The sequence below is a fragment of the Talpa occidentalis genome, unplaced genomic scaffold (assembly GCF_014898055.3).
Source record: "Talpa occidentalis isolate TD23 unplaced genomic scaffold, MPIMG_talOcc4v2.1 talOcc4.17, whole genome shotgun sequence".
NCBI lineage: Eukaryota > Metazoa > Chordata > Mammalia > Eulipotyphla > Talpidae > Talpa > Talpa occidentalis.
Genome location: NW_023601754.1, coordinates 16491747 through 16780104, shown reverse-complemented (window position 1 = coordinate 16780104; position 288358 = coordinate 16491747). Strand labels below are relative to the sequence as shown.

Below are 288358 nucleotides of genomic sequence, written 5' to 3'. Positions count from 1 at the left end.
AAAACATTTCCACCATTTTTGTTTAAAGATTTATTTTTTATTTATACAAGAGCTGGAGTATAGGCCAGATGTGCGGGAGGGTGAGAGAATTCACCAGAGACAGAGTGGGGAACAAAACAGGCAGACTGATGAAATACACTGCTGAGGGGAGCAGCAGGCAAGACAGGAGAGGTCTGCTGCTCCACGGGGGATTCTCACCAGCGGCCGGGGAGCGAACCGGCACTGCAGAGGCTGCAGGCAGCTTCACAGTGTGGTGCTCAACCGCCTGCGCCACCAGGGAGGCCCTCCACCAATGTTTTGAGGCCCTGTGCCTCTGGCCTCACCTAATCACCTCTTCCTCTCTCTGGGTATGGCCCCAGAAATAGCTACCGGTGCTGTTCCTTTAGGCCCCAGTTTTTAGATAGGTGCCCTCTTCAAGGAGAGGACCCCGGGAGCCTGCCCCATAGATACTCATCCACATGAGTGCGATGAATGAATAAAGGCACCTGGGGCCTCAAGCAGCCAGCCCGGCGATCCATGCCTCAGGTGTCAAGAGACCTTCCTCTTTCCGAGGCTGTCTCCAGCTGTGGTTCCTTTATGGGTGTGGCCACCGGCTCACCACCCCAAGCAATGGGCAACAGGAGCGAGTGGGTGGGTAGAGACTAGATTTTCACCAGGGGTTGTAAAAGTCACACTCCCTAATGAGAGACAACGTGGGGACTAGATCCAGGAAACCAGCCCAGCTGGTAACACCCTTGTAAAAGAGACTGATAAATAAATAAGCAAGCCATCCGGCTTTGCTTCTCCTCGGCAAATGAGATGAAACAGCTGGCCTTGGAAAGAGGCCCTGTGCTTTGTTAACTGGAAACAGATTAGCAAACTCAATAGGCTGACCGGTTGTTTAGTCCGCGTGGCCTTGCATCATTTGAAAAAGGGAATTTTCGTTAAAAGTTTCTCTGGCAAGGGCCAGGGAGTAGATGACACTAGCGGGGCCATGCTGGTGGGTAAAAATACTCCTTTTTTTTTGTTGTTTGTTTTTTTGGATTCCCATCTTTAACTTTCCTGTGGGCCTTTGACAAAAACCTCAGGGAATTCTATAGAGTGCATGTTGTCAGTATTTTAATCAGCTTCAGCTGTCAAAACCCTTGTAACCCGCCTCTTCTATTTAAAATGTGTCTTCTAGGCATAAAATAATTAAAGGTGCAGGGCCGTACAGTAGACTCAGCCATTGCTATGTGACAAAACCCTCTGGATGAAAGGTATTATTTCAGGAAGTTTTAAATATAAATTTTGTTTTGTCAGAAGGCTGCAGGGCACACATTTTCTGTACTGTCAAGCTTGATAGTAACAATATTTATATTTCAAATAAAAAGATTAAATTGCAGTCTTATGTGTTTCTGCTTTTCGTCATTTTTTCTTACTTTTTCATAGTGCTGCATTCTTCGTATGTCAGCCCTCCCCCCACTTTGGTTTTTTTTTTTTTTTTTTTTTGCTGACAGTACTTTTATTTTATTGAAATATTTCGTCTTTTACTGTCAATCTCAGAGTTGAAATAATGAAAGCAGACACCCGCGCCGCTTGGGTTTTACAAACATCTTGTTTTGCACCTTGTTGAAGGTTTTGTGCAGGAAACGCCAAACTACAAAATAAAACCAAACAACAAAGGGGCTCAGGTTGACGCATTAAGCGCAGAGCTTTGGAGAAAGCTTTGACCGCTTCACCTGGAGTCATCTCCATGCTTTTTCATGTCAGTGTCAGAAAACAAACAGGGACCAGCCAGGCCAGTGAGCCCCAGAAGCAGCATGCCTTGGCTGTGAAGGGAATGCTGGCTGCTTTGTGTCAGAGCTTGTTATCTGCTCCAGCTCTAGTGTCTCTAAACTCAAGGCAGCCAGGGAGGTTTCAGAGCCATGGGAGCTGATGAGTTTCTGAGTTTCCCACCTGGCTCAGCATCAGCCCTTTAGTATTGCATTTGGCAGAGCTGTTGGAGGGAAATGCAAAGAGTGAACGTCTGTCACACCTGTTGGACTGGAGCCTGAATGTACTGGGGGTTCTGGTCTGGCTTGTGTTGAAATGAAGGAGACCCTTGCCCAAGATGGTGCTGTCCTTGTCATAGCTGCCCCCTCTTCTTCCCGCTTAGCACTTTGCTCCGCTGAAGGACAGTCAACTGGTCAGTGAGAACTCTTCTCCCCATGCCCCTGGGTCTATAGAGTTTGACCTTTCCTTTCAAGTCAAGTAGGCTCAAGGGAAGTAGCCTCATCTCTGAGGTGACAAACTATATGTGAGTAGTCATTTTTCACTCTGTGCCCATGTAGACATCACTAATCTATCTCAGCACTTTAACACTCAACCACCTCCATCCTTAGAATCCCTTTCAGCACCGTTTCCTAGGCAGTCACAACCAATCAATCAGACCATAGGCCATCTTTGCCTTACCAGGCCTTTTGGCAGGGAGCTGTTGCCTGTTCCAGCATGTTGGTCCCTCACCTCATTAGTCAGGCACTACTATCATTTCAATGTTGCAGTTTCACAGCTCTAAATAAATCACTTTTTTTAAAAAAGATTTATTTATTTATTTATTTATTTATTTATTTATTTATTTATTTATTTATTTATTTATTTATTTATACAAGCACTGGGTACAGTCAGAAGCACTGGCAGGTGAGAGAATTCACCAGAGCCAGAACAGGGAACAAAGCAGACAGGCTGACAAAGAAATACACTGCTGAGGGGAGCAGCGGGTGCGGCAGGAGAGGTCTGTCGCACCATGTGGGACCCTTGCCGGCAGTCGGGGATCAAACTGGTGCTGCAGAGGCTGAGGGCAGCTTCGCAGCCCAGCGCTCAACAGCTGGGCCACCAGGGGAGGCCCTAAATAAATCACATTTTAACCATACTTCAGCTCAACAGAACCCTTTCATATTCTCATCTTACATGGCAGCTTAGACATCTCAAGCTAAAAGTGAAAGCTGCAAAACAGAGTCACTTGGGTCACATTCTGTCTGTGAAGGGGAGATACTGGAGTAGTTCAGATTTAGCATGAGAGGCGACTCTACCTGGGCCCAAGCAGTGGAGTGTGAGACTCCTTGTAGCCAGCCTGCAGAGTCTGGCTGTTATAGGACCACTCACCAACCTGCATTAAAACACTTGACCTGCCTAGAAAGATTTTTGGTTCCATCAGTTCAAAAGTGCTTTTATTTTCTGCTTTTGAGTTAAAATCCATACTCTTTAGCATAAGCATCAAGTTCTCTCACACATTCTTAGTTTCTTCCAATATATGAAGTTATGTCTATGAAGCACTTACTTTCTTCACTTTCCTCTCTTCACCCACCCCATGTGATCACCTGGTTTTCCTAGAAGACCCCGTTCCAATGACCCTACTGTCTGCCCTGCCAGAGGAAGAATGAGTCATTTCTTCCCTTGGACTCCTAGAGGACTATGGACGGGAAGAGCAGCTGGAGGAGGCAATGGAGAAGCAGGAAGTTATTTGTATGAATCCTGGGCATATGTGAAGTCTGATAACTTGAATCAATGCTCAGATGGGTAAAGACTTGAAGATTCTGAAAACATTTTTCAGTGGGTACACATATGCATGCATACCTTCACAAACACATTCCCACTGAAGTTAAATAATAGAGCTTATGGGGCCTCCCTGGTAGCACAAGGGGTTAAGACACAACCTATGAAGCTGTCCTCAGCCATTGCAGCAAGAGTTCGCTCCCCAGCCAGGGAGCTACCCACATGGTGCAGCAGACCTCTCTCGTCTCACCCACTGCTCCCCTCAGCAGTGTGTTTCAATCAGTCTGCCTGTCTATTCCCCACTCTGTTTCTGGTGAATTCTCTCACACACCATACCTCTGGCCTGTACCCCAGTTCTTGTATACATAAATAAATAAATCTTTCAAAAAAATAATAGAGCTTACTCTTTAAGTGGCCTATCTCCCTTCCCCACCAAGGTCCAAACTGTGCTGACTGCCTGGGAAACCTATTGTAACTATCACCCTATTTAAACTGATATTACCCTAATATTTTCCAGAATACAACCCCTGTCTATAGGGTTGTCCATAGGTATGTCCCATGTTAACCTGTCCATGGAAAGGAAAACTAATATTAGTTAAATCTGAGTCCTTCACTATACTCAGCAGGTTAGAGGCCTGTCTCTATCTTGGTGTCTTATGTATTCAGGTGCAAAGAACAGTTTAAGCAAAAGCAGAAAGGAGATTTAAAAGAAAGATACAGAACAGTTTTACAAAAGCCAAGGAGGGAAGTATAAGCAAACCTTACTAGGGATGGGATCTGGGAGTAGATTATTGTCAGTGGAAGCAGGAGTGTCCCCCTTCCTGAGGTCGTATCAACTTTTATGTCTAATCAATGCAGGTGTCTCTCTTCTTTCACTCTGTCTCATTTGTTACAAGCCAGATTTCTTCATGTTAGTGTGTGTGATCTAAATATGGCCATACCCCAATAACCTTTACAGTCTTCATTTTCTTAAAATGCTCTATTTCAGTGTCCTAATTCCTATTCCCAAGGGGGAGAATTTGATTGGCCCAGCCATTCATTAAATATTTCTTTCTGGAACAAGTGGTCCCTTTTGTCCAAGCAGACGTGGTTGCTGTAGTAGGGAATGGGGACTTTGCTCTCTACTATCTTTTAGAGCTTCCTTCCTGTATCTTGTGGGGCAGATGTTTCCAGATAAAGGATTATGGTGTGAATGGGAAGAGATTAAAAAATGTTGACTAAGCATTAGATTCTTATTTTGTAGAGAATTGTTTTGTGGACCAGAAAGTGGCATTTCAGTTTTTGAAGAAATAGACCATTTTTCATACCTTACATTGAACACAGAGGCCATCTTAATAGGACACAACTCAACATCTGCTTCATCCCAACCTCAGTACAGTCTAGTTATTTCCAAATGCAGCCTTTCCTTTTTTTTTAATCAGAGGGGACCATCGATATGAAACAAGCCACTGCCCATTTACTTTATAGAGTTGATGCATCAATGGCGTGCCTAGTATGTAATGTAAAAGAAAAGGCACTCCCTAAAACTCCTGGACAGGACAGGGCACACCTCTGGTTTCATAACCATACATTCATAGGGATAGAAGTAACTAGAAAAAAATAAGTGATTTTTTTGAATAGGTGATTAATAATTTTGACTAGATGATTAATAGATCTGTAATTACTGGCAGAAGAGATTTAGTTATCTAGAGCCAAAGGAGTCATTCTTAAGCTTAAGCCATGTGTCACAGGGTGGTTTTCAAAGTTTTACTCCATTTAGAAAAGCATGACAGAGCTCATTCTAGTTCACCTCAATCTATCAAATGACCTTTCAGGTTTCGCACACACACTAACATGAAGAAATCTGGCTTGTAACAAATGAGACATTTTACTGGGTCCTGTTGTAAGAATCAAAAAGAAAAGGGAAGCTAAAACCGAAACAAAGTAAAATCAGTATTAGGATTGTGGGAAATCATAAACTAGGGCTTAATCATTTTGATTTAACCCATATCCACCTCCTCTTCCCCCTTTCGCCCTAAAAGATATAAGGGGATTCACCAAAGCACAGAGGAGACAGGATCACTTGAAAACTGAGGTCTCTCTTATGGCACAGGGGTTAAACACAGCGCTATAAAGCTATCACCAGCCACTGCAGCACAAGTTAGATCCCCAGCTGGCCAGGGAGCAACCCACATGGCTCAGCAGACCTCTCCTGTCTTGCCCGCTGCTCCCCTCAGCAGTGTGTTTCAGTCATTCTGCCTGTTCTGCTCCCCACTCTCTCTGGTGAATCCCTCTGCTCTGCCTCCGCACCACTGGCTTACACCCCAGTTCTTATATGCATAAATAAATAATTTTTTAAAAATCCATAACCAAACTATCCTAGAGGCAATAGGCTTCTAGGATCCTAGGAAGCCAGTTCGTATGGGTGGCCTCTAATGAGCTACTCTAAAAGCCAGGTCTGACTATTTAATTATAAGTAATCGCTAAATCAGTTTCCCAGGACCTGTGTAAAAGGGGAGATGTTCTAAGCTAGATGCTTCCTGAGTAGAATAAAATAAAATACAATAAAATTGGCACAAGCTCAAGGAAAGAGGCGACATGTACTCTACCTAATACTCAAGTTGTGCTTAAAAGGGGAATTTCTCTTTCTGTTAGTGGCACTTACTGACAGGACAAATAATTCCTATAATGTGAGGAATTGCCATAGAAAGTGGTGACTAGAAGGGAATCAACAGGAAGAATGAGGTGGGGGAGCTCTCTGCTCATGTGCAACTCTGCCAGGAACTGTTATTGACAACACCAGCACATTAATCAGGATGCATGCTGGTTTGATATAAGGAAGCTGTCACTTTCCCTGCTGAGATTGACATGCCTCATGACATCAGTATAATTGATGTCTGTTCAATAATACCCAGATCTGTCCCAGAATCTGTGCAAGAACATCTGATAGTTGCATCAAACTTAAAAGTGAGATGTTATAGAGGAAAGTGTCCAGATGGACACAGATGTTCTCAGACAAAATAAAATCTTTTTAAAAAATGATTCAAAGCTGTTTAACAGATGCCACGCTTAACAAAGGAATGGTCCAGCGTGCACGTGTTGGTTTTGGATGAATGTCTGGGCTCGGCTGGACTAAGCTGGGAGCAGAGCTGCTCCTCAGGACCCTAAAAGTCATTTGTCTTAGCCCTGGCTTAGTATGTGTGTGGTTTCCTCCAGGGGGAAGTCTGTCTTTCTTCCAGAAACATCTAAGAGCATTTGTTTAGCAAGAGAAGTGGTCTCCTGCTACTTTCACTCATTAATTCACCTCAAAGGAGATGGAGCACCCAAACCATTAGCTCTTTGCCCATACTGAAGTTCTTAACTTCTGACTTAAAATCAAAGATGAATGCAGCAGGTGCAAACATTCCAAGCAGCTTCAGAGAACAATTTGGTCCTCTCTCCAGCAGATGTCTGAACAAAGGCTGTGGACTTGCTGGGGGTAAGTCCTGATCAGGTTGTGTGTTGGGATAGAAATTGGCAAATATATAAAATCCCTCCATTAAATCTGACCACCACCATGTCAGAGGTTAGGATATCTATGATGGAATATTATTCATCTGTAAAGAGAAGGAAACCCTGCTATTATGACAACAGAAATGAACTTAGAGGACATTATGCTAAGTGAAATGAGCTAGATCCAGAAAGGGACATACCATAGGACTTCACTTAAAAGCAGAATCTAAAAAAGCCAATCTCAAAGAATCAGAGAGTAGAGTGGTGGTTGCCAGGGTTGGGGAGGGGGTGGAGATTGGGGAGAAGTTGGTAAAAGGAACAAGCTTTCAGTTATGAGCAAAATGAGTTCTGGGGATTTAATCTACAGCATGGGGAGTATAGTGAATAATATTGTATTATGTACTTGAAGTTTGCTAATAGAGTGGATCTTAAGTGTTCTCACTGCACACATACATACACATACATGCACACACACACAAATACACAAAATGATAAATGATGACCTTGTAAGGTAAGGATGTGTTAATTAGCTTGATTGTGGTATCCATTTCACAATGTATACATATATAAAACCATCACATTGTGTGCCTTGAATATAGACAATTTTTATCTGTCAATTATGCCTCAGTACAGCTGAAAAAAATAAAGTGTAGATCAGCTCTGCACATTTTGTGACCACAGAGCCATGGCCCTTTGTCAGCCCGATGTCTTTTGCTTTTGCGTTACTCGAGCAGGATGAGAAGTTGTGGCAGAGAGTAGATGTCCCACAAAGCCTTCACTGTTTACTGTCTAGTCCTTTATAGAAACTGTTTCTGACCCCTAGTTTAGGACCTTTGTCAGGAAGACCTCAGTATCCCTCCAAAGATACCAATTTCCGTACTATGCATCAACCAGTTCTCTTCTTCCCTCAACAAAGTTTTGTTTAGTTCCTCCTTTTGCCCCCAATACAGTTCATCAGTACTTTTTTTTTTTTTCCTCTTTGGTGCTTGTAAAGATGAGTAAAACTTATTCTGTCATCAAAAATGCTGAAAACAGAGTAAATTATTTCATATCCAGTACAGTGGACTTGGCCTCATTACCATTGTTTTTGTGGCTTTCATTTCTTAAATTCTTGCTACATACAGCAGACACAGTGGTAATTGCTTGGCCTGCATCATCTCAATTTCCCCACCCTAATATCATGAGGCAGCCATTATCCCCATTCACAGAGATGAAAACTGAGCCTAGAGATAAGGTCTTGGCGCAAGGTCACATCATCTGTGAGTGAGGAACCCTGATTTGCTAAAGGCAAGTCCATGCTCACCACAGTCAGGAGGAGGCCCTGAGTTTCACTTCTCCTTGGTGCTTATTTCTCTGCACCTGCTCTTCCCCCGACCTGACTACACACTGCAGCAATACTACCTAGGAATCACCACCTAGGAATCACCACCTTGGAATCACCACCTAGGAATTGCATATGTTGGGGCTCATGATCTTCACTTACACTCAGCATTGCCCTGGCCCCAGGCTCAGAGAGACCACACCTAATTCCTGTTCTGTGAGCTGCAAGTCCTCCCTAGAGTGATGCTCATAGGGCCTTCCTGCATTCCATGACCTGCTGCTGCAGCTCCCCACATATTTGTCTTTCTCTCAGGGATAAAAGTGAGAAAATGACATTAAGTGGCATTTATTTATCTAATAAAGAACACGAGCTCACTCGCTTTCTTTTACTCATTGCTTTCTTTAGAAAATTAAGTGAGGTGGTGTACTTAGTGTGTTTAATTGCCGGGAACCATCATTATTACAACTGCCTGCTCAGACGCTTGCCACTGTTTAGCCTTTGTCATCCCAAAAAGAAAGCACCTGAGTTTCCGTTCTGTCCCTTTGGACACTAAGGGCATGGAAGTTGCTTAAGCAGCAGATAAAGTTCATTTGACAAAGCAGTTTTCTACCCAAAAAGGCCCAATCAACCCCATGAGGTAAGCTCCTCTTAAATCAATCTCGGGATTGGATGGCAGGCTCTGTTACATCACCGTCAGCTCTCTGGGCTTCACAGAGGGAGCACCTGCCCCTCAGCCCTCCCAGATCTCTCCTTTCACAGGAAAGGAATTTAAATCAAGATAGAATGGGTCTTCCAGCCAGGAGTCAATGAAGCTCCCCAAGGAAGAGCCAATCTGTTGTGGACATTGTGGATAACCCAGCACCCCTCACCCAACAGAACACTCATTTTCATTTGTTTTTAATATTTCTCATCTTCATTCAGTAGCTCATAAGGGAAACTACTCTAACTGGAGCACTGAAGGCCCCCTGGGCTAGTCTTGAGTTTCATCTGCCAGTGATTTCTCCATGAAGGAAATAACCCCACTGGGTCAAGGGGCACTGTATAATAAGGTGGTTTCTAGCCACATGTGGCTACTAAGCACTTGGCCCGTGCTGAGTCCAAATAGACGTCAGTTCTCAAAGACTTAGTGTGAAAAAAGAAATGCAAAATCTCTTATATTCCTTTTTACTATTGATTTCATGTGGAAATACTGGCATTCTGTATAATAAATGTTGCCTAGTAAATTTCATTTCACCTGCTTCTTTTAACTTTTCTTAAATGTGAGTGCCAGGCAATTTAAAATTAGATGTGTGATTACATCAATCTTCATTTTTGTAGAATATATGAAAAAACAGCCTCCCTGGTGGCGCGGGTGGTTGGGTGCAGCTTTGTGAAGCTGTCCGTAGCCTCTGCAGTGCTGTTTCAATCTCCGCCGGCCGCAGAGATGCCCACATGGCACGGCAGACCTCTCCTGTCTCGCCCGCTGCTCCCCTCAGCAGCGTATTTCGTCAGTCTGCCTGTTCTGTTCCCCACTCTGTCTCTGGTAAATCTTCTCACCCTCCCGCAAATCTGGCCTGTGCCCCAGTTCTTGTATAAAAATAAATAAATCTTTAAAAAAAGAAAAAAACATATAAAATTAAAAAAATATTACAGGAAAAAATAAAATCAAATTAGATGTATGGCTTGCATTCTACTTGTAATGGACAGAGCTGATTGTGTGTAGATGAGGCGAAGCTCTACTGCAGCCTCCTTGCCAACAGCCTGTATGTAGGCAAAGCCAATACAGACGGGAAAGAGTGAGCACACAAGATTCCAGGAGCCTCAGCACTTCTACTCAGTCACCCAATGGCACCCTTATTATTTAAACAAGTTTGGGATGGCATTTGCTCTTACTTGCTATTGAAAGAATTTCAACTTGCACATGGCCTTGAAACCTTGTTTCCTGAGAACTTAAAGTAAGTGCACCAAGTTTTGAGTGTTTAGACCAGAATGAGGAAGAGAAAGGTGGGGAGTCTCCAGTCCTGTGATCACACTCTGAGGAGGTGGCCAAGCATAGATCCAACCTCCAAGAGAGAACAGAAGCATTTCTAAGAAAGTTGAACTTCAGGAACTCGCCTGCGGGGCTAAGTCCCTGAGAGATACCTGGTGGCCAGTACAGGTCATGGACCGTCCCAGCCTTCTGTACCTCCTCAGCAACTCGGGGAAGAAAAGATGTGATTTCATCAACATGAACAGGGAGAATTATTGCACTAGGAGCTTCATTTTGTCTTCACCCTCTACACTCTTCTTTCTACCCTGAAAGTTAGGATTTTCAATAAATTCCTTGCTGTCTGGCTCTCAGTTGAATTCAGCCAATGGGGAAATCAGCAGGATATGAGAGAAAGGGAGAAGTTGTTCTTTCTGGTTCCCTCCTTGCAGGTCATCTTGAGCAAGTGGTTCTCTCCCTGAAGTTTGCCTCATGCACCCCCTTCACTCTTGCTTTTGCCTTGTGCCTTCAGGGCCAGCAATAGTGATGGTGTCCCTTGCTAGTAGCCCAAGATACCAAATCTGTGGTTTACTTATATACTGCCATACCTTTTTTTTTTTTCCAAGAAGACCATTTTTTTATTCACATATAGTTGCTTTCCCATATATCTTTTTTTTTTCACATCAAGTTTTTATTTAACCTTTTTTTATTTTTATTTAAATATTTTATTTTATATAATTCTTACATTTTTTTTTATCTTTGCACAATGTATGCATTTTCATTTTGGTTATATTCCCCATAAAATTGCACCTCCCCCTTATTTTGACTCTAGTCCTTCCTTTCCCCGCCGCCCCCCCCCCATAGTGTGTCTCTGATTTATAGTTGCTTGTTGATTTTGATTTTTACTTTGTATTAATTAGACTTTTTCCTGGTCTCTTACTTAGGTTTTCTAAATTCCTGCTATGATACACTGCCATACCTTTTATAGTAATCTCTTAAACTCTCTTCCAATGATCGGTGTTGACTATGGCATCTTTTTCTTCAGGGATTCTGATACAGTTATTCTTCCAGCTCTCCTGTGGTCTTCCCTTTTTCAAATTATATCAACGTCACAGGTTACAATATGGAAGATGTCAAATGATGTGACTGGTGGACCAGGGCAGGAAGGTGAAGACAGTTGACTAAGGAAATGAGCCACACATGTGTGGGACAGGTGATGGATGCTCCTAAGCTGGTGGTGACTTGATTTTGAACTGGGAGATGGAAAGCCATAGAGAATATTCTGACCTTAAATCTTGACTTCTCACCTGCAAAGTATGTCTGTATATCATTCTCAATTTGGGATCTTGATGGTGCTGCATAGACTTCCTGGAACCCTGTTTCAAAGATCTCATGTGTACAGAGAGTTCACATTGAATGAGATTCCTGGCAGTGCCATGAAACATGGAATTATAGAGGTTGTGTTGACTCACACAGGTAGGTGGCCAAGTGATATGACTCAACCCAGAGCAAACTGGAAGGTTAGAGAAGTTTGATGTCGACACTTACCTCTCTTCCTCTCACTCCAATATTCTTTCTTCTTTCACCTCTTAAGTTTTACAGTCCTTGGGGTGTGTTGACTCAGTGTTTTTCAAACATTCTTTCATATATGACTTACAGATTTTTGCCAAATAGTTAAAACCAATATTGATTTATTTAATTGTTTCTTCAATTGCTTGTTCCTTTTACCTTATATTACTTAACCTTGTTCTAAGCATTGGTATGTGTGATACCATTGATTTGGTAACTGCATTATAATGTTCATTTTATACATACATACAGATATATGGTAACGATAATTTAAAAAATCTGTGCCAGTAAGCCAACCCTGCTTTACAGGTACCCCAGCTTAGGAAACAGGAAATTGTCAGACAGATTCTAAAATAGGGTCATCCAACATTATTCCACATAATGATGGAAAGATCTGTCTGGTACAGCAGCCACTAACTACAGGTAGCTATTGAGCACCTGAAATGTGTCAAATATAACTGTAAAACTGAATTTGTAGTTGATTTGATTTTTATTTAGTTTAAATTTGAATAACCACATTGTAGTGAGTGGCTACCATCTTGGACAGCAAGGATCTAGGGAATCTGCATTTAAAAATAGTTAGAGGGTCTCCCAGCTGTCCTAGGATTTAAGTCTCAGTGCTGTCACTGCTGTGGCCTGAGTTTGATCCCCAGCCAGGGAGCTAACCCCCTTGGCACAGCAGACTTCTCCTGTCTCGCTGCTCCCCTCAACAGTGTGTTTCAGTAGATCTGCTTGTTCTGCTCCTTGCTCTGGTGAATCCTCTTAACCCTGCACTTCTGACCTACACCCCAGTTTTTTCATACAAAAAAAAATACAGAAAAAGAAAAAGAATCAGAGCAGAATGGAAGACGCTTGTGCTGGATACCGTATGAGCAATTTGCATACTTTCTTCTCATGTATTCCGAAGACCCCTGTGAGGGAAGTCTTACTGAACATTTTCCACTGCATCCTTAGGTGTACAAACAATGAAGCCATTCTCTATTATTTACAGAAAGAGAGAAAAAAAGAGCGAGCGAGCACGCAAGAGAACCGTAAGCGAGGAAATTGTCATCCAGTCCCAACCCCGTTCAAGATTTAAAAGGTTGACATTTCCTTTTTTCCCTTTCTCCCTTTTTTTTCACACATCAGCCCTCCTCATTAGCCAGATATCTTTATTCTCTAAATATTTACCACCCAAACGAAATTTACAGTTTAATTTGCTGTATAAAATCATTTATTGACTGATAAACCTCATTACTAAGCTCTAGCACAGCCCCTGGTTCTCCGACAGTTTTAATTCTTGTAGCAGCAGGCTACTGCGAGAGAAAAACAATCCTGTCAAATTAACGGCGGGGGTCTAAATTATTCAAATACACTAAATCCATGCAGAACCGTTTCCCTGCTCATAATTTTTCTTTCAGAGCCAACAATTAACCAGCAATATTCTAACTTAAACAATGACAGCCATTCTAAAAGAATTCTGGGAACAGGGGACATTGCACCTTCCCATGTGTCCTTCTGCTTTTGGGGGCACCAGAGGAGTGACCTCTCAGGAGAGCCTCTGTGGAAAGGGGAGGTTTTCTATACCCAGACTCTTCACCTCCTCTGAGCATGTCTTTCTCTGTGTCTCTCCCGCCAGCCCTCTGCCCCAGGTAAGATTGGAGACCACATTGTGCATCTCGAGGTGTGTGTGTCAATGTGTTTATACCAGGTGAGCGTCAAGCTGCAATTAGTTAATTGCACAGGCATCTTTCTGCCTGTGGGGGAAAAAAGTGCCTCCAGTTTTCTACCTGCAAATGTGACCAAGCTAATTACTGAGCTGCTGATTCAGAAGGCAGACCCATCTAATTGAGCCTGCAAAATGGTGGTGGTGGTTTGGGGGGGGGGTATTGCTTGAAAAATGGTACATGTTTCCTAACAACAAATAATAAGAATCCCTCTGACATCGGAGAAGGAAAATCTTCCCCACCATGTTGGGTCTCAGTCAGGATCTGTGCAATGAATGGCCTTGGGTGTTGGTGGATTTTGGCTTTTTTTTTTTTTAAGTCTCATTTCTCAAATGGTCTCCTAACATTGATGGATCCTTAGGTATGACACCTAGTGTCAAAGTTCTTAAACAGAAAAAGAAATGAATGTTGATCTTGACAGCTTCTGCATGCATGCATTCATCCTTTTATCAAATATTTATTGAGTGTCAACGCTCTGCTGAGCTCATTGTGCGCGGGGAGCATCTTGGTACTAGATGCGCCCTGAGATGCCACTTAGTCCCAAACCATGTGCAGTCTCTGCCTTTCAGTTCAGGCTTGATCAGAATGTGTGACCCAGAGAATCCTCAGAGATCTGTTTAAAATGTAGATGAACTGGACTGACCTCAGAGTAGCCAGTGAAAGATTATCTGAGCTGGCACCCAGGACTCTGCATTCTAACTTGCTCCCCAGGCCATTCTTCAGCACTTTGAAAGTGTGGCCTTTGAGCCTGCCAGAGGAAAGACTTACACTTAGAAGCGCGTGATGTTGTGCAAGAAGTGCCATCGACAGAGGTAGTGTTCCGGACCCTGATTGTATTGGTGAGGGGCAGACCCAGTGTCCCCAGGCACAGAGCTGAGTAGCGGGGGGACTCTAATATCTGAGGAGGCTTGTTTGTACAAACCAACTTTGTTGCACTAAACTGTGGACCCACCCATGTGTACATGAGGCCCCTTTGGTTTGGTTTTTTTTCCCCGTTTTTTATTTTTTTCATAGCTTTGTATACTTTAGTTAGCATTTTATTTTAGAATAGTTTTAATTCACAGGAGAGTTGCAAGGATCATATAGAGTGTCCATATACCTCATACCTAGCTTCCCCTATTTTTAAAAATATTTTATTTATTTATTTTTGTGTATAAGAAGTAAGGTGCAGGCCACAGGTGGGGGAGGGGTGGGGAAGGTGAGAATATTCACCAGAGTCAGAGTGGGGAGTAATAGGTGAAACAGGAGAGGTTTGCTGCGCCATGTGGGTGAGGCTTACCCCTTAAGCCACCAGGAAGGACCCTATGCTTTGGTTTTACCCTGTTAATATGTTATTTATTTTTCCTGCTCAATTCAGGAATGCTTTCAGTGTTCCTCTGACATACTCATGCATGTAGCTTTAGTTTAGACGTTTGAGTACTTTTTTGTTTCCTGGCTCATTTTGTGTGTGTGTGTGTGTGTGTGAGTGTGTGTATACTTCTACTGGTAGAATCAGTGATTTCTCCATGGAGATATTCATTGAAGAATGATATTTAGACTCCAAGATCTGGATGTTGTGTGTGTTCATTAGTAGTGGGGTGTCATTGCATCTAGACCCTTCCAAAGCTGGGAGAGAGCTAAGAAATAGTGTATATATATTAACATACCTGTGTATAGATATATATCTCTTTAGATCTGTAGTCTATATCTAATATCTCTTTACATCTAACATCTGTCTGTATCTGTATATATCTGTACCACCTGTATCTATATTAAGCTCAACATGTGTCCACACCAGTGTCTCTAATTCTAATTCATTATCACATGGATCTTTCTAGCTTTGCCCTGCTGTGTACTCTCACTTCCCACTCCCTCTGTGAGAAATCTGGCTCTCCATTGTGCCCCTATTTAATTTGTTCAACTTCGTACATATATAGTGGCTTCAGAAGTGGCCTGTACCCTCATGGGGGACCCTGTTTATCTAATTTTCATTTACAATAGAAGCATGTCTCTTAACTGTCACAACTTTGGGTCACTCTGTCTTGGAGTAATTTCTTTCTTAAGCTACTGCTCTAGAGACACAACAAGCCTCTGATTTTTTGGATATGTCCTTTCAGGTCATGGTTCTGATCCTCCCTGGGATAACCATCAGTAACCATCTTTCTGGCAGCTACATCCTGTTCTATTGGTGAGTAACCACATCAGAAGCTGTCCAAGATCTATAACAGCTGCCACTGCTTTTCTGGGCCACAGTGGAATTATCGCTATCCATTGAAGAAGCACTTGTTGAGAGCGCACATGGAAGTTAGGACTGTGGAATTCATGTGACAGGGTCTGTCTCCAGTCGCTCTGTGTCTAACTGGGGTAGAGGAGGGCTTGGTCCATGCTATTCATGTCAACCCCTGGTACAGGAGCAACAAAAATGTATTGGACCACAGAATCCTTCATTCATTTGTTCATGTGTTAGTTATTTTTATGAACCATAGCGTCATTGATACTCTTACAGGAAGGACATTAGTCTGGCTCAGTACTGTTTTTCCAATATTGATTCTGTTTTTCCAATACCATCCTGTTCATGTCAGTTGGCACTCGAGGTGCCACCATACAAGACATGGTGGGCTGCCCACCATCTAGATTAGGAAATTGTGCTCTCGCTGAGTCCTGAAGAACTGGTGAATGCTTTCAGCGTGTATCCTCTGAGTGACCTAGTGGAGGCTAGGTGATGAGAACATAATGGGTAGGGCAAACAGGGAGGAGGTCACTGGTCTCATGAAGATCTCAGTTAAGTGAGGGATTCAGGCAGTTAGTAGGATAAGTGACAGTTAATCAGTTGGGGACATGGTGTTTTAGCCCTGAGATTATACCTGCAAAGTTTTCCTTCAGTCACTGCTCACACTCTGCATCCATCAAGCCCCTCTGGGAGTTCACTCTGCAAAGATTCCAGAGCCCCTGGCTTACTGGGAGCCCTGCGCTGATTCCTGTGCATCGCATCAAGCACCAGGGAGCAGGGAGGGAACGTGAGTGCCAACTGGGACAATATCCACTTGATCCTTTTTATATGTAAATGTGACTTTAAGTAATATTTTGTAATAACCTGCACTTCTGTTAGGAAATATCTCTTGATGATTTATCTTTCTCTCTGTAATTACAACAGCCTAGTGATCTTGTTAATTAATGCCAAAGAGGGTTTTTCAGCACCTCATTAAAGGTTTTCCTTTTCAGGACACCACCGATGCTCTTGCGCACAGCCAGGGGCAGAGAGAGCCATTTGTGTGTGTGTGTGTGGGGGGGGTAGAAACACAGCTTTTGATCCTCCACCTCTTCCCTTCTCTCCTTTGCCTTCTTATGTAATTTATCTTTCTGTTTCTCTGTCACCTCTTCTTTCTCTTCATCCTGAGTCCTCTGCTCCTCTCCTTTTTTCTTGGCTCTCTCTCTCTTTTTTTTTTTTTTTAAATAAGAGCTGCTCTTCTTTTTTTTATAACAATCAATTTTTTTAAAGATTTATTTTATTTATACAAGCACTGGGTACAGTCAGAAGCATGGGAGGGTAAGAGAATTCACCAGAGCTAGAGCGGGGAACAGAACAGGCAGAGGAATGAAATACACTGCTGAGGGGATCAGCGGGCAGGGCAGGAGAGGTCTGCGCTCCACGTGGGACCCTTGCCTGCGGGACCCTCGCCTGCGGCCGGGAATGGAACCGGCACTGCAGAGGCTGCGGGCAGTTCACAACCCAGTGTTCAACCGCTGCGCCACCAGGGGAGGCCCTTTTCCTGACTCTTATTACAAAACACAGTGGTTTCTTGTTGCTCTCAAATGCCATTTTGGGTCTTCACCTGTCATCTCTGTGTTCTTCTAAAGGCCCTCTTTCTCCTACAGGGTTTGCTTCATTTTTCTATTTAATTCAGTATTTCCTATTCAATAGGTTTTGGTTGAGAGATTTCCATCCCCTTTTCAATATTGGAAAAAACAGAAGTGAGCCAGACTAATGTCCTTCCTGTAAGAGTATCAATGATGCTATGGTTTATAAAAATAGCTAACACATGAACAAATGAATGATGGATTCTGTGGTCCAATACATCTTTGTTACTCCTATACCAAGGGTTGACAAACTTTGGCCAGAAAGTTAGATCCTGCCCCCTCCTTGTTTTTGTCAATAAAGTTTAATTGGCATATACCACACTCATTCACTTACATATTATCCTTGGGCAGCCTTGCTGCAACATCATAGTTGAGTTGTTGCAATAGAGACAATTTGGCCCATGAGACCTATGCTCTTTACTAAGTGGTCCTTTATAGAAAGAGTTTTCTGTCAGAGTTTGCTGACCCCAGCTCTGTCCATTGTTGGATATTCTGAATTGCCATTATATATTTAGAGTCTGAAAAATCTGGCAGTCAAAAGATTTGCTCAATTTTCTTCAACCAATTCCCCCACCCCAAATACATCTGATTATATAGAACCCTCCTCCAACCCACTTTTTTTTTCTGAATTTATTATTAGATACCATCTTTGGATGAAATGCCCAGCTTTAAATGTTCTCTTTCTCTGCCCAGTTTCAACTTGGCCACCAAGATCTTCCACCATCCAGTTGGATTTCTTAGTAGAGTTAAGTATTTTACTCCTAGACAGTTCAATTGCAGCTACTCTTTCAGCCTCTGTACAATATCCTCCCACTCATGCATGAGGACAGGAATTCTTCTCCATGTCAGTAAGAAATACTATTCTTTCTAGAAGCAATGCTATGTGGAGTCTAAGTCATTACTAGGGCAAAACTAGTCAGACTGGTTTTCTATCCATGGGATTTCCACTCTTGCCTCATCTGACTCATGTCATAGAAAACTCATTTTGATGTGTGGTTCATTTTTCTGAGGCATTGTTGAAGCTGAGATCAAAGTAGGATGCCACAAAGAGCAGCCAGACCTGAAGTCATGGTGGTATTGAGAAGTCCCAGCAGGCATCAATTTCCCCTGTAGTGCAGTGAAAACCTAGAAAAGCTATGGCAGGGGATATAGCTTCCCTTATCCTGGAAGACAGGAAGGTGGTTTTGGAAGAAAAGACTCAGATTACTCCTTAGTACTTGGGTAGTTCCATAAAAGTAGAAATGGGCTCCTGTGATCCTTTTCTTCTCAAATAATATGCCTGATTGAAATAGCAGTAAATTGGCTACCAAAGATAGGGTGTGGGGGCAGGTACCTCTTCACCAGATTGGGAGCAAATTGTCAATGGCTAAATGCCAGCCATGGTAGTAAGAGGAGGGCATGCCAGAGCCCAATAATTAACCATTGGTCTAAGGGATAAGACTGATGTCAAGGGCTGATATACAAAACCCAATGTAAATATAGCAGGCAGGATTGTAAAATAGTATTTTCTCCTAGTCCCCAAGGTTTCTGCCCTTATCCTCAGAAATACAAACATGATGGGTGTTACTCTTGTAATTATGTTACATTACATGGCAGGGGAGATTTTGCAAATGTAATTAACATTATAAATTAGTTGACCTTAAAATAGGGAAATGAGCAGTATTCTCAGGCAGATAGCAGGAAAGAAAGCCAGAAAGACTGGGCATACAAGAAAGACTCGATGCATTACTTCTGACTTTGAAGACAGAGGGAGCCATGTGCAAGGGTAGGAAAACAATTACTAAAGTTGAGAGCAACCCCCCTTGATGACCAGCAACAAAACAGGGACACTTCCCTCTTCCATAGTAATCCTGACCAGAATATATGCTTCCTTTGAAATTTGCTTCATATCCCCACACTACCTCTGGTATTGTCACCTAACTCAGGTCTTTTTTTTTTTTTTAGATTTATTTATGCATATAAGAACTGGGGTACAGGCCAGAGGTGTGGAGGATTGAGAAGATTCACCAGAGACAGAGTGGGGAACAGAACAGTCAGATTGACTGAAATACACTGCTGAGGGGAGCAGCAGGCAAGTCAGGAGAGGGCTGCTGTACCATGTGGGTAGCTCCTGGGCCAGGGATCAAACTTGTGCTGCAGAGGCTGTGGATTGCATCATAGTGCAGTGCTTAACCCCTTGCGCCACCAGGGAGGCCTCCCAACTCAGGTCTTTCTAACAACACAATTCAATCCTTCCGGCCACACTGATGAGTCTGTAGCATAAGTAGGGCAAAAGAGAATTGTTGGAAAGACAATTTTTTTGAGCTCTTGAGACACATAAACACTATGTGAATCTCTTTCCACTAGTTGGCGAAAGTATGATAATGAAGCAAACACAGAGGAAAACAGAATTGACAGAAAGCCCTTTACCGAGCCATACTCAAAGTCAGTAATACATTCAAATTTTCATTTATATGAATCTCCTTCCTTTTATTTTGCTCTACTTACATTGGGTCCAGTAACACCCATCATGTTCATATTTCTGGGGATAAGTGCAGAAACCTTGGGGACCAGGATTGGGTTTCTATGACATGTGACTGAAAATAGTACTAATATGTAGTCATGTTAAAGCTGCAGGAGGTATGAATCCCATACATAGTTTTGTATAATAGGTTAAAACTCAAAACTACCTTGGATATTACTGAATCTGTCAGTCAGGATGATTCTGCCACTAACTCACACATGAGCTTGAGCACATCGCTTGCCCTCTTTACTTATAGTTAAGGTTTAGATGACAACTGATAGAGTTCTTGAAGACCAGTTAATGCCATGCATCATGCATAATTCCCTGGGTGCAACCCCATCATCAGACTCTCTATTTGATACCCAACTCTTTATGGGAACATCCAACTGAAATTTGGAATCATTAATCACATTGACTAATGGTAATGATGGTCAGAATTTCACATCACCCAAAGACCTTTCAAGGGGACAAAACTTTGCTTTTTCTCATTGCCCCAACAGCCTTGCTATCCACCTTTCACGGTGGGAGTAATAACAGGTTCTGGGAGGAATGGTGATTTTCCCAAGGTCACAGAACTGAAGTAGCAGAGCCAAGTTGGAAGCCAGAGAGATCAGCTCTGCAGCGCCATTCTGCTGCACTCCCTGAGTGATATGTGTGCACCAAGCTTTCTCTCTTGCACTTGCTCATATTTGGGTATGTGTAGGATGAGTTGGTAGCAGTGACCTAGAAACACCCCCACTGCGGCTGCCCTATTCTAACACTGGCAGTGTTACAGAGCCCATCTATGAATATCACCCACAGAAAAGCAAGACCAAGCCAAAGTACAAGTTGGGTGTTTTGTAGATGTCTCATACAAGATTTTTATTTTTTCCCCCTGAATCTCAGTTTTGAAAAAAATTGAAAAAGAAGACAGGGGTAGCAGATGAAGAACCAAAAATTCACCTATTACTGGAGTCTGGTTTGAAAGCCAAATGGGTCTAAATATTGTATCAAGATTTATGTACACCTATTCCCTCAATTATAAACAGACAGGCCCACCCACATGCGGGACCTGCAACTCCACCTGCAACCTTATTCCAAGAGGAGAAAGAGAGGAGCTGAGTTGGGCTTTGCAGTTTACTCTTCTGGAAATTTCTAATCCAGTAAGTCATTTCCTTCTCTTTTGGAGAACTGTGTGTGAAAGGGCAAAAAGAGGAGGAAGTGATAAACCAACTAAATTTATTCTAAGTGGAAGGAAATGTCATGAGTTAAAAAGAAACATTTCTCCCTAAATATATGCTGTCACAGAACCTACACCTTTTGCTGGATCTTCAACCATGAAGAGGGCTATGTTGAACCATCTGCCTGTTCCTTGGCCCCCAGCAGTGTCCAGGGATCCTTTTCAAATAGAGATGAAATCTGACCATGTTCTGTTCTCCTGTCTCCTCCCTCTTACTTCTTTTGTCCCTGTAGTTAACAAGATATACCTGGAGAGGGACCAAGATCCTTCCTGCATGGAAAGTTACTCCCACTCCTAGGCTTACAGTGTTTTTAATCTCTGTGCCATAGGCAGAAAAAATTTAAATAGCCATTTTCAGACTTTATAAAGAAAAGAAAAATAAACCATTCTGGGCAGGATATCTGCAGTAACTCCCAAATTCTCCTCATTAGGCGCTAATGTTAAGGAAAAGTGCTCAGGGCAGAAGTTCCCTAAAGCCAGAAAACTCAGTATGGTCCATGGACCAGCAGTACCAGCATCACCAGGGAGCTGTTAGAGGCAGCTTCAGTTCCATCTGAATCAGAACCTGCATTTGAAGGAGGTCCCAGGGTGATCTGTATGCTCATTACAATTTGAGAAATACTGCATGAAGCCCTCCCCATCTCGGGGGGTGGGAGGCCAGCTGTGAAGGCTTCAGTGCACATTCCTTCCAATCTCTGGAAAAATGATCACAAATATTCTGTTTTTCAGTGGAGCGGGTTGGGGAAGCATGCATCTAGGTCTTCTCTCGGGGAAAGTTGGCTAGCTGTTGTTTGCAAAGACAGGGTGAGCATTTTTGTTCATTTTTTGTTTGTTTTGAGAGTTAATCTGGGCTAGGAACTTTGCAAGTCTTGATATATTCTGTTGTAAAAACAGACATCGTCACTGTCCACATGGAATTTATAGTCTGGTAGGAGCAACATATGTTTACTGTTATATTTGCTTTCAATTGTGTGAAGAAGGGAAAGAACAGGAGGGCTAAGAAGAGACAATTTAATTACATTGGTAGGAGTGGGGTGATTTCAAGGCGCTTTAGAGGAGGAATCATACAATCATCTAGACTAGGAAACAGAAATTTATTGGCCATGGACCAATCCAACTTGCCATTTGTTTTTTTTTTTTTTTAAAGATTTATTTATGCATACAAGAACTGGGGTGTAAGCCAGAGGTGTGGGGCAGTGAGAGGATTCACCAGAGAAAGTGGGGAGCGGAACAGGCAGATCTACTGAAATACACTGCTGAGGAGAGGAGTGGGTGAGGCAGGAGAGGTTGGCTGTGCCATGTGTGTTTCTCCCTGGCCAACCGGGGATCGAATTCATGCTGCAGTGGCCAGCAATAGCTTGATGGTGCTGTCCTCAACCCCTGCACCACCGGGGAGGCCCGCCATTGTTTTTATAAACAGTTTTATTGGCATATCACCGCACCCATTAATTTACACATTTATGTTGCCTTTGTGCTACATTGGCAAAGTTGAGTAGTTATGGCAGAACCCATGTGGACCCACGAAAGCTAAAATGTTTAATATCTGGTCATTTGAGGAGAAATTTCCTGACCTCTATGGAAGACTATTTCAGGGATATTTCTTGTATATGAGTGAAATGAGATCCAATCAGAGAAAGTCATTTGTCTACTATCACATAGCAAATACATACAGACCAAGCTTAGGGATCTAGATTTCTTGAATCTCAGAGTTTGAAGGAGCCCTTTATTGTGTCACTGCAGTAGAGATGCTCACGATGGAGCAGGGCTGGGACGGGGGCCCCCAAACAACAAGGTATCAACATAGAGATGGCCTGGAGGTAGATTAGGAAAGAATATTTCAAGGTCAATTTGGGGAGATGAAACTACCAGTTGGAGAAGTAGTCAGCCAAAGGTCCCCTGCACAAGAAGGGAAAGCTAAGAGATACAGCCAACCAAGCAAGGAGTGGAAGTAGGTAAAGATTTAGGTAGCAACAAAGTGAAAAACACATCAACAGTATGTCCTTCCAGAAAATTCAGTTTAAGCAAAGACCTAAAATATGAACTCTAGTGGAATAATAATGAGTATTACAGGCAGGAATATCAGATACAAAATCTCAAGACAAGAATGGCATGAAGCAATTAAGAAACTTAATGTGGATCATCCAGCTTGAATGTTTTCTGAACCCGGGGTAAGACAACCTCCCTAGTCATCCCTATGCTAAACCCTTAGCTGGGCCATCTGAACCATGTGACTTTGAGCAAAACACATTCCTCATGGAAGGAAGGTACTTTTGCATTTTTCTGGGCCATGTTTAAAGCAAAGCAAAAGGACAGAAATCCCTAGTGCTAACCATCGGATGCCCCCAGGTTCTGCTTATGAAGAGATTATTTTTATCTATTTTTTTTCAATTAAGAGAATATGCTATGAATGACATTGGAGTCATTAGAGTTAAATCACATTCATCACCGTTACATGATTAATCTTATTTGATAGCATAAATGTGATTAATGGAGGATGGCGTTAGTTAGTTTTTGTTAAGTGCAGTTAGAAAGCTTAAAAGTCCAGAAAATAAAGGTGTCAACTTCACTCTTTAAATTGACAAAGAGATCTGGCCATTTCAACAACGAACAAATGGGGTGATGCCTTTCTATTTAGTGTTGTTTGCTGATCTCTACTCTTCTCATAATATTGTTGAATACCACTGTTAGGGGCAAGCCACTCTGCTGCTGGAATATGGGACTGCTCTGGAACTTACACTCACTAATTACAATTTGGGAACTTTTCAGCATAATGAGCTCACTGGAACAAATGTCTAAGACTAGAGTCTTGTTTCTTACTATCATTCTTCTGTAACGGGAGTGAACATGGCATTTAAATACAAATACAATTGTTTTCTGAATATCATACACTTACTCACACACAGAAACATTCTCTGAACTTACAGATATGTCAAAAGCAAGACTCTCACAGAATCCAAAGCTATGTCTGACATGCTCTGGAAAATTCTCCAACATAGCAGATTTGGAGCAAGCTTAGAGGCTGAATTTTAACTTTCATGCCTCAAAGTTTAATTTCCATGGCTAGAATTCATAAAAAGCAATTTTCATCTTGGTTTTTAAGTGGTCATAATTGAAAGGGAAAATTCTCCCCCTGAGAGAGTGCCCCAACATAGCTGCTTTTGACATTGATACATCTCCCTCTTGGCCAGAAGCCACCAAGATGGGTCTCCCTCATGTTAGATCATTAATTGTTCTTCATCAGGTCTACACACTATGCTGAGAATGAAGGCAATTATGCAATTAAGTCATGCAAAAAACGATACTTGTGCTCCAATGAGCCACAATTTTAGTTGACAGTGGCTTTGACTTGTCCAGATAATTGCTTTAAGTCCTTTATGACCCTCCTACAAAATGTGTGAGTTCCTTTAAAGTGTGTGGATTTTTTTGTGGGGAGAGGGATAATGCTACCGTCTTCTTACAAAAAAGTGGGGCATGGATACTGAGGTCCTTTGTTTAAGTCAAATGCCACCTGTGTTAGTTCAGTTTCACCCAGAATGTGACCCTCAGACAAGAATCCCAATGAAAAGGTTTCTTTTGGAAGTGATTCTGGGAAATGTTGGTAGAGGAATGAAAAGGAAGACAGCAAGCTACCTCTATGGGTAATGAGCTAACTTCTAAGCAGAACTCTGTTTAGCATTCCCACCTAAGGGGGAGAGAAACTTCCAACAGTCACTGCTAAAAGTCTTGACTGGGGATATTGACTGTTTAACACTGGGGCAGAATGAGCTCCAGCTGGCAGGAAAAGGCCTCAGGCCAAGGAAGGAAAATGCTGGCCTGGGAAGTCTGACTACCTGGCATTCAAAGATCAACCCCTAAAAGGGAATGGAAAAGGTACCAACTCTACTTCCAAATTTCCTCAAGCCCAAAGCCCTCTGTCTTTGTCATTCCCAACTGGATCCACCTTTCTTCCATTCTCTGCTTCCGAACAAATCTAGATGTTTGGATATGGACTTGATGAGTGTTCACTTTACCGCTCTGGAGAAGTACATTGCTAGCAGACACACATATGACTTTTCAGTCTATTGGCAAACCTCATGTTATTTGAGACACTCCAGTCAAAATAGCCTAATGATTCCTCTTAGGACATGAATTCCAAAATATTACCTATTTTTACTCACATATACCTTTTTTTCTGTTTGGAATTTTAACATTGAAAGACTCCACTGTACCTGGTCTTTATTTTGTATGGCTTTCAACAGCCTTTGGCCCCAGGTCATACAATTCTGACCAGACTATTTTCTTTGGTCGGCTACAAAGGTAGTCAGGCCAAGTCAAATCAACAAGTATTTATTTAACACTTAATAGGTATCATGATTACATAAGGTAATACTTATAATGTGTGTATGCAAAGTACATACTTCTAAACCACATACCATGTTACTTGCTCAAAGATAACTTTTCTTCCTTGCCTGTGGTTATTATTTGCAAATCCAGCCAGTAAAGAAATGGAAAGAGAGCTGACAATGAGTTTGTGGGATGGAAAACATAATTTCTTTCTGAATGATTTGGCTCATGTAACATTCATAGAAAACCTGAGTACATAGAGCTCAGGAATTGTCACTAAAAATATTTACCATGGGATCCTTCATTTCAATTACAACTTCCTTTAAGGATTCTTAAGATTAGATTTTTACAAATGCGATGGGCATAGAAATTTGGGATAATCTTTTGCTTCTAAAAAGTGAAGCCTACATGTGTAGATAAATGGAAGAAGAGGGCTTTTATAGGAATAGCCCTTATATATCATTCTTCTTAACTAGAACACCATCTACCTCATCCACTGAACCCCTTTTATAATGTTTTGTCTTGTGAGAGCCTTCACTAGCTCCCCTGCAGAGTCAGTTGTCTTATTAACCTTGCCCCTTCCACTTGGCATTTTATTTATCTATTTTATACCCTAGATGGTGAAGTCCTCAGAGAAGGGATAGTGTCTCATTCATTTTTAAAATCTCTTCTAAGATAGCAACTAGGACATGATAGGTGGTTACCACATGCTTATTGAGTTGACTTGAGGAAGAACCTTTTTTTTTTAATTTTTTATTTATTTTATTATTTTTTTAAAGATTTATTTATTTATATAAGCACTGGGTACAGTCAGAAGCGCAGGAGGGTGACAGATTTCACGAGAGCCAGCGTGGGGAACAGAGTGGCCAGACCGATGAAATACACTGCTGAGGAGGTCTGCACACTGTGTGGGACCCGCACTGGCGGCCAAGGATATAATGGACGCTGCGGAGGCTGCATGCAGCTTCGCAGCCCAGCGCTCAACTGCTGCACCACCAGAGGAGGCCCAGGGAGAACCTCTCTTAATCTAATGAAGAATATCTTAAAAAAATAACCTCAAACTACATTAAATATCATGGTTAGTAGTGAACATTTAAACTTTCCCTTGAGATTGGGAACCAGACAAGAATGTCCACTATCATCACTTCTTTCTAATGCAAACTGCATATCCCTACCAGTTCAATAGGGAAGGAAAGGAATTTAAGATATAAAGATAAGAAAGGAAGAAATTGAAATAACACTACAATGAGAAGGCAACAGTATTCATAAGTAGAATTCTAAAAGCATTTACAAGTAAACTATTAAGTGAGTTAAACCAATAAATGAATTTAGGGAACCTGTTAAATATAAATTTACTATCAAAAATAAGTTGTATTCTACATACCAGCAACAAATAAGTAGAAAATGCAATTAAGATAAGTAACATGACATAACAGTAGCATTGTACATATTAACTCCTTAGAAATTAACCTAACAAAAGAAGTGTTTCTTTTATTCCCAAAACTATAAGACATAATTGAAAGAAATAAAGACCTGCACAATTAGAGGAATATAACATATCATTTTCAAACTCACTTATATATTCACTGTAATCCTGAAAAAAATTAGTAAGCTTATGTATGTATTATGTAAATGAACAGACTGCTTCTAACATTTATATATAAATTTCGAGGGCTAAGACTAGCCAAAACAATTCTGAAGAAAAACAAAATGGGGGAGTTATATAACCTGATGACAACATTTATTAAAAAGCTATAGTAAATTCTACTGTGGAATTGGTATAAAGATAGTAATGTAAAACAATGGAATGAAAAGAAAGTCCAGAAACATAAACTTAAAGAGGTGATCCTGGAGTAAAATGGTAAAGAAGTTGTATTTCCACAAAAGGGGCTAAATCAAGTAGACATCCATATAGACCCAAAAAAATCAATATTTTACCTACCTCACACCATACACACAAATCAAATATACATGTAGATCTAAATCTAAAAAGTAAAACAATGAAATTTGTAGAATAGTAAAGAACTTTGAACTTAGGGCACAGAGGGTAAAGAAAGATTTCTTAACCTGGATTTTAAAAACATACAGCCTAAAAGAAAAAAAATTGATATATTAACCTGGAATGTTTATAGAAGCATTATTTGTAAGAGGCAAAAACTGGGAGGAAGCCAAATGCCTCTCAGTGGTTGAATGGCTAAATAAATATATTGAATTCATGTAGTGGAAGTCTGTATAGCAGATAAAAGACAAAGTAGATAAATTTCACACACAAAAAAAAATGTTGAGTGAATGAATCCAGGCACAAAAAGGGTATATGCCATTATGATTTTATGTATATGAAGTTCAAAACAAAGCAAAACTTATACTATCAAAAGTCAAAATAATAGTTACCTCTAGTTAATTCTAGACAAAATCATAAGGGTAAAGTTCTGAATGTCAGTGATATATTCCTGATCTGGATGGTTGATTAAATGGATGTGTTTAGCTTGTAAAAATTCATTAAGTTACATAGTTATAATTTATGTGCATTTCAAATAGTATTTTATGCATTACTAAAGCACAGTAGTATGTACCTTTCTGGATTTGTGCAATGACTTTCAGGAGTACTGCATTTTGCCTGGATATTCTTTCATTGACTATCCTCTTGGCCAATGAAACATTTAAAACAAATGTCTGAATGTGGTCATGTTTTTTTGTATATGCTGAAGACAGAGTACAGGGTTGTGTACAAGCAGACTGCAGTGGCTGGAGAGAATATCTCAGAGTTAATAGACCAGTTTGTGTAAGACCATGCAGGCTCTTCTTGTCTGTTGCCATCTAACAAACCACCCCAAACTTTGTAGCTTAAAGCAACATTTTATTTCTTGCAAATCTGCTGTTTGGGAAGGGCTCAGCAAGGATGGTTCAGTACTGCTCCACATTGCAGCAGCTGAAGCAACTGGACTGGGAGTTTAAGAATATATATTCAAGATGGTTCTTTACACATGGCTGGTTAGTTGATGCTGTGAGCTGCCTGCCTTGGCAAAACCTGAGTATTTCTGCTTGGACAGCTTGGACTTTTGCATAGTGATGATCTTAAGAGAGAGAATCCCAAGAGACCAGGAAAAAAGTGGGTGATGTTTTTATGACCTAGCCTCAGAAGTGACATAGTGCCACTTCCACTCCACCCTCTTGATTCAGAGAGTCACAAGGTGCCACCCATTTTGAAAAGGAGGGCGTATAGAATGCACCTCCTTATGGGGTAGGGACAAGGTTCTAGAAGAGTATATGGTACAGAAGACATAGAAATGAAATAAAGAAAATAAAATCTGTCACATTAGTCATGATAAGGTCTTTGGTTTTCTCTTCCATTGCAGGATTTGAACAAGAGAGTTCATGACCTCACTTAGGATATTTTTTACTTTATTGTTTTGCCTTATATTTTTATTTAGGATATGATACATCAAATACATTTTTGTTCAGGGACAAAAACATATGGATGATTGGATATGTGGCAGTGATCCTATGGAAGTCAAGTGCTGAGCATGTTGTAGAAGATCATCAAAAGTTTGGTTTCTTTAGATTTTTGTAACATGATATCTACATGCCAGGCCTGGGCAAACCCTAGGAGCTGTGGGCAACTTTGCCCGTGAACCTCAGCAGTTGCATACACACAGTTTCAGAAAGGAGGGTGGAAGAGATCCTTTTTCTCAGGTTGGGACACTGGCTTCTATCCAGACTGCCCAGAGAGACAACACAGAGGCAAGACTTGTAGGAATGTGTCTTGACGCTACAGTAGCAGAAGCTCTTGCTGGACAGTTTTCCTGATATTTGTGCTGTGATGGGAAAGTCTGTGAGTTGAGTGAAGGGAGCTAACATACCTGCTTTCTGTCTTCCTTCCTCTAAGAGAAAGCAAAGCAGAGAACTGGGTCACAAAATGAGAGAAGAAAGAAGGAATTTCCAGGTGTCAACCTGTTTACCAACTGGAATGAAATTTTGGGGGGTCTACTTTTAATATATTTTTTTAATTGTTTTTTTTTTAAGATTTATTTATTTATTTATACAAGCACTGGGTATAGTCAGAAGCGCAGGAAGGTGAAAGAATCCACCAGAGCCAGAGCAGGGAGCAGAACAGGCAGAAGGACCGAAGTACACTGCTGAGGGGAGCAGCTGGGGGCAGGAGAGGTCTGCGCGCCATGTGGGACCCTCGCCTGGTGGCCGGGGATCGAACTGGCGCTGCAGGTTGCAGGCAACTTCGCAACCCAGTGCTCAACCGCTGCACCACCGGGGAGGCCCTGGGGTCTAATTTTAAAGAAAAAATTGGTACTATGGAGAAACCATGACTCTGGCAATCAAAGACTACTGTATCTGCATCCTACTTCTGGTACTTACCAGTAGTGTGGCTGTTGACATAATGAATTGCATCTCAATCTGTTCTTTTAAAAATGAAAGATAATAGCCACCAAAGAGCATTGTGAAGATTTAATGAAATGACATATGTAATGTCCCTAGTCCAGTTACAGTAGCAGTGACCATCCTGAAAATGGCAAGCACCTTCCCCCTCCTAAATTGCCTGGATCCAACCTTTCTTTCCCATTTTCTGGTCTGGCATTGTTAAGATCTTATCTATGTGGCTGCTACTTCTGGGGTTTTTGTCTAGAAATGAGGCATAAACTCTATAAAAGAAGACTTTCATTGAAGTTTCAGCAAAGTCTTTTCATGGCATTCAACAATTTGGGGAATATTTTGAGGTATTTAGTAATGAGGAGTGGGGAGATAGTGGAATGGAGAAAACTGAACTTGGTATTTTCTTTGAATTGTCGCAGTGGGAGCCCTTTTTTGATTTTAAATACAAAGCAAAAAGCACATCAGAAAAGTGAACAGATTGACTTATAGAAAGTCAAATAAGTCCATCTTTTAGTGGCTCCCTGATATACCACAATTTAGAGAAATTTTCCCCCTAATAACAGTCTATACCTAAGTATATTATCCGGGTCAAGGCAATGATCACCACTGCCATGGTAAGAAGTACTGCCAGGGTTCATCAAGAGCAGCTGAGAACAAGGTCCATATTCTTGCCACCAGGTTGGTTCAGATGGACAGTACTGGCAGAATCAGACTTTAAAGGAAGACTCAGTGGTCTGCTAAGGCCAGCTTGTGCCAGCTCAGGAGAGCTGTGTGTGCATATTTCTTCCCAACTCAGTGTTCTTAGTCATCAGTTACCTTAGTAGTTTGAAACCATGAGCCATGCTAGGAGTCTTTACATCATGGAAACTGGCAAAGCCACAAGTCATTAATGCTCCCTCCCCCACCAAGGCTGATCACTTAGCATTTACTATTATACCACCAGACAGACAGATGGATAAGGAAATGAAATGTTTTAGCAGCTTCATTAATGGGCAAAGAAATTATGTTACATATTAAGGTTTTATTTTTGTTTTAAATAGGCAAACATGGCTTATGCGCTTGAAGCTATAGAGAAAGCTCAATTTATAACTTATATTTTGAGTTCCACAGGAGTGGAATGAAAACCATCCGATTTAATTAAAAAAAGAATTTCATTGTTTTTGGATTCAATGAAAGAGGGAGCTTTTTTTAAAATTGATTTTTGTTTTAAAGTTCAATAAAATTTTATTAATTTAATTAGTTCCTATCAATTTTTAAATAAGCAGTGGCTTAGATTAAACTAACTCTCTCTCTCTTCTTCTCCCAACCTCCTCCGAGCATGTTCTTAGATCTGGTCTATATTTTGCAGATGGGGCATTATGGGTGATTGGAGTCCGGATTTGGGGGATGATATTTCTATTAGGATTTTGAGGTGTTTCTAGTACAGTCTCTACTATAGGAAAACAAGATACACACCAGGAAAAATAATCTGGTTAGATGCAGGCAGGGGGTTCTGTATATGCTAAATGCACAGGCATCATGTTCAGAAAGTTGATTTAAGAGCAGGAATGGCATCAGCAGGCTTCGATCTCCAGGGTGGTCTGTCTGGGTCCACACCCCATGTGCATGTGGACGTGGGGGGGGAGCTGGAGGAAGATGGGGATTGTGCAGCATGACAAAAGATGACCACATAGAAGATAAAGAATCCACAGTGCACAGTTCTTGAAGAAGCATTAATAACTTCAGTTCAGAGTTGAAATCACAATCCAGAGGAGCAGGGAAAAGGAGTAACTAGGGAACAAGAATGGAGTTACATTTTGAGGAATGAGAATACAAGTGTGACAAAGCCTTTCCCCAAATACTTCCTCCACACACCAGTCTCACAAGATGCTTTCCAAAAGCAAGGATTTGCAATCAAATAACTTGGAGGCTTAAGGGAAGCATCCTCTACCCCTACCTGGAAATAGGCAATGAGCATTGGTATATTTAAGGTTCTGATAAGTCTTCTAGCCATTTAAGTTTGCTTAGATGCTTCCTTTGTGCACAGAACATATTTTTGAGGCCACAGTGTCCACATTCTGCACAACCATGTCCTACAGAAGATCAGGTGACACATGGGGTGGTGGAATGAAGGATTTGAGACTAGGTTTTCAGAGTCTAGCACAGACCATTAGTTCTTCCTGTGCAGTTAGGTGTGATTCCAAAGGAGGGACTAACCACAGCACAGGGGAGTGAGGGTACTTCTTGCACTCTATGAGTTACCCTCTACAAGGCCGGCAGGAGAAAATCCACAGAAGTTTGCAGAATTCACTAATCAGACTTGTACTTCTGATGTTCCTATGTTTGGGGGGTGCAAACTTGAATTGATCATTGGACTATTTTGAACCTCATTTTCTTCAATAGGAACTAAAGTTGTTGGTGACAGGCATTTAGGGGCTCAGAAAATCAATTTTGGAGCAAGTAATGAAGTTTAATATGCACATAGAATCAGCCTTGTGGGTTTGTTAAAAGTGATAAATATCACCGAGTATCCGTGTTGTTCCTTTTCAAGTAATGGATGAGCAAAGAGTTGTAGCTTCTGTTTCCAACATCAGATTAAATGAGCCGATGTTTATAAATCCATCAGGTAAACAATAGGCTCTGGAGAGAGGGGAGGGACTGTCTACACTGTGATGGTCACCAAAGCTTCTTGGTAACTTAGCTCTCTGCTCTTCTCCAGGAGTGCAGATCCGGAGAACAGAAGCATAGGATTTGCATCCAGCTGGTCTTTCCCCAGCTCTCCAGTCATTTTAACACAGCCCTAAATTGGCTGAGTCATAAGTAGAGGGTGGGTATTCAGATATTCGTTGCTGGAAGATTTGCTGTGCCAGGCATTGTGCTAGCTACTGGGAAAATCGAGATGAAGATGGGACAGCCCCCTCCCTGAAATCACTCATGTTCTGGGGCGGGGGAACAGATGTACGGACTAAGTGATTATTAAGCCACAAAGCAATGAATGCTGGGATAATCCACGAAAAGTGCTTAGAATACCGTCTGAGCACATGATAAGGATTCAATACATCTTGATTACCATTATGATCAATATAATTATTATTATTAAACAGGCAGTTTCAATGGGAACATCGAGTAGTGGGAGGGAAGGATGCTCATTTTGCTTGGAAGCTCAGAGAAAGTGTCCCAGAGAAAAGGTGGTATTTAAGTCTTGAAATGATGAGAATATGGCCTTGTTTAAGAGAAAATATGTCCTCTGTGCAAAGAAATGCGCAAAAGCCTTGATGTGAATATGCCGAGGTCAGTTTGGGACATGGGATGGCTGATTGATGATGTATATGGTGGTAACTGCAAGTGTTTTAGCATAGCTGAGACAAGAGGGGTGTGTGTGTGGGTGTGGAGCAAAGAATGTGTAGGTCAAAATCAGCTTGAGAAGGTGCTCACTCGTCCTGTTAGGAAGTTTGGGATTGAGCCTATTGGCAATTAGGTACTTGACCCTTGATGGTTTTTTTTTTTTTTTTTTTCCCAAACCATTGATCCCAGTCTAGGGAGTTGATTCTCATAAAGCAGATTTGTTTCTGTCAAACCATTACAATAATCTGAATAGAAAGGAATTATAGAGTAAACATGGATGTGTCTCTGATAACTGTTAAGATGATTAAAGGACAGCATTAAATAGCCTGGCAAAATGCAGACAATGTGACAGTGAGAGAAAAAGCCTAGAAAGAAAACTGACAGTACAAAAGAATCTCAACTCTGTCGTGAAATGTGCTTCCCTAGAGGGTTAGCAGGCCATGCTCTGAAGGTTAAAGTCAAATTCATGGGTGGAGGGGTCAGAAGATATTTCCATTTTTTTTTTGTGTGTGTACACTATTAGGGTGGGAGAGGAGCGGTTCTTGTACTCCCGTGGAGAAGTGGAGAAACCAGGTGATCAGCCCAAAGATTACAGCGTCCCCAAAGGCGCCTGCTTTGTGTTGTGGCTTCTGAGCAGGGAACACTGAGCTGATGATCCTCCTGGGCTCACAGTGGAGCTGAAAGATCATGCTGCAGAAGGTAACAGTGCTGAACTGTACAGGAGCAAAAGGTATAGGAGCAATTAGAGGGAGCAGCAGGGTGGTAGGGGATGGGGGAGTCTTCTTACAGATTGCTGCATTTCCACTGGGCCCTAGAAGGTGTGAATGCTTCTATGGGTAGGAGGAAAGAAACCATCTGAAACGTCTTGTCATTTTTAGCTCTATGATGAGTTTAACTCTCGTTCTTGAAGGTCTGTCACCCACGGGTGCCACATCTACATGCTGGAACTTCTTTGTGGGCAGTGTGATCAACAGAGCCAGTCACCTGCTTGAAGGCATTATTTTTAAAGATTTATTTATGCATACAAGAACTGGGGTACAGGTCAGAGGTGTGGGGGATGAGAGGATTCACCAGACACAGAGTGGGGAGCAGAACAGGCAGACTGACTGCAATACACTGCTGAAGGGAGCAGCGGACAAGGCAGGAGAGGTCTGCTGTGTCTTGTGAGTTTCTCCCTGGCTGGCCGGGGATCGAACTTGTGCTGAAGAGGGTGCAGATAGCTTCACAGTGCTGTGCTTAACCCCTTGCACCACCAGGAAGTCCCTGGAGGCATTTTTATAATCATAGTAATGATTACAATAACTACCGATTGCAGAGAACTTGTTAAGCCTCTTCTCATTTGTGTTCACAAGAGCCCTGTTGTAAATTGCCATTTCACAGACAGGAAAGCAGAGGCTTTGAAAGGTGGCTGAAGCGGGTGTATGCACACATATTGGAGGCAGCATCCAGGCCAGGCCAGTTCCCACACCTGTGAGCATCAGCACTGTACGGGCTTCCCACTGGCTGGTGGCATTTTGTAACCGATGTGATGTCATTGCACGCTTCCATTTATGATCTCATCTGCTCATCCCACCTGTTGAGAGAATAAGGACCATTATGTGATCTCCAATTTATGCTCGGGAGCAGCGAGGTACTGAGAGAGGAGCAAAACTAGCTAAGTCATAAGTAGACGAAATTATTCAGACATTCATTTCAAATGTTCATTTCTGAAGTATTTGGCTATGCCTTGAGATCTGTTTATTCACTGGACACATATTTAACCGCTGAATGAGTTCAGGGTGCAAAATGTGCTACTGGGTGAGGGGCATCTGTACCCATGGGAGCGCTCATGATGGAAGCGTCTGGAGAATTCCGAGGCTCGGGGTATATTGGGGTCCCAGTGTCATTAGTCCTGACTTGGGACTGCCCTGTATTCTCTGTGGCTTTTGGTTCCTGGATCTGACCTCTGGGGGAGAGACTCTGAAACAACTGTGCTATCTCCTACAAATCCCTTCCCCTCTGATCCTCTTCCTCTCTAAAAAATGACAAGGTTGAATTCAGAGGTTACTAAAGTCTCTGCCATCCTCATAGAGGTTTCTGCATCCCACCTTAGAAAAATACAGCTCCCCATAGCACAGAAGCTGATGAATCACACACGAAACAGAGTGTGAAGCAACTCCACATGTATGGCTTCATCTGCCAACAGAAACAGTCCGAAGACAGGTGACACTAATCTCTGGCATTAGAAGTCAGGATTTGCTGGAAGGGAGGGGCTGGGCTTGAGGTTGGGGGGTGTTCCCAAGGGGCTAGTCGTGCCTTGGACCTGAGCAACGATTCCACAGGTGCCTTCATTCTGTGGTGTTTATTGACCTGGACGCATGTGAACTTGGGCCCTCTTTTTTTCTTCTTGCGTCATTCCTTTGTATACATTATTTGCTTTCTCTCCTCAGGTATAATCCCCATAAATCTCCCACCACCACATCACCCCATTAAATGTCACCACAGTCCCTTGTGCTCTTCCCTCCCCTGACTTGATCCCTCTCCTTCCCCCACACCTCTGGTATGCCCGGGCTCTATAATTTGCCTGCTAGTTCTGTCTGTTTTCCCTGACCCCTTTGTTCAGGTTCCCAATAACCCGCTATAAGTGAAACCATTTTTATAGTTAAAAAAAAAACCTTGATTAAAAATGCAAAGGGCATCGAAAGGGAGCTTGTTTCTGAGGAGTCAGAGAGAGGCAGGGGTTCAGACTTGCTTTGTGAGTAGAGCAAGGGGACACCCCCTCCCAGCTGCCTGGGTTGCTCAGGACAACAGCTTCCCTTTCCAGAGGGATCCAGTCCACATTGCTGGGATCTCCCCATGTCTGAGCTTGGCTGCATGTAGGGCAGGCTGAGCAAATGGCCCTGGACCTGAGGGCTTAGAAGCTGCGTGCTGTCATGAGCATTCAACAGGTGGCACTGTTCCCTCAGCCTGGCACGCTCTGGTGCTGCAAGACTGCCTTTATCCAGCAGCCTTAGCTGGAGCAAGAGTCTCAGGGGACAGTCTCTTCATCACCCCCTAACTTCCCCATCCCCCATTGAGGGTCCTCAGCTGGGGATCCCAACTCAGAGATTCCACTCCTGGCCATTCTGCGCAGGGTTCCGGGTATTTCTGGGAGGGTGCTGTTCTCCCCCCACACCATCCCCTCCTCCAGGAGGAATGCCCCCTCAATCCCTGAGAAGGGGGGATTGGGGGGCTCCCAGGCCTCACTCTGCTCAGGGAGGATCTTCCTCCTGTGGGGCTCTCTTCAAAAATAAGAAACAGAGAAATTTCTGGAAATCTGATGGTTGCTCCAGTGGAGAGAGGAGTATGAATATTTCATTAAGGTGGCTCAAGTTATTAAACAACATTACAAAACCAAGTGTGTTGGCAGGAATCTGAGAAGCACATTTACATGGGTAAAAATAGTGGGAAAAGAGGCCCAAGAGCAGGGACCGCCTCTGGGAGAGACCCTAAAGATCCTGAGTGGAGGATCTAGCCTTCCTGTCCTCCCCCCAACACATTCCAAAGTGGGAGTGCTGGGGGGTGTGGAGAAATGGCAGGGCAGGGTGTCTTTCAGTGCCCCCAGGGACTTTGATCCTTGAGACTGACTGGGTAAATCCAGAAGTTTCTAGGGTCTTAGGCACCCCTTCCCAAGGCACTGGGAAAGACCCAGCGCTATCCCAAGAGGCTTCCCTAGAGCCTCAGATGTCTAAATTAGGGCATGTCAAAGCTGGGTAAACATGGTGAGTTTTGTTAGTCGTGGTGGAGTGGGATCCTTCATGAGGTCCCGTGACACCCTCTGAGCCCCAGGGGACTGGCTGTGTTCCAGGTCCTCTCTCCCGTGGGTCTCTCTGGCCTCTCTGTTTGGCCTCTACCTAAAGCCTGTCTTCTGCTTCTCATGTATCTTCCCTCGTAGAAGTCTGGCTACTTCTGTAAAGCCTGCTTTTGTATTATTTCTATGCAAAATAATAATGCATCATTACATTAGATATTGAACTTAGTACTTTGCCATGTTAAACTTCTTTGTGGCTAACGGCATCCCCCCTTTACAGATGAGGACACTGAGGCACAGAGAGGTTAGATACATCACTGAAAGTCACATGGTGAGTAAATGTCAGAGAGGAAGTTAAATCTGGCTTCCTCTGAACCCAGAATTCACTCTTTTTTTTTAAGATTTATTTATTTATGCATACAAGAACTGGGGTACAGGCCAGAGTTGCGGGGGGGTGGGGAGTGATTCACCAGAAACAGAGTGGGGAGCAGAACAGGCAGATCGACTGAAATACACTGCTGAGGGGAGCAACAGGTGAGACAGGAGAGGTCTGCTGTTCCATGTGGGTCAGCCCCCTGGCTAGGGATCGAACTCGTGCTACAGTGGCTGCGGCTAACTTCATAGCTTGCATCTAAACCCCTTGCGCCATCAGGGAGGTGCAGAACTCACACTCTTGATCCACTGTGGTAGGACAATGTGTCAAAAGCCTCAGGTTCTCCAACTCTGATAATCCAAAAGCAAGGGGTGGGGAATGGGAACTTCTGGAACAAGCTGAAGGGTTAGGGCGTGTGAACAAGAGAAAACCAGATCATCCATGTAGTTTGTTGTTGACTCTGAGCTCTTGGGCAAAGAACTTGACTGCTTAGCACCTCCAGTTTTTTTCTAATTGGCATGAAAATTGAATGAAAAACTCTCTGTGGTGTGCTAAGCCTGGTGCCTTCCTCAGCAAGGGGAAGACCTTTCTTTACTTCCTGCTGATTCCTCCTCCTGTCCAGCCAGGCATGGCTTTCCCACAGGGCTGATTCCTTCTGCTGAGAACATTTTCCTGGAGAGACTATGATTGGTGGCTCCAAGCCCAAGTTATGTGTCTGTTGGGTGTTCTTCTCTTCTGCACCTTGAACTCCACCTATCTCCAAAGTTATCTCATTGCCTCATGTATCTCCTTAAACTGAGGACTTTGTGTATCAAGAATGGTGTCTGCCTGGTTCACTGTGGAATCCCAAATGAGTAGTGGGAATGCTCAATGTATATCTGTTGCTGGATGAACAGATGGAAGGGTGGACGGGTGAATTGGTGGATGAGTGGATGGATGAGTGGATGGGTGGATGAAAGGATAGTTGGTTTGGTAAGTAGATGGACTGACAGGTAATTAAATTGAGTATAGTTTAATATATTTAATATATCAACTAATAACTATTTATACTATTATTATATGACTACATAATACATAACTATTTAGATAATATGGTTTGCTTGAGTACCTTCATTTATAGCATCCAATCTCAAGTGTACACACTGATATTTTCAGGCTCATTGGTCTGTTTACTATTAATCCTTGGCTTCTACTCTCCTGAGATAGGCAGAACAATACCCAAGGTTGGTCCTGCCTAAGCAAATATGGATTGCTGTCTAGCCTAGTCCCCACAAACAAAAGCACTTTTAAACCTTCTTCTTCTTCACAAACTTCTGAGGGGAAAAAAAATTGACAAAAGTAGATGCCAAACTATCACTCATTACAACCTGCCTTCCACTCAGGGACAATGACTGCTTATGATTTGTGGAATCTTAGACTCTCCTCCTTCCTTTTATTTTGGTGTTGATGGGAGGGAGGGGGCTGATAACCTCTGATAGCCAGGTTGCTAATTGCTCCTCTTATCAGAAGATGGTCTTTCATTGCAATGTGTATTTGAGGAGCGGGAGGATCAAAAGGTAAAGCAATGCTATCTTCTGTGGCTTGGTAGGGACAGGGTCCCAGGGGAGAGATCAGGGTTCAGAGAGAAGTGAGGGAGGGCAGCGCCAATGGAATACAATCAAGATAATCTGTTCTTATCAACGGCACGTTTTCCCAACACACTTACTCAGTGTACTTGAACTTATAATCTTGGTGAGCAAAATAGCACTTCAATCTGTTGGGCTCAGAGGGAAGCACATCCTGATTCTGGTTCTGGTTCTGGTTCTCATGAACGCTGGACCACAGATGAGTCCTCAGTGGCCTCCCAGACCAGGCTGCCTCCTTCCTGTGTACCATTCCTCCTCTGCCACTGTCCCTCTTTGCAGATGTCACTCCAGAGGCCTCCTTTCATCTACTCCCACAACACTGCTAAAGGAGTTCTTAAAACCCACGTGTCTGGCTTTATACCAACCTGGCTGCTTAACCCCACCCTCAGGTCCCAGCCACCTTCCCTTGGGTGGTGATGGGATTTGAAGTTCCCAGTGTCTTTGGCTTTGGCCTGGGGAGGGGGTGGAGTCCACAAAGCCTGTATGGAATTAGCTTTAGGACAGCCTTTTCCCCCTAACAGAATCAGAACAGCACAGACTCACAGAGGAATTAAGGGCTGGGGAGCTCTCAAGCGCTCCTGTTTGCATTTGGCCAATGAAATGAAGTTCCTATCTTAGAACAATAGAGACCCCACTAAAGGCGCATATGAGGGCAGCCTGTTAAGAACCACTGAGATGATTCTCTACAGAGGAAAAGGAAAAACAATAAAGGGAAAGGATGGAAGGCAGGGAAGGGGTGAGGAAGAAGGGAGGAAGGGAGAGTGGAAATGAAGGGTGTATAATGTTCACTGAGTCTGGGATGAAGCTGTGTGTTTTGGGTGTGTTCTCTACTATCCACAGCAATCTGGCAAGGTACATCTGTTAACTTCCATTTATTTTTAAGATTTATTTATTTTTAATACAAGAACTGGGGTACAGGCCAGATGCATGGGAGGGTGAGAGGATTCACCAGAGACAGAGCGGGGAACAGAACAGGCAGACTGACGAAATACGCTACTGAGGAGAGCAGCGGGTGACACAGGAGAGGTCTGCCGCACCATGTGGGATTCTCCCCAGCTGGCCGGCATCGAACCTGTGCTGCAGAGGCTGCAAACAGCTTCACAGTGCAGCGCTCAACCGCCTGCGCCACCAGGGAGGCCCAACTTCCATTTAATAGATGAAGAAACTGAGGCCCAACCAAGTTAATTAATGTGCAGAGTACCACGTAGCAACTCGTATTGAAGCCTAGTAAATCTGATCCTCGCAGGCTGCCTTCGGTCTCACGCCTGCTGTGATTAGCTGGGTCAAGCCTTGCCTGGTGAAGTTCTGATGGTCACCAGGACAGTACCCCAATGTTGAGCAGAAACTGGGGTTTCAGAAGTTGGAATTGCAGACCATAGAGCCTTAGGAAGCTGAAACACAGTGACAGGAGTGGTCTTGTCCAGGGTCCCCTGATGATAGGAGACAAGAGCTTGAGTGGAGCAGGTGTCTCTAGAATCCTGATGTGATTGCTCTTGGTAGACGTTGAGGCCCCTGGGCAGTCCATTCCATCACGTGTATAGTCGCACATCAGAGGGAAATAACATGCGAGTAAGAAGGAGGACACGAGGCTGTAAATTGTGTGCAGGGAATCTATAAAATGGGTTACTGTTGTCCCATATGTGCAGGATGGTCCTTATGACTTCCTCCTTTCAACCTATAACACACGGACGACATTACTAGAAAGCATTGGGTAAATGTGAATAATATGCAGTGGCCTTTGACTCTACAGGGGAATACATGAGCTTGGTACTTTGAACTCTCATTATGAAGGTTGGCCAACAGGATAATAGGGATTCCAGGGAAGGAGACTGATAAGGGATAAAATGTCTGAAGTCAGAATGCTTGGTTTGTGCTCAAGCTTGGACCCAGACTTCCTGGTTATCAGTTTCCTCATGAAAAAAGAAAAATAAGAAGATGATATGAACAAGTTTTCCTGTAACCTTATTTTCCCCTCCCATGCCCATAACAGCAGCTCTGAGTCAGGCTCTTGTCCCCATAGGGCCTTTATGGGGTCACTTTGGATAGTCTCCCTTTTTCTTATAAGTCCTAACTCCTTAGAGCAGCCTATGGGGCTTCTTCAAGAAGAGGTATTTATAAGGTATTTATAAGGTATTTCCCTTGCCACCCCTCCACTCTGTACTCAGCCTCTCAGATTTGTCATGTGGCCTCCTCTGGAACTCCCTCTACCTGGAATCCCACCCCCAACACCTTGTCCTGCTCAGTGACCCCTCACCCTCTCATCTCATCCTATGGTAATTTCCACAGGAAATTGTTTATCAGTCCTTTCCTGCTGTGTGCCCTCCTGTTGTGTCTGCTTTGTATCTTCTCTTCTTCTTGACTCTTGGAAGCATACTGTTTAGTTGATTTGTGAATTACCTTTTTAAAAAAACACATAATAATAAACTCCATGAGGACTGGGCTGTCCATTTTTTTCCTACCCTGAGAATAGGAGTCCCAGTCAAACCCTCTTCCAATGAATGAATGAAGGGACAGAGGGATGGGAGGATGGAGCGACAATTCTCAGATGTAATTGACTTTTCTCTTAGACCTTTACATTGAATTCTTCATGGGTCAGCCAGCCCCATGTGATCTCAAGTCAACATGGCTCTGTTGAATTCTTTCTAATTCCCCAAAGCAGAATCCTCATGGAAGCTCCCCTTTGCTTGAAGCCCTGAATGGGAGATTCCATACTCACTGAGCTCTGGCAACCAGACGTGCCTATTATTTATTGCTGGAGGACCACTGGCTAGTACAATGCCCACTGCCCCCTTCCTTTTATTATATACTTTCTTGATCAAACTGTAACCCAACAAGAGAATGCTTAGCAATCATTAACAGCTGTTCTTGGAAAGGGATGAGATCACATCATCATACATTTTACAGTGTTCCCTGAACCACTGTTCCACATCCGTGGTCATGTGTGTCCTCTGTCTCTGGAAGCATCACAAATAAGGCTCAAATCAGAAAGGGGAAGCAACAAGGGGTGAGGCGGGGGAGAAGGAGCCAGAAAACAATTTACTTGTTATAAAGTTGCTGAGAAGCTTAAGGCCACTGCATTCCGCTTGGCTGCTAAGTGAATATGTAACTACTTTATATATTTCAACAAAATTAAACTTAAACCTACAGAATTAGGTTTATTAATTTCTGTCAGGGCGCAATGGGGGAATAAGAATGGCCATTCATTATGGACACACAATTACTGGAGACAAAAATGAAGCCCAGCACTATTAAGTATAATAAAAATGTTGAACACTGAGGAAATTTTCATTAAATATAATCTATTCTTTATATTACTACACTTAATCCTTGCTGTCTGCTTCTCTGTTTTTCTCCAACCTATTTAATTTTATTACTTAACTTTTTATAAATGTTTCTTAATATAATTATGATTAAATATTTGGAAGAAGAGAAGAACGTTAGTCTCAAAAAAAAAAAAAAAAAGAAAAAGAAGAAACCTTTTTCCAGCTCCTTTTTTCTTCAGTGCTAAGATGGTGAAAAATGATTTTTTTTTTTTTTTTTTTTGGAAAAAGCTAGTGCTAAGTGGGATTTTATTGTTGGGGCGAGGCCGGAGCAGGAGAGAAGGGAAGACAATAAATAAGAAAGAAGCGCCGATCAGCAACTGCAGCAGAACTCATTGTATTACACATTTAAATAAAAGTCTATTGCCTTACTAAAAATGTCTGTGACTATTTGCACGGCCAAACCATGTAATTAAAAGATGGGCCCAGCTAATGTTATTGTTGCATTACATGAAAGCATTTGTGACCAGAACATTATTATTATTATTATTATTATTATTATTATTATTATTATTTTGCCAGAATGAGTTCCCTTGCTAGTTGTTATTTTTTCTCTTTGGGCAGGGAGAAGGTGGGGGTAGGGGTAGTTAGCCAGGAACCATATGGGATATGATGCAAATTTTGACTGTCTTTGCAAAAATGTGACCCTGTCACTGTGCCTAGAAGCTTTTAATTGGACATACCATGGTCTTATGTGATTTTTTCAAATACAACTAAATCCATATTGGCAATCAATATCTGCACTGGATATAGGGATGTTGAAATAAAACAGTGATTCCAGTGAACCACTAGTGACTGCTGCTGTGAATCTACTCACAGCAGAGGAGTCTTGGTTCCACAGACACATCCCCTGTTGTTCAGTTCTGGGCACCACATGCTCAAGCTTTAAAAATTGATCAACTAATTGATTAATTTTCCCTACAGTTTTATTTTGAGATTTACTTTTATTTGTTTATTTTGAAGATTTATTTATTTATGCATACAAAATCTGGGGTATAGGTCAGAGGTGTAGGACGGTGAAAGGACTCACCAGAGGCAGAGTGGGGAGCAGTGGGTGAAACAGGAGAGGTCTGCTGTGCCATGTGGGTAGCTCCCTGGCTGGGGATCTAACTCATGCTGCAGTGGCTGGGATAGCTCGATAGTGCTGAGGCTTAACCCTTTGTACCACCAGGAAGACCCTGCCCAATCACATCCCCTACTACTAACAGCCCTACTCCCTGGACCCTGTCCTCTCAATGTGCTTGTTTTATAACTTTACTAATCTAGGTACTTGTTGTTGTTCTAAGGCTATGTTAACTCTATTCACAGCTGAGACATGTAGCAAAGAGTCTAGTGCCTTTTTTCACTTATAGATTTATTTCTTTGAAGGCTGATAATATCTTGTCTATTATTGTTGCTGTTACTATTGTTACTCTTTCATAGTCCTTGACATAATTACTCTTTCCTCAGTCCTGCCTACCATTTGTGTACATTTTCTCAAGCTAGGGTATTCTATCAAGACCATCCTCCTGAAAACCACTTTCAGAGACTTCCTGCCCTTCCTTCCAGAGACTGGATAGTGGCTCACTCAGGAACTCCTACCTGTGCTCTTGGCTCTCTCTCCATTCCAGATGCCCCTCACTCCCTCCTCTCTTTCCTGAGTCCTGTATCCCGCTCATGGTCTATAAACAGATCTTCTAGTAATTTCCAAGAAGGACTCTATGGAGCTTAAAGCTTTGGGAACTTGCCTCCTTGGAGAAGCCTTCCCTACCAGCACCATCTGTGGCATCTCCCTCCAGTTTCTCTCTAGAACATTGCCTTATTTTACTCTGTTGCATAATCTTATGTGAACTGACAGTATCTGTATTTACTTATTATCTCACTTTAACTTTTTGTTATCCCCATAGAAAACAAGGTCATGAGTGGGGAGACCTTATCTGCTTTGCTCATTATTGTGTCCCAGTGCCAAGAATAATAACAGTTCTGTTAGTATCTCAATGCATAGTTGTTGAACAAAGGAATTGATGAATTGTAGCATATAGATGACACAGAGCAGGAGGTAGAGGTAAAGTTCTAGCCCTCGTTTGGCATAGCCCACCTGTAGGGTATGTGGTTCTCTACAGGAACAAGCAGATGCAGCAGCCTTCTCCTGGGCCACTTATTCTTGCCACCTCCTTTTCAGCAACGGCACAGAAACTTGCCACACGGGTGTTTGCCAGCGCTCTCTATTCTGGGGTTTACTGTGGTTCTTTTGCCAAAAGTTGAGGGAAGACTAATTCTAGAGAGACAGACTAGGGGATATACTCCCCCAGAATTCAAAATTCTAGATTGGAAACCTCCAAATTATTTTAAATATGTGAGTGAGAGTGTGTGAGTTAAGTGTGTGAGTGTGTAAGAGTGTGTACAGATGTGTAAGAGTGTGTGCGAGGGTAAGAGGATGTGTTAGTGTGAGTGTGAGGGTGTATGAGAGTGGGAAGGTGTGAGTGTGAGGGTGAGAAGGTGTGTGAGTGTGGGTAAGAGTCTGTGTACGATATCTTTTTGGAGACCCTGATTTAGATTCCCATTGACTGAACTTGAGTGCCTTGGAAAACCACCTGAATGACTTGCTTAAAAAGGAAGACTTCTGGGCTCCTTTCAGAGGGCCTTTCAGTGGGCTGCATGGTCCTTTCTGTTCCCCAAGCCCTGCAGTTATTCTGGTTCTGAGAGTCAGACCCCACTCGTAAACATTGACCTAGAGTCTCAGCATTGCTTCCTTATTGGGGCAACACATGCACAATAACTGCCTAGGATCATGTTAGCTTAGCTTCTGGTTGAAAAGCCTTCAGAAGTTCTAGGCTTTGATGGGGAATAGTATCAGTTACCACAAGGAGAACGATCCACATGCCTGTTATCTCCACATCTCTTATTAAAGAGTTATTGGCGAGACCTTCCGTGGTGGCTGTTGATGCTCCTTCCATTATAAATTCATCTTCATATTTAATGCTAAGTAGCAGTTGTTTTTACTTTCAAATGGTGCAATAACATGGACTCCTATGTATTGTGGATCCCTATCTTTCATCTTATTTTCAGCACTAATCACAATCACCTTTCTTATCTTTAATACTCTCCAAGAGGGACATTCCACCATAGGTAATATTATCCTTGTTTAGAAACTGAAGCTAGAGAAGTGATTTCATCAATCACCCTTCCACCATACAAAGCAGAGCAAAACAGTCGAAAACAGAAACAAACAAAAACCTTCTGACTCCAGACTTGCTGAGTAGTGTGTTTTAGAGAAGGGCAGTGCTGGCCCAGGGACTTGGAACTGGGAAGTGGCTGCATGGGAAGTTGGCCAGAACCACCTGACTCAAGTTCCGTGTTCTTTTTACAAGCTAGGAAGGAGCCTGCTTCACTTCCTGACACCCTCCACCAATGCCTGGTTCCTGCTAAATGGGCCTAGGCAGGGCACTTTAAACAGAGCCAGTAGACCCCCAAATGAATGGGACCCCAAGGGCTTCAGGGGGTTAGCAGCACCTCACTCCACTAGATAGGCCTCCATAGACCCAGTCTTGGGGACAACATCCACTCGGCGAGGGCCCATCCATAAGTTTGGCATCAGTGAAGCAACACAGGAGGATGCCAGGCACAGTGTTCCCTTTTTATCCTGATGTTTTGGCATTGTGTGTGCATAGCCTCAGGGGCATTTTGATGGATGCTCCCCCCCCACCCCTGCCATCACAGTAATATTAAACTTGTATAATAATCTATTAACAAAGAGGATAAAGGTCTTATTAACTTTCACATGATTTCTTGGCCACTGAAATAACACTGCCTGTTTGTGTATTTGAAGGGCTGTTTTTTGGTTTGCTTTGTTTTTTTAAATGACAGAGGGTTGATGGATGTGGTAGAAAGGGCACTGCACACAGACAGTTGGTCACCTGGTTCAGACCCCAGTGTGCCACTCACCCTCTGTGTGACCCTCTGTGTGAGGTCCCCCAGCCTCTCTAAGCCTCTGTTTCCCCATTTGTGAAATGGGATAATTAAGTCTATATCACATCTTTACTTTGAATGTCAGAGAGATGTCTATCAGTGTCTAACTTTGGACATGGAAAGCATGTATATATATATATATATATATATATGAGTTTTTGTTTTGTTTTCAGATTCTTATACCCCTTGAGATGGGGCTTCATGGCGTTGCAATTAAGGGCATCAGTGAATACCATGGAACTGAGGACCCCCTTAAGATGCTTGCCTTTGGTTTCTGAGATAAAAACCATCCTGTCCACCATGCTAGCTGTGTCTCCTCATGAGCTCAAATGATACTTGGTAGAAGAAACCCCCAATGGACAGAGCTATGGTGCATCTGAGGCAGTAGTTCAGAGAATGAACAAAGATTCTTGTTTTCTTCTGAATTGACTGTTTTTGTTAATTACACATCCATGCCCTGATATCTTCCTGAGTTTCAGCCATTCAAGCAGCCTCTCTGGCCAATGGTAAGGTATCAGAAGCTGCTGAGGGAGAATACTACTGTGTGTTTGTGACCTGCTGTTAAGGAAAGGAAGTGGAAAGGGGTAGGCAAGCAGGTAACCACAATCACTGTCTGCCCAAGTCTTACTGAATACCCATAAGGTGTTTCTCAGACTTTACCATGTGTAGGATCATCAGGAGATCATATTAAAATGCAGGTTACAGATTGCAAATGCAGACACATTATAGGGCTGGAGTGGAGCCTGCCACTCTGCATTTCTGAGAAGTTTCCCTTGCTGCTGCCCTTGGTCCCAGGACTGAACCCTGAGTAGCAAGTCCTGGGTACTCTGTCTACCTCACTCCCTGGGCACAGACACTTTCCCATTTTGTTGTTCTTCTGTTTTCTTTATTGACCCTCTTCTGCCAACAGGCAATCATACTCTCCTATTTCTCTCTCAGTGCTGGGATTTTTTAAAAAAGATTTTATTCATTTATTTTTGCATAGAAGAACTGGGGTGCAGGCTAGAGGTGTGAGGGATGAGAGGATTCACCAGAGACAGAGTGGGAAAAACAGGCAGATGTACTGAAGTACACTGCTGAGGGGAGCAGCGGGCAAGACAGCAGAGGTCTGCTGTGCCATGTGGGTAGCTCCCTGGGCAGGAATTGAACTCAGGCTGAGATTTAACCCCTAGGCCACAAGGAGGTCCAGCTCTGGGAATTTTTAGTGTCCCCTTATCCTTCTCTGTTATCCCTGTTGCTGTGTCTTTCTTGCCTGAGTGGTTACAGACACCTTCAAATGTGACCTCTAAAGGAAGAGTTTGCATCTGGAGATGGTGGTAAAACAAAGACAAAACTGCAGAGCTACAGAAACAGAGTTCCAATCGAGAGGTGACAGATATCAAACAGCGGCTTCAGGAGGGAGGCTTTCCTTCCAGGAAATCTTGAATTTCTAAGATCCAACTCCATCATTTCAAATGTGGGGAGAAGTTATCAGAATCTCCACACACCTATAGAGAATCATCTTCAAGACTCCCAAATGGGAGAGCTAGGTTGGCAGGCTGAGGATGAGATACTCGTCACCCCACATGTTGGGATCTGTCACGTAGAGAGAGAAGCACCTCCTTGGGCGCCCTACCCATTCCTAGGTCTGAAGTGGCTTTTGGCTTTTGATTTATTTAAGCCACTGCAGTTGAGAACACTGTTGCCAAAGCCAGTGGGGGTGCAGGTGGGATGAGAGATGCACTCTATTCCTCCCAATTCAGGACAATCTGGCAGAGAAACGCAGATACATTTCTACAGGGATTCAGAACTAATATCTTCATTAAACAAACATACAAAGCTCTCCCCCCTTCCCCCATCAAATAGATTCTTCAACAGAGAGTCATTTCCCTCCTGGATTAATTGCAGTCCCTTGCTGATGGTTTTTGCATTAAGTTCAGCTGCTGCTTGCCACGGTGCAGGCAGTGCGGCTGGGAATGAGCACAGAGACACACAGGGGCAGCTGCAATTCGTGGGGGAAATTATTACCATTTCAGATGTCACTCAGCTTGATTTGTGATTAAGGGGAACACGAGACTCACTCTGTCTGGGCTGCTACAAACGCAGAAATCTGTTCTCCAAGCCGGGCACGCTGCTTTGTCATAACCAATGCCCGTCACCGCCCTGAACCTCCTCCAGCTCACCCAGGAGCCTAAAACATTTAGCTTCAATTACAGACGTCTCTTGTCGTTTCGGGGATGCTGACTACATTAATAAACTTTTTTGGGGTCTTTTTGGAGAATTTGATTAAAGTGTCTTGTGGATAAATAATGTTGATCTATTTTCCTTTTGTTCCCCTGTTCTGTAAACCTGACAGTGGAAAGGGAGAAACATCTGAACTTTCCAGTCCTGGGAGGAGGCAGATGTGGCATCTCCTAGGTTCTCCAAAGGTTCTTGCTCAACCCTGTGAGGTTTGTGTTTAACTCGATGCATTGTACCCTTCAACCCACAGCCTCTGGGTGCACAGAAACCTGGTGAACTCTTGGAAGATGAAGGTTCTGCAGAAAGTACCTGGCCTCTTCGAGGGCGGGGGCAGAGGTGTGTGTCTGAATGAGGCTGGGGACTGGCAGGGGACAATGGGCTGAGGCTGTTGCAGGGCTGGAGCTTCAGTGCTTGCAGGGTACATTACAGGGTTGGGGGGCCATCCTGCTGGCTTCCAAAGCCCTTGACTTTTACCAAGGGCAGCAGAGCCTGTAGTAAAGAAGGGGGCTCTGGATTTACAAAGAACTGGGGTACAGTACCACTTCTGTCCTCAAGCACCTCAGTCCAGATGAGCATCTGGACCTCAGGCTTCTACAGGGTGGTGCTCCATGAGAATTCCCCAATCGTAGCACCCAGGCAAGAACTTACTGCTGTTGCCTGTGGGGACTCCTCAGCTCTGGGGTGACCCTCACCATAAATGCCAACCAGTGAGAAGGGACACCACTGACACAGCACTGGAGCAAGTTTCTCGCTGCCCCCTGCTGGGTCAGGCTTTAACCCTTTGCTTGTTGGATTGTAGAGATCTGTGGAAAATCATGTGGGGTTGGGGTTGCTGGGAGATCAATTTGCAAGTGTTTCAGTATTGTAAACACTGAACAGCTGCACTGGTCCAAACAGGCTGAGAATCATCCTTGTGCAGGCAGTGTTAATGGAGAGACCTATTTTGCACCAGCCCTCTGCTTGGACTGGACCAGGTGCCTGTAAAGCGAGGATCATAAATGCAGGAATTCATTTGTGCAATCCTGAATCCCCCCAGGGGTTCCTGATAAGTCCCTTGGGAGAATTCATATGTGCTAAAACCTTCTGTGTTGCCCTGGAAGTGATAGAGGTAGGCTGGAAGTGCCTCAGCCATCAAGGAGCTCATGGTCCAATGAGGGAGACAAGCATGAAAATAGACCATTGCAAGATGAAACATGAAAATAAGTCAAAATGTGCAGATGACATTAGTGGGTCCAGCCAGGAAAATTTGGAGAAAACTTTAGAGACTTTAAGGCTTAGAAAAAATGACATTTCAGTTACCCAGACAACACAAGACTTAAATATCATTTGCACACATTGAAAGTCTAGCGATAAGGCTAAAGACCCCTAGGATGACCCCACCTCAATTCCCAAGCCTGCAGGTAGCCACAGGTTTTTGTTGGATGTTAATTTTTAAGTCTATTGTTCTAGGATAAAGTTATGGTGTGTCTGTGTGCATCTTTTTGTTTGTCAATTTTTTTTTAATGAATCTAAATGTTTATTTTATTTTTTTAAGAAGTGGGGTACAGGTCAGAGTTGTGGGGGGTGAGAAGATTCACCAGAGAGATCAGGGAGCAGAACAGGCAGCTGTACTGAAACACACTGCTGAGGGCAGCATCAAGCGAGACAGGAAAGGTCTGCCATGCCATGTGGGTTGCTTCTGGCTGGCCGGGGATTGAACTCGCACCGAAAAGGCCCCGGACAGCTTCACAGCACTGCGCTCGACCCCCTCCACCACGAGGGAGGCCCCTGTGTGTTGATGTTTGTATGAATCATATCATACTACATCTATTAACATTCAGCTTGCTTTTTATTTCTTACCCATATGTCTGGAGGGTTCTCCCACCAAGTGCAGAGCGGTTCAATATATCAGTAGGTCTCAAAAGAGCTAGCTAGCTATTCTGTGGATGGACATATATGTACTTTATGATTTTTCCTGTTTTTAATGGTGTTAACTAAACAACCTCTCCCCTTCCTCCTGTAAATAGGTATGCATGTCCAGCGAGAATGAGATAGAAATATGCATTTTTGACTCACTAAGTATGCAAAGTGTCCCCTCCCCTGCTACCCCAAGTAGCTATGCACACACATATATTTCTGCCAGTGGAATATAGCAATGCCAACTTTCCACAGGCTTGCCAGCTTGTGATATTATCAATTGCTCCTCCCCCAGCTTATAGAAGAAAACATTTAATTACCTTCCAACAGGATGTATGGGTATCACGTTTTAATTGATCTTCCCCTTGGCATGACTTTAGATGTACACCAACCACGTGTAGTTCTTTGGATTTGAATTTAGAAGATGATTAAGGTTTTACAAGGCAGGTATATTTTCTATGGAAGAGAAGGCAGGCAGGGCAGAAGTTGCGAGCACTCTCAGAGCTCTGCAGTTTTGGCAAGTGCATTGTGGATGATCTGTTAGGTACAAAGAGAGAGGGCTGAAGATGAAGCTGGTTGGCATGTTGTAAGTAGAGGTATAGGGTTCTATGCTGCACTAAGGAATCTGCCTTTCATCCTATTATCAATGAATACATGCCTGGCAGGACCTGAGAAGACCCTCTAGCCTCAAAATGAAGCTTGTATGTCCACAAGATGATTTTGCCTACCTTGCAGAGGGAGGCATGATCACAAGGCAGAGGGTGACTAAATGGAGACTCTCAAGATTTAACCCAAGAGAAAAGAGGCAAGACTTGGTAACTCATTAGCTGTGGAGGCTGAACACAAGGATGTGCTGGCCACTTCTAATGCAGCTCCTCAGAGCTACTTCTCCCCAGGCTCCCACCTGCATGTGGAGGTTCATCGGGAAAGGTATGGTTCTAGGTGTGGTCCATGTGATGGTGTGGTCCATGTTATGCTTCAGCATCACCTGGAACTTGTTCAAAATGCAAATCACACCGACTCGGGGATCACCCTTCAAAAGATTGTTCTGCATGCTAAAATTTTAGAAACACTGATAGACAAAATTGCATCCGCAATTCCAGGCAGAAGGAGTTTGGATCCCTGAATCACCATTTGGAGGAGAGTCACTGAGGAGAGCCAGCAGAACAAGATTGCCTGCACTGGATTTCATGCAAGAGAAAAAATAAATCCCTATCTGGTTAAGCAGCAGAGATAATGACTGCTCGCTACACGAGTTAACCTGGCCTATGATGAGCAATACACAGTTAATTTAAACGAGAGTCCAGATGTCTGCTCAGTGGCTCACCTCCTGGATATTTTCAACCTCCACTCTGGGAGAAGAATGTTTTTATAATCAGTGGCCAGGCTTGCAGTTTGCAGGTGGACAGGAGAATAGGGCTGAGATTAAATCCTTGCCCTCCTGTGGAGAATGGAGGAGCCCCGGACCACAGCCAGATCAGCATGGACCTAGATTACAGATGGTAAATTTTTTTTCCTGGTTTTTTTTTTTTTTTTAAGATTTATTTATTTATTTATACAAGCACTGGGTATAGTCAGAAGCGCGGGAGGTGAGAGAATTCACCAGAGCCAGAGCGGGGAGCAGAGCAGGCAGAAGGACCGAAGTACACTGCTGAGGGGAGCAGCGGGCGGCAGGAGAGGTCTGCGCGCCATGTGGGACCCTCCTCCGGTGGCCGGGGAGCAGCCAGGGATCGAACCGGTGCTGCAGAAGCTGCTGGCAGCTTAGCAACCCAGTGCTCAACTGCTGCGCCACCGGGGAGGCCCCAGATGATACACTTTTAAAGACCAATTCCTTCCGTCTTTGGGCCTGAGGTTCTTCAGATAAGATTCTTTGGTTTGAAGGAAGCCCCGGAGAATGAAATGGGAAACAAATAGCTGCTTGGACATCTCGCCTCCCATTCACTGCCTCTAACCCTCTGAACTGCAGCTACCCTCGAACAAAACCCGCATCACAGACACCTAAATGTTCTGTGGTCCTCTAGAAAAGAAAAAGAAGTGTGTGATAGCCGACTGGTCTCATGTAAGCCTGCATCACAGTGTTAATAGTGTCTGGATTGAGAAAGATTCTGAGGTATTGCTGTGACACAGTGGGAGACAATACCAGTCAATTAATCACTATCATTGCTACATATTGCTAGAGCTGCTCTGGCTAATACCAGGCTTGCGGGCATTTTCTGAACCCACGCACTCTGCTCTGCCTGCAGAATGCAAATAACTCAGGGGTCTCTCTGAAGCTCCTTTGAGATTCAAGCCAGGAGCCCCTATCTTCTGTGGGGATTTCCTATTGGTCTCTCAGAGGATTAGCAGCTAGAAGGTATGGAGGAGACATGGGACATCTAATGCCTGCTCTTCAGCGCAAACATCTCTCATTTTAGGCTGGGAGAGGCAGCTAAGGCTGCTCAACTGCAGGCCTCTGTACCAGGAGTCAGCAGACTCCACCTGAAGCCCACGTCTGGTTCACCACCTGCTTTTGTACAGCTCACAGCTAGGAAGCGTTTTCCCAATTCTATACTGTAGAACGCAAACTAGAATAGAAGACTGTTTAGTGACACATCTAATGAGCAGTTATCTGAAACTCAAATTTCAGTGTCCATAAATTAGTTTTATTGGACAGAGCCACGTGCATTCATTTACATATTGGCTGTGGGAGCTGTAGCCGGCCTAGCCGGGTTGACTCGATCAGATGGACCAGTTGATCCGGGCCCTTTCAGGAACAGTTTGCCAAGCCCTGGTCTGCAGAAGTGGGAAATTGAAGCCTGCGAGTGACACTTTCCCACGACATCCTATAGATTTCCTGGACTGGCACTGCCTTGGTGTGTCTGCTTATAAAATGATTGAGAGGGACGGGGTAGTATTGAGAATTTTCCAATTTGAAAATTGGGCTTTGGGTGGGTGTGGCTGTCTGGCCTGGAACACCTGGCATTGGTGGAGGTGTGAAAGAGGCTTTCTCTTGAGGGAGGAGACAGGGGGAAGCTTTAATGGAGAGGCCTTGGCTTTTGAGGTGCCTTTCTTTTTAAGTAGGGTGTGGACAGCAGAGGCCCACCTCTAACCCAGGGGCCACAGGAAGGGGTGGGGGATTCCAGTATCTTAGAGCCGCACATACATAATTGTAGAAGCTCAGGAAATCAAGATGCCATTCAGGACGGCATTTCCAACCTTCTCTGGAAATCGGGGGAAATCAGTTTTATTTATTAATTCCATCTTGCTGGCTCCCAATTTGGTACAAACAGTTAGGTTTTGCAGCCCGCTTCCACCTTGCAACTAGCAGAGTTAATTTAATGAAATGAGTAGTCTTGTGATGACCTGAAGGGGAAAAACACATTAATCTGGAAACTATCAAAGCCGTCTGACATGTATTATTGTAGGACTCAGAAAAAATAAACAGTTTATGTAGAAGATTAAGTGGCAGTGTGGATTTGCTTTTGACATATCTTGTCTCCAAATCTAAGCTGGGGATTTATTATCGTGCGATCATGTCACAGCTATCTCATTTATATGATAACACATCTGTAATGTTTTACAAGTGCAGCACTACTTGTTCGAAATGGGGCTTTTTTAAGTCCTAAATTATAGTACCTGGAGAGGCATGCATAATTATAGTGCATGTTAGCAAATGAGAGGGTGCATTTTCCACCCGCACTCAGCATTAATCGTCAGCACAGTGGGTGCAATAAAATCATAATTGCTTCTTCCAAACTTCTCATCTGAGCAGTACACGTCGAAGTCGGTGGTTTGGTGGAGCGATGCCTACTGTCGGGATGGGTGGAGGCCTCACTCAGAGAGAATCTGGATTGTAGGGCCAGAGCAGTGCCGAGTTCACACAGAGAGGCAGTTCCCTCTGGTGCTGTGTGCTGAGGGCCCTAGTCTAATTATACTCTCACATCAGTTCATCAGAAAATGCTGGAGAAGGGTGAACATGGAGCCTGGATCTGAGAAACGGGTTTGGCTTCCAGCTCTTACTCTTCAATGTTGGACCATTTCTGTAACTCCTCTAAACAACTCTATCTCTCCCTTATGTAAATGAAGAGAGTTTGGTAGTCCCAAACTCAAGGTGTTTTTTTTTTTTTTTTTTTTTTTTAATTTATAGAAGAGCTGGGTATAGGTCGGAGTCATGGGAGGGTGAGAACACTACCAGAGACAGAGCAGGGAACAGAACAGGCAGACGGACCAAAAGCACTGCAGAGGGGAGCAGCAGGTGAGACAGGAGAGGTCTGCCATGCCATGTGGGATTCTCCCTGGCCTGCCGGGAATCGAACCAGTGCCGCAGAGGCTACAGACAAACTCACAGTGCGGCGCTCAACCTGCTGCACCACTGGAGAGGCCCCTCAAGGTGTTCTTAAGACAACTGGCAGGGTGTGTAGAAGCACCAAGTGCATAGGTGATAAACGGATGTTATGACAAGTCTCTCGAACATCACTGTGCAGTGTTGCGGTTGCCATCCTCATGTGGCTGAAGTGCCCTTGAAATATGGCCAGTCCCCACTGAGAAGGGCTTGAAGACAACATACTCACCTGCTATTTAAGACTAAGTATGGGGCCTCCCTCGTGGCACAAGGGGTTAAGACACAGCCTATGAAGCTATCCACACCCACTGCAGCACGAGTTAGATCCTGCAGCATGAGTTAGATCCCTGGCCAAGGAGCTACCCACATGGCACAGCAGACCTCTCCTGTCTCGCCTGCTGCTCCCCTCAGCAGTGTATTTCAGTTAATCTGCCTGTTCTGCTCTTCATTCTGTCTCTGGTGAATCCTCTCACACATCCCCACCCCCTGCCACACCTCTGGCCTATACCCCAGTCTTGTATGCATAAAGAAATCTTAAAAAAAAAAAAAAACTAAAAAAAAAAAGACTAAGTATAAGGGGCCTTCTTGGTGGCCTAGGGGTTAAGTCTCAGTGCTATCACCACCACAGCCTGAGTTCCATCCTTGGCCAGGGAGCTACCCACATGGCACAGCAGACCTCTCCTATCTCGCCTGCTACTTCCCTCGGCAGTGTATTTCAGTCAGTCTGCCTGTTCTGTTCCCCACTCTGTCTCTGGTGAATCCTCTCACCACCCCCACACCTACGGCTTATAGCTCAGTTCTTCTACAAAAAACAAAACAAAAAAAATGACCAAGTATGAAAAAGAATGTAAACTCTATCATCAATGTTGATATCGATTTCACTTTGAAGTGACATAGTGGCTATATTGGTTTAAGTACAGTAAATCAATGTCACCCATTTCTTTTCATGTTTATATTGAGACTATTAGAACATTTAATATTACATAAATGGCTCATATTAGAGTTTTATTGGACAGCACTGGTCTGGATAGATGAATTCTGGCCAGTGTTAGGTGAGCATGTGTTTTGAACTGCAACCTATGGTTTCTGATATTAATAAGTTATTGTCATTAATTTCTACTCAGCCTACTTTGGGAAAATGCAATGGACTACCCTAATTTAACTCTGAGCTCTCTGGTGGTTATAGTGAAAAAAGAAAACAGGTTGGGATCATGTGCATCTCTTGAAAGGTATAGGATTCACTTAAGTTCATTTGTAAAGAAATTCTTTCTTTGCTTCTGCCACTGAATTCTCAAAGGACTATTTCCTGGTACAATCCTAAAATTACATATACACCTGCACCCCTCCAGCCTCCCTAAACAAGGCTTTTATGGACTTAGAATGCTGTGAGTCATACAAACACAGTGATGATAATTACACCTCCCTTTGCTTATGTAAATTATCTGATTTTGATCCTCTAAGCAGCCCTGCAGGATGGGCCGCTCAGGGACTATTGTTCCTTTTTATGGATGAGGAACATGAGGATCAGGTAAGGCTTCAATGACTTGCTCAAGTTTTCACAGTCAGTGAGTGGCAAGGCCCAGGCTCCAAGCTTCACTGCCCAGAGTGGAAACTCCCTACAGTTTTGGCAGTCATGTACACTTTAGCATGAAAGAAAGCTCAGAGCAATGACTGTTAGGAGAAAGCAGAAAACATCAGGATTCCTTTCAAGAATGGGCATGCATGTCCAACTGGGACACTGATAACAACTATCTTCAGTTTAGCCGGATAAAAGAAATAGATATTTATACAAATGCATTTTGCTACTGACTGTGATATCTACCCTAACACATCCTGTGTCTGGGTCTCACAGGATAGCTGCTTTGAGAGTATATTAGCATGTTTACATATTGTTATAGATCAGTTCTCCTGAAACAAGAACATACACACTAGTCGTCAAGCACCTTGTCCGGGGCAGATTTCCCTCAGAGGCACAGGGAGGGCTGAGCAGCGAGCTAGCACTCAGTTTCCCAAGTTGTGCCTGTTCCATGGGTCTGAGGGTGGAGTAGAAAGCACTAAGATGTTTGTTTCCTACTTGATACTTACACACACATGTGCATGAGCACGCACACACACATACATAAAGCCTGTGTTTTATACAAAGCAGAGGACTGATTCTAACCTTGCCTGTAAAGGAAAGCTTCCCTGGAGAGTGGTGGGTAGGGGTGTGGAGCAGGGCCCATGCCTGAGATCCCTGGATCAATTAAACCATTTCTGGGGGGCCTCTCTGGTGGCGCAAGGGGTTAAGTCTCAGAACTATGAAGCTATCCACAGCCACTGCAGCATGAGTTCAATCCCCAGCCAGAGAGCTACCCACATGGCACAGCAGACCTCTCCTGTCTTGCCTGCTGCTCCCCTCAGCAGTGTATTTCAGTAGATCTGCCTGTCCTGCTCCTCATTCTGTCTCTGGTGAATCCTCTTGCCCCCTACACCTCTGGCCTGTACCCCAGTTCTTGTGTGCATAAATAAATATTTTTTTAAAAAGTTACTGGCAGTGACACTCTCAGGTTGTAAATGCTCACCTTTCCCCATGTGTCCTGAGATGCTGCCGTGGTAGAGGACGTCTGTGACAGCATGCTCGTGCCACTTAGGTGATTTGCAGGTGGAATAGCCTGAGAAGCCCCAATCTGGGCACTGGCTGCCCACAGGGTTATTCTTCTTTGCCACCTGAAATCATACACATCACACTGCCTTGTCATTCATCTTGGTTTTATGTACCGACTGAGCGGGGTGTGTTGCTCTCCTCAGTGCAGCAGCAGACTGGGCTCCAGCACTTATATTCCTACAGAAAAACTGCTGAGAGAGGTGTAAGCAAAAAGACAACCCGGACCACTGCAAGTGGTGATGGGCTCCCTGAGAGAAATCATGTGGGAGAGTTGATAGTGCTGCTTTCTGAGGGATGCACTCAATTTAAACTGTTGCATATGAAAATTTTATTTATTTTTTTAAAGATTTATTTATGCATACAAGAACTGGGGTGTAGGCCAGAGGTGTGGGAGAGTGAGAGGATTCACCAGAGAGAGTAGGGAGCAGAACAGGCAGATCTCCTGAAATACACTGCTGAGGGGAGCAGCAGGTGAGACAGGAGAGGTCTGCTGCGCCAAGTGGGTTAGCTCCCTGACAGGAGATCGAACTCATGCTGTAGTGACTGTTAGGAGTGTGATAGTGCTGACTTGAACACCTGCGCCACTAAGGAGGCTCCTGAATATAAAAATTTTGGAAGGAGGGCCTCCCCGGTGGCACAGCGGTTGAGCGCTGGGTTGCGAAGCTGCCCACAGCCTCTGCGGCGCCGGTTCGATCCCCGGCTGCTCCCCGGCCACCGGAGGAGGGTCCCACATGGCGCGCAGACCTCTCCTGCCGCCCGCTGCTCCCCTCAGCAGTGTACTTCGGTCCTTCTGCCTGCTCTGCTCTCTGCTCTGGCTCTGGTGAATTCTCTCACCCTCCCGCGCTTCTGACTGTACCCAGTGCATGTATAAACAAAAACAAAGAAAGAAAACATGCCTCTATAAAAAAAAAAAAAAAAAAAAAAAAAAAAAAATTTTGGAAGGATAAGACTCTGGAAAAAGGGGGGACTCTAAAAAAGTTTTACTTTCCCTACTTATTAGATGCTTTCCTTATTCTAAGGCTGAAAATGCTGCAGTCAGTCATGACTTCCATGGTGTGATCACAGAAGATACTGAGGGGCATGACAGAACACAAACCAGCTCTGTGACAATCAGGGAAAGAGGATTCTAGAAGGAGGGGGCCTAGCTCCCAGGTCGATCTAGCTATCAGGACCCCAGAGTTGGAAACTCAGCTGTTTCCAATGCAAAGCAGTTTCAGAAACTTCAACAGACAATTATGAAAATCTAAATTCTTGAGTCCCACATCCAGCCTGCTTCACTGGGATCCGCAGGGTAGAATCTGGGCATTTGCATGAGGATGTTAAAAGTGAATGGGGTGCACCCCAGATTGAGAAGCCCCTAGCTAGGCTCAGAAAAGAATCAGAAATCGAAGGCGAGCAGCCAACCAGACTCTCTGCTGAACAAGCGGCCCCCATCTCTTTAAAGCAGAGGCACGGTAGTCAAGGCTGTCTCCAGAATTCCCACATCGTTCCCTTTCTTTCCTTTTGAATAAACAGCTGGCAAATATGACATCCATTTAACTGTAATGACTGCTTTTAATTTTCATTTTAAATCCATATCGTTACTATAGATTGGGATCCTGGCTGGTGCCAACTGCTCTGGCCACACGTCTGGTTTTCATTTAGTCTCCGAGTTCCTTTAGGGTAGTGGTGTTCAGAGGCCGGGTTTAATGCATAACCCTAATTGCAATGTGGAATTAAGTTGGTGCTGACTGTAGCATTTTCGGTCTTAGAATCAAGGAAAGTATCTAATAGGAGGGGAAAAGCTAAGCCTGCCCAGAGTGCCACCCCTAGCCAGTGCCTTATCTTTATAAATTTTTTACATTCAACTTTTTTTTTAATTGAGTGCATAATCCGGCTATAAAACAGCCACTTAGATAATGTGGTCAGCTTACTGATTTATATATCTCTTCTCAATTTCAAAATGTCCCTTTCTCCTCGTTCTTGTTTGTCACTGGCCTCATTTCTCATTAAAAATGCTGGCATCTTGGATGTGAGGACAGAAATGTAGGCTGAGCTCCTTCTCTCAAGTTATGCATAGTCCCTCCAAGAGCCAGCTGATAATTATTTCCAGTAATTGTTGGTCGAGGGTAGACTGTGTAAAGCATTAAATTTAATATTTTTCACATCAAATGTATAAGGAAAAAATCCCCCCAAGATGACAAGTGCCCCTTGGTGAACTAGAAAGGGGCATAACAGTGAAAATTCATCAGGATTCTAGTTGAGGGGAAATGGAAATAAGTGAAGATGCTCAACAGGAATTGCGTTGTGGAAAAGAGGTTGACTGGGGCTCCATCGGGGTGGGATAGGAGGGGCACATCAGAGGCATTTACAGTGCCCAACCCTGTGCTTAGTCCTTACAATACAAATATTTGCTGAATGTAAGATAGTCATTAACATAGATATGTTGATTCCCCTCCAAAATAGCTTCCCTGCATGGGTCTTCCTGTTGCTTCTTCATGCACGCATTCTACATGCTATTTATTGAGTAACTGCTGTGGTTGGATTTTGGAAATCCTGAAGATAGGACTTAAGCCAAGACATGTCATCTCCATCCAACTGGACCTTCTAGTCTAGCAATGAACAAGCAAGAAAATCCGCATTAGGAAATAAGTGTCCTGGTTAATTTTGTAAGAAACAGTGAGCCATGCTGTGGAACACCAGCAGGTGCCCAGCTGAAGGGGAGAGGCAGGTCACCACCTAGGCTGAGAGGCATTGAATCTGTGACACTAAATGTGCGTGAGACTTAATCTTTGTTCGGGCACCTTTTGTTCCTCATGAGAGCTACTGGAATCGTCATCCTATCATTCTTTCCGCTAACCCATGTGATTCTTTCTACTCAGGAGACATCATTGGTCAATGTTAAGTCTCTCCACAGTGGCACCATCTAACAGTCTTCCTTCTCCCATTGTCCTGTGCCCCAGAAGAGGGGGCTCAGGAGAGTACAGTAGGGTAGCAGTACCACATATTGCGTGCTATCCCTCCCAGCACACCCTCTGCTTGCAATTTCCAAGATTTCCTGATTCGTTCAAGTTCTCCAGCCTCTCTGCTCCCCTCCCTTGAAACCCTTGAATGAAGTCCAATATTCAAATATTGGACTTCCAATATTCAAATCTCTTCCAGACCTTCTTTCTCCTGCCCAGACCCCCAATATTAATACCCTGGCTTCGATGGGCCATCCTGCTTCCTCCCTTCCTTGCCATGTCTTCTTCTTCCCTGTTCCTGTCTTCTCAGTCTCTTCCAAGCTTCTCAGTTAATCCCCTTTGTCTTCTCATCCTCTGAAAACCTCGGATTCTCTCAAAGTTCCTTCGTTGCTAATTAAAAGCGAACGATTTATGTTTCACTCCAAAATGGGTAAACGATAATGCAAAGTACTAATTAGGATTACTTTTGATGTTTTTGTTTTACATATGTGAATGTCAGAAACCAATTTGATCCTTTTAGATGAAGCAAAGTGGACTTATTCAAAGGTTCAGGGCTATCTCCTCACAACCAAAGAAGACTCACCTAAGTTTGGACCGTGTATTGTTGGCAACAGGCCACCACCCGGAGCATGAGCCTGTAGCATGTTCAGACATGGACTTAGGAAGCCCCTTCTGGCTCCATAGAGGATGAAGGATGTGTTAGGAGGCACCAGCTGAGACAGAGGAGCAAGTTAGAAGACTCTCGCCTAGGTGATGGAGTTTTGGGTCAGACCTAAGGCTGCTGTGACAATATGGGAGCAGGGGACAGTAGAGAAATCTTGGTTGGGAAGTGGGGGAAGTGGAGGCAAGGATGATACTAGAGATCCTGCTTTGGACCATGGTAGGCCAAGAGTGGAAATGGAGAGCAGGTTAGGGGAAGGAAGAACATATTGTCTGCACCACAGTGAGACCGAGGGACCTGGGAACAAGGAGGAAAGAATCCCTAGACCTGGGAAATTCAAGTAGCTGAGATCTTATAATAGGAAGCCTTGTCCTGATGCGGTCAGAGTCCAAGCACCTCTGTAAACAGCGTGTGTGCAGCCCTGTGGCACATGCCATGAAAGGCACTGGACACCCAGGGGCTCAGTCCCAGCCCCGACCATAGAGCAGGACCGGCTCTCCCAGCTCCATCCCATGTCGCCGGTGGAGGTTGGTGTGAGATGATCGCCTGGAATACTATTGACCTGAACGATTTCACTGCAGATGAGTTTGAGTTTCTCAGTTTCTTTTCAGCATGGACCCCTGGCAGACATTTCTCAGGAAATGCTGTGCTTTGCTTAGTTTGGTGCCTCGCAGCACCAACGGTGTGGGCTGGGACGTGGCCACAAGTGCGCTGAAGCCAAGAGCACAGCTTGGTGTTCATGTGCTCGCGATCTTGGTCTTTTTCTACCTTTATTTTCTCATTTTACCCAGCTCCTTTCTTTACTTGGTTATTTTGTGTCATCCATTTTCAGGGAGAAACGGTTTCAAATCTAGGAACAAGGAAAAAGGGGAAAGAGGAAGAGAGATTGGTCTCTGCTGAGAACTTCCCGCCTAGTCTGGGAGCAAATGTCAGGGAAATCATTTGAGGCAAAAGCAACTTAAAATGGAACAATGTAATTACAGTTAAGAGAAAGGAAGAATGTGGGGGGAGGGAGAGTGGGATTTAAAAGTCAGGTTTTAATTGTGGGGTGATTCAAAAATAGTTAAGTCGGGGGAAAAAAAAAAATCCAAAACAAAACAACAACAGAGCAAGAACAAGCCCTTCCAGTTCTCCAAATCCTGGACATCTGTCACCCAGCCAATGTCAATATTAGCTAAAGAGGTTTGGCCCCTGTTCAGTCTGATCAAAAATAAATTAGGAGGACTCTTCTAAGCAAGGCTTAGAGGAGACACACACACATACACACACACGTACACACAGACACACACATGCATGACTAGGGATAATAATTATAGGCTTTTAGTAAATGGTAATTTAGTGATAACAACTTTATATAGGGTGGTTTTTGCCAAGATCTGGCATTAACTGATTTGGGATTTTCGCCATTGACCCAGAAGACAACTGGTGTGTTCACTTGATATCTCATACCTCCCTGCTTCTCCACTCCCATCACCCCCATCGACGGCCTCCAGCCAGCTGTCCCACTGTGGCCTGATCCAGGCGTGGCTCAGGTTAAGCCAACACACACAGCTACAAGTTGACCCCCCGTTTCTCACAATTCTCTGTAATGACTTTCTTTACTTGTCTGTGCTGGGACGTTGAATGCCCACCTTGGAAATCTGGGCAGTCAGTCTGCACATTTTCCTTCTTCCTCAGCTCTCCCTCTAGCAGATCTTGGCTCATGATATTTCCAGATCACAAAAGGGAAATGTTTTTCTTCCACTCTGCAATGAATGCATTGGAGTAAGTGAGGAGGAGGAGACCTCAAATTCCAGCCAGTGATTCTAGCAGAAGTTCGAGTGAGTGAAATGAAACTTTGCACTGTAGCCCAGCCCTTGCACCGCTTCAACCAGATCACCCGTGATTGTCAGCAGTGTAGACACAGGGACATAGTATGGAAAGGTTGAGTTTCAGTCTGATGAATCTGTGTCCAAACTTGGCTCCCATATTTTTGCTAATTATTATGAGAGGCAAGCCCACATCGACCTTCAGTTTCCTCATGTGTAAAAGAACAAGAATGTTTGAGGCTTTACAGTATTATATGAAGATTCAAAGTGATGGGGAATAGAAGAAAAGCTCTGTGACAGCCCCCGCTGTGTAGCGGATCCCCTGTGAAGCACAGCAAGCGTTTCTCAGGTGATTACGTGCCAGAGACTGCATTCAACAATTTATGTGCAGTATATTTTTATTATTACTTTTATTATAATCTTCCCCTAAGTAAGTTTTAAGAGGAATACCCCGAGGGCCTGGTAGATACCCAATACATATTTGTTAAATGAATGACTAGCTTCCTTTAATCCTCAAAAGAACCCCAATTAAGTTAGTACTGTAAATACCCCCGCACCCCCGTTTGTCAGATGGGACACTGAGGCACGGGCAGGTAAATAACTGGGGTAGGTTTGTGCATGGCTTGCAAATGCCAGAGTGAGGCCTTAAACCCAGAACCTCCTAGAGCCTCCGGCTATACCCACTACATTCTACCAGCTCTGTAAATACCTTTATGGTGGAATAAGCTACTTCCATGGCCTTCTGCAGTCTTGTGCTCCTCTCTGCTAAGTACTAGTGTACACACCAGCCTTGGGGAAGTTGTTTGTGGGGCCTGGCTGTCAGTAAGAGCTGAACTGTGGGTGTGAGCAGGGGACCTAGACCAGCACACACTCCATGAAGGCGGGGTGACTCCTTCCACCCCAAAGCCCCACAGACAAGGCAGCTGTGAGCCTCTGGGCAGGCTGGGCGAACTGGGTGCAAACTGCTTATGAGGCTGGTCTGGCCTCCGTCCACTGAGGCTGCATGCTAAGGCTTGAAAAGGAAGGGCAACCTGTTTCTGGACTGGCATGAAGAGTGGTGAAGAAGCAGAGGCCAAAAAAATGGAGTTGGCCTGGGGTTTCTGTGTCCCACGGCCGCTTTCTCTGTGCAGGGGTCCAGCAACCCAGTCACTTCCCACCCCCTTTATTTTCCTGCTCCCTTCTCTCGCCATCTTTGTTTCTTCTTTTCCAACTTTTTTACTGTTTTACTTCCCCACCCCAGGACCTTTTTTCTTTTAAAAATAATTTTCTTCGTTGGCTTGTTTTTGCATCTGTCTTTCTCTCTGTCTATCCTATCTCCTTCTCTCCCCCATCTTTCTGTGTCTCTCTCTCAAGCCCCTCTTTTTCTCATCTCTTCTCCCCTTTTTATTTTTCTTGAACCTTTGAGGTGATTTCTCAAAGGCCTCACAGTCCAGGAGAGAGTGAGACAACAGTCGCCTATCAAAGAGAACGGAGATGCCCTTGACAGGCTAGGATCAAGAGAGAAGACTCTGAACTTATCTGGCAAAGTTCTCCCGGGAGCATGACCTTTCCATTCTCCAGGAGAGACTGGGCCTTTCCAGCTCTTGAACATAAACTTTCCTTGATGTGGGCCCATACTGTGTGTTCCTTTTAGGTGCTGCTTTCTGGATTCATGAAAGATGAGAGAGCTCACTGCCATTTGCTCCTCAGACACAGAGGACATTAGATGTCAATCCTGTGATCCCAGGTCCTGATCAGCTAGCCCTCTCTGCCCTGGGGGTCCAGGATGAAGGGGAGGAATCTCCCTGAATGCATCATTCATTCACTTGTTTACTCCCTCCACACCCATGGAGTGTGCCACACCTACATGCCTGGCATGCTGTGCCTGAGTCTCCTCTGGAGACACAGCAGAGAACAAGGCACATGCAAACTTCTGCTCGGGCTTAGGCTACTCTGAGCAGAGAAAAAAATCTGCACGGAACAGTGAAGGGACAGATTGGAGGCTGACAGGAAGCCTGGATCTTGTTGATGTCTGGATAGCAACCACAGGGTTCTCTCTTCTGGGGCTCCAAACCATTTGGTGTTTGCTATGGATTAGGGCAGTTGCCTCTGTGTTTGCAAAGCCACATTTGCTTCAGTTCTCCACATCGGCAGCCAACTTCTGCTTTCTCTGAAAGCCTCCTGGTTCTTGTATTCCTCAGTAAATTTTAAAAGATACTTCTCTCTCATTGGCAACTACCATCGACTAAGATCAGCTAGGGTTCTGGCTCAAGGGGACTTGGCTGGGACACGCCCATCCCAGGCCTTTTAACCACCCTGCAAGAGTGATACCTCGGCTCATTTCATAGAAGAACAAACTGAGGCTCCACAGCTGTAATGTTTCCCACTGCATTCTCCCACTCAGAAGCGTCTTTATGCCCAGTCTTGCTTCACTGTTCTAAGAAAATAACCCAGGATGTTTCAGATCAGAAGTAACAGTGTCCCATGTCCTAACCACCCACTATACTATAAAAAATAATAAATATCAGGGCCTCCCTGGTGGCCTAGAAGTTAAGTCTCAGTGCTACCACCACAACGGCCTTAATTAGATCCCTGGCCAGGGAGCTCACCCACATAAGGAGCAGAAGATCTCTCTTGTCGTGCCCGTTGTTGTTCCCTGTAGCTGTGTATTTCAATAGATCCACTTGTGTCTGGTGAATCCTCTCACACCCACACACCTTCCCCCCGCCACACACACACCTCTCGACTATACCCCAGTTCTTCTATGCAAAAATAAATAAAATCTTTAAATAATAATAATAATAAATATTAGAAATATTCCAAGTTCTTACAGAAAATACAAATCTTAGGGCCTCCCCTGGTGGCGCAGTGGTTGAGCGCTGGGTTGCAAAGCTGCGCGCAGGCTCTGCAGCACCAGTTCGATCCCCAGCTGCCAGCGAGGGTCCCACATGGTGCGAAGACCTCTCCTGCCACGCCCGCTGCTCCCCTCAGCAGTGTATTTCATCAGTCTGCCTGTTCTGTTCCCCGCTCTGGTTCTGGTGAATTCTCTCACCCTCGCATGCTTCTGACTGTATCCAGTGCTTGTATAAATAAATAAATAAATCTTAAAAATAAAAAAAGAAGAAAATACAAATCTTAGAATCTTGATCTTGAGGGAGAGCTTGAATCTGAGGAAGATTTTCATAGGATTTCTAGATTCTTTTTTTAGAAAAGCTGCCAGGGAGCTCATTTTACAGTGCTTTTCCATCTATTTTCTTATCTGATGTTCAGAGCTTTACAAAATTAGTTGATTGACTCTTTTTCAAAATAAGTTTGACTGACATGCATTGCTTTATAACATCATATGTTTCAGGTGTGCATCTTTGTAAGTCAACACCCGCAATATATTACATTAAATTCACCACTATAATCCAATTCTCCCCTTCACCATGCTATTGACCCTTCTACCTAATTTATACACCCTTCCTTTCTCTTCTAGTAACCACCACTTTGGCCTTATAGTCCAAATGCTTACTGTTGTGTCATTTAGTTCATTCATTTTGTTTGTCTACGTGCCACATACGTGCAATCATATGGTGTTTGTCTTTCTTTTTCTGACTTATTTCACTAAGCATGATACCCTCCACATACATCCATGTTGTTGTATATGGCAGGATTTCATTCTTTTTTTTTTTAATAGCTGAGTAGTATTCCATTGGGTATGCACGCCACATCTTTTGGATTGATCCTCTGATTCTCATTTCTTGAATGGGCACACTGTTGCAGGAGGAAGTTCTCGTCATGGTGTGTGGTCTCCAGGATGCAGGCAGCAGGGAACTGTGGAAGGTTTACTGTTTTGGTGTGTATCAGTGTCTCTCAAGCAGGACTGACTTTACCCACCAGGTGACTTTTGGCAGTATTTGGAGACATTTTCATTTGTCAAAACTGGGTGTACTCAGGTGCTACTGGTATCCAGTACTCAAATCCAGGATGCTACTAACTAAACGATCTGAATTCCCAGGACATCCCCCATCACATAGAACCATACGGTCTTATATGTCCATAGTGCTGATATAAACCTGGGATTACTTGGAGGTAGAAATACTCTAAGATTTAAATACACTATGATTTTGGTTTTGCAAAGCTATCCCTGGATGTGCTAAGACAGATCAATGAGTGAAAGTGAGACTGAACATTGAGTGAGAGCAAACTGTGGATGCCTGGGAGGATCCTTTCTTGAGTGAATTAGGATGGTCCTGGTATTTGAGGCCTGCCTAGGAAGTTATCACTGGCTGTCGCTCCTGAAGCACAAACAGCATTTAGGACAATGGTGGTCTGCCATAAGAGCTGGAGCCAAGCCACACATTTATCTTTTACCAGTTGTTAGTTGAACAGCCGAGGACATGTATTAGGCCCCGAAGACATGGTGCCAAACATAGCTGTAGCCACCCTCCCTGAGTTTATAGTCCAGTCTAGCACATCAAGATGATTTCTCCAGCATGGGATCCATTAGAACAAGTAGTGCTCAGATGTGCAAGATAAGCACTAAGAAGTGATCAATGAAGGCTTGACTTGGGGCTGCTGGGGAGAGAGTTGGCTCAGCACCGCAATTTTCTAACACTGGGTGAAGGATGAACCTTAGCAAAGAGTCCCATGCTATTGAAGACTGTTATATAATCCAGTTACATTTAATGCTCTCTATGTCTAGAAATAAATTTATCAAGCTTAAATAATGTAATAAAAAGGTAGGAAAGAAAACTGCTATTTCTCATGTTCCTGCTATAAGTCAACCGCCAGGACAAACACATTATATATAATACCTATCTTAATAATATGTAACTGGCATTGATACTTCACCCATCATGTGACAGACATTTACTTAATGCTGACACCAGCTCTGTGAGGGAGACACTATTTCCAAACCTACTAATAGATGAGGAAGCTTATGGGATGTCAATGGGGACACTTGGTGTGGGCTGTAGGGGTGGCTTCACAGAGTCCAGAAGGGAAGAGGAACAAGCATTCCTGTATAGTGGAGAAACCTGATATACAAGACTGCAGCTGGTCAATATCAAGGTCAACATCAACCATGATACCAAGCTGATAGCAGACACCTCAACTGAGGGATATTTTGTGAAATTCCTGCCCAGCACTTTTCAAAACTGTCAGGGTCATCAAAGCAAGGGAAATCTAAGAAATTGTCACAGCCGAGAAGAGACTAAGGAGACATAATGATTTAATGTAATATGGGTTCCCGATATGATCCTAGAACAGAAAAAGTAATAAGTTAAAAGCTGAAAATAATGAATAAAATATATACTTTATTTAATTATAATGTGATAGTATTGGTTCATCAGTGCTACAAATAAACGTGTACAGATGCAAGATAGTAACAGTAGGGGACCTAACAAGTGGTTTATGAGAATTCTGTACTATCTGTACATTTTTTTCTATAAACCTAAAATTATTCTAAAATTTAAACCAAATTTTAAAAGAAGTTGAGAAAGCGTGCCTGTCTGTTTGGATGGCCAGGTGAAAAATAGCTTCAGGGAACAGTGGTATTTGATGTGAGTCTTCAATTGTGGATAATATTACATTAGCTGAGAGGGCCTCCCCGGTGGCGCAGCAGTTGAGCGCTGGGCTGCGAAGCTGTCCGCAGCCTCTGCAGCACCAATTTGATCCCTGGCCACCAGGCAAGGGTCCCACATGGCACGCAGATTTCCCCTGCCACCTGCTGCTCCCCTCAGCAGTGTACTTCGTCAGTCTACCTGCTCTGCACCCCGCTCTGGCACTGGTGAATTCTCTCACCCTCCCACGCTTCTGACTGTACCCAGTGCTTGAATAAATAAATAAACAAACAAACAAACAAACAAACAAATAAATCTTTAAAAAAATATATTAAATTAGCTGAGACATGTGAGGGGAACATACAGATAAGCATGAGCATAGGGTCTGGAAATATTCATCTGATACGTGGAAACAAGCTACGAATTGCCCTAAATGATCTTGAAGAAAGTTGTAGCCTTGTTGGGGAAGGGATAACTTGGAAAATAAAGGTAGACTACCAGCTCAGGTGGATGCAATCAACCTCAAGTGAAAGATTGGAAGATTGGTTCAGTGGCTCAATGAGGTCATCAAAAACCAGAATTTTTTCAGGTCTCTTGTTTGGTGTCCATATGTTGTTGACTTTTCTCTTTCCAGTATTTGCCTCATGGTTACAAGATGGTTGCCATAGCTCTGGGCATGACCTCTTCACTCTTAATTCAGAGACACAAAAGGGAAGGAAAAATGTCTGTTTTATTAGAAAGATCAAAACTTTCCCCCAAATTACCCAGTAAAATTTATTACATCCCACTGGCAAGAATTAAAGCAAAAGGTTACCCTGAGCTTCAAGTGTAAGTGAGCTTCTGATAAAGGATACTATTATTCCATTCTTGGCTTGGATAATTCATTATTTATCTCTTGAGACTGGTACATGGGAGCTTAAAACATTGAGAGGTTCTGGTCACAATAGAAAAGGAAAAATGACTCTTTTAGTAGGGAGCTAATATCTGTCATATCTGTAACACTGTCTAGTCACAATTAGGTCTTCTTCTTTATAAGATATATTTATGTTCCTCACTAGCTTTATAACATTGGAAAATTTTACCTCACCCTGCCTCAGTTTCTTTACCTGTAAGTGGGCATAACAATGATACCATCTCCCAAGATCAGTGAGATTATTTCTGTAAAATAAATAGAACTGTCCCTGGCACTTTGCAAAAATAGCAAATCTTGTCATTCTTTGTGATGATGTTATTGTGTTTATCCTTGAAAAATGGATTTCATTTCTAAGGTTTTATTTGTCTATCCCAAAGTGTTTAGCCAACTCTTGAAGACATATAGTAATTCAATAAAAACCTTTTTGTTTAATTTTCTCACTGCTGCACCATTTCTACATTTTTAAAAGGCAAAATTCACCATGCTGCATACCCTTTTAAGACTTCACAATGTTTGCTAATCTCCTGCAGGATAAAGCAAGCTGTAAGATGTCTTCCAGAATCACTCCGTCTCCTCAACTTGATTTTTCACCTCTCTCTCTTCTTATTGTACAGTCTGCAATGCTGATCTTAATAAAATTATCCAAGACTATCATGTAATTTATGTTTATAGATAGATCGATCGATCGATCGATAGATAGATCTCTATATATATTAACAATTTTCTTTGGAGATTTGGTTTTTTCTACCTGGAATAAACATCTGCTTCCTTTGAACATCAGGCAAACTCCTAGAAATCCTTGAAAACCTTTCTTTAGACATCATCTGGGATGTCATCTGGGCATATCACTTCTTGCCCAATTGTGTAATACCTTTATTTTATATTATATCTATACTTTGTATCTATATCTATAGCTGACTTTGTTATTGTTTTATAATTTCATAGTTGTCTTTTAAAACTGTCCATCAAAGGCAGGAAGAAACTGCCCTATTCATTATGCTTTAATCCACAGACTTTAGTTTGGGGTACATAAAAAAAAATCATGTTATTTTGTTGAACTGAGTCTTTTGCTGAATAGAGACTGCTTGTGTTTGTAAACTACTATATGGCTTAAATAGTTCTATCAGTTATCCCCTGAACCTACAAGTGGTCTCACTTTCTAGTGAAAAATAATTCTTTTTATATTTTGTATTTTCCCAGATTTGTCATTTTAAGTTCTCTACTGTCTCCTGGTTCCTTCTTATTCCCTCTGGGCTCACTTTGTTGGGAACCCAAATTTCTTACTTTGCTTTTACTAACAATTAAAACATCCGGCCAGGCTATTCCACAACCCATGGGGATTGACTGGTTGGAAGAGAGCAAGACCCTCCCATCCTGGTGTGACCATGCTGAGGCCACACTCTCCAGTCCTCATCCCATCAGAGAGTGGTGGCTCACTGGGGCTAAAGCCTGTTACGACCTCACCACCAAACTCTGATGGCTGGTACCAAGGCTTCCTCTTAGCAGCTGAGCTCCATCAAGCTTTATTTTATTTAAGATGGTAGCAGCAGACACAGCCTAGGGGAGGACCAAGGATTGGTACCAAAACAAATAACCATTGTCTTATCCAGGGGTTCGTCACGAGGTGATGCAGGAAGTCAAAAGCCAAGGATTCCAGTAACAGATCAGGAAATGGACTACATGTTGGTTCAAGACCAAATTTATGGGGGAAAAAAAGATCATTTCCTTTAGGTTCATATTAGCTGTTGAATCTCATGTGGGGAAGGTCACATGAGGAAAAGACACAGGACACAGTGACATTGTTCCTGAGGGACCTTCCATTGCCTGACAGGGAGGCAAGGGTAGGATTTCTACTGTCATTCATTCTCACACTTTACCTGTTCCACATTTGCTCTTCTATGGTCCTTTTGGCACCAACCTATTTGTTTCCTGAAAATATTAGTTGTCCTTAAGTGTTCTTTCAAAAGGGGATTAAACAATATTGAGTGTTTCATCTATTACCCCCATCCTAACAAAATGCAATTTTTAAAAGAATTGTGTCAGCCTGTGTACATTGGTCAATGTGAGATGTGATTGGGGGAGGCAGGCAGTTGAGTTGGGTGATAAAAATAGAAAGTTTTATCTCCATTTGGACTGATTTTGAAAAGGTTTTTAACCATTGCAACTGAATCCTTTTCAGAACCCTCTCTCACTCCCTTTTTTGCCTGAGTTGCTATGAGAACATGAATCATCTCTTTAGCACAGTGACAGCAAGTATGGCATTTAGGAGCGGACCCTGATTTTTCACTGTTTGTTCTTTGCTCTCAACAAGATAAGCTGTTGTTATTTCTTTCTTCTTGAACAAGCACACCATGATTGCTGAAGTGGTAAGAATAATTGGACCAAATAGTCATGCGATTAATGCAAACAGAGGGAATTCATCTGTTTCGAGTATAGTAAATGCACTTCTGAAGATGTGGAGAGCTTGCTTTCTCTGTTTATTCTTGGGCTGGGGAACAAATGTTGCTGAGTTCACTGCCACAGATTCCTGTGTTTCTTCCAGGGGGTGGAGACCTTAAATGAACTGAGTGAGGGCGCAGAAATCAGCCCTCTCTCAGAAGTGGGGGGCTTGGAGAATGGTAGTGGGGTGAACACAGGGGAGAAGGCTGCTTTGCCCCAAGGTGCCACCTCCCCCTGGGGTGTGAGAGGGTCTGTGCTTCCTTAGCGAGAGGATCCAATCAAAAGGTGATGTGACCAACTGAAACAGAAGGGAAACTAGCATCGATTAGAGCCTTCCAGGTGCTTAGGTCTGTGCTCAGCAGCGGTCATGTCATCTGGCTGTGCTCAATGGTCATGTCATCTAGATGCCCCAGGCATCAGCAGCCTCCAGTATCCCTATGGACAGATAAAGAAGTCAAGACTCAGAAGGGAGCCTCCAAACTCCTAGAACTGGTGGGCTGCAGTCCTGGGGGTTGGACCCAGGTCATTCTGCTCAGTCTTGTGTTGACCACATCAGTTCTGGGGCCAGACTGCCTGCTTTTGAATCCTGGTTCTGCCCTGTAGCAGCTGTGTGACCTTGAGCAAGAGATAGCACCCCTCGGCACCAGGTCTCCCATTTGTAAAAAAGAAAAACCCTGATTATACTAGTACTTACCTGATAGGATTAAAGGAGTTATCACATGAAAAGAACATAGACCTCTGTTCAGCAGAAAGAATGGTCCTAGCACCCAACCACCTTGATGGCTCAACGCCTAGGTATGTTCTGCTCTCCGAGCGAGCCTTTCACATCCCACCTGAGACCTGCCACAATGCTGCTCTCATTCGTCTTCATGCAATCACCTGGGCCACCTGGTCAGCTTGCACTCTCTAAAATCCCATTTTGGGGGTCACTTGGTAACTTTGGCAGCTCCCATTGGCTGGAGGTGAAAAGACTGAATGCTCCATTGACTGGCCTCACCCCATTTCTCCCTACTTTGGAAGTGCTCTCTACACACCCTCTCAACTCCCACCGTTGGCATTCAACTCTCCCTCTTTCATTTTCAGCCTGTCTAAATCCTGCATATCCCCCAAGAAGCCCTCTCTACCCCATCCAACTCCATCTTCTCCCAGAAATTTTGACTTTTCTCTCAGTGATAAGAGGGGGCTTTAGTTCCAGAAACCTAGGAGACAGGGGAGGTGACCACAGGAAAAGTCGATGAAGTTTGACCTATTCAAGTGGAGGGAAGGAATTCTAGGAAAGAGCTTGTGCAAAGTGATGAGGCATGAGGATCTAAGCAAATGCAAAAGCCTATGTGTAAAAAGATGATTCAGGGACTCGGAGCCAGGCTGGAAGTTCCCAGCAGCCAGGGGTGACAAGGTGATCTTTCTTGGTCTCCTTGTCTGACGCCCACCTTTGCCCTTCCCTGCTCCTCTGGAATCTGATTTCAGCCCTGAGTTGGTTCTTCTTTCATTTTCATAAACGGTTGCACCATTTTGCATAATTGTTTCCTTCCAGTATTCACTACACGGAATGAAGATTAAATCCAATTGAATAAACAAAACACCTTGCACAGACTCTGGCCAAGAGAGCGTCATCCATTTGTGTTTGTGTTGGACGCAAGACCTTCCTGGGATACTCTTTCACCATCAGCTGGTGCTCTGTCCTGACTTGGAGACTGTCTTCTGCCCTCTTGCTAGAAATCCTGTTAGTCCACTTTCTCTTCTCTAATTTCCACAACACAAGGGAAGGAGAAATTAATTAGCACAAGCTAGGTATCCCCCAAATGCCGGAGACCGGACAGCCATGTCCAGTTGAGCTGCAGAATAATCCTATGAAACAGGGGCGGGTTTCCTAGTCTGCTATTTTGGAATAAGGCAGCCAGGAAAAATAGGGTACATTCTCAGTTTCACAGACCCAGGGAATGACTGAGTATAACATGCCCTTGGGCCTTTTCCTATACATTTCAGCATGCACCAGACTGACCTTCCACTGTTGGCACCTTCTTTTCTTTACCTGAAGATTTCTCTGGCCAATAGAAAAGTCCCCTCTATCTATTTCTGAGGGTTTCCATGAACCAACATGCCTACAGGGAAGCCCCCTGCTCACTTATAACACAGGAGAAATCCAGTTATGTTTCACCCAAGCTCCCTGGGTCCCTGGGGCTTAAGAGAGAATAGGACCCAGATCACAGATAACAGGGTTATTGATGGATCTCTTGGCAAAGAGATGTGAACTCTGAAAGAAGCTACTCCACCTGGGGGTCCCAGCATATGAAAGCAAATAAGAAAATCAACAAATAAATAAGTTTGGGCACCCCCTTGGTCAAGCCAGACCTGAAGCTGTCATATTCCGGGAACTTTCATGTAAATGGGCCCCAAGTGTTCCAGTTTTGTTCAAACTAGTTTGGGTTGTGTCTCCTGTTTCTTCAAAACAAACAAAAAAAATGTAACCAATTTATGGATATAGAACTTCACTGAGAATGGCTACCATCTTACACTCACATTGAGTCTTCTAATCCCCTGGACATCCCTTTGGCTCAGCAAATAGGAAAACTGGGCTTCTAAAATTACTGGGTGGAGGTGGTAACTCACAACACCCTTCACCTCACCCCACCCACAAATCCCTACCCATTCCTGCCCAAGACTGGGCTCCTCCCTACCCTAAACAGAGAGAAAACAGACTTAAATGGCTTTTATATCTTAAGCAGTAGACATTTATTATGGCCGTAAAATGATTTCCCAGCGACTCCAGCCAGGCATGAGGCCTTTGTGTTCTGAATTTACCAATCAGTGGCAATTTGCTAAAATAATCATCTTCACGTTTGCTGTTAATAATCTTGCTTCAGGCTGTTACAACCAAATGGTTGGTCACTTCCAGTAATGGCCAATTTTTCAGGGATTATTGCTAAAATGATTAGGCACATCATGATTTCCCAGGGCACATGCTTTGGAGTTGATCCATTAGCAAATAAAAAGGCTTCTGGGCTGATTCAGAACGTAGGGGATGCTTATCTGAAAAGGTAAACATATGTCATCATGTCTAGTTTAATCCTGGCTTTTCATTTTTTTTTTTTCCTTTGCCCATCTTTGGTTCACTGTTTAGTCATTAGACAGACTTCTTCTTTGCTTGCTCTAAGCCCTTCACTGCACCTGGTGGGCCTAGAAAATACAGCAAAGCAGATGAGTCAATTTGTCCTCTTGTAGGAAATGTCCATCCTTGAGATCCTTGGATAAGCAAGGTACTGGCCTAGAACTTTTGCATAGTACCTCAATTCATTTTCACAGCAAAATCCTAGTCTGAGTTTGCACATGAGGAGAATGTGCAATGAGAAGCAGGAGCCCCAGAGAAGTTAATTCCTTTATCACAGGTCATACAGCAAGTAAACGCACAGCTCATGTTGAATCCAGTTTTCTTGCCACTGCACCAGAAAGCCTGACTTTTTCATTCTGCTCCACTCATCTGGGCTCCCACTTGTGCCAGGGCCAAGCATGGCACCTGGGAATCCAGCCCCAAGGTGGAGGCAGGTTAGAACACTGGCAGGCAGGGCCTGGGAAACCACAACAGCAGCAGCTCTGGTTTGCATGTAGCTGCCTGGTTCATAGCCAACACCAGTGTGTCTACTGCAGATCCTGGCCATCCAGCTCCAGCTCCTGGTGCAACAGGGAGCTAGAGAAAGGCATCCTGGGAAGAGCATGCTAGGTGGAATTGAACCTGAAAAATACTCCTATTTTGTAGATGGAGCCACATAAACTCAGCTGAGAGTAGTAAAATGACCTACCTTGACCCTTTCCTTTCACATGTCATCAATGGCACATAGGAATAAAGTGGAACACAGATGTCAGAGCCTTAGGGGATGAAAATCAACAAAGGTAGAGGCAGACATTGTCTAGTCTTCAGACTGAAATTAAGGCAAAGCTGACTGTTCCCTGCAATTAGAATATTATGTCTGACACCAGGAAGTGGCCACTTTAAAATGCATCAACATGAGCATTAGAAAGCGATCCTTACCTGACACAGAAACTGAGTGATGAAAGGAAAGAAGATCCCACTTGAATCAGAGCAGGCATGTCTCCAGCCACACCTAGCAAGATGATCCACCAACAAATGAATATGAAAGTTTTGGTAACTAATGGCTGAACTTCATTGTTCTTTTCTGGTCATCACACTCATAAAATGTTTAAATATTTTTAATATTTAAAATACTTTTTTTGGGCCTCCCTGGTGGCGCAAGGGGTTAAGATGCAACCTATGAAGCTTTTTGCAGCCACAGTAGCATGAGTTCAATCCCCGGCCAGGGAGCTGCCCACATGGTGCAGGAGACCTCTCCTCTCTCGCCCACTGCTCCCCTCAGCAGTGTATTTCAGTCAATCTGCCTGTTCTGCCCCCCTATTCTGTCTCTGGTGAATCCTCTCACCCCCAATACCTCTGGCCTGTACCCCAGTTCTTGTATGCATAAATAAATCTTTTTTAAAAATACTTTATTTTATATAACCAAGCTAATACATTTGGAACAAGGCAGGTAAAAGTCAGTGCAAACCTTTTATTACTCTCTTCCCATCCTGAAATGACTGTGGAAGTTATGCATTTCAGACGGCTTAGCTATATGATGGGGGAGTTACTGCTAGCATGGGACACTGGCTGCCCATGTGGAGCAGGGCTTCTGATGAACCTGCATTGGGGATCTTTGTGAGGTTAAGTCAGTGAAATACCAGGGTTCATTTGTACTCAGCCTCTTCAGAGAATCCCTGCAGGTCTGCAAAGGCGATACCTTTGACAGACTAGGGAGCAGGTACCCTAATAGAAAGCTATCCTAGCAGAGATGATACATGGTTTTTTGAGGTGGTTGTTTTTTGCAACTGCAGTAGGATTTAAAGCATAAGACAAAGTAGTAAAAGCAAATGCCTCAACATTTGTGTCTGCATTAGGATGAAAAAAAAATATTCAGAAGAGCAAAAGAATGGCATGAGATTGAGGAAACAGATTGGTGCAAAGGGCATCAACAGATATGTTCACTTCAGTGATCTGCTGGACATCACTGATGTTCTCACTGATGTTTGGGTGACATCAAAAATCTCGGTTTGCCCTTGTCTTTTCTACGAGCCCCTCAGTAATAGTTTCTCAAAGTGGGCTGACATCAAAATTAGGAGTGGAGCATGAACCAGAAACACACTTTGTAAGCAGGTGAGGACTGGGAAATATTCTCAAGTCTTTCTCCATGTGATATTTTGCAATTACTTGGTGCAGAATTATGTTGTGAATCAGAAACTCAAGGGCCGGGACTGAGAAACATTCATATGAGCAAGCTCTGCAGTAAGACTATCTCCACTAAAGTTGGAAAATAACTGGTCTAAATCCTCCCCTCTAGCTATTATGTCATGCTTTGACTTCTAGTGTCTTCACTGGATTAATGGAAAGCAGTTTCCTCCTCACCTTTTCTCCTTCACCAGGAGAGCTACGAAAAGAAGCTAAGAAAAGTGTTATCAAGAACAAAGGCATCTTCATCTGGACACGACTCCTCTCAGATGTGCTGGATTGGGGCAGACTGATGTGTTGTTGTTGATGCCACCAGATCAGCCACATACCTTTCGTAGACCAGGTTCTCACTGATGATTGGGTGGCAGAACAGGAGTGAGTCACTGGCTGCAGCTGGCACAATTGTCCGGGATCTGCCTGCATCAAGATTCGCTTCCTCACCCTGAACCTGTTTCCAAATCTTAGGCTGCAATTTGTCATGGGCTCCCACCACACAGCACAGCCCAGATTTCATCACCTCTTCTGTCCTTTGGGGAAGGTAGGACCTTCAGTCGTCACCTGAGTGGTGCCAGGGACTCTGAGACCTGGTCTGAATTCATGTCTGAAGCTGGGTTTTGTGTCTGCGTTGGAAACTTCTCTCCACACGGGAGAGCTTGCCAAGTGAGTCACTACTTTTTGTGTAACAACAGACTTTCAAAACTGCAGCAAAAGTAGAACTTACCAAGAGATGGAAAAGCTTTTCAGATTTTGTTCATCTCCTCACACATTGGAAATAAAACTGAACTAAATCAGATTACCAAATACTGTAAAGCCTGGACAAATTTTGAGGATTACGATTAAGTCAAGAAGATTTCCCATGAATTTTCATATTTATTATTCAAGCTAATCCAATTGGTGGGGCAGGGATGATCCTCATCTTTACAGATGAGGAAGCTGAAGTGTGAAAGGAATGAGAATTTTGCTGGGGGGTGGAATACCTGCAGCGAGACACAGATTTCTCTGATCTCCTGATCCCCAGTACAGTCGTGAAGCATGTGGAAAAATGGAAAGAATCCTCGTCAGCGTCTGGATTTGAATCTAGCTCCCCTACTTACTGACTCTGGAACATTTCCTTTTTTTCCACAGCTGCTTCTCTGCTATAATGACCAAACTGTCTTTCTCATAGGGTAATTGAGAGGTTAAAATCAGATTTTTTTTTTTTTAGTGTAACCACTATAGTAGACAGTCAGTAAATCTCAACACCTCTCTTCTCATTTACTCATACATTCATTTTTATTGTACTAACTATCTAGTATGTTCCAGGAACTGTATCAGGTCTGGGGAATGGAGAGATTGACAAAATGGACAAGACTTTCTGTCTTCCTTTATCCTCCTCATCCACTTTTACAACATCCTTATATTTTCAGGGCACTTGACAAAGTTTATACTTACCTATTGTTATAGCTCTACACTTGTTTGATTTCTGTCTCACATAAAGTCCTGAATTTCACAAGAAAGTATTTGCCTGTTCCATATCACATAACCTGACACACAGTATAAACTGGGCCAAAAGGGGGAAAAAAAAATGAAAGGACTGATGAATGGAGTATTGAATGAATGAATATGCCACAAATAGTTCTGAGAATAAATTATTGAAATTATATTTACATATACAAAACTAGCAGCTAAGCTTATCATTTAGTCTAGAGAACCATAAATTCAGCCTGGTTGATACTATATACAAGTGTTTCTACTTCCCTTAACTTGCACAAGGCAGGCATCACTAATCAATTTTAACACATTCCCTTACCTCTCCTCTCCCCCAATGATGGAGAAGCCATATTTTCAGCACAGTCCTTCAAGTAGGCACTATCAGTCAATCACAGTGTGTCTCAGAGAGTCCTCAAGCCTAGAGATGCTGGATGTCTCTGGTGGTCCCTGCCCAGCATTCTTCTTGTGTCCGGCCCACCTCCAACCTCTCACCTACCACACATCCTCCATAGGTACGTGCACACCCCTTAAGCACATCTGCCAATCAAGTCCATTTTTTTTCTATTCTCGATGACTATGGCTAGCATAGGGGTAATCACACCATGAGAATGAGAATTCCTCTGTCTTCATTTGTTCACCTGTGTAAGTGTGATATCACTGCCTCAGAGGGGGAATAGGAGAATCATATAAGAAAATGCAGGTATTTAGCCAGCACAGGACCTTTCCACGGTCAGGCCATAGTAAATTGGAGCTGTTCCTGCTGCAATGCTCTTATTACCATTCTTGTTATCACTGTTATTCTGTCCCCACAATATCTGTCTTTGACCCTGGGCCTCTCTCTGTGCAAGGCTGTTTCTACTACCCTCTCCTTTTCTCTCTGATCATTGCCTTGGGAGCCTTGGTTCCCCTTCTGATATCTCTTACCAACTCCGAACTTGGGGGAAGAAGATTTAAAAAGTGAATTCTGTTTCCCATAGTTAGATGTTTACCTTCTTAACACCTTTTTCTCAGACTGAAGCTTGCATCTAAATATTTCCATTTCCAAATCATGAGTCACTTAGCAAAAAAACAGGTTGAACATGGGATTCTCCAGGACTGTAGTCACTGGTGGGCCATGTCTGGGGACACTGAACACATTGCTGCTGACCCAAGACAGCCCAAGCAGCTGTCTGTTTTCTCCATTGTTTATTTGTTTATTTATTTTTTAAAGATTTATTTTATTTACGCATATGAGAACTGGGGTACAGGCCAGAGGTGCAGAGGGTGAGAGGATTCACCAGAGAGAGTAGGGACCAGAACAGGCAGACTGACTGAAGTACACTGCTGAGGGGAGCAGCAGGCTAGTCAGGAGAGGTCTGCTGCACCATGTGGGTTGCTCCCTGGCTGGCCAGGAATCGAGCTTGTGCTGCAGTAGCTGTGGATTGCTTCAGAGGTTGCGTCTTAACCCTTGCGCCATCAGGGAAGCCCCTTTGCCTGTTATTTCTTTGTGGCCTTTCTTGCCTAGGTCCTGAATTGGAGAGTATGTTCTGGGGAGAAATTGCTCAGACCTTTAGGCTTTTTCTCTGCTTTCCTTTGCAAGATTTTGGCCCCTCAAGCCTTGGCTACCTCAGAAACCTGAACTTCCGTTTCTGTTTCTGTCACCCAAAGACTGTCAAGAACTCTGTTCAGGATCCTCCTTAGTGGCACAAGGGGTTAAGCATCAGCACTATGAAGATATCCACAGCCACTGCAGCACGAGTTCAGCACAGCCCCTTCACACCCTGTCCTGATAACTCTCTAATGGTGTTTTGGTTTTTTAGTCATTCTTCATGAGATGTTTGTTGATTACAAGTTAGTCTGCTATTACTGCAAGTAGAGCCTCCCAGAGCGCCTCTGGACCAAGTGCTTATAATGTGAGAGGACTAACCAGGGCCCTTTGATCACAGAAAGGGCCCTTTGATCACAGAAAGTGCTACGTGAAGTTTCCTGCACACCTTCCTCTGAGGTCTCATCTTCACGCCCTTGTCTTACATCCTGATGGTCTTTCTGCTTTCAAAAAAAAAAACCCAAAAACAAAAACCTCAGTCTTCTGGAAAGAAAAACAGAAATCAGTGTTCCTCTGAAAGTATAAAGTGTGGCTATGTGTTAAAATAGAAAACCCCTATCTATGAGAGATTTCTCCTGAAACATTTAGACATTAAATAATACCTAAAATTCACTTTAAGTGACCCAGCAGGGGGGTTCCATTGAAGAGAGGAGAAAGAAATAGACATATAAAGGAAGTCACAACCATGGAAAAATATATCCACCTCCAAAAGAATAAAAATCATAATATCTAGGCTCTTGCACAAAGGCCTGTCCACCTATTCCTTTTTTGCCCCTAGATAGTCCCTTGCAGATGCTGGTATAGTTGCTTTTTATCATTTCTTGCCTGACATGCTTTAACAACAACAATGATTCAGCTCCCATTGTCATTATTATTATTAATACGGTGATTTTCAAAAGAGTTTAAGGGAGAATTTATAAGCTATTTGAGGCACAACAAAGCCTCTGAGAAGTTTTCTGAACTGCTAAGTAAGTATCCCCTCAAACCTTCCACCGTGTTATAATATCAGGACTCGCCTTCACCCACTGTTTGCCTTGCACCAAGCATCATGTTACACACTTTACTAGAGTTACTGCAATCCCTCAACAATCCTGAGACTATTACGATGAATTTTTATTTTTTGAGGTGGGAAAACTGAGGTTTAGCAAGCCTGAGTAGCTAGGAGCAAAGTAATAAGATTTCCACCTCCAGGGTCTGGCACTCGGGCCCCATACTTAGCTGGTAGAACAGTGGTTTTCTAACTTGAGCACACATCAAGATCATCTGGAGGGCTTGTTAAAACACATATTGTTGCGCCTCGCACACCACCCTCCTGAGTTACTGATTCAGTAGGTCTGGGGTGGGGCCCATGAATTTGCATTTTAATAAATTCCCAAGTGATGCTGATGCGGCCCGTTCGGGGGCCACACTTTAGGAAACATTGCACTGGAATATAGCATCATGGGGAAGCCGTGATGTGATTATGCAAGATAATAGAGACAGTTCCTTGGGAGGTGGGTCTCTGCTGTGTTGAGGGTGGGGCACAGGTCTTTGGGTCTTTTTCCTCATAGAGTGACGCCTCTCTGGTAGCCACTGTGGCCAGAGAGAGACGGGGGTCTGCTCCCTGGGGCTAGAATGCATCCGAGTCCTTCCTGTTGGCTCCTGGCCAACTTCACCCTACAGCAACATATCAGATCGTCTGTTTATGAGTCATTTAGATGATAAATTCTTTAGGATGTCTTTGAGGCTCAGTGTTGGAGCCATTGTCTTTTCCTGAGGAGGTCTCAAATGCAGTAGCTCAAATGACTAAACTCATGAATCTTAGTCCCGTCCCTGGTGCCATCGCCTGCTCCAGCCTAGCCCTCCACTCTTATTTCCCTGCTTCCAATGCTGCACCAGCCTCCTCTGTCCAAGGAGGGCATTACCTACAAGACTTGCAACCCACTTAGGAATGCCTGCTCTTAGCGACACCATCTAGTATTCAAGGGGGTGATCAGGACAGTGTTGAGAGGTTCCCTGGTTGAGGGCTCTGCTGCCTAGTAGCACTGCCTCAGGCTACCCAGTGTATGTCATGGCCTTGCAGAAGTCACTCAAAGACCTCATTTACAAAGTAAAACAACCATGATATATTTCAGAATATTAAATGGAATTTGATCTTGGAATATTAAATGACCTGTATGCAAAGGTCTGATCAAGTTGCTGGCACAGAATTGAAGCTAAATAAGCTACCAAGGAGAAAAGTGTCTTCTCAGATACATGAAGGTCATGAAGGCCAGGAGCACTGGGGGAGACAGGGAGGAATGGCATTTGAACTGGAGGTGGAAATAATCTGTTGTTGAAATTTGGATGAGAATCTTCTCAGTGGATGAAATGGGAAGGACAAAGGCCCAGACATGGCCAGTGGGGAGAGGAACAACAGAGACCATGCTTAGCTCTCCTCTCATTCTCTTCTCCCTTCCTTCTCACCGCTCATGCTGGCCTTGCAATTCAGAGAACTGCTCACTGTCGTCCCAAGGAACTCTGGACCTCCCTAGGCCATGGTCAGCCTTACCTGCACTTCCTCACCCCATGAGTTGGGGTATATGCCCTGACCCTGGCAGGTTCACCCCTCCATTTGTACACCACACTGCAGAACAACATCCTCTGTTTTAGACCTGAACTGGCATGTCCATCTTTATTTTCTCAGTGACGGGTGCACAGTGAGCATTCAACAGCTGTTGACTGCGTGCACAGATGGAAATTGAATGGGGAAATAAATGAAGGGGTGAGTGAATAAATTATTATCCAACTAAAGAATGGCCCGAGTTATAGTGAAAACTATGATATAGAACCCCATAGTTATTCAAAATGTAGTTGTGGACTGACGGCATCTGCCTCACCTGGGCACTGGTAGACTCTTTTGGAAATGCAGAGTCCCAGGCCACATCTGAGACATGCTGAATCAGAGTCTATGGTGTAATGGGATCCCCAGGTTATTATTGTGCACTTAAAAAGGTTAGGAAACTTGGTCTAAGAGAAAAGCCCTGGACGCTGGCTTCAAATTCTGTATCTGCCTCTTACTCAGCTGTTCAGGCTTGAGCGAATCACTTACTCTTACTGGGCCACAGTGTCCTCATCTGTCCAGCAGGCATAAGGGAGGCAGTTACACTGCAGTCTTGCTGTGAGTGCTGAGTATGTTAACCGATGTGTACACAACTAGCAAATGGTTAAGTGCTCACAGCACATTAGCAATCTTTTTTTTTTTAAGATTTATTTTTGCATATAAGAGCTGGGGTACAGGCCAGAGATACGGGGGATGACAGGATACAGAGTAGGGAACAGAACAGGCAGATTAACTGAAGTACACTGCTGAGGGGAGCAGCGGGCGGGGTCTGCTGCGCCATGTGGGTTGCTCCCTGGCCGGTCAGGGATCGAACTCATGCTGCAGAGGTTGCAACTGCCTCGTAGTGCAGTGCTTAACCCCTTGTGCCACCAGGGAGGCCCCCCATTAGCGATCTTTATTACTCTTACCCGAGTCCCTCTGACTGCCCAGGAGGCAAAGAGGAAAGAAAGAAAAACTCACTAACAATCCAAATAGATGTCATGCCCTTGTGTTTCCTCTCGACTCCCGGTAGCTGAGGGACACCTCTCGGCTGCCCCTTCCTGCTTGGGGGCTCTCTCGGAGGTGCGCTGCTGACGTGGGCAGGGTGGCCTTCCTCTCAGCTGCCACACCACAAGTCCAAAGCTTCCTGGAGCTGAGGACACCAGCCAGACAGAGCGAACCACCCTTTCCCTGGCGTTGAGTCATGCTATCTCTATTCAGACAGGGATCAAGGCAGGTGGGGAGGGCTGCAGGCCTGCGGAGGGGCCCCTGGCACAGGGCTGGGTGACTCAGACTGGGACATGAGTCACACTTGTTACATAAGGGCAGATCAAGAGCATTTACATGGCGTGCAAGCCCAAATCTGTCCCCACAGTTTGGGGAGGGGGTGTCCAGGGGAGACTTGCCCAGAGATATGTCCTGGAATCTCCAAAACAATTTGACTTCTCTTCTTCTAGTTCTTTTTTTCCACATGTGCAAGGTCAGTATCCTCAACTTTGGATCATCGTCATCATGACCGTCACCATCATCATCATCATCACTGATGTGGTTATAATTTGAACCAGACAAATGAACTATTTTTCAGGGCAAGAAGAAAGCTACAGATAATTTAATTGAAAGAGATTGAGATGAATTATTACTCAAAGGATGTGAAAAAGCTATAACTCCTAGAAAGCTATGGAAAAAATGTGGTGTTAGATTAAAAGGCAATTCAATAGAGGAAACACATTTATTTAGCAAACAGAAGAATAAAGCTTTTGGGTTGATTCACAACATTGTGCTTTTAATATGGGAATGCTCAGGGATTATGAAGGTAGAGGGGGGTGGACACCCACATAGCCACATGCTGCAGAAAATCAATGGGCGATTTCTAGCAAGTTGGTCATAGACTTGTGAAAAGCAATCCTCTACCTTTCTGCTAAAGACACAACCTAAATCAACAAAGATTTATAAGCAGAAAACATGGCGACTGAATTATTACTTAGGATAAGAGAATATCAGAATGTCCTTTCAGCCTAACTTTGCAGTTTGGCTTGATCTGTAAGTGTTAAACCGTCTAGTCATGCAGTTATCAAGAAAGGTTTTATAAACGTCTCCACTTTCTAGGCAATGCTATTGCTAAAGTACTGTTTAAAAAAATAGCAAAGCAGACACAGATTTTTTCTCACATCTTAGGATCAAAGTTGCATTTGCACAGCAAAGTTTGTTCCAATCTAAAAAAGAAAACAATCAAAATATAAAAGACTAGAATGAGATATTTAAAAGTTAATAATAGCTAGCAGAATTCAGTAAATATTTTGCTCTCTGGATTAATTTCAAAACTTCCTGTAATTAACATTGTTTTTAAAATACAATTAAATACATATTATTAATTTTCATTAATACATGTTACTATATAACATGAATGTATATGTAAATGCAATACATTGTAGATAAAGCATGTACTGCATGAAGTGATATGCAATATAGTTGGGTATTTAGTGAACCATGTAAAATTAATCTTGACAAAAAGAGTCTCTGTATCTGGTACTTTATATTATTTCAAATCCTATACTGTATCATATTCTCTTTTATATATATGTGTAAATGGTGACCAGCATATAAAAATTAGCCAATCTGTAACTTCAGCCCTGTGAACTTTAGAAGAAAACTCTATGGGTGTTGATTATGTGCTGTATTAATCCCCGTGGATTAGAGATCTCTGTGTATAGAACTCCCAGTTGATGTCCCCATTGCTGGCGGTGCCAGGTACCAGCTTTTACTTATAGTTATTATAGGTGTTTCACTTTCTCAGTAGGTAAATCAGATGTCAACTGAAATGATACCCACTCCCTTTCAAGCTTTTTCTTACACCTTCAATAATTGGGTTCTTCAGGGCCATAGACTATCTCTGGTGTGATTAGTGGGCAAAAGTGGCAAGTCAACTGGCCTCCCAATTGTGGGACTCCAAATACATCTGAATGTCCACATTTTTAGCCTTAAGCCTAAAAATGGAAGAAGGGTCCCCTATGTGCCACATAATCTCCAGAAATCTATATTATGAAAAGGAAAAAATGAGCTGAACCAGATCTCTATATTCTGGTACCTCAATTTGGTTCATCCTCTGATTGACTAAGCAGCAAGACCTAGAAACACACTCGCTGTTAAGGTCTGATGGTTTCTCCAAGCCCAAGCTCACTGGCACACAATTGCCATACCCATTTTACCAAGGCCCATCTGCTCTGTTGCCCCTAGCCAAATTTGTTTTCTGTGTTTTGATTTTTTTTAATTGCTATTACTTTTATTGAGGACATGTTGTTTTACAAATGGCATATGATTTGAACGTACAGGCTCACACCTCCTCAGATGTGTGTTACCACACCACACCCACCGCCATAATCCTCCACTCTGGTCCACTGGGCCCCCTACCAGGTTTTGACAAGCTCTGGCCTATGAGTCAAATCCAGTCAGCTGCCTATTTTTTGTTTTGTTTTGTTCTTCTGGTTCTTCAACTAATAATGAATTTTATGCATTTATTTTTAACACAATGGCTTTGCATGCTTATATAAATGTCCCTACTAATCTTGAGTTTGCCTTTTGGCCTCAATTTTGCCTAAAATATCTCCTCTCTAGGTCTGTAAGGAAGCATTTCCTGTAGGTTTTCATTGTTGTCACCCCTGCCCAAGTTGTCATGTCCTGTTGGGACTGCTGCAGTACTGTTTCTTGGTAGCCCTGCCCCATTCTGACACCCCCCATTTCTTTCTGTTTGTGGCAGCCAAAATGAAAAGCAGAGCATGATTTCCCAGTACATGGTAACTTGTCATTGTTCTTAAATAAAATCCAAGCTCCCTGCCTTGATTTTCAAGCCTAAAGTTCCTACCTACCTCCACTTTTGTCCCCAAATTTTCCATTTACTCACTGGGTTCCAGCCTGCTAATGTGTCTGTTTTTTTTTTTTCTCACAGTGAGCTTTTCATGATGGTCCTAGAATATAAACCTTGTGAAGGTTTAGTTTTGGAAACATCATACTCCCTCCAACGCTGTCTATAACATAATAAGCACACAATAAACATTTATGGAATAAACTAATGAGTACTGGATCTTCAAAACAAGCATGTGAACAAATCACCGCATCTGTGAATACACTAAATCTTCTCCTAGAGGAAAGATCTTCCCCTTCCCCTAGTATCCTCAGCGTGCCATGATCTTGGCTGCCTATTTGTCCTCTGGAGTCAGTGTCTGACTTTTAGACTGAAGCACCTTGTCTTCATGCCAGATCTTTCCCATGCAACTACTGCCTGGTAATGGCCTTAAAATGCGTGTTCTTCTGCCCTCTCCACTGTGAGGCACACGGCCACCTCTTCTTGACCCGAAGTCTAGACTCCTGATGTTTTCCTCTGATGTTCAGCTGACTCTTTTGCTGAACCAACTTCTTTGATGATAGATTGGGGAGGACGGAATTGGGGTGAGCAGAGCAAACATCTTGGCCGCCTTGCTGTCCATGTGGGCCATACCCCTATATTGGGTCTCCATCATTAATCATAGCCTTTCTGACACTTCAGTCAGGTTTCTTTTTCTCCTTCATATAGAAATGAAGGAAAATTTGTATGTACACATTTTTTCTGAACTTTTTACCTATTTATTTATTTTAAAGATTTATTTATTTATGCATACGAGAGCTGGGGTACAGGCCAGAGGTGCAGGATATGAGAGGATTCACCAGAGACAGAGTGGGGAACAGAACGGGCAGACTGACTGAAATACACTGTTGAGGGGAACAGCAGGCGAATCAGGAGAGGTCTGCTGCACCATTTGGGTAGCTCTCTGGTCGGGGGTCGAACTCGTGCTGCAGTGTCTGCGGACAGCTTCACAGGACAGCTTCACAGGTTGTGTCTTAGTGCCTTGCGCCAACAGGGAGGCCCTTTTCTGAACTATTTATACATGTGTGTATACATACATACACATATGTGCATACACACAATTATATGTTTAGATATAATTTCTGAGCTGTCAAAAAATTTCTTGTGTGAGAATGTTTTTTAAAATTAAGGTTTGTACTCATCACAATATCAAAATTTTCAATATCAAAATTATCAAAATTAGAAATGTAACATTGATGTGATATTATTAACTTTCAAATTTGCTAGTTTTCCTGCTTCAGAATCAGTCCAGGATGAAGCATTGCATTTAGTTGCCACTTCTCTTTAATACCTTTTAACCTGCAACACTTTTTCAGTCTTTGTCATTGAAATACTTTAAGAGTACAGCCCAGTTACTTTGTACAATGCCCCTCAATGTGGATCTTCCTGATGTTTCTTCATGTATCCATTCAGGCAATGCACCTTGGGCAGGAATATCCCAGAAGGTTTACTGTGTCCTTCTCAGAATTGTGATTCAAGTGGCACAAGTTGTCAACCGGTCCCTTTACTGACAGTGTTAACTACACTGACACTTAAAGTAGTATCTGTGGGTTTCTGCAGTATAAAATTATTCTTTAATTACTCTTTAATTTTTTAAAAATTTATTTATTTATGCGTACAAGAACGGGCGTACAGGCCAGAGGTGCAGAGGGTGAGAGGATTTACCAGCGACAGATTGGGGAGCACAGCAGGTAGATCTACTGAAATACACTGCTGAGAGGAGCAGCGGGGGAGGCAGGAGAGGTCTGCTGAGCCTAATTATTCTTCAATTAATAGTATCCTGTGGGAACCGCTTCCTGATTCCATGAATATCCTATTTCTCATCAAACTTTGATCCACTAGTTTAAGTGTCCATTGATGAATCTTGCCTAAGACAAGTATTGCTATGATAATTGCCAGTGGGGATTTTCTAATTACTTATCTATTAGCTGATATTCTTTTGTAAGGAGAAGTTTCCCTTTCTACCCTTCTATTATCCACCCAACATTTATATATTTATATATGTATTTATATCAGCATGGATTTCTATATCATTCACTGACTTATAATCTATTTCTATCCCTATTTATTCTTATACTTAAATTGTCCAAGATTTGATCAGCAAGCACCTGTGAAGCTGGCCTTTATGTCTTTTTGATACATTTCTATCTCTCTTTAGGTGCTTCCTTACTCTCTCTCAATGAGCTCTTCCAGCCTCATACCAGGCTTTCCCATCCCCACATCTGGAGTCAGCTGTTTCTCCAAGGAGCCCTAGATTCTCTTAGAGGGTAATGACATTTGAAAACTAAATTCTAGAAGACAAATAGCTCATTGTTAGGTGGATGCCATTGTCTTTAAGTCATTCAGTGAACAGAGATGCAAAATAAATTTATAAGCATAGGTGTATAGATAGATAGATGTGTATGAATAGAAATATAGCTCTCCATACACATTTATATCCAGGTATCTATCTGTAGCTTAAGATAGTCGAATATCTTATCTGTCTATATTATATTATAGTCCTATATTGTATTTCATATATATTACATATATCTATATTATAAATCAAATGTGCACCTCACTGATCTCTCTCCTGCAACTTTTCTGCTATCTCCTCAGTCGCTTTCCACCAAGGAAAATAACCATGATCGTTCATTTCTGATTTATCCTTCCTATATATCTTTTTGCGTAAATAATTTTTTCTCAGGTTTCATTCCTTTTATACAAACGGTAGTATACGATAGATATTCTTTGTGACTTTGACAGTTTTGACTTAACAATAATTCCTAGCAATCACTCCCTCTCCTATATATATGTACTCCTATATTTATTGAAACACTGTTGACAATAGTCAAGTTATGGGAACAATATAAGGGCACAACAACAAATGAGTGGGTTAAGGAGATGTAAATATTCAGAAATGGAATACTATTCCACCATAAAAAAGATGAATTCTTGCTATTTGTGGCAAAATGAATGGAACTGGAGGAGATGATTCTAAGTGAAATAAGTCAGAGGGAGGAAAATAAAAACCAGATGATTTCACTTACATTTGGAATATAGAGAAACCAAACAAAGGAACTGACAAAGCTAAACAAAAACCTTAGAAATATGACTGAATAGTTGAGGCCACTAGAGGGGAAAAGAAAGTGTAGATAAAAAGTGGGGAGGGATATGGATGCTCCAGTGGTGAGTGTGGTGTGGTGAAACATATCTGAGGAGGAGTGAACTTGCTCCCCTGAATCATATATAGTGCTATAAACCAATGTTACCTCAATAATAATTAAAAAAAATACTATCAGTTAGTAGAATTCACCCTCATTCTTTTTCACTGTGACATTGTACTCCACTGTGTATAGATGTACCACAATCAATTCAACCATTTTCTAAACATGGATATTTAATTTGTTTCCAGTGTATGCAATTGTAAATAATGCCACCATAAATAAAATTGTGAATGGATATTTTCTTATCATTGTAGCTATACCTTCAGGGTAAATTCCTAGGAGTGAAATTCCTGGGTGGAAAGCTTAGCATATGTTATGCTAAGAAATATTGTCAGATCGCCTTCTGCAAGGGCTTTACCAATTCATAGTCCCCCTGGCATTTGTATGAGGGTGCTTACAGCAGTTTACTGTTTTAAAAACTCACACAAAGGACTTCTCTTATGTATTTATCACTAACATGACTGAAAATAAAAACACTGTCCAGAAAAAGAGAACAATCTGGAAAATAAACACAAGTGTGACCAAAGGTGAAATTATTTTTTTAATTTTATTTTTATATTCCCCATACAATTGCAACCCCCTTATTTTGACCCCAATCCCTCCTCCCGCCCCCCCCCCCCATAGTGTGTTTCTGGTTCATAGTTGCCAAAGGTGAAATTATCCAAGCCAGTGAGAGTTGACTGCCTGGCCTTACACCCATGGTCCTGTTTAAAGACTCTGTTTAAAGATGAAATTAGCAGCTGTTCAAGAAATATTGATGATCAACTAGTGTCAAGGTGAGAATTTCTTAGGAACATGAGCGGAAGGTTGAGAGGGCATAAAAGGGTAAGAGCACGGCCTGTGATCTGGGCTGGATATTGCCTGGTGTTGGTGCCCTGAGCACTGGACACAGTCCATGCTCCCATGATGAAATCTGCTGGCTCCGGACAGGGACCCAAACTCCTGGGCAGGACCTGGAGATTTTACCTGCCTGACTTGCATCATAGCTGTCTCTTTCACAGCCCCCCACATCTCACCAGAAGTTTCACTAACAGCAGCCTCATAGCCAACAATTGAAGTGTTGCTCAAGACTGACTCTGGCCTGAGGCTTATGTGTGCCTTACAGTAATCCTCCTAGGAGCCAACAGCTGAAAAGTCTCACAAAGACAATGCAAGGCACAGCAGGTTGTCATTTCTATATGTCTTTCTTTCCAGCTCCAAAGTACCCCTTTAAATGACTCTGAGTCAGGGCCTCCCTGGTGGCGCAATGGTTGAGCGCTGGGCTGAGAAGCTGCTCGCAGCCTCTGCAGTGCCAGTTCAACCCCTGGCCACTGGGCGAGGGTCCCACATGGCATGACAGACCTCCCCTGTTGTGCGCGCGACTCCCCTCAGCAGTGTGTTTCGTCAGTCTGCCTGTTCTGCTCCCCGCTCTGGCTCTGGTGAATTCTCTCACCCTTCCGCGCTTCTGACTGTACCCAGTGCTTCTATAAATAAATCTAAAAAATAAATAAATAAATAAACATAACTATTTCATTATTTATAAAATAAATAAATACATAAATAAATAAATGACTCTGGGTCAGTATCCTTCAGATAATAAGCCCACAAACTGGATAAACAACTGGTGTCTGGAAGGACATGATCAAAATGTGTTACCTGTGCCATGGAATCCAGCCTCTCAAGCTTTATTATTTTGACCAGAAAAGGAGAAAATATTCAAACGATTTTTCTTTTTCATGAAGAGGTGAAGAGCAGGAGGACACTGGCCTATTTCCAAATCAGTCACAAATAAAGGATGCCATTTATTTATGTTTTATTAACTTGTTGCTAACTCTTATTTATCCAGAGAATGCATTTGCTTTGCTTCTCTGCTTTCCGAGTTGAACCCAGCACTCAAGACTGTGAATGAAAGGGATCTTCAGAAGAAAGCCATTGGTAAACCAGCCTGCCATTCAGTAGCCTTTCTTATACAACAGTTATTTGTAAACTAATCAATAAACTGTTCTTATATTGCTTGTTCCTTTGGAACTCTCAGCGGCTGCCTGCTGAACCATGAAGAAATTTAAAATAGTCATGATCCCCCTTCCAAGTTGCCTCTTTCTCCCAATAGAACCCGTGGGCCAATCTGTGGTGTTTATACTTGAGGCCATAGGAAGCTAATCTGTATGGAAATAAAGGAAGGAAATATTCAGATTGTGTTTTACTAAGTGAACCAGGGTTTTTTCTGTTCAGCAAAGTAGGCCAGGTAAATGCGTTTCTGATACAGAATAAATCACTTGTTTGAAGACATATATTTCTCTTTTGCCATTTTGCTTGGAAGTGAAGAATTCATAGCCTTCTGCATGTGCTGTGAAAAGCATGCCTCCCTTTCTTCCCAAGATAGTTCCCTGAGCTGACCTCTTTCTTGGGCTCTTCACAAAGAGTCAAGGAGAAAAGAAAGGAAGAGTCTGGAAAACATTTCTACAACATCTTACAAACCAGGCCTGGAGTCCTCACCCAGGGAATCTCGAATGTGAAAAAGACCATTTTTGACTCTGAGTAATGGATCACCATACAAGATCAAGAGATGCCATAGGAGAGTAGAAGAGGGACTCCCCACCAGGAGGTCGTGAGGTCAGACCTACCTTTCCAAGGCCCTTGATTCTAGACTTGGTCTTTTTGCTTATCCATATATCTCATCATGAATTCAACCATTATCTATTGAATACAAGTCCCTTTATAGGAACATTGCAATGGACAAAACAGATGAGGCTCCTTCTCTCTCATGAAATATACAATCTTAGTGTCTCACAGAGCATGTCTTGATATGTGGGAAAGAGAAGAGGAGGAGAAGAAAGACATTCCAGTTAGAGGGACCAGTGAGAGCAATGGCACATGGTGAGATGTAGCTCTGAGCTGAGGCTTTGCAGCCTTCGAGCCTGGGAGTAGGGGAGATGATAATGGAGGAATCCATGTTATTAGTTTGTTCAGTAGATAGTACAGAAAAACTTGAATCTTCTCTCTTTTATGATTATCCCATATGCATCTTAAACATTATGCCCTTTTTAAACATCCCAGAAAAAAAAATGCAGAAGTCTTAGAGAAAATCTTTCAGATTCAGCTCTTTATTTCTGTATGGCCAACATATTTCAAAGTGAGGATGTAATTAATGTCCAAGAGCAGAGAGTGGGAAGCAAAGCTATAGGCAGGTGCTGGTTTGGCCTTGGGGGATGCATTGGCCAATGTCAGCTGCCTATGGCCATTGTTTGCAAACTTGGTGACACATTGCATATGGATAACCTAGTTTATCAAGTATATTTAGGAGATGTGGCGGAAGGGGCAGCATCTAGGCATGCTCTGGTTTGTGAAACCCAAGGAGGAGCAAATGATAGCTATGGCATATCAGAATGTTTCCGGGGATAAAATCAAATATCAACAGACCCTGTGAAACTGCTAGAAGTTGGCAATCTTTGCTCTGTAAAAATGGCCCCATTTCACCTGGCTTAACTGCTGTGTTGCAGAGTCAGACTGGACTACTGATATTTATTATCTCACAACTTCTCACATCACTTATTTGAGGCATATCCTATTCAGGTTCTTATTCCAAAGGTGGAGAAATAGAGGCCCAGCTAAGTGACATAAATTGCCGAAAGCCACCCAACCAGGGCCTGGACTGAAAGTGCGTTGGAGTTTCAGAAGCTCTTTCCTCTCTGAATGGAAACTTGTGGCCTGGCAGGCTTTTATCCTCTGCCAGTCATCTTCTCTGTGCTCAGAAGCCAATCTGATTATGGGTGTCCTGGTCTCCTGCTTGGCTGGAACTACAGGGAGCCAGAGGACAAGGTAGACTTTCTGCTGGAGACATGGTTTGTGAGGAGGGTGGAGGTCTGGCAGAATTTTGGAAGTGTTCCAGAGATGAGTCAGCGGTTCCTCATAATGACTATCTCAGCACCTGTACCCCCACCCCCACCATCTCACCACAGCCCCTATTTTGTCACGAAGTCTCCAGTATCTGAATTGTTAATGTGAAAGTCTGAGGAGACGCCTCCAGCCCTGTTGGGAATCTGAGCCCTCAGGGGTGATGGGGGTGATAGCAGTCAGGATGAGCAAGATCATGCTGGGGAAATAAACATCCCCCCAATTCTCAAGCTAGTTCTCTCTCTCTCTCAATCTCTTTACTTTCTCTATCTTCCTGTTCTTCAGAGTCACATAAGACCCCTGGTTTCCTCTTACCATGTGCTTCTGTAACACCTCAGCATAGGGAGCAAGCATGTTAAATTGTACACTGGCTTTTAAAGCTTCCACCAAAAGTGACACATATCATACAAGCTCACAGTTTGTTGGCCAAACGAAGTCACATGGCCCCTCTTAGAATAGGGTGGGGAAGTATAATATTCTCTCTGGAAGACAAGAGATGCTTATCGAGAGCACCCATGACTTCCACAGCTATTAGTAGTGTGAGGAGTGGGGGTTCATCCCATGGTCCTGTGTCATACTGCCACACACTTGTCTTCATGGAGGACTGACTTAATTCAACAAGAGGCTGAACCAAGGAAACCCAAACAAAGAAGTCAAGAAGGCGCACTGGGTGCAGTTCCATCACTGAGTGTTCTATGCTGGCAAGAGGTGAGAAGCAGGGGCCAGGGGGAGTTTGCCTTTGGGGATGTCTCTGTTTTGCTAAGGAGTCCCTTTTCCTTTGATCCTTTAACCCAAGCAGGCCTGGGTCAGAAAGTAGCCCTATTTGAACAATTAACAACAAAATTTAGATATTACATCACGTACAAATAATCCTCCTGTGTGAAATCCAGTGGTGATTTTCCGAGGAGGGGCTGGGACACACCAAGATAGCGTTCTGGAATCCCTCTGAGTTATCTAAACCAAATAAATACCCTAAAATCTTCTTTGCATAGATATCAGTCACTGGGATGACTTACATCCTAAATTGAATCTCCTATCAAATTTAATGTTCCTATCAAATAAATGAAATCTGTTCATACTAGATTGTATGTATTTATATAATAGAAGGTACCTATGAGTTCTTACAAATTCATCTATGTGTTTGATAAGAGTACAGACAATTTATAGGCCTTATTGGAAGAAAAGAAGAGAAAGCTAGTGATTAATATTTATTGCATAATTACATACTCATACTTCTACCCTTCCATTTCTTTAAACTTCATCTAAATGTAGAGGATATCTACTTAGTGGGTAAAGAATTTATACAAAACTTAAATGACAACGCAAGTTGATGTCTTCTCTTCCTTCCTAATTTAAAGCAAATGATCATATCTAATATGAATGCAAAGAGATGAAAGTGCTGAGAACATTTCACAATTATTATTTCTATTAATATCAATTTATTCAAAAAATGTTTATTCAGTGTCTAAAATGTGTCTCACAGTAAGTGAGAAGGATAAGGTCTTTGATCTCATGGAAATTATATTCTAGTGGAGACATGAACAGCAAGAAAGGAAAAAATTATGTATAATGACATCTCAGGTAATAAAACTCTTGAAAAATAAAACAAAGAGTGAGGATGATGAATGACAGGTTGGCTTTAGGGAAGGTAGTCAGAGATGCTTTTCTGAAGAGGTAACATTTGTGCCAAGAAATGAACTAAGTGAGTGAGTGAGTCATTGGAATGTTTGGGTTAAGAGAATTGCAGACAGAGAGAACCACAAATACAAGGGTCATGATGCTGGAATGAATCTGGAAGGTCTATTAGCACTAATGCTAATAGAGTGCAGAGCATGAGAGCAGAGTAAGGGAGGTAAGTCCAGAGAGGCAGACAGAGATGAGAGCATGATGGTCAATGTGAAGACTCTGTCTTCTGTTCCACATGTGATATGAAATCATTATGTTTTGGAAAGAGAAATGACTTTGATCCAATTTTTAAGTATCTTAGTCAAGCTCACTCCGACTCCTATGTGAAGAATTAGACTGTGGGAGCAAGATTGGAAGTAGGGAGACCAGTTAGGATATCTCACAGGTTCAACTTAAACCATGCAAGTGGTCAGGGGAGTCAAATTTTGATGTATTTTAAAGGTAGAGTGAATGGGACTGCTGTATATATAAGGTTGATAGATTGGATGTTGGTGTAATGGAAAGAAAGAAAACAACAGCTTGTTTTTTGGTTGAGCAATTGAGTAGAAGTAACACCATTTACTGAAAGAATAAGAAATGAGTTTAAGGAGAGAAATCACAAATTCTACTTTACTTTGCATCTGTAATGTTTGAGATGCTTAATTGTCATCCAAGTAAAGATATTAAGTCCACAGTTTAATATATGAGTCTCTAGTTCCAGGGAGACTTCAGAGCTAGATGTATCAGAATATAAATTTGGAAGTTATCAAGAAAGAGATGATCTGAGGTCTCCTAGAAAATGAGTTTTCGATATGGAAGAGAAGAAGACTAAGGTCAAAATTCTTGAGTGAACCCACATTAAAGATTGAAAAAAGACCAAAGAATTGGATTGGCCGGTAATGATGGAGGAACATCAGGAAACGTGGTGACCGAAAAGCTAAGATAAGAAAGTGTTTCGAGAAGCGACAACCTAACCACATATAGTAAATGATGCTGAGAATTCAAGGACAATGCGGTCTAAGACATGGGAATTGGATTAAAGGACATGAAGACCATCAGGGAATTTAGCAGGAACTGCTTTAGTGGAATAATAAGGAGGAAAGCTTTAAAGTATGCTAAAAGGGTGGCAAAAATGGGTTGAGTTACTGAAAGAGTAGTGGCAAAAAGGGAAAGTTTCTTTGCAGATGGAAGATATTTTGGCATATTTGAAGACTTATGGGAATGGCTCAGTAGAATGATGATACAAGGGTTGGAAAAGTACTTTAGGAGAGAAGTCCTTGAATGAATAAGAATGGGCTTAGATAGCACTGGAAATGAATAAGTAATTATAGGAGAGGACAGAAGCCCAAGTGTATATGTAGAGATGAGGGTAGAAAAGAAAAAGAAATGCTCCTCAATTGCTTGTTTCTCAGTATAATAAGAATCAAAATGATCTACCGAGAATGAATGTTGGCTGTCAGGGGAGTAAGAAGAAGGTGGCATCAGTCATTGGATAAGTGGGAGGAGGTACTTTGGGCATTTCTGGTTGGCTTTTTAGGGGGTTCTGACAGGCCACTCAAGGTACCTGGTTATAAAACTAAAGTGAAGCCAGTGAATGGCTGTGAAATGGTTGTGAATTTTCCTCCAGCCAAATTCTTCTTAAACCTAGGCATAGACTAACAGAGACATGAGGTTAAGCAGGGATGAGGTTTACCATAGCAGTGATGGGGGGATCTGTGGGAACTGAGGAGGGAGAATCAGTGTAGGAATGGATCATGGACTCCAGACTGGAGCGTCATGGGTAATAATGTGTGGGCTGAGATTTGAGTCTCAGATGAGGATGTAGATTAGAGGAACGGATCTGATAGTGGCTAGAATGTCTAATATACCTCTATATAGACATTGGAGTGACTATTGATACTAGGCATGTCTAGGGTATATCTTTGGAAGAGGATACCTGATGTGGGCTGGAGAAAAATCATTAAAATCTAACTAGCTATCAAGGGGAAAGAAAATATAAGACAATATTCACATATAATTTTTAGACTATGACTACTGAAAGAAAAAGGGGGGCAGGGGTAGGAAGGTAATCCTAACTTTTTTTTTTAAAGATTTATTATTTATTTATACAAGCACTGGGTACAGTCAGAAGTGCGGGAGGGCGAGAGAATTCACCAGAGTCAGAGCGGGGAACAGAATAGGCAGACTAACAAAACACACTGCTGAGGGGAGCAGCGGGCGGCAGGAAAGGTCTGCGCGCCATGTGGGATCCTCCTCCTGTGGCCGGGGATCAAACCAGAGCTACAGAGGCTGCGGACAGCTTCGCAGCCCAGCTCTCAACCACTGCGCCACCAGGGAGGCCCAGGTAATCCTAGCTTTAATAGATTTTGTGGACTAGTAATCCCACTCAAATGTATTAACCCTTTTCTGAGCAGATTTAAGGTGTGCTCATGCCATATGTAACCAATAATGAAGTATTAACATTTGAGATAAATGGACCTTTTTAAAAATGGAAAACAACCTAATCTTTATAATAATTTCACTGTCTGTGTCCATTCTTTTCTTGTTTCTGAGAGAATGACAGATTTAGAACAGAGTGGAAAATACTACAGATTCCAGTCTCTCTTGGAATAATGCAAACTGCAGTGAGTGACCTTGAACTGATGTGCCATTAATAGTTGTGGTGATTGTGAATTTTTGTGGTATTTTGTATTTTCCATGTAATTGGGAGGGGGACTCATGAACATCTGGACATCCCCAGGGGTGCATGTTACTCATGTGAAGGACATCCGATATGTGAGCCTTTATGGAAAAATAAGGGAGGAGGATGTTGTGAACTATAGTTCCAGGCAGACTAAGTGGCCATTTGTTAAAGAAATGTCCCCAGTGAATCACACTCCTTTGCAATGTGACTTTGCTTTCAGCGCATCGAGAAATAGTTTTTCCCTCTATCCTTTCATCTGAGTTGACCTGTGGCTGGTCTTGATTAATGAAATGTGGCAGAAGTAACATGGGGTGAGTTCTGAGTCAAGGCCTCAGAAGGCCTTGCAACTTCTGCTCTTGCTTTTCTGGAACAGGGCTGCCTCGATCTCAAAGTCCAAGCTGGCCTTTTGGAGGATGAGAGCTATCTGGAGTGAGAGGCCTTGCAGATAGCAAGAAGAGTCAGACATGTGAATGAGATCCTCAGGGATCATCCAGCCCCTGTTAAGTCACTTACTGACAAGTACCATATAAATGGCCCTAATTAAGGCCGGCAGAAGAACCATCCTGCTGAGCTCAGCTTCTGTTGCCAACCCATGAAATTGCAAGCTAGTGAGTGAGTGTTGTTTGATGCTATTACATTATAGAGTGATTTGTTACACAATAGTAGCTAATTGGTGCAACTAGTGAGCATTGTTAACAACAGACAAAGGGAGGGAGAAAAGTAACTTTTATTGAGTACCAATTTTGTGTTGAGTAACCCCTGAGAACATGATCTTGATTTTGCCTGACAATACATCTCAGAGACAATTGGAGGTCAAAGAAGTTCAGTAAGTGGTCCGAAGTCACAAATGTAATGAGGACTAGAGCTCAGCTTATTAGAGATAGAGCTTAGAAATAGTTTACATTAAACCATGCTTCTTTAAATATATCAGTTTCAGAACTTCAACTTGCAAAACCTTTTCATACATGTTGGCTTATCTTTATACTAGCTGAACTATTGTTCATTAAGTAATACCTTCTTTAAATTGACTCAGTAAGATAATTACCTAAACAAATATATTTATTAATTTTTATGTTAAATTGTAAAAAAGTCTTTTTATTATTTTTTATTTTTTTATTTTTATATTCCCCATACAATTGCACCCCCCCTTATTTTGACCCCAATCTCTCCTTTCCCCGCCCCCCCCCACCATATTGTGTCTCTGGTTCATAGTTAAACAAATATATTTAAAGCAGAAATGTTGTGTTACTATGACAAGTAGCTATGGCTAATATTTATTATTCTGACTATTTTGCATAAATGTATTGAGTTGATGCTCATAGCCACTCTATGAGGTAGGAGCTCCTGTCATCATCACCCCCATTTCACAGATGAGTAAAATGAGGCCGGAGAACGAAGTAGTTGCTCATTATCACCAAAGAAGAAAGTAGCAGATGCATGTTTTGAACATAAGCTGTGTGTGTGGTCCCAGCACCTGCACTCATCCTCTGGGCCAAGGATTCTTAACCAGTGGCAATTTTGACTCTCAGGGAACATTTGCCTATGTTTGATGACATTTTTGATTGTCATGACTTGGGAGTGTGCTACTGGCATCTAGTGGGTATAAAGCAGGGATGTCGCTAAACATTCCATAATGCACAAGACAATTCCCACCCCAATAAGGAATTCGCCAGCCCAAATATCAATAGCACCAAGGTTAAGAAACCCTTTTTCTGCCTTTCTAAATGGCAGCCAGAAGCAAGTACCACTTGCAATAAATAGAAACTCAGCAAAAACCAAACAATGCTAAAAATTTTTCTCTAGAAGCTGTTGCTTTCCAAGGCTTTGAGCCTTGGGATTGCTCTTTTGTTGAAAAAGAGATTAGCAAAACATTAGAGAGATAGTAAAGGCTAGACCTCTACAGAGACTTTCTCCTTAGTGTCATCAGACGCTTATAAAAAGCTTATACTTGGAATGAAATCTCCTTGGGTGTTTCTAAGTTATTTATGGCTGGTGTACCTTCCAAATTACCCCATGATCCACTGGTATAGAGTCCATCCTTGAAAAGCACAGGAGCATACACTGGATAGGCCCACTGTGCCCCAGGGCCAAGGACAACCAGCCCATCATCTGTTTTTTAAATGAAATTTTATTGAAATATAGCAACACCCAGTCCTTTGGGTATTGTGTTGGCTGTTTTTGCGCTCCAAAGACGGAATTACGTAGTGGTAGCAGAGACCATTTGGTGCACAAAGCCTAAACTATTTACTATGCAGCCCTTTACAGGAAATCTTGGCTGACCCCTGCCTAAGACTATGCTTGGCAACTAGTAGGCACTCAGCAAATATTTGCTGAATGAAAAAAGCCTTGGAAGACACCCCTTTGGACTGACACCCTCTTTCTATATTTCTTTCTCTTGCCTTTTAACCCACACCCTTCCCCTCCTATTCTATCCCACTGGCTGCTATTTAATTAATTATCCATTGTTCATTTATTTTTTGCATTTACACTTTGCTCCACACGAAGTGACAGCTCCATTCTTAAATCAAACACTGTGGGCCATGTAGTAGATCACAGTAAGCAGCTCCATTTAGGGCTCAGGGATATACAAATGGATCTCCCTGGGAGGGGATGGTGATGGATCACATGATCTCAGGAGCCAGAGCTGTTGCCTTTCTCCTTGTAGCTGTTGGCATTCTCTGCACTCTCCCGGCTCCAGTGCTAAGGGATATATAATAGACAGGAGGAGGCCTATAAAAGTAACATCTGAAACTGCCGCAGAGCCGAGTATTGATTTATTCATTACTATAAATTTTTTGTCATTACTATGCAATTGCTCTATCTCAGGAAGAATTGATAGATGTGGTTGGAAGCTGCAGCCCACTGTGCAAAACTTTTTCCCCCTTCTATAATTTCCTGTAACTCTTCTAAAGAATCATTATTCCTTATTACATAGCTCTGGCATGCCACCTATTTAGATAAATGTGTGAACAAGTGTGCAGTAAATATTCATAGTGGCCCATGTGTCAACGATATATGTCACTAATTAGATAATTTAGTGGTTCAAATAAATAAATAAGAAAATAGAAGCACACCCAGGAAAATAGTGAAATAAAACAGACTCCTGGAAGGAATCTGGGCAAATAAGACAGTTTTTCAGGCTAGACTATCATTGTATATGTTGAAGGCCAAACAGAAGATCCCAGGAGGACGTAGTAGGGCTGCCTATACATGGAGGAAATCCAGACCCACAAGCACACGACCTCAGTTGGGGTCTTCTCAGCTGGCCACCTGCTTGTCGTCACCTGAGCCAGCTCACTCTGGAGGGGTCTCCAGGGATCTGGTGGCCTTTTTGCCTCTCCCTTTCTTTTTGTTTTTCTGTGATTACTATGTATGGTTGTGCTGATAGAGAATTAGAGTCAGCATCTGCAGAGGATAAATTCAAGAGCTGACTGCCATGAAATGGGAAAACTCTGTATTCAAGGTGGGCCTCTGTGTGATAATCTGTAGAATGGGAATGGGTATGACTTTTATGATAATAAGGTTGGTGAGGAAAAAGCTCAACTAAGGCAAATCGATACAGAAGTTCTATATAGTTAGAGTTTCTAACTGACATTAAAATATTTTTTTTTAATTAAAGAGCCACAAGGAAAGTGAACTAGACAGAAGGAGCACTCAGAGAATCAAGAAATCAAGAGTTATTATCTGTTGGGTGTCTCCTCTTTTTGACGCATTGGCCTTGACTTTTCCTGTAGATCATCAACTTGACTTTAGCCAGAGGAAGTAAATGCTATTTTTCACATTTTGCAGATGGAGAAGATGAGGAATAGAGACTTTGGGAACAACTGGTTCAAGACCACAGGTCTAGTAAGTGACTCTTGAAATATCTCCCTCTCTCTGCCTAATCCCTCTAGTCCTTTATGCTAATAGTGACATGTTGTATTGCCTCCAGGTTTAAGTTTAAAAGACTTGTTTTGTTTTTTTAGAAATTGAAGACAAGATTTCTGTCTGAATTGTTCCAAGGGCTTGACTATTTTGACCAAACTACAGTGGTCATCTTTAACTGAACAAGTCAGAGTACTATTTACATAAATTAGTTATCCCAAACTAAGTCAGTTTGATTAGGGTATCTATGGTGACTTCATGAAGTGGTGTTAACCAAAAATCATTGGAACTACTGAATCCCAAGATCTGGCTGATTGGCTTCTACTGCATGGATCTGGCCTTAGCCCTTTCCAGTCGTATGTTGGAGTGTGAGAGAGATTGAGTCACATTGTCAGACAGCTAAGCCTAAATCTTTTAGACATGCCTCAACTAGTCATGGTCTCATCTGGGCATGTTAATTTCTCAAGTACAGATAGGATGAATCCTGCACATTACCATTAAGCAATCACATAAAAAGTAAACTTACTCATATCAGCCCTAGAGCTGGCCAAATTATCTGATCAAAGTGCCACCTTTCTGGTTTGGGTTTATCTAGTCATAATTGAGATCACTAATAAATCTATTTGGCAAATACTTATTCTGCACATTCAGTGTGTAAGTGGCAATTGAAGACACTAGAAAGGCAAGGATGAATCTAGTGTACTTGATTGTACCTGTTCTGAAAACTCTGGTTAAGGGCCCCTGCTATAATTGTTGAACAATCAAAATGAAGATCTGTGGATGGCTAAATATATGAATGTGTCAGTGAATTGACAGACCAGTAGATAAATGTAAGTGTCTTAATTATCTAGATACCTTTTAAGCTTTCTCTGACTCACAGAAATTTTCAGAACCACTTATTAAGATCTCTGTGACTAACTTTGATACCAGAATGAATCTCTTTAGGTTCCATTCCGATACAGCCCTGTTGGGAACTTTCTTCCCTTTTATTGATAACTGGAGTTATGGACTCTTGCCTCTGGCCTAGTTTTTGTCCTTTAGCCAAGTTCTTCTCAACTATCCTTTTAGTTGCATTCTCTGCATGCATGCATATCCATTTCTCTCTTCAACCCTCCTTGTGATATGCCAGGGAGTAAAACAATTGTTTACTACCAACTGAACAATTCACTGCTCACATGGGGTAAAATTCTACAGGGTGGACAACTTAATAAATGCTAATCAATGAGAGGTTGGTGGGTGGATGATGGAATAAGTAACTGTGTCATTTTGTCCTTGTTCCTCCAACTTCTACAACAACAGTGTCTGACTCATATTAGATTGTAGACCAAATGAATAGGTGGTTATATGATTGAATATAATTGGGTGACTGATCAAGAAATGATGGGTAATTGAGTAGGTGATAAATGGATGGATGCATCTATGTATGAATGAATGGATAAGTTACTGCATCGGTTATTAAGTTAATGGGTGAATAAAGGGATATATTGATTCAAAGGGGATAATGGGTAAATGCTCATAGCAGTAAATGAATCTGACCTTAGTCAGATGAATGGTGAATGGATGCATAGGTGAATGGAACGGTGAATGAATGTATGTATGCATAGCTGCCTGGATAAAACTTGGGAGGGCCAGGGGGTGAGTGGATGAATGTGGTAATAAAAGAATGGGTAGTAGGGTGTATATTTGGATTGTAGCTCACCCTAAACACTATTTGACACTGTGAGAGGACAGGCTGATACTTAAACTCTGCCCTGATTATGGCCAAAGTAAATAATTCTCTTGGTTTAGGAGAATGATGCTGTTGGCTTTGGGAAGATTAAGGACATTGCACACAAGGGCATGGAAAATCTGACTGGCTGGCCAGAAAGTGATAATGACTCGTGGTTTCCAAGCACTGTTTATAAAATAACCAGAGAGGCAATGAGTGTGTTTCTTGGGTTCCTTGAGGCCACAGTGAGGAGGAATTTAACCTCAGCAGGGATAGCCTCGTGTGAAAGGCCAGCCAGCCCAGAGCATGACTGCCTGGAGGTTTCAGATCCATTATGGACCAGATAGCCTACTTTTCTTCTCCCTCCCTCCCTCCTTCCCTCCCTTAATCCCTCCCTTCCTCCCTCTCTATATCTATCTTTCTATATTTCTACCAAGCAGAGCCTTCTAGAAGCTGATCCCAGTTCCCAGATGCTTTCCTTCAAAATTTGGAACTTCACCTGGGAGGCCAGTTCACACTTCTGGTTGAACTGGTTGGATGATTTCTCTGCCCATGATCCTTTACCTCAGTGTTCTTAATAATGAGTGGAACTGTGGTATAGTGGAATGAACAAAGGGCTTGAAGTCAAACAGATACAATTGTCTGGTGAACTTGGGAAGTTTCCTAGGTCTTAGGAACTATCCTAGGAAAGTTTCTTAAACTCTGTTTTATCCGTTAAAATACAATGGGGAGAGGGTGTTAAAGACACTTGATTTGTATGGTTACTATAAAAATTAAAGGAAAAAAGCATATTAAGTGTCTTATAAAAGTTATTCTCCACTTAATATGCTTTTTTCCTTTAATTCTTATAGTAACCATACAAATCAAGTGTCTTTAATCTAACACCCTCTCCCCATTGTTTTCTTTTTTATTTTTTAAAGATTTATTTATTTATTTATACAAGAATGGGGATACAGGCCAGATTCGCTGGAGGATGATAGGATTCACCAGAGCCAGAGCGGGGAACAGAACAGGCAGACCAATGAAATACACTGCTGAGGAGAGCAGCGGGCGAGATAGGTCTGCCGCACCATTTGGGACCCTCGCCCGCCAGCCGGGATCGAACCAATGCTGCAGAGGCTGCGGACAGCTTCACAGCACTGTGCTTAACCACCTGCACCACCAGGGGAGGCCCTCCCCATTGTTTTTTAGCAGAAAAAACAGAGTTTTAGAAACTTTCCTAGGAAAGTTAATTATTTAATCTCTCTTCTATGGTTAGGGTACACTGAGCCTTATGAGACCTAGACATGGGCTAAATATCAGGAAACCTGTTTATTTTATCCATTGAAGACTTGTGGAAAACACTTTGGCAGTTCATCAAAAAGTGAAACATACATTTAGCATATGATCCAGCAATTACACTCCTAGATATAAACACAAAAGAACCAAAAGCAAGAATTCAGATATTTTTATTTATTTTTTAAAGATTTATTTATTTATGCATACAAGAGCTGGGGTGCAGGCCAGAGATGCGGGGAGTGAGAGGATTCACCAGAGATAGACTGGGGAACAGAACAGGCAGATTGACCGAAGTATACTGCTGAGGGGAGCAGTGGGCGAGTCAGGAGAGGTCTGCTGAGCCATGTGGGTTGCTCCCTGGCCGGCTGGGGATCGAACTCATGCTGCAGAGGCTGCAGATCGCTTCATAGTTCAGTGTTTAACCCCTTGCACCACCAGGGAGGCCCCAAGAATTCAGATATTTTTAAACCAGTGTTTATAGCAGCTTTATTCACAATAGCAAAACAATAGAAAACACAAATATCCATCAGTAGATTAATGGATAAACTCTTGTGGTATATGAATACAGTGGAATATTATTTAGCCTTAAAAAGTAGTGAAATATGCTGCTACATAGAAAGCTTGGAAAACATTATGCAAATAAGCCAGCTGTCAAAGGACAATTTTATGGTTCTACTTATAGAAGTAAACTTATAGGATAAAAAGTGGGTTAGAAGTTACCAAGGGCTGGAAGAATAGGGAATGGAGTTATTATTCAGCAGGTATATCAGCATTCTGTTTTTGATGATGAAATGTTTTAGAAATGGATGGTGGTGATGGTTGCACAACATTGCAAATGTATTTTATGCTACTGAATTGCATACTTAAAAATATTAAAATGGCAACTTATGTTGTATATATTTACCACAATAAAAAACTGCCAAAATAAAACGTGTGTCCATGGGCTACAAAAATGGAGCCTCCCCACCCCGTCCCCACAACCCCAATCCATGTGGTCAGATGGCCTGACTCAACTAGTTATTCTCAGAATAGAGTTAAACTATTCCACCACGGGTTGGAATTTTAGGATGGAAGGGAGGGGTGTCCTACATTAGTTATACTTTTTCTCATGTTTTCACAGGCTTTGCTGTCTTACCTTTAATTTTGTTGACTTATATGAGATAGTTAGCTGTGTACTAACTAGTCCTTGGACCATCCAAATCTGTCAAGGGGAGGGACTTTTCAGGTCCTGAGATAAGATTGGTTGGCCATATTCTCTCATTACATCCTGAGTTCTCCCTCTCTTAACACTACCATATTTATTTATTTATTTATTTATTTTGAAGATTTATTTATTTATTTGTACAAGCACTGGGTACAGTCAGAAGTGCGGGAGGGTGAGAGAATTCACTAGAGCCAGAGCGGGGAACAGAACAGGCAGACTGACAAAATACACTGGTAAGGGGAGCAGCAGCACGTGTCTGCGTGTCATGTGGGACCCTTGCCGGTGGCGGGGATCGAACCAGCACTGCAGAAGCTGTGGGCAGCTTCGCAGCCCAGCGCTCAACCACTGTGCCACCAGGGGAGGCCCAACACTACCATATTTAGATACTTGTCTGTGTAATATCTTTTTTTCCTCACAGATAGTAAGGTCTGTAAGGAAAGAGGCTATGTTGACCTGACTGCTAGATCCCCTCAAGATACACATATAGTAGAGACTCCAAATAAAATGTTAAAAAATAAATGGCTAAATTTTGGTCTCATTCAAAGAACTCTAGAACATGTTTTGTTCACCATTGAATCCCCTGCTGCTTGTGTAAATGTCCAGAAGAAGAGGCAATTTAGTTAGGGTTCTGTGGCTGTAACAGTATAAGTGAACTCTAATAATTTTATTTATTTTTAAAGATTTGTTTATGCATACAAGAACTGGGGTGTAGGCCAAAGGTGCAGGGTGGGGGGTGAGAGGACTCACCAGAGACAGAGTGGGGAGCAGAACAAGCAGATCTACTGAAATACACTGCTGAGGGGAGCAGCGGGCAAGACAGGAGAGGTCTGTTGTGCCCATGTGGGTCAGCTCCCTGGCCGGGGATCGAACTCAGGTCACGGTGATGACAGCTTGAGACTCAATCCCAAGGCCACCAGGGAGGCCCCAACTCTGATAAATTTAATCTTGGGACAGGGACATGTTGAAAGACATTGGGTAGCTCAAAGAATAGGATAAAGTCTGACCAATAAGACTTCCCCCAGAACTTATACCCTGTTTCCTTAGCACAAAGACATTGGAAACAACTTTGCTGCCATTTCATTTTGACTGGGTAACTGTACTGAAGGTTTACCGTTGTGAAGATAAATTGTGATTGGCCTAAGCCCCTAGCAGAAGAAGGGGAATGGAGTCTGCACAGACAAGAGCAGCAATGATGAAGAAGCAGGTCATGTTAAGAATTTTCTCACCACTTCTCCCATCATTGCCCAGAATCCTTAAAAACACCTCCCCCTAGCCCCTCACCCTTATTTTTCTAGATATTTAGGAGCACTGAAAAGTATCTGCCTAGATTGGGGAGGCTGCAGAACAGAGTAAGACTTTTCTGGCCCAAATACAGAATGGTATACCCAAACCCCCTGGAATCATATGTTACAATATATGAAAAGCCAGAGCCTCAATTATGGGTACTCTGAGGACAAAGTTTCAGACTTTGCTCTGGCTTTTGTCAGCTTAAGACTCTTAAGGTAGTTTACACAAAGATTTGTATGTCTGAATTTTTCCCTGGCAGGTTCTCATTACAACCTAGATAGCTCAAACCCCAAATATTTGTGGTTAGCAACAATGAGGAATTTTCAAGTTGTCTGACACCATCTATCCACATAGATCACCACCTAGGATCAATATTCAACTTTCAGACAAAGACAGACAGAGCATGGTGGTAACTTTTCCCATGGTCTTTCAGTGTCTCAGTTTGAACTTCTCTGACACCTACTCCTCCCATCATCCCTCCTACATACTTACGCACGTGTGCGCGCGCGCGCGCACGCACACACACACACACACACACACACACACATCTGCACCTCTTTGCCCTCCAAAAGGGTTCTTTCAGGCTAATTCAAAGGCAAGTTTTGATTTCTAATCATCTAACAAGACAACCGCCATCCAGTTATTGCCTTCCAACTCTGCAGAATTAAAAAAGGGGCCCTTAAATATACATTTTCTTTGCATTCTCTTTCCTCTGCAATTCCCTGCCCAAGGCTTATACCCTTTGCTTCCAGAACAAGCTGGTTTCATATCTTCCAGAGTTGAGCAGAACAATTGTACCACATTGGTAAACAGAAGACTGTTTACATAAAAAATATAGATTTTCTTTAAGCACTTTGCTTAAGCCTTTCGTAAGTCTTATTTACATTATTATTGTTTATGTTCCCAGAAGTCAGCAGGAGGACGGCCTTGTTGCAGTTTATGTGGTTTCATGATTCACACTTGATGAGGCAGCTATCGCACAGGGCAGGGAGGAGGAGAGGGGCAGAGGCAGAGAGGCAGGGAAGATTATAGCAAGCGCACTTGTGGGATCCTTGGCCTTGACGTAATGGTACAACCAAGGGCCGGGGGATTTCTGAGTCAGTCTTTCAAATTCCCAGACATGTTTATCGGTTTGGAGTTTCATAACTGGCCCACCCAGGGTAAAGCCCTATTGCACCTGATGTTTCACTCTGGCTGTGTTTTGGGGGATTCTCCTGAGATCCAAGCTCTTTAACCAGCTGTCAGCTTGACAGTGTGCTCAGCAACCCCGCTGTCTCCTGGGTCCTGACTGGCCCATCTCTCTCAGCCTGCAACTGGTGGTTGGTTGCACCCTTTTGCTTTCTGAGTGAAGCCCATCCTAACATATTCCAGACTTGGGTGGGCATTAGGGGAAAGGACATCTGACCCACAGCGCCAGGGATTTCTGAACCTTAAAACTTGAATGATCCCTCCCTTATGGAATCTATACTTTTCCTTCATAGCACTTACAACTCTTTGTGACCTGTGTTTATTTGTGTGATTCCTTATCATTTTCTCTCTCACTAGAGTCTGAACACAGTGATAATAAAGTCTAGTGTGTGTTGCCCAATTTTGTATCCCAGCACTGAGCATAGAAACTGACTTGCTATAGGGGTGTCCAGTTCCTGTATCCAGTGAAAGACCACATTAAATAGTTAGAACCAAATTACTAAGACAAAAGGGCCTCACTAGTGGTGCAAGGAGTTAAGATGCAACCTATGAAGCTATCGGCAGCCATTGCAGCACAAGTTCAATCCCCAGCCAGGGAGCTACCCACATGGGTAGCCAGGGAGCTACCCACAGCAGACCTCTCCTGCCTCGCCCGCTGCTCCCCTCAGCAGTGTATTTCAGCCAATCTGCCTGTTCTGTTCCCCACTCTGTCTCTGGTGAATCCTCTCACTCCCCACACCTCTGGCCTGTACCCCAATTCTTGTATGCATTTTATAAATAGATGAATCTTAAAAAAAAATTCTAAGACAAGAATAGGCAAAAAAGGAAAGCATGTTTTCTGTTATGAAGCACTATAGCAGAATGGGTGTTTGGGAGACATTCAAACCTGTATTTAGAAGATAGTCAGATCTTTTTTTTTTTAATTTGTTTGCCTGATTCTTTGTTGTTTGTTTTGTTTTTAAGACCCAGTTCTGTTTCTTATTAGCTCCATGACTTTGGGCAAATTTCTTAACTTCTTTGTGCCTTAACATACTTGTCTGTAATTGGGAGATACACTCACATCGTAAGCTTCTGAGAGGATTAGATGAGATCATGAGTGTAAGGCATTTGGCACAGTACATGATAAATAATAAGCTTATAATACCTGGTAGCAAGACATTTAAAAATTTTATTATAGAAATACAACAAGCAGGAAAGTGGAGCAGTGTCTAAAATGGGAGGAAAATAAGCCAGGAGGGATTTCCTGGGCCATGTTTTAGAGGCCAGGCAGGCATGTATGTGTGTGCTGTTTATGACTGCGATGTGGAAAGCCAGGCATATTTTTAAAAGCCTCAAGTTGCTAGCTACCCTGGGAATAGCTTGAGAACCAGAAGGATTCAAAGATCAGGCTCATATTCTATCAGGGTTTGTGTCCAGTTCGGGACTCCTGGGATGTCACAGAACCATTCTTTAGCCAATTCTTCTGGGCGCCACATGTCCTTGAGGCTTGATATTTCAATCTGTACATTTTCTTTTATAAAAACTCTTGTTTGATGTGGCCACTCTCTGGGGACAATGTCTGTTATTCAAGTCTGCAAATTTTGACAACCTGATCTCTCCTGTGTAGCTAGAGCATTCATTCCATTATTACTTTGTTCAATAAACACTACTGAGCACCTATGGTGTACCATTTCCTATGCTCGGTGCTGGGATATTACAATGAACAAAACACAGAGACTTGATTATCACTGTGCTCAGATGCTAGTGAGGGATAAATGATGAACAATCACACAAACAACTTATAAATAGTTATAAGTTCTATGAAGGAAAAATACAATCCCCATGAGAGCATTAAGGAGGCTGCCCAAGAATCTGGAATCAGGGTCGTCAAGAAGGTCCCTCCTTGGGGAAGATGTTTGAGTTGAAAAACAAGAAGGTATTAACAAGGCTGAATGGGCTGGAGGTAGAGAGGGATGTGATGGGGTATTCACATTATTTTCTGGGGCACAACAAATCACCCCCAACTTAGTGGCTTTCAGCAATACTTTGTGATTGTTTCTCCTGTTTTGTGTTTGACTGGGCTCAGCTGGGTGGTTTTTCTTGTAATTTCAGTGAAATGTTGGTGCTAGAACATGAAGGCTCAACTGTGCTGGAGATGACTCCCTTCCTACCAGGGGCGGTTGGGGCCAGCTATGGACTAGGAGCTCAGGTAGCCTTGTCCAGTGAAGCCTCTGCCTGTGACCTCTGTATGAACACTGAACTTTACACAGTCTGGTAACTGGGGATTTGAGGTGCAGCACCCCATGAATGTATTTTAGGAAGCCCAGGTAGAACCTGCAGGACTTTGCATGACCTAGCCTTAGCAATCCCAGGATGTCACCTTATCTCATTCTAGCAAACAAATGAGTTGCCACACCCAGTCCAGATTCAGGAACCAGGGAGAAATAGAATACCTTTCTTGGTGAAGTGAAGGTTTGGACACATAGGGACAGAGGAGCTCATCAGCAACCATTTTGGGAACAAGTTACCAGGTGTGGGTTTTGGTATTACCATTCCTTCTGTCTGGGACCCTCCCCAACTATTCACGCATTTAGATCTTGGTTCAAAATGTCTCTTTGATTCACTTCATTCTCTTCAAATGTCTCTTCTCTTCATTTAAAATATCCTCCTCAAAGAGGGTTTCATTGACCTTTGTGGTAGTCACTCTCTCTCCTGTAACCATGTTTAAAATTATTTTCATAGCCCTTATCACCCCAGAATTATCTCTCTATTGCATCATTTACTTGTTGTCAGTCTTGCCACACATACCCTCAAAAATGAGAACCATAAGGTCACATAGTTTTGGTCACTTAAGTGTTCCATGGAAAAGTGCCTCACATCCAATGGGCAATGAATGCTTATTGTATGAAGGAAGAAGACTCTATGAAAAAAAGAAACATCACATGCAAAGGCCCTGAGGCAGGGACTGAGTATAAACAAAGCTACACGTGTTGGAACACAGGAGTGGGTGGATGGCCACATGCTGGGGAAATTTGAATAGGGTTCTGCTCGGCCATGTCCAAATTGGCTCAGCCTTGTCCATGGTCACCACTTCATTTTTTTTTTTTTTTAAGATTTATTTTAGGGGCCTCCCTGGTGGCACAGGGGTTAAAGTCAGTGCAGTCAAGCTATCAGCAGCCACTTCATCATGAGTTCAATCCCCCACCAGGGAGCAACCCAAATAGTGCAGCAGACCTCTCCTGTCTTGCCTGCTGCTCCCCTCAGCAGTATATTTAAGTAGATCTGCCCACTCTGTCTCTGGGGTGAGAATGCTCTCACCCCACCTGCCCCCGCACCTGTGGCCTACACCCCAGTTCTTGTGTGCATAAATAGAAAAAAGATACACTGGTGAGGGGAACAGCAGGCCAGACAGAAGAGGTCTACTGCGCCATGTGAGTTAGCTCCCTGCCAGGGGTTGAATTCATGCTTCAGTGGCTGGTGATAGCTAGATAGCATTGACTTTAACTCCTGCACCGTGAGGGAGGCCCTCCATGGTCACCATTTCTGAAGCACAAAGTGAACCTTATTTTGGAGTACACAGACACCTCAATTTGATTGCATCTGATGTGTGCTCAGTGACTAATATCACAGTTAAGTGAAGCTTCCTGAATTTGGACTTTCTTATTCTTTCCAAAAATAACTGAATGGACAACAGTAACTACAAACTCATAAACAACTAAATGATGGACTGTTCAGAGAAGAAATTTTGCATTTTGCATTTTATTTATTTCTTACAACTTCTCCATGTGGTTATTATTTTAAATCTTTTTTAAAGAACAAATGGGTATACCCAGAATACAGGAAACTTGTCCAAGTTTCTTCAATCTTCTGCTGGTAAATGCTGGGTTCAAATGGAGGTGGTTGTTTTGTTTTTGTTTTGTTTTTTTTTTTTTCCCCTCAGAGCTATGAAGAGTTTTGGGTAATGGCCTAAGGTGGAAGGAAAAAGAAATAAGGGAGGACTCAATGTCTAAACCAAACCCCAGAATGATATATTTTCCCTGTGGCACTGAATCAACTTACTGAGCACTGTGATAACTGACCGCCTGTGATTACAAGGCAAAGATCTGATTCCTGTCTCAATTACAACCAAATAACCACTAGCTAGGAGTCATGAAAGTGCCTGATCAAGTGCAGTAGGGATGAGGAAACGTCCCTTGCTTGCCACAGATGGATGCAAAGGCGGTCAGAGGTGGGGGCACTTCAGTCAAGCCCAAACCGAAGCCACCAGAACATCATGTCCGTGACCAGGGCGCGGGGAGGGGGCTGTGGTTGGGGAGGTTGGTAGCAATCCAGCTGGTTTAGTCTGGAGAGCAGGAGAAGTCATCTCTTTAGGGATTTGTGAAAATCAGCCTCCATGTTGCTGCTACAGATTTTCTGTGACAAGGGACAAAAAAGTCCATTGTCACCATTTTTAATGGGGTGCTGGCTCCTGGTGAATGGAAGTGTGTGACTGTGTGTGTGTGTGTGTGTGTGCGTGTGTGTGTGAGAGAGAGAGAGAGAGAGAGAAAGAGAGAGAGAGAGAGAGAGAGAGAGAGAGAGAGAGAGAGAGTATGATTGTGTAGATCACACTGGGGACTCCCAGCTGCCTCTCACTGTATGTTCTCCAGCTGCAGGGCCCTCTCTCCCTGAAATTCCTGTGAACCAGGATCATTTCCATATTTTTCTGGGCTTGAGTGGTCTCCTTGCTTGATATCTCAGTCTATGTTTTGAGCTATTTTCCTTTTATTTTTGCACCATATGGGGAAAACTTAAATACATATATTTTTTTAAGGAGATGGCTAGGAAAACTTTCCTTAAGTCAGACCATCTGTGTTGGTGGAAACTTTAGACTTTTGTCTGGGGAAATGGAATTTCTTTTTCTTATTTTCTCCTGTTCTTTGGGAAATCCAGCGAATTTTTTAAAAGGTTCCTTAAAGGAAGGGGAAAAAAGCTTTGAAAGGAAATCTGGAAATAAGAGAAATTAAGATGCCTAACAAATATTTCAGTAAAGCCTGTATAATGTGCCCTTTCTCGGAAGGGGTGGAAGATAATGGGCTAGACAGAGTGGTTACATAAAGCTTGCAGATCCAATGGTCCATGTTACTCGTGTCTTACCTAGATGTGGGCACTAAACCAACATTGGCATCCCAGAAGAAACTCTGGGTAAGTTGAAAAGTTGAGAAGAAAAGAGGCAGGTGGAAGGGGGAGTCACTCAGTCAGGGCACCCATGGACATTGCTGCTTTTGGCCTCCATTTTTTGCCTTGATGATCCTCCAGGAACTGTGACCTCAGTTGAACCCCACCACCCAAATCTTGCTAACCAACCCTTTGCCCCTCCCTGGCTCATTCCTGCCAATGTCATTGGCACCAAGCTTCACTCTGTGGTGACTAAAACAACTATAAGTGGACTGAGGAGGTCACAAAAGCCTCCCCAACTACTGGGCACCAACATGCCAATGGTTGATGAGACTCCAGTGGCTGCTTGAGTCTTCATGGAGATATTACTGAATCCAGTCATGAGATGGGGTGTGAGGGATGTGCTGGCTGTTTCTAGTAAGACTTTACAAAACTTCTACAGTCAAGTCCAACTGCCCAACATGATGTTTTTAAAATACTCAGGAAGTCTCAGCCTTACACCTAAGGGGAGATGAATTTTCTCCAAACTGATGAGAAAGAGATTTTAGACTAGGCATAGTTGGCAAAGGCTGTCTCCCCCTCCTTGGCTAAATTAAGCTTGTTCTTATAACTGACCCACTAAGAGGAACTCACTTGAGGAGGAGAGCTGGTCTTAGGAAAGACTGTGCTAACCACCTGTTTGCTGTGTGACTGGGGAGATCACCCACCCTCTCTGAGCCCCTTTGCTTAGATACCAATGAGATCAGTAAATTTCAAGCCAAGCCCCTTAGAGCTCCAGACATTCCTCAGGGAGGTCCCAAGTGTGTAGGTAATATGGACAGGATAGGATTCACAGTCTCCTCTGTTAGATCATTTCTGTTTGGTGGTTTGATATAGTGAGTTTGCTTAAGATTTCATTTATTGAAAGAGTTCTGTTGTTTGGACAGGAAAACACTTGATTGCCTCCAGGCCAGTGCTTGGTAAACTAATACCTGTAGCAGTTAGCCACGGATGTTGTAAAAATGCAGATTCTGACTCAGCAGACCTGTAGGGGGGCTTGCAGCATCTGCTTTTCTAATAAACTTTGTGTAGCAAGGTACTAAACTTCTAAATTAAGTCTTTCCTGGAAAATGCATTGACTTAGTGTTCCTTTCTATGGCAAAGTGACCAATGAGAGGACAAAATCCCCCAGAGCTCAAGAAATGAGCAGTCACAGGCTCATTGTGTTTGGGTACAAAGTTTCTTTATCAGGAAGGCTTTGTGAGAAGAGGAGGGAGGGGTCCCTCAGGACTCAGGGTTGTAGGTGACTTTTCATAAGGCTCAGCACAGTCAGGCCATGTGCTTACTATGAAAGCACTTGGTATGGACTCTCTCCCCACACTGTCCCCATTGCTAAGGGTGGCATTGCCCTATAGCCGGGTGGGGGTGAGGGGGCAGTCTGAGATTTAGTTCCAGCAGCAAGACGAGAAACAACCAGGTTGCCAATGCTGGGATATTAGCGAGCAGTCTGGGCAGAGGAGGCCTTTTGTTGTCTTAATCAGTGGCAACTACAACAGCAATAGTTGTATTATGGGGTGTTCTGGAAAGACCAGTGCCTAGGAGTAGCTGTGGAATCCTCCATGCTTAGTGGATCCTGTCCAAAGGTGGAAGCCGGAGAATTTACAAAACGGCGTTTCTCAAATGGATTTGCTTCTTGGTCAGAGCAGGGTTTTGCAAATGAAGGATGCACAGCAAGGGCTATGACCTGGAATCAGAGTGCTAATAATTGATCATTAAACAGAATGAGCCTCATCTCATACTCCAGGTCATTGGCAGGACATTTTAGTTTCAGGATTAGATCTTACCTTGTCACCATTCTAATGTGTTTCAGAGATTGCAAGCACAACACAACTTGGATGACTATGGTCCTCAGTCCACTTTTTAAAAACTCTAACCTAGCTAGTGAGGCCATCAGAGGTGTTTGATCTGTAGCAGACCTACACACGGCAAGTTATCAATGGAAGGAGAGAAACTAAGAATGAGAATCAGCAAGACAGAAAGACACAGAAGTTAACTCAACCCCAGGGAGGACACGCTGAAAAAGCAACAAGGCTGCGCATGAAACCCACTTCGCGTGGGTGGGACTCTGATCCCCTACTTGCCTTTGCAGACTGACACTGAGTCAGGTTATAATCAATTTCAAAAAGTGAACTTTCCATACTAAAAATGTCAGGGAGGAGAAGGCCACAAAGGTTTTCTAAAGAACTAAAAGAGAGAAAGAAACAACTCACATAAGACTTTAGTCACATGTGAGAGAGAGAGAGAGAGAGAGAGAGAGAGAGAGAGAGAGAGAGAGTGTGTGTGTGTGTGTGTGTGTGTGTGTGTATAAGAGAGAGACTGAGAGAGTGAGAGTGTCTTGTCTGGGTATCATTTAATAAGGTTAAAATCTAAGCCCCACCCCTTGCCCAGCAGGAAGGTTTGGGTCACTTGAATAGATAAAAGGAATTGATAAGGTTGCTATGGAAACCAGGCCATAAAGCTGATCACTTATACTCTGAATGCTGAAGCAACTCTTGGGCACATTCTGTGTCAAAGGTCACCACTTACACCCAGGCATCCCAGCACTAACTGCCTAAACTGACTCTCCAGTCATGAAAAGCTCAGGTTATAAAAGGGAGCCCCAAATCCTTATCCACATGCAGACCTCTCCTGCCTCACCCACTGTCCCTCGTAGCAGTGTATTTCAATAAATCTCCCTTTGCTATTCTCCACTCTGTCTCTGGTGAATTCTTTCACCCCTGTACCTCTGGCTCATCCTGACCTTCACTCCACAAAAATTTCTCTTGCAGTACTCCCCAGCTATTCATTTCAGAGCAAATGGCTCTTTCTACCTTGCTTCCCTGCGTCTCTTCCCTAATTTTAGCAAGTAGAGAACACTGTGGCCTGCTGTGGGGGAGGAAGCTGAATATTTGTGAATAACTGGTGGATGCAAAGGTCCATTTCAGCTGAAGGGAAACAGAGGAATGCTGGGTGCCGCGTGGTCCCTGCATGGGTGTGCATTCAGGGTCTAGGGCACAGAGGAGGGGACAAAAGCAGAGGGGGCTGGCCAGAACAATGGGCCGTCACAAAGGCCATGTTATGTAACTGGGTTGTTTGAATTCACAATAGTGAAGGCCACAATTGTAGGAGAAGGCCTGTCCTCCTGCCCCTCAGTGGGAGGGCAGCAGGCTCCTATGCCCCCACCCAGGTGCCCGGGGAGCAGGCTCAGATTCTCTTGGCGAAGCCAACAGTTGCCACTCAGAGATGAGGGCCGGACTCCTCTTGACACCAGAGAGTAGTCACCGACTTGTGCTGAGCTGCACTTTTAAATGTTTATGATAACAAAAGGCAATGAGCAAATGACTTATCAGTGCTACACAGCAAGGGACTTGATTCTCGCCATCCAGGATAGTCTCCATGTTTTCTGGACAATGCACTGGAACAATAATTCACATGTGCACCCAGGCATGTGGACATGAATTTGGAGGGAGTTAGGGAAAGCTTCTCAAAGGAGGTGAGTTTTGGCTGTGACCAAAACTAAGGATAACTTTGAAATCTACTTTCCCAGCTGGGTGACTAGCAAGTAGCCCCTGATCACCCCGGCATGGCGGTGAAAGGACAAAACTTTCTTCCCCTCCCGCCTGATCTGCAAGCCCTGAGCTGGGGCCACACCTGAGTGTCCCAGGGACTCCTTCCCCACTCATATATTATATGATCGCCCAATTCTCAAACCCTGCTATCATCTCAGTTCTGGAAAGTCCTCTTCAGGGACCTTCCCCCGTCTGTCCTGTCCTGTCCCCCTCCTCATTGGTTAACATGCCCCTGTTCTTTGGGGTCTCATGACTCAATGTATTCAACTTCTGTAAGCACTTACCCACCCTACTATGGTGGTCTGGTCTGCAGGGCAGCACCCTCTCAAGATGGGGCCTACGTTCAGCACATAAAGTGGATTTCATGTTCAACTCAAGGTGACTTTATAATCTCTGAGTAATAAGAGTTTTGCTTCTGGATTCTGAGTGGTTGTAAAACAGCTTTAGAATATACTTGCAGATAGTGGCTGAGTCCTTTGCTCCATGAAGCTGAGGCTGTGTGGCTGCCATGTTGGTGAGCTCGAAGGGCAAATAGGAGCTAAGCTCTGATTCTTCAGCAGTTCCGACTGTCAGGGGCAATTTTCAGTGGCTACTGGCAAGAATTTTCCAGGCAGGAATGGTCACAAGAGCAAATAGTTGAGAGATTTGTTCCTCCACTGGTGTCCACAGGGGGAAATACAGGGATGATGGTGGCAGTAGAGATGGTGGTGGTGATGGTGATGAAGACATGAGTGAGAATTTCTAGAGTGCTAAAAACTTTCCATTTCTTCTCTTAACCACAGGACAAAAACAGAAGATAGTTATGATTATTATTCTTATGTGTTTCTTCCTTTTGAAAAAAAAATCAATTGTAGTATGATTAATGTAACAGGTGTACATATTTAAGGCATAGGAGACAATGAATTTGGGGCCAGGTGTACACCTGTGAATCTCTCATCACTTGATGCCATAAACATATCTGTCACCTCCAAGTTCCCTGTCACCCCTTATTATTTTGTGGCATGAACACTTAGCATAAGAGCTACCATATTGTTAAAATGTTAAGTATGCAACCCAGTATTACTAGCTATTGGCACTACATGTATCACCAAAATTTATTTCTCTTGTCTGAAATTTTGTGCCCTTTGCTCATCACCTCCTCATTTCCCCTACCCCAACTTCCTGGAAGTCAGTGTTCTACTCTGCTTTTGTGAGTCTGACTAATTCAGATTCCCCATGTAATTGAGATAATACAGAATGTGTCTGGCTATGTCTGGCTTATTTCACCTAACATATTGTGGACCTGTGGGCATAATTCTTATTTAATGGTGTAAAATGACTTGCCTAGGATCACACAGCCTAGGGAAGCCAGCAGTGGTACCCCAGCTGTCCCACTGCAGTTGTCAATATGTGCTCTTCAACACTACTTCCTGCCGCTGTAAGTGAGGAAGCAGGTGCACTGTGCACTGTCGGCAACACTCGCCACTATGGCCTACACCCATGGTCTTGTGGTTCCTCCTAGGCTGTGAACTCCAGGAGCTTAGAGGTGAGGGCATGGGGCAGGAGCACCTAAGATTAGATTACTGGACACTTTGCCCAGAGAGCTTGTTGGGCGCATAGGTAAATGTGGACACCTGGGTTTAGAAGCAGGAGAAGAAAGGGGCCTCTCAGTGCTGGCATTCAGGGCCGGCCTCTCTCTGAGGCTGGTTGGCTCAGTTGCTGTCTCCCTGCCACCTGGCCTGTCCCCTGATTCAGCATTAAAGGCCTGTATAAGTGATACTGAGGGCTCCAAAATTCTCTTCATCTGTGAGAATCGACAGTGGACCTGTCCAGCCTGGATGGTTGCACAACAGCAAGCATGTGTAGATAAATACAGATTTGGGTGTGTTACATGTGCTTCTTGAGCTTGTCAGTAGGTATGTACGAGGGGGTATCTGAGTGTGTACGCACACTGTGTGTGTGTGGATGTCGTTCACCAATCCGAAAAACCATCAGGGCCAAATGGGGCTGTTATTCATATAATAGAAGTGTCCCTCTAGTGACAGCTCTCCCTACTCCTCGTTCCTGCCTTTCTTGTCCACTCTGAAGCAAAAGTAGGCATAAGGTTCGGTCAGAGAATGACATTGGCATTGGGTTGGGTGGGAGTTCTGGCCCATACAGTGCTGTGGAGGGAATTGCAGATTATTGGGAAGTAAACTTCCACCAGTGAAGACTTACTCTTCACTGGTAAATTGACTTTTAATGCACCTGTCATCTTTAATCTCAGGTACTTGGCACAATCACCTCCCAGGGAGCAGGCTATTTGTAGGGCTTGCTTCCAGCCAGGTAACACCCAGGCTGCTGCAGCCCCTTGCAGACTCCAGGGCCCAGAGGCATGTATGGGTGTGGACCTCGCAATCCAGTGATGTATGCAAATTTTACTGTCAGGGGAACTCAGAAGCAGTCAGTGGATAGTGCCAAGGGGCATTTTGTGTCACCAGGCCATGGGCGGTGTCCCCTGAGACAGGAATTCTCCAGGTAGGAGTTGGGACTGCTGAGTGGCTTGTTGAATCCTATTAAAGGTGAGAAAGCACTGAAGGCAGCTGACAAGGTGCAGAAGCTGCTGTTTGTCTACAAAGACAAACAGCTGACAGTTCAAAGAAAGAAGATGGTTCCTTCCAGTTCCACCTCCCTTCCCGTCCCCCAACCCCCAACCCTTCCCAGTCCAGATTCAGGGCACTGAAGCCCGGCTGGAGTTCATTTGTTCTTTACTCACAGAGAGTATGTACTCCCAGGATTTCCTTGGTTTGGTTTTATTTCCTATTATTTTATTTGACTCAGATTTTTGGGTTGAAGATTATTAGCAATGTGCTCAGTAATACTAGTAAATAGATGTTAGACCTTTGTTGCTATCCCACAGAACTGCTCATCCTGAGTTTCTAGCAAAGCTTCATATTTTTTCAAGAGTCACTATGCGAATTAAATGCATAGCATAGAGTAAACCAAAAGCAGTTTCTGAATGTTTGCCATGAGGCTGGAGTGGTGAAAAGTCTTTTTGTTTAAGCCAGAAGGACACTGCCCTTGGGTCTGGGGCCATGCCTGTGGCCACTCAGTAAACAACTTAAGGAGAGTGAGGACCTGCATGTAACAGGCAGAAATAGCCACTAAAAGTTTCAAAGAGGAAACTTTGGTGGGCCACCTGGTAATATGAAATGACCACATGCAATGCAGGTCAATTAAGAGGGTACAGGGCCAGACATGAGACTTGAGTCCCTGTAAATTTATTGCATGCATGTCAGGTATGGAAAATAGCATGGGAACTAGAAGGCAAAACAGACCGTATAAAGAAGGGGTACGGAAAGTATTTATATTTATTTCATACAGACATACATAAATTTCCAGTCTTTTTTCTACTCATCTAAGAATATTGATACTTGAGTTGGAGGGAGACTGAGGTACCAGCTGGCTGTGTAGGAGTGGAATATGGTGCTTTCATCCTAAGTAACCAAGGATGCATGCAAAAATCTTAATCCTCCATACCTTAAAATGGGGCCTTATTTGGAAATAGGGTCTTTGCAGATTTTACCAAATAAAGATGGTATCATTCAGATGAGCCCACGTGCAGTGTGACTAGTGTCCTCCTACAAAGGTAGAAGTTTGGAGAGACTCACTCAGAGGGAAGGCCTGTGGAGACAGCCATGGAGGGACAGATGGGATATGTTGTGGTACTGTCCCAGGCTGGGCAGACTCATGGTTGATCTAGGCAGATGGAAAAAGAATCTTGAAACCTTAGGTGTATCTGACATTGCTTTAATGCTGAAGCAGGAAGCTGGATACACAGGCATACCAGCAGGCAGGGAGGCAGGCAGGCAGCAACCGAGCCTCCTAGCCTCCATAATTTCTACTTCTTGTTCTGGGTGTCTGTATTTTATAGATGTTGGCACCCTGCGCTCCTGCTCCCAAGGGCTTTTTTCCATAACATGGGATCACATGTGGGTAATGAAACCTGGGAGGAAAACAAAGCTTCAAGTGGTGGGAGGTGAAAAGAGCCTAAATTACCCCATGTTTCTTATGGAGTGATATAGCTGCAACCCAGGGAGCAGCAGGATGGGAGGCCACCACCCATACTAAGGAACATCAAGTAAGGTTTCTACCCAGAGGTGCCAAGTGAGGTGACTCTGCAGGCACCTTGCTGTCTCTAAGAAGACATTTCTGTTGTTCTCCAGTTGGTAATACTTTGTTCTAAGCACCCCAGGAAACAGATGCAGTGTCTATGTGCACATGTGAGCACTGGACACTGTTTGTTTGGGTTGGTTGGTTGGTCCCAGTTTGGCTTTTTGATAGAATGGAGGACATAAGACATAAACATATGAGATTCATGTGCTAAGGGTATGGCAAGGTCTCAAATATTAAAATATGCAGGTCTACATGGATGGAGCTAGAGGGGATCATGCTCAGTGAAATAAGCCAGAAGAAAAAAGAAAAATATTGAATGGTTTCACTTAAAGGAGGAATATAGGGGAACCAAATAAGGGATCAGGCAAAAATAATAACAACAATAATAATAATAAATAAACAACAAAATTAGCAAAATAAATCAGAGACATTCTGTGAAGGAGAGGGAGGAAAAGGGACCAAAACAGGAGAGAGAAGAGCACAAGGGACTATGGTAATAGTGCTCAGGTGATTTGGTGGTGGGGATTCCATGGGGAATACACAATGATGTAAAAGATAAAAATGAAAAAATGAAAAAAAAAAAAGGTAACAAGATAGAGAGGGACCCTGTATTATGACTAAACGTTTGTCTAATGCAACATGAAAAAATCACACACATGAGCCTCCCCAGTGGCACAGTGGTTGAGTGCTGGACTGTGAGGCTGCCTGCAGCATCTGCAGTGCTGGTTCGATCCCCGGCCGCCGGGCGAGAGTCACACATGGTATGCAGACCTCTCCTGCCACACCTGCTGCTCCCTTCAGCAGTGTACTTCATCAGTCTGCCTGTTCTGCTCCCCGCTCTGGCTCTGGTGAATTCTCTCATCTTCGTGTGCTTCTGACTGTACCCAGTGCTTGTATAAATAAATAAAATCTTAAAAAAAAAAAAGAAATCACACACACACATACACAAACACACAATGTGCAGGTCTAGCTTCTGTACCAGAGTTGATGCTATGTGTGTGTTCCACCCTCTCCTCCTCCTGGGCTCCCTCAAAGTTAAGCTCATGACCATGACCTGTTGCCAGCCTTGGCCTTTCAGAATCTCTGTCTCCCTCTCTCATTGTCTGCCACTGTACCTGTAGAGACCACTCTCTCTACCTGCAGGTGCATGATAGAGGGCAGCCACCCAATTCCCATCCAACTTTGTGTGTTTGAGAAGTATACTTTACTTGACTTATGCTAAGATATTGGGCTTACTTTGTAACTTCAGGAAATTGTACACAATCCTATTAGCCCACTGGTGGCTGTTCCCAAAAGGTCAAAAAGGGATGGAGGTCTAGGGAATCCAAGAATGCAGTGTCATGGAACTTGGCAGGCAGAGCTTTCAATAAAAGTCCACACTCTGAAACCCATCTCTTCCTTCCACTCATTTCTTTGTAGCTTGGAGAAAATGTAATTAATCCAAGTGCAATCATTATGAGCTTGGACTCAGGTGTAAGAAATCCTAGATTGTAATGTATACAAGTGATATGGCCCTGGGTAAATTTCTTACATGCTCATAATTTCAGCTTGCTCATGTATAAAATGGGAAAGTAGCAGCAATCTCAGAACTGTTGAATGAATTGTGTGTGGCGATGGTATGCACTGCTTAATGTTTCAAGCACAGTAGCTGGCACTGAGTCCATGTGATTACTGCACTTCTCTTACTTTATCAAGAAGACTGATAGCTTTGGAGATCAGGACGAACCTCTCTCCCTGGTGATTCAGACTCTAGTCTGAACACTAGTATATCCATATGCAAACCCACAAGCTTCCTTGGTGCTTAGATACCTCTCACTTCAAATGTATAGTGTGAACTTATGATTTAGGGTTTCAATGCTTTGTCCTCAGCTAGTGTATGTTTGCTTTGTCATACACCTAGGAACTTGGGGACATAACTTAGATTACATTTTACATTTATATAATCAATGTATTATATTATATTATATTATATTATATTATATTATATTATATTATATTATAATCAATGTATTATGTTCACTATCTCCAAGATAGAAGTTGAGAAACACTTTTCTGGAGAAAACTTAATCAAAGACCCATAATTCCTGTATCTTAGAGGACTATTGGCAGGAAGATGACAATGGAAAGCGATGAGAAAATTATCATTCTTTTCATTGATTAGATATGGAAACAGAGTCTCATAGAGATGAAAACTCTTGTTCTAGTTTACTCACTTAGTAGACATGAAGTCAAAGCTTGAACCTCTGTCTGAATGCAAAGTCTCCTATGGGAGGGGAGTCCCCACTATTCTGTTGATTCCTCCAGGATGTGTCCATATTGATAATGGTCATTGAGAGGATAGTTAAGTTCTCTCATAATTTGTTCTGAAAAATCTGATGCCAAGATCAGGCTATTAATTGCATGAAACCACAGGAAAGAGGTGATTGTTATCAATAAGAATGAGAGAGAAGGTGTATTCTGTTGGTTGGAGGTTTATAAGCAACCAACCTACTGAGTCACGCATTCTGTACCCAAAGCTTTGGGTACATCCACCATCGACTCACACAAACCCTCTGACAACTCTAAAGGTGCCTTGATGCTCCAGGGTGCAGGTCTTTGAAAATATCATTTCCTCATTGATTCCTGAGCATCTGACTTTCCTACTTTCCCTTTAGAAGTCTAAGTTTTAACTCTAGGCAGAATCTGGTTCCTTTTCTTTTTTCTTTTTTGGTGAGCAGTCCTCTCTGGAATGGTTCTTTTCACTCTAACTAGAGTGACCAGGCATCACCACACAAGAGGGTCAGCTTCTATTGAGCTGGGATTCTGTTATCTTCACCTTGGTATCCAGGGTCTAGAGTCAAGAACAATATTTAGCAAGGAGCAGGCACATGACTTTAAAAAGTGAATAATTGATGAGTCAATGGGAAGTTTGGTTCTTCTAAACTAGGCCTAAGGATTTCATGAACCAAGGAATCCCCATTAGTCCACCCACTGTATTAAAAATAAAAACACCCGTGTGACGTGTGGAGCAATTTGCTGTTGGCCTGTGGTTCATTTAATCATGGGAAAGCCACTTCAGCTTGGAGTCTGAGCCTGGCTGATGGGAGCATGTCATTCTTTGCCCCATTAAGAGAATCCCCCCCCTCAGTAATTACAGGGTAAATGACTTGTTAAATCCAGGGCCTCACAGTACATCTCTCAACATGTAGTTCATATTCCTTGGGCAGTTTATCGCACTTTCAAGTAGTACATATTTTATAGAGAAGGGAGAGCTCTCCAATTAATAGTAATTGTGATCGAAGCGGTAATGCTTGTCTCCAGCCTTATTCCACAAGAGGAGACTGGAAGGCCCATGTTAATTGCCACAAAGAGCTATGTCTATCTGCGGCAGTATATAAATAATAAATTAGAGGAAGGGAGAGCACTGCAATTCTTATGGTCTTTGAGGAGGTATGGATATTTATGTAGTGCTGATTGCTAAAAATCTTCTCCAAGTAATTATTAGTAAAAGTGGAATGTCTACATTTGTAAGGGAATTTTAATTAAAGGGAAGGTGACTCTCATTATAGGAAAGAAGTAGCGTTTGGGGATTAAAATGCAGGTCCTGGACCGGAGGAGCATCAGGGTCTGATTGGCTGTCTCTGCTGCTGCTTGGACAATACAGGAAGCTCAATTCCTCCGGGTTCAATTTCCCCTGGATTTTAAACCAGGGGAAACAAAGCAGTTATAAGTGCTTAAAGTTCCATTGGATAAACAAGCCCTACAGTTGAAGGCTTCTTACCTGATTTGATTCAGGATCCCCCAACAGGGTTGAAGTAAAGATTCATTTTTTTTGAGCCTCAGTTTCTTCAACAATAACATGTGATGCTATAGATGATCCCACAGTAGCTTTATACGGAGTAAATAAGAGCAAGTACATAGAATAACACAGAGCCATTTCTGATATATTTTCCATAATATTATGACAACAATCTGGCTATTGCTTTAACGTGTTTTGATGTAACTATTTCAGCTGTCATGATTCAGAAATAAGGTGGGCATTCATTTTTCTTGACTCCCAGTCCCTCACCCTCTGCCATCTGAATGAAATACTCTCAATCCATAATCATTCTTTATTTGCACAGTGAGTACAGTGGTTCTAAACTTTTTAATTTTTTTTTTTTTTGGTATGGGTATAGTGGGAAGCAGAAAACTCCTTTAAGAAACTGATAGAGGCCATGCAATCTCTTCCAGAAATTTGTGCATATTTTGCATGGAATTCCAGATCTCTATATTGATCATCCATGTAGCTTCAGTGAAGGACCCATGACTTAGAGGGCTGGACTGAGGTGATTACCAGGGCTGGGTGTAGGAAATGGGGAAACAAGTGATCTCAGGTGCCTTAAATTCTCCAGGACTAAAGAGCAGGTAGTCCTGCTTTACTCTGTAGGAAGATAAGTTAATTTCAAACTCAGCCCAGCTTTTTGGTTACATGCCAAAGAGGAAGTTCTTGTATCCCAAACATGCATCCATCAACACATGGTCGGGGTTCTCATTCTGTCCGTGGGAAACACTATTCCAACTATCCATGGACATAGGCAATCAAGGAATAACAACATTTAAAGGGAACTTGAACTTGGAAAGTAGGAACACCATTTCAACAGAGGGGGTACTGTACAAGGAAATAGTCTTAACAAAGGAAATAGATAAGTACAAATGTATCTAATAACTCTTGAGTGATTCAGAGTGACATTATAACATTAATACAAGGATAACTCTGTTGTTAAAAATTTGAGTTCTTGGAAATAAAATGTTCAGTTAGTTAAGGAAATGACTGGCAAAAACAACACAATTAAAGGTCAAATTAGCAAACTAAAGCAGGCAAATTATTTCTTAAAGGGCCAAATAGTAAATTTTTTCTGTCTCGTGACACACAATCTCAGTCACAAGTCCAGCTCTGCCTTCCTAGCTTGAATTCAGCTATAGACAACACACAAATGAATGGGCATGTGTGTGTGCTGATTAAATTTTATTTGTTCACAAATAAATTTGATTCTTGAATTTCATGTAATTTTGCGTATCACAAAATATTCTTGTATTTTCTAACCACTTGAAAATGATGTGCCCATTATCAGCTCTTGTGTTGTATAAAAATAGATGGTTGATGTGGCTATGTATGCGGGCTATAGTTTGTTGACCCCCATACAAAGATGATAGGGATGAGTAACCTTAAAAAAAATATATCTGAAATGAACAAAGATGTGGAAAATATGAGGGTGGTAAGGTAAATAGAAGATAGAGTTAACTGTATTATTTTCTCACTGAAATTAAAAATGTGTACCACTACCTTTTTTAGATCATAATTCATTCACATCACCCTGATTACCTGGTGAATTGACAGAGAATTAATATTAGACCAATTATTGTCAACATACTAATGGATATGTTACTTTTATTTTTCATCTTCTTAAAAGACAAAAGTATTTCAGTTTTATAGACAGGAACTTGTTAGAGAAGGGGCTCAGAAACACAACTGAGGACCACGAGTATTTAAAGTAGGCTGAACATCTAAATCCATGTTTGTGGGCTCCGAATGTTTGTTCTTACTCTACTTTAGGATGTGAGGGTGTTAACAGTTCCTGACCTGTTCCAGGACTCTATCATTTATATAGTGTAATTCATTCACTATCCAATGTAATTGAGAAAATCATAAAAGGACATTTCCATTGTATACCTATACAGCTCTGGGCAGTCAAGAGTCAGCATTGAGAATATAAGTATGCAGACACAAACTGACCTAGGAACCTTAGCAACTTAGGAACTGAATGAAGCAGATGGTTTTTTATCCTATAGAAATGTAACTTACAAGGCCATATAAATGCATGCACAGAGAAACAATGCCTTAGTAAAGATAACAAGAGCCACCAAGCTTGGGCACGCCTTTGCTAGGCACTATGATGAGAGCAATGGAGTATCATTTCCACAGTGGCTGCACACGGTCAACCAAGTCAATCCCTATTTTGCAGATAGGAAACCAACACATAAAGAGGGCAACTCTATGCTCTGCAATTAGCTTATACTTATTTATAACTTTCTTATTTACCATCATCTCTCCTATAGAATGTATACTTCATAGGGAAAGGTTTTCCTCTGTCAGTTGCTGTTACACTTCTAGTTTAGAAAAGTGTGTTAATAGATGCCTTAATGCATAAATAGGTAAATGATATTTGTGAAGTAACTGAATGAAGAAATAAATGAGTCAGCAAGTGAACTTGCCCACTGTTACACAGTGACAGAAGGCGTGACAAAGTGTCCACATCTCATGGATAACCCCCAATTCCTGCAAAAAAAAATTAGCAAAAGTGTGAAGAATTACTAAATCAGAAATGAATGAGAACTGAAGGAAGATGAGCATCTCTGGGTTTATAGTAAATTCTGTGGCAACAACACACAATTTATTAAAACCCATGTCCACACTTGTGGAAACTTCCTGCATTTGCAAGTTTGCATGACAGCACTTGGCTTTTCGAATAGACCTGCATTAGTGTTTGTTTTCACTAACCGAAAGAAACCTGAAGAGGGTTACACAAAAGTCAAAAACCAAAACTAACAGGGATCTGCGCTGGGAAGGCGCCTGTCACGCCAGCCTGGGCTTCACGGCGGCGTGGGGTTTCACGACAGCGCGGGTTTTTACGGCAGCGTGGGCTTCACGGCAGCGTGGGCCTCACGGCAGCGCGTGGCTTTACGGCAGGTGGGTTTACGTTAGCGTGCGGGTTGGTTTGCGGCAGCCATTCTGCACAGTGGCTCCCCAGCTTGGAGGCTCCCCACCAGCTTTCTCCCCAGCTTCACACTCAGCCTCCAGGCAGCGGGTGGACGCTGAGGAAGGCGCCGCGGAGGGGTCAGGGCCGCGCGCCCAGGAACTGACCTGAAGAGCCGGCGCCCCCGCAGGAGGAAAGAAGCCCTGGGCCCCAGCGTAGTGGCCCCAGGGGAGGCTCCGGGGTGTCCTGGAGCCCAAGGGTGTGCACGGGAGGGAGAAGCCCCAAGGTGGAAGATGTACAGCCTGCGGGCCGCACAGGGCAGTTCCATTATGAAAGGACACGGATGCTGACAGCAGGTGGGGCACCCTTGGGTGCCGCCAAGCATTGTCTGATGGGAAAAGAGACTGGGCTTGACCTTCCTGCGCAAGGGCTCGTTTTCCACCTTCCCCTAGACCCTGCGGCCTCTGGCCCCGCACCCCCCCTCGTGGGGTCGCGCCCACAGGGAAGCAGCTGGAGACGTCCGTGACCTGCCCACCCTGCTGGACTCAAGGACGATGAGCTGTGCACAGAGGATCCTCTTCCTCTCCCGCTGGCGCCCCGACTCCTGGACGCCCAGCACCCCAGCTTGGAGGCCGCCTCAAGCCTCTCACTGCTTCTCGTCCTGCTGAGCTCCTGCCTTCGGATTCTGGTAGGTGGAGCCTCACTATGCACACGTGATTCTCCACAAGTGGCGTGTGTGCCCCCCCCCGTGATACTGTGATCTCAGGTTTTATGTGTTATTTGGGATGATTGGGTAGGCTGGTTTTCGGGTCTGAGAACGCTGGAACATTTCCCATATCAATTAGTGGTCACTGCCTCTTCAATTTCATGCTCTTTCTATGGGCGGGCTCTGCTTTTGGATAGCGGGGGAAACCTGTGTATGATCGGCAAAGCCAGGTACTTATCCCCACAAGGGCTTAGCAGTGGTATTCCTAAATCATATTTTGTTTTCTTTAATAAAAGTGACTGATACAGGAAGCACTTCATAAACCTCAGCTGCTGTTAGGAGTGGCCGTGCAAGAGTGCCAGGTGGTTTGTTGCCGTGGCAAAGCAGGAAGACTTAGTAAAGCTGTCTGTGGACCATTGTATCTGATTTGAGCGTTCAGGGGGAAAGAAGGGAGAGAAGAAGAAAGGAAAGACAGCTGGAGAGAGAGTGGGAAGGAAGAAAGTGGGAGGAAGGGAAAAGAATTGATTTGTGTTGGTGGAAGTAGCCAGAGAAATTTCTAGTTTCTGAGACTTTTTCATCGGCCTGTTTTTATCAACATGGTGGTATACTTATAAAAATTGTATAGGGCTCATACTGGAACTGGAAAACATGTAGGGGAAGCTGATAAGAAGCTCTTGGGACATGAAATGGCAGTCACAGATGAAAGGGAATTTATTTCATCATATCAGAGATCAGAGCTCTTTGCAGCCACCAGCACGGTGCTTGTTCAGCATAGCCTCCCTATTACCCTGTGATCCTGCCAGGGCTTCTCAGTCAGTTCACCGGGACTTCAGCACAGGCAGGTTGGCTGTCATGAGAGGAGACCTGGCGGGCAAGGTGCCTGTGAGCTGCTGTCTCCTCTGGGAAGGTTTAACCAACTGTGACGGGATGACATGGACCTCACTGTGTGTGTACACATATTCTCTCTCTTGTACACATATTCTCTCTCTTTCTCTCAACTCACACACACACACAAATCCTTACCTGTTCCCATACATCCTCACACACATCCACAAACACATATCTTACCACCTGCTCTCACATTCTTACACACATTTACACATTCACATATACTTTAGTCTTATAGAATACATATTCCTGTTGTCATGCGCACACATAAATCAAGTCCATGCCCTCACATGCATACTCATTTGCCCTCACACATTTACATGCAGACTCCTAAGAACACACATACCCACTTTCACATGCCTACATCACACCTTAGATACATATACATATTCACACATACAAACCCACACCTGCACCCCAGTACACAACATGCACGCTCACAGTGACACATAAGAATACTCAGGCATATACACTTTCACACATATACACAATGCACATACATCCTCAAATTTATTTGCTCACATATATTTGTGCTCACATATGTGCACAGATACATCTGCCCGTATTCATACACTCTCACACATAGACACAGTCACCAAAACAGTCACACATGCACATACATATTCTTACACCCAGACACAGTTGAACACATTTATGTGAACGTGTTACTGATTCTCAAGCCTCAGAAATCATTATACTACCCCATATGGAATTTGAAAAACTGGGGCCTCCCTGGAGGCTCAGGGGGTTAAGATGCAACCTTTGAAACTGTATGCAGCCAGTGCAGCACAGGTTCAATCCCCAGCCAGGGAGCTACCCACATGGCGCAGCAGACCTCTCCTGACTCGCCGGCTGCTCCCCTCAGCAGTGTATTTCATTCAGTCTGCCTGTTCTGCTCCCCACTCTGTCTCTGGTGGATCCTTTCACCACCACCACCCCCCGACATCTCTGGCCTGTACCCCGGTTCTTATATGCATAAATAAATCTTTAAAAAATAAAAAATCGAATTTGAAAGGCTGTTTCCACAAACATACACCACACTTTTCTCACAGAAAACTTCCTCCTGGCTGAAATGATTTGTTCTGGCTATCAGCCTACCTGCCTCATTCATGTTCTCTCCTTCCTGCTAGAAAAATCTTGAAGAACCAGGTCAGACAAATTCATGGAAAAACTGTAAAGAGTTGGGGGAAGGGCCCTCTATCTGCTCAATAACATAGTCATTTGTGTAGCTGCTATTATTCCCCCGCCTTTGTATTATTCAGAAATCCATACATTGTGTTTGCCTTTTGTGTGCAGCTTCCAACAAGCTTCCCTTTGTCCCTGTCACAAAGGCCAATCAACTCTATGTGGCAAATAAGTTTCAGGGACTGCTGGATGTGATGACTAATTGTGATGCAGTCTATATCCTCCAGTCTATGAACTGATATGAGAAAACAATGGCAGAGAGGGAGCCATTGAGATGAGAGTCCCCTGGGGGCTGAGATGGGCAACAAGGAAGCTATTGATGATGCGGCCTCAGCTCAGAACCCAGCAGAGGGGAGTAGGGTGGCATGGCCACATCCCAGGTTCCAAGGCTGCTTTTGTTTGCCTGGCAGTGAGAACCGACACATTGGAATTAGTTCTGTTTAGATTATTCAGAAACTTGGAAGGCAAAAAAGAGACCTTTCTAGCCCCCTCCCTGGTACTGTGCTTTATTTGACCTGGGTCCTCTCTGTGGCTGCACCTTGGACGCCCCTCAACAAAATTGTGCTAAACTATGGTGGACAGTAAAGAGATACAGAGGAGCAAACTGATGGATGCCCATCACTTCCAAGGCCTTCTGTCTGCCATGTCCCTGAGGCGTGGCTGGGCTTGGGCACCTGTCTCCCTGGGGTGAGAACGATCACTGGTCAGGGGAGAGCTCAGTGTTCTTCCAGAGGCAAAAATCATTTATTTGTTCATTGCACACACATTTATCCAGTGTGTTCTGACTGCTAGGGATGAGTTACCAAGGAAGAGCAGTAAGAAGATGATAAAGACCTTGCTGATTCTCTCCCATCTTTTTAAAAAAGAATAATATTGGGGCCTCCCTGGTGGCGCAGGGGTTAAAGACAGCGCTATAAAGCTACTGCCAGCCACTACAGCACTAGTTCGATCCCCAGAGGGCCAGGGAGCGACCCACATGGCACAACAGACCTCTCCTGTCTCGCCTGCTGTTTCCCTCAGCAGTGTATTTCAGTCAGTCTGCCTGTTCTGTTCCCCACTCTGTCTCTGGTGAATCCTCTCACCCCCCCCTCCCCCGCACCTCTGGCTTACACCCCGGTTCTCATATGCATAAATAAATAAATCTTAAGAATAATATTGATTTGTTCTATTTCCTGATTTAAAAGTTATTTCCACTTTGAAAAAAAATAAAGTAGACATTAAAAGGCCCCTTTTTGTCACTGAACAACTAACTAGCATAGAGTGTTTTAATTGGACAGCGTTAGGAACAACCTGGAATTCGGAATGCAGATCAGACTGTTGGATTGTATGCCCTTCGATGCTCCTGATGGTTAAAGCGGGTCTCTTAGATCTGTGATATATTGCACATGTGATATCTTCGTCTCTGTGTAACAGTCACTGATGTATTTTTCTTTCCATCCTTGCTCATTAGACTCCTTTCCTTTCCTCCTAGTCATGTTCTTATTCAGGATATAGAAAATGGAATAGACTGCAATTCCTATCCTCTCATATTTTAGCTGCAGGTCAAGAGAGTTAAAAGGCAGTGAACTTCTAAATCTCAGAACTTCTGAATATTAAAAGTTGCTACATTTATATCTTACAGGAAACACATTTGCAAAGAGAAGTCTTTTCCCAACAAAAACAATGAAACGTTACCAAAACTAAATTATCTTTTGAACAAACTCCTTTAGTAACCTTGCTAGTTATAAAAGTGTAATTTTTTAAGACGAGCTTATAATGATGCCTCTTAAAAGGTGGAATTTCTGCCTTCTTGGTGTGGGATTCCTGTCCAAGAGAGAAAGCTACTGAGGGCAGATGGCTTCCTGGGCTCAGGAGGAAAGCTACTGAGGGCAGATGTGCATGTGGGTGGAATGCAAGAGAATGGGAATGGAATCCTAGCAGTCCTCCTGGGGGAGGTGTCTCCCAGCTGAGACCCAGGGATGACAAACATTTTGTGCAATCTCAGGGACATCATTAGTGTGAGTGAAGGCTCTGAGCTCAGCCATTCAAGGCACAGATAAAAGGCTGTCATCGCTATTTTGTGCTTTGAGGGAAATCGAAAGGCAGGGCTTGGGGCTGAGGGTGGAGCCAAGTCACGGCAGGGGTGAACTGTCCCACTGTACTTGGATTGGCATACCTAGGTCTGAATTGTGGTTATTTGGTTATTATCTGTGTGCTAATAAACTGCCAGAGAGTGTTACTTATCTCTGAAATGGGTGAAACATTGTACATCTACAGGGTTGCTGACAGAAATCCATAAAATCCCTATTAGGTTCCTAGCATGTGCTCAACTTGAAGTTCTTGTACTAATATCTAATCATTGGAACTGGCATTATTAGTAGAAAGTATGGTGACGGTATTGTTGGCAAAATGTTAGTAGATCAGACATGCTCAGGATTAGGGTGACCTTCCTAAGTACCCAATGTTTGCCAAACTCAGCAGTTACTGCTAGTGTAAAGAGATGTTAATATTAAGGAAGGGCACAGACAAAGGGGAAAAGTAGATGAAAATGTCAAAAAATTCAGGTGCAGGGCAGCAGGAAACCAATTCAGTCAGAAAGCGGGTAGGGTCACCAGACTGGAGCAAATGAAGAAAGGTGAAAGCAGAAGGAATTCTAACTTCAACGAATGAGGAGGAGAAGAGGGGCAATACAGCAGATACTAGGTCCATCCTAACCAAGACAAATCATGGGCACCCTGGAGCACTCATGAACCCCTGGCAGTGTGGGCATCTGGTATATGTGAAAAGAACAGATACAGTGACAAGAAATGAGACATTCAGGTCACAGCTAGGACATCCATCATCAGAGCCTGTTTGCAGAAGACAGCGAGAGAAAGCTTTGGAAGAGATGCCGTTCAGCCTTTTCTGACTCATAGTTTGGTTATAAGAAATGATACATTTCTCTCTGCTTGAGCTTAAAGTTTAAATTTGGGTTTTTCTTGTTTACCACCTAAAGAGTCCTTCCTTAATGCCAAGGTAAATAGAAGGATTTGGAGCAGAACAACAAGCACCAGAAAGCTCAAGTGTGATCCACTCAGGTCCACAGAGCACTTGGCTGGCTCTGAGGAATTATCAACCAGCTAAATCCAATTTTCAGAAATTAATTACACAAAATAATCTGTCAAGTCAATGGGCACAGTGTATGATTTTCTCTTTTTGGCATTTAAAAATTATATCATGTATCTCTGTCTTGGATTATTGCAATTTATAACTGGTCTCCAGTGTCTCAATTTCTTAATTTTATATATATATTTTACATCATTCTACATTTTTGTACAGTGTATGCTTTCTCCTCAGGTTTAGTCCCCATGAAATTCCCACCACCAGTTCACCCATGTCCCATCACTGTAGGCCCCTGTGCTCTTCCCACCCTGTTGTGATCCCTCTCCCTCCTCCTCACCTGCAAATGTCTCTGATTTATAGTTGCCTGTTGATTTTGATTTTTAATTTATTATAATTACCCCACCTCCGATTCCTTATTTGTTTCCTCTACATTGCTCCTATAAGTGAAACCATCCGATAATTTTCTTTTTCTTTCTGTCTTATTTCACTGAGCATGACCCCTTCCAGCTCCATCCATGTTGCTGTGAATGGCATGAGTTTATATTTTTTGATTGCTGAGTAATACTCCATTGTGTATAGACTACTACCTCACACCATACACAAAAACCAACTCAAAATGGACTAAAGAATTAGACATAAGACCTGAAACCATAAAATATATAGAAGAAAATATAGGCAAAACATTACATGACATGCATCTCAGTAACATCTTTAAAGACTCATCACCTAAAGCAAAGATAGTGAAGGAAAAGATGAACGGCTGCGACTGCCTCAAACTAAAGAGCTCTGTACAGCAAAAGACATTAGCCAAAACAAAGAGACACCCCACTGATTGGGAGAAAATTTTTGCACACAATACTACCGATAAGGGACTGATCACAAAGATCTACAAAGAGGGCCTCCCCTGGTGGTGCAGGTGGTTGAGTGCCGCGCTGTGAGGCTGTCCGCAGCCTCTGCAGTGCAGGTTCAACAGCCGCCTCCCAGTGAGGGTCCCACAAGGCGCAGCAGACCTCTCCTGTTGCGCCCGCTGCTCCCCTCAGCAGTGTATTTCGTCTGTCTGCCTGTTCTGCTCCCCGCTCTGTCTCTGGTGAATTCTCTCACCCTCCCACACATCTGGCCTGTACCCTGATACTTGTATAAATAAATAAATAAATCTTAAAAAAAAAAAAAAAAAGAAACTTCTCTCAAAAAAAAAAAAAAAAAACAAAGATCTACAAAGAGCTGACGAGACTCAACAAAAACAAAGTAAACAATCCCATCAAAAAATGGGCAGAAGAGCTAAAAAGACAACTTCTCCAAAGAGGAAATACAAATGGCCAACAGGCATATGAAAAAATGTTCAACATCTCTTGTAATCAGGGAAATGCAAATCAAAGCCACAATGAGATACCATCTTACACCAGTGAGAATGGCACATATTAAAAAATCTAGCAACAACAAATGTTGGCGAGGATGTGGAGAAAAAGGAACTCTCCTGCACTGCTGGTGGGAGTGCAAACTGGTCCAACCACTATGGAAAGCTACTGAAAATGGAGCTTCCATAAGATCCAGCAATTCTACTCCTAGGACTCTACCCAGGGTCTCAATTTTGCCCACCTATCATCCTCCACCTCCTGCATACACACTTTAGGCAAATGAATTTTATAATATGCACCTCAATCCATGCATTTCTCCCCCTCTGCCAAATGATCTCTAGGGGAAAAAAAGCAGAAAATTTCACATGATTTATAAGGCTCTTTGTAATCAGTGCCTGTAGTTCTCCTGCCTCATCTCTCAGTAATGCTTCCCAATCTCTTATTTCCCCAGAGCCCCCATTCACACTAAAAAAAAGTATCTGTTTCTGGAACATGCTGTGGTGTCATATCCAAATCCTCAAACACTATCTCAACCATGATGAAGCATCTGATTCGAAATCTAATTCTCTCCTCTTCTCCTTCACCTAGCTGTCTCTTATTTGATCCTCTCCTTAGCTGTCACTCTGAGGAATTATGATAGGAATTCTTTCCTTGGATGCTTGAAAGATCTTATCATACCTATACTGTGTGACTGCAGTGCAAGAAGACCCACTCACCTTGTATCCTTTCTTCCCTGGGATCATGGCTAATCCAAATTTCTAGAATTTAGATTAGAATTGGAATTCTGGCCAATAGACAACAAAGTGCGTGTCAGGACTGCAGTTGTGAACAAAGAACAGAGCTCATTGTTACCACCCTTTTTAGGAACGCAGTCAGTAAACAAAGAATAATCACATGAGGTCATTTCAGGTAATAATCTGTGCTGCAAAAATAGAGTGATGGATTTTACGTCGGGGGTGCTCAGGAACTATCTGGGGAGACAATAGTGTTCTGAGATTTGAATGCTGAAAATGGAACATGCATGTTTAGATTTATTAGTGTTCTCAGTTTGCTTTCCACTGTTTGTAAAGTGTGGGGAGCTTTAAGATATGTATTCTTTGTTCATTCTCATAGAGCTTCTGATTTAATTGATTCAGGTATTGTATATTTAATACATCTATTTATTCACATCAGCTAAATGTCATTTATTTTCATTTAAAATTTGTTTATTGGGCCTCCCCTGGTGGCACACCAGTTGAGCGCTGGGCTACGAAGCTGCCCGCAGCCTCTGCAGCACCAGTTCGATCCCCGGCCACCGGGCGAGGGTCACACATGGTGCGCAGACCTCTCCTGCCGTGCCCGCTGCCCCTCTCAGCAGTGTACTTCATCAGCCTGCATGCTGTGCTCCCCTCTCTGGCTCTGCTGAATTCTCTTACCCTCCCGCTCTTCTGACTGTACCCAGTGCTTGTATAAATAAATCTTTAAAAAAATTTTGTTTATTATAGTAGCATTGTACTGCAAAATAATCTGTTTCAGGTGTGTATCATTATAAATCCATGTATATACTACATTAAGTTTTTCACTGCAAGTCCAAGTTTGTCCTTCACTGTGAAATTGATTCCTGTTCCCTGATTAACATGCCTCCCTTCCACCAACCTTCTGGTAACTATTAATTTGAGCTTAGTCTAAAATTTTATTTTCATTTTATTTAGTTCATTTGTTTCTTTATGTCCTACATACCAGTAAAATAATGGTGTTTGTCTTAATTGGACTTACTTGGTTCCAATGTACAGTTAAAACTCATGATGCCCCAATCTAGAGGGCCAACTTTCCTGGAAGAAATGGAACAGAGGAAAGATCTGTAGGAAGCAGTGGTCTTTGGGAACATGAGGAGAGGGAACCAAGAATCTCGATTGCCATGAGAGGAGAAGGAGGGATGGCAGATCACTGTTAGAGGTCAAAAGTTAGAGTGTAAAGGCAGGTCCATGGTGGGTCAAGTTAGGGAATCTGAGTTTTATTTTCATTGCAGTGGGAAGAATGGAGAAGAGTCCTGTGTGTAATAAGGAATGGTTGACACATTCAAAAACATCCTGTCTATTGAAGCAGTGGGGAAGGGCTCAGAAGATGACCTTGTAGAATGGAAACCAGGGAGAGGATGGTAAGTTGAAGCAGAGTGGAACAGAGAAGAGGCTAAAAAGATTGGATTCCAGATATATTCTGGATATTGGATGTGCAATAGTGGGCCAGTGAGCGGAAAAGTAGGAACTGTGAGTGACTTTTAGGAAGTGAGGTCTGGAATAATGGTGGATGAAAGAGCCCTTGACATAGAAGAAATTGGCAGAGGAATGTTGTGGAGTGGGAAGAATTAAGAGTTATATTTTTGACATCGTGGTAGAGATTCTTAGGAGACATCCAAGTATAGAAGTGAGGTTGATGTACCAGGAACTCAAAGGAGACAAACAGAGTTGGAGGAGGGAGAGAAGCATCAGCATGTCGAGGGCGTTTGAAAGCTGGAATGTTTTCATAAGTGAGCATTTAACTATGTCAAATGAAACTGAGCCATCTACTAAATGGAATTCAGTTAATTGACCACAGGGTTTGCCAAGACTGTGACCTGAATAACTGCTCTTTAGGGGGTGGATAGAAAGAAGGGGTGTTGAGGGAGTGAAAATATAGTTTGAGTGATTCTGGAGGAGTTTTGAGCTTGTAAGAGGCAAAGAGATTGGACTGTAACTGTTTAAGATGGGCTATAAATGAGGGAAGGACTATGTGAATGAGTGGGCCAACAATTGAAGCCTGAATTGAAGCTGGAAGCTAACTGCTTGGTGCTGTGTACACCATACAAACAATCCACTGGCGTTGTGGGCGCCACAGAATAAATTGTTTGGCATTGGCTTATCAAAGACTTGGTTCATTTTTCAGATGTCCTCATGGAAAAACAGCCATAAATTGTCCCTTCACGACTGGGGATATTTCCAGGTGTTTCCTGGATATTCCAGGTGGATCTCTGAAAGTGCCTCCCAGGGAGTTCTGGTACTTTCCTTGCCTAATACGCCAGTTTCTCAGAAATCCTCTTGCAGTTAGCCAACCTGCAGGTCCTCCAGTTTTCAGTCTACAGATACATATAGTGGCTCATCAAGGTAGCTTTTAGGAAAAAAGCAGACTTGCTGTCATCGTCCTTTCCAACACCCTGCCTTTTCTCCATAATTTTTTCCCCATTATGGGAAAAAGATGTAAATTTTAAAAATATATATATATATTTTAATTAGCCCAAAGCAAACAGCATCACATCAGGTGCCCTACCCTGCAATCTATTATTTTGATGTGGTTCTGAGCATTTCACTCCCCAATGCCTGAATAATGTTCTTTGAAGGCTGCCTCATCAATAAACTGCTCTGGTGAAGTTTCACAGGCCTAGAATAATGAATAACAATTAGGGGCATTTAAAAAGTAATATTTTTTTCCTGCAATTTGGAAATTGATTTATGAATTTGGGGATCCTCCAATTTCATCAAATAAGTGGTTTCTTCAGTTGAGTTATTTTTCCAGTCTGGGAAAAGCCCCTTAAAGGCTGGCAGGCTTGTGGAACTTTCCTGCCAGTTTATTGATTTTGATAGAAAATAAACTTTGGACATATAACAGAATTTGACCACGTGCATGAAGAAAATCCAGCATCATTGTCACCTAGATTATTATTAAATGGAAATATTTAAGTGTTTTGGATTTCTCATCACTATAACCTAGTTCTCGAGAGGTTTTTTCCTAAGTAATTGGGTCAGAATATATTATAACTTGAAAATTTAATGAAACAGGATACAAAGTGTATTCTTTCATTATTAGAAAACAGGTGATTGGTAAATAGACAGTAGATAGATGATAGGTAGATGCATGATAGAAATTGATAGAAAAAATATATATCACATATTTTGATGTGTAATTGTTGGCATAAGATATTAAATTACCTTTGTCTCAAATTTTTCTTACTCCCCTTACCCTTCCACCCACATGCTACTTTTTATGGTCCTTCTTTCTTGGATGTTACTCTATTTCATGGGTGCAAATAACCTAGGGAGCAGCGTGTGCCCTTCCAGAAAAAGAGTTAGAGATGTGGTCAGATTTGACTTCTCAGATCCTTCCTAATACTGAACCTGAACATAACCTGTGCAAGACTTCCTAAGAATTGATTTTGACCAATTTGTATCATTTCATCAGCACACAAGTCCTGTGATCCTTTGGCTTAGTAAGGTAATTGAACCAACAAACACTATTGAGTGTTTGCAGAGCTCCAAGAACTGAAAAGGGCTTTGGGATACAGAAGTGGATGACATACTCTATGGCGCCATATAATTATCCTCTTAGACTCTACATAGTAGAGAGAAAATAAAAAGTAAATAACATAAAAGATGAATGTCTAATCCGTCTACTATCCCCTTGTTTTTCAACACACATCTACATTTTATTAAAGTAGATTACTTATAATCATCATAGAAGACACTTATTTTACTTCATCTGAGTAATTTTACCCTTGATACTTTACCCACATTATACTTTTTAATCGGCTTGACTCTTGAATCAATGACATTAAACCACAAGGTCCACACACCTCAGCTGTGCTAATCGTCATGTCCCAGGTCTGTGCTCATCACTTGCTCTTCCAATCATAGAACTGTCATGCCAAGTCTCTGGCCTGACTGGGCTGTATGTGCCCAGTGAGGTCAGAGCTTGAATCTGTGAGCCTTGTGGGAGATTATAACTAAAATAAAATTACATCTTGAAAATTTATGACACAGGATACAAAGTATATTCTTTCATTATTAGAAAACAGCAGGTGATTGGTAAATAGAGGGTAGATAGATGATAGGTCTGTCTGAGAACTGTTTTACCACAGAGAGCATGTCAGTCATGTTCTGTGGAATTCCCCATTTCTACATTCATTGCCTGAGTTAATTCTTACAGAATCATGATTTCAGTTTCCAAGCTCATGTTGACCATTTTAGGTCTATTTCTAGTCCCATCTTCCACCAGTTATAGTTATCTGAATATTAGGATAGACACCCTCAACAGCTTCTTTTGGTTATACTGAAAGCATTTATAATTAACAAATTTGAAGAAGCAGCTGGCCTGGCAACTGGAGGTAGGTGGAAACAAGGTTTCAGCTGTAGCCTCCTCTTATACAATTATGGTTAAATATGAGAAGTGTAGCAAATATCCAGTGGTGAGAGAGGCACCAATCCAGAGATGGTTGTTTTAATCAGTTTGGGGGTGAGGCTAGCTATCTGTGTATTTTTTAGTTGATTCTGATACAGTAGCTCTCAACCTTGCCTGTTTTAAATACCCCAGCCTGGGACCTCCCCTGGTGGCACAGTGGTTGAGCGCTGGCTGGGCTGCCCACAGCCTCTGCAGTGCCAGTTCAATCCCTGGCCGCCAGCGAGGGTACCACATGGTGTGCAGACCTCTCCTGCTGCCCACTGCTCCCCTCAGCAGTGTATTTCGTCAGTCTGCCTGTTCTGTTCCCTACTCTGGCTCTGGTGAATTCTCTCACCCTCCTGCACTTCTGACTGTACCCAGTGCTTGTATAAATAAATAAATAAATCTTTAAAAAAAAATACCCCAGCCTGCACCCACATCAAGTAAATCAGAACCTCTGGAGGTGGGGTCAAAGCACAAGTGCTTTTTCATAAAGCTGCCAAGCAATTCCAGGGTGCAGCCAAAATGGATAACCAGTACCTTAGTCCTGCTATTTATTAGCTGTGTAATCTTTGTAAGTAGTTTAACCTGACTAAGCCTCAGTGTAGTAATCTATAAATTGGGGATAATCATCATGCCTGTTTTAGAGGGTATAATAAGGATTATATGAGGTGATTGATGTGGAGTCCTTTATAGTGTTGAGCACATAAATGTTCAATAACTAAAACTATCATGTCTTAGTCAGTTTAGGTTGTCATAACAAAGTACCATAGACTAGAAGGCTTAAGCAGCAGTAATTAATTTTCTCATGGTCTTGAAGCTGGAAGTTCAAGATCAGAGTTGGGTCTGGTGAGAGCTCTCTTCCTTGCTGACAGATGGAATCCTTTGTGCCATGTCTCACATGGCAGAGTTCTCACTCCCTTCTTATGAGGCCACAGTCCTATCCAATTAAGGACTAACTCTTGTGACCTCATTTAAACTTAGTTGCCTCCTAAAGACCCTGTGACCAGATACAGTCACGTTGGGTGTTAAATCACCCACATATGAACTTTGGTGGGGGCTTAGGGGAACAATTAGGCTATAGCAATCATTATCATCATCTATTTTCAAAATCCTACTACTTGGAAGGCTTTGCCCAAACTATCCAGTTTTGCCCAAAATGTTACTGTTTCAATTCTTCAAGACCTGCATTCTGAGAAAGCTCTGTTGCATCTGGACCAAATCCATCCAACCAAATATCCAAACTTAAATTCTTACCCATCATAAGTTTTTTCCTGATAGCTACTTTCTGCATCTCATCAATCATCAAATCCAAGCAATTCCAACTTTTAAACATCTTAGTATTACCTCCATATCTCCATTCTTACTGCTTATCTCCACTGGTTATATCCTTATTTTCTCCCATCCAGGCATGTCAGACCTTTTATATGTATCTCCCCTCACTGTTAAAAAAAAAAAAAAAAAAAAAAAAAAATGAACGTGTGTCAGAATCCCATGAGGACTTACTAAAACGCAGATCACTGTCTCTGTCCCTCTTTGTTTTCTGATCAGATGGGTCTAGGGTGGGAAGTATGTACATTTCTGACAGTAGGTGCTGATTCCTTTTGGGCCACAACTTTTGGGTTCAGAACTGAGTGACAGGGTGGATTTTACTCTGCACATCCAGAGTCAGTGGGGAGATGGAGCCTGCTGGAGATTCCAGAAGCATGTGGGTCATGTGCCAACAACACACTCCATCCAGGGGCCCATTGTATGGCAGAATTCCACATCAGCAAGAAAGACCTGGCACCAAACTAGCTTACTGTCCAATGACCTACTCAACTGTGAATGTTCTTTATTCCATTCTCATTTCTGTCCACAACAATTATAACTACCTCAAAATGCTGTGTCAGTCACTCTAAACCAATTATTTAAGTTGGACCATTACTGACTTTTGTGATTTGAACTATGATGTCATTTATCATGCTTAAGACCTCCACTTGTTCCTGATTCCTCACCAACCCAAGATAGAAAAATTGCTTCTTCTGAAAATCTTCACCCTGTCTGAATACATGTATTAATACATTTGCTCAACCTGGATCAATTCTGGGTTCTCTTTTCTCGCTCTTTTTTTTAAGATTTCTTTATACAAGAACCGGGGTACAAGCTGGATGCATGGGAGGGTGGGAGGATTCACCAGAGACAAAGTGGGGAACAGAACAGGCAGACTGACGAAGTACACTGCTGAGAGGAGCAGTGGGAGAGACAGGAGAGGTCTGCCGCGCCATGTGGAATTCTCACCGGCCGGGATCGAACCCACACTGCAGAGGTTGTGGACAGCTTCACAGTGTGGCGCTCAACCACCTGTGCCACCAGGGAGGCTCAGGGTTCTCTTTTCTTTGTTCCATCTATCCACTTAGCCATCCAGAAAGAATTTATTGTGCCTCTTAGGTGCCACCACCAGGGATACAGTGCTGAGGAGACTCAGGACCTCTTCCATAAGATTGAGAGTTTAGGAAAATTCCTTGAGGTCTGCAACTTGAGCAGAAACTCAACTGCCCTGACTCTGGTATTCTCACTTAGATAAGAAGCAAAGCATTTTTCTGCTCTGCTGTCATGGCTAGGCATAAACAGTCTGGCCAACTCCTGCAGCTTCTACCCAGTGTCACATTCTTAAGGTGTGGGCACACACACTCATATGTACTCTTTCATGTCGCATATTAATCACCACTTCCTGTGTGAAGCTTCTATCGGCTCATTTTGTTGTTGCTGCCTCAAAACTTCTCAACTTACCATGGCTACAATTATCACAGTTACTTCGGAATAGGAATCTGGGTGCAGCTTAGTTGGGTGATCTGCTTCATGGTACCTTACTTTTTACAGTTATCGTGTTAGATGCGAGTCTGCAGGCTCAACTAGGGAAGATCTCATTCACAGCTTCCTTTCTGGTTGGTGAGAGCATTCTATTCCTCATTCTATTCCTCATGGACTGTTGAGCTGAGGACCTAAGTTCTTCTCTGTTCTTGTCCTGTGGGCCTCCTCTCCGACATGAAAGTTTACTTCATCAAGAAGGCAGTAGAGAGTTTATTAGCAAGATGAAAGTCACAATCTTTGTAACCTCTCCTAGGAGGTTGTATCTTCTTTACCTTATTTGGTTAGCTTGAAACAAGTCAACTACCTCTAGTCCATAGTAAGGGGAGAAAGGTGGGGCTATCTGGAGGCAGGGATCCTTGAAGGCCATATTAGAAGTCTGCCTACCACTTCCACAGATTAGGTTTTGTGTCTCTGTATGCCCTTAGGGCACTGCATACTGACAATGATATACTCTGAAATGGTTCATTTGTGTGTCAACTTGACTGTCATGCTACCCAGATATTTGGGCAAATACCAGTTTAAATGTCACCTTGAAGGCTTATTTTTTTTTAAGATTTATTTTTTATTCATATAATAGCTGGGGTACAGTCCAGAGGTGCGGGAAGATGAGAGGGTTCACTAGAGACACAGTGGGAAGCAGAACAGGCAGATGGACCGAAAGCACTGCTAAGGGGAGCAGCAGACGCAACAAGAGAGGTCTGCTGCACCATGTGGGAATCTCCCTGGCTGGCCAGGAATCAAACCTGTGCTGCAGAGGCTGTGGACAGCTTCACAGCCTCTATGCTCAACCCGCTGCGCCACTGGGGAGGCCTGAAAGCTTATTTTAGATGACATGGATGTTTAAATAAGTCAGCTTTGAGTAAAACATGTATCCTTCCATAATGTAGATGAGCCTTATGCAATCATTTGAAGAACTTGGGAGATAAAAGATTGTGGTCCCCGAGAACAAGGGAATTCTGCCTCTAAAGCAACTTTAAATTCGGACCTTCCCTGGTGGTGCAGTGGTTGAGTGCTGGGCTGCAAAGCTACCCACAGCCTCTGCTGCACCGGTTCGATCCCCGGCCGCCGGCGAGGGTCCCACATGGTGCGCAGACCTCTCCTGCAACGCCTGCTGCTCCCCTCAGCAATGTATTTCGTCGTTCTGCCTGTTCTGTTCCCCACTCTGGTAAATTCTCTCACCCTCCCGCGCTTCTGACTGTACCCAGTGCTTGTATGGATAAATAAATAAATCTTTAAAAAAAAAAAAAAGCAACTTTAAATTCAAGCTGCAAGGGCCTCCTTGGTGGCGCAGGTGGTTGAGTGCCACACTGGGAAGCTGTTCACAGCCTCTGCAGCGTGGGTTCGATCCCAGCTGGGTGGAGAGAAACCCACATGGCTCAGCAGACCTCCCCTGTCTCTCCTGCTGCCCCCTTCAGCAGTGTATTTCATCAGTCTGCCTGTTCTGTTCCCCGCTCTGTCTCTGGTGAATCCTCTAACCCTCCCGCACATCTGGCCTGTATTCCCCGGTTCTTGCAAAAATAAACAAATCTTAAAAAAAAAAAAATTCAAGCTGCATGAGTGACCCTTCCTTAGGTCTCTAGCCTGTAGGCCTGCCAGGCAGATTTCAGACTTGCCAGCCTCCACAATCACTTGAGCCAATTCCTTGAAGTAAATCTATTTAGCATCCCTATATCCATCATCTACCTACCTATTTACTTCCACACCTATGTATATATGTGTGTATCTCTCTGCAGCAACCCCACTGATTCTGTTTCTCTGGAGAACTGTGGTTAATCCAAGGCCCTAGTCTTACTGAATTGTTATTTACATGACAGTTGTTTTCCCCACAAGTCCTATTTTCTGTGAGCCGGGTATTGTATCTGTCTAGTTCACTATCTTGTTCCTTACTGTATTCTCTCTGGCCAGTAGTGGATTGACACCATAAATGTACTCAGCAAGTATTTGTAGAAGTCAGACACATGTGTATATAACATAATATTGACAAAATATTTGAAATCCTTGTAAGGGGCTCCCACTTTGCACCAGTTCATTCTACCGTAAGTCTTGCTTTATATTTGGTATATTTCTGTTGTTATACTTAGTCTCTGAAAAACCTTGAAGAAATGAAGTGATTAAACCATACCTCAGGAAATTGTTGACCACCCCCTGGCAAAAGTGGTATGTGTGTGAAAGACAGGTATTCTATTATATGGGACATTATTTCCTGTCATTACTTTTTGGAAAATCCCAAGTGTGAGAGTGGATTCTCATTACATTAAATGGACTTAAAGTTTATTTTGTAAGAGAGGAACATGAAAACCAACTGTGTAACTTGGAGGCTGTAATTTGGTGAGAGCTGGTTCATTGACCTGGTGGCTCCCCAGCTGTCCTAATGAATCAGCAAACTGCTGGGTGACTCTGCACTTTCCTCATGACAGGCACGGTGGAGAGTGCCATGTTCCAAGCACAATCTTTGTTGCAGTTGTTACTCTTTCAAAGCTGTCTCTGTGACAAGGGCTCCTATTGTACAGTGGGGTGAGAAAAGGAGAGTCCGAAAACCAGACCTATTTATTTCCCGCTCTACTTTAACACTGACACGTGTAACTTACGCAGGGCTCAGTACAACATGGGGTTTGAGGAGTGCCACTGAGTCTCCAGGATGCAGAAGGAGAAGAAAGGCAGGGTTATTAGTGGCTTACTTAGTGTGATAACATCAGCTGGAGAACACTTCCTGGGATCCATTCCCACTGATAAGAACTTATCAGTGCACTTATTGATTGGAGATTTATCTGTGCCATCTGTGGCTCTGGAAACTAATGATTTGGGTCTGTGTTTCCTCCAGAAGTGAAATACTGAGAAGCACCTGTGAATGTGTCGGAAGTTCACTCTGATAACTTTTTGTACCCAGGCCAGTATTGCAAAATGTTTTGTAGGGTGGTTTCTGGACTGCCGGCCTGGACTGAGAATGTACAGGAACGGCACGTCCCAGAACCAGAAAAGGTGATCTCTTAGCACCAGTGATTCACATGGTCTTGATAGTTGGCAGGATTTCCAGAAAGGTGGGGCCCACAGCTTTAGCACAAAATGTGAACGTTTAGCCACGTGTATCTGGCCAAAGTTCTGTTTATGGCCTGGGAAAGTTTCTGAGGCAGTCATCTAGACACAAGGACAGCTTCAGTGTTTCATGTAAACCTTCCATGAACTGAACAGACAAGGCATCTTTTGAATGACTTAAAGAGGCACCCCAAAGATGAGGTTGAAGAAAATGAAGAGTAACATGTAATTACGACAATTCAACAAAGGTCTCAGTTTGTCAGAGGACTGAGAGAGCTGCATTAAGTGGACATGCGTATATGTTCCAGGCTTCAACTTGGAATTTCTAATATAAGGTCAGTGTAGTGAGGCATAGGATAAAGTACTGATACTGATGCTAATAGCTCATGGAATTCATTGAGTACCTATTAGAGGGTCAGAGCTGTACTAGTTACTTTTTAAAATATATATAGCATGTATTCAAATTGGCATCTTGCCAGCCCAGTGTTAATTAGTTTTCCCCATTTTAGATATAAGCAAACCAAGTCTCAAGAGAAGTTAAACTTTTCAGGATTAAATACCTGGTAAGTAGTGAAACTGAATTGAACCCAGTTATATCTGATGCCAAATTTTAAGCTCACTCTTTCACACTACTGAGCTGTAAAATGTTCTAGAAAACAAAAAAGCATTGTTTTCTTCAATGAGCTTTGATAAGTATTACTAATTTTTATTTCTGTGAGAAATTTGCTTTCTATTTGAATATTCCATGAACAAGCAGCTCACTACTTTTCAAGGTAGTTCAACGTACTAGGAAATTGAAGGAAATATTTTAAAGTTCTTCAAATTATATGTATAATTTCCTTCTAACTTTTCCCCATCTTCCAGTGTCTGTCTGAAATATCTATAGATCATCTATTAAACATGAGATATGCATACCTTTAGGATTTCAGGTATCTGTTCTGTGAAAAAATGAACCTGATAAGGGTTCTGCAGCATGTTCCTTTTAAAAAATTCTATACCACTGGGTCAAATCTGCCCCCTCACCCCTGCTTTTGTCCTCGCTTTTTCAAATCTGTTTTTGTAAATAAGGTTTGGTTGAGCCATAACTACGCCTCAGTTTATCTATTTTCTATGACTGCTTTTGAGCCACAGTGGGCACGGTTGAGCAATTCTGAGAGCTATTGTCTGGCCCACAAAATAAAAAATTTACTAGCACAGAGAATTTGCTTCTCTTGGGGAGATAATCTGTAATGTATCCCACTTGGTAAAGCAAATGAAGGATTTCAAGTAAGGGAAGCAATATGAACACATTCATGTTTTGAAAGAATCACACCAGCAGCTTTCAGTATTTCAGTAGGGAGAATGGGCTGTGGAGGGCCAGGCAAGGACACAGGATGGCCAGCAGAGTCTTCTCCATGACCTCCTTGAATAACAACTGTAACTTGGAACATGCTGTCCCAAGCCATATCTTGGCAAGAAGTTCAGCTGGTATTGATGGGAAGAATGGTGAAGCATGAACTCTGGGCCACACAGAAATCTTCATGGAAGATGGTGGAATTGTAAAGAACCTTTTTAAGATGACTGGAATGTGAATACCTAAGACAAATTAAGTGGTTTCTTTTTCTCTCACCGCATTCCAATTTAGGAAGTGGTCTAAAAGCATAGTAAGTCAGCAGTAATTCTTCATAAAATTCTTGATTTGGTATTTCCTTTTCTTGGCAAAATAGCCAACATTATATCAGGGTTACACTTGCACATGGTTCAGCATTCTTTCTCCAGCCCATTGAATTTTGCTTTAGGAGTCTGCCATTTTGAGTGTTTCATATTAATCCATTCTCAGTAACAATTACAAATGGAATGTTTACTTTGCTTGATAACATTTATAGTTTTTCTGGTTGGCTAATATTTGTTATTTATTTAAAACCTATTATTAGGAAATGCTTGCAATTTTGAACTTCTGAGTATTTCATTTTATTCTAAAGAGTGTTGTACTTTATACTGTGGGCCATGGGTGCATGCATAGGAGGGATGTGAATATATATATGTGTGGTAGGAGAAGAGATTTTTTTTTTCTGATTAAATTTATAGGAATACTAGTCTTGACTCAACACTATCAACTTGATTCAAATAATTTATGACAGTAAATGCAATTACTGACCCTTCTGGGATTTAGCTCTTTGTGTTGGAATATGGGGGCATTTATGGCCTACGAAAGAGTGAATCTGCCAGTGAAACTTACTTTGCTGCTCTGTTTTCTAGGATAGCAAAGCCACTGTAATGATTTTAAATGGATTGTGAGATAGGATATATTAATGCCTTGTGCAAAGGAAATGTAGTCTGTGGCATATACACCCTATGAATGATACATTTCAAAGTGAGTTAAGAGATACCTTACAGAATGTTGTATTGATGTTTCCCATGAAGAAGCTTTGGGAAAAGTCAGTATTCCTGTCATAGCACCCAAAGGATGTGCCACCCAGGGAGGAGGAGAAATCAAAGAGGCAGTTTCACCATGCTGTTGACCTGGCTGGGCTCCAGGGGGCTCCCTGTTGAACGTGTCTCTGCAGTGGAGTGGGTGGAGGCTGTTCAGAACCCCTCTTGGCAGCCATGGTGAGAAAGGAAAAGAAGGTTGAGGAAGGCCACGTTGGAAGGTACTCACTCTGTGTGAGAAAATGGTGACTGGAAATAGCTTTCGTCCTGACCAAAGGACGCACCAAAAGACATTGGGCAAGTGTGACAGCTATGGCCAGGAAACATCTGGTTAGTCAGGAAACGGATGGAATCTGAACATAGGCACATTTGTGGTGATACTAGGGTGGGATCCAAGAATATGAAGAAATTTCAACTTTGGGACAGGAGATAGAATCGAAAAAATAAGAAAAGAAAAATATCTAATAGCCTGTGTTCTTTTTGTCCCCCATAATTTTTAGCAGACAGTCTTATTATTTTATTTTACTTGGACAGGATTTGCATCAGGTATATTATAAATGCTGAGATAGAAGACTCAAGAGAATACGTTTCCAGGGAAAGGCCAAAGAAAGAAGCCAACCAAAGTCTTCTGGAAGAGATATCTCAAAGTTAGTTTCTCTGCAAAACTATTATCAGGGTCCACTTGGGAAATGGCAGATTAGATGCCTAATTAACATATGGCCCTGTGGTTATACTCAGTGGCTACTCTCCAGAAGGAAAGAAAACATCTTCTTCAAAATATTTTAAAGATTGCTGAGTCAGATAAGAGACTTTAAAAAAGGATTAAACAATTCAAAGTCAGAGAAGCAAAATGGAGATTAGCGATGATGAGGTGATTTGGATGCTTTCAAGTGCACAGGAAGCCGTGAGATATCAGGGAGGAATCAGAGGCAATTTAATAAGTCAGGAGCCAGAAGCCCCCATCTGGGGGGGTTTGTATCTCCCACTAATTTGATTCATACCTGACTTAATTTCCCCCTGATGCCTCTTCCCACCCCCACCAAAAAAAACCCCACAAAACTATATTAGGCCTCATGCATTCATTTAAGGGTGCTAAGATGTGGCCTGGGGAAGAATAAAGCAAGAATCCTAAAAGAAATTAAAGGAGGTTTATTTATCCGTTTAGTTATTTTAAAAAGCAGTACCAACTAAGTTTGTCACACAGACTTACAACTTTTTGAAACTACAATGAACTACTGCCATTTTTTAAAGATTTTTTTTGAAATCAAGAACTTAAATCTATGTAAATAAAATGAAAATTTTCTTTCTCTGTTTCATAATGCCTTTCATTAGTCATGGGTTTTCCAGAAAAAAGGTTTTAAATGTGCAGATATAGGAATATCTTGGTAGTTTTTGTCTTTTGAAAGTTTCACTTGTGAATTTTTCCCAAGCTTGGGCACAGAAAGTTCCAGAATGTCAACTATTAGGTGAAAGCTCCATTCACCAATGGAGCCATGGAGTGAAATGTGGGAGGGTGAAATTCACTTGGCTAAATGAGACATTAGAATAAGAATAGAAAAGGAGAGAGAGCAGAGACAGGACCATTGCCAACTCTGGACTCAGAGATGGGGGACAAGGGAGGCAGGCTCAGTGCATTCTCAAAGGCTTAGCAGGGGTCTGGATCAGCATCTTGAGAGTGGGAATTGTTATTTGGAGGTGGTAGAGGGTGTGATGGGTGAAAGCAAAATTCCACTAGCACTGAGAATTACCTTTTAATCATGAACTCCTTGAAAACAGGGCTTCTCTGTTTTTAAGCTAAGGCATCATAACTCCTGGACTCCATTCACTGCCTGAAAGACAAAGAATGCTCAGTAAATAACGGTTGACCTGCGTTATCCCTTGTGCGTATTCACTAAGTATCTTGACATGGATGTTTATGGAATGACATGAAGGGGAATGACCTTCACCTGTTTGACCTTCTTTTCTCCTTTGTTTCCTCTTCCATAAAGCAGAAATTGCATCCCTACCGGAAAGACGCTTGTAAGACTGTGGTGGGAGCTGATGTGGGCGCAATAGCAACTTTACTCAGATTGTCTCTCTCTCCCAACCCCTTCAGTTCAGGGTCTCTAGAAAAGTCAGTGTCTTCTGACGTGAAATAAGCTTGACTTGTGTGTGAAAAGTCAAATGTGAGGCATTGGGTGAGGTCCAGGTCACCACAGTCAAAACCATCTGCCTGTCTGTCCCTCTTCACTGACGCTGCATCCTGTGGTAAGGCGGCCTGGGGGCCCGGGAGGATGCCTGGGGAGAAGGGTGCCAGAGAAACCAATAATTCTGTCAGGAGGTTGAGGAGATACAATGGGGCCTAGGCCACAGAGCAAACAGCAGACCTCTCTCAGGGCACCAGTTCTGACATCCTGGTGCTTTCCCCCACCCAGTCCTGGGGTCTTTCCTTTTTTGTTTTTGTTTGTTCGTTAGTTTGTTGCTTTGTGAAGTTGGACACAGGCAGCCTGGTGAAGGCAGTGCTCTGCAAGGACTTGCTTTGACCTGACTTGACTGTTTCGGGATTTAAAATCTTAGCCAGACCGATCAGTCAGCACCGCCCCATCTGGGCTCTTTGGGAGGCAGTGCAGCTGAATGGTTAACCAGTCAGGATAGGAATCAGGCTGACCAAGTGAACGTTTCTGCACCTCTGCTTTTTGCTGGAGTGTCTAGGCCTGCCTGGTCAGGACCAGTTTCAAAGAGTCTGTGATGGGGCATAGCTCTGTAGTCACATGCAGCTCAGTTTTCCCTTTGCTTTCCTTCCCCTGAAGGAGGTTTTCAAGTTTCACATTGATTAGACTCTGACTTGCTGAGGACCATGGGGGAAAAATTCTTTTAATCTCTCTAGGTCTGTGTTTTTTTTTTTTTTAAAGGAAACTAATATTACCTGTTGGAGGATTAAATAAGATATGGTTTGTCAAACATCTAGCAGGGTTTGTCACATGGTGAGCTTTCAGGAAATGTTGGCAGTTATCTCTGTTCTACTTGGGGACATCTTTCCCTGGATAACATGTGACTGGATCACTTCCTACCAAACCTGGCTCAGGAACTACATTTTTATTTATTTATTTATTTATTTATTTGTTTGTTTATTTATTTATTTATTTATTTAAGATTGATTTATTTATTTATGCAAGCACTGGGTACAGTCAGAAGCACGGGAGGCTGAGAGAATTCACCAGAGCCAGAGCCAGGAACAGAACAGACAGACTGACGAAATACAGTGCTGAGAGGAGCAATGGGCACGGCAGGAGAGGTCTGTCGCGCCATGTGGGACCCTCGCCAGTGGTCGGGGATCGAACTGGTGCTACAGAGGCTGCGGGCAGCTTTGCAGCCCAGCGTTCACCGCTGCGCCACCAGGGGAAGCCCAGGAACAACATTTTTAAGTGAAACACTGAATTCTACTTGTTCCCCAGAACTACCACATTCTGTCCTCTGCCTTATTTTCCCATGTGGTGCTTTTCGTAATTCCAGATTAATTCATTTATCTGTCTACCACTATCCATCCATCCATGCACCCACCCACCAATCCATCCACTCATTCATCCATCTACTCACTCAACTCATCCATCCACCTACCCATCTGTATACTTCCTAGATTAGAAGTTTAAACTGGCAGCCATTTTTGTGTTGTTTTTCTCTCTGCTGTATCTACATCATCAGAATAGTGTCTAGCACTTAGAAGAGACTCAAATATTGAATGACTTAATGGTCTTATTGTCATTGCTGTTATTCTTTAAGTTGGGACTTTGTGATAGCAATATAAGTAAGACTTAGTTCAGTTATTAAACTTATGTACAAACTTGAGAGCTTTTTTTTTTAAGATTTTTATTTATATAAGAACTGGGGTACAGGTCAGAGGCACAGGAGGGTGAGAGAATTCACCAGAGACAGAGCGGGGAGCAGAACAGGCAGATGGACCGAAGACACTGCTGAGGAGAGCAGCGGGTGAGGCAGGAGAGGTCTGTCATGCCATGTGGGTTTCTCCCTGGCCAGCCAGGAATTGAACCCACACTGCAGAGGCTGCAGACAGCTTCAAAGTGTGGTGTTCAACCCGCTGCTTCTATCTGTTGATGTCCATATTCTTAGAATAATTACATATATTTTCTGCGTTTGGGTTAGGGTGATTGTTAACACATGGTAAGCCATTCGCTCACCTTCAGGATTGACACAAACACTCCAGCTGCTGGGTGCTTTGTCTTTTTGGGAATTGCTCTTGACTGATGAGAGTTGTCTTGTCTGAGGTCATGACTCCTTCCTGAAAGCAGATCACATCTAGTAATTCATAGCTATAAAGACTGGCCCACTTGTCTCCATTTTTTAAAGATTTATTTATTTATGGATACAAGAACTGGGGTACAGGCCAGAGGTGCAAGGGGTGAGAGGATTCACCAGAGACAGAGTGGGGAACAGAACAGGTAGACTGACTGAAACACACTGCTGAGGGGAGCAGCAGGCGAGACAGGAGAGGTCTGCTGTGCCATGTTGGTAGCTCACTGGCCGGCTGGGGATTGAACTCATGCTGTAGATCCTTAGGACAGGTTCACAGTGCTGCGTTCAACCCCTTGCGCCACCAGGGAGGCCCCAGAACAACTCTCGAGGGCAATCCAAATTCTGAGAGATTGGTTGAACCTCTGTTACTTCTTCATCCCAGCCCAACTTCTCCCTTTCTCCAGCCTCATATGTGCATATTTTTCCATAATCTGCTTCTCACTGACCGATGATAGCAAACTTCTGTTACTGTTTGTGGAAACTTACTCTTTGCATGTGCATATTCCTGAATTCACATTACATAGAAGCCTGGTCATAGGACTTCTCAAAGGCAACTCTGCATTCTAATGTGATGCATATTATGCTTCCCACGTACTGTATCTAAGATGAGCTTATTTTGCTCATCTAACAAATAGATGCTGAATTTCTGCTATTTATCCAGCACTGTGGTAGACTTGCTAAATGGAGAAGTTTGATCTACCTCTAAGTTCTTCATCATGAGTTGCTTTGTTCTGTGATGGAAAACGTTGTATTCCATTCCCTCCCTTGGGTTGGACCAACTCCCTTCTTCACTATGATCCAAGTTAAAAAATATATCATCTGGGGCTTCCCTGGTGGTACAGGCAATTGAGCACAGCACTGTAAAGCTATCCTCAGCCTCTGCAGTGCCGGTTCGATCCCTGCCAGCTGTGGAGCAACCCACATGGCGCTGCGGACCTCTCCTTTATCACCCGCTGCTTCCCTCAGCTGTGTATTTTGGTCAGTCTGCCTGTTCTGTTCCCCGCTCTGTCTCTGGTGAATCCTCTCACCCTCCTGCACTTCTGGCCTATACCTCAGTCCTTATAAATAAAATAAATCTTAAAAAAAAAATTTAAAAAGTCATCTTTTCAGTAAGTATAATTGTTTATTCCATACTGTTTCCTGTATAAACTTCTTCAAGTCAGCTCTGGAGTATGCTTTCGTCTGAATATACGCACATATCATCATACTTAAAAACAATTTGGGTTATTCTGTGCATCTTTTTATTTGCTTAATGTTTCTTGGAAATTTATCCATGTTCCTTCATACATGTTCTCTCATTCTGTTCTTAGACTCAATAGTAAAGTGGCATCAATTTCATTCATCCATCAAATTATTTAACCCATAAATATTTATCAGGTGTTTCCGAACTGTCTTCTCAGCTGTGAACAAGACCAGTGATGTCTGCAGTTCCAAGGAGATAAGGTTCTACTGGGGAAATCAGAAAATAAACCAGAATTCAAGTAGAAGGATGTTATCTTTTCAGAGAAGAAGAAATGGGTGACAGTAAGAAGTGACTCAAAAGAAAACAAAAGTGGCTGATTAGAGAAGGTCTTTCTCAGTAAGTGACATCAAATGGAAGCCGAGGAAGTTGTAACAAGGCATACAAAGAAGTCACGATGGTGTGCACTGCAAGCAGGAACTGGAGCGTGTACTAGTGATCTGAGATAGGACTGACTGTGGCTTCTTCAAGGGATGAACCACACTGGATACTTGGGCTCAGAGAGTCTAAGGTGTGTATTGAGGGGGCTGGGTCTTAAAATACAGCCTGGCCTCTCCCAGGAACATTTCATGGGATTTCCTATCTTTGGGGTTTCCTAACTCCAAGAAACACACTTTAAAATTTATTATTCAATAAAAAAATTAATGTTTACTATGTATGCAAGATAAAAGAATAAGCAAAACTTACATAATATCTGCCCTCACTGAGCTTAGAACCATATAGGAGATAGATTTTTTTTTCTTCCAGTTTCACTGATTTGCTGATTATTTACACAAGTATGTAATTTTGGAAGTACAAATTCACACCTTCATATATGCACATATCTCACTTATCCCCCACCAAGGCTCTAGTGGCAGTACCCACTGATTTGCCCACCCCCAGTGCCCTCTGGTAACCAGCATATTTTGTAGTACCTAAGAATTATTCTTATTTTGCCACTTTGTTTCCTATGGTTATTTATATTCCGTACATGAGTAAAACTATCTAGTAATTGTCTTTCACTTTTTAACTTACTTAATTAAGCATAATCAACTCATTTTGACCCAAAAGGCACTATTTCATCTTTTTAAGTAACTGAAATATATTCCATTGAGTGCATATTCCATAATTCTTTATCCAGTCATCTGTTCATAGGCATTTAGATTGGTTGCATGACTTGGTTATTGTGAATTATCTGCTGTGAACATATGCATTTATAAATCTTTTCATATTAGTGTTTTTATATGGGTGAATACCTAGTAGTGACATTATATTTCCACTTAGGGGTGGGGGGTATCTTTATGCAATTTTCCATAGAGGCTGCACCAAAGCACATTTCCACCAACAGTGGATGAGCGTTCCTTTTCTTGCACAACCTCACCAACATTGCTTGTTTCCAGTCTTTTTTATATAGACCATTCTCATAGGGGTACGGGGATTTCTCATTTTGGTTTTGATTTGCATTTCCCTTTTAATAAGTGATATTGAACAATTTTTCATGTGCCTGGTGGCCATCTGAACATCTTTGGAGAAGTATTTATTTAGCTCTTTTGCCCATTTCTTGATTGGATTGGTTTTTGTTCTTGTTGTTGCTGTTGTTGAATTGTATATTCCTTATATTTTTGAAAATGAACCATTGTGTAATGTGCAATGTGCACATATACTCTCCCAGTCTTTAGGTTGTCTATTTGTGGCTTTCGTTTTCCTTTTTGCTTCTTTCTTTAATGGTGTACTAACATTTTAGTTGATGTAGTCCTATTTATTTTTGCTTTTCTTACCCCTCCATTAGGGCTGAGTCCCCAAATGTATCTCTGTAATTAATGTCAAGAAGAGTTTTTCTGTGTTGTCTTTTATGTATTTCATGGTTTCGGGTCTTAAATTCAAGCCCTTAACCTGTTTTGAATTAATTTTTTAATTTAATCAGTTAAGTAATGATCTAGTCTCTTTCTCTCATTTTTTTTTTTATTTTTCCCTAATGTGGCTCTCCTGTTTCCCAACACCCTCTTGGTAAATAGACTTTTCCCTTCATTGTGTGGTCATGACTCCATCAAGGAATACGTGTCCCTGTTTGGGTTTATTTCTGGGCTCTCAATTCCTTCCCATTGGTGTGTGTTTCTGTTTTTATTCCCATAGCATATGGTTTTGATTGTAACCACTGAGTAGTATAGTTTGAAGTCAAGCAGTGCGATACCATCATTTTCCCTCTTTTCTCTCATAATTGTTTTGGCTGTTTGGAATCTTTTTTGACTTCATACAAATGTCATAATTTTTGTTTCCTTGAAAAGTGTCACTGGAATTTTTATAGCTATTGCATTGAACCTTTGAATTGCTTTAAGAAATATGGCCATTTTAACAATGTTTATCCTTCCACTCAGTGAACACAGGATATTCTTCCACTTCTTTGTGTCTTCTTTGTTTTTGTTGACACTAAATTATAGTTTTAATTTATAAGTCCATCAACTTTTTTTGTTACGTTTACTCCTAGTTATTTCAGAGGAAATAGAATCTTAAAACAACAACAAGTTAACTGATACAAGAAATATTTAACAGTTAATACTTTTTGCATATTGCATTTGCAGAAAATCCCAGACTCTGAACATAATTCTGTTTCCCTCTGAGGCAGGCAGTGAATGGTCAGTTTTACCATAAAAATAATGTCATCTGTAGGAACACATTGGCCTTTGGCTTTACTTAAACCATGTGCCTAAATTCTCATTAATCACCATTACACATTATTTGTTAAATATTGTCACTGGAAGTTCTGTTCATACCATAGTGTAGTCCTAAGTAAAAGGTTTTCCTTCCCTACTTCCTTGAATCCTAGAAAAATGGCTTCTGTGATGTCATCAATGACCACTTGATACTCAGAAATTCTCATTTAACTCAACTGTCTGACCAGGACATGGGGTTTTCTTTCCTAATTAAGCATTAGCCCTTGATATTATAACCATTGAAAAGGGGCTTATCAATCTACTGTTTGCCCCCCAGACATTTTCCTTTAATGGCATCCCTGATTGGAATAGCTTGGTGCTCCCGCTTGCCCAGATTATACTGAATTAGTTTATTTGGAAGATAGCAGATAGGGTGGAAAGAGTGGGGTTTGGACTCAGGGTGTTCTGAATTTGAAATCTCCTCTTGTGTTGACTATACATGTAGCCTTGGGCAGAGTTCAAACAGTATCTGAGCCTCAATTTCCTGGTTTGCAAGGTGGGTCACTGGATCAGGATTAAGGTAAGGTGAGTAAGGCATTTGATTTAAAAGAATACCAAAACACTCAGTTTAAAAGAGTACCAAAATACTCAATAAAATTCCAAGTTAAGTAAAAGATCCATGGTGGGAAAAAAAAAATTAAATAAAGACAGGATCTGTCAGGACTAGGATCAGAGTAAGATGAGAGAGTATGAGTTGTATAAATAGAGGACACCCCCTTAAATTTGCCTTCCTTATTCAGCATAATAAATCTATTATGAGGTGAAGAATTGAAGTAAAGAATTACTCAATGACTTAAGTAATTTAAGCTATTTCTCTCCCCCTATTTGCCATCTTTGACTTTCTAACCTGCCTCCTCCAGATGATGTAAGATGGGGGCAGTCCAAAGTGAGTCTTCCTCTCTCAGAGTCCTTCTGTGCAGTGTTCCACTCATCAACCTTCGTAGGACCTAGAAGTTTGGTTGAGCTGACTGTGAGATGCTTCTAAGTGCTTTTCTTTCATATAGATCCTTCTCTCAATACATTGTTGGCAGCATATTTATTTACTCTCTGCAACAAAACCACTGCAGTCCTAGGCTGGGACACTCTCTGGCTCCATGAGACTCACCCAGACATCGTCTAGATCTATGACTTGAAACTTTTCCCATCAGCCTCCCTCCCTTGCATAAGTCAAGGCATCATGCACACTCATCACCTCGAATCCTGTGCCAAATTCTTGCTTTATGTGAGCAATTTCAGATCCATTGGCCATTTGGGCAAGAGGCCTAATATTAACTCCTAAGTATCTTCTTGGCACCAATTCCCCACCTCGTGCTGTTGCCAACCTCCTCCTCCCCCAGAGTGTTCTCGATACTCACCAGTGTGGAAGATGTGGGCTTTCTAAGCTTCCAAGAGACATAGTGCTCCTTCATAGTCTCACGTCATTTCTAAACCTTCAGATTCCTTAATACAGCCTCAAACTTAGTGGAGAGTGACAACCTCAACCTAGAGGTCCTAAGTAATGGAAAAACCTGTCACCTAGAGAGTGCCAGGTGCGTCATGGGAGAATATCCCTAAAGGACAAATTAGTAGTGAAATTGGGGGGAAATAGGTGATAGATTGCTAGGTCCTTTACAATTAAGGAAAACCTAAAAGTTATAAAACCAAGAGAAAATGTTAAAATGGAAATTGAAAGATGCCCCTGTGCACTGGACAGACAGCTGAGGAACCTACTGCACTAAATGAGAATTCCTGAATGCCAGTTGGTTATTAGTATCTTCAGAGAAGCCAGTTTTTTCCAAAATACTCAGGGAAGATGGAAAGGAAAACTATTTTTTAGGACTTTACTATAATAGTATAAAATTTTCGATAAATTAATAAATGATGTATACAGTTGATTAATGGGAATTAAGAATACAGCTAAAATAAAAACAGAGACCAGTGAGCTCCTGCTGATGACATTTGTTTATTTTTACCTGAATCCAGGTTATTGCCACAGCAATAACAGATAACTTTTGCATCATTTACTTAATCTCTGTTGTCCAGAATTAGGCCACCATGGATTTCCAAAACCCCTAAAGAAGAACTCTGCTACCTGTGATAGAGAGACAGAAAGGGGTGATCATGGACTTCAGAGTAAGAACCCCCTGATTTCAAGTGTTTATTAGCTGGGTGACTCCATGTAAACCCTTTGAAACTTCTGAGTTTCAGTGTTCAGATATGTCAAGTGAGGAAAACGTCACCCTCACCACTCTAATTGCATCAAATGTTCCATTTTGCCCTTAAAGAAATCCATTGATTCAGATGACATATGTGAACTGAGAACCAGCAGTGACACAGACACAATCCCTGCCCTAGACAAATCCTAAGACAAGCAAGGAAGACAGACCAGTAAGCAAACGCTAGAAAAAAGGGAAGTGGAAATGGAAGACAAGCATGAGAGGAGGCCAGATAAGGCCCTGGTGAAGCTTGGGATGCTACGACAGGTGGTTTATTAGTGATTAACAGAAGAGAAGGAATGTGCAAAGGTAGAAAAGCAGGTAAAAATGCATCTTCTGTCTTCCCACTGACACCCAGGGGTGGTGAGCCACTGGGGTTTGCAACCCCTTTGACAGTTTTCAATTTCAGTCCTTTCGTGTCCTTTGGTATTATTTAATTATTAATTTTGTTTTCACCTGGTTCTACTTCACTTTCTTCCTTGAAGAGGAATATTTTGGCAACTGTCACCCCTCTCAGAGGGTTGGCATCATGTAGCACAGGACAAGCCTAGGATTCTGAGGGATGCCAACAGAGGATAACCTTACAATAGAGCAGGTATAGGCATAGGGACAGGGCCTTTACCTTGAGGACATTGTAGATAAGAGTGGTTGTTTTGAGTCACACAGCTTGGAGACAGTAGATCTGGGAGGGAATCCAGGCCTTCCAGAGCTCACCTCTCTAGCCACAGTGCTAATGACTTTCAACCCCACTGACAATAGAATCACCATAGGTTGATTAAATGATTAAATATCAACAGTTTATTTGCTGTGTTGCAATTTATTGGTCCTCATGTCTATATATCCTGTAGATTGTGAATGTCCTGTGGCCAAGTATGTGGACTTCCACTGGTGATCATCATTAGGGGTGCTGCCACATGGTACCTGATACCACAAAGAATAATCTCCTTGCATCACGGGTGTCTGGGGTTTAATTTTAGAAATGCTGATATATGAAGGTTTGTTAGAATCTTTAGTGAACCCATCTGGTACCTGGACTTTTATTCTTATGGAGACTTTTGTTGACTCTTTCAATTTCTGCACTTGCAGTTGGTCTGTTCAAGCTCTTGTTTCATCCTGGTTCAGTCTTGGAAGGTTGTGTGACTCTAAAGTGTAGTCCATTTCTTCTAGTTTGTCTACAAAGCAGTATTTACCTTAGATCTAGTAAATCATAATCTCCAGGTGTTGGAAGGGCCTGGAACCTTCATTTATAATTGAGTTTCTAAGTGTTCTTTTTTTTTTTTCTTCTAAGTGTTCTTATGCTTAGTCAAGATAGTCACAATCATAGGGTCTCAACCATGAAGGGTAGGGTAGTACATGATGAAATCATGCACCCCTCGTTCTGTCAGAATTCTGTGATAATTGGGAGACCCACTAGAGAGGCAGAGAAGGATTCTTTGGATGGAACACAAAACACAGAGCAAATGAGAAAGGGACTGCCCTTGCATATTTAGTGTGCCCGTGAGCTACAGCAGAGCCTGGGCATTGGCTGTCTGATGGAAACCCACCAGTGTGTCCCAGTGAGAAAACCAGTGTTTGTTCCTGACCAGAAATTTTTGGCAACATGGAGATTTCAGTGGGATCATTAAAAAGAACTAAGATAGCAGCTTCCTCCTCCTCCTCCTGTGTATGTGGTACTCCTGCTGATTTGACAATTTCCACATTAGTCCTTACAGAGGAATATGCCTACTGAGTGGTGGTCACATCAGAGCCACTTGAGTGGCTTTGACATAAATGATTTAGGGATGGGACAAAACCATCACTCCAGAAAAGACCATGCGGAAATTGTGTGTGTGTGAGGGGAGCAGGGCAGAGGGAAGGGAGATATAAGTAGTATCCGTTTTCAAGGACTGTGCCAGTTAAAGGAAAATCTATCATCTGACTCCAACGGATTTGGACCCTAGGCTTTCTGGAGAATCAGTGACAGGAAATCAAGGACTCAAGTTATATTGAGGTGCTATGGGTTGGTTCTCAAGTCATGGAGATTGAATTTGAGTTCCGGTGCCACAATGATCTCTTGACCTTGTGCAAATAATGGAAATAAGAACCTCAACCTCAGAGGTTATGAGGAGCAAATGAAAAAAAAAATTATCAATATGAAGTACCATTTAACTGCAAATGCCAATCAATGTCAGTTTCATAGTTCTCCCGAATAATATAGTTGTTTTAAGTCATTCATTACAAGTCTTCCTAATAAGCCATCCAGCCATGTCAGTCACATTTTATAATGAATGCTCGAGTGTCTCCCTGTGTCAGGAGAAGGTAGTTTGGTGTACAAAATCCTGGTGGCATAACCCAGTGGGGGCTTATTTCTTGATCATATGAAATCCACTGTGCATCCAGGTAGGAGAACTTTCCTCCATGTGGAGACTAGGTAATCATGACTTTGCCTTTTCAACTGGAGGCTCTGTGTGTGTTCCAGGAAGAAAAAAGGGGCAGGGAGACAGATATGCAAAAGGGAGAGAGAGAGAAGGGATTCAAGTAGATCTATTTTCCCTAAACACAAGGGTACAGAAAAGAAGGGGAAGTGGATGGTTGAGAAGTGATCGCCACTTTCTCTGCCACATCCTCCTTCATCACTAGAATTAAAACAAAATATCCCTCTTAAACCCCATGGATTGTCATCTTTCCCCACCAGTTGCTACCTTTCATCTTGCAATTCCTTAGGCATCTCTTGAACTCTCACACATCTTTGCCTTTGCTGTATCTTCTTTCTACCTGGATGTCATCCCTCTATTCACTGACCTGATAACCTCCTATGACTCTTGAAGTCTCAGTCTCTTGGGACAATGGACTTTTGTGGCAAAGAGCTAAAGGATATCCCACTATTTTCATGCAGCCACTAAACGTCTATTCCTCATTCCCACAATTGGTGTTTGAACCCACGTCTTCACCATCATTAGTTTTAAGCCATTCTTTACAGTGACCTTAATAGAAATTTAAAGACCATATAACATACATTAATCTGTAGGTGTGTTAATTAGTCTTATATATGACATCATCTCTGCTCCTGGGATTTTTTATGACTGTCATATATCTTGAAGGAAAGACTTAGCCATTCTTTAAATAACTACATAAAATTCTGTTTAGTTTGCCAAGTGCAACAAAGTAATTATAGAATAATATTTAGAGGTTATTATATATCCATATTACAAATAATATAAACTTTAAATACTTAGTTTTTCATAATTAAAACTGACTTGTCAATTTCAATCATGATGCATTGTGTCATTTTAGAAGATTTAAATATTTTGAAGACTTTCTAAAGTGTATGTATAAATATAATGTTAAACATAAATATAATATTGTCAACTTTTGCCTTTAACTCATTATGGCAAATCTCTGAAAAAATCTTGTCAGTCCTCATGATGGACATCGGTGTGTGTGTGTGCATATGTATGTTGGGAATATTGCTGAATTTTTCAGTACTCTCAGCATTTTGGCACTTTATGATTATAGTCTTCACTCTTCAAGCCCTTGTTGAATTATCTTAGGAGGACAATACAACTGAACAGGATTCAGGATATATTTTGAAAATCATTTGTGTTCTTTAAGATCATCCGAATAGTGTCATTAGAAGTGATAGAAATGCTGGATTTAGTGTGTACTTTGTCCAGAGAGTGGGGTCATGTGAAATGAAAAGATGTAACATTTTTTATCTGGTTCCTATCAGCTTGACTTGTTTTTCTGTTTGTATTCTATGTTCTTCAAGGCACAGAAAGAACTGTGTCTATCCTGTTGGTGTGAATCTTCTTGTAGTTCTCTGAGTATACTAAATGTAATGATTTCCTCAGGGCAAGCAAATAATTTAACCAACAAAATAAATGTAGTCCTCCTGCTTTCCACTGAGAACTCTAACATGTGGTCCTCATTATCCCAAGAGGTGATAGAAACAGAACACATAATTATATTCAAAAGCGTTTGAAGAATGTATGAAAGCCAGAGAATGTTTTATATTATCTTTAGGGTTCACATAAGTGACATGGAGAATGGGTTGGTGGTATCATCCTTTGAATCCCTATTAGATTGCAAATTCCTTGATGGCAAAGAATCTGACAGTTGGCATTCATGTATTCTGCAAATGTTTATGGAGTGCCCACCATGTGTCCTGCACTGATCTAAGTTAGTAAATGTTTAACATTTCTACTTCCTGTGATCCATTCAACAAGTTAGTTTTTCTAGTAGGTGAAGATCTTGGAATGCTTTCATCTCCTTCTACCTCTGTAACCAATAGCACAGGGTGGCAAGAAGATAATTGCTTGGGATGCGAAGTGGAACCATGCTCATGACAAGAAGTCAGGTTAAAGGCTGTGGCAGGGAAAGACCGTCACAAGTGGCACTGGGCTTTCTTTCACCCATCAGCTGCCGCCCACCGCCCCCACAATAAATATAAGTGGCTCTACCAAAATGACATCATTAACTGACCCAACAAAAAGGCATAATAAGCAGGTGTCAAGGTGTCCTCATGTTTCCATGTCAGTCCTGTCCTGCCCCTTGTAAAAGATTCATTGATAATATGTCTTTGCAGTAAGATAAAGAAGTGCGCAATCACTTTTTATGAAGTACTAGGCAGTCACTTGGGACAGAATACCAGAAAGTGAGCTTGTTAAGTTTGGTTTTAAAGTTCCAAGAAAATACACATAGATAGGCCATGCAGCTATTGCCAGAGATGAGATTTAAGGTACTTCCTGTTGACTGGGGGGAAGGGGAGGGAATTGTCAAGTGGTGGAGAGAAGGCTCTGTAACTTGTTAATGAATTAAACCCTATTGATTGGTGAAAAAAAAAAGGGGGGGGCTTAGATTTGAAGACTAGTAGAGAGGCCCCAAAAGGTAGAAAGCCCACAATAATTAGTTTGAACAGATTTTGTTGTTTGCGTTTTAGGTATCAGATCAATAAAGCAACATTAATAATTGAAGACGAGGATAAATATACCAATTCTAGATTAGAGCTTTGAGCTTTAAATTGCTTGTGCCAAAGACTTTTTTTTATAGGCTGTAATCTTTCCAGATGTACTGAAGGGCTATAATGTGACTTCTTAAGCTATGGATTTGGTGAGAAATATGAGGTTCTGCCCAGTGAGGACTGTTGAGAGGTCTCAGAGTAGGCATCCAGGGGGGCGTTACAGGAATGGACAGGGATGTCTCAATTAAAAGAACTGCATCTCTCTTTTGTTCTTCAGATTCAAGTTAGTGACTGATAAAAAATGGGGAAGAACAGAAGTTTCTGATCCTAGGAGACTGGCTGGAATAATGCCAGAGGATGTTGATGCTTAGAAGAAGGTGGAAAGATCTGGTTAAGACTTGTCTGGGAAAGCGGTGGTGGAGCTCGGGTTCGTTGGGGTGTTGAATGGATATTGGAGCTTCAATGAAAAGGCATCCTACAGACAACAATTTATGACCAGCCATGAAGGAATTAGGAAGCAATGTTTGACATTAGCATTGACTTTTCCCCAATGCTGGAGGAGTGAGGAATTGGAGACCAAAGATGCTCTTCATGCATCTTATAGTCCAAAGAGATGTACACAGATTTCAGTTCACAGAACAGCCCTGTCCTGTGAGGGGAGAGGCAGTAACTTCATAAGTTCAGTCTGCTTAGGGGACAGTGTCTGTCATGAAGAACCAGTTCTGCTTGAATCCATGTTTCCTGTGAAGCTTTCTGGCTGGATTTCCTGAGGAGCTCTTCCCATCGGGAAGGAAGTTGACTAAGTCCACATTGATCTGGCTTTAAGCCAGGTACATCTCATACTTAAAAATAAAAGACCCACCCACATCCACCACTACTTCATGTCCTTCCCATTCTTTCTGGCTCTCATTTTGTTGTTTAATTCTCCCATTGTCCAGTTGTTACTTTTTTTTCCTACTATAACATACAGTCCTTTACTCTATTTCTATTGCCCACTACTACTTGTACTTCTCATTTAATGGAGATTTCTCCATAAGGTCATTTTCTTTATTTTCTTTATTTTCTTTTTAACCTCCTGCACATTGATGGTCTCTAATTCTGCTATGTCTGTATTCTTGATTTTTCTGACTCTGCACTCCATTAAAGTTCACAGCTAAGAATGTTGGGGGTAGTTTTCTTATGTGGACTCATGGAATTTTCAAGTTAACAATAATTTGGAAATCACCAGTGTTTCCTAAAGATCATTTCATTATACATCTCTCCTCTCTGTAGCCAACATAATAACGCACTTTGCAAAGTTTCTATTCTGTTGGTAGAGATGCATACCAATACCTCTCTTGAGAGTCAGTGGCAAAGATTGTATGGCATGTTTAACTTAATGTTTTTCAAACTCACTTGACCAGCAGAGTATCGTCTTTTTATTCTTTTCATGATAACTGTTGCTATTCTGTAAGAATGTTTTTATAAACTCTGTGTGAGATAGTGATATAACCTAACCTCTGCCCACTGAATTCATTTCCTCTTCAACATGCCTGGTAGATCATCATCCATATCCATTTTGACACCTCAAGTTACACAGAGCTCGCTAGCTTTCAAGACAGATTCACTCCACAGCTAAAAATAATCACCAGCATATTGGATCTTGCTCCTCTTGACCATTATTGCCATCTTTGGTTTTAGTTCTGCCACTTATTGTAGATACATGACATTTCAAGGTAGTTCTGTGTTTCTTAGCCTTAAATTCTTCTTTTATCTTGTTATTTTTCAAACCATGTACCCTACCTCCCTTTCTCAATTAGAGCTGCTGCTTTTTCTATGACGTGCGTTCCCTCACCACCACCCCCACCACCATGGACATTTTTAACAGATTTCTTTAGCCAAGATCTAATATATTAAAAGACTTGATCACCTCCTGTATCAGAAATTTCCTGAGTTTGAACACAGGAATTTATTCATTTCAGTTACATTTTAGGAGCTTAAGAAATTAATTTTCACTGTATTCATTAAATTGATTAACAAAGAGAGACTTCCTTCCTCATATGTCACACCCTCTAATTTTTCTAGGAGGAAATTCATTTAAAAAAAAAAGGACTTTAGACTGTTAGTAGGTCTATTAAATTACACCATCTCACCCTACATTCCTGGTCTTACATAATTGGGCTAATAATACACCGTCTTTATTTTTCCCTCCAATCTTTATGCAGTGTGCTATTAGAAAAAACACCTAATACTAGCCTGTTTATTGCCCACAAGGAATCCATCTCATGCTTATAAAATCTCTAGGTGTTCATTTCTAGGAGCCGCTACATTCATAAACTGAATCCCACTCCACAGGTATTTACTTCACCTATAAATGTGCCCTTCTTTGCTCAGTGTTATTTCTCAGTACTGGACTTTGGTTCTGAAAGTGTCACAAGTTGCCCCTTCTGGCTGTGGTCATCATGTCCTGACTAATACTGGGTAAATAGTGAGTTATCTTGGTGTAGGAAACACTTAGCTAGGTGTTTTACATATTTTTTTTTCATTGCAATCACCCTAAAAGAGATAAGGAAAGATAAGAAAACTGAGGTTTATGCAGACCAGGTCCTCATCGTGGTCATTCTGTACATTTAAGGCCTAGAGTCAGGACTCAGTGCAGTTCCATAGTGAAAAACACTCACGTGCTGAATTACACTTTAGTAGTTGTAGGTAGAACTGATAGCAGTATTTTTTTTTTTTTAAGATTTATGTATTTATTTATACAAGCATGGGGTACTGTCAGAAGCGCGGGAAGTTGAGAAAATTCACCAGAGCGGGGAACAGAACAGGCAGACTGACGAAATACACTGCTGAGGGGAGCAGCGGGCGCAGCAGGAGGGATCTGCGCGCTATGTGGGACCCTTTCAGGTGGCCGGGGATCGAACCGGCGCTGCAGAGGCTGCGGGCAGCTTTGCAGCCCAGTGCTTAACTACTGTGCCACCAGGGCAGGCCCTGCTAGCAGTCTTCTATGTAGCACCTTCCATTTGGAAAATGAATTCCTGCCTGCAGTGGGTCCTTTGCAGCCTCCTTCCCTTCCATCCCTTCCTTCTTCCCTTTCTTTCTCTCTCTTGCATGCAGGTACGGGCAAAAGCACATGTACTCATGCACGTGCACGCATACACACACACACCCTCTCTTATCTCTCATCAGTCCCTTCTGCTCCCTCTCCTTTTCCATTTTTCTTCAGTAATTTCACTCAGTTTCCCCATCATCTTTCCTTTTTGCCTCTCTAAGCTATACAGAAGTCTTTTCCAGAATGGAAAAGCCTTGCTCTAGAATTAAGAGGGACTCAGAACTGAAGCTCAGGAGTCTTGGCCTCTTTTCTGATTGACTCCTGATTCTGGGTTCATGGCTCTCACACTCTCTCCCCAGAGGAATTACAGACATGAGTATTTTTATGTGCCACACAGAGAGGATAAAAGAGTAAAATGTGGCTGCTGTGTATTGAGCTGCATTATTTGCCTCATTCTATACCAACCACTTTACATACCTTTCCTTGTAGTATTCTTTTTGACAACAGTCCTACTATGTGAAGTTATATTCCCACTTAACAAAGAAAACAATGGTCACCAAATTTCCATATCCATACTTAGTTTCTGGTGGAGCTGGGCATCAACTCAGGTTCAATATTCCAAATTCCCGTTCTGCAAACCACTGCCCCAAAGTGAATGCCGCAAAACTAAAGAGTATGTGTGGTGTGCAGTAGAAAGGCTTTTGTGATTATTGAATAAGTTTGGGGCATTCTTGGTTAAATGAAATTCAGTGGGTTCCCACCGGAGGTGAACGGCGGCTCAGGATTTGGCACAGTCACACTCTGCCTCTTTCCTGACAACACTGTGCAGCTGCCTCAGTGGCTGCCAGGAGGAGGCTAGACAGTGCATTAAAAACACACCTATTTTTAAGGCTGTGCAGAGTCCAAAGACATTAATAAGAATGCATACTTATGCTAAATGACATTGCAAATGTAACTGTCACACATCCTTGTTTCTTCTAAAGATAATTCATAACCAAAAGGCGGGCACATGTTTCAGTGGTGACAACAGCAGAACAATCCCTTACTCCTGATTGCTGCCTTTTCAGTAATTAACACGCGCCATATAGATTGAAAGGTCATTTCTTACCCTCTTTTTCTCTAAGAGTTTTTAATATTTACCAAATAGTGTCGCATTATTGGAAATGTCATGGGCTTTACAGCATAGGGGTGATGCCACGCAGTGATTCATGAGGACTTCATTCATTAAGAAAATTACAACTCATTTATTTGGGTGCTATTTCTCTTCTCTCAAAGAATTCTCTGATTAAAAAAGTGAATTATGTTGACTTGCTTTTATAACATATGTGGCTTCCAATTAAAATTTTAAAAATAATGTGTCTCAGCCTTAAATATGTATTTTGGTCTTAGTGATCAGTAGACGTTCAATGCAAAAGTTGTGAAGGCAAACGCAATGCAGTTCAGAGGAGAATTCTTTTTCCTTCTTCAAATTGCATGACATCTCTGTTGGACTGGTTTTTCTAACCAGACAGCAGGGAGCCATCCTTGAAAAACCACCTCTGTTCCCCATGTCCAGTCTATCACCAGGTTCTGCCTATTTTACTTCTAAAACTTTAAACTTGGTGGGGCGAAGCATATATTGTTTAAAAATGAACAATGGTGTAAAAAATTTTTAAAAATTAATTGAAAAAGTTAAAAATAATAAAAAAAAACTTTTTATTTAAATCTGTTCCCTCTCAGAACCTTGACTCTTTCTCTAACCATTTAATTGTTGCCACCATGACAACATTCTGACTAGATTTCCTTCTGCCCACTCTCCTCCTGCACCCCCACTCTGCATAGTAGCTGGAGAAGTGTTTTAGAAACTATGATAAAAGACTTGGTATTTTTCCCCATTACATTGTGGACCAAGGTTCTTATAAAACATAAGATAATGGCAATAAAGATGTGCTCATATGTGGCAGCAGTCAGAATGCTGTGGATGTAGAGAGATTTTTAAAATACATATATAAATCAGATCACATCCATCCTCCCCGATTCTGATTTCAATTAAAATACAAACTAAAATAGCATCACCTACATGTCCCAGCCGATCAGACTGCTGTGCTCCTGCCCAGTATGTCTTCTGGGCTTTCAAGTCCTCAGAATGTGTGTTTGCAGATAACCCTCTCTGCAGTGCTTTCCTCTCTTGCTGCTTAACGCCTAAATTCTTCAGGTCTGATCTTAAATATCTCTTAATGCCTCAAATGCTCTATCTACGAACACTGCTAATGACATTTTACTCTGTTCCCATTAAAAGATGGGCTCTATTTCCACCCTTTGAATGTGGTAGGCTCTGCTTGTCAGGAGAATGCAGTGAAGGGAATTCTGTGTCAGTTTTCAGCCTTGACCTTGCTACTGACCATTTGCATGTCTGTCTGTTGGATTAGGCACTAGAAGAATGTTTCCTCCAAATTAAAACATACTGTTGCCCAAGATCCTCCATGCCGTGAGGAAGCCCAGGCTTGCCACAGGGAGAGGCTCCATTTAGAGATGGATGCCTGATCAGTTCACATGCCAGGGAAATGAGTGAGGAAGCCTTCACGTGACTCCCATCTCAGCCACCGTTAACTGCGTCCATTGAGACCTCAAGTGAGAAGTACTCAGATGAGCTCTCTACACCAGACCCACACCAATAATAAACTCTTGCTTTTAGTCACTGTTTTCCTTGTTATATGGCAACAAATAACTGGACGAAGATCTCCCTGCTGTTATTTGATAGTTACCTGTTGTTTTCCCTTTATGGATTGTAAATGGTAAATATTGCTATGAGTCCTTTATCATTTTGGATTTGCTTCAGAAGCAGAACCTGAGATGATGATTTCATTGCAGGTGCTCCTAGGTCACATAAAAAGATAATTTTCCTGCATTAAGTATGCATTTCCTTTTTCCTGCCTACTGGATGTTTAGATGCAAAATTGCCTCAATAATCAAAGGACTGAACAGCTTATAGTTAAATTTACCTTTTGTTTGTCACTATCCAAGGAGGTGGTCCCAGGAGCAACTCAAGGATGGGTCTACTGGGGACCCTATAGAGACTGTGGAAAATTCCTCACACTTGTCCTGCAGCCAGGGAATGCAAAAAGCTGGTCATCTACCAACTCCCGCCATCCTTGATTGGGGGTCACTTTTGTTAACTCTCTGACACTTTAGCCTGTACAGCAAGAAGGTTCAGCACATTTCTGCACCTGGAGAATGGCTTTAGGCAGAGAAGAGCAGGTCACCTGTATAGAAAACTCCGTAGGAACCTGTGGGGTGGGAGGAGGAGGTGCTGTTAGCTGTAAGTTACCCGGAGCAGAAGGCAGGTCTGTTTCATTTCCTGGTGTCCATAGGGCATGCAACAGATATTTGTTGAATGAGTAAAAGGAAAGACGCCTCATTTTATAAGACTGTAGTCATGATCTATATTCTAGAAGTCTCAGGTTTTGCTGTTGACCTTGGCACACCCTCTCCAGACCCTGATTCTCTGCATTATGAAATAGCAGGGCTGGGGTGCATGATTTCCATAAATCCTCCCAGCACAATATCCTATGCCTTATGAATAGTGTGTGTGTGTAACCTTATTAGACCAAGAGATCATATCCCAAGACAAAGAAATTAGTTGGCTTTACCAAGAAAAACTGTTTTAACAAGAAAGTGTAACTAATGGAATCATGAGAATTACACTGCAATACTTCGTTCTTTTAAAAGGTTAATTATTAAATAAATTGGGCTACATATACACAATGGAATTATTTAGCAGCTATTAAAATCAAGTTTATGAGGCGTATTCATGCCATTGAAATGCAGGCATATATTATATATGAAAATGTGTGTGAACAAATATATATCTAGAAGAAAAAGATCTGTGCTGTCATTGCAGGTTGGTGAGATAATTGGTGTTTTTTATTTTCAGATTTAAACTTAATTTATACCTTCCAAGTTATGGACAATAGGCATGTGTTATTTTTATGATCAGAACTTATATAACAAGTGTACATATAAATGTGTTCAAGTGGTGTGAAGTTAAGAAAATGCTATCAAGGAAACTGGCCCTCCTCCTGACCTCACTCACTTGCTCATTGTCCTTATGTAGACGTTGAAATTTACACAAGATGTGTGAAGACTGTTGCATAAATGCATATGCAGGCTTTCTCATTTATATATATATTTATATATATTTAATATATTTATATATATTCTAATATATATTTATATATTTAGTACATATAAATATTAAATATATGTTAAATATATATGTATATATATAAAATTCACACACATATATGTGTGTGTATATATATCACACTGAATCTTGTATCTTTCACAGTCTGTATCTATGAAATGGGTATATCATACAGAATTTACATAATAGTTGCAGAAATCAAAGGATATAATTATTATGAGTACATTTAAGGACAAATAAGCTAAGCTATGATGAGAAATGGGCTTAGAAAATAATCAGTAGAGTACGTCACAATAAGTAGTTTCAAAGATAGGGGCATGATAGGCTTGTTCATTCTTCCGGAGTCCAGCAACTACTCCTGGGCACCCTAGTAGGTGATCTAGGGTTAGAAGACATGGGTGGTCTGAGGCACTGAAATAAGCTTAGAGAAGAGGGCATGAGGGAGGGCTCTATGATCCTGTTTTCAAGTGTTTAAAAGATACAACACAATAGCAGCTTACTGAGACTTAGTGTTACAGGCTAAATTGTGTCCCCCCCCGCCCACCGAATTCATTGAAGTCCCAAACCCCAGTACCTTAGAATGTGAGTGTATTTGGATAAAGGTCTTTAAAGAGATGATTGAGTTAAAATGAGGCCATTAGAGGTGGGCTCATCATGACTGCTGTTTTTATTAGACACTAGGAATAACAACGTGAAGAGGGAGCAAGAGAGTGGCCATCTGAAAGCCAAGAAGTCAAGCCTCAGAGGAAATCCACCCTGTTATCACCTTAATCTTGAACTTGCAGCATCTAGAACTGTGGGAAAATAAATTTCTGTTGTTGAAGCCACCTAATGTGTGATATTTTGTTATGGAAACCCTGGAAAACTAATACAGACATTAAGTAATTTATTGATTCATATATTCATCATTTATATAGGCCAGGGTGGGTGTGTCTTAGTCAGTTTGAGTTCTATAAGAAAATACCATACACTGAGTAGCTTAAACAACAGCCATTTGTTTCTCTCAGTTCCAGAGGCTAGAAGACCAAGACATTCAATTTCTGGTTAGTTTGTCAGCAGCCTCCTCCTTGCTGTGTACGCATATAATCTTCTCTCTCTTTATGACACTTACCTTGTAACAGTCCCAGCCTTCATCTAACTCGTTACCTTTTAAAGGTCCCAAATTCCATCACATTGTGGGGGTTAGGGCTTCAACATATGACTTTGGGGAGAGCACAAATATTCAGTCCACAATAAGGTGCTAGAATGAAATCATGTTTAAAGAAATCAGAGGACAACCAAGTTTCATTCTGTATGAAGAAATGTACGGACTCAAGAGCAGTATTAGAGTGGATGCCCCACTTAGCCAGCCCATACATTTGTTTGTTGAGGGTCCATCGTATCCAAAACCCTATCTAGATTGCTCTGGATAGGACTAAGCAAAGGTAGAAAATAGACTCCCAACATTACAGCAGTGAGTTGGTGGTGCATAGAATTTCCCAAAGAAATACTACGTGAATCACACATCCTCTTTTCTTCCTACCCCTCAAATTTTATTGGTTTGCAATTGGTCACATAACTATATATTGGGGGAGAACAACTTCACACCTCCAAATGTGCGCATGCCTCGTTCGCCTGCCACCCATGTTCCGGTGCTAAAACCCCATCTCCTCCTCCCTCTCCATCCCCTGTGGTAACCGTTATATTGCTGACAGACTCTAAGACTGACTTTTGTTCTGTTTTGCGAGTTTCTTTGGTTATTTACATTCTGTCAGTGAATGAGGCCATCCAGCTCTCTTTCACTTTCCGACTTATTTCACTTAACATCATTACCTAAAGATCCATCCGTTTTGTCTCCCATAGCACTATTTCATCTTTATGAATAACTGTGTAGTATTCCATTGAGTACATAGTCTACAGTTTCTTTATCCAGTCATCTGTCCGTAGGCATTTAGATTGGTTACATGACTTTGCTGTTGTGAATAATACTGCTCTGAGCAGAGGTGGGCACAAAATATTTTTATATTGGTGTTTCCATATGCTTTGGGTAAATACCTAGGAGTGGCATTGCTAGCTCATGTGACATTTCCACTTTTATCTTTTTGAGGAATCTTCATGCCATATTCCACAGAGGCTGTGCCAAATTACAATGTCACCAACAATGGATGAGGGTTCTTTGACTCCTTTGTTATAAATTAACTGCTCTTATATGTGTGGCTTATTGCTGGGTTCTCAATTCTATTCCATTGGTCTGTGAGACTTTTTATTTAATATGCTATTTTTATTTCTGTCACTTTGCAATGTAGTTTGAAGTCTGGGAATAGAACTATTCATCTTTTTTTTTTTTTTTTTCAGGATTGCCCTACTTAGTCAGGATCTTTTGAAGTTCCATGTAAATTTCAATAATGTTTGTTCTATTTCTTTGAAAAAATGACACTGAAATTTTTGATAGGAATTATATTGAATGTTTACATTGCTTTGGGTAAGATGGCCATTGTAACCATGTTAATTTTCCAATCCATGAACAAGGAATATCTTTGTTTCTTTGTGTCCTCGATTTCTTTTTTAACAATGTCCTGTAGTTTTTACTAGACAGGTCTTTCACTTCCTTTGTTGTGTTTATTCCCAGATAGTTTATTCTTTTGGAAGCATTTGTAAATGAAATTGTTTTCTTGATTTTTTTCTTCTAGTTCATTGTATGTAGGAACACAACTGAGTTTTGTATATTGATTTTTGTAGCCTGTCACTTTACTGATCTGTGTTTCTGAAGTGTTTTATTGGAGTCTATAGGGTCTTTTATGTATATTATTATGTAGCCTACAAATAGTGATAGTTTTACCACTTCTTTCCCAATCTGAATTAATTTTATATCTTTCTCTTGCCTAATTCTCCTAGCTAGAACTTCCATTATTTGTTGAACAGTATTGGCAAAGTAGACATCATTGTCCTGCTCCTGATCTTAGGGAAATGCTTTCAGTCTTTCACTATTAAGTATGATGATGTCTGTGAGGTTGTCATAGATGGTCTTTACTATGTTGAGCTAACCTTTTATTCACATTTTACTGAGTTTTTATCATCAATGTTGAATCTTGTCAAATGCTTTTCCAGATTCTATTGAGAGAATCATGTGATTTTTTTTTAACCTTTTTCATTGTTGATGTGGTAAACGACATTGATTGATTTGTATATGTTGAACCAATGTTGCATCCTGGGAATGAATCCCACTTGGCATATTGATGGATTTGTTTTGTCAAGATTTTGTTGAGAGTATTTGCTCTGTTTTCATCAGAGATGTTCATGTGTATGTAGTGTGTGTGTTTATGCTATCTTTAATTTTGCAATCAAGGTAATCTTGGCCTCATGAACAGTTTTTGGAAACTGTTTTGTCCCTCTTCAGTTATTTTGTAGTGTTTGAGAGGAATAAGTCTTAGATCCTCTTTGAAGACATAGAATTCCTTAGTGAAGCCATCTGGTCCTGGGCTGCTTCTCCATGGGAGAGTCTTGATTTCTCTTTAGATTTCTGTGCTTGTAACTGGTCTGTTCAGGCTATTGATATTTCACCCTGATTCAGTTTGAAGGTGTATATGGTTCTAAAAATATGTCGATTTCTTAAAGATTATCCGATTTTTGATATAAATATGTTCATAGTAGTCTCTTAAGATCCTCCGATTTTCTCACTCATTATAATTTCTCTCCTTTTAGATTTTATTAGCACTTTCTTCCCCTTTTTTTGAAGATGTATTTTTATTTATTTATGCATAGAAGAACTGGCGTGTATGTAGGCCAGAGGTATAGGGGTGAGGGGGGCAGGATTCACTACATAGAGTGGGGAGCAGAACAGGCAAATGTACTGAAATACACTGCTGAGGAAGCAGCAGGTGAGCCATGTGGATTGTCTCCCTGGCCTGGAATTGAACTCATACCACAGGGGCTGGTGGTAGCTTGATAGTATTGAGACTTTAACCCCTGTGCCACCAGGGAGGACCTGCTACCCTTTTTTCTTATTTGAACCTAGCTTAAGGGGCTATCAATTTTCTTTTCAAAAAACAGTTATTGGTTTTATTGACCTTTGAGCTATCTTTTTGGTTTCTGTCTGTTATTTCCACTCTAATTTTTATTTTGTTTCCTCTGCTGAGTTTTGGTTTTATCTGTTATACTTTTTCTAGTTTATTCAGATATAAAATTAAAGTTTTTTCTTATTTATTGATATGTACATGTATGGCTATGTATTTCCTCTTAACACTGCTTTTTAGTGCATTCCATATATTCTGGTAGTTCTTTCATTTTTGTTTGACTCCAAATAAGTTTTTTAACTTCTTTGATTTCCTCACTGATACAGGATTTATCTAAAAATGATTTTAGTCTTCCCACATGCTCTTCTTCACAGTAATGCTAACGCTCTCCAACCCTCCAACTAACTAGAACTACATTCTATTTTATTTCCCTTAATTCTAAGCCCAGATATGGCATCCAATAACTTTTAAATATACTGCATGAAAGATTAAATAATCTTTGTCTCTGCTCTTCTTTGGGACATGCACCTTGGGAACTATGAGTCAGCATGTAACAAAACAAAACCAGCTACCCTGAACTCCTTGGACAGGAGAGCTTGCATGGGGATGGAGAGGCCACACACAGGTGGAGAGAGATGCCCCAGCTGCTGCAAGTCCACTGTTGACAAGTCTTTTCAGTCCAGTACCAGACTGAGAGTGAAGAAGCCTTTGAAATGACCCCAGTCTCTGCTCCATTTCACTGCAAACTCATGAGACACTCTGGGTCAGAGCTATGCAGCTACTCCTGAATTCCTGACCTCTAGAAACTAGGAGACATAATTGATGACTATTGTTATTTTAAGTCACTAAGTTTTGGGGTGATTTGTTCTACTGCAATAGATAACATCGGGTTTAAGCAGTGGGGAAGGTGTAAATTGACATATCACTAAGTCACTTCCAATTCCAAGTCTATACTTAGGTCATCATTATTCATGACAATTAATAAAAGATGATGAAGGCTTATCCACAGGCCAGCCTGGTTCAGGTGGAAGCCCTGGTCTTGGGCTTAATAAAGCTATTCTGTCACCCATGACGCTCTTTATGTGATGACTTATATGTGTGTACTGTGCTTTTCATTTCATGTTGCCCTACGTAAAAACATTCATGTAACTTTGTTATTAACAGTGGCCAAATAGAAATTAATCAGTGGAAAGAGAGAGCCAGCTCTTTAACTGATGGCTACAAATGTGGTCATGGGACAAGGTCCTATTAAAGTTTGTGGCTGTATATCTTTTATATATTCCATCTGGAATTGTTCCCCCCACTAATGCAAAAAGCACCCATAGACTCGTAAGACAATAAAAACATCTCCAAAGAGGGTATCACAGACAATTTTTGTTACTTGAAAGTTACTGCAATTTAAAATTTTTTTGTAGCTGCTTTTTGGATGGACTTGCTAAAGTCATTCAGTCATTTGGCATAACATGGACATTAATGCATTTTCTCACCTGTAACTTTCCATTTTCATCCTTAATAGATTTAGTAGTTAAGAATACAGAATTTTATACTGATTCTGTCTAAATAGAAAAATCAAAGATGATAATCTGAAAAAGCATCTAGAACATAGATATGTTAAGGCCTGTGGTATGTATGTGTGTGCATGTGTATCTCCTACCATGTGGCAGGCACTGTACTACTCAGCAGAGATGCAATGGGAACAAAAAATAGCACACCTGGTTTTCATCTTTATGAAACTTATAGTCTAGTTAGAAAGATAAAGAGTCAGGGGCCTCCCTGGGGGTGCAGGCATTTGAACACTGCACTGTGAAGCTGTCCTCAGTCTCTGTAGCACCGGTTCAATCCTGGCCGGCTGGGGAGGGTCCCACATGGCGAGCAGAACTCTCCTATCTCGCCCACTGCTCCCCTCAGCAGCATATTTTGTCAGTCTGCCTGTTCTGTTCCCCGCTGTCTCTCTGGTGAGTCCTCTTAACCTTCCGTGCATCTGGCCTTTACCCCAGTTCTTGTATAAATAAAATAAATCTTAAAAAAAAGTCAGATAAACAAACCAAAAAAAAATTAGTCACATTGAGGATGTGAAACAGAAGATTCTTATATGACTAGTTGAAGAATATATTTTAGAACAACCCCACTTAGGAAACCAGTTTGGTATTATTTGCTAAAACAATGCTGGATGTATCTTACCACAGTGCGTGTACAGTGTCGACCAAAAGAAGAGTTAGAATGGTCATTGGAACACTGTTTGCCATAGCTACAAAATATAAATGGCATAGAGATGTCCCTCAACTGTAGAATATGACAGAAATTTGGGTTAGTATAATTGAATGCCATGTAGTCATGACATGATCCGCAACTACACAGAGCAGTGTGATGGCTCTAACCAACATAACATTGAGTAAAAATGCACGCTGTGTAATTCCATTCTCATGGAAGTACAAAACTTGGGGAAGTTGTTATATGCTATGAGAATAAAGAGAGTGGTAACCCTTGCTGAGGAGGTAACTAGAAATAGGTGTGGTGGGGCAGGGAGCTGCTTATCAGTGCTGGTCATGTTCTGCTTTTAGATCTAGGAGTTGTAACATGGATGTGCTCATTTTTCTACGTTACACGGTATTACAGAAAGCTAAAATGGTCAGTGGCTCCCTGTTGTCTGCAGGTTTAATTTTAAGGTCTCATGAATGAGAATTAAAACTCCCAAATATTGAGTTCTAGTCTGTTTTGTGTCTCTCTTCCTTCCCTTCTCTGCCAGTATTCACCTAGCTGAACTAACCTCTGTTTCTCAACAGCACCGTGCCACTTGGTGTTTTCTTCAGTCTAAGTGTGGTTTTCTTTTCTGGGATACCCCATTTCTTTCACTCCCATATAGTGTCCCTTGCCATTAGATGCTCAGGTTCACTCTAACATGTAGCAAGAAATCATTCCAAATTGCTCTCTCCACACTCGTATTTCACCTCGTATACCATTCAGTTCCTTTGTTACCTTTTTTGTTATGTTTAAAATGATCCATTTCCATGTCTAATGACCCATCTCTCAACCCCTACAACCCTGAGACTGATCACCTCAGTGTAGGTATCTCATCTAGTATTTCTTTTATTTCCCAAGTTCCTGGAATAGCTTCTGACATGCTGTATGTGCCAGTATTTGCTGGAATAACAAATATGTGAGTGGATACTGGAATAAATGTGACTTGGGATACCTATATAACTATATTCTCAAATAAGAAAAGAATCTGGGGGCATCCCAATATGAGAAAGAGCAAAACTATCAACTCAAATCAAGCAGGGGAAGGGACTTCTAGAGTATTCTACAGAATTGGTGTCACCAGGTAGAATAATTATTGATGCAGGTTGGATGAAGAAAACCTTAAGGGGAGGGAAAAAAAAGACCATTTAACAAGGGGATGCTAAAGGCAATTTCCATACAATAGAAAATCCATACTACTGCTTATCGCTGATTGTTGCCTCTCATTTACACAAGCAGCATTCATTCAGTCATTCATTCATAACTCTTTATTGGGTAGTGAACTACATGCCAGGTGCTGTGATAGGTGCTGGAGGTCCGAGGTGATCAAGTACTGACTGTGGTCATTAGATGGGTTCAGCTTGATTATTGAGAACCAGGAAGCATTTCCATTATATCATCTACCCTTGATGTCTTTGGTAACACTGTTTTATTACTTCAAACATTTCTAAATAGTCCCAGAATGTCTTGTATTGTTTCACCAGCTGCCAAACTTGAGCCTTTATGTATTCCATAAGCAGTAAAATAAAAGCATGTTTTCCTTTTGAACACTAATAATCCAAAAAGAAGAGAAATTTTAAGTATTCTCTATCAAGGAGAAAAAACATTTTTTTCTGATTTTCCTTATGAAAGGCTTCAGCTTGCTATTGGGAGTCATTGAGTTACACTGAGAAGTTTGGTGAAGCATTATCTCTGCTTCATTGATAAATAGGTCATCAGGAGGAAAGTGCTAGAATGATAAAATGTGATCTCTTTCATAACCTTAGTCTCTGTTACTGTCAAAAATTAGTTTGCCACTTAGGAGACCTCTTTTTAAGTAATAGTTAAATATACTAGGACCCAGGATTCACTGAACAAACCCCAGCTTACTTGGTTTTCCGTGTTCCTAAGTGTTAATCACAACCACCCTGCTCGGTAATGATCCCAGGAAGAACTAGCAGCTTCCTGCTGTTCACTCTTACCTTTTATTTATAACTGTGCACAAGGCACACATCGCATTACATTTAATAAGCTGGCTGTACATCTCTCTTCCTTGGCTGCAAATTTGTGAAGTGGAGATAGCATGCCAGTTCACCTTTCTATTCCTGACCCTGGGATCAGTGTGTGGCAGATTTTGAAAATCTTCTATTTGTGGAATCAGTTGAATGAGTGTCTTATCTTGGACACTCAAATTATTTCTCCAAAGAGATGTCTCTGTTGTGCTTTGCCTTCATTCTGATCATGTGGAATCTTTTGACTCTAAATTGACTTGTGGGGATGAATTTAAGCCCTAGGTTGGAAAATATCCACCACAAAGATTCTGGATGTCGATGCTTTTACTGATGAAGAAGACACACTGACAAATTCAAATGCATCCCCCCAAACAGAGAACTAGGGGGGATGTGTGCTTCCACCCCTCTGGGACTCCTACTGCCCGCTACAGAGGGAAGTCTGTCTTAGAAAGTTGGCGTGACTGTCGTATGCTCAGCTGTCATTTTTTTTCTCACATTTATTCTGAATGAGTACAATCCATCCATCAGCGCTTAAAGAGTTTTCCAACAGTACATTGACCTTGAATGCGGCACATTGATTTTCAGTAACGCACCACAAATAGGGTCGTTACTGAGTCACCCAACAGTGAATGTGATTGGGAACAGATTTCTGAAATTCCAATAGGGTGCCACCTGCCCTGGATGATGGATCAGCCTACTGTAAGCCATCAATCCTTGCCGAGGTCTTGAAAAGGGTGACACCTGTATGAAATTTATCATTATGTATACCACCAGGCCAGCATTAGACCATAACTGGGCTTTTCTGTGATGGTCCAGCCTCATAGGTAAATGGTCTGTTTTGTTTGTAGCAGCATTTATTTACCGAAATGCTTTCCTGAGAAGGAACCACTGGTGCTGGTGACAAAGATGTAAGCACTGTAGGGAATTACATCTGCAGCAAGGATTGAGCGATAGATAAAAAGCCTATGTCTTAAGCTGTTAGAGGTTAACGCCAGATCAATTAAGGTGATTGTTTCTTAGATTGCATTGGACAAATGTACACACACAAAGGGGACATTAGCACAACTAGAAGAGAAGAACAAAGAGAAATTAACCATCACGAAACCCCAAATCAAACTGGAAAGTGATTTCATGTTCTTTTGAAATGCTAAATTATCTTAATGAAGAGTTGTCTTCTGAAATGAAACTCCTGTATCCTTTTTTACTTTAAAGAAACCTTAGCATAAGAGTTTTTACTGAGAACTGGATAATTGTAAGGGCCATTCTAGTTTTGCCAAAATACACATTTTGGAATCGGTGTGTATTTTTTAAATGATAGTGTTTTATTAATATAAGTAAACATAACACTCTTTTCTTTTTTAAATCTGCTGTCTGAAGCCGCCACTGCCCCAGGAACATGGCAGACATTAGACTACCCAGTAACCTCAGCATGCAGATTTGATCTTTTTCCCCATATTACAGATGTGGAAACTAAGAGTCAGAGACCTCAAGGAAGTTGCTGAGTTTACAGTTATCAGTAGCAGAACTGAGGTTAGAAATCTGGTCTCTTCTCTCTGGTGACAAGCCCCCTCCTCACACAGGCACATTTTCCACTATTGCTCATTTAGCATGAGAAAGTAAGTTACTGTCATTTAGATATAACACCTTGTTCTAATCTCAGCCACCCTCTCGCCCTTAAAAGCAGCAAGTCAGAGCAGATTTATCCTGACCCTTGGGCCAGAAGGGTTAACAGCTACAGTGAGGTGCGTGCACTTTGCAGAGGTGCTCCCTGGGGAGCTGCTATACTCGTGATCAGCCTTCTGTAATTCCAAGTTGCTTGGGAAAGGGGAAAGTGTTTGGAGGGGGTCTGAGTATTATCCTTGCTTGTGAAATGCACACCCTGACCCACCACTCCTGTCTCCTTGTTTCAGGCACCCCCGTGTCAGATGTGCAGGATTCTCCCACAGTCCCAGGGACTGACATCCTGCCACATAGGGCCTGATGATAGGTGATGATAGGTGCGGGTGCCATAGTCAAAATCTAGCCCAAACTGCTCAAAGGAAGGTTTGGAAAATGCTCCTCTGACTTTTATAATTAAGACCCGCTTTTGGTGGGGGATTCAGTGTCTGTAATCAGAATGAGCAGCTTGGTGAGATTCTGTTCCTGGAAGTCTTACCTTCCTGATTTACTTTCTAGAGCAAAGGAAGAGCTCTGGTTGCAAATAGAACTTCCTCCCTCCTTCCTCCCTGCCTTGATCCCTTAATTCTTTTCAATCCCCTCTTTTCTCCCAAATTCAAGTTTGGAAGCCCAGAGGACTCTGGTCTGTGTGGTTTTGTAGAGGCAATGCCTTCTATGTCTTCAAGTTTTGAGCACTTAGCATCAAGCTTATATGTGTAGCAGACCTTTCATATATGTTCACTGAAAGATCAAAACAGTAACAGAGAGACAATCAATGTCTGGAACATCTCCTGCAGCTGCCATTCTTTCACCTCACTGCGTCTGAGAGAACCACATGGCATCATCAAGGCAAAGATCATGGTCTGTCCATGATGCTGCCGTGTGGACAGGAGGATTTTCCTAGGATTTATGGGCTCACTGTTAGAATAATGCTGTTGCCTGAAGGATGCATCCCTGTGTCTTATGTACAGTAGAAAATTAACAAGTATCCATTGAAAAACACAAGTAGTTGTTGAATAAATACATGATAAGCATCTGTTCAGTGACTGAATATATGCAGAGTGAATTGCTGAATGAAGAGATAGATGGCTATTTCTTGAATGACTAGACATAACTTGGCTATGTAAAGTTTCCCACACTACTAGGGATTCAAGCTGAACTGATACAGTAAACAACTTTAAATCTAAACTTGTCAATACGTTATGTCCAAACTGCCTACATCTAAACTCCCCAACTACACAATTGATTGAATTGATTGCATGGAAGCCTGTGCTCAAAATTCCAAAAACTTCCAAACAATTCAAGTTTCCGTGTCTAAAGATAACCTCCCACTCATTTTTGCTATTCGTTTTCTCATTTTTGAATGACGAGAATAATGGCATCCTGGATAGTGGCGTACATGTGTGTGTTCAGGGTAGGAATGGGGCGTCATATACTTCGATTCGGGAGCTATCAGTATTCATAAAGGAAACCCAGCACATGACAAATGTGATTAGAAACGACTGTCAAATAATGACAAATAAGTTCTAATAAAAACAGACACAATCTTAACAATTACTTGAAATGCAGGTATTTATCAAACAGAGCAAGATTAAAAATGACCATATTGCATTAAAGAAATCAAACTGATGGAATTTTAAATATGCAACTTGGCTGTTTCCCTTTGCTCACGCCTTCCTCTTTACCAAGTGCCTTGCAAGGGAGAAATGAGGTGGGAGTGAATTTAAACAAAGAATGTTCTAATGTGCACTGACGCACTCACATTTTTTTTTTTTTTTTACCAGTGTGCTCTCCAGAGTTTAACACTGCAGAAAAATGTGACCCCAGTCTGCAGGAGAATGGGGCTGGTGATACCTCTTAGACTCCAACGGGGAGAAACAATGGATAGACAAGCAAATAGCTGCGCACAACCCGGTGGGTGTGGGGAATTCCCCAGCCCCTTGGGAACTGTCGTCCAAGGGGCATCCATCACTAATGAAAATGTCCAGATGGACTGATCCGTGGAAAAACAACTAACCAGACACTGATGATTAGGAATCCTTTCTCTTTCTCCTCTTGTCAATTTATTAATTATCCATCATTATAGTAGGAACTTTAAAGAAATGCTGTGAATCTCGCCCAAAAGGTACCAGAATCGTCAAAGAAATCCTTATATACAAGTTATTCAGCTCATTCTGTAAGTGATGAACTTTTTAAAAACTATCAGTATTAATAATATTGTTCCAGTTGTCACTATGATTTATAACATATTAATATGGAACATCTTTAAAAGCTCTTAAAAATTAAATGGAATTACTTTACTGAATGTTGTCTACATGCCAGGTACTGAGATGAACATTGTGCAGGCTTTTATAGGCCTGAAGCTTATGTCATTTGGGAATTTCAGAAACCATACAATATAATAAATACAAAATCAGGTATGTAGTGAGTATTTAGAGTGAGAAGACTACAAATTTTACATGCTTTCAAGCATAACAAGCAGTAAATACTTGCAGGGTCTTGGAATGAACTTCTGAAAAGAAAGGTCTCAGAAAGTGAGCTTCGTCAGTGAAGTGAACCTGATGGTATTCTGACTCTGTGTGGGACAATGCTATTTAAATCTCCTCACAACCCTACAAAATAAAAACACTTTACGTCATGCTGTAGGGGAAGAGACCGTGGCTTGCAGATCTTAAATTGCTGAACCATGGTCGCGGAGGCGAGATTTGCACTTAGCTCTGTGACCAAAGGTGATGCTCCAGATTGTTCCACAATTCTTCCTTATGGCAAGTCTGCATTTCGTATGACCCCTCTGATTAAAAAGACAAAAATTACACAGTGTGGGAATCTAGGAACTTGCAGGAGATAGAGAGAAGAGGCAAGGGCCTTTCGGGAATATAAGAGAATAATGTGCTAAGGCAAGGTGTCATGACAGGCCGTTTCAGTTGAGCAGAGCAGGAGTCAGAGCGGATTTCCACGGGCAGGAGGTTAGTCTTCAGCATGGTCGCTGTAGAAAATTGTGGCAATTCCAGTCTCTTCTCCAAGTTATTCATTAGTCCCTCAGGACTAGCTACCACCCTTGAAAGTCTGAACAAGAGCACTGGGGAGTAAGGCATCCTCACGGTGAGAGGCAGTCATATTGCTATCATTTTTAAGACTTTTTTGTTGTTTCCCCATGCCCAGCAGGGTATAGTCTGACCCTGACTAACCCTTCGACCTCATTTTACACCACCTTCTACTTATTCCCTTTGCTCCCAATTCCTGGGTTTTCTCAGTTCCTGAAACCGATCAACTTTCCTCCCAATTTGAAGGCTGTGTGTGTGCTTTGCCCTGTCCTGGAAGTGCTGCAGCTGGCTACTTTGGGATTACAGAGCTCATCTTAAATGGTGAATCCCTAGGAGACCTTTCCTGGCACCCTAGTCACTCCTGGCCCCACCCTCCTTTGGTGTCTTTCTTGGATCTTCCTCCCTTCTTGACTTTGACCAAGTACATTATGACCTTGTTTTTCTATTCTCTTGTTTTTAGGAAACCTCTCCACTAGAATGTGATTTCCACGAGCAGGTTCAGGGATGAAGGAGCCTCCGTCTTGCTCCACATTATTGCCCTGTCTTTATGTCCTTTCCATCGAAGTATTTCTAATATTTATTGAAGGGATGATTTTTTAACTGATGTATGATCAGATGTATCCAATTTTTGTTCCTCGTCTTAGAATAGAGCGCCTGTAATTAGGAGGCGATAATGACCTTGAGCAGGCTATGCCTGTCCCGTTGCAGGGAGGGGAGTGAATAGAGAGGTGGGGAAACAGGCAAAGAGGATGCAGGCAACACAAATTTTCTGTAAATAAAAGGTGCATTATTCCCCCCATCTCTGATCTGTTACCTCTGTGCGCCCAGTCGATGGTTCTCTTGCTGGTTACCAAGTGAGAGCAAAAACCTACCTGGAAATGTCACTGCTTGGATGATCTCAGGTGTGGAACTGCTCTTTTCAGGGGATGTGGAGAGGATGACAAGGGTCAAGGTCAGCAGACAAGCTGCCTGTCTGGCTGGCTGCTTTGTGTGAGCTTCCTGTTTACCCTGAAACTCTCAGACCAGTCATTGTCCTTCCCCACTGGGTGGACTTCCCATCTCCCCGCACAAGAACATGGAAAAAGGGGAAAATTCAAAAACATATCATCCAAGCTGCGATGGCTGAAAGCAACAGGCCGATTTGGAAAGAGCACAGGTGTGAGGATCAGAGGGAAATGGAGTGAGTCTTAGCTCTGCTATTCAGGAAGGTGTGGGGCCTCTGCGTTATCATTCAATGTCTCAGTCTCAATTTACTTATCCATCAGATGAGAACAACAGAAACTCCTCCATCACACAACTTTTATTGTTGCAAAATGGAAAGTACACGTGAAGTGTTGAGCACAATGCCCGGCACCTAGTCAGCATCACCACACAGTGAGAAGCTTCTAGTAGTAGCAGTCCTGGCAGGGTAATGGCGCCAGTGCTAGAGAGGAGGGGTCTGCAGTCCTCTGCCCGTGGTGCTTGTGGGGTCAGGAAGAGGCCCAGGAGTTGGAATAGGGGGGCGGTGTTGACAGCTGTAATGCTGGGAGGAGGTGATAGAACAGGGTGGGGGGTGGTAGTTGTAGTCATGGTTGTAGCAGCAGCAGGAGGAATTGTTACATGGGGGTGCTGATGGTAGTTATTGTGGCAGGAGAAGAGTTCTCAATAGGGTAGCAGTTGTATTTGTAATAATTACAACAGTGGGGGGAAGTTACATGTGTTATGTAACTTGCGGTGATCTTAGTTGTAGTAGTAGTGAAGGAAACAGTAATAGTTTGAAAAGTTGGAAGGAACAGTATTAGCCACTAGTATTAACAGTAGTTCTGATAGCAACATCAGTAGTAGTGGTCATACTAAAGATGGTCTTGATACATTCCATCCTCTTGGGCCATGTTCTCAAGGTTGAGAACTGAATGAGAATTTAGTGTCAAATGCTGACTAATTTGGAAGAATCCTTGCCTGTTGTGAAGTTTCTAAAGATGGATGGATGTGCCCTATAAAAAAATGAAATGGCTTCCAAGAGGTTGTAGCAGATGACCCCGGAGGCTGTCACAGGGGAGCAGTGGGCTTCGTGAGGCAGAGACAAGGCAGCGCGCATGAGTAACTATGAATTATGCTCCATCTCATCCATTACCCTGAGCAGTAGTGAGGAGCGAAATGAAAAGAAAGGAGGGACTGGAATTGGTCGTGTGCTTATCCAATACCAGGCATTGCCACTTACCCCTATATTCCTTGCAGAAGGGAGAGTATATCATAATATATATTAGAAGCAGCGCAGGGAAGCATCGACACTTGGCCAGGTCACACAGCTGTGCATGGAGCACTGGGCTGCAGCCCACTGAGGACATGCCCAGATTCCTCTAGCTTGTTTGTGTCCTCTGGAAGGTGGTGTTGGGCTATTAAGCACAGAAGTCTTAGTATCCTCTTGTTCTCTTACTAACTCACGGACATTAATGTGTCTTCAGTCGGACTATAAAGTCATCAAGAGAAATCAGAGAATTTTCTTACACATGGTGCCCATTTAAAACAAATAAACCCACCAAAACAAACCATACAAAAGACTTTGTTGCTCAACGATCATGTGCCAGCAGTTGCTGTCCCAACAAAGTTATTTGTACAAATAACTAGAGGAAAATTGAATGAGTGTTCAGACATGGGTTTGGTTTGGTTTTTGATAGAAAGCAGACAGAGAGGGGAGAGAGGTAAGTGTATATACAGCCCTATCCCTTATTATCTAAGAATTAAGAGGATAACAAATTGCACTGCCTCCCTGAGCCTTAGCTTCTACCTCTCTAAAACCATCGAACTTCTCTCTCCATGTTGGGATTTAATGCACAGCTTGGTGCCTGGCAATTGGCAAGTTGCAGCTACAGGCAGAGGAACAGGAGAGCCAGCCCTGGCTCAGACATTGACTAGTTGGGTGTTCTTGGACAGGCTCTTCACCGCTTGTTGCCCCAGTTTCCTCACCTCTCCAGTGGGGTGAGAATAATAGGGCCCTGTTAGAGGAAGGACTCTGATTAAATACGCAATTCCTGTCTTTGGGATTGTTTGGCACAAAAGTTAATGCCCAACAACTTTCTGGAATTGGCTGCAGTTATTATCCATGTTCTGTAAGGTGGTGTGAGAGTCACCGTGAGGCAGGCTAATGTGCTCAACGAAAGAGAGGGATCTGAGGTGGGCCTTGAAGCAGACATTTTTCTAGAAGGCTAAGAGCCCGCGCTGCTTCCAGGCGCAGGAAACAGCATAAGCGTGGTGCTGGCAAAGGGTGTGGCTTTCATAGAGAATCTGGAGCACATTTCCTGCGAGTTCTGCATGCCCACCTCGGGGAGCTGGGACTGTGGGGCTGAGGCATCTGCAGTGACCACCCCCCATATTCTGACAGTGGCAGAATTCACACATTGATATTCCACCAGTCTCCATGTATTTCACTCTGCACACTGTGTACTGATTTGTCACTTTTTTAGGGTAAGATTATGTCTCTGAGTAAGCTGATTAGTGTTAGACTGATTGTTTTAAAATAACTCAAGCGGCATCTGAATTTATTTACATACATGATATTGCCTTCTATAAACACAGCTGTATGCAGAAAGAAAATTCAACGGTATTTTAGGAAGTTAAGCCAACAGTTTAGCTGTAATAAAGGCAGGCCTTCTCCTTCTGGTTTCTCTTTATTTTTTTCTTTCTGGATTAAGTTTTTCCATGCGGTTTTGGCCTTGAGTACTGCTGCCCAGGGGGATCTCAGGTCCTGAGGGGTTGAAGCTCCGGCGGCCGTGGGGAGAGCAGTCACCAGCAGGCAGTGTCTTTGCAGGAGGCGACTCTTCGCGGAAAGTGAGCTGGTGTCTGAGCCGCATGTGAATTTCCCAAGGCCATGTTGGCTGCCATGCTGGGGTGAAAACCAGCGTGAATGTGGGGGCTGTTCCTCACGTCTGCCTGTGCAGAGAAAGCCTTTTTCATGCTGGAATAGATCCTGTCCACGGGACTCTGAAAGTCTAGGACCTTAAAGAGTCAGGCAGTCAGTAAGAAGGTATGAAAATGACTTTATAATTACAAATATGCTCAGTATTTGTACTTAGCAACCAAGTACAGGCAAGAGATGAGTATGTTTAGCCTGGATGTGGATGGGGAAAGGCAAGTAAGAGAAACGCCTTTGAAAAGCTAGGGTGTACGCTGAGAACGGGAGATTGAATACGAACCACATGGCTGTAGAGGTGAGGCTGCCCATGAAGGCAGAACAAATAGGCACGTGGAGGCCTCGCTGTGGATTTTCACTTCATCCTCCCAGCAGTGGGAACCCGTTGATGGGTCTCAGCCACGGAGTGACCTGGTCAGATTTGTGCTTCCAATAGATCACTTGGAGTGCCAGGGAGAGTGGATTTGTAGGGGAGCCAACAATGCATGTGGCACGTCAGTCAGTCGGCAACCGCAGAAGTACAAGGAGAGGCGAGGTGATTAAGACTAAAGGAGATGGAAATAGATGGAGGGAGAAGTTGGGGGTTGAATCGATGGGGTTAATGTTTGATTGGATGTGAGGAAAGGGAATGTCAGGGCCAATTACTTTTTTTTTTTCCCTGAGCAACATTATGGACAGTGGTGCCATTTAAGGAGATAGAACAGATAGGAGAGAACCGGGTGCGGGTTGGAGCAAGGAAATGAAGTGCTCTCTTTGACTTCTGTCAAATGTAAGACGATTGTAGTCTTCTAACAGGAGACAGCGAGCAGACAGAAGATGCGCAGATCTGAAGGTCCCAGGGAAGATCGGCGCTCCAAAAATTATTTGGAGATCAAGTCTGTGAAACCATGGGAGGGGGTGAAATTACGAAGGGAATGAGTGGAGGGAAAACCACTCTCTTTGTTAAAGTACACTTGAAGCTCTGAAATAATGGGGGGAAAGCCCTGCTGTGTGCAGAGACATCTGTTACACCATTTATGATGGGGAGATAAATTCCCAATAAGTAGGAAGTGATTAAATAAAATTTGGCTCAAAAACTTGGTGAAGCATTAAATAATTATGTAGCTGTGAATTACTGTAGATACATAAGCACCCTATATATACAAAAAATGTGCCCTTTTATTATAAAAATTGTTTGAGTTGTTTCTTGGAGTGGCTGTGTGAAGTAGGGCTGCTGTGAGCCACTCTCTTTTGTAAACACCTGGAAGTGGGGTTTCTGGGTTACATGGTGTGTACAGAACTCTATTAAGAAATTGCCGAATGGTTTTCCAAAGTAGCTGTACCATTTCACATCCCCAGCAGTGACGTAGGAGAGTTCCTGTTGCTCTAGATTCTCACCAGTATTTGTTTATATCTGACCTTCAGATTCCCGCCATTCTAGAGGAGATAGTTACAGTTATTGACCTTCATTTCTGTAGTTTCAAATGAGGTTGAGTGTATTTTCGCATGCATTTTTGCTATTTGTATCACACTCTCTGGGAAAGTGTGTATTTAAACATTTTGCCCCTCTTACTGAATTCAAGACATTTTTTGATATGCTGGCTATAATGATTTTTTTTTTTAAGATTATTTATTTATACAAGAACCAGAGTACAGGCCAGATGCGCGGGAGGGTGAGAGGATCCACCAGAGACAGAGGAGGGAGCAGAACAGGCGGGCTGAGGAAAACACTGCTGAGGGGAGCGGCGGGTGAGATAGGAGAGGTCCGCCGCGCCATGTGGGACCCTCGCTGGCCAGTCGGCTGGGATCAAACCAGCACTGCAGAGGCTGCGGACAGCTCCACAGTGTGGTGCTCAACCACCTGCGCCACAGGGGAGGCCCTGGCTATAATGTTTTATCAGATATTTTTTTTACAAATATTTTCTCCAGGTAACTTTTTTAAATAGAAAAGCAATATATCAATTCTTTATCTTTTACATGATTTTGATCTCCTTCAATTTAAGTATGTATGCACTTGCTTTAATAGACAGCTATACTGGTGATCTGTTTCTTTGTGAAGGAACTTTGGGCTTTTTGTGTCTTTCAGAGGATTTGCAAATTTTACCTGGTATCTAATGTATTGAAATGAAGTTGCTCCTAATATTTCCTTATTGCAGTAGTAATTTTAACGCATGGCAGATCTGTTACGATCTTTTGGTGATACCTCAGTAATTCGTGTTCCTGCCCTCCCTGCTTCTCTCCGTGTGTGTGTGTGTGTGTGTGTGTGTGTGCGCACGCGCGCATGCACTCAGTCTGACTAAAGTTTACCAGTTTCATATTGTAGATCTTTTCAAGAACCTGCTTCATGTTTCATTGCTAGTTTTTGTTTCCTTTCTTGGTGGTGGTTCTTATTTGTTTGCTTTAGCTTTCTTTGCTTTAATTTTGTTTTCCAGTTTAAGATGGAAGCTTAGACCATTGATTTTTTCCTAATATAAGCATTTAGTGATATAATTTTCCCTGTAAGTACTGCTTAAGCTGCATCTCACAGATTTTAATATCTTGTGTTATTTAATAGTTTATAGTTTAATTTTCCAGTGTCCGGAAATTTTTTAACCTATTCTTCCATAATTGATTACTAGTTTAACTTCATTATAGCCAAAGGACATAGTTTGACATGATCAACTGTTAAATTAATTGAACTGCTTTATGACCCAGCACCAGAATATAATGTTTAAACTTGAATATTCTGTGTGCACCAAAAAATAATGGGTATTATGCTATTAGTGGGTGGAGTGACTTTTTATATTAAGTAGGTCAAATTGGTTGATAGCATTGTTTGAGTTTTCTACATTCTTACTGATTTTCTGTCAACCTGTTCTATTGTTTACTGAGACCGGAGTCTTGAAGTCTCCAAATATAATTGTGGATTTGTCAATTCTTTTCAGTTGTCATACTTTGCTTCATGTAATCTGAAGCTCTCTATTAGGTATGCATACATTTAGGATTGTTATGGCCTTTGATGAATTGAACCTTTGATCATAAGAAATATCCTTCTTTATCCCTCATTGCTATTCCTAGTTCTAAAGTCTACTTTTGCTAATACTAGTGTCTCCCAGTATTCTTTTGATTACTGCTTGCTTGGTTTTTCTTTCACTGTCTTTTCACTTTAAGCTGTCTGTATTTTTATGTTTAGCACAGGTTTCTCATAAAAACATTTAATTGAGTGTGATGATTTTATGTGTCAGTCTGGGTGGGTTGTGTGACCAGTTGTTTGGTCAAACCCCAGTCTAGTTTTGTGAAGGTAATTTATGTCATTAGTAAAGCAGATCACTCTACCTAATGTGTGGGTGAGTCTCATCCAGGCAGTTAAAGGTCTTAGAAAACTAAGGAAATGATAGTTCTGCCGCCAGGTTGTCTTCAGACTGTGTCATTTCTTCCCTGGGTCTGTTGTCTGTTGACCTGCAGATTTCGGCTTCAGCACCTGCCATGATCACATGAACCGATTCCTTAAAGTAAATCTGTGTATATCCTCTTGGTTCCCTTCCTCTGGATCTTATATTTTTATACATGACAATCTGATCTTTTTCAGATGTTTTTATTTATGCATATAAGAACTGGGGTCAAGGCCAGAGGTGCGGGGGGTGAGAGGATTCACCAGAGACAGAATGGGGAACAGAACAGGTGGATCTACTGAAATACACTGCTGAGGGGAGCAGCGGGCGGGACAGGAGAGGTCTGCTGCGCCATGTGGGCCAGCTCCCTGGCTGGGGATTGAACCCGAGCTGCAGTGGCTGTGGATAGCTTCATAGTGCTGAGACTTAACCCCCTGCACCACCAGGGAGGCCCTTCTCTTTAGAAAATTAATGTGTGACCACCGATACCCATCAGAAACTATCACTGTGCCTCTCTGTCCTGGATGAGCGCTCACAGTGGACATCTGCTTGCGCTCTCAGTGCCGGTGCTGTTTGTGTCATATGTCTTACTTTCATAGACTTCCTCATGTTTTGTTTCATTTTTTAAAAAAGTTTATGGGGCAACTTTGATTTTAGAACACTGTTTTAGGGATGTACCTTCACACCTCTCCAAGTGAGATGACCACACCGCGCCCCCACCAGGCGCCAGTAACCCTCCACCACAGGCCATGGAGACGCCTGTCCCCAGCCTCCCCGAGGCTTCAGTTAGTCGGGTTTGTTTTGGCTTGGTGTGTCTGCTCCTTTACTATTCCCCCCGGGGGCCACCTTTGAGTGAAATCATTCCGTATTTATCTTTCTTTTATTTGATTTAGCGTAATCCCTTCCAGTTCCATCCCTGTTGTTTGCAGACGGCAAGATTGCAGCGGGTCTGTCGCCGCCGTGTGCACCGGCCTCGCTCGGCCTCGCTCGCGTCCACGGGTCCCGCGCAGGTTCCGCAGGTTCCGCGGGGGGCCGAGGTGCTCCTTCCAGCCATGTGCTTGTGTTTCAGGCACCGCGTGCTCCCGTCCCGGAGTCCTGCTGGTGGCCGAGTTCTGTGTTGTGACTCAGGTTGACTGGTTTAGATTCGTTGGGTCATTTCGAGACGGACTTCGCAGCTTTGTTAAGCTGGCCCTGACCGGAAGGCCTGCGCCCCAGGCCCTGGTGAGCATCAGCCCGGAGCTCGCAGGCCCGCTCCCCTTCCCGCCCTCCGCTGGTCCCCTGTCTCTCCTCTGTCCTCGCTGCAGCCTCTCCCTTCGCGCTGCCCCGCCCTTGCTCTCACCTCTGTTCTCTCTGCTCCTCCACCACCATCTGTTGCTCTCCTCCAGCTCTCCCTCCCCTCCCCGTCTCTCCCTGTCTCTCGTCTTCCTCTAGATCTCTCTGTCTGTCTCCGCGCTCTCTCGTCTCTCTGCGTCTCTCCTCTCCCTTTCTCCCTCCTCCCCGCCTCTCTCCTGGGGGCTCCTCTCTGACCCCTCTGCCCCCCTTTCTTTTGCTTCCTGTTCCCTCTCTGCTCTCTGTCACCTCCTGTCCCTCCAGCTCCTTCTCCCTCTTGCTCGTTCTCTCCTCTCCTGTGTCTCCTCGCTCCCCCTCTTCCTCCCCAGCTCCCGCCTGCCTCCCTCACCCCTTCCTCTGTCCTCTCAGGGGCTGGGGCCCCTCGCTCCTGCTCCCCCCTTCCTCAGCTCTTCCCCCTTTTCCTTGCTCCCCCTCTTGCTCTCCCTCTCAGTCTCTGCTCCCCCCCATCTGTCCATCCTCCTCTCCTGCTCCCCCCCCCCCCCCATCTCCCCTTCCTGTTGCTCTCATCACTTCCCATCATTTCCCCCCTTCTCTGCGTGCGCCTGGTCTCTCTCCTCCTCTCTCCCCTGCTTCCTCCCCGTTCCTCTCACCCTCCTACTCCCTGTCTCTGGCCCTTTGTCTTCTCCAGCCTTTGCTCTGCTCTCCTCTGTCTCTCCCCCTTCCCCCCCTTGCCCCCTCCCCTCCTCTTCTCTTTGGCCTTAGTCTCTCTCCCTTCTGCTTTCTAGTCCAGCTTTCTCCTGCTTTCTCCTCTTGCCCCTCTCCCTCCCCTCATCCCCTCCCTCCCTCCATCCCTCCCCCTTTCTCTCCCCTTCCCTCTCCCTTTCTTCCCTCTCCCCTCCACCCCCCTCTCCCCCTTCTGTCCTCCCCATCTCCCTCCCCTCCCTCTCTCCCTCCCTTCTTCCCTCCCTTCTTCCCTCCCCCTCCCCCCTTTCCTCCCACCTCTCCCCACCCCCTTTTCTTACCCTCTGCCCCTTTATCCCGCCCCCCCCCCAGTTCTCCCTCTGTCCCTGCGTGTCCTTCCTTCCTTCCCTCCCTCCGCCCTCCAGCCATCCTTCCGCCTGCCACCGTCAACAGTTTGGGTTCCAGCCACATCGTTCATCGAGTCAGTCATTTTCAGTGATCGAGTCAGTTACTGTCAATTGAAGAGGGACGGAAGGAAGGAAGGACACCACGGGCTCCCGCGGCAGGGGGAGAGGAGCTGCTGCTGCTGCTGCTGCCCCGGCGGCTTACTTTGCAGTGGGGCGCCCCAGCACCTCACTTTCTCTTACCATGTTGTTACCGTCTCCCCCGTCTTACAGCGGACACTTAGACTTGGCTCTTACGTGAAAGACCGTTGGAAACGCAGTCAGGCTCCTGCTGCTGCGTGAGCGAATAAAAATGACTTTTAAAAGCAACTTATTGTTTGAGGCCAAAAATTATTTCAAGTAACATTTCATTGCTAGTCCAGCAAAAAAGCCCGTTCTCTTACCTTCAGAGCTAAGGTGGTTGGAGACCGTCGCGGGCTCCTGGGCCCGCGGCTTCCCGCGCACGCCCGCGTGCTCACAAACATACTGTCGCATGGAGGCCGGACGCGCGAGACACACGGAAGGAACCGGGCGCCAGGCGGAGGGTGCCGGGGGCCCTGGGAGGAAGCAACGTCATTGTGGGCAGAGGCCAGGGCCGAGGGGCGCTTTGGAAATGGAGCACAGGCCTTACAGGGAGCTGCGGGCAGACCACACAGAGGGGGCCAGTGGGGCTTGGCGGGCCCCGCGCTCAAGCAAAAGTCATTTCCTCTACAGAGACCTTTTCTGGGTTCTTCCTTCCAGTTGCTGCAGTTTGACTTCTGAAAGACCGTTTTCACATGAAGTCCATCAAAGGAACGCTCAACAGAGAGAAATGTTGTGCTCAGCTCCTTGAGGACAAAAGCCAGTGCCGGGCCCAGACCCTTTCCTTAATGGAACTGGGTTCCTAGAGAGTCAGGAAGACGCGCACAGAAACCTGGAAGGGTTTCAGACCCGAGCAAGACAGCCGATGATTGATCTTAACGCAAAGTCAAAAGCCTGCAAGATTTCAGTTAAAGGGCGACCTTTGGCTCTTAATGGATGGGTTAGTGTGGATAAGCGCAGGGACAGGACGGAAGGACTTCTGGGGGAAATGAACCGCCCCGAGCAAGGCAGAGCCTAGAGGGGGCGTCACAAATGGGGGGAAGCTGAGGTGACTGGGGGCGGGGCGAGGGGGTGGGGGTGGGGTTGGCAGCCATAGGGAAATAAACACACTGACCTTAGATGAGATTCTCTAGTGGCCACAGTAGTTCTGAAGGTCAGGCAGAGGGAGCATTGCGGGAGCCACCCCAGCTCTTGGGTCAGCAGCCATTTCTGCTCAAATAAAGGAATTTAAGTGAAGAAACGCAGCACCCACCGCTTTGAGGTTTTATTAGGACTCACTTCAAGCTCACACTTTACTAGGTACTGTGCGCTGGCTCTGGCCCTTTTGTTCCATTTTAAAGACAATGAGAAAAGCTCCACGTGTCGGGGGCGTTTAAGTCCAAATACTCTGGCCTTTTTCACAATGTATTTATGCTACCAGGCATTTTTTGGCCAGTACCACAAAGACTCGATTTCTAATGGAAATTCCTGACCCTGAGCCCACAGTTCAGCATAAGAAAATGTGTCAGTTACTCCCAAGAATAGTTGGGGGCTACTGACAGGACCAGGAAGACAGCAGAATGGATGGCATTTGCAATCTGGCTTTTATATGAACCGGCGTTTAAGCGCCTACAGGTGGAATATCGAGGATGGGAAACAGCTGGGTTGTGGGGCATTGCTGCTTTTGTGTTTGAGTCCTGTGGGGAGAAGCTGGCTGCTCTGGGGCTAAAGGTGATGGTCGTGGCGGCCTTATATCAGCCAGCGCGCCATCAGGAAAGCATATTCCTGTTTTTTTGGCTAAAGAAGTAAATAAAAAGGACTAGACACGCAGTGGAAGCCTTAGGGCAGAAATGGGGGCGCAGGCCGCACAGTCTAACACATGTAGCCGCAGCCAGGCTCCTAGGGTGGGCAAGTGAGAGCAAATAGGGATTTCAGATCAACCCCCAAAGCAGCGGGCTGGCGGAGCCAGGCCCAGGCCTCAAAGACCCAGCTGGGGCCCAGCTTGTGGCTCGATGCTGACTGAGGATCTGGATAAAGGGCTGACCCTGGTGGGCTCCGAGCCTCTGACCAGAGCACTGAGGCTCTGCTGGGTCCTGACAGCGCCAGAGACTGTGGGCAGGTTGCTGCAGGGTCACAAGGCACCACTGCCAGGGTGAAATGAGGCCGGGGTCAAAGCTAGGAGAAGAGAGGGGACTTGTCTCCTTCCGTGGCTCTGAGGCACCTTCCCCCCACCGGTTGACAGCACAGCTAAGGGCTGAAGCCCCAGCCTCGTGGGGCAAGAGTGGAGAAGAGCTTCCTAGGCCGGGGCCTTTCTAGAATCTTGCAAATGTCACCACAGAGATGCTCACTGACTGCGTGAAAATGAAAGGCCCTGGGACTCTTGAGGCAGGACCATGTAGGCTGTGTGCCGAGATGAAAACATGCACATTTCTTGCTTCACCCTTGTCTCCTCATAGCACGAGAGGGGCCATTACTGCCGTATCACCAGGGGAGGGGCTGATGCTCAGGGGCTGTGGTGCTTTCCAAGGGTGCAGAGGCAGGAGATACACCGGGAACTGAGTGACTCCGGCACGGCTCCCTTCTCCCCAAGCCGCAGCTCTCCACACCCTTCTGAGGCCACTGCCCCGAGGGAGCATTCACAGCGCCCCGCTGCCGGCTCAGGTCCCCGGTCCCCGAGCCAGGCCCGCGTCGGCAGTGCTCTAAGCGTGAGCAGGAGGCGGCCCTGGACGCGGGCAGGCGGCCTCAGCGCGCGGTGCTACGGGAAGCAAAGGGTGAGCCCAGCGTCCTTCAGCCTCCCTCCAGCGCCACAGAAACAGGACGTATCCTGACGGGACGCCCGAGCATTCCAGAGGTATGTGTAGCCCGTGTGAACCTCTACGGGCTATTTCAGCCCCACACAAAAGAGAAGGAAATGCTTTAGCAGCCAGAAGAGGAGCTCCTGGCCCCCGATGCGCCCCTCCTGACAGACGGCCTCTACTTTTAAAAGGAGGCAAAAGTGAATACATATCTGATCTCTGAATGAACTATCCCATTAAACCAGGGGCCCCCTCCCCGCCCCGCCCCCACCCCCGGGCAGCCTATCATTAGCTGCCATCTGGAATCGACAGTAGAGTAATTTGAACTCTGGCTCCCAAGGGCCTATTCTTTTACTTCCTGCTGTAGGAATACGGTGTGTATTGATTAGATATCAGGCCGTAATGGGCTTCCAATCCCTCCGCCTTAAGATATATGATGGAGATGACAGGAAACAGATACCCTGTTACTACTTGTAAATAGTCTGGTTGAACAAAATGGTTGGTAACTGCTTCGGTGCCACCGCGTTTGCCAAGAGAAAGCTACTTTGTCACTCTTAGCCGTGTCATTTCTTAGAAGGGGCAGCGTGGCCTCTCCCTGCGGGTCCGGAGCAAGCGCCTGAGATGACCGTCGCCCTGGGCACCGCAGGAAGGGCCTCCCTGCCGCACTGACCCTCGCGGGGCGCTTCGGAGCGCTCAGAAACTAAACCAGCAGCACAACGGCACCCCCCCGCACCGCCCCCAAAGAGCTGGACCCGGAGTCACGGCTGCTGGGACCCTTGGCTCCCCATCTGTGGAGTGGGGTGAGAAGCCCGCCCCGGCGCTGCTGCGGCGAAGACTGAATTCAGCAGCGCGTTGGGGTCACTAAGACAGCTATGGTGCCCGGCCGGCTCATCCTCCCCGCCCCCCACAGTCCTTCCCGTGGGGGGCAGAGTCACACAACATACCCCGGGGGTGCAGTCCAGGCCCAGAGAACACATAGTGGTAGCATTTGCCAGCACAGGGACTGGAAGTCCAGGGCCGAGCTGACCACGTGCTCACGCTGCGGCGCGTCAGGTCCACGGGCCCAGCCGGGCGCCGACAACACCCTATTTGAAGTTGACCTGGACTGGCCTGGTGGCTTTGCCCGCCACCTGCGCTCTGCGCCTGTGATGCTTCACTAGCCGGACCCTGGCTCCACAGCCTGATAACCGCAGAGGTGACCGGGAGTGGACCAGGGACAGCTCCCTCCTCCTGGCGGCCCTGCGGAGGCCAAGGAAAAGCCTCACGTGCCGCCCTCCCTGCTACGAGCTAGATCTAGCCTGGATGGGCTGTCTTCTATTGGGTCGTCGGTCTCCCTGCCTTTCCTTATCAGCCAAGATGACTAAAAAGCAAGTTGAATGCAGTTCAAGACGGATTTCAAAGGATAATTGTGAACTTTTCAGGGGGAATAAAATGTGAGTTTATACATTTTTAATTACACCTGGCCTGAAGCTCATATTCATTTATTACTGGCGCTATCAGCCACTTATCTGCCACTTCCCTAATCTTTGCCCTGCAAACAGAAGTGACCTCTGGTCAAGTAAGATAAATGGAGAATTAAAAATGGCCACCTGCTGGGAACTGATTGGAAAGGGGGGGGCGAGAAACCAGGAGCGCAAGTTAATCCTGGACCCCCCCCCCCCAACTCCTTCTACTGCTACTGCTTCTGCGGGGGAAGACGAAAGCAGTGGACCCCGGCCTCCTCCTTGGCTAACGTTTCCCGTTTCTCCTTCCTCCCCTGCCCCTGTTAGGATAAGGAGATCAATAAAGGCAGCATGGAGAGAGGAAGCAGCGGATCTCCGTGCTGGTATCAAATGCCGTATCTCTGCAGCGCGGGAGAGGGCCAGCTCCAGCCAGTGACCTAATTGCACTTCCAGAAACGCAGAATTCATAGTATTGGCTTCATCAGCATTGTCCCTCCTGGAGGTTGCTCTTAATTAGCCCAGGAGAGGATTGAAAAGAAAATGAACCGCCTGCTCCGGTCCACACACAGGGGCCCTGGGAGGAACGAGCAGGCCACGGCAGCCACTGCCGCAGGGCCCGGGCGCTTTCTTCACACCTGCCTTCAGCTGAGTTCCTGAGGCTCCACGTCTCCCTTCAGCCTCACAACAACTCCCGATTATTCCTGTTCTACACATGACGGAAACCGAGGCTTGAAGAAGTTAGGAAGCTTGTCCCCATTTCTATAGCGGATAGTTGTAAAAGCAAGTTTCCCGCAAAGGTCTGTCCAACTCTCCCCAAAATGACTGGCTCCAAGTTCGCACAGAGTCAAGATATCAGCAAACTAAAGACAGCGGTTCAAAGAAATGGCCTGGTCCAGAACCTCATGTTGCCGGCGAAGGCACCCGAGTTCAGAGAGGGATAGTGACTTGCCCCAGAGGACACAGCATAGCTCTGGCTTGGTCCCTTAATTCTGGACTGTCAGCCTCACGCCTCTGGCATAGGTAAAGCGGGGTTGTGACAGCCCTGCACCCCTCCCACAGACACACCAGCAGGAACTCTGAGGGCCAGAAAAATTGAGACACAGATATTTGATGTAATGCAAGTGAATGATGTGGGTTATAGTACTTAGGCGGCCAACAAACTGCATATACAAAGCATAGTTAAGGTGTCTAAGTTTTAGTAGTAAGAAATAGATGTGCTGAAGTTTTTTTTTTTTTGCGTATATTTCTGTTTTTACTCTGAAGCAGCTCTGCTAGAGAGAAATCTGAGCCTATAGGTAAAAGATTTTTAAAAAATCTTGTAAAGCAGATGCACCTGCATTGCAAATTAAGGCCTGGAAATAATGCATTTGCTTAAGACTTTGGTCATCCAAGATGTTTATAGTATTGAAATAATCGAGACTTTTTTATTTACTAAGTAAAAGTAAATAAAACCAAACTAAAATGAAAGCACTTCTAAATGCTTTTACGTAGAAGTAAAATGCTGAGCTTTAGGAAGCACGCACAACAGCACTGTCCTCTGGTGAGTGCTTACTCTGGCCAGGTCAGGCATTCCACAGACATTACCTCATTTAATCCTCTCAAAACTCCTGCGAGGTGCTATTATCTCCATTTCACAGATGGGGATACTAAAAGGAGGAGGAACTCTCACCAAGAGCCATAACCAAGCAGCAAAGAAATAGCCAGCTTAATTGCAGGGCAAATATATAGGTGAGAGGCCGCCCTGCTCATTCACAGCAGTTTGGTGGGGCCGCATCAGATCACTGAAAATAACTCTTAGCACATCGTGAGCCTTTGCCATGTATCAGTCACAGCTCTGAAGCACATTTCAGCGTTATCCTGTTTGATCCTCACAACAAACCTAGGAGAAAGGTAGTATTATTAGCTCTGTTTCACAGATGAGAACACCTAAGTCCACCCCAGTGAGTGACAGAACCAGGATTCAAACTCCTCCTTGGGAAGTGCAGCGCCAGCTCGGCACTCTCCCCAGGGCGCTGCTCCCTTCCCAGTGAGAGAAACTCCACTCAGCAGGGGTGTGTTGTCAGAATAGGGTCCCTGTGAGAGATCAGAGAACACCAGAAAATGGAGCAGGGGAAGCTCACATGAGCGAACAGAGCAGTCAAGAATTCTAGAAGTACCGAATAGCACAGTTATCCTTTACTCAATAAAAATATGGCTTATCTGCCAAACAGTTGCCTTGCATTGTACTTTCACTTAGGAGTTTGAAGCTTTTTTATCCTTCATGTAAATAAATGCAGGTAGAGGAAATAATACAACCAGTCTAAGACTGGAAGTGCCCAGAGCAGTCTAGGCCAAAAGTCCTAATTTAGGGACTTGTAATTTGTCCCTCATGCATTTCTTCCCCACTGAGGCCATTCCTGGGGTGAAGGGTGGGGAGTCACTGCCCCTGCAGTCAACATGCCTGCATGTCTGGGTGGCTGTTCATTGGCTGAGCAGAGCATCTCCCACCAGGTCTGGGGGCTTCTGTAAGCTGTGAAATGCTGACTTGCTTCCCCTCATCACTCTCGCCTCATGGTTGCCAGGGTCTTCCAGAATGGTCTCTGAATGCCCTATTCCACATCACCCTTTATGCTTCAGGGCACAAGACTATCTGGCTGTAGGATACTAGGCCTTTTCCTTCACAGCTCTGTTAGTCTGACTCATAAATAATTCTGCAGGTCACTCCTAGCTGAAGTGAACCCACATTCCTCTAAATGCCAACAACCACTTCACAGAAATAAGACAATATTGCATTGATGAGAGCCTGCCAATAAGCCGAGGATAGGGAAAGAGCCTGACACTGTTACCTGATGTCAGACGCATTACATGTATCATTTTGTTTAATCGTCATAAGAACCCTGAGAAATAAGGGCCTCCCCTGGTGGCGCAGGCGGTTGAGCGCTGCACTGTGAAGCTGTCCGCAGCCTCTGCAGCGCCTGTTTGATCCCGGCTGGCCAGCCGGCGAGGGTCCCACATGGCACAGCAGACCTCTCCTGCCACGCCCACTGCTCCCCTCCACAGTGTATTTTGTCAGTCTGCCTGTTCTGTTCCCCACTGTCACTGGTGAATCCTCTCACCCTCCCGCGCATCTGGCCTGTACCCTGGTTCTTGTATAAATAAATAAATCTTTAAAAAAAAAAAAAAGAACCCTGAGAAATTAGCTTTGCTTTCCCATTTTGTAGATGAGGAAACTGAGGCTCTGGGTATGCCAAAATTTACAAAATGAATTTACTATTAATAATTGCAGCTAGAAATTCCACCATCAACACAAAAATCCACCTGTTCTACAATGTTCCTAGTAGCATTAATAGCTAGGACATGGCTAGCCACAGCATGGAATACTGCAGAGCTGTAAGAAAGGATAGAATGCAGCCATTTTCAACAAAAATGGAGTTTGAGAGAATGATATGTAACAAAGTCAGTCAGAATGATAAAAACAGTTTGATAATGTAAAAACTCTTTCAAAAACCAGTGGATGTTAATAAAGATCCTGAGGACACTGAGGCTAGGGAGGAGGTAAGGGAAGGGGGAATAGGGGGGTGGTGGTGGGAAATAAGTGAAACAAATAGGAGAATATATGCAGTTATCCCACGGGAAAAGAATTACAGCCACCATTTACTGGGTTCCTGCTTTATACCATAAACCACCTCACTGCTCTACAAATAGTACTTCATTTACATCCACAATAACCCTAAGGGATGACTGTAGTCGCCAGCCTAGTTCATGGTTGAGAAAACTGAAGCACAGAGATGCTGAGCAACTTTTCCAACGTTGAACAGCTATGAGGCAGTTTGAAAACAAAAAGGGTTTTTGTCTTTTTTTTCCTGGCTACGTTGTACCCTTAAGACAAAATGAACAGCTGCTGGTTTTTCCAACAAATCAGAGTAAGGTTCTACGACCTCCATTTTCTAGATATAAATGGATGGAAATAGCTCTGGGCAATTGCCACATTTAGGGTCAGGCAATATTAACTGGAGGATTGGTTCTGTTGCTTCAAGCAATGCGATCTCAGGGAAAACACGTCTGGGCATAATTGCTCCTGCCTTCTAGGCAAAGCTGCAGAGAACACGAAAAAATGTTGGAGAAGGAAAATTAGAACCACAGTGGAACTTCATGTATTGGTTGGACCACGGGAATGCAAAAATCCTGCTTCTGAAGAGAAGCTGCTCCCAATTTTGGCTACACCTTCACATACAAGGTGTCCATGTTACATGTCTAATCCAAACAAAATTTTGTTCTGGAAAAAACACAAAACCTTACAGCCATCTAGAAAATCGTCTTTACTATATTTTTCTTCTACAAGAAAAAATACTTACTTGACTGAGAAAATGGCTGGGCTTCACTGGTGGTGTGAGGGTTAAAGTCTTACCTCTGTCACTCTACAGTCTGAATTCCACCCCCCAGCCAGGGAGCTGACCCACAAAAGGCACAGCAGACCTCTCCTGTCTTGCCCACCAAAATATTAATAAGAATAAAAATGATAAGGGCCTCCACGGTGGCACAGCAGTTGAGCACTGGGTTGCATAGCTGCCCGCAGCCTCTGCAGCGCCGGTTCAATCCCCGGCTGCGCCCCGGCCACCGGAGGAGGGACCCACATGGCGCACAGACCTCTCCTGCCGCCCGCTGCTCCCCTCAGCAGTGTATTTCATCAGTCTGCCTGTTCTGCGCCCCCGCTCTGGCTCTGGTGAATTCTCTCACCCTCCCGCGCTTCTGACTGTACCCGGTGCTTCTATAAATAAATAAATAAATAAATCTTTAAAAAAAAGAATAAAAATGATAAAATAGGGGGCCTCCCTGGTGGCGCAAGGGGTTAAGCACTGCACTATGAAGCAATCCTCAGCCTCTGCAGCACAAGTTTGATACACTGGCTGGCCAGGAAGCAACCCACATGGCGAAGCAGACCTCTCCTGTCTCACCCGCTGCTCCCCTCAGCAGTGTGTTTCAGTCAGTCTGCCTGTTCTGCTCCCCGCCCTCTCTCCGGGGAATCCTCTCACCCTGGCCCTGTACCTCTGGCCTGCACCCCAGTTCTTACATGCATAAATAAATAAAAATAATTCTTAAAAAAAGACAATATAACTTTATATTAAAAAAAAGAAAATGAAGTAGCCCAGAAGTGTAAAATAAAGTCCGCACCCCCTTTAGCAGGAAGTTTTAAGGCGCGTATGCTGTTTATATTGTTTTGTGTCAGCCCCAGGAGTGACATGTCACGGCATTCTCAAAAGGGGGTCTGGATGTCCCTCCCTCTTTCTAAAAAATTACAGCAAAGCTACTGCATTTAATTCTCACCCGTATCATTTCATTCATGGGTTTCGAGCTTGTGTCCTGCTATCTTTAGTTGTTACAACTGCAAACATGCATCTGTATTAAACTTACATGTGTATTCTTGTACAACTGCCTTTTGTGAATTGATTTAAATAAATTAAAACATCAACTTTTAAGAGCTTTGGCAGGTGAATAATTTGTACCCATAAAGGGAAAAGACAGTTTCACCAGACGCTAAAGCTCTCCTCCAGGGTGGGGTCCCCTGCACCCTCTATGTCCCTGACCCCCTCCCTGCCCCACCCCCTGGGCCCCAACCTCACCCCTGGGGCCCTGCCTTCGATCTGGCCCGACCACCAAGGCAGTAAACTAGTTCGGCTCTTTAGACTTGGCCCACAACTGTAATCACAGTAAAATCTGATTTATGACCCCCAAATAAGATAGGTACGAGTGAATCACCGACCGCTTTTGCTGCAGGGTTCATGAAGAGGAGTCTCAGAGGGGGGTTGTGTGATTTCGGCCAGACAGACCACGCACGCTTACACGCTTACTGAGGTCACTTGGACCAGAGAGAAACTTACGGGACAAAATGATTTCCTCTGTCACCCCGTGCAAAGCCAAAGGGTGTTCAGACTAATTTTCATCTCCTAAGTAAAACCTAAGATGAAAACCGATCGCCTGGAGTACCCTAAAGATTTTTTGTTCTGCTCTGCTCCCCACCCATTACCCGGGAAGAATGACCGGAACAGGACCTCCAACCTCCAGCACGATCATTAGAGTCCGAAGCTCTTGGGGTGAAGTAGATCAGAGAGTGACCGTCTCAAGTCACTTCATGCTATTTCTGGTTTTGAGCCCAGACTTGTCAGCTGGCTTGTGACGCTTGGGGTGTTTCACCATCAGTCTAAGTCTGACCCTGTGCTCCCCAAACCCACCTGGCATGAACACTGAGACTTTACTGAGATTCCTACGCTCATTTTTCTATTTGTTCCCTTCCCAACCTCAGCAGCTTGCCTGATGCTAGTCTGGGAACTGACGGTTCTTTTTGGAAAACTAAGCAAATCTTTCAAAAACAGTTTTCAAGTCGTGTAACAGCACGTTTGTGCTGTTGCAGCTAAAGAGCCGTCAGCCTCTGGTGGGGACCTTGATTTCAGCTCAGGAAACGGAGCAAAATACTCATTTTGTGCATGAAATTGCGTGTGTTCTGCGTGGTAATAAATACTCCTCAGCACCCTCTGCACTTCGCGGCTGTGTTTGACTTTTCCTTGAGTTGGGAAATTCGGTCCCCAAGAATAGGTGCTGCTTGCCTGCCGCTGGGAAAGTCATCCCTGAGGAAACAGAATTCAAAGTGAGAGCCATGAATTCTCACTTAGAAACTCTCCCCCCGCCACACTTGAATTATTTTTTTTCCTGAGGGAGCCCGCATTCGGCGGGGGTATGTGATCACATGTTCATTTCCTCCTCCAGTACTCTTGAAACTCTAAATTGTTCAGAACTCTGAGAGTGCGAGTTTCATGCACACAGAGACAACAGCAACAAGAATGACAATCCAGACTACTTATAATAAAGTGAAAATCAAAATCAACAAGCAACTATAAACCAGAGACACACGGTGGGGGAGGGGAAGAGGGATTAGGGTCAAAATAAGGGGGGCGGGAATTGTATGGGGACTGTAACCAAGATGAAAATGCATACACTGTGCAAAAATGAAAAAGGATGTAAAAATATATAAAACAAAAACTTCTTCATAAAAAATATATTAGAATAAAATAAGCCAAAATGATATAGTCAAAAAAAAAAAAAAAAAAGAATGACAATCCAATGACCCTTTATGTGCAATTTGGAATCAACAGCCTCAAACCCTTTAACTTCACTTGCGGGGATAGCTCTTAAAGAAACCAGCCCTGATCCACCTTTGCAAGCACAGTAAGGAAGGTCGTCGGAGCATGACTGAAGAGGGTACACAAAAAAGGGAAAATAAATCTGTCTCGGAAAGCAGCTAGGTGAGCTGTGGGTCACTGATACCTGGTCTAGCTTTGCAGCTATTAACATGAGGTTACCAAAGGGATTTATGAAGCTGTTATGGCAGGTTTTTTTAGAATAGGTTTTCTTGAAGTACAACACAAAAAATTTTGTAAGTTACACAGTTCAAAGAGTTCTCACCAAACAAGGACACCTATATGACTGGTACCCGGATGGAAAAAAGAAAATAAGCATTCCTGGTACCCCATAAGCACATCCCAGGCCCCTTTCTTCATGAGTGGCCCCCTTCCCACCACTGAGGGTAACTGCTTCTAAAACTTAGATCATTGATGCCAGTTTCTGAACTTTATACGGGGAGTCACACCTTGCACATACTTTGTCCCTGGCTTCTGGCAGAGTATTTTGTTGTGAGCTGCGTCCATGTTGGAGTTTTCCCATCCCTGTGCCACTGCACTGATAAACTACAATAATTTATCCATTCTACCGTGGATGAGCATTTGGGTTGCTTCCAATTTTATTCAATATGTAAAATGTAGTTGTGATTGTTCCTTTTTTTTTTTGTTAGTTTTCATTTTTCCTTTTCCTCCCTTTTTTTTTTTTTAAAGATTTATTTATTCATGCATACAAGAACAGGGGTACAGGCCAGATGTGTGGGAGGGTAAGAGGATTTGCCAAGGACAGAGCGGGAAACAGAACAGGCAGACTGACTGAAATACACTGCTGAGGGGAGCAGCGGGCGAGACCGCCATGTGGTAACCAGTAAATTGTTTTCACTAAATCCAAGATCTATTCCACAAGCATTTTGCCTATTTTTTTTGTTATTTATATTCTACATATGAATGAAACCATCTGATATCTGTCTTTTGTTTATTTCACTTAACATAATCATGTTGCGTTCAATTCATTTTATTGCAAAAGACACTATTCACCTTTTAAATAGCTGTGTTGTATTTTGTTGAGTATATATTCTACAATTTCTTCATTTATCTGTTGTGAGATTTAGGTTGGTTCCATGACTTGGCAATTGTGAATATTGCTTTTATGAGCGTATGTATACATAAATCTTTTTGCATCACTTTTCACTTTTTTGGATACTTACCCAGCAGAGGTATTTCTGGATCATATAGGAATTACATTTTCAGTATTAAAACTCCCCATATTATTCTCCATAGAGGCTGCACCAGCTTTCATTACCACCCGCAGTAAGAGTTTCTACTTCTGCCAATATTTGTTATTTCTATTCTATATGATATAGGCCATTCTCATAGGGGAGGAATGATGTGATATCTCATTGAGGTTTGATTTCTTTTCCCTTATAAGCAATGCTGAGCAATTTCTCCTGTCTGTAGGCCATTATTAAATTGTGGTATCTATACTCAGTGTTCTTCTAGTTTTAACATGCATAGGAATCACTTGGGACTCTCCATAATGGTGCAGATCCTAATTTAGTAGTTCTTGGGTGCAGTATAAGCTCCTAATTTTTGAAAAGATGGTGATATTTTGTTGATGATGTTGGTTGTTCAGATTTTTATGTAGCGAGGCTCCAAGCTATACTAAAAGTTATAATAATCAAAACAGTATGGTATTGGACTGACTAGAGACACATTGCTCAACGGGATATAATTGAGAGCCCAGAAATAAGTCCAAACATACATGGACAGTTAAAACACAACAAGGCAGCCAAGAGTTTACAATGGAGAAAGGAAAGTCTCTTCAACAAATGGTGTTGGGAAAACTGGACAGCCACATGCAAAAGAATGAAAGTAGATCACTATCTCATACCATCCACACAAATTAATTCAAAATGGATCAGAGACTTGGGTGTAAAACCTGAAACCATGAAATACATAGAAGAAAGCACAGGTAAAACACTTCTTTACACTGCCTTTCAGGATGTCTTTGGGAACTCAACTCCAATAGAAAGGGATGTAAAAATAAACAAGTGGGACTATATCAACCTAATAAGCTTATGCATAGTGAAAGAAACTATCAGTAGAATAAAAAGACTCCCTAGCAAATGGGAGAAAATATTTGCACATCATATATCTTACAAGGGGCTAATATACAAAAATCTCATATATTTAATAGGAAGAATATAAATAAAACCTAAACAAAAATGGACAGAACTATATAAGCACTTCTCCAAGGAAGACATACAGATGACCAAAAGACACAGGAATAAATGCTAATCATTTAGCATCAGGGAAATGTAAACCGAAACCACAATGAAGTAATATTCTCATATCTACAATTATGACCCCTGTCAAAAGGCCAGAAATAAATGCCAGTGAAGGTGTGCAAAAAGGAACCCTCATGCACTGTTGGTGGGAATGCAGATGGGTTCAGCCCCCATGAAAAAATAATATGGAGATTTATAAAATATTAAAAATAGATCTACCATATGATCCAGTAATTCCACTCCTAAGTATCTACCCAAAGAAGGCATATCTGTACCCCTGTGTTCACTCTTCATAGCTAAGTTACGAAAATAACCTAAGCGCCCAAGGACATATGAGAGTATTAAGATATGGAATGTATACACAATGGAATACTACTTAGCTATAAAACTTTTCCTCAAAGATGAAATCTTGCCACTTGTGACAACATGGAATGAGAACTGGAGGACATGATGGTAAACAAATGAAGAAGTGAAAGGCAAATCATGGATGATTCCACTCATGTTAAATAAACAGAACAAAGAAACAGACAAAAGCAAATCAAAACAAACCCTAGAAATTACACTCTAAATCTGAAGCTACCAGAAGGCAGGAGGGAATGGGAAACAAAGTGTGGAAGGGGCCAGTGGTCCATGGTGGAGCAATACGGCTACTTTGGTGGTGGGTGTGGTGTGGTAACAGCCATCTGAGGGGAGAGCTGTACCACTGAGTCATATATGGCATCGCATACCAATGTTACCACAAAAAAAAAAGTTTTTTTAAATTCATTTTTCACAAAAAGCAGCAAAATCTCTATGATCAGAGAAAGACAACAGCAAAATATTAAAGGACAAATCTGGAGAGACTAGTTACCGGTAAGGTGATTTTTCTGAGGCTTGGGGCCATCCATTCACTTCTGTGAACACAGGACAAATTTAAGCTACTTACTCATCTACTACTTTTTTGACCCTGAACCTTCATTTATATTGCCTTGTAGAAAATGAGAAAGACAGAGTGGATGTTCAGAAATCAGATGTTAAGAAAACCAACCCCTTCTCCCTGCTGATACTTTGATCAAAACTTCAATATAAAGGTAACAATAGCAAAATCTTCCATTCGAAGAATAATCTATTATGACTCCATTGAACAAAATAAATCTTCCAAATAAAAGTAGATCAACGTACATTTGAAACATGAGTCGCAGATGAAGCAAAAAAGGCCAATGTGGTTTGAAGAAACGTCAGGAAGAGAGGGGTAAAAGCAGCATGCTATTCCCAGGCAGAAATATCTCCTTGAAAGGTTTTGCCTTCTACAGGTATGTCCTTCAAACGCACATCTGACATGGGCCTGCTTCCTTGCTCAATAGCATCATTAGTAAACAGTCACGCATCACGAGGGGCATTTTAACATTTCTTCCAAGATTGGGTTTGAATTATGGATTGTGAAAACATAGGTCCTGTTGCTTGGAAGGGGAAAATGGAGATCTGTCTGTGTTCTAGAAAGTAAGTTTTTAATACCATTTGAAAGACACATTACTAATATTCAAAGGTCTTAACAGTTTATGACCATTTTTGTGCCTGAAACAACTATGTGTAATTAATCAGGCAGTGAGCAGTGCTCCTTAATGCTGGAGAGCCGGAGAGACGCAACAGCAGTTCCTTAGAAAAGGTGTGGGCGTTTGGCACAGACTGAGGGTGTTACAGCTGGATGGCCACAGTTTCCCAGCTGGATGGCCACAGTTTCCCACTACGTGTCTGCCCAACTTCAGGGGCCACTGTGAAATCACACAACATACATAGGAGTCAAGTGGATGTGGGACTTGATCTGGCTGTGGCCTCTTTCTAGCCATTTAATTTTGGCCAAGTTACTTATTTTTTTCTGAGTGTTGGCCATCTGGGTGATAGTGATAGCATATCTGAGTTAATAGGAAAGTTAAAATAATGTACACAGAGTGCCAAATTCATGGTACCAGTAGCTTTAAATGAGGTAGTAATATTCATAATGGTGTTTGGTCTTCCTCCCAGGATGAAGAATTTGCAAGTAGGAGGACAAAAATTGGAAATTTCCAAGGACAGCGGAAATGCTCTCCACTACCCTGCACAGAGGAACACTTGGTTATCTCCAGAGGCCTCTGGAAATGCACAGTAGATGTGGCAGTCAGGGTAAGGACTTTCAGAGTGTAGGTGAGGGTGCAAAGAGCAGAGGAAGGTGGGTGTAACCAGCAGGTTGAATATGGTAGTCAATATACTATTCACTTACAGCCATGAATGCTATGAACAGAGAATGGACCCAGTAGACACCCAGCAACATGGTCAACACCTCAGTTGTCATGGTCACCTGGGGAGATCGGCTCTACTATTTCTACTTAGTACCTGACTTTTCTACCTCACCACTGTGGACATCTAAGGCCAAAGGGTTCTTTGTTGCTTTGTAGGCTTGTAGCGGCTCCCCTGGCCTTGATCCACGAGATGCCAGCTGCACCACCCACACCCCAGTTGTGACAACTAATGATGTCCCCAAGCATCGTCAGATGTTCTCTGGGCACCACATTACCCCAAGCTAAGAACAGCTGGGTAAGTAAATAAATAAAGTGAAAAAGTGAAATTGAGTGACCTGCCAGCTAGGAAGTTTTGGAGCCGGAATTAGAAATCAGGTGAGTTTTCTAAACCCCACTCCTTAACACCACGCTGTACTGTGTTGTGCCTCGGGATAGCAAATAAAGAAATTTCTGCATCTTCTTGGGTTTGGAAGTGGGGAGGAGCCTTTGGAGCAAAACTGCTGCATGAATGGACGTGATAAACCACGCGACAGCCAGGCTGCATCTGCCAGTTCCAGGGATGTATTTTCCCGTGCAAAGTCCGCTTGCACTTCACCGATGCCACCTATACACAAACTATTTGAAAACTAGTCCTTAGGAATGTTTCCCTTGGCCAGTTCAGAGTATTCAGGAAATACTGGCTCCAAGTCATTCTGTCTGCCTTATGAACAAACTTGGCAGTAGATGGCTTCTTAATTTTTTTTTTTTAAATCACATCTACTTTCCAAGATGGTTTGCCTTCACTCAGGACATCCAGGCGACGCTAAGTTCAACAGGCAAATTACATGAGGATGTTTTGATCACCATCAAATATGTCCTGAGTATACCACGAAGATAAATTTCATTTAAATAAGTGATCTCTTAGTGATGTTGAGAAGTAGTTCCTCTTGTTCCCAAAGTCCCCTCTCTGCAGTTTCGCTAGACCCATCATCACAGGCACCGAGCAAGCCCACCTTACGTTGCTGTATGTTACTTCCCTGATCCCATTTGCTCACAGAGGCCTTATAGGAACAGAGGGCACTTGGGTTACCCTAACTTTGCAGCAGCTCCAGGTGAAGTGTGCCTACTCACCACATTTCTTTCTACTTATGTGGAAACTGAAGCTCAGGGGGTTGACCTCCATCAGTCACTACCTGGCAGAGACAGGGCGCCAGTGCAGGCCTTTAATTCTGAAAGGAGGGGTAAGTAGTGCGTGCCCGGTCAGGAGCAGTCTTTGGGGAAGATGTGAGTCTGGCTTTGAAGAGCCACTCCGCCTGCTTCTCCTTTGACCCCTGCCCAGCATTGGAGTTGTGCCTCCAGAAGACCGTGAGAAAAAGGGCCTAGTAACAGTCAATAATAATAATTATATATAATAAGCTAGGATAATAACAGCAGTACAACCATAAACTGGAAACAGGTGGCTGGTTCGGCGGCCACAGGCCTGGATAGGCGCAGGTATACGTGAGCGTGCGGGGCCATCTGCTCCGGCGCAAGGCCCAGGGCCATGCCAGCATGGGTGTGCAGGTGTGGGCAGCACAGATCTAAACAAGAGTGCCCGATCCACTGCACGGTGGTCACCTGACCCAAGTTGGGGCAAAGGGCTGGTCCCTGGCAGAGTGCCCAGGGAGCTCCCACTAGGACTCATTGCCATCCCCATCTGCCTCCAGCGCCCACCTCCTTCCTGACCCCTCACGTACCCCCAGACGTTCATTCAGATTGCTCCCCTAAGTGTTCCCTCTCCCCGCACAGTGTCCAGCCCAAGACTTGCCTGGCTCCTTGAGAGCCACCTCTCCTGTCCAGCATGTATGAGGCCCTCTGCGCTAAGAGCACCAGCGGGGCCAGAAGCTGTGCTGGCAGTGGGAGGCGAGCTGATGTGTCCTGTCCTTGGTGCACAGAATGGAGGGCAGCTGAAAAGCAGAGGCTGAGCTATGTCACCCGCTGAATGAATGAATGAGCCACTTCGGCTGTCTGTGGTGGGTGGAATCAGTGTCCTCCAGAGTCTAACATACACCCCCCGGGCTGCAAACACGTTACTGGCAAAGGGGTTCGGGTGCAGATGAGTTCAAGTGATGTTTTAAAGATTTATTTATTTATTTATATATACATACATACATACATGCATACATACATACATACATGCATGCATACACACACGCACTGGATACAGTCAGAAGTGCGGGAGGGTGAGAGAATTCACCAGAGCCAGAGCAGGGAGCAGAGCAGGCAGAAGGACCGAAAACACTGCTGAGGGGAGCAGCGGGCGGCAGGAGAGGTCTGCCCGCCATGTGGGACCCTCGCAGAGCCGGGGATCGAACTGGCGCTGCAGAGGCTGCGGGCAGCCTGGCAGCCCAGCGCTCAACCACTGCACCACCGAGGAGGCCCTCAGGTGACATTTTAAACTAGAGATTTTATCTGGGGCTTGCCAGGTGTGATCACCGGGTTTTTAAATTGGAAATGAGAGGCAGAAAAGGAGTGACTGTGAAAGGGGTGCTGTTTGAGAAAAACGTGACCCACGTTGCAGGTTGTGAATACGGAAGGAGCCCCAAGTCAAGCAATGCGGGCAGCTTCAGGAAGCTGGGGCAAGTCAGGAAGACAGAGATTGCCCTGGAGCCTGCAGAGGAATGCAGCCCTGCCCAACCTTGATGTTAGCCAAGCAAGATCCATACTGGATGGACTTGAACCTGCAGAGCTGTAAGATAATAAATGTGTTGTATAAACCACCGTGTCTGTGGTAATGTGCTGCAGTGGCCCAAGCAGACCCACACGCTGTCTCGGTCTCAATTTCACCCCTTTGTGAAGGAGCCACAACAGCCTGTGCTAAGCAGCCCTGCGCTCAGGAGGAGAGCACACGTTTAACTTTCACAGGCCCCCACTGACCACCACGGAAGGTTCAACGTGTATTTAATATGCAAAATGTGTGTTGAGAGAATGAATGAATGAATGGAAACGCTTCAAGCAGCAAGAAAAGTGTTAGGATTTGTTCAACGAAGAACCAACATCTCTGTGCAGTGAGGGAAGCGCGTGTGAACTATCAGCTCCTGCAGTTGCTGAAAAGCATGGAAGCCAGGGCCTGCCTTGGTATCCCTCAGAATTTCCCTCTTAGCCTGGTTCTGTCACATGTACCTGTCATTCTCTGCCACCATGCCCTTCCTTTGCACAAGTGGATGTATTCAAATCCTTTTGAATCTCTCAGCCAAACAACAAATACTCTAAATATTGCTCATTAAAAGATGGGCCTCCCTGGTGGTGCAAGGGGTTAAGATGCAACTATGAAGCTATCTGCAGCCACTGCAGCACGAGTTCGATCCCCGGCCAGGGAGCTACCCACATGGCACAGCAGACCTCTCCTGACTCGCCCACTGCTCCCCTCAGCAGTGTATTTCAGTCAATCTGCCTGTTCTGTTCCCCGCTCTGTCTCTGGTGAATCCTCTCACCCCCTGCACGTCTGGCCTGCACCCCAGTTCCTGTATGCATAAATAATCTTTAAAAGAATAAAAGAAACCGTAGCACAATCTGTAATATTGGACTGTCCAGAATATGAAGTGCCAGAGAAGCTCCTTTCCATTCCCTCAGTCGTTTCCTTCACGTCCTTCGTTTCTGTCTGTGGGAAACAATCCACCCTGGAGGAACCTTGTCTCCACTAAGATGTTTTTTTTTCTCCTTTTTTCTTTCTTTTTTTCTTTTCCTCTCCCCCTACCCTCCAAGGCCCAGGCCATCAGACAGCTAACCTACGACAGAACAGCCTGCTCTGTCTTCACTCCCCAGCATTTTCTAAATATTCACATTCCTCGCATGCCAGCTCCTTCCTTATTTTCTCAATTCTGTATTTGTTTATCCTCAAAAGCTCCTTTGTAGCTGCCCACATGGATCTGGGAAAATGTGGAGGCCAGTCCTCTTCCCTTGGGCGGCCCGGGCCCACCAAGAGCTCCATTTTCCATTCTCCACCTCTGGGGCACTTTCTTGAGAACACAAGCAACTGTGAGGTCCCCGTAGGCCAAGCAGCTGACCCGGCCCTTCAGACTCAGGCTGGTCCTCTGAGAAGCTGGGTCCTGGTGCAGGCTCCCTGCTTATAAGGCCTGGGAGGTTTTTTAACCCAGGGCTTTCTGTTTCCTCAGCACTCCCCGCTTCAGCCTGAGGCCTTCTCAGACCCATCTTAGAGTCCCAAGTATTTAAATACTTGGGATCACGCCAAAGCCAGGGTGCCCTGACTGTGAACTGCTAGGCCCGTGAAGGTCCTGGCCCTCACCCACACGTGGCAAGGTAACAGAAAAACTGGCTGCCTTCCCTGCAGAGCCATCTTGCCCACAACTCAGGGCCCGGCACCCTGTGGTCGGCCAGTGGGGAGAGTGCGGGAAGTAGCGCCTTGTGGACTGGTAACCTGCCAAGGCCAGCCCTGGGGAGGATGAGGAGGAAATGGTGTTTCTTGGGCAACCGAGATGTAATTCTCTCCAACCTGGCTCACAGCAGGACTTAAGGCCTGGGGTTAGATTCTAGAATCCTCTCTTTGGGGAGGAGCCATTTCCTTATTTCACCCTCTTGAACATCTCCTGCTGCCTTTAGAAAAAGCCCACGCTCCTCTGCAGAGCCTTCTGGGCTCCAGCTTCTGCCTGCCTCTCTGTTCCAGCCACCTCCTTGCACACAATTGTCTTTCAGTTACCCCACACTGTCAGGGGCCTCCTCTAAACTCTTGTGCCTTCCAGACTTTGGCGCCTTTGTAAAAACATTTCTTCTGCCTGTGAGACTGTATTCCCTGCCCCCTCTGGGTAATTTTTAATCACCTTCCAAACCTCAACATGGCTGTCATTTCCCTGCAGCATAGAGGTCTGTCTGTAACAACTTGGAGGTAACACAGAGAATGTCCCAGAGTCTGGAAAGGTTAGCTAGCTCTGCCATTTTTCAGACTAGGAAACTGAGTCCAGAGACCTTAAGTAACTTGCCCAAAGTTGCAAAGCTGGCAAGGGGCAGAGCTGGGTTTCATTCTTAAAGCTGTCCAGTTCTGGTATGAAGAGTGTGGGCTTGATAATCAGCTGGAATTCCACCCCCAGGCCTGATCTCCCCAGCTGCGTGTCCTTGGGGGCTTACCAACCTTTCGACTTCAGTTTCCCCATCTGGAAATACGATGGCAAAAAGCAGCAGAAATGAGAGGTAATAATGTTCATGAGAGCTAAACATTTAAAGTAGCCTAGGGCCTCTCCGATGGCGCAGTGGTTGAACGCTGGGTTGCGAAGCTGCCCGCAGCCTCTGCAGCCCTGGTTCGATCCCTGGCTGCCGGGCGAGGGTCCCACATGGCGCGCAGACCTCTCCTGCCGCCCACTGCTCCCCTCAGCAGTGTACTTCGGTCCTTCTGCCTGCTCTGCTCCCTGCTCTGGCGCTGGTGAATTCTCTCACCCTCCTGTGCTTCTGACTGTACCCCAGTGCTTGTATAAATAAATAAATCTTTAAAAAAAATTAAAAAATAAAGTAGCCTAAACACCTACCATGATGTCTTGTCTTCATTTTCAGACTTAGCAACTGGAATATTATTATTACAAAGAGTAATTAGCACACCCTCCTCACATCCCGAATCAAGGCCTGTCTCCCAGCCCGGGCTGGAACCATATTGGTCCCCTAATGGCATGCCTATTTGGAATTTAGCAGCTGAGGAATGAATGATGGTATCGGGTCCAGTATACGTACCACAGCAGGCTTCTTGAGCATTCAGTTACTTTACTACTAATAATTTTTATTATTTACTTGGGTAGTTGAACACAGATACGTCTCAGAGAGGTAATTTCTACTTTTTCCATATTCAATAAAAAAAGCTCACACTCTCCTATTTGACTCAAGAGGAAGACTGCAAAAAGTTTGCTGCCAAATCCACCAAAGAGTAATAGCAAGACTCTTAATTGTATGATATAATTAACTGAGATTTTGACTCTTAATGGTATCACACCATTAACTGAGATCTTGTTTAAAACCGTGGTGGGTTGGGGGAGAGTCAAACGGGGTAAAAGCCAAAACAGTCCAATCATTTACCCTGCGATGGGAATCACTAACCACAGAGCCAGGGTCAATATTAGGGCAAGTTACATATCAATTTGGGGTCATTAGTCTCTGTCCTGCCTAGTTCTGGGAGAGCAGATTGGCCCCGAGCCAGCCCTCGTGAGGGAGGAGCTGGCAGTGTGGACTCTAACCGTGAAAAACAAGATGCTAGAGGTTTTATGCTCCTAGAGCTTAAAGGTCAAACCGAGCTGCGGTTACAGTGTTCGTACACTTTCCGGATATGCTGTCCACAGAGGTGAACTTAGTCCAGCTCACCGGAAGGACTCGGGAGGCCGTGCACGCCTAGGACAGCAGGGACTGAGCAGCTGTTCCTGCTGTCCAGGTGGACTCTGGGAAACGCAGTGCCCCACACTGGGGTGCAGTAGGGCCAAGGAATGGAGGAAGAAAGTTGGCTTTCTTATCAATCGCTAGCTGTGATCCTCACTGTTTGTGGACCCCTGTAGGTGCCAGCCTCTGTGGCATCATTTAACCCCCACAGGCACCTCAAGGTGGGGCTAGGGTGATTAATACTAGAATATAAAGAGCTACGAATATTCGAGATCAGTCCAGGCTGAACCTCCCATCAGTAGGCAGGGAAGAGGTCTGCAGCCTGATGCGGCCTAACTCCGGACTCAGCCATGGGGTGTGTATGGGTAGTCACGCACCCCACACCATCCTCACCTTTCCCTTTGCCCCAGGAACCCCAGTTGTATCTGGAACGGCACTGAGTCCACCACCCAGAAGTGCTCAATCTCCCAGGACCTTGTGCAGCTAGCTGAGCCCAGAGCTGTCCATGGGCTTAAGGGGAAGCCCCACTGAGAGAGGCCCCAAAGACATGCATTTGCTTTCCTGGAAAAAAATGGAGATGGGTTAATCTCTCTCCTCTTCTGCTTCCAATGAGTTCTTAAGCCTGAGGTGACATAAACCCTCTTTAAATTATTCTTACCCCCCAGCTTTCTTGAGGTCTAATTGATGAGTAACAAGTGTGTATATTAAAGTATATGAGTGAGGACTGGATTTATGTATACATCGAGAAATGATTGCCACAATCAAGCTAATTAGCACCCATCACCTCCCCTAGTTGCCTTCGTGTATGCGGTTAGAACACTTAACATCTCTCAGCACATTTCAAACACACAATGCAGGATTAACTACAGTCATGGCTGTATGTCAGAGCCTCACCACTTTATACCTGAAAACTTTTCAGGCAGATAAAAAGAAGATGCATGTATATGTCGAATGAAATATGAATTCAACCAGGGGAAAAAAAAAAAAAAAACAACAAAGGAAATGACCTGGAGGACATGCTCAGTGCGCTCAGCCAGATGCAGAATGTCCAACAATTCAAGATCTCACTAATGTGGAGTGTGGAGGAGAAATATGGGCGGGGAAAACTGGACCTTCTCAGAGCCTTATGGTGAGCTCCAGTGGTTGAAGTGATACCTACAGGCAGCCTCCCGAGCACCCCTCTGCACACACCACAGCCGGCAAATAGAGCCCGCAGCACATCTGCGCGGGCCAAGCTTCCATTCCTTACAGCAGCACAGGAAGTACCTGGGATGTGCCCTGTCATTTTCCTCTCTGGCAAGGAGGGGAAATAAGATAGCAAATAAATATAAAATGTAAACAGGTATAATATCTAAACAACAGGAACTTGGCCTTGGCAACCAGCTCTTTGAGACTCCTTTGTTCCTAATTGTTCTCCCTCAAGCTGAGGAACTGGTTTTGCTCGAAGCAGCCAGCTTAGCTACTGGGAGGGTTTAGCAGTCAGCTCTGACCCTCTAATTGCACTTATCATGTACTAATTAGCATTTAATAAACAGCAACCTGGGCCCCTAAACCTGAAACAATAAAGCGACCTCATTCTCACTTCAAAGATGAAGAAACTCAGATTTAGATGTTAACAGCTGCATCACAAAGGGCCGCGCATGTCTAGTCAGAGTAGATGCCGCAATTAGAACACAGAGCTGCCCAATCTGAACCTGGTGGCAGGCCAGGAAGCTCCGCAATTAGCCGGCGTGATTCCCGAGTCCCTCGCTGGTCGACGTAATTAACGTAGGCACAGTCCCTTTCAAGGGGAGCCAAGAGTGGCCTATCTAGATGTACAGAGCGGGGACCCACCAATCTTTCCTGCCAGGTGTGAGTTCTTGGGGTTGAGAAACTGCAAAATGCTGGGTGGGGATCCCCTGGACCGTGCCATCGGACACCTGGCGTTGGCAGGAGAGAATGGGGAGTCTGCCATGGATGTGGTCACCAGGGAGTCTTGTATTGTAACCCATGCGGGCACCAACATTTCCAGCTAGAGCTTGATGTCTGCCTGCAAAGAAGCTGGGTCAGGGGTCTGCAAGAATGGGTCCCACACTTGAGCTCCAGTGTCATTTGGACACTCCAGTGTCAGCCCAGACCCACTGCATCAGCAACTTTAGGGCTGGAGCCCAGCAATCTGCATTTGAATAAGCCCTTCAGAGCCTTCTGACAGACACCCAAGTTTCAGAGAGACAGACGCATGGTCTAGGACTGAAGTAGGAGCCCTCGTCAGTGCATAAGCAGGAGTGTGACAAGGCCTGGCAGCTGCAACTCTGGCCAAATGCCTCCTCCGTGGGCCTCATGCTCCTCCTCCATCTTACAGAACTGTGCATGGCCTGGCCCTTCCAGAAAGAACACAGCTTTCTCATCTGCCTGCTTCATGTCCTCACTGTTAACTCTGTATGCAATGCCCTCCTCATCCAGGGAGGCTTCCCAGGCTGCCTTCTCTGCTCCACTAGCTCCAAATAGATTGTGGGCTCTTCCTGAAATGGCTTGTTCTCAGTTCATCTTTCCCTTACTCTGCTGCCCGCTGAGCAGCCCCTGCCTGCGAGCTCTCGAGGCTGACAGGCAGCATCTCCTCCTGATACTGCTAATCTGCCCCACTATGAACTCAGCGATTTTTCATTCATCTGTATTTTTTTATTTGGTTATATAGAGAGGACTATTTATAGTCCTTCCTTTCCCTCCCCAATTAAAAAAGGCATAACGTGTCTTTTTCCTTAAATCCCTTTCACATGTGAGAAAGTCAATGATTAATAATGGGGTTTGCTGGACTTTTAAACACCATGTTGTCTCATCATTATTTTTCCCCACATCAGCATCTATTTAACAGCTGTCTACTCTGTATAGAGAAATGCTGGAGAAAATATAAAAGCACGTTTCAAAGATTGGGTGAACTCTTGCCATCTTCCTAACCTAGACTGGGACACAGTCTCCGTACAACCACGGCAATCCTGCCCCAGGTAAAGGTGGTTGTCAGGGTGGCCCAGAGACCCAGCCTGGGTCTGGTCGAGCTGAGTCCTGCTCTACGGGGGCCTGGGGACACAGCTCAGTCAGAGCCATCGAGGGAGGCCTGATGAAGGAAGGGCATCCTGAGGGCAGGAAAGAGCATTGCTCAGTGGGCTTGGATGGTAGAGACTTCTGCTTCATGCATTGGCAATACAGACAAGAGCCCCGCCCCTAGGAAGCTTATGGTTTGGTTAGTGAAGTAAGTCATTTAAACCCACAAGTCGTACATATTTGGTGTATTTGGGAGGGAATACTTGCACATACTGATTGTGCATTTTCACACACAACTGAGCGCAAAGCACTCACAGACCCTGGATCCGGCCACAGAGACCCCAGGCAGCGCATCCTAGAGGAGGTGTCTTCTTAGCAAAGTTCTGAAAACCCAGTGGGAGTTATCAGGAGAAGAGAAGAGAGTATAAAAGGACATGGAATAATGCCCCAGACAGCACTGAGGCAACATTCGGGGCACTGAAAAGAAGATTCTTAAGAGTCAAATCTCGGTGGGTAAGCTGCAAAATGATAGTAGTCTAAAGAAGTGATTTTGAAATTTAAATATGCATCAGAATTCCCTGGAGAAATTCAGATGGCTGGGCCCACCCCCAGAGTTTTTGATAGGGTGGGTATGGGGGTACAGTTGGCTGGGTGCATTTTTTTTTTCAAAGATTTATTTATGCATACAAGAGCTGGGGTGTAGGCAAGAGGTAGAGGGGGCGGGGTGAGAGGATTCACCAGAGACAGAGTGGGGAGCAGAACAGGCAGAAGGACCGAAGTACACTGCTGAGGGGAGCAGCGGGCGAGATAGGAGAGGTCTGCTGCGCAATGTGGATCACCTCCCTGGACAGGGATCAAACTTATGCTGCAGTGGCTGCTGATAGCTTCATAGTGCTGAGACTTAACTCCTTGCACCACCAAGGAGGTCCTGCATTCCTAACAAGTTCCCAAGTGGGTAGTAAAGTCTCTGGACCGGACTTCAGAGAAGCACCAACAAAAGAGAAGGAAGGGGTACTGCATGTCTAGGGCTCATGTAGCAATGCACATGAACAGAGCCGAGGGAGGGGTTCACCATTATTCCAGTTTCAAGGCGAGGAACAGAGAATCAGTGAGGCCGAATCATGTACCCCACATGCCAGCGGGCAGATGTCCAAGTGGTGGTGCCCATGTTCTTTGAACTGGACCATGTTATTCCCCACCACCTCTCTCTCTTAGACCAGCCTTGAGCTCTGGAAGGGTGGAGCGGCCATATAAGAAACCACTAGCCTGCCCGGCCTCTATTGGACTTGAGGGCAAGATGCACAGAAGGGCGAGGCAGTGAGCAGAAGTCACCCACTCCTGCCCCATCTCCTTTGCCCTGGACCCAGCTAAAACATGGGTAGACTTTTCCCAGGCCAGCCAAAGAATTGGACCTACTGGCTATATACAGTGTTTTCAGATGCAGAAGGGCACTAGGACAAATGTCAAAGGGCCAATGTGGTAACGAGATGATCAACTATTGAATCTCTGATCAAAGGTTTCATAGTTTGAGTTTCTAGAAAGGAAAATAAACTCACCACTTTGATATAGGTACTTGCTAGTTGTGCATTTGCATACACACCCTGAGTGCAAAGTTAAATTGAGTACACCAGATGACAATGGACTTCTGAATGTGACATAAAAACAAGATGCAGCCATATGAGTTTATGTGTATAGAAAGTTCTGTGGTCCTAGGTGTGCTTACAGCAAGAGCTGCAAACATTTAGCAACATACCATATAGTTAGTAAGAAGCGCCTTGTCTTATTTTACATCCATCAGAACTCCACGAGCGGTGCACTGTGCCATGTGCTTGAGGGTTAGGTCAGCTACTGTGCGAGAAGCGTCAGACACAACACACATTGGCGCCCCCACGTGAGCGCCCCTCACAGGCAGTCCAGCTCCCCCTCTGTGCCTAGTAGCTGCCCTACCCTTAAGAATTGGCAGTGCTTTTTAAGTTTCAGGAAACTGGGAAAATCTATAAAATGGGAAGAATGGATGGACAGACTTGTTCAGGGGTTTCAAAATAGGTCAGATTTTGGCTGAAGCCTTGTTTCAAGAAAATTTGATGCAGGAACATCAAAAGGGCACTTTTCTGGCTCTTCTGCATAAACTCTGAGCTTTTGTATAAATTCTTAGTGTGGGGGCCTCCCTGGTGGTAGTGCAAGGGGTTAAGAGGCAACCTATGAAGCTATCCGCAGCTACTGCAGCACGAGTTCAATCCCCAGCCGGGGAGCTACCCACATGGCACAGCAGACCTCTCCTGTCTCGCCCGCTGCTCCCCTCAGCAGTGTATTTCAATCTGCCTGTTCTGTTCCCCACTCTGTCTCTGGTGAATCTTCTCACCCTCTACACCTCTGGCCTGCACCCCAGTTCTTGCATGCATAAACAAATATTTAAAAAAAAATAAAATCTCAGCCTGTTTCACAGAACATCTCAGAGCCTTCCTTTCCTCCTCTGAAAAATGGGACCATCATAGACATGGCCTCAGGGGGTTAAGCAAGGGAGAAATGAAATGAAATGTGCTTGAACCAAGTGCCTGGCGTTGCCCTGATTTCATCCTGAGGCCGCCAGTGTCTCCTGCTGGGGCCTGACTCACTGCCGTGGCTCCAGACTCCAGAGCCTCCCGTGAGGGGTGGAGTTCTGGGAGCCGACTGGGAGCCACTGGGTAATGGCAGGCTCCAGTGGAAGAAGTGCCGTGACGGCCAGCAGGGCCCCAGCCAGGCAGATGGGTGCTTGGCACTCTTGCCAGATGGAGCGGTTGGCTGGCCAAGGCTATCGATCAGTGGGCCTTTCTATAGACCCAAAACATTCCCACTTAAATCTGTCCCACTTCCTGATTATTAATAATAGCGAGATTGGGGTGCTTTAGGGGAATGGGCTGGCGCAGGAGCCAGAAGCTCCAGAGGTCCTCTGTACAAGCATTTTTAGAACCTGGAGGTCTTTTTCCTGCCCCGGGAGCTCAATTTATCGAGCTGAGTCAAATTACTGTACATCCTGACAGAGCCCTTGCAGCCATTGATCAGCCCTGAAACTTTCCTCCACGATGCATCACCACCTTCAAGACAGCATGTTCTCCGCAAGACGCATGATCTGGGAATGACCCCTGGGCCGCGTCCTGCCCACTTGCTGAGTGAGGCCTGACGGGAGGTGGGCAGTCGGCGGGTGGGAGACACGCCTGCACGGGAGGGCGCTCCGACTGGGGCTGCTCTCAATCCGTGCTCGCCCAGTTAGTGAGCCAGACCCTGCTGTCTACACGCAGAGGAGATTCTCAATACTGACTGCAAGAAGTGGCCAAGCGGACCTTGCTCGTGCTTTACATTTCAAATGGAGAATATTAACTTCTCAGCACTAGTTTGGGTTTTATAAACAGTGTGCAGACATCGGCCATTGATGTACACCAAACACTACTACTTAATTATGTGTAATGACGGGTGTGTGTGTGTGTGTGTGTGTTAGTAGTCCAAATTAGCTAAGATTTCTTTGAAAAAAGACAATCTTGGGTCTCCCCGGTGGCACAGCGGTTGAACGTTGGGTTGCAAAGCTGCCCGCAGCCTCTGCAGCACTGGTTCGATCCCCGGCAGCTGGGCAAGGGTCCCACATGGCGCGCAGACCTCTCCTGCCACGCCCTCTACTTCCCTCAGCAGTGTACTTCGTTCCTTCTGCCTGCTCTGCTCCCCGCTCTGGCTCTGGTGAATTCTCTCACCCTCCTGTGCTTCTGACTGTACGCAGTGTTTGTAGAAATAAATAAATAAATCTTAAAAAAAAAAAAAAAAGAAAAAAGACAATCTTACCACTTTTAAAATCACTAGTCCCAAGAATGGGGGCCTTGTTTATGTAAAAGTTCAACAGCTGTGTGATCACTAAGGCTTTTCAAATATTTTTTACTATAAAAGAAGTGCAAACTCATCTCAAATCTGTTGGTAACATCCAAAGGAGCATTAAATTTAAAAGTTACCCTTTACCTCTTTCTCAGCAACTAAACATCCCCTTGAGGAAGCCTCTTGACAGGTCAGTGTCTATCTAGCCATATTCTGTCCGTCTACAAGCACACATACGGAATCATATATTAATAGTAAGTCATATACACCATTTCTCAATTTAGTCACCAAAGAATATCTGAATTGTAGTTGGGTGGGATTCCTAGCAGATATCTAATAAAGAAAGGAAAAGGTAGAGGCTCTCAGTGGAGTTGAACTGGGGTGGGATGGGGGCTTCAATGTTGAGTTGTGAAGAGAAAAGGGGGAGCTTAAAACCCAACTGGGGAACCAAAGAGAAGGAGAGACAGACCAGAGGAGAGGCAGTACCAGCTCTGGGAGCAGGACTCTAAGCCAAGTAGTAGCCTTTATGGCTGTGGATGGCAGAAATGACAATATGGTGCAACAGTGTTTCTCCCAGGGTGAGTAGTCCCTAGTAAGCCTCACCTCCCAGCTCTCGCATGCCCCCCTCTAAATTTAACTGGGGCTGGCCCACCCCCAGAATGCAGAGGAAGTAATGTGAAATTGGTTCCAGGCCCCTTCTTTAGGAAGACTGACACCTGCTAGTTCTTACTACTTGAAATGTTCACTCTTGGGAGCTTGAAGACAGCGCACCATGGAGGGATCCAGCTGCTCAGCTGGAGAATCTACTGGGAGAAAGGCCCCCATGGACAGGCCATGAAGAAGGGAAGAGCCTTTGGTGAAAACTGTTTGAGAGACCATCAGTGAGACCAGCATAAGAATCAATCAGCTGAGCCCAGTGAACCCACCAATGAGAAATAATGTTTTCCTTCTAAGGCCCTGCATGTGGGGACATTTGTCATAGAGAACTAGACACAGAGGTAATAGTTTGTGTTCATTCCAGACTCGGGCACATTCTCGAATAAGGGAACTATGGAGCAAGGCCACCCAATCTAAGACTTTGCATATCTCCTGAGTCTTAAAACTGCTTGTTTCCACGATCAACATTTTATATTTTTAACTTACGTGATTTGGGATTTTCGAGAGAATAGGAAAAGGAAGATTCCAAGTTATTCCTCGTACTATTACCGTAAAGCCCTGGCTGGCCATTGGCCATCTGAAGAGGTCGGACACAGGCCTGCATCTTCTGAAACACAGGTCAGTGTGAAGGAAGAAGAGTGAGCAGACCTTCCTCTGAGGGTGTTTGGTAATTATATCCAAAGGTAAAAGAGAAAAAAGAAAGGTATTGAAAGGTATCAAGACAATCTAGAACATCTCTATAGATTCTGAAGAATATAATCATTTGCAAGCACATTATTTGCTTAACCCCCTAGGATACTGGCTGGCATAATTAGTTAATTCCTGGTAAGGGTGATGTGTGTGTGTGTTCTTTATTAATTGACATTTCCCTTTAACAAGGAACATAAGGACCAGGAAAAATTGTCATTATCAGAGAGTAATGGGTTTTCTTTCGAGAAGCCCATGTGTTTAACGAGGATAGCATCTTTCATCCTGCAGCATTCCAAAGGTATTTAGAAACTTTATGGGGCTTGAAATGGAGCCACCTCTGGCATGAAACCCGGGAACACCTCTTGCCGTTTGAGGACAGGATGTGTGGAATGCCAACCGAAACTACCCAGAGCACGTAATTACCAGTTGGAATTATCAATTACCAACTGGAATAGGTCCAGGCCCCAGGCTCAACTCTTGTGACAAACATCAAGGGCTGTTTAAAGACCACACATGGCTTGACATCTTTGCTTCGGCCTCTTCACCATCTGGGACTCCAGAGCAGATAGTATATTAAATAGATTTAGTCTCCCGGATGGCTTATATCAAGTTTTGTCTTATAGAGAGGTCTTAGAATGAGGCCCCAGAACCCCATCTAACTTGCTTATCACCTGATCTTGGGTGCAAGTGGTGAGGCCTGAGGAGCACGGGGTCTGGTTCTAAAACCCCCAGTATAGGCTCTACTAGCAGCTCTGGGCTGGGAAGTCACCACCTGCAGCCAACCAGGTGGCTGGAATTTTAATATTGGGATGCTGAAGGATGGATGAGACAACCTGAGAGAGAAAAAGCAAAAGCACTAACCATGCATGTGCATAACTCACACCCATGGCTTGTGTGAACACGCTTCTGTGTCCGGGATACCTGGGAGTTGGGGATTTGTGAGTTCAGATATTGGCTGCACAGATGTGCTTTTGAGTTAGATTGTCTGTGTTTTTTTTTTTTTTCTTTTCACTCATTTACTCAACAAAAATATATTGCCAGAGAGCAGAGCAGGATAAACAAGACTCAGCCCTCCAAAGCTTACAGTCACATAATGGGCAAGGGAAGGAATCAGGCAGGTGGATGCAGTGACATAAAAGCATAAAGCAGCGAGTTGCAGGTGAGTTTACCAGTGAGAATGACTGCGCTTAGATCAGAATGTGTTACTATGTATTATGGCATGTTAGGAAAACAACAAAAGTTTGTAAGTGGCAGCAACAAATTTTAGCCATTGAAACACTTTACAGTGAAGCTATACACACCTGAGAGGTGTGTATAGGTGGTGGGAGGTGGAGGCCTACACAAATCCAGAAACGCAAAATCTCTGGCCATAGCAACTCACCCCACCCCTCCCATGACTGTGGGTTCCACATCCAGACCTCAGAGAAGGGCAAGTCTGTTACTGGGCATGAGACTGTGGTAAGGAGCAGGGTCAGATGCTATGTGTGCTTTCTTGTCTGGATCTTAAATGACTTTGGGGCCTCAAGTGAGTTCTAAACCCTCTGAAAAAGTTGCAAATATGAAGTTTCAGCATTTCATCACTGCTGACGTATCTCATTCTGGTTTGGCTTTAGTATATTATGTGGGAGAATGCAGCAAGAGAAACTCATGTTCATTTCATATCATCTACTCTTAGGTACTCACAGAGCAATTTTACATGTGTTGTTTCTTCTGTCTCCCAAGGCCAGCCAGGGAGGGGTCAAGAACCACTTAGAGTTGAATAAACTAGGGGTAAAGTAGGTAATGGAGTTTGTTACATTTTTATTTCAGCTTCCTTCTCTTCTCACCACCGTCTTGGTTGTCAGCCCCTGGATTTTTGGCCATAATCTCTACAACTGAGTCTTTCTCAACTGGGGCTCTTGCAACTGAACCACAGAAGTCAGAACATTTTCCTGACTCTTCCAAGGATGATACATAAATGGAACCACTCTAAATGCAGAAAGAAGTCTCTTCAATAACTAGCACAATTGTAAATACTGAAAGAAGTTAATTACTACAACCAATCTAGGGCCATAAAGACAATATAACTGCAACCATTCTAGATGCAAAAGAAGCCCATTCATCACTTGCAGAGGATGCCTAGGAGAATAATTCTGTTGCAGAAACCTCACCTCTTCCAGAGGCTGCTAGAGTCAAGTTCCAGAAGCAGTGCTTGTTACAAGCCCATCTCCCTTAAAGTTCTGCCACTCCGTGGGTTGTTTCCTTGTCATTCTGTGGGTCTCCTTTTATGCCCCCTTTAAAGCAGTGCCTTCCTATAGTTGATTTCTAGTTCCATCAGTCTGGGCATCCTAGCTCTCTCCCTCCCAGCCGAGATTACAAACAACACTTCAGGGTTTTAACTGTTTACTTGTTCATTATCTGTCCCCCCTCATTTGGCAAGTAAACACCATGAGGAGTAGGGTTAATCTTTCTTGTTCACTCCTGGATCACCCCTATTTAAATCACAGGTGCAGAGTACATTCTCAATAAATACTGGTGGGGTTGATTAATTATAAATTAACAGTAGGATTTATCATGTCCTAGTAAGAACCTTGAATATACAAAATTAAATAGTTATTTATAATGCATGTGTGCACATGTACACACACACATCCATCCCACAAACATCTGTTTCTCGATTTCTTCCTTTTATTCATCAACTTCCTGAACTCAGCACACCCAGAATCTACTCTTCCCCAAAGGCAGGCTCATAAACATTCAGCCCAGCGTATCTCTGCCTGGTAAGATCACGTTACCCTGAAGCCCCTGTCCCCCACCCCATGCTCACACACCCCAGTCTTGCAGGGAGAGCAGCTCTCTGCTGGCTGGAGGCAGGAAGCCTGCAGCTGGAGAGCGGGAAAGGAAACAGCTCCCCTTCGTGCCGCTGAAAGCACGATGGACGCATTTCCCAGATATCGATAACAGCTGCTTGGCTAATAAAATTGACAGTTTGTCACAGTCAGTCTGTGGCTGGAGCAGGAGGAGTGGATCTGAGCATTTGGGAAGAGCACGCACAAGCAGTTTCAGAGGGAACAGGCTGTGGGATAGTGTGGTTTTCCAAGGCAGCAGCCTGCCCAGACACAGCCCCCACCCCGCCAGGCCGGCCCAGCAGGCCCTCGGAGCAGCCTGCTTGTCATGAAACGGGACCATGCAGCGCCCTGAGGAACCAGGCCTGCTCCAGGGCCCGCAGCGCGTGCCGAATGGCTTTATTTTTATTTGTCACATGTGGTACTGCTCTGATTTTGGTCAGTGGTAAAATGTGCATTACTGCCTCCATTCGTGAAGAGCCAAGACATTAGAATGTCTGCAGCGCAGGTGTCTGCGCACCCACTGCACACGTGTACCTGTACGTGGCTTTTCCTCACTGAGCCAACAGGACACCCTCACAGTAGCCAGGGTTCTGGAAACTGTGCCGGTGCTGTGTGCAGTGGTGAACAACAGGTAGGATGCTCTTCTCCTCTCTCGGGAATCACATTCCCACAGAGGGTGTGGACAGAGGGAAACAAGTAAGTGCCTTACATGTAACTTTGTTTTTTTTTTTTAAGATTTTATTTATTTATACAAGAACTGGGGTATAGGTCAGAGGTGTGGGAGGGTGAGAGGATTCACCAGAGACAGAGCGGGGAACAGAACAGGCAGACCGACCGAAAACACTGCTGAGGGGAGTGTCGGGCGAGACAGGAGAGGTCTGCTGTGCCATGGGGGTATCTCCTTGGCAGGCTGGGAATCGAACCCATGCTGGAGAGGCTGCAGACAGCTTTACAGTGCTGCGCTCAACCCACTGCGCTACCAGGGAGGCCCTTAAATGTAACTTTAATTTCAATAAAAACGATAAGCTACTGCTGAGCATGCAAGGAAGGAAAGCAGCAGGGTGGTGAACTGAGAGGACACCCCGGAGCCCCCACTTCAGGTCAGGCAGCCAGACAGCATCTTCTGCAAGGAGAGGGCACTCACCCTGAGCCCTGAAACCTCTTGAGAGGGGCCTTGAAGCCCCTTCCCTGCCTTCCCTGGACCCCCTTCTCAGCCCCATGGGGGCAACTTTCTTAATTCTGGGACTCTTGGCTTGCTCGCTTCTAAAGAGGAGGATAATGGTTCCTACATCAAAGGGACTCTTGAGGAACCAAGAAGTGCCGGTTAAGCCTCGAAGCCTTTGGGTCCAGGCTGAGTGCTTTGAAAGAAGGGTAACAGATCTGTTTTAGAAAGACAGAGCACGAAAGGGATTAACCTTGAGGCTGAAAAGGGGAAAGAATGTGGGAAACAAAAACAGATTCTCTGGTTAAAAAAAAAAAAATCAAGATTAAAAAGAAAAATGAAGAAAACAAAAAAGAACGCATTTCCGAAAAGAGAAAAGGAAAGTGGAAAAGGGGGGACAACATATGAGGGACAATTGGTGGACGGCCTCCATCCTACCAAACAGCCCTGAACAGCTGGCCCGATACTGAACCTGGAGCAAATGAGGAGAAAGGAGAGGGAGAAATAAGCCAGACGGTACATATTGCTTTCCTATGAAGTTTGATTTATTTCCTTGAAAGCTTGATTTATTTTTTTTAAAGATTTATTTATTCATTTATACAAGCACTGGGTACAGTCAGAAGCACGGGAGGTGAGAGAATTCACCAGAGCCAGAGCGGGGAACAGAACAGGCAGAAGGACCGAAGTACACTGCTGAGGGGAGCAGCGGGCGGCAGGAGAGGTCTGCGCGCCATGTGGGACCCTCCTCCGGAGGTCGGGGAGCAGCCGGGGATCGAACCGGTGCTGCAGAGGCTGCGGGCAACTTCGCAACCCAGTGCTCAACCGCTGCGCCACTGGGGAGGTCCCAGCTTGATTTATTCTCGAATTGTCTGGTCAGACCTCAAAAGACCCGGACTTAACAGCTATTGAATATGAAGAAAAGCTGGTAAGTGGCCCCATGTCATACCTCCAAGGTCCTGGGGCCACCTTTATGCAGCCTTGGGGATGGAATCACCCTCTATTTCAAGGCCCTAGGCCTGGGGGACTTGCCTAGAGCTGTTGCCAGAAATTCTCGTTCCAACAAAGAAAAATATTTTGTCTGGCCTTCATATTGTATTTACCCAGCACCTGGGGTGGGGGTGGTGTTAGGAGAAACCTGCTCCAAGCTCCCCTCACCCTCAAGTCCCATATGGAATGGAAGCTGTGTTCCATGCGTGTGGTCCTAAGCTCTCTTTCTTAAACACTGGAGCAGTCACTCACCCCAATGGGTTGTGTGTCACCTTTGCAGGCTCTGTCTTAGCCCCTTGCTGCTTCCCCTCACCTGGATCACAGAACACAAGCCCTACCCACAATGCTGAGCATTTCCTCCTGTTCAACTTCACAACTCTTTTGCATGTATTTCTTCTTTAAATAAAATCACTAGATTCTTGGGGGCCTCCCTGGTGGTACAGGGGTTAAAGACACAGCGCTATCAAACTATCACCAGCCTCTGCAGCATGAGTTTAATCCACTGGCCAGGGAGCAACCCGCATGGCACAGCAGACCTCTCTTGTCTCGCCCGCTGTGCCCCTCAGCAGTGTATTTCAGTAGGTCCACCTGTTCTGCTCCCTGCTCTCTAGTGAATCCTCTTACCCCCTGCACCTCTGGTCTACACCCCAGTTCTTGTATGCATAAATAAATAAATCTTTTTAAAAAATCACTGGATTCTTTTAATGGAGAGAAAAGAAATAGAAATCTGGTTTGCTCTATTGATAGCACCGATACATTTTCAGTCAGTAACTGTGAGACGTAAAGCAAATAAAACAATGAAGAGAAGTTGAAAAGGAACACCAAAAAAATCATGAAAATTCAACTGAGGACCTGTCCTCAATCAAATAAAGAATGAGAATATTTTAACTCTGAACATTTGCTCCACTAGTGAACATATATTAATTTTAAACCCTAAAAAAAACTATATGGAAAAATAATAATATAACAAAGCATAGTGGACTATTCAAACACTATTCTGAATACAAATTTGTAATTTTGCAGATTTCAAAAATATGTGCCAAGTAAAAATGTAAGCAAAGACAGCATGTAAAAAATTAACTATCTATCAAAATAATATAAAAATGTTAAAAATCACTGTAAGAAAAAGATTACCAGCCATTCTCCTTTCATCCTAAATAGACCTATTCCCATTATCTTTTGCAAATTCCTTTTTATATTGTACATTATATATTTACACATTATAATTATAGTGTAAGCTTTATTTTGTGTTCTTTTATTTATATATCTTTCCTCCATCTTCAGAGTGGTAATAAACATCACATCTCAGCCTACTCATCTGTTCCTCAGGGAAATATGCAAGCACCTTCACTCCCTCACTTGGTCAGTATCCCCTTTTTAATCACAAAAGAACTCTTTCCCTTAACACTGATCAGAGTTGTATTATTACTTTTCTGTTTGTGATTCTTTGATTAATATCTCTTTCCTCTGGGAAACTGGTATTTCCTTCATGTATTGTTTTTCACTCTCTGTTATATCCCTAGCTCACGATAAAGTGCTCATTAACCGTTTATTAAATACATGGTACATCACTGCTGCACAATATCTCATCACGTTGATGTTGCAATATTCCTGATACCATATCACTATGTATGGTGTATACTAATTTGCTTCAGAAGTGCTTCACTTGAATAAACTATAGTCAAACACCCAAATTTAGTCACCAAATATAGTCACCAAATATAGTCTAACACCCAAATATAGTCTAACACCTAAATTTTTTAAATGCATATCCTTAAAATACAAAATGTTAGGTCAACTTTTATAAATGTGTAGTGCTCGTTACGTCTGACCACCGAGTATCCCACAAGGATTGGGCCCAGTTAGAAATAATATGTGAATACCATGTAATGAAATTATTTTGAACCATTTAAGATTATAAAATGAATACATGCATAGTAAAGTTTAAAATACTAAAAATTACGAAGTAACTCCATAAAAGACGTAAACACATTCGCAAGATTTCCTTCCAAGCTGGGGTTCTTGTGTGTGCATACAGAGCTAGATCCAATAATAGAAATTCTGGACCATGAGATTTAAATAGCCTCATTCTATGATACCCTCCCTCCACCATTTGCCATTATAGAGTGGCACTTTTCAATTCTTTTGATCATTTTGTTTTATGGTTGCACATGACTTCATTGTATGGATGAGTTGTAATTTACCAGTGTTCTGATATTAGACAATTGTTTTCAGTTAAACACACACACACATAGTAGCGACAAGTTTTTTTGTGTGTATAGAGATCTGAGTGTGTGTAAAGACTATATAGATAGATAGATAGTTGGTTCTATATATATATATATATATATATATAGTTGGTTCTCATTATTAACAGCAGAACAGCAGAAATGTTCTATAAAGTCAACATGAAAATTAGATTAGTGAGTATGGAACCAATGCTCTTAGGGGAAATACAGATTTAGGTTCCTGTGAGCCTCTGCTCGCATTTTCATCAACCAATCAATACATGACTTGGGTTTTATGTATTTCTAGTTAAAGATACTTTATTTAACAGATATCATTGATTCATTAATGTTGAACTCATGGTCTACATGCTGGAATACAGTTTATCTAATGCACACATTTTCTCCCTGAGGCACATCCACTAGACAGCACTTCAGCACTGGGCATGGGCCTGGTTTAAACCACACAATCACCAATGAAAAGGACAAAGATGAAAATCATGACACTTACTAGATTAGGGCACAAAACGGCTGGGCGTCACCTTGTGTGGCCTCAGTGGAGAGTCTATATGGGAGGAACTTAAAGTTTCTGCTGCACTGAACTTGCCCATGAATGATGACAAAAGCACTGCAAGTATTGATTTTGAGTTACAGATGAATTTTTAATGAATAGGCAAATTCTCAAATACAGGATCTGTGAATATGAGAATCAACTCTACATCTTTGGAAGTAGCACCAGACCGTCCTTGGAGTAAGCATGAAATGAAGTCTAACGCTTGCATTCTTTGAGAGCTGGAAGAAAGCTCTTTGACAGGGCCTCCCTGGTGGCGCAGGGGTTAAACACAGCACTATCAAGCTATTGCAAGTCACTGCAAGCCACTGCGGCACCAGTTCAATCCCCATCCCCGGCTGGCCAGGGAGCAACCCACATGGCGCTGCTGACCTCTCCTGTCTCACCCTCTGCTCCCCACAGCAGTGGATTTCAGTAGATCTGCCCGTTCTGCTCCCCAATCCCTCTGGTGAATCCTCTCACCCCCTGAACCTCTGGCTTACACCCCAGTTCTTGTATGCATAAATAAACCTTTAAAAAAAGAAAGAAAGCAAGCTGTTTCATAGCTATCCAAACAGAAAGGTGAAGAAAGTCTGGCCAGGGGCATTTTATCTGGAAAAGTGTGTGTGTGTGTGTGTGTGTGTGAGAGAGAGAGAGAGAGAGAGAGAGAGAGAGAGAGAGAGAGAGTTGGCAGGGAGAGGAGAGATATACTGTCCACCATGATTCACATCAAAGCCCCCATTAGCGTGCTCCCTTTAGCACAGTCTGACCCTCCCAGGCCCAGATCTGCTGCTTTAAGCCAACCCAAGTACCCAAGTCAGTTCCTCCTTGCCATGCTGGGCCTCATTTTTCCTCATCTGTCAGTAGGTTCATCTTAAAACCTACCTCAAAAGCTGTTGAGAGGAATGATTGAGTAAATGCAAATAAGCCTGCGACAGGGTCATGGTAAGAACCCTGGCCATAGTCACTAGCCTTGGCTGCTCAGGGGAAAGCCTGAAGGTGGACTTTCTGGAGAGTCAAGTGCAGTGGCTAGAAGTGCAGGGCTCCTACAGGCTGGACCTCTGCCACCTAGGGAAGTCCCCACATTTTACCACTCAAGACAGCCCCAGGGAGATTCCCCATGGATCTACAATTAAGATTTTTATTTCAAAATCCACAAGGTTTTCAAGCCCCCGAGAAAGAACAAGAATCCACAGTTTTATATATATAAGGATCAGAAGTCACCAAAAGGTCCCCTTGCTGGTTCAGTCCCATTATCAGTTGTTTTCACCACATACTTTGAAGTCTTAGATTTCATCTCAGATCCCCAAGTGATATATTCTGTTTTTGTCCTCAGTGATATGCTATCTTGAAGATCAACTGAAGGCCAGGGTTGTGACTCAGTGGAAATATGATTGTATTTTGATTGGTCCTGACCTGCGTTTGACATTCCAGTTCTTTCCGGGGCTGTCTGTGTGGCTTTTACAGGCCATGAACAGTACCACTCAGAGACTTGGTTTTCCTATCTGGAAAACAGGCACGATGAGGCATAACTTGTCTACTGGTAGATGTTTGTCAAGACCCTTTTACAGGGCCTCACCTGGTGACTAATAGCGCACAGGTACTAAATAACCACAGCTGCTGCTAGACAGCACGCAGGGTGCGCAGTGTGAACAGTCACCTTACTGTGGTTCTTACAAAAATGCCTGTGGCTTTCCTGTGGAAGGGGTCACATTTCCACTGTGCATCCTCTTTTTCGATCTTCCCCTCCTGACAGAAAATGGGACTAACTGTATCACAAGACAGAATCTTTACTTGGAATCTGAACCTGCAGCAAGAAGCAAAATCTATCATATTGGTGTGTAAGAGAAGGCCTTGCATTGACTTCCACTTCCTTGAAATCTATTTCAAAAATCCTGAGGGAAGCAAGACTCTAATAGAATGATAGTGGAGGGATGACATGGAACAGTTATAGAATGATGGCTGATTCAGGACCAAATTAGAATACAAAGGAAAAAGATTCCTGCTCCTTTATTCTCAAAACCAACGAAGTTATTCAACATAATTCATGAAGAGCCCCACCCCAAATACTTCAATCTCAGTATCCTCTTTTTGAATATTTTTTTTTAAAGTGAGACTTAGATTTTTTTTTTCCTTAAAGAGAGTCAAGGAGCACCTTTATTAGTTAATAATTCAGAATTTCTAAATGTAGTTAGATCATTGAAATGTTTTCAAAGGGATGTATTCTAGGTGTATTTGGAGTGGTCAGCCTGTGTCCGTATACACAAACGCACAACCGTGTACAGACTCAACATGTCCAGAAACCCACCGAGCTGCCTGAGGGCAGTTAACGAGTCACCCTTGGTGCTGGGATAGTCTATGATAAGGTAGTTGTTCTTGTATCTGTGTGCACAGGGGTTTTCTGGCCCTTCAAAAGAACAGGCCATAAGGTGGGGTGCAATTGTATGGGGAATATAACCAAAATGAAAATGCATTCATTGTGCAAAAATGGAAAATGATGTAAGAATTATCTAAAATGAAATATTAAAAAAAAAAAAGAACAGGCCAGTGGTAGATGTCAGTTTCTGGCTGTGATCCTCTAGAGCTAAGCAAGAAGTGACTAGAGAGAGAACGGGAGCTGGGCATATGGGCGCTCTCTGTATTATGTCTTACAATGGCATGTGGGTTTAAAGTTTCCCTCAAACTAAAAAAGTTTCTAAAAAAAGAGAGGAAGAGGGCAAGGGGTGAGGACTGGGGAGGGGCTGTGATGAGAGCTCTGGGCACATGGAGAGCGCCCCACATGCTCCGTGCTCCCAGGCAGGCACGCACCCTGCTACCCCTGGCATCCCGCCCCTTACCATGCCCACATCGCCCCAATCTTCAGATCTGAGATGAATTGCAAAGCTCTCCTGGGCCCTTGCACCTCGCCTGTGGACCTCGCCACCCTGTCAGGACACCGACATCACTGAAATGAGACAATGACTCATACGGATGCCCCCCGGACCTGTGCCCTCCAAGGAGGAAGGCTCCAGGACTCCAGCCCCTCCTGTCTCCTGCCTTTGGCCTGGGGCGCAGTACGTAATGTGTATTCCACAGAGATTTAATAAAGATGCTCATTCCTTCATTGCTGAGGGAAGTCATGCTTTTGTAAACATTTCAGGGAAGCCACCTGACAACACTGGTAATTAAAAATTTGCATTTTTGTTTACTTTCCAAGAATAGCGAGCACAGCATCTACTGTCCTTAATTCCTGAAGGTTCCACTGCCAGGGAACCTTGCCTTGTGGTGAGCCTTTTCTCTAGGAACCGTGGCTGTGTCCATATTAACAAGCGGTGCTGCTATGGAATTGATCTCCTGTGAGTGGTCTCGGGGATCCTGGACTTGGGGGTGAGTGGATCAAGCCCCACAAATGCCACTGTGTAGCGGACCCACTGGGGAGCCCATGTGAGGGAGCTGGGGTCAAGCAGTGTGACAATACAGGGTATTGCAAAAGGTCTCCAAAGGTCCGTCCACCCTCAGGGCTGAAAAGGCTGATCTGGGCAGGCTGGAATTTAGCAGGAAGTAAACAGAATGAGCTAAATGCTCCTTTGAAGGATTCTGGGGAAAGTCAGGCACCAGGAATCGCACCACAGACACTGAGTGAGCAAGGGGTTCGGAATCAAGGTGCAGATAAGGGCCCAGATGCATTTCCTTGGCTCCCTGGGCCCAGGCAGGAGCTGTGGCCTCAGGGTGGGTGGGGAGCATGGCAGCAAGGATTAGGGGAAGAAGATCGTTGAAAGTGTGAGGGTCCCAAGTCTGTCCACTCCTCACCTAATACATAACAAAAGAGAGACAAAGAGGAGGAGGAAGCAAGGAGAGTTCTGCAAGCTTAGAGAACAAAAAAGCCAGAGCCGCTGTGGACCAAGACAAGGAAGGGCTAGAAAGTGCAAATAAACAAGGGTTGCTTCTGACTTGGGTCCTCTATGGTCTTCTTCAGAAAATGGAAGCAAAGATCCTCATTTCTTGCTTTTTAATTGTTCTTGACTGTTGGACTGGAATTTGTTGGAACAGAATCACTGCAACACTGCCATATGCTTATGGTGTATGTGTGATATGTACAAAGTGTGTATATGTGTGGTGTGCACGTTTGTGGTATGTGTTGTGTATAGGGTGTGTGTGTGGTGTGTACATATTTATGGTATGTGTGTTGTATGTGGTATGTGTATAAGATGTAGAGGGGGTCTATCCGGGCATATGTGTGGTATGCACATACTTATGTTGTGTGTATGTTATGCATGTGGTATGTGTGGTATGTGTATATGATGTGGAGAGTGTCTATTTGGGGGGTGTATGTGTGGCATGCATGTTTGTGGTGTGTGTTGTGTGTATGACGTGTGTGATATGTATGTGGTGTATGTATAGTATATGGTATGTGTATATGATATGGATGGTGTCTATCTGGTTTGTGTGTGTGGAGTGCACACACATGTGTATGTATGTGCTAATCTAGGCAGTTAACACAGTCTGACCCAAGCTGCCAAGGTTGCTCATCCACATTCTCACTCTTGTGACATCACAGGGTTGCTCAACCCTTTGTGACTCAGTTTACTCCTGGGTAGTGTAAGGTCCTAACTGCTGTCTCATGGGACTGCAGTGAGGGTTAGATAAGGGGCTACAGAGCAGCACCCACTGCATAGCCTTCAGTTATGTCCATGTCAGGCACCAGCACATCCTCAGCAGCCAGCCACTCTGGGGTGCAGACACCTGTGTTCTCTGGTGCCCTGTGTCTTTCTGGGACCCAGGACTGTCGAGTTGGAAACTTGAAGAGGTCCAAGCACACAAGGACCACCCTGTCAGCCTCCACCCCCAGCCCCAACCCAGTCAAGGTCTGTGTACAGCAAACACTTGTGTATTATTGGTTCTCCGAGCCAAGACATTCTCTTATTCCTGGGCTGTGACTGGACTCATGTGTCTGGGCAGTCCATTGCCTAACATCTTCCCAGAAATGGGAATGGGGGGAGTCTTAGAAAAGGGGGCCTGGGAACACCCAGGGGGTGACTCAGCACTGAGTCTGGGGGCTCTGTCACGACAGGCTCACCCTTCCCTGAAACGCCCATGCTTCAACCTGTGCCCTGCCTTGTGCTGTGAGTCAGGCAGGCTGAGGTGCTTGGACTGCCAAGCAGTGGCCTTCAAGGGCCAAGCCCAGCTTCCCCATATACCTTCCTGGAAGGAGAGATGGCACCTGCCCTGGGCAAGGGGCAGCAGCCAGGACAGCCAGCCCATGTCTGGGGTTGGGGGCTGCATGCCAATGGGCTTCCTGCTTCTCACCCTGGGAGACAGCTTGAGCTGAGTCACAAGGGCGACCAATCTGTGCCTTTCAGTGAGTACTGTGCTGTGTGAGCTTCACTTTGTGCACTGCTTTTGGGGTGAACCTCCCAGTTGCAGTTATTGCCAGACCAAAACATTTCTAAGTGAAAACGTGCTGGGAAACCTTCCAGGCTCAGCTCCCTGGGAATGAAGAAATGGTGGCTATAGATTTTTATCACTTCTACCTTCCCCATTATTTAACTATCCTCACCAAGCACACACTGCCTGCCAAGCTTGTCATATGCTTCACATCAGCCAATCCTTGAATAACCTGGGAGATGTTAGTACTCTCCACACCTATTCATGATGAAATGAAGACTGGCATGTTCTAGAACATGGACAAAGTCACAGGGTTTGCAAGTCCCTTCCACACCTATCATGTCCTGTCTTGCTTAGGCCCACTCCACCCTCAGCATGTAGACAAGTCTTGTGTCCTGATTTCTGTCCAGAAAAAGTATGGAAAGCTGGGTAAGAAATTGATTTCAAATGTGTCATGGAAAGAAAGGGGAAAAATGGCTCATGGTTTCTGTCTCAGCTTCTTTCTCGGGTTGAATTAGAGGTCACCTTAATTCCTTTGTAGTACATTAGCTGTCCATATGCATGTGGGCCTATTTCTGGGCTCTCAGATATGTTCCATTGAACTCTGTGTCTGTTTTTATTTCAATACCATACTGTTTTGACTACTGTCCCTTTGTGGTATAGTCTGAAGATAGGGAGTATGACATCTCCATTTTTTGTTCTTTTTCTCATGCCATCATGAGACTGTTTGGGGTCTTCAGTGGTTCCATACAAATTTTAGTATTGTTTGTTCTATTTATGTGGAAAAATGCTATTGGAATTTTGATAGGAATTGCATGACATTTTGGTGATGATCAAAATGTAGTATATACAGATATCAAATTACAATGCTGTACACCTAAAATCTATTGATGCCTAAAACCAAAGTTATTTCAATACAAAAACAATAGAGAATACAAAATTAAAGTTAAATAGCTAAAAATAGAAAATCACCTTCGATTTAAATACTCGTTTATTTCTTGTTGCCTTCTAGGCCCACAGTTTCTTCTAAGGACCCTTATGTGCTCCTTGGCTATATTTGCCAATTCACCCTCAATCCTATACCCATTTGCAGTTCTGTCAGTTCAGAATTTAATGTTTTAAATATATTGGAATTAATTCACATGATGGTTCCTTATAAGAAACAAATCTAGTTGTGTGATGTCTCAGCTTGCAAAATAAGCTTTATAAAGTCTGAATTCCTTATGTGAACTCATCCCTCCTCTTCTCATTCAGATCACCTCTCCTCACCATTTTCCCAGGTGCTTGGAGCTATGTGATGTCTGCCTTTCCCTCTCAAGGGTTGTCCTTAGGTACATTGTCACCTGCAATCCCTTCCACCTTAGTTCTGAAGCCACTTACCTAAGAAACCTTCCCTGAGTGCCCTTGACTATAGCTGTCGTGGCACTTTCTAGTAACTCAACCATGGCACTCAACGTATCTATCTGCTGGGATTTCCAAACAGGTCAGCAAATTAAGAGTTATCTGGGATGTCTGTCAAAAATGAGATGTCCAGAGTCCATCCCAGACATTTTAATTCCCTACCTCTGGGCTGGGCCAAGGGATCTGGACTTTTAACACACACCATGCAACAGTGATTCAGATGCCTCTTGGCTCATGCATCTAAGAAACTGCACATCCTTGTAATTATTTATATTTCTCTACTGTCCTTTACCTCCCCACCCCTCTAAAGGCCAGGAGCCCTCAGGAACAAGAACAGCATAGTTTCATTCCTAAAGTCTAGTGCTTGACCCAAGGACCAGGACACAACAGGTCCTCAATAAATGTGCTGATGGAATCCATTAGGTCATTCGGTTTATAGCCTCTTACTAAGCCCCTACAATGTTCTAGGCGCTGGGGAGAAGCAACAGAGAGCAAAGGAGGTCAAAAATCCCTGTCCATATGGTAAAGCCAGGAATGAGTGAAAACTAAAAACCCTAGTCTGAGATTTAAAAACCATGTAGGGGAGGACTACTGTCTGCCGGTCACTAGCTACCTTCAGGACACAGCACAGGTGGACCTCACGGTAAATAAAAGGTAAGAGCACAAAAGCTGATTGTTCCTCTTTCTAACCATGAAAACACTGAAATTCAGAGAGGTTGTACCTGGCTGCATGTTACAAGGCTGCTTACCTGCAGAGGCAGCCTGTTCCATTTCCAGCACTGAGCTCCTGCTTGTCTGTCTGGACTCGCCATGGCCTGGGCTTTGCTACCATGTCTGATCAACCTGGTACAGATGACCCAGCTCAGCAGACCTGAGCCTGGGCAGCTCAGTGGCTGGACATATGGACCACCTGGGACTATATACCCCTGCTGGCTAACTCACCTGTGGAGCTAGCTGGGCACCAGGACCCCGCTGAGCCAGAAAGTTGAGGGGTGAGGGGAACCCAGAACCACTGCACTTATGAAAGGCAGTGCATTGCCATCCCTCATGCTTTCATTAGGAGGATTTAGAGCAGAGGGGCCTGAAATGACTTCATGTTGGCACGAAAGTCAGAGATTAATAGTAAACCTTGAAAATAGTGAAGCATCTGATTTGGGCTTTTCTATCGACAAGCCCAATAACCCAGAGGAAACTATTAACATACAAATAGACAGGCTTCCCATTAAAACAGCAGCAGCAGACGGTTCTGGAAAAGACCTCTTCACGCAGAAAGCAATTATGACGGGAAATCGAGTCCGATTCAGGCCCATTTGCAGCAAGCTTAGAAAATCAAAATGTAACCACTCATAATCATGTCGACAAGCCTGCTGTGGGGGGAGGGGGTAGCCAGCTCTTTATTATTATTGCTATTATTTCACATTTAAAGAATTTCTACTTTATAAGCTGCAAATCTTACTGACTTGCAACCTCTGCACAGAGGGTTACAGCAGAGAGCAAACCCATAGATTCACATACAAAACAAACAAAGAATCAGCCCATGTATAAATAAATATGTTTTTTGGTCAGATTTCCAGAGGTTAATAGGGTTTCTAGCTGAAACGCCACTCAAGCTGAGAACGTCTGAAGAAACAGACATCTGCTTCGAGGGTCTACACCCTCTGAGAGTCAGATGCTTCAGCCCCGGGCCCCTCGTTATTTTAATGGAGTTGGAATGTGTGTGACCAGAACCTCAGAGGCTCGGTGGAGTGTTGAGAAGTGAGGCTGAGCCAAGCTGGAAGCTCCAGGTAAGATGAAGTCAGTTCAGGATACAGGGACATTTTATTTCAATGGTTGTGAAGAGAGTAGTGGAAAAGAAAACAGCGGACAAGAATAACAAGATGAGATAGTAGGCATGTTACCCCAAGACCTTCAAGAGCATGCACTTGGTCAGTGAGGCTGCCCGGGGTGCCGTCCCTGGGCTGACCAGCCAGGACCCCTGCTGCTCTCTCCCAGTGATTCCTACATGATGACAAGCTTTGCTCTCAGTAACAGTTCAGCTCCTGTCTTCTGTGCTACACTATACACATTAGTATCCTATAAGCTCTATCTTCAGCAGCAAGACCACCTCCTCGCATTTCACCTGCGACACCCCACAGGGGTTGTCTCGACCACATGTCTGCAAGGGTTTGCTGCCCTTCTTCCCACTTTCCTGTGCTCAAGCCGAATTGAACTTCTTTAGCTCCACACGCACAACAGAGCCCACATGCTCCAGGCCTTGGTACATGCCTCTTTCTCTGCGTGGAATCTCGTTCCTGCTTCCACACAGCATACCTCGTTACCTCCAGGTTACATGGACGCATGGCATCTGTCTAGAATTCTAAACTTACTTGGGTAATTACGTGATCTATGACCCCCAGACTCCATGGTTCATCTCAGCATGGAACTCACATCACCAGAAGTTAACGTATATCTGGCCAGCAACCACGTCAGGTCCATATAGCCCCTCATTAGGCTGAATGAGACATTTTTCAGTGAAGGATTGGATTAAAATGTGGCATAACTGGAATCCAAGACCTGTGTTTTTCCTAGATTATCGCTACACTTCCCTGTGACAATAGGATAATGTAAGGACTTTTTATTTTTTCCAGCTAGTGATCAATTTTGAAATAAGAAATCTTCAGGTCCACAGACTGAATTTTGGCTAGTAAAGGGATCATGTGCTTAGTTTCTATGTAAGTGCTATCATTCTAAATCTGGAAAGGGGAAATACAACCCTTCACTGTTTTTGGAAGTATAAAATCCAGACACATATTTCTCCAAGGCAGCTTTGATAACTCCAACTACAGGCACTTGAACCTACAAAGAATAACAAAGTGGAATTTCCATAACTTCCACTCCACATTAGATTCCCAGGGGGCTTATCAGTCATTACCTAATTCCTTGTCCCCACCAGGACCAGGATCAACCTCCAGTAGATAAATCCACCAGGATCCCACCAGGATCAACCCTCAGTGGATAAATCCACTGGAATCAAGTTATTTTGGGTCACTCCCTACTTTGAAAGACCTTGAAAGAACAGTCCAGTTCGACCTTTAATTTTTTCGTTTGTTTTTTAAAGATTTATTTTTTTATACAAGCACTGGGTACAGTCAGAAGCGCAGGAGGGTGAGAGAATTCCCCAAAGTCAGAGCAGGGAACAGAACAGGCAGACCAACGAAATACACTGCTGAGGGGAGCAGCGGGTGAGACAGGAGAGGTCTGCGCGCCATGTGGGACCCTCATTGGCGGCCGGGGATCAAACTGGTGCTGCAGAGGCTGCGGGCAGCTTCACAACCCAGTGCTCAACTACTGCGCCGCCACAGGGGAGGCACCAGTTCTACCTTTAAAGGAAATTTTATCAATAGAACCCATTCATCCATGTATTCATGACTGAGTCATTCAGTCATTCAACAAATAACCTTTGGAAAATTACTGGCTGAGGACAAAAACTCCACCCACTGAAGCTCACTTCTAAGGATAGAAGCCCTGTCTAGACTTCAGAGGAAAACTGCCCATCCACAGCTTCACTACCACCCCTGGAGAAGTCCTGAGCGCCAGTCCCCCACCACGCTGCTCTCTGATTCCTTATCCTAAGAAATGGGGTGAGATAACATGTCTATTGTTTTCAGCTGCTGTCCGTGGGGCAGTGTGTTACTTAGCAATAGATAACGAACACGGGACCCCAGTGCTGAGATCTGATCCCACAGAGCAGGGGCCCTGACAATGAGTTTTTCACTATGGGAATAAACCAGATACCAGAATAGACCTGTGGTCAACCACAGTGCTCCCCAAATTTGTTCAACCAAAATGCGATTTTATCAGACTTAAGAGATTTATATAGGATTCTTTCCTGTTGCTCATTTATTGGTTCCCTATAAAATAAAATGATTATGATTATTAGCATGGATTGAAAGTGAAACTTATCTGGCTTCAAAGCCTTTCTTTGCTGTTTATTCCATAGAGACTGTTGGAAATGTATTTAATATCTCTTTGAGCATGAGACAAGGAGGTGATGGTCTTGTTTTGTAGATTCACACAATCCAGGGGCCACCACAAGACTCCATTCAGACAATGTCTGTGAAACATTTGGCCCAGTGGCTGCTAGCTATTCAGGATTCAAGTGATAGATTTATATGATTATCTTCAATAATTATAACCCAAATTCTCTCATTGGTAAATGGAAAATTCCTTTCATTCTAAAGGACGGTCATCACTGAACTTCAGTCTGATAGACAACGTGTGGTAGCAGCTGAGGGCTCTGAAAATGTGGTCTCAGGCTCCCTGCCTCAGAATGCTCTGACGTGTTTGCTGAAAATAAGGATTCCTATGAAGTCCCTATCTTTGGGAAGGGTGGAAGGGGAGATGAAAAAAAAATGGTAATGTGCATTTTTAACATTCCATCTTGATTCGGAAAAGCTCTAGAATGACTGGAAGAGGAAAGATGATAATCTCAGAACAGAGCGCCAGGATGCTAGTCTGACCCTGACACTGACTAGCCAAGGAGTGTCAGCCTTTGCAATTCCCAGCTTTTCATCTGTGAAAAGAAAACACGAGCCTGCCTTCTCTAGCCCATAGGGCACTTGCAAAGACTGGCTGAGAGCCAAAACACTGGACTTCTATCTGGTGTGTACACAGTTTACAAAGCGATTGCACCTACTTTGTTCCACGGACACTCACAATGCTGCCCTGAACTTCGTCTCCTCTCTGAGGATGGACAGAGGTACCAAGGCCTGTCCTCGAGTGTTGGCCTGGCCTGTCCAGCTATGTCACCACAGAGTTAGTGCACCATCCAAGGACTGGACTGCAAATCCAGAACTGAACTGAAGCTGAGGGGCCACCTCCGTCTGCTTTTTCTGGGCATTACTTTAGATAAAACTGCTGCCTTTTTAGGCTCTGAGAGTAGAGGTGAGGCACTAAGGGAGAAACTGTGTTTATTCTAATTGCCCAGGTTCCAATTACACATGCAAAGAGCCACAATTATTTTAAAACAAAAACCATGAGGTCACTGAAACACTTTTCCTTAGCAATGACATTACAGAGAGGGTTAGTTTTGGTGTGTCAAATATTTCTAAGTCATACACCATTAAATTCACTCATCTTAAATTATGAACCTGATTAACTTCATTCACTTACTTTTTCTGGGTCATTATTTTGTTCCTTTTGCCTAGGCTTATGCAAGAGAAAAATATTTGGAAAACCATTTGCATTCTCTACATGCATGTTCTATGAATAAGCCAAAGGGCTTCAACTGGATAGTTTACAGTTCTATTAATAAAATTAAGGGTCGGCAATTACACTGAGTGAAGTGGCTGAGTGGTTTTCACCCAGTTTCACTCAGGAAGGTGAGTTTGAGATGGTTGACTTAAAATACAGGATGTATTTTGTATATTAAATAGATCTTTAGGTGTCAAGGACGAGTATCCCTCTAAAAGATAGTCACACATTCTCCACAGAAGCGGAACAAGAAGACTGTGGCCAGGAAACACAAGCCATATGTGTCAGACTTAATGAACAAAGAAAATAAAATGCTTTCAGGCCTCCCTGGTGACACAATGGGTTAAGCACGGCACTATGAAGCTATCTGCAGCCTCTGTGGCACAAGTTCGATCCCCGGCCTACCAGGGAGCTACCCACATGGCACAGCAGACCTCTCCTGTCTCCCTCACTGCTCCCTCAGCAGTGTGATTTCAGTCAGTCTGCCTGTTCTGTTCCCCACTCTGTCTCAATAAAATGCTTTCAAATATGATCTGATATCTCTAGTTACAAGATCAAGCACTGCACTGCCAATAGGAGTTGGGATCTGATGGAATCTCATATAGCAACTGCAGGTCAAGAGCTTAAGGGCAAAGTCAGTACTTCACAGAAAGTCTCTTGGGTTGGGCCACCCTTTACCCTTCCTCCCCTGCCCACTAAGAGTTGACCTGGATGCAAGGATTTGAGAGCAAGTGGCTTATTTGGGAAGTGATCTGAGAGGCACTGGTAGAAAAATGGCAAGTTTGGCAGGGGGTGGGCGGTAAGAGAGAAAAGCTAGGGCGCATGAAAGGTGGGTGACTGGAGAAGGAAGTGGGTACTCTGGCCAATGGGGAATCTTTGTGAGATGGCACAGAGCATCCTGCAGAGTTAGCCCCAGCTGCCCCCCAGGGGCAAGGAAGCTGAGTGGTATTTATTCTCCAATTCCCATCCATCATGGCTGTTCCCCACCCCTGGTCCTTCTAACCTGACTTAAAATGTCTAGACAAGGCCCTTAGGTAGGAAATCAGGGATTCTTACAGTTAAAAGTCCTGTTCGATGGACCACCTACAGCCCAGAAGGCTGTGCCATGGGTAGATTCTCCATGACGACAATGATACCTGGTACCGCAGCAATAATTATGCACGGCGCCTAACCCGCACACAGCCCCAATCTGGGGCAAGATGACTCAGAGTTCACGAAAGGGTGAGTAGGGGGGTGCAGAAAAGTATCACTACCCTAAGGTCACAGTCGGCAAAGGAAAACCAGCACATAACCTCTCCACAGAGCTGGGTGGGGGCTGGGGGGTACAGACATCTCAAAGTCCTATGTTTGTTGGTTTATATCTGCCTGAATGTTGTCTGAAACACACGTCACCTTTGTTTCTTACCTCCAGGCAGGACGGGAGTGTGTTACTAAAACAGAGATACATTTTAGAACTGGGTGGACATCTGTGTGTATCTTCTGTGTGTATTTAAAGCCTCAGAAAATCAACACTGGCTATTTGGGACAGGTCAAAGGTCAGATACTCATTGACTCATATCAGGAATAAATAGTCTCCCTCTCTCTCTAGCCCCACATTTGCTTTCAAGTTAAGAGAATTTGCTCATAGAAAGAGAGAGAGAGAGAGAGACAGTATGTGCTTCATGCAACATCTAACCATTTTCTAGGCTGGTGCACAAATATCAAAGATTAAGAAAATGTGTTGGGCTTCTGACAAGGTTAAAACTATGCAGATGTTGGGGGGGATAGAAAGTAAGCGATAAGCTATTTCCTACCACAGGAAGCTTCTGCTGCTCACAGTGGGCTCATGGCTGACGGAAAGAAAAGTAAAATAAATAAATAAATGATGGAACAAATAAATGGAGTCTGAAAAGCTGTGAAACTATGCCTGCCTGATCCAACCAAACCCTAACTCCCAGGTAGCCTGGTCAGAGGAAGCAAGATTGTCCAGAGGGATTCGGGTTTTAATCTCTGAGCATAGGAGCCACCAGCATGCAGGGCCTGCCCGCTTGTAGCCACAAGGCATTAGAGCTTCGGGTACTTAAGATCTGCTCTGCAGTAAACTGTGTCGCAACTTCTCTGTTTATACCCCTCCCCACCAGCTCCACGAGGGAAGTCAAAAACGTTTTTTCAAGTGGATCAATGTCTAAAATATTGGCTTCAATTTCTGAAGAACTAACTTTTGGGCTTGTTTGTCTAACTCTGTGGTTCAAATTAATTTCACCCTTCAGGGATTTGTAGGCATGTTGACAGATTCAATGACAAAAATGGAGTTTTATTGGAAAGGGTGTTAGTCAGGGAAGCAAAGGGCTCGGGGGATAATTTGGTAATGGGCTATGGAGACTTTCTTCCTAGGTCACTGGTTCAAATCTAGAACCTGCTTGGCAGTGACTGGAAATCATTACCACTTGACAGCTGCCTGACAGATGGACAGTAGCGTGTTGGTTCCCAATTCCTACAACTCCTTCTGGGCAAAAAGACCATGTGACAAGAAGGGACACTATGAATTAAATGAAAACACAGAAGCAGATTTACCAGTTTTCTTTAAGAGCTTATTACTTAGCAGGTTAATTGCTTTTATCAATATAATAGATAATGGTCCACCTAAAGATCCCAGTGCCTTCTCTTAACCTCTATTTTTAAAGATTTATTTATTCATTCATATAAGAGCTGGGGTGCAGGCCAGAGGCGTGGGGCAGGGGGGTGAGAGGATTCACCAGAGCCAGAGTAGGGAACAGATCTACTGAAAAACACTGCTGAGGGGAGAAGCAGTCGAGAATGGAGAGGTCTGCTGCGCCATGTCACCTCCCTGGCTGGGGACAGGACTCATGCTGCAGTGGCTGCTGATAGCTTCAAAGTGCTGCATCTTAACCCCTTGTGCCACCAGGGAGGACCTTTCTTAACAGAGGTACAATGTGATTGGAGGGAGGAGATGTAATGAGAAGTGAAGAATAAAAGAGTTACTGCAAAACCTGGAGTTGAACAGCAGCATATAGCTCAGCTAAAACATCTACACATTGATGTAAAAAGAACAAAAAAAAAAAAAAAAAAAAAAAAAAAAAACTTCTAAAAAGGCCAGAATTGGCATCAGAGAAACACGCAGGGACAAACCCCAAATAGAAGGGCTACAGGGAGAAATTTGGCAGATTTCCATCTGAAGGGCCCTTAAGAGACACACAAGGCAAAGAGCCACGTAGGGCCCGTTATGGGAAGGTTGGCGCCATGTTAATTTTGGCATGGCCGTTCCCAGCTGGAACCCAATCACCCGATGGCATCTCTGCAGGAGTCCATCCTTAATGCAGGCTGGGCCAAGATAATGAGAACTTGATTCTTAGCGGGGGAATTTCCTTATTTCAATGGGCTTAAGCCAAAACCTTTAAAATTATTTTAATGTCATTTTTCTTTTTAATGGGACATGTAAGTACTAGGGAAATTATAGGCATTAAGAGAGTTTCTTTAGACTTTTTTTTTTCTTTTTGTAATTGCCTTTTTAGAGGGTAGAACTTCTAATTCATTCTGAACGTTTAACTCCCATTTGAGAAAGTTGACCTAAGCTGCCTATTCTGAGATAGGTTGCTCAATTTTTTCCCCTAAAAAAAATTAAAAATTACTCAAGACAATTACCAATTTGAACAGAACACAGATCATGAGATTTCCAGAGAGAGGACAGTATTTATCCACAGCAGCTGACCAAAGGAAGGTGCATGCTACAACCACATCAGAGAATCGTATTAAGCCACATGGCCCATTCATCTGCAGATAACACCGCAACTGGCCCATCTCGATGAGCACTGCACCCTTCACAACACACCTTCATGAGGCTGATGATCTTAAATGTGTGGGTGCCTTCACTTCTGCTGGGAGGATGAGGTCATGAGCAGTGATCTTGGCCGCAGGGGCTTACACCACAAGCACGTTTTTCACTGTGCTCCAGGTCTGCACCCTGCTGTGGCTTAGCTGACCTTGGCCAGAAGCTCTACCTGCCTCTCATTTTAGGGCTTAGGATGCAGAAGTGACACCGGGGAAAGTTCTTCTAATCATGGAGGGCAGGGACTCAAGGTGAGTAGAAGCTCACAATCTGTTTATAGGGGTTCACCATACCCCAGACACACAAGAGAGAGACATGACAGATATGGTTTTCTATTAAAGATTTTCTATTCTACATGAGGAACCCATAAGCAAGCAGCTCAAGAATGGTGGTCAGCACTGAGCAGGGGCCTCTCTTGGAGAGTGGTGAAGACTCTCCCATGATTACCAGTTCACCATGTGTAACAGGGATGTCAGCAATCCCATAAGATTCAGTAAGTGCCAACTAATGGGTATGTGCACATAAAACCAAACCAAAAAATGCAAGTGCATTAGGGCATTAAGAGAATATTTAGCCTGCAGAGTCAGCATCCCCACTAGAAGTTCTTGGATTGAGCCTCCTTCCTGGTCAACTGGCAACACCATTGTTTCAGGTTCTTCTCTCCCTGCCCCCCAGCTTTGGGAGATAATTGACATATAACTTAGGGTAAGTATAAGGTGGACAATGTCATGACTTGATACACACGTATATTGTGAAATGTTCACCACAATAAGGTTTGTTAACATATCATTTTCCTCACATAATCATTGTTTTGTTGTTGTTGTTAGGGTGAAAACACGTAGTTGTCAACCATAACCACCACGCTGTCGATGCCCAGACTTAGTCCCCTCGTTGCTGGAAGTCTGTACGCTTTGGCCACCTTATCCCCATTTTCCCCATCCCTCGGCTCAGCAACCACCATTCTGTTTCAATGAGTTTGATGTTTTTAGATTCTGCATATAAGCGAGATCTTACAATATATTTGTTTCCCTGCCTTATTTCACTTAGCTTAATGCCACTGTACTCCACATTTCCAGACTCATCTCACATGGCCTCACTAGAGTATCACTTGAATTCCAAAACTCCTGACTGGATATTGGGTGTCTTGGGGATGTGATGTGCATGTGTGGGGTTGGTGTTAGTGTGACTGGCATGATTCCTGGTTTCATTCTTGGCTGAAGGATTCCCAATCCCTGGTACGTGTACCCACCACACAGCACCAGGAAATGTGATGGGCAGGTGGCAGGAGTTCTAGCCCCCAACTCTCAGTTCAAAGTCACATGCTCCAAGAAGATTTCAGCCATCCAAGAGTCGCCTTTTCTTCCTTTGGTGATTCTTGGAGAGTTTTCTCCACTGTGTCTGTCCAATGTGCATATAACCTCTGCTGTTAGATTGGGCAGTTGCACAGGCCTCCACCGAGTTGAGCTGGGACACAGGAGAGCGATTATAGGCAGAGCTTTGAAGCTCTGTACATTACTGAAACGTCTCCACATGCCCAGTGCCCTGTTCCTCCTTTCAAAATGCCAGTTAGTCTATTTCTGCATGAAACATCATTGGGATCTTGATAACGATTGCTTTGACTCTATAGATCACTTTGTATAGTGTGGCCATTTACTTTTAGGTCTTCCAATCCACAAATGAGTGGTGTCTTACTGTTTGTGTCTTCTTCAATTTCAGTGCACAAGTCTTTCATTGCTTTAGTTAACGTTTATTCTTTCTGAAGCTCTTGTAAATGGGGTTTTCTTAATTTCCTTATCAGATGGTTTGTAATTAGTGTATAGAAACACAAGTGGTTTCTATGTGTCGATTTTGTGTCCTATAGCTTTACAGAATTTGCTTATTCTAACAGTTTTTGTGGAGTCTTGAGGGTTTTGAAAAAACAGTTCTAAGATTCAAAAGGAACCACAGTCATTCCCCCCAAATTATTCAATGAGTAAAATACAATCAGAATAAAAATATCTAAAGACCTTATCACAGAAGTTGACAAAATCCTTCTGAAGTTTATATGGAAAACTAAAGTTCTGAAGAGGTATTTTAAATCAAGTGGAAAGCACTGCATTATCGACACCCCCATGGGGAGAGAGATTATTTTCAACAATGAATTTCAGTTACTTAAACATCTAAATTTGAAATGCAAAATCTCAAATATCTTTAAAAACTGAAGAATACCTTTATGACTCGGTGTAGGAAAAAATTTCTTAAGGCAAACAAATCAAAATCCTTAAATGACAAGTTCAAAATGTAGAAATTTTCAATAAAATGTTCATTTAAAAACCCACACACTAAGAAAAAATATTTTTTATTACACATAAATATAAATTCTGACATATTAATAAATCCAACAGGGGGCAGTGAGAATGGTCAATAAATTAAGGAAATTCAGAGAAGAAGCCCAAACATTTGACAAAAGTATGCCCATCTTTTTTTCTATTGACCAGTGATACCTACTTGGTCATACAGCAAGTGCTAGTATCTGTCTCTGGACCTTCCATTCGTGCATCTACTGGTTCATCAAATAAAGTGGTTTTTACCACTTGATTGCCACGTTTTATGCTCTGAATCTGTACTATCCAATAGGGTATTCATTATCACAAACAGCTATTTAAATCTAAAGTAAAAATTCAATTCCTTGGTCTTACTAGGCACATTTCAAGTGTTTGAAAGTCCTATGTGGCTAGAATCTACCATGTTGTGTAGGATGGTATTTTATTGCCCCAATTGCAAAAATCATACTGGACGTTGCTACTGAAACTTATCAATAAATCTTACTATATGTAGTAGGAGAAGTTTTCTTTCACTCCCATCTTTAAAATTGCTCTCTTTACTTTTCCAAATACATTTTAAGTAATCAGGGAAATATAAACAAAAACATCAATACTATCCCACTCTGTGGCAAAAATATTAGTGAATTCTATGTGTCAAAATGGATAGGTCTCAACATAATGAGAATGTGTGAGAAGAACAAGTTGTAGAAGGAGTGTGAATATGTGTGTGTAGGTGTGATGTTATGATACATCCAGACAAACCTTTAACACACAATTATTGTTTGTAGATCATAGTAACAATGGATATTGAGCACTTAGCTTTTGCCAGCGTATGTTCTAGATATTAAATCTATTAATAAACGGCCATTATACCTAGGATTGGTTTACTATCAACTTCCCTCTTTGGCTGAGGTGTAGAAAAGTGAAGCAACTTGCCCCAGGTTACCCAGCTAGTTGGTGCAGCGCTGGCGCTCTCAGCCAGGCTGTCTAGCTTACAAGTCTGCATTCATAACCACAGCGCTAGCCTGGATCCAGACCAAATGACACTCACTAGACATGCATGGGAATGTTTCCAGTGAGAGAGAGAAAATAGAAATAGGCTGTAGGGCTTTACATGCTATAAAGAAAGTGAGGGAGAGAAAAGGGTGTGGGGGGAGAGAAAGATAGACACAAACAGATATTATGGGAAATCTAGAGGAAAGATGGGAGGAAATATTAATATCAGTCAGATTGGGCTGGCCGCTACATGAGTGTCTATTATTTTGCTTGCATCAAATAAAAATGCATTTTTAATTAGTAAAATACAAATGAATTGTCGTGCGTTGCTAGATGGAGTGAGGCTTCCAGGGCCTGTGACTTGCTGGCCGCTACTGTCTGTGCCAGGAGCCACCCCTTCTGTTATGCAGAGCAAGATATGAAATCAGGCGGGGTGCAGGGGAGGCAGCTGACAAGGACACAAAGTCAGGACACCAGAGACTGGTAGAGGAAATTCTCAGGCCGAGCGAAGGGAGAATGAGGATGTGAATACAAGGTGATGTCAGAAAATCCTCCAGTGCTTGAGGCAGCCCCCTTTTCCAGCTCCCCAACAGATTACCCTTTACTATGTTTGGCTTTGGGCATGATGTACAGCAGGTTCTAGAATAACACTGCTTCATCCACGTCACTTTGTTATAACTTTGAGAGGAAAAAAAAAAAAGGTTCCCCACCAAGGCCACTTCTGGGTGGAGTTTGCACAGAAATTGTCTCCATGTCTGTGCAGGCTTTTCTCCGGGGAGTCCTGCTTCTTTCCCCATGCCACAGATGTGCACGCTGGGAGGTCTGCTGGTGTGTCTCAGTCATCCCAGCTGGAGCGACAGTGGGTAAGCCTGTGAGGTGCCCCGTGATGGGTGGGACCCCCGTCCTGTGGGTCCCACCTTGTGCCCTGAACTGCCACTGTCTGCTCCTCTCTGGCTACTGTCAGCCCTTAACTGGAGCAAAGGAGTGAGTGACTGCAGATGACTGCCAAACTTGAGAAGGGCCTTGGGTCTTTATTTTAGGAGTTTGGTGATCTTTCTGTGACCAGAAATATGCAGTATGAGTTCAACTCTTGTTTCTATCAATGAGCCTGTGGTGAAGATTGATTTGGCCATAGGTTGCTTCACTTGAGGTTGCCATTTCCAAAAACCCATGAACAAGGGTGAGGGAGGACTTCCTGTACTGCCCAAACAGGCCAAGTTACAGCCAGGTTCTATATATAAAGCATCTTGGCACCTGGAAATCTCCACCACAGCTGTCAGTATCACTCAGCAGCACTGTTTCCCCTGGAAGTCTCTTCTCTCCTGGTGTTTTCTGTCACCTGATCTGCCCAGTGTGCAAGCTTCCTGCCATGCCACCTTGCTTCAGGGGCAGGGTCCACCTGTTGGCCTCCCCACCCCAGCATCCCAGGCAGGAGCCCTGTGGCTGGCTTCCCGATGCCAGCTGTCCCATGGAACTCTCTGCACAATTGCGTGGCTGGGAGAAGACAGATGAGAGTGCCACCTCGCAGTGGCAGACCCTTACCAGGCCTCCAGGAGAAGGGGGGCTGGGTTCAGCTAGGGGAGGGAAGGGAAGCAGGGATTGGGGCAGCCATTCATAGCTTCTTTTCTGCAAGCTCATCAATAATTCTGGACCTGAAGAAACAAACACCCTTCAGGAAAGTTTAGCTCAGGGTCTGTGGCATCCCCTCCTTGGGTACAAAAGAAGTTTCCAGATTCTGGGGTTGTGGTCAGCCTGCCCCTTCCTCAAAGCCAACAGCAGCCCTCATGTGGCTGAGCACCATCTGGACATGTAGGTGCTAGGCTGGGCCTCCACCCGGGCAGCTTATTTGCAAGTCAGAAGCTCCAGAGGAGAATGACAAATGATGTTTTTTAGGTATTTGGTAACTGAATTAAGCGCTTGGAGCCTTGCTGAGGAATCTCCCCAGTGAAAGATTAAAAGCTACCTGGGACAAGATTTGGACCAGCAGAGAGATGAAGGCACCTGCCCTGGTGCCTACTTACTGCTCCTCTACCCGCTCCCAGGACCCTCTGCGCTTACGCCCAAAGGCCCCAGAATTCAGATTTTTGGAAGCGGCAGGAGAGTCGGATGAGAAGTCAGACAAGGAGTTAAGATGCATCTTAGTGCCAGGTCTTTGGAGGCTTATTTTCTAATCTTCTTTTTCTTTATGAAAATGGGAACTTTATCGGCTTTGAAGAGTGTCTCAAATTAGAATTAAAAGAGTGTGTACATGTGGCAGGTTTCCCTCATTAAGTCTGTTGCGGACAATGACAAATTATTTCCAATTCTGCTGAGATTCTGCATATTATAAAGTCAATGATGGACAGACAGTGATTTGTTTTAAGTGTATTTGCTATTCATGAAACTTTCATAGATATGTAATATGTGCTTTTAAATCCCCTCCACCTCAAAAAAATTAATATATATATCAACAAATAAATGGTAGAGATCTTTGTTTTTCATTTATTTACTAATGCTACATATTATAGTGTGAAGCATATGTATATATATGCTATGTATAGATGTCTATACATATACACATACACTGTGCACACATGCTGTGCTATGTACTCTGCACACACACACGCACGCACGCACACACACACACACACACTGCAGTACTACGACATAATGAATGGGAATCTGATCCCACTATTTGCTCTTTCACATCTTAGCTTTCTCACCATCAGCCACTTAATGAACCTCTCTGAACCTGCTTTCTCTGCTTGTAGAAAACAGTGTGCAAAGTGGTTAGGATAATCTGGAACCAGATTATCTGAGTTGTATTGCAGGTTCATTACTCACTTCCAAGCCTTCTAGGGGGGATAAGACAGACAGCGATGTGGTGAGGGTTCAATGAGCTAGTAGAATGTCAAGTAAGCTAAAGAAGTTCAATCACTGTCCAGGCCATTGTTACTAAAATGCTTGTGAAGGGGGGGTATGATGGAGACCCCAAGGGGGCTGTGGTGGGGTTGACGTGACGTAATGCAGGGACAGCACCACCTCGCAACCCGGCACCCAGCGCCTCCCAGTATGGTAGCGGTTGATGCTGGAATTTAACTTGAGGGCAGAAGGTGGGGGAGAAGCACCCACGGGAGACAGCCCAGGCTGAACTCATGGGCTGCGGGATCCTCTGAGGGTCCGGCGCCAGGACCGGAGGGTGTGGGTGGGGAGGTGGTGCTGTGTCCCTGGAGAAGGGGCAGAGGAGGCTGGGCTCTGGAAGAGGCCGAGTTGCTACAGCTCCCCATCCAGCCCCACTTTGCTGATCCACCTCCTGCCGCCACACGTTCTTCCAGCCAGAGTGCTTTGATCCGCTGCCAGCCCTTGGGCAACGAAGGCGAGGTGTGCCGGGATTCAGGCGAGGCCCTCGGCGCGGCCTACCTGTCCTGACAGCCGTGCGGCGCAGGGCCAGGGGGACCGTCCCAGAAGGGTGGAGATGGGCTGGGCTGGGCTGCCTGAGGACAAAGACACATCACAGAGCCTGAGGGGCAACCCGTCCAGGTGCTGGGACCCTCTGCATTGGCCACAGGAGCTGGCACCTGAGGTAGAAGAGCAGCTTCCCAGATGTGGATAACGGTGGCCCTGCACGGGTCCTCACAGCCACCTACACCAGTTCAGACCTTGCTTACACAGGTGAGAAATACAGGCCAAGAGAGGTGAGGGGGCGTCCTAAGGTTACAGAATGTCCCTGGCAAGGGAGAGAGCGCTTGTCAGCACCTTCTGGTGCTGATTTCAACCTGAACATGTTGAATACTGGGGGCCAGGTTGCTGCCCCATGCACTGTAGGGTGCTGAGCAACACAGGTCACCCCACTAGATGCCAAGTGCTCTTCATTCCCTCATTGTGACAACCAAAGCTGTCTGCAGACTTTGCCAAATGTCTCCTAGGGGCAGACTGGGCCCTGGCTGAGAACCACTGCCTTATGTTGCAAAGAAGGAAGGGAGAACAGCCAAGATGAGAATTCGGGAAGAGAGGTTAGAGGGAGTGATGAGCGAGCACCGACCGTGTGCACACGGCCTCAGAGTTAGCGTCATGGCTTTTCCAAGCAGGACCCTCCTTCCAATTTGGCCCCAAAGGATAGATTGTGGGAAAGACACACTGGGGAGCAGCTTCTTCCAGAAAGATGTAATATGGCAGCCGTTCTCATCACATTAAGTCTGTCCCCAGGAAATACCTGTTTTTCATCATCTGTGCTAATGTTTGCAGCCTCCAGTTTCACCATATGTCCCCACTAAAGCCAGGGGACCAAGTCTTCCCAGGGCTCCCGAGTTGCCTTGGCCAGGCCTGAGTAGTCCAAGTGGGTGGTGCCAGGTTGGCTCAGGGTCTGAGCCTCTCCTGGGGTTCCCTCTGCCAAGAACAGCTAACCATGCCATGCTCCCAGGACGCAGACAATAGAAGAGGGTTTGCAACACGCTTAAACAAAAGCAATGCACGTTGTTTATCTGAAGTTTAAATGGAGCTGGGCTATCTGTCTTTCACTGGCTGCATCCGGCCTCCTTATACCTGACCTCCCTGGCAGAGATGAGACGAGAACTGCTACTGCCAACTCATTCCCCAATCATGCCTATCCCAGGAAGGTCACCAGCTTCGGAGGGCCTGTTCTACCCTTTCACTTGCACTCTATTGAATGCTGACCACCATCTAAGGGGTAGCGCTTCCATTTCTGTCTGTGTAGATTCCTGTAAAGCTGAGGCCAAAGCAGAACTGCAGAGTCCAGACCTGTGAGGGTCCCAGACGCCGGCTGCAGGGTCAAACCGTGGCCAACACATACGTCTCCGTGCTCTGGAGACATGAGTCTTGCTTCTTCTCATACATTTACAATTTCTCTGCTTGAAAATGAGGCCGAGTGTGCCTGCTATCTCAGAGGAGTCAGGATCCAAAGGCGATAAGTGAGAAAGGACTTGGTCCAAGAAGCACGGGAGGAAGGAGGGTGGTTGGAGACACCCAGCACTGAGTCAGAAGCCAGACTCTGTCATGGCCTGTGGGACTGTGAGCAAGTTATAGGAGATTGTCTGAGCTTGGGTTTCATTTGCTAAATAATTGGGATAATCACACACACGGCATAGAGGAGCTAGGATTCATGGGAAAATGCATGGGAAGTGAGGACGCATCAATGGAGCCACGACCCACCTCAAGGGATTCTTGGGAAGCATGAAAGGAGAGGTAGGAGCTTTCTAAATGGTGATTCTATCCTTGTCACCAACACACTTTGGAATTGGTTGTTCATTTGCTAAAAACTACTCAAAAGTTCTGTTCTTAGGGCTGAAAAATTAGATAAATGACTTTGTGGATAAGCTAGCTCTCCACCTGCAGGACCTGGTGCCCTGAGCCTACCCAGGCTAAAAAGACTAAAAATCAATGTGATTTGACTACAGTAAATAAACCAAAACATGTGGGCAAGCTTTGGGCAGTGGAGTCCAGTGTTTACACAAAGCAAAACAGGAAAGGGCTTCTGTACACATGTGGCTGGGTTCCCCATTGGGCTGCCCACCTGGCCACTTGTCACAGCCTATAAGATGGGAGGTGTACCTGCCTCAGTGACCCCAAGTGTCCTCCAGGTATCTGCAGATATCCCAAACTAGAAGTCCTGGTTTGGGTCTGGGCCTGTTTCTGTGCTCTGAGAGCCTTATCTTGGAGATTCACCCCAACCTACAAACTCCAGATCAGTCTTTGTTGCCCTACAGCACTGTGGTGGCCTCTGCAAAGTCAGAATGATGGGTCCTGGCAACCCTGGCCGCTAGAGAGAGTAAGGAAGGCCAAAGGCAGTTTTATGTCTGTCTCTTGCCAAGTAACAGCTGACTTCAGTCCCTGCTCCACTTCTACCAAACCCTGTTTCCAGGGCCCATGATGTTCCAGTCACCTGTCTCCATTAGGTCTGCCTGCCCAGCTCTTGAAACAGTGCATCCTCTGAGGCCAGTGGGCAAAGGTCAGGCCACTTCATACAACCCTGGGAAGGCCCTTGGCCTTCCCTGTTTGTCAAGTGGGGGAATCGATCAACACTAGCATGGCTGGCCTCTGTGGCTGCTCTAACAATCAAGAGTCATTTTAACACCAAAATGACTTTGTAAACAGGGTGTGCCCTCAAATAGGCGCTCACATCTGTGCGCCATGCTAAGCACACCGCGGGGTATTCCTGCTAAGAGTGGCTAAGAGACTCCTTGGCCTCGTCTCCCTTGCCCTTTCTCCACGGGTGCTGATTCTCTTCCACGGGTCACAGGAGGTGTGGATTTGTCCTGGGTCGATTCTACAGGGGACCAACCTCCCTGAGTTTGGAGCTTAAAGAAATACTAGGCCCAAACTGAGAAATCTGGCTACTCAGAGACACTCCCACAGTGGGATTCATGATTATGAAACAAACAAATCTTGTTACTGTTCCCCCAGCCACGTGGGATTGCCCCTGGGAGAAACAACATCTTCCAGCAACATCTACCTATAGTTTTACTGTCTCTCATCTTCATGCAGCACAACCCCTGCTCCCAGGCAGTGAGCCACTGGACCACACACTGGCATTGCAGCTGGAGCCACCTCCGAATCTGCTTGCTAGCAGTGAACACACAGCTGACGTCAAATCACTGTATACCTCTTAGCCTTTACTTTCAGCCAAATCTAACACACTTCCAAACAGGGTGACCACCCATCCGTCCACCCAGGTTTACCTGCACAAAATGAGGCAGTTAGAGGGTAATACACTGTAACTCTGTCTCAGCCGAGAGTTAGGGCTGTGTTCCAGGAAGATGCCAGTTACTTGCGATGCTCTGATGACAGCTTTCGTGTAGAGAAAACTGACAGTGTGCCAGGCATTGTGCTAATACCTTATTTAATCAGCAAAACCTCCTCTGAAGGTTAGCTACTGTTATTACCCCATTTTATAGGTGGGGAGAATGAGACTAGTGGAGATTAAGCAACTTGCTCAGAACTAAGAGTGAATAAGTAAGCGCCAGGATTTGGTGCCAGGTCTTTAAAACACTTTCCACTAGGTCTGCTAATTGACTAACAATGCTTCTGTGCGGACAGCAGGCCCATGAGCTGGTGCTGTGCTGTGCTTTGCTGTGCTCATTTACAGAGGAGGGGCGGGCTCAGGAAGCCTTAGGTGTGATGCGAGGAAAGACGAGAGATGAAAGACACAGCAGATGGGAGGGGCCTGGTTGCTGCCCAGCCTGGCAGCAATTGAAGACACTCTGCCTGTGATTATGCATAAGATTGTTTAATTAATTGCATTGCTCACCTGTCACACTATCTGCCTCCATGAAGTGTCTTTCATCTTGGATCTCCAAAGCAGGTGTAAAAGCTGTAATTAGTTGTAATGATTGTTGTGTTTTTTAATAGCTACCTACTATAATGGCCCTTTGACAGGTGAAGGTGCTGAGGCTTTGGTGGAGAGAGATCCTAAATGCAGGAACCCAAGGCATACACTCGCCAAACCCTCCCACATTGGGGGGGCCAGGACCTACCTCAAATGCCCCAGAGCCTCAGAGCAAGGCTGAACATGTTATAAAACAAAGATAACAGGACTCTGTCCTCTTCAGGAGGGGCTCATGTTTCCTCCTGGGTGGAGGGAAGGGATCACTCTGTGGCATTTTTAAACAGTTAGGTATAAGCTGTTCAACCCAATGTAAAAGCAAAGGGGGTTCACTATTCAAGATGCTGCTGCAGCGTACACCAACCTCACATTTGCTTATCGATCACACAAGGGCATGAATCATGCCTAATTCTAAATCACAGTGGTTTTGTATTATTTTATAAGACAGTCCATCAGGCACAAACACAAGAGTGATGGAGGAGTGGGCAGGAAGACAACGGTGGCAGTACCGACAGATGCTGGGACAGGAGGCCAACCCAGGTCATGGGAGTAACAGCAGGGGTGAGGAGGCAGAAGGGCTGATGCCTCAGCCACAGCCTTTGTTGGGGTTTCCAAGGGCAAGGCAGGGTGATCAGCTCAGGACTGGCTGGTTGAGATGGTTCTGGTGGGCTTTGGGCTATAGGGTGGTCCCAAATGTTGGCACCAGGCCCTGGGATGATGAAGGCAGAGGGATATTGCCCCCTGGGGTGGACTCAGGATTGGTTAGTGTGCATGGCTACTTGGCCCAGGGGTTAGTCCAGAGGGCAGGACTCAGGATTGGTTAGTGTGCATGTCAAAGACAGGCTGGGCCTTCTCAGCCTCTAAGAATGGCAGGCTGGGACTCTCCCCAGGCAGAAAGGCTTTCTAAGATGTCAAAGCATCAGAATACACAGAAAATAAATGAAAAAATACACAGCCAGCTCCCACAGAACACTGTGGGGACACGTGTGTGTGTGTGTGTGTGTGTGTGTGTGTGTGTGTGTGTGCGCACAGGAGTGGTGGAAAAGGCAGACTGAGGTTGGAAAGAGAGTGAAGAGAGGCTTTTCTCCCTTCTGTCAAAAAAAAAAAATCTGAGATTAAGATTCTTAATCTAAGATTAAGAACAACATGAACTCATTTACCTTCTCTTGGAGGAGCTGGTGAGATCCTAAGGGAGACTCTTCTTTCCTCCCCGCTGACTCCAGGCCAACTGCTCCCGTCCAGGACCACCTGAGTGTAGAAGTAAAACAACCCAAGTCACTATTAGGTGCAGAAGATCCCCTTTGCTTAGGCTTAGAGAGTCCTATGGATTCCCCTATTTTTTGGCTTTTTCATAGCATACTAATGAGTCTAGAATGATCTTCAAGTTCTATTTTGTTGGATGTCATAATCCTGAAAAGCTCTATAGCAATGACCACTCCATATAGCAACTGGGGTTTTCATCATTTTTTTAAGATTTATTTATGCATCTAAGAACTGGGGTACAGGCCAGAGGTGAGGGGGGTGAGAGGATTCACTAGAGACAGAGTGGGGAGCAGAACATGCAGACTGACTGAAATACACTGCTGAGGGGAGCAGCGGGCAAGACTGGGGAGGTCTGCTGTGCCATGTGGGTAGCTCCCTGGGCGGCCGGGAATAGAACCCGCACTGCAGAGGCTGCAGACAGATTCACAGTGCTGTGCTCAACCCATTGCGCCACCGGGAAGGCCCTGGTTTGTGGTTCTTAAAACATTGTTTTACAGGTGTTTTTGATTCCATCTCATGACCTACATATAGATTACATATATAACTTTGTTCATCTCAGAAATGCATATTTCAAGAGAGAAGTTTCCTAACACAAAAGGACCAAAGGAAAGCTGTTCATTCAGTGAGAGGAGATAAACATCAGCTTCAAGAAAAAGACAAGAAATGTAGCAGATTGGGGGAGCATGGAGGGTCCCAAGGGGAGCTTAGGAAAAAGAGCAAAGTGGAGAAAAAGACTGGAAGGTGGAAAGCTGTGAGAACAGACATCTGTGGTTCTTGATTCTATTTATCTCCTCTATCAGATACTTTCAATGGCTGATTATCTCCTCTTCTTACATGCACTGAGATTTTTTTGAATCTTATCCCCAGGAGCCTCTCATCCCCAGGAGGCCCACCCACTCTCACGCGGGTGCATGGGCAGCGTGCAGAAGGAACCAAACTCAGAGTCAAAACCCCAGTGGGGTCCTATTTCCACTCTCAAAGTATCTTCATGGCCTGCCAGTAACTGGGGATGTGTGAATAAAATACATATGTGACTGTGTCATAAGCTGCAAAATGCTGTACGTGTGTGCAGATAAGCGAGCCCCTTACCAGACGCAGGGGCCTAGCCTGCCTGCTCTGGCTACAATGCTTGACTCAGTTTGTTAGCTCTGCTTTCCCTTTCCAGCAGGGTGCCGTCTGCCATAGTGAGGAGGACAGTTTTTGAAGTTCAAGATTGAAAGAGGCAGAAGATAACTCCTTCCCCCTGCTCCAAACATCATGACTGAACCTACAACAGAATATCCTAATAAAGAGTGAAATGACTATTGTCTGGATATCACAAAAATCTGTTGTTAAGTATATTAAATCACTTCCATTTTTGGTTTATGGACTTACTATTATTTTTAGTTTGGATCTGAATTTTTTTTTAAGATTTATTTATTTATGCACACAAGAACTGGGGTACAGGCCAGAGGTGTGGATGGTGAGAGGATTCACCAGAGACAGAGTAGGGAACAGAATAGGCAGATTGATGGAAATGCACTCCTGAGGGGAGCAGCGAGTGAGTCAGGAGAGGTCTGCTGCACCATGTGGGTTGCTCCCTGGCCGGCCGGGGGATCGAACTTGTGCTGCAGAGGCTACAGATTGCTTCATAGTGTGGTGCTTAACCCCTTGACCCACCAGGGAGGCCCAAGTTTGGATCTGAATTAAATACCCAGCAAAGAACACCTTCACAGGTACAGTAGTGACTCTAATCACAGCAAGTGAAGTAAGGATAAAAGCTTCTGCTGAGTAAAAGCAAGAATGCGCTGGGCACACTGACGGACTTCCATGTGGCCTCCTGTTTATTTTCACAGCAGTATTTTGAGGTCAATGCCATTATCCTTTTACCACTGAGGGGCACAGAGAGGTAAGGCACATTGTCCAGCAATTGACAATTTCAAGCAAATTGAAAGTAAGAACATTAATTAATTCGTAAGTAGCAGGGCTGAGATTTGAACAGCGGTCGGTCTGGTGATAAATATCCAGGTCCTAATATATTATTTTCCAAAGAATTAATAGTCAAGAGATTGTAAGAGCCAAGCTGAGAATATTTTATGAAGACGCTCCATGTATTGAACACATTCACCTACTAAGTGCAATTAACTGCTAAGTATTTGCAAGCCTGCCTTTGGCTTCAATTCGCAAGGAGGGCAAACACCTTTATCACCAGGAATCCAAGGGTGGGAGAAAGAAGCTAATCCTTTTTGATTCTGTTGGCCTAGCCACATAGGGCTTCCTCCAGAAATCAAGAGTTGTGACCATTGGCAAAGGTATTAAAACCTTGGGGTACTTGACTGGGGGTGTCTTGCATCTCTTGCTTTTGCTCCCAAGTTCTCTGAGCTGCTGTCCGGCTCTATTCCCAGCTGACAGTGTTCCAAAGGTCATGCCATTGCACTGGGTCTGCAGCTTGGCTCTCTAAGTTAAGGCCTTTCCTAGGTACCTCACTAACAAGAAAACTAGGACCAGAGAGAGGAAGACATTTAGCCCAAGTCTACCAGCCCTCCAGGTCAGGAGAGAACTGCCTGTTCCAAAACTTTAGTCATACATACCCCCTGAAATCTCTCCAAGGGGGTATTCTAATCCAGGCAGACAGTACCCCTATGCCCCACCCCCGGGGAGATGAGATGATGCCTAAAGACATTTTTGTCTCCAGGGTCTGTGGGCTGCTGCTGGCAACCTGTGGGTAGAGACTGGGCATTTGCTAAACATCCCATGAAGTTTTGGGCCCCAAATATCAGTGACAACAAGGCTGAGAAAACCTGCAGTAAATTTGGTGGAGAGGAAACTAAAAAGGAGAGAGTGGAGTCCCTTGTATGAGAGGGGGCCTCTCCCCTGAGCATGCCTGGCTGGTCTGGTTCTCCGCAAACCCTGTGCCATCCTCCACTCAGAAGAGTTCCAGAGACCCACAGGCATCAGCTAGCCATGTCCTACCCAAAGCTCTCCCAGAGGCCCAGAGCTTTGGAGAACTGTCAAGTGTAGGGCCCTCTCGTCAGTGGGTGGAGGTGAGAGCAGAGGGGGAGAGGCCTTGTCTTCTAGATGCATCGAGTGACTACAGAGAGGAGACACCAGGTGCTCTGATAGAATCTCTAGGGAAATGTCCTGCCTCCCGAGAATCGCTCCCCAGTGTCCAGGGCAGCGGGAAGTGGGCTGTGAAGGGTTAAGCATATCTTCTCCCGCTGGCCTGTCTCCCAGGCTAAGTGAAGGCTGCTTCATCTCATATGGATATGAAAGACAAACTGTGCAGATTGAAAACAGCTGTAGAGCGAGTGAATGGGCCCCATGTCCACGGTGCCATGCCGAGGTTTAGCTAGATCGGACCCTTTTGTTTGACTTTGGAGACATAGCACAAATAAATACAGTAGGTTCTGTTTAAACAAAGGACTCTGATCAATAGAGGTTTGTATAGCTTACGACCTTCAACCATAAACAGAAATTTGAGGTAAAAATCCACAAATCCCAGATCAATTACCAGATTATTTACCCTTTTGCACTGCTAATGTTCCAAGCTGCCTTGCATATTAAATAGCCAGGGAAGAAAAGGATTCTTGTTGCAGGGCCGGGAGAGAGCGCGGTGTGGATTTATGAGTGGTGGCGATCAAAGGGCGGGCCATACGCTTCCCATATAAACTCGGCTGCGGTGATTGTGCAAATAGGCTAAGACAAATTTTAAATTCCAGGACTTTTCAACCCGTGTTACCAGTAGCTGTAATAATCTCTCTCTCTCTCCCTCTCTCTCTCTCTCTCTCTCTCTCTCCCTCTCTCTCTCTCTCTGAAAGGGCTTTCACCGTCTGCCACAAAACTGTTACTGCTTTGTGGTTTGCTGTAATGGAAAGTACATATGTTAGGCGCATCCAGCCTTGCTAAGGTCCTGGGCAGCTGTGCCTCCCTGAGAAAAACCTCTGCCCTGCGTTTGCCCCAGGCTGGGTTTTCCTGGGTGTGACCCGGGCTTGCATGAAAGGGCACTCACCTGTGCTGCACTGGGGGCATGTCATTTCATCTCTCGAAGTCTCTGTTTTTTCATCTGTGAAATGGAAAACATAGATCCCGTTTACCCCCTGTGCTGAGAATGACTTCACGCACGGCTCACAGAAGCATGGCCCACGTCGCTCTCAGGAACTGGCACTCAATGGGCGGAGCTGCTGCTGTTCCTGTCACTGCTGGCATGTCTCGGAGGTCCGTCTGTGATGTCCTGAATGCCAAGGGCACTGTGATATCCTTGCATGAGCTCTCCTGAGTCAAGGACTTCAGGGAGTGAGGCTGGGAATAAAGGCCTGGGGACTAATCAGGGAGCAGAGACATATTTTCCTATAACCCATGTCCCCTCCCGCCCTCCCATAGAAGTCTTCTGGCTTGGATGTTTGTTCATCAGACCCTAGAGAACAACTCCCTGCAAAGAAATGTCTGGGTGCTCCCCCGCCATGATGGCTCTCTATGGGATGCTGACTTCAGCAAATGCAATTCCTGCCCTGTCTGCTAAACAGTAAGAGGGGGACCGAGGCCCATCTTGATCACCTCTGCTCTCCAGCTCCTTACCCCGTGAAGGGCACAGAACACGCCTCAGTACACATCTGTTGGATGTGTGGGTCCGCAGGATGGCACTGGAGTCTCCCCTCTCCTTTTTTTGGATGAAGATGCTACTCTTTCCCTATTATCCAGAGTCCTCATTACCCCCTGCCTCTGGCCTCCCAAGCCAATCACAGAGAAAGTGCTAGGTCTTAGCCTATTCTCCTTGCTTCCTGCCACCCACAATATAGGAAAGACAGAGAAAGCAACTGTACCTGGCCCTGCGTGGAGTGTCACTGACCCCAGAGCCATAGCATTTTATCCACAGCAGTTTGAGTGTTCAGGAGAATAGTCACAGGCTGCAAAGTGGGAGCTGAGGACTTAGATGAAGTTGACCCAACTCTTAACTCTTAGGTCAGTGTTTCTTCAACGGAAGCAGGATCAGAATCACACGGTAGTGTTGTTCAAACACAGCTCACCAGACCCTAGTCCAGAACTCCCCATCCAGGAGGTCTGGGGGGAACCTGCGTATGTGCGTTTCCAAGAAATAGACAGGTGATTCTGACCCCACTACCCGGGAACAACTCTCTTGGAGAGACACTGCCCTAAGTTCCCTGCCTCTTTGGCCAAATTCCCAGCACCCTTTCCTCATGTCAAGGCAGCAGAGACAGACTCCTCCGCACTGCCCCAATTTGATCCTTTCGTACATTTCTGAAATAACAAATGGAAGACATTTTTGTTTTCAGATGGAAGACTAGTTCAATCAGTCACCAAGTGGTATCCTCGTTTTTCTTCTTGCGTTTGCTTAGAGAACCACCTTACTTTGGAACTGTTTGTACTCATCCTCATTTGTGTACACACACACACACACACACACACACACACACACACACACATTGAACTAAAAATGAAATTCTCATTAACCCAATTTGTGAAACTTCTTTCGGATTAAGGACTAGGGGTAGGAGGGAGGTCCAGAGGTGAAGAAAGTTCTTCCAAATTAACCAAGAGGTCTAATTATCGCAGAGGTTAGCTCTTTCTTTAAACGCAAAGCCATTTTTTGAGTTGTAATTATTCTACATATTATAAAATGTGGAAAGTAAGGGGGTAGAGGGAAGGCAGACTAGAGCCTTGCATTCCTCAGTAATGAACTACTAAGTAGTAAAAGCCCAAGTTAGAGTATTTTTTTCCAAACTTTTACTCAATAAATAGCCTGTCTCCAAAGTATCAGAAATTCCAAATTAACAGCGTGTGGATTACTGAAACCCATTCATTTCTCCATTCATGCATCCCACAAACATTTATTGAAGTCTCTACTCTGTGCCAGGCATCTGCTCAGCGCCGGGCCAGGGGAGAGGGGGTGGGTGGACATGGGGGTGAGTATGTGCAATTCTGGGCTGTGGTGTTGAGAGAAATAAGATACAGGCCACATCCTTGAGGGACAGTGGGCGACAGAGAGTCAAGCAGGAGATGTGTGTGCCTTCACATGTGGGTGAAGATTGGACAAGGGGTTTAAAGGGAAACCATATGTTCATAGAAGCTGGAGTAGATTTTGGTGGTGCTCTATCCAGACCCCCTCTCATGGACCACTGCCGGTGTCCCCCAGCTGCTGTACTGGCTGCTAAGGGTTCAAAGTTATCCTCTTCTTACTGAACTGGGGCCCTCTGCCAAGGAAATGACATCATCCTCTCTGCCCCCTTCTGTTCACTGACTGACACGGGGTACCTTGGGGTCAGGATCCATCCAGCTGGACTAATTCTTTGGTACAATTCTTACGCTGATGCTTCTTCTAGGATTAAACTACACCTAGATTTTAACCACAGCCTTAAACTTGCTTATCTCTTCCCCTGCCCTGCCATGCTCCCTTCCTCCTTAAAGCAGTCCTTCAATAAATCATATCCCTCAGTCCTGTCTCAGGCTCTGCTTCTGAGGAACTTGATCTAGGAAAGAAGTGTGGTGCTCACGTATGGTCTCTGGAACCATGGCCCGGCATGAGTTTTCCTGGCTCTGACATTGACCAGCTGTAGGTTTCTGGATAAGCTACTCTGCCTTGACCAGATACACTCATAGAAGCCCAGTGGCTCTAGGAGGTAGATTCCCCAACCCTCTTCTTTGTTTCATCCCTTTTAAGGAGCACCGTCATCAACATGCTCAAGGGCTCATTGACATAAGCACAAACACACATACGTATACAGCATCCAGTACAGCAGCAAAAGGAAACACCAGAGGCTTGGGGATCCACTCCATAAATAACCTCTCCCTAAAGTCTAGAGAGTTAGACTCCAACAGAACCAATTTATATTCATAACTCCCCGAAGTGTCCAACCTGACCTTTAGTTGATGTCCACTCTGACTCTAGTTTGAACGCTTTTAGATACAAGCAGTAAAAAGAAAAGAGCTTTAAGGAACAGGAACTTGCATTATTTTGTATAACCCACATTGCCCAGATTTGAGGGCTCGTTGAGCCAGAGGTCAATGATGTCGACAAGCACTTGGGTTGTTTCGCAATTTTCTGTTCCGCTACCCCCACGGTTGGCCAGGATTACCTACAGAATTTATATCAAAGGAGAGCACCATTCTCTCTTGCTTGCAGCCACCGGCTATATGTTATGTTTGGTCCTTCCTCCCATCTGCTTGATCTGTTGCAGATCAGTAACAGCTTATAGGCTAACGTCACCCACCCTCTGATCACCTGGGGATGGGATGGAGGCCGCCCAGCACCCTGATGAACAACTTTGATGCAGAATCCAGGGATTCAAATCATGCCTCTTATTGGCTATATGGCCTCCTGCATATTAGTGATTTCTCTGTGCCTCAGTTTCTTGATCCGTATAATGTGTTATGAGGATCAAATAAACACAAGTGTGAGCTCCATATTGTATGTTATATCTAAGCAAAATCAGAGGACCTTTAGGAAAGACAAGTAAGTGGGTGGCAGAGGTGAGCAGACAAGTAGCAACATCCAGTACATGATCGCCTCAGTCTAAGTTAGTCGTGTCTCCTTGACTAGGTCAGCATGACCTGGCCACATAGACAAGGTTTGCAAACCTCTGCATTTCTGTCTTGGTTTTCAAAATATCTCCCTGAGCATGGAAATTGTAGCCCAAGCCCTCCTGTTAGTAACACCATCTTTCACCTACGTACGCCCCACCAGAAGCCCATCATTAGACTTCTAAGTGTGGGCGGAGTTGTCAGCTCCGGGAGACACTACCTCATAACGGCAGGGCCAGGACCCACTGTCTGTCTGTCTCAGGGTGCACCACCTTGGAGAAACTGTCCTGCCCAGTGCTGGTTTGCTTTCTCAATCAATGGGAAGTCAAGTGAGCTAATCACACCATGACCTCTCAAGAACCGAAGCCTTTGCCCTCTGCAGCTGCAGGGACAGGAAAAAGACACAGGCTGGAAAGAGGGACTGAGATGCCAGAAAGGGCAGCAGTGACTATGGAAAAAGAAGTATCAAGAGGTGATGGAAATACCCCGTGGTGGGCTTTAGCGAAGTCCGCTTTGGTTAGCATTCTAACCTAAAATTGGGGTTTGCACACCTGGATGTGTTCAGATGGTGCACAGCCCTGTATTTACACACATGCATGTGGGCCTGGGCCATCTGACTTTCTACCAGGTAGGACTCCAGCTTTCAATGGATTGTCGAAAAAGTAGATGTCTACATACCGGAATCAACCGTCCAAATCACTAAGTCAACCTCCTCTCTTCCTTGCTCTTTTTCTGGTAGTTATCCATCCCCAACAGGGAGATGCTAGCATGTTGTATCTCTCACAGCCAGTAAATTGTGAAACCTTGGGGATGCTAAGGACACCAGTGCATCCTGCTGGAGGGTGACCTGGACCCTGCCCCGTTGGAACCAGCTGAAGGAGTAGAGAAAGTCACGGCTGGGTTATAACATGATTCCATATTCTGCATTAGGATGAAGTTAACTACTGAGGACCTGGAACCTCACAGCCATGCAAAACCCCATTCTCACTCAGCAAGGTTCAGCATTCTCCCTTGATCATCTGTGGCACCTGTTCAAGTGGGTGCTGGGCATCAAGCAGGTCCTTCCACGTTGATAACCAGATGAATACAAAGGTGGAGAGTTCACATTTAGGAAATTGTACAGCAACCTGAGTCTGTGATTTCGTTGACTTAGAGCCAATAGTTTAAAAAATGGGGCTCCATCGGTGGTAAAGGGGTTAAGCATCAGCTCTGTGAAGCTCTCCACATCCTCTGCAGCACGAGTTTGATCCCCGGCTGGCCAGGGAGCTACACACACGCACAGCAGACCTCTTCTGACTCACTTGCTTCTCCCCTCAGCAGTGATTTCAGTCTATCTGCCTGTTCTGCTCCCCACTCTGTCTCTGGTGAGTCCTTTCACCCCCCTCCCCACATCTCTGGCCTGTACCCCAGTTCTTGTATGCATAAATAAAATCTTTAAAAAAAAAAAAAAACGGGGTTCCATCATGGACGTCTTATTCTTTTACTTCTCTATTCTAACAGTTCATATTTGTTATGCTTCATGAAACTGTTAGTCTAAAATAAACATAAACTTTTAAAAAATGGTCTTCACAAAGAGATTGAGAAGCATGAGGGAATCCTTGCAGGTTCCTGTCCTGGCATCCCTGGCTCTCAACCCCAAGATACCTATTAGGCCGAGGTGTAGAGGCAGGGATGCTCCTGTGACATGAAAATTTGTAGAATTTTCATTTCATTTCACAATATACCCACTTGTGTTTTATTATAAACCAACACAGCTTCAATAAGTTAAAATACAAAAAAGAAATTTGTTCACTGTTTTTCATTTGTTTGTTTTCCTTCACATTTTCAAGTGAAATTTCAGCTCCAAGGGGCTACACAGTGAATTTTCAGTTTGTGCCTTTGAAAAATCACACATGTGAAAACACACATGTTGTGTGTGTGGCTTTGTGTGTTCTTTGAAACACCATCATCCTGGAAAACAGCAGTGTTTGTAATTCTGGGAAGCAGCTTTGCAACAGATATCCAACAGCACTGAGTTCTCAATTTTAGATTTAAAAGCAATTGAGTGGAAGAAGTTTCTGTTTTCATTTTTTCAAAAAGCAAATGTAACTTCAATAGTTTTATGCTAATGTGGCTTTCCCAGTGTAGTCTTAGTAAATAAGAGCAAATTCTTACCATGCATGTTATGTGCCAGAGTATGTTCCAGGTATGCCTTCTACATCAGCCCATATAATCCTCATAGCAATCCTCCGAGATAGGTGCTATTAATGTCATTTCCATTTTATAGATGCAATTCAGATACAGGAGATGCTAAGTTCCTGACCTAAGGTCACACAGGGAATAGGTGGTAGAAACGAGCTGTCCACCCAGGATGCATGGAGCCAGAAACCTGCTCTGACCTTATCCACTGGACTGGGCCATCCCAAAGCCCTCCAAATGGGACAATCTTAGAAACTGTGTCAACACATAATAAACTACTACTGCATGAAGCGTTCTCCTAACGTATTTGACTCAGGACCAGAGAATTACAGGGAAGCCCAAGTTATATACAGGGCTACATTTATTTAGACTGTGTTCAGATTAAATGGATTGAGTCATGAAACTGGTGAACACACTAACTTTTAATGCTCATTCTGCAGTGCATTCTGCCACCAAGTTAGGTCCGGGGGAGTAGAATTGTATTTGGGGCTGTCCAGTTCAAGGCACCCAGGCTAGAGCAATTTGCTGGGAAATTTGGGGCAATTTTAAAGCCACAAAGACACCCCATCAATTCCACTAACTGGTAGTCCTGCCTGCATTTGTCATGGCTGTGAAGAGTCAGCCTTTGTGAATTATCCACACGCCAAACCACATCAGCATTCGATTTGGTGCTTCAAGCATCCCATTTGGTTTTGAAATTAGTTGAAGAGGATGCTATTTAGGGGCCATATGAAAAAATATATAATCTGTCTCGTGCTTATGAAAAAAAAAAATTGCTGTGTTCTGATTAACTGCACGAGACACTGAGATATATCCCGGTGAAAATGACCTCCGTCTGCAGTCTGATTTTGATTTGCAGGCTGTGGAATTAGATTCCACCTCATTGGTTTTATGTTTCTCCCATCGTTTGTCCATTCATTTACCAAACATTTATTGAGCACCAACTATAGCCAAGCCTAGTGCTAGGTGCTTGGGAGGAAAAGGAGAATACCTAAGGGTAAATAAGCCCAGGTCTCTGTCCTTGAGGAGTTCAGTTTTGTTAGGGAGAGAGACATGCTGAGAGTGACCATGCAGAATACATGCAAAATCCAGGAGAGGGCCTTTTACAGATTAAATTAATACTTTTTTAAAGATTTATTTATGCATTTAAGAACTGGGGTATAGACCAGAGGTGGAGGGGGGTGTGAGAGGATTCACTGGAGACAGAGTGGGCAACAAAACAGGCAGAGTGACAAATACACTGCTGAGGGGAGCAGTGGGTGAGACAGGAGAGGTCTGCTGTGCCATGTGGGTAGCTCCCTGGCCAGCCAGGGATCAAACTCATGCTGCTGTGGATAGTTTCACGGTGCTGTGCTTAACCCCTTGTGCCACCAGGGAGGCCCTACAGATCCTAAATTAATACATCTTCCAATAGCTTGAACACTTTGTTTTTTGCAAATACCAAGTTGTATTTCCTGAGAAGCAGTAAGCTATTATTTAATATTTCTCTAGGGTTGAGATAACAGATTGCGTGGAATGCCTGTGAGGCTACTTTCAGGATGATAACACAAGTGCATCTGTCTACTTGACACACTCATGTCAAAGGGCACCAGAGACAGACAGCACTTCCCTGGTGAACCTGTACTTATCCTGGTCACAGCAATCCCTCCATCTGACCCAGGATTTGCAAAGACTTTCATGTCCATACTAAATGAACTTAACCACTTCTGAGGAGAAGCATTATGAATAAGAAAGAAGTAAGGTGACTTGCCTAAGGCCACTCAGGTTGTGACTGGGAGAAAAAGGCCTCTACCCCAGCAATTTTCATTCCAAACACCTTCCTATCGGTCCACCATGCTACTTGAGTTATTTACTGACAACCCAGCTTGCTCCCTGCATGACTGGATACTAGCAATCCAGAATTCTGATGCTTTTACAGGACATAGGCAAGTAGCCAAGTCTTGCCCACTCTTAATTCACCTTCCTGCCCTCACCATCTTGGTGGGTTTCCTCCATTCACTGAAGGAAAACGACCCTCTGGAATAATCTTCAGGATGGTCATTAAAAAAAAAAAAAAAAAAAGATTTTTTTTTTTTAGTTTCAACTCAAATGGGGAAATTCAACTCAGCTTTCTGAAAGTCAGAGTGGCCTTTGTATTTGGAAATTAACTTTTTACAGCACCGGGGGGTAGTTCTTACTCACCGGGTACTTTAAGGAATTTAAATCAATTAATTGATGGTAAAAATTATATTATGTAAATGCAAATTCAGAATTGAGTTTGGTATTCACAGTGGCCCGAAAACATTTTAAAAGGCCAGGTTAGGCCTGAGGAAATTGGAAGTTTTAGTCCTTGCTATTAAAAAAGAAAAAAAAAAAAAAGAATGCAAGAAAGAAAAAGTGAGTTTGCAACAAACTCAGTAATGAAAGCCAGAATTTTTTTCTTTCCTTCTTGACAATGTTATCACAATCTTTTATCACAATCTAACTGTACCATAGAAACTCCAATGTAAGGAATCAGGCAAGCTTTTGTTCCACCCTTTTTGTTAGAAATTCTGCCCTAGAAGTCTTATCAAGCTTATAAAACTCATAAACACTGGAACCCCAAACAACTTAGGAAGATAGAAAGACAAAAACTGAAAGAAAGGAAGAAAAAAATAAAAGGATGGTGATAAAATGAAATTGAAGAGGGTAGCACAATAGAATCTGGAGCCATTAATTTTTATAGCTGATGCAGCTACTAATATTTTATGAGGTTTGGAAATATGAGTATAAAAAACCATGCTCCTATCTGCCCTTGTTCTTTTTCTGTTGTTGTTTTAATACAAAGATAAACCCATCCTATTTGTACTTGAATAAGGCCTTATTGCAGTCAGCACCCTTATAGTAGAAAGCATTCAGTTCACTGGAATTTTCCCAAACCAGCATCCTTTGGTTTCTGTTTGGCTTGCCACCTTTTCCAACAGAAACTCGTGTGACACTTCATGTGCCACCACTTAAAAAAAAAAAAAAAAATCATCAGAACTTATTTCCAGTTAAATCACAGCAGGTCTGTATGTACTAAATTTCCTGGACTGAACTGCCCGCAAAGTCTCCATTTAAATGTGGATTTTGACTTTAAACTGGGGAGGGAGGTGTGAGCGTTCCTGCTGCAGAGGAAACATCAGGTGAAAACAGAAACTTGAGACAGATGCCGAGGTTCCCTAAGCAGGGCTTTGAGTCCAGCTCGGATATTCCAAGCCACCGACTTGCAAGTTTCCTTGTACCCCACGGGGGAAAACCCAGCGCAAGTCAGAGCTATAGGCTTATGGAGGCCACCACAGCAAACTTTAGGTCAAGGAAATCAAATGCTAAGGGGGAGCTCAGAGACTAATATAGACACAGACTCCTTTTGGTGGGGAGTTCTAGCCATGACCCTTTGGAATTATTGATAAACACCATTAAAAGGGCATAGTTAAGAACTTGTCACATCTCTTTTCATTGTAGACATGCAGAAGCTATGTCTACTATGTCTGCTAGGAAGAAGTAGAATAAAAAGATGGAGAAAGCTTAATTGTACAGAACATACTCACTTTGAATCATACCCTCCACCCCATATACAATTGAACTTTTTAAGTTGACCCATTATAAATATCCGTGAAGTTTATTTTTTTTTTGTTTTACTTTTCTCTCTATATATTATATCATTATTCATTTTTGTACAGTTTGTTTTCTCCTCTCAGGTATAGTCCCCATAAAATTCCCACCACCAAGTCACCCATGAACCATCACCATAGTCTCTTTTTTAAAAGAAAGAAAAATTATTTTGCCTGCTCTCTCTTCTGCCCATTTTATTGATAAGCCATGAAAAAGGCAGCACAATTAAATAGCCATACCTGTCCCTGAATAGCTTAACAAGACTTTTTTGCCCTCAGCTATTCATGAGACAATGCTACTACTCCTAAGCAATATTGACCTGAAGCCTTTTATGTTCCATCCAAATGATTCACTGTAAAAAAGTAACAGCTTTGCCAAGAGCTCTTCAAATATCTTGTCTCACTGAACCCCTAAGGATACTTCCACAATTATTTACATATCTTTATGTGGTCTACAAAAAACATGGTAGTCTGCTTCTTCTAACACCCCATATAAACTCTGCTTATACCCTGGGGAAATGACACCTAGTTGAAATTATATACAATATCAATTCACCACCATCTGCAAGCTGTGTGATTTTGGTTAAGTTACTTAACCTCTCTGTGCTACATTTTGCTCATTTGTAAGCTGGAAATAGTAATATTACTTCCAATATGAGTGATTTGGAGGATTCATTCTTTCAATGCGTGGAAAGATCTTAGCAAGAGGCCTGGCACAAGTAAGTTCTTAGTACATTGTGGAAAAGGGGTGTGTGTGTGTGCGTACGCACTCATGCATATAAAATTCTCTTTTGGAGACTTCAAAAGCTGGAGAGAAAAGAGTATCTGTAGACTAAAGTCATATCACCTAACTAGAGACCTTGACATAGCAGGGGGAAAAAACAGGAAAAATAGAATGTCCATGAACTGTAGGTCAGTGATATGGACATGGTAAGGGAGTAAAGTCAACACCAGCCAACCCTAGCAGAAAAGGGAGAGGAAGATGCAGGAGCAGGGGTTTTAGGGGAGAACCCCAGAAGCCTGACTTAGCTCAAAGGCCCAGGATCTTCAGAAAAATTCAGGGCTAAAAAGATTAAAGTTCCCTTCTCACTTTGACAGTCAGACCAAGAAAACCATCATTTGCACTTCAGCTGGTCTAAATATTCAGTTTACAAATGGATGTTGTTCGGCATCGTGTGTTATAGATGCTTTATGTTTATTTAAGAACTCAGTTTCAAGGAATGTTTTCCAGACGTGTGGTTCACCGCAATAGACAGCTGTTGATATTCTGATCCCATGAGCATTATAATATGTTTAAAAATTGCGACACTTTAAAAACCAGATGTTCTACATAAACTGCACACAAGGGGGAAAAGAGAAAAAGAGAGGGGGAGAAAAGGGGATGGGCAGAACTGTCACTTGGTATAACGCCGGAGCTCTTCATGCTCACAGAAAATCCACAACAAATTGAAGTGAACCCCGTAAAGCTTGTTCTGCGTTTTCTTGCACAGAAAAAGATGAAAGGAAAATCGTTTCAACAGAAAGGAAAGTTTTGTCCTCAGTAAAGACAAGCGTGAGAGCTGCAGATAAAGCCTGAAGGTCAAGCTCTGGCAATGCTGAGGATCGAGGTTCTTTGCAGAGCTATTGTCTGGGACGCACTAGGCGTGTGTGCGCTTAACTGGCTCCTGACTGTGTCTGAGCATTTTACAAGCACCCTCCCCTGTTCTCCTATGAGTTGCTTTTGGGTAGGAGTGAGGATTTGTTTGGTGTATAGAAGTAGGTATGTGTATACACACTACTGTCACATGGTTAAATCCGGAGCTTTAGGGGTCAGACTATCTGGGTTCAAATCCCAGGTACCCCTGGCTGAGCACACACTGGCCTGTTACTTTACACAAGTCTCCATTTTTCCCTCCATAAACTGGAAACACAATGGAATTCACTGAGCAAGGGAGCTAAAGCATTTAGCAGATGACTTGGAATATAATTAATATTCAAGATATATGAGATACTTAATCTTTAGGCTTTCTCCCCCCAAATTCAAACTAGTTAAGACTAACTTGCTTTGAAAGAGAATTTGGCAATGTTACATCCTCTCCTGGGGTAATTGGATAATACAGGGTGTCCTCAGATCAGCCTTGGAAATCACTAGTCCACACAATTGGAAATGATCAGTTTGGGGAGAAATGGAGTGGTGCATGGTGTAATGGAAAGGCGGCATAACCAGACAGCCTAGGCCTACACCCAGGCCCTGCACCTCAAGGCTGTGTGGTCTCCCCAAGAGCCTCTTCCCCTTAAGCCTATTTTTCAGTGAGATCCAGGGAAAAAACAGAGGAGGTGTGAAATTAAAAATTCAATTTAGGCGAAGTGCCTCGTACACAAGATACTCAATTGGTATTTCTTTTATTCCATCCTCTATATGCATCATGAAAACATCTTTTTATACATTTACCAAAGGCCTCTGCCCAAGTACATAATTTATCAAAAACTATATTCCTCATATCCTGTCTCTGCTAAAATCAAATCAACAAACCAAAGAATGCCAAAATAATACACAAATAAAAATATCAGAGTCAAACCAAGCCAAGTTTTTAATGGCTCTCCACTGACCTTTGCATAACGTACACATAGAGACCTGACCCCTCCCATCCCTCTCCAATCCCGTCTCCCAACACTAACCCCATTTCAACCTCCCATCTAGTCACCCTGAAACCAGTAACTTCTTGCCAAACATCACCATGTCCCTCAGCTCCTGCCCTTCATAGTTCCAGTTTCTCTTCTGTCTGATACCCTCTTCACGTCTCAGCTCAAGCACTTCTTTTAGAAATCCTTCCCCAAAGAGTGTCCCATGACTGTGACTTTTTAATACTTAATGCTTCCCCCGACTCTGGAACAAAGATCCTCATATTAGTCTTTCCTAATTGATTGTGTCTCTTACTTGACTATAAGCTTTTTCAAGGCAGAGATGGTATCCTACTTGTGATGCTACCTCAGCAATTAGCTCAAGCTGTTCCCAGAGAATTGAATACATATTGGGTGAATGTGTGGGTGGGTAGATGGATGGATGAGTGGGTGACTGAGTGGGAGGGTGAATTGATAGGTAGATGGATGGATGGATGAGTAGGTAGGTAGATGTGTGGGTGTACTGGTAGATTAATGGGTGAGTGGATGAATTACCTGATACTAGGAGGGTGGATTTCTAATCTCAGCTAGCTAGGAAATTTTTAGAAGTTTGATTGTGAGGTCTAGCAATGGACTACAACAATACCAATGAGCTGACTATGACTTCTTTTCTAGTTGTAAACTAGACTTTATCTTGGTAGGTTCTATATCCTCCTCAATGTGGCCTGCTTGACTATGGCAGATCACCACTGCTGTTTTTTTCTGTGTGCTCCAGACTTGCCAGCATCATCTTTGCTCTTTAACATCATCAAGATCTTTTTGACTACAGTTTCTTAAGTAAACTCTTCCAAGTTGACCTGCTTGACTCCTGCTCACCCCCTTGGGCTGAGCTTTGATGTAACTCCTTTAAGTTTTTGTAATGTATACTTTCACCTCTGGTCTCCAAACTGGGGAGGGACCCTCTGTTATTTGCACTTACAGCACCTTCTCCTTCTCAACATAGTATTTACCTCAATTCTAATTATGTAGGAATTTATGTGATTATTGGTTTAATGTCTGTCTCCTCAATCAAAGTGCGAGCTTGAGGGACCAAGCTTGTTTCAATGGTAAAACCTCAGGGCACTGCAAGGGCTAGACAGAGATTATGTACTTAAGACATGATGCTTGTCACTGAAATTAGTGTGGGGGGAGCAGAGGTCTATGAAGCCCATACAATTGTTTGCAACATGCAAGACTGATAGTCTGTATGAACTTGTATCATCCTACCAGTTGTACATGTACAGTTGCACACACCTATTCTGATGAGTTGGATCTGCTTGGTTAAACACAGATAGTATCTCAGATTTTATATGAAATTTTCAAAGGGGTTAACAATAGATCGCATCTTTCCAAATGAAGTTAAGAGCCACTGTTCAGGAGTCTTGAAAGAACCCTTATCATGGAACGTTCTGGCAAACCCTGTGGATTTCTGCCCACAGCCCTGGACAATGTGTGAGTCTGTGTTTTCCATCTGTGCCTGCCTTGTGTGCTTCTCCAGCACAAGGTTCTTCACAGCTGTATGTTACACATAAAGGATATTCTGGGGTACTTGAAGTCATCAATGACTCATCTCTGTGGAATGAGTGGCTTACCAAGAAAGACATACATGGAACAGAACAACATGCATAACCATTTTTCTCCTTTGAGGAAGAAACTTTCCAAAAATGTCTGGGGAGAAAAAGACCTCAGTGGCTCACAAGGCAGATGTGAGTGTATCCCTCAATCGTCACCGGGTGTCAGGAGGGGGTGGAGGACGTAGATGGGTCGAGGAGCTAGTTCTTCCAAAAATGAGAGTGTGTAACCCCAGCCCTGCCCAGACCCTGACCACCTACCCTAACACAAATGCTGAGGGATCAATAACAATAGGGCAACATGAGTTGTTTACTATGAGCCAGGCACTGTGCTGAGTGTTTGCTAACCATTCCTTGCTATTTATTTAAATCCTCATGAGCAACCACCCTCAGAACTTGGTATTTTTGTTTTCCCCTTCTTTGAATGATAACTCAGAGCCTTGGCAAGTCTAAGTAGTTGTGCCAAGGACATTTATCTCGAAGGTTGCAAAAGTGTGATCCAATGTGGGGTACAAGTTCAGACTGACCCCTATACTAGGGCCACCGCATCAAGGACACTCCTTCTGGACAAATCAGATGGCTATACTGGAAGATTTATGTACTCATGAAACAAGTAGTTTTTGTGTATCTAGTTTATACATGATGCTGATCAAGTTGCTGAGCACCAAGCAGTGGACAAGTCACACTAGCTTCCTGACCTCTGGTACAGGGTTAAGTGCTCTTGGAAGAGGGTTGAGAAAGGAAAGTAGAAGTGGTGGGAACACAAAAGCCAGCCCAAAATATTGGACAGTCACTCAGAAGAAACACCCTGCAAGGGGACAGTGATATTTTCTTTTTTTTAAGTATATTTATTTATGCATACAAGAGCAGGGGTACAGGCCAGAGGTGTGGGGGGTGAGAGGATTCACCAGAGACAGAGTGGGGAGCAGAAGAGGCAGACTGACTGAAATACACTGCTGAGGGGAGCAGCGGGCAAGGCAGGAGAGGTCTGCTGCACCATGTGGGTATCTCCTTGGCCGGACATTGAACTTATGCTGCAGTGGTTGCGGACAGCCTCACAGGTTGTGTCTTAACCCCTTGCACTACCAGGGAGGCCTCGGGACAGTGAAGTTTTCAACAGAATACAAGATGTCCAGGAAACCACAATCAGTGAAGTTATAGAAGCAGCTTCCACTACCCGGTGATCCCACTGAATTGAACTTCTTCAACATTTGTAGAAGAATGGATGGGAGAATTAATAGTAGTCTTAGACGCTCCATAGCAGTAGATATGAACCTAGAAAGTTCTGATCACAATGATTAAGTTGGGGGTGAATTGGGGGAAGGGTGTAGCTATAGGAACAGGACAATGTGACACTAAATACAAGATCTGACACATGCTGTCTCATCCAATCAAGAATGCATGAGCTGGAGGGGATGAATAAGAGGCTAGTAGTTAATCCATAGGTAAGGATGAAAACTTGGAAACTCATCACAATTTACCAACTTCCCTTCCTCAAAGTCAAGACACACATAGAAAGTTGAGAAAGACTCATCTGAAATCTTGTCTTAACAATAATTAAGTGAAAAGTTTCCATGGACAGATGAGCAGATGAGCCTACCTATCATTTGGGGTTTACCATCAGTTTGTAGATTAGAATCACAATATCCAGCTAAAAATCAGAGTTGATTACATTCCTATAAGGGTATGGAATTAATATAAATGATACTATGTAGCTAATGTTTAGTGAGTAGTTTAAACATTTACACCACTAGATGAGGGCATTTCTTGTGATATGTAATGACCCAAGGTTTAACAGAGACAACAGGACTTGAAAAATACAGCAGAAGTTTACTAGTAATTAAAGTAGCAATAGCTGCAATGCCAACAGTAGTAGCAGTAAAACAAACCGTAACACTTAAGCCAAGAGTAACAGACCCGAAGGCCTCCCTGGTGGTGCAGATGGTTGAGTGACATACTGTGAAGCTGTCTGCAGCCTCTGCAGTGCAGGTTCAATCCCAGCTGGCCAGGAAGAAAACCACATGGTGCAGCAGACCGCTCCTGTCTTGCCTGCTGCTCCCCTCAGCCGTGTATTTCGTTAGTCTGCCTGTTCTGTTCCCGGCTCTGTCTCTGGTGAATCCTCTCACCCTCCCGTGCATCTGCCCTGTACCTGGGTTCTTATATAAAAAAATTTAATTAAAAAAAATAAAGTAACAGACCCGAAAGATATGACATACAAAGCATGTGTCTAAAGAGTGAAAACATTTAATTCTCACTGATTCTATGATATGTAGTTGTAACTCCTACTCTTATTTCACTCCTTCTACTAGTGGGGAAATGGAATTGTGATGAGATTAAGGGATCCTTCCAAGGTTACGCAGATAGTAGGTAACAAGAAAGCATTACATCAATTTTTGCATAACCAAATCCTGGTATCTTTCTTCTGGATGCTGCTGCCTTGAGACATACTCAAGTTTTTGAAACTCAGAGAAAAGGGAAAGCTCTCCGGCAAGTCAGCAAAGGTAATTATGAAAAAGTAACACCATGCTTGGTAAACACGTAATATGTCTGGCTGAAGTGGATGTAAATGCTGGGGAGAAAAGTAAAGCAGGACGAAAGGTTGCCTAGGACATGAAATCGCAAGCACCACAGGGTGAGGAGGTCTAGACTCTATCCTCTTGGCAGCATGGAGCTCCTGATCCATGCTAAGCAGAAGCACAATTTGTCAAGGATTATTTGTTGGACTGGATTGTTGAGAGATAATGGAGGCTGAGGAGCCAGCCAGAAGGCTTTTGTAATAACTTATTTGAGGAGTCCCAGACTCATCTTATCCCATCATAAAGAAGTCATTGGCATCAACTCACTGAGACATTAAAGGCCATGCACAGTCTGACACCACCTCCCCCTTTAGCATCCTTGTATGCCTTCCCTTCAACCCTCACTCATAACACTTTAAGACCACTGATCTTGGAGCCTCCCTAGTGGCCTAGGGGTAAAGTCTCAGCACTGTCACCACTACGGCCTAAGTTCTATCTCCAGCCAGGGAGCTAACCCACATATGAGGTAGCAGACCTCTCCTGACTGACCTGCTGCTCCCCTCAGCAGTGTATCTCTGAAAATCAACCTATTCTGCTCCCCACTCTGTCTCTAGTGGATCCTTTCACCACCCATACACCCCATTTCTTCTATGAAAAAACAAAATTTATTAAAAACCAAGACCACTGACCTTAGAGTTGTTCAAGTTAGCTGCAATCCTGCCCAACTCAAGAGTATTGTACATGCTACCTTTGTTCCTGGAAAATACCATGTTCCTTAGAGGACCAGCTCCAATCCATCTCATACAACCTTCCAGCCCGAGCACCAGCCCCACTTCATACTGGGAAGTTTCTCTGACCCTTCTGAATACTTGGATGGCACTCCTCTGAACAACCCTGTAACACCAGCCATTTGCTTTCTCCTCACTTATCATCAGTGTATTAATTTCCTAAGTATGCATTTACTGGATTAATATCTCTACTCTCATTAAACCGAAGCTTTATGAGTGTCAGGGATTGTGTCTTTTATATCATCATGTTCTTGTATGTGCTAAGTGCAGTAGTAACTGACCCATAGTCAGCACAAATATTTAAGGAATGAATGTGGGGAAGACTCAGGATGCTCACTCTGAAAGCATGGGGTGGGACGAAGTGTGTGTTGGTGAGGATGAGAAAAGGGAGAAAGGATGTTGAGGATGGACTTGGAACACAGCCTTTTGTTCCACAGCCAGCCATGGCCAGCTGCCAATCTCAACAGCAGGCGGTAGAGACTCAGTGATTAGCAATTAATCGACCCACTAAACTATACCAACTCCAAGAGAGGGTGGAAGCAGCAGCCACAGCATGTGGCTCACAGAGGACACTGCAGACCACGATGGCAGCCCATCCATGCACTCTGGTCCTTGGCACTTCTTTTTTTTAAGATTTATTTTTATTTATACAAGAACTGGGGTATAGGCCAGAGGCATGGGAGGGTGAGAGGATTCACCAGAGACAGAGTGGGGAGCAGAACAGGCAGATTGACCGAAATACACTGCTGAGGGGAGCACCTGGAGAGACAGGAGAGGTCCGCCACACCATGTAGGTATCTCTCTGGCCGGCTGGGAATCAAACCCGCGCTGGAAAGGCTGCGGATAGCTTCACAGTGCTGAGCTCAATCACCTGTGCCACCGGGAAGGCCCAGTGCTTGGCACTTCTTGACTAAGATAGCCATCCCTGTCAGGAGCTCCCTCTCTGTATTAGGAACCATTATATATGTAGGCTAAAAATTGTATGAAAAATCCAAATTATCTCTATCCTATGTACAGATAGACACCTTAAACTCCAGTGGAGAAGAACTGCATGTGTTGAGTTGCTCCACAATAGGGAATATCACAGTGGCCTTTATATTTGAACACTAATTCAACTGGCGATGTATTTCAGGTGATGCTTTCTTTCCCGGTGTGTTTTATACCTAGTCCCAGCATGGTCGTGTAGTATTGAATTATCATTGACATGTCTGAAATCAATCTGATCTTTTTCTCCATGTACATAATTTAAGTGGAGAGTGCTGCCATCATTGGTTTCACTTTTCCTTTGCAACTTAAGAACTGTGAGGATATGTGTGAGTCTAGATTAATTTCTCCCTCTCCCCGTTGGTGCACATTATGGCCTTTCTTTTTTTTTTTAAAGATTTATTTATTTATGCATACAAGAGCTGGGGCACAGGCCAGAAGTGCAGGGGATGAGAGGATTCACCAGAGACAGAGCGGGGAGCAGAACAGGCAGACTGACTGAAATACACTGCTGAGGGGAAGCAGCGGGGAGACAGGAGAGGTCTGCCCCACCATGTGGGTAGCTCCTTGGTCAGGCAGGGATTGAGTTCCTGCAGCAGTGGCTGCAGATAGCTTCACTGTGCTGTGACTTAACCCTTTGCGCCACCACAGAGTCCCACATTATGGCCTTTGTTAAATTATATCTTGAATGCTTTTTCTCTATTTCGTATATGCTGTTGGATCTTTGTTTCAGGTATAATATTTGTGTCATGTTTAAAATCTTTTGTTATCCAGAGCTACTACATTTATCTCTGATTAGCTTCTAATTCTTTAAGCTCTAAATTCACATGATTTATTTCAGGAAAACACTTTTGGTTTATATTATTGAATATACATTGTTTTTCTCTTAAAATTTTTTCTCATCACTTTTGTTTAGTTTCGGTATATTAACTTAACATATATCAGTGATACCAAGTCTGTTTGTTTACAGTATTCAACTGTTACTTTATCTCAAATCCCTTTCAGTTTTTGCCCCTTTGTAAATTTAATTTTAATCACTTGTCTCAAGTCATTCTTGTTTCTAATATTTGTCAACAAATCTCCGTTAGCCTCCAAGGCTTCCTTTTTTTTTTTTTCTTTAGTTTCCTGAGTTTGGCCATATCATTTCTCATCTGCTGCTATTTCACCATTTATTCTTTGGACCCCTGTAGGCCTGCTTTGTGGTCTCACTTCACAGAGGTTGTACCTTGGTTAATACCTTGGAAACATTGGCCAAGTGCATATACCTGTCACTGCCAAGTTCTCTTAAGAGAACGGCCTCACTGGATCACACTGATTAAGAACATTCCAGCACAGGGCCTTGCCATCCTGATTTATCACTCTAGGAATGGCCACTCTGTAGGATTTGGGGGTAAGTAATATACTCAATGACATAATCAAGCCTGTAGTTGGTCCCTTGATAACAACCTGTGCACCAGCACCTCACTCAAAGGATCAACCATGTACCAGCCACACCTATAGCACATGAGAGTTGCTGAAATGCAGGGTCTCAGGTTCTACCCCAGACCTACTGACTCCAAACCAGCATTGTTTGGAAAAAAGCCCCCAGATGCTCTAAGTGCACATGAACCTTTGTGAAGCACATCCCTAGGAGACCACCATGGCAAGGCCTAGCACCTTCGAGATGGGTCACTCCTGCTCCGGTGTCTGAAAATGCTGGTTTTCCCCACTACCTTGTGAAGAATGTCTTAGGAAGATCGCTTACAGCTTGAGCACGAAAGCCCATGACTGCATTGGAGGCTCCGGAGTTTGTTTGTATTTTTCAAAATTTGAGTCCCTGACAGCCGAGATTTACTTTATGCGTGAGGGGGAGAACAGCTGCCTGAGGAAACATCCTGATCAATAATTCAAATTAAGAAATTCCATTTTAAAGCTCACGCCATACCAAAACGACAGTGGGGTCCACGCTGTAATCATTACAAACGTCAGCGATTAGAGATTCCACCCCGATTCCTGTAGCCAGGAAGAGAGAAAGATGAGAAAAACCACTCTGCTTCTCTTAAGAGATGACGCTTCTTCGAGACATGACCAATGGTTTGTATTATCCCTGCAGGAATCTGTCGTTGTGGCTGTAGCACATTTTGAAAGAGTGTGTACCAGGTCTCCATTAATGAAGATGGAGACACCAGGTTGAGAGGAGAATAGGAAGCTAACACACACAACAAATTGTTTCCTGAAGATCCAAATACATCTAACACCCTAAATGTGATTTTGAGGCACTCAACTCTCTTGGACTGTGATTCGTTTTCGAGAGGACAGTTCAAGAGAACAGGGTTTTGCAGGGCACCATGAGAGATGTGCGTTACATAGAAGGAAGACTTTCCCCACAGTGCAAGGCAGAAATCAATGAGGGGTTTGTATCGGAGTGTCTCCGCTTCGGAAATGTCTTTATCCACATAACGGATGGCCACCCGCCACAGAAGCATATTCTCTCCAGAGGCTGAAGGATGCAGTGGATGACCTTCAGAGACGTTTACCAATTTTTCTGGGTTGTAGCTGAACTACTCTAGACATAAAATAAAAAGTATAAATCTATGCTTTGATTCCCACAGCACAGAATTTAGAAAGCGATTCCACTGACTTCAGAAGCCTTTTGCACTGGAAATGGAGAAATCTTCCATCAAACTAGTGTGCCAGAGGCATCGTCTAGTTCATTAGTTCCAAATCTTCAATCTAGTTTCTCTTTCTGGATTTATAATGCATGAGGGGCCCAACTATACTGTTTTCTCATCTTTGCATCACCTTTTAAAAACATGTGAACTACTTGGATCAACATAATTAATCCTTTGAATGAAGTGGGGGCAGATGCCAGAATTATTTCTATTTTACAGATGAGAAAAATGAGGCTCAGAGAAGCTAGAACACTTTTCTCAGATTTTAAGAGTCAGAGTGTGAAGCAAGAAGGCCACCTCAGTCAGATTCAATAGTCTCAGTCACAAACTCCTTTAAGCCTCTCAGCTCACACTATTGAGAACCAGGTGTTATCTTCAGTGTTTATACAGGCAAAACTAGAACACCCAGAATACATATGTATCATGAATAATGCTTTTGTCTGCAAATAATAGAAAACCAGAAGCCAGAGGCTTCATCAAATCAGGATTATTTTCTCCTAATTGCATGAAATCCAGTGATAGAGAGTTCCTGCCAATGATTTAACATGTTGGTTCTCAACCTGGAACGAGCGCATTTGGCAAAGGCTGGATACATTATAAGTTGTGACAATCAGGGACACAATTTTGATTGTCATTAAATACCAGTGGCATGGAGTGAGTGGAGGCCAGGGACACTGCTGAGCTTTTCACAATGAACAGGACAGCCCCCTATAAGAGAGAATCACCTGACTCCTATGGTCAGTGAAAAGCTTGCATCTGGTAGCAAATGATATCAAGGCTATGCCTCATAGTCTCACAGGGGCTGCTGAACAACACCCTCATAGGAGGCAGAGCCGTGGGACACGAGAGCAAAGGTGATGGCAACCACTGTGCTGTCTCCATTCAGCAGGATTAGGAGAGCTTTCACAGAGACCACTGCCTCTTCCATGTGATTGGCCCCATAAAGGACCCAGGAGCGACAAAATCATGCACGGGCTACGGCTGCCCTAGAAATGCACAGGGACTGTCTGCAGGAAGTAGAGGCTGGGCAGGCCATGGTTAGTGTGTCTCATCAGGCCGACATTCTGAACTGATATCCTTCGCGAGCACAGTAAATCTTTCCCATAAGTCCTGGAGAGGCCTTAAAAAGTGCAGAGACCGCACCCTCCCTAATGGTGTTAAACTAAGCTGTCTCCTCAGTCTGCCAGCGCCTCTATTTAAAGGGCCCATCTCCCCAAAGCAAATGTTTTTAAAGCTTCTTTTCCCACTGATAAATCGTCTGAGCAGAGACAGATTGAATTATTTATCTGGACTCTGAAAATGAGTATGGGCTATTCTCAATGCGGCTGTGGTCCAATTTTAGAAAATGTATTTGTGGAGCAATAAATAACAATATGAATCCCAGACTCCTTTCATTGCTGTTGGATTCATTCATTCAACAGATAGATACAGAGCTCTGATTGGGAGTGTTTGACTTAAGTGTAAAATTACAGACATGGCAGCATTTCTAGAGTGTAAGCACCATGAGGGAAGGGATTGTGTCCTCTGTGTCCATGAGGGTGTCCCAGCTTCTAGTTTACTGGCTCACAGATGCCCATGTTTATTAATTGACTAAAGACAAGCAATGTCATCGGGAAGGGGGTTCCACTCTGGGGGGGCGGGCGGTTTGGAAATGAAAGTGAGCAGTTATCCTGATCTGCTTCATAGAAGTCTCAATTCCACTGTGATAGTTCCCTTTCCCAGCTTTTGGGGAATCTGGGAAGTTTCTAGAAGCAAAGACTATCTACACTGAAATTGCCTGATGGGGAAAATCTGTTGCACCCGGTACTCCACCCCTCCTCTCAGAGCACCTGCATCCTTATCTGCATCATATTTGGGGAACACTTGCATAATTTTACTTAAAAGGGTAAACCACTGAAGACTTGGAAATTTCCTCCAAGTCCTAACAATTTGTGAGTCTTTGACTTAAGTTCCATAGTTCTGGTTTGAATAAATATTAAGATATCTTTCTTCTTGGGGCTGCAGCACATCCCAGAGACAGAGGGGAAAGCAGTGCAGACACTCAGATGCCCTGGAAGTATTTGCAGGGGCTGCCTCTGTGGGTGGATCAGGGGTGTTTCTGGTTGCCAGCAAATGTGTTTCCATTTCCTTCACTTCCCCTACCCCTCCTCAGCCTCCCAGCCTCCACATTTGGCAGCCCATCATGCAAGAAGTTGCAAGCCCCTCTTTGCTCATAGTTGATGGGAGGACATGGCCCAGACTTCTAACACAAAACTCCCTCCTGGGGATGCTTTTGTGTGTCCTTGGTTGGGGCAGCTTCTCTGCTGCTTCCGTGTAGGAGGGAGTGATAACACTCTCCAGATTAAGGAGTGTGCTCTGTGTGCGGAAGGCAGTGACCAGGGATGGAAGTGCTGTGTGAACAGCTCATGATCTGGACCCAGAGCAGATGAGTGTACGAAGTCTAGGCCATTTGACCTAGAAATAAACTGCTTGTATTCTATTGACGCTAATGAGGCTGTGTGGCACTTACTTTTAGCCTCTCTCTCAGCCTGCTTTCTGTCATGTGCTGATGCTGAGTACTTGAATTCATGCCTGCATTCGGTATTTTTTGAGCACCTACTGGGTCCCTGGTGAGCACCTGTGCTGGTGTACATTATGTGAAATGCTAAGTGGTAGTGATGCCCTGGAAGAAACAGAAGGGGACCTGGATGATGCTTGCCTTGGAGACACGTAGCCAGTGCCCTGCCATTTGGAACAAGTCAGGGAGGGTCCCACTGACAGTGATGTGGAAGCTGACAGCAGCACAATAATGATGAAGATGGTGTCTCATTCATCTTGTGTCTCTAGAGCCTACTAGGAAGGTTGGGGTAAAAAATTTAAAACAGAGGGCCTCCCCGGTGGCGCAGCGGTTGAGCGCTGGACTGCAAAGCTGCCCGCAGCCTCTGCAGTGCCGGTTCAATCCCCGGCCACTGGCAAGGGTCCCACATGGTGCGCAGACCTCTCGTGTGCCGCCCGCTGCTCCCCTCAGCAGTGTACTTTGTCGGTCTGCCTGTTTTGCTCCCCACTCTGGCTCTGGTGAATTCTCTCACCCTCCTGCACTTCTGACTGTACCCAGTGCTTGTATAAATAAATAAATACACCTTTAAAAAAAATTTAAAAAGAGGGCCTCCCCAGTGGTGCAGCGGTTGAGCACTGGGCTGCAAAGCTGCCAGCAGCCTCTGCAGTGCCAGTTTGATCCCCGGCCACCAGTGAGGGTCCCACATGGCGCGCAGAGGCTGTGCACCCGCTGCTCCCCTCAGCAGTGTCTTCGTCAGTCTGCCTGTTCTGATCCCCGCTCTGGTGAATTCTCTCACCCTCCTGCACTTCTGACTGTACCCAGTGCTTGAATAAATAAATAAATATTTTTAAAAAAATTATAAAAGGGTCTTAACTGGAATAGGTAAATGTCTGTGCTGCTGCAGCATTTCCTGGGCTCTGGGTCCTACTGTTAGCCCATTGGTTATACTCTGGTCCTCACCATTCCCCGCTTCTCTAGGCCTCTCCTCAGGTCCCTTTGACCACGCGGTTCTGTGCACACTCTGTGCCTCTGTCATAAAGTCATGGAAAGGATGGCATCATTCCCATGCCCAAATCCTCTTATGCTTCCCATGGTTCACACTCCCTCTCTCATTGAGTCCTCTGTTTCCATAACACCAGTCCTCAGCAGCTACACGAACTCTCTTTCCACTGAAACTTTGACCCTGCTGTTCCCTTTGTCCCCATGCCCTTCCCGCCTTTCCTCACCTCGTGAGCACCTGGTGTGCTTGCAGAGCCCACACATGCATCTCCATCTTGGTTGTATGTTTTCTAACTGGTCTGGTCACAGATAGGCTCCCCTACAGTCAGATCAGGCCTGTGGCTGAGCCTTGCATCCAGTCAGCTGTGGAAACCTTCCTCAACAATGAGGACATTATCAATTGATGTTTCCCCAGTGCTACCTCTCAAGTATAGTAAGGACTCAATAAATGTTTCTTACAAAACATTAGAAATTTTTCACTGCCTTCCAGGAATATTCACTCTAAGACACAAAGTTAATAGTCTTTTTCTTTTCATAAAAGGATAGCTACCATTATTGACAAATGCCCTTCATGAGCTGCAGAAGAATGACTGCATTTGGCTTTTGCTTATACTGCATATATTTTCCTTCAAGACAAGTAATCAGCTGAGCAGTGCTTGTGCCCGGGTCTCCTGCCCAGGGAAGGCCTCTCAGGGTCCTTTGAGGAGCCTCAAGACAGACGTACACATTTCAAAGTCAACACACAAATCTTCTTTTCCAGAAAGGTAT

General features: G+C 43.7%; 2 long non-coding RNA genes across 2 annotated transcripts; both read left to right on the top strand.

Moving 5' to 3' along the window:
• Nucleotides 1–93396: 93396 nt before the first annotated feature.
• Nucleotides 93397–171876, top strand: LOC119249106 (uncharacterized). Its single transcript, XR_005126067.2, has 3 exons — nt 93397–94072; nt 101502–101558; nt 171730–171876. It is a non-coding gene; the product is annotated as an uncharacterized LOC119249106 (long non-coding RNA).
• A 36538-nt stretch (nt 171877–208414) lies between these two features.
• Nucleotides 208415–226286, top strand: LOC119249105 (uncharacterized). Its single transcript, XR_005126065.2, has 4 exons — nt 208415–208432; nt 209364–209501; nt 209774–209912; nt 225956–226286. It is a non-coding gene; the product is annotated as an uncharacterized LOC119249105 (long non-coding RNA).
• Nucleotides 226287–288358: the final 62072 nt, after the last annotated feature.